The following is a 288,358-nucleotide window of genomic DNA, read 5'->3' on the forward strand; positions in this document are numbered from 1 at the left end:
TCATAAGTAAAGGGCCGGCTGGCTTGACCGTTAAGGGTGCTGTAACCCCCGAAAGTACACTCCAGTCCAAACCAAAAAAAAAATTATTTTCTGTGTTTGTGAATTGTGTGCGCAGTAGCCGCACGTGCATCAACAAAGTAGTGCCAAACGTGCGCCTGTGTCATAAGTAAAGGGCCGGCTGGCTTGACCGTTAAGGGTGCTGTAACCCCCGAAAGTACACTCCAGTCCAAACCCCAAAAAAAATTATTTTCTGTGTTTGTGAATTGTGTGCGCAGTAGCCGCACGTGCATCAACAAAGTAGTGCCAAGCGTGCGCCTGTGTCATAAGTAAAGGGCCGGCTGGCTTGACCGTTAAGGGTGCTGTAACCCCCGAAAGTACACTCCAGTCCAAACCAAAAAAAAAATTATTTTCTGTGTTTGTGAATTGTGTGCGCAGTAGCCGCACGTGCATCAACAAAGTAGTGCCAAGCGTGCGCCTGTGTCATAAGTAAAGGGCCGGCTGGCTTGACCGTTAAGGGTGCTGTAACCCCCGAAAGTACACTCCAGTCCAAACCTAAAAAAAAATTATTTTCTGTGTTTGTGAATTGTGTGCGCAGTAGCCGCACGTGCATCAACAAAGTAGTGCCAAGCGTGCGCCTGTGTCATAAGTAAAGGGCCAGCTGGCTTGACCATTAAAGGGTGCTGTAACCCCCGAAAGTACACTCCAGTCCAAACCAAAAAAAAATTATTTTCTGTGTTTGTGAATTGTGTGCGCAGTAGCCGCACGTGCATCAACAAAGTAGTGCCAAGCGTGCGCCTGTGTCATAAGTAAAGGGCCGGCTGGCTTGACCGTTAAGGGTGCTGTAACCCCTGAAAGTACACTCCAGTCCAAACCTAAAAAAAAATTATTTTCTGTGTTTGTGAATTGTGTGCGCAGTAGCCGCACGTGCATCAACAAAGTAGTGCCAAGAGTGCGCCTGTGTCATAAGTAAAGGGCCGGCTGGCTTGACCGTTAAAGGGTGCTGTAACCCACAAAGTACACTCCAGTCCAAACCAAAAAAAAAATTATTTTCTGTGTTTAGCCGCACGTATATATCAAATCGATATAACATAAATGGAGGACCAAACTTTCTCCGATAAAAATAAAATAGAGAAAGATCAAGAACCACTTCCTCCTAGTGCTGAAGCTGCTGCCACTAGTCATGACATAGACGATAACATGCCATCAACGTCGTCTGCCAAGGCCGATGCCCAATGTCATAGTAGAGGGCACATACAATCCCAAATGGCAAAGTTCAGGAAAATGACCTTGAAAAAGACATTTAAATCAGCTGAAGAGAAATGTAAACTTGCCAATATGCCATTTACGACACGGAGTGGCAAGGAACGGCTAAGGTCGATCCCTAGTATGTTCATGACTAGTGGTTCAGCTTCACATGATGATGGAAGCACTCCTCCCACTAAAAAAATCAAAAGAGTTAAGCTGGCAAAAGCACAGCGAAGAACTGTGCTTTCTAAGAAGATATCACAAATCCCCAAGGAGAGTCCAAGTGTGGTGGTGGTTGCGATGCCTGACCTTCCCAGCACTGGACGGGAAGAGGTGGCTCTTTCCACCATTTGCACGCCCCCTGCAAGTGCTGAAAGGAGCACCCACAGTCCACTTGCTGATATGCAAATTGAAGATGTCACTGTTGAAGTACAACAGGATGAGGATACTGGTGTAGCTGGCGCTGAGGAGGAAGTTGGCGAGGAGGATTCTGATGGTGATGTGGTTTGTTTAAATCAGGCTCCGGGGGAGACAGTTGTTGTCCGTGGGATGAAAAAGCCCATCACGGTCATGCCTGGGCAGAAGACCAAACATTCCACCTCTTTGGTCTGGCAATATTTCTATCCAAATCCGGACAACAACTGTCTTGCCATATGTACCATATGTAAAGGTGAAATAAGTAGGGGTAGGGACGTCAACCACCTAGGAACATCCTCCCTTATACGGCACCTGCAGCGCGTTCATAAAAAGTTACTGTCAAGTTCAGAAACTTTGGCTCAGACCGTAAGCAGTCCAGGGACACCTAAATCCCGTTGTCCTGTTGTATCCAAGCGCCTGCAAACCACACCGTCAACTCCCTCCTCGTCAATTTCCTCCTTAGTCAGGATCGGAAGTAGTCCTGCAGGCCATATCACTGGCATGACTGACTCTCCTATCCGGGATTCCTCCGGAGGATCCTGCATTGCTACGCCTACTGCTGCCGCTGCTGCTGTTGCTGCTGCTGCTGGGAGTCGTTCATCATCCCAGAGAGGAAGTAGGAACACCACTACTTTTACTAAACAATTGACCCTCCAACAGTCCTTAGCGAGGAGGATGAAGTACGACAGCAGTCATCCTGAAGCAAAACGTATAACTGAGGCCTTGACTGCTATGTTGGTGTTAGACGTGCGTCCGGTATCCGCCATTAGTGCAGTGGGATTTAGACAATTGATGGAGGTAGTGTGTCCCCGGTTCCAAATCCCGTCTAGATTCCACTTCACTAGGCAGGCGATACCGAGACTGTACAGAAACGTCAGAAAAAGTGTCCTCAGTGTCCTGAAAAATGCCATTGTACACAATGTCCACTTAACCACGGACATGTGGACAAGTGGAACAGGGCAGACTAAGGACTATATGACTGTGACAGCCCACTGGGTAGATGTATCACCTTACGCAGCAACAGCAGCAGCGTCACCAGTAGCAGCATCTCAGAAACGCCAGCTCGTTACAAGGCAGGCTACGCTGTGTATCACCGGTTTCAGTAAGAGGCACACCGCCGACAACCTCTTAGAGAAACTGAGGGAAATCATCGCCCAGTGGCTTACCCCACTTAGACTCTCCTGGGGATTTGTGATATCTGACAACGCCACTAATATTGTGCGGGCATTACATCTGGGCAAATTCCAGCACGTCCCATGTTTTGCTCACACAATAAACTTGGTGGTGCAGAATTTTCTGAAAAGCGACAGGGGCGTGCAGGAGACGCTTTGGGTGGCCCGAAAAATTTCTGGCCACTTTCGCCATTCAGCGACTGCGTGCCGAAGACTGGAGCGCCAGCAAACACTCTTGAACCTGCCCCGCCATCACCTGAAGCAAGAGGTTGTGACGCGGTGGAACTCAACCCTCTATATGCTTCAGAGGATGGAGGAGCAGCAAAAGGCCATACAAGCCTATACATCCACCTATGACATAGGCAAAGGAGGGGGTATGCACCTGACTCAAGCGCAGTGGAGAATGATTTCCGTGTTGTGCAAGGTTCTTCAGCCCTTCGAACTTGCCACACGTGAAGTCAGTTCAGACACTGCCAGCTTGAGTCAGGTCATTCCCCTCATCAGGCTTTTGCAGAAGCAGCTGGAGAAAGTGAAGGAGGAGCTAAGAGGGAGCGATTCCGCTCGGCATGTGGGACTTGTGGATGAAGCCCTTCATTCGCTTTGCCAGGATTCCAGGGTGGTCAATCTGTTGAAATCAGACCACTACATTTTGGCCACCGTGCTCGATCCTAGGTTTAAAGCCTATGTGGTGTCTCTCTTTCCGGCCGACACAAGCCTGCAGAGGTGCAAAGACCTGCTGGTGAACACACTGTCAGCTGAAGCGGAACGTGACACGTCAACGGCTCCTTCTTCATTTTCTCCCGCAACTGGGGCTGCCAGGAAAAAACTTAGGTATCCTAAGCAACCCGCTGGCGGTGATGCAGGGCAGGCAGGACCAAGTTTGGACATCTGGTCCGGACTGAAGGACCTGGCAACAATTTCTGACATGTCTACTGTCACTGCATATGATACTGTCACCATTGACAGAATGGTGGAGGATTACATCGGTGACAGCATCCAAGTAGGCATGTCAGACAGTCCATACCTGTACTGGCAGGAAAAAGAGGCAATTTGGAGGCCCCTGTACAAACTGGCTCTATTTTACCTGAGTTGCCCCCCCTCCAGTGTGTACTCCGAAAGAGTGTTTAGTGCAGCCGGGAACCTTGTCAGCGAAAGGCGTAGGAGGTTGCTTCCACAGAATGTGGAGAAGATGATGTTCATCAAAATGAATTATCAGCTCTTCCAGGGAGACCAGCCTCCAGAACGTACAGAGGGACCTGTGGTGGTGGATTCAAGTGGGGACGAGTTAATACTTTGTGAGGATGAGGATGTACACACTGAAGAGGGTGAGGAATCGGTGGATGAGGAGGATGAGGATGACATCTTGCCTCCGTAGAGCCAGTTTGTGCAGGGACACATTAATTGCCAGCTTGTTTTGTGGGGGCCCAAACGAACCAATCATTTCAGCCACAGTTGTGTGGCAGACCCTGGCGCTGAAATGATTGATTTGTTAAAGTGTGCATGTCCTGTTTATACAACATAAGGGTGGGTGGGAGGGCCCAAGGACAATTCCATCTTGCACCTCTTTTTTTCTTTGCATTATGTACAGTTTGGGGCCTAGTTTTTCTAACTGCCATCCTGTCTGCCACTGCAGTGTCACTCCTAGATGGGTCACGTGTTTGTGCCGCCCACTCGTGTCGCTTAGCATAGTCATCCAGCTACCTCGGTGCAACCTTTTGGACATAAAAACACTATTGTGAGGTGTGAGGTGTTCAGAATAGACTGGAAATGAGTGGAAATTAAGGTTATTGAGGTTAATAATAGCATAGGAGCAGAAAAACCTACAAATTCTGTGATTTTAGCTGTTTTTATGCTTTTTTTCAAAAAAATACAGATCCAAAACACAAAACCCAGAACCCAAAACACGGAAGGGTGGTTTTGGCAAAACCAATCCAGATCCAAAACACGAAGAAAGATCCAGATCCAAAACCAAAACACAAAACACGAAAAGTGGCCGGTGCACACCCCTACTTTATATACAGCTTGATGGTTTGCTCATGTTAATTCTTACACAGGTGCTGCACATGCAGCAAATTAATTAATGGGTATATAATGGAACTGGGTTATGCACTTTGATATTTGCTGCTGAAAAAGCTGTGGGACGATTGCCACAATAAAATGCATCCAGCTGTTATCACCTGCATTGGGACACCCTGTATTGCACCATCTCTGACCAGTCTCAATAGCAAGAAAAGAGTCAGTTACCAGGATTACAATTTCCATTGGACAACTACTACTCTGCAAAGACTATTTGCTAAAGGAACCATACTGACTACACTTAATTCTTCTGACTTCACTTCATTCCGACTGGGAATTCTCTGGATGGTAACTAATCTATATGCAATCTTTGCACTGGACATTGGTTCAGTATTGACTTCTGGGGATGAACTTTCACTCAGTTCAGCGGAAGGTTCACTTATTTTTATGTCAATTTTAGCTTTGCATGTTCTTATATTTGTATTAATATATTTATATTGCAATTAAATTGTTATATACACCTTCCAGATGTATTTTAGGGTACTACTATCGCTGTTACATTTACATCTAAATTGGTATAAATCTCATCAGGGCTTACAGAGAACCATAAACATACATAAAAAGCTTAAGAAAACAAAACACAGCAACAATTCAAAAAGTATGAAGGTCGCTAACAGCAAAGGGGTTGGGTATGAGATCCTGGCGGTCGGGATGCCACTGGTCAGAATACCGACAGCGACAGCCCGACAGTCAGAACCCCGACACCCATTAGAAAACAAGGTAAGACTAACCCTTACCCCTAACACGCCGGGATGCTGACTACATCTCCAGCAAAGAGATCACACAGCCATTCAAGTTGCTTTAGGTAGTTCCATTTGAACAAACTTCACAATTCCCACTGAGCACTAACATAGTGATTGTATGGGTAGATATGGATTTTTGTGAAAAGCTAACATAATATGCAAGAGGGAAACTAGGTGGAGAATGAAAGTTACGATGGTAACACTGGGATTGATTGTTTACCAGGACTGCCAGTTTAAATGCTAATAGACTGCTGAGACAGGACACATGAGTAGCGAGACAAAACTCAAGGGACCTGTAACAATGATGAATTGAACAGTGAATAAACTGGTGTAAAGCTAATGGGATTTGGTCTGGAGATTGTTTAAGCAGCGTTTCTATATGTACTGTACTATTACACCTTTTTCATATCAAGTACTTCAAACCTAAAGGAACAACATTGACAAGATCCTGCATGAAATGATATCTCTTTCCTTGAGTAAAAACCTGCAGAAATCCTTCCCTGCACCCTCTGATACCTTTTTTTTACTTGTTCCACTTCCCATGAATGAAGAGAAAGTATCTATTATATTAATGAAGAGAAAGTATATAATATTTTCTTGTCATTTAAATGTACTACATGTCCTCTTGCCAATGTCTCTTTACAAATTAGTTGATTTCTGTCTACTGTGCAGATACGATACTGATGTTATTGCCTGAAGTCCAATGACCAGTGTAAATATACAAGTGGGTAGTCAGACATAGCCAAGTAGGTACACAAGTGGGTAGTCAGACGAAGCCAGGTCAGTACACAAGTTGGTATTCAGATGTAGCTGGGTTGGTGCACAAATAGATTGATCAATAGTTCAAGTTAACAGCAACAAGTAGCAAGAACTGGGCTGGCAGAATACTCAAGCAGAGGTTCAAACTAGAAGTTGCTTGTTGTAGGCCCAGACAGGAAACAGGATCAAATATATATTCTCTTGATGTAATACTGGCCATCTTGGATAAGGGCAATTACAAAGGCAAGTTCTCAAAACACACCAACCTCTGATGGCAGGAGGTAAGAATATCAGACATCTCTAATAAAAGGAAACAGGATCCAAGATGGATTCTCTTGATGCAATACTGGCCATCTTAGATAAGGATAAACTCAAGGGCCAGTTCTCAAAATACAGTGACCTCTGGTGGCCACCAGAGGTAAGATTATCAGACATCTCTAACAGAATTCCCCCATTTCAATTCCATCTAATGGATAATGCTTTGATGGGTTCCTCTAGATATCTTTGAAGAAATTGACAAAATAATTGAGGATTATGTACTGTACACTCTCTTATGATTCCATGAAATGTCCCTTAGGACCATACCTTTGCAATTGTATCAAATATTGATGTATTTCTTAAAAGGAATTCTTTGTGTTCATCAACAGTTTTTCCCTCCCTTCCGTCCCAGTCTCGTCTGTTTTTCTGTGTGTGCATGTGTTTTAGTTTAGATTTGTCTGGTTTGTTGGGGCAGTAAAGAACAGCAAGTTGTATCTAATACCTATCTAGCATATTTGGTCGAGTGCACATACACATTCTATTGTGGTGATTTTACCAGTAAGAAGATTGTGGAAGCCACCCGCAATGGTGGAGGGGGGGGGGTTACTTTCTGGAGGAATAGACACTCTTTGTTGACCATGTTGCACAGGGGTGAGTGATACGACCTCCCTGTTATATAGATGTTAGTGACTGAAAAGCATCTTGGCTTATAACTGTTCGATTGTGCTTTGGTTTGCCACCAGTATGTTTTTGTTCTTCGGTTCTATTTAGTCAATTGGGCATTCTAAATGTAACACTATTTCATATATTTACAAATATATTTTAAAACAGTATTCAGAATTTATGAAGCTGTTATAAATAAATTATTTTATTTACCATTGTTATGTCTTCTGGTTTTTATTTTAATTTAGAGTGTAAGTATATTTTATTTATGGTCCATTTGGAGAAATGTGCTGATAGAGGATTTAATGAATTTGGAATTATTTGTTTCAGTATAGAAACATGAATTACAGAATGAATCTTCATAGATTCTATAAATTTAAATCAAAATGGAGATGATCCAACTTGTGACAACATTTTTAAATGAATGGTAAACTTTGGGCCTAATTTTTAGATTAGTAGAAAAAGCCAGACTTCGTCATCAATCTTTTCAAAAGTTGTACTGCTTTACATTGTTTGTCAGCAATTCTTTTATAACTGTCCTGGGCACGATGCAAATATGTACTTTAAGATAATCTTGTAAAATCTCTCTAATCTGTCTGTAACAGCAGGCATAAGAGAACTGTGCGAAAAAGGACTTTGGGCCTGATTCAGACCCGCTCGTGAGCGCACAGCGCTCGCAATCGGGTCATGGTCCCCGACTGCGCATGTTCCGTCGCAACGGGTCTCGCTTCAAGGCTGTCGATGTTGATTGACAGCTCGTCCCATTTTGTAGGCGGGGAGGGGGGTGGCTACACAAACGCAGGCGTTCCCATAGGAACACCTGGAATTTGTGGGCGGCCCTACTGACATCACTCATGATGTCAGTAGTGGACTTCCTGCTCTATTAGAGCAGGAAGTCCACTCGGGCTTGCGAGACCTGAGACCCTACCACAGGGTCTCCTCGCAAGCCCGATGGTCGCGATAATCGCGACCATCGCCAGGCCGATCGCAAAAGCTGTGGGTGGTCACCCACAGCTTAGCGAGCGGCCTGAGGCCGAAAAACAAACAAAAAACCCCGCCCTGATTCAGAGCGAGCACTCGCAAACAGCGAGCAACACTGGATCAGGCCTTTTGTCTTGTAGGTGTGTTTGGCAGAACATTAATACAGTCATCTTGCAGAAGGCAAATGTAACACCATAAATATTGCTCCAAAGTCTGGTTGGTGCGTTCTGTCTGCTCATTAATTTGATTATGTTAGGCAGTTGATAATGTAATATTAATTTTAAGACCACTGCAGAACTGTTTCCAAAAATATGAAGAAACTTGCACTCCTCAATAAGAAACAACATCATCAGGCACCCATGTAGATTAGGGATGAGCGGGTTCGGATTTCTGAAATCCGAACCCCCCCGAGTATGCGAGTCAGGCTCGACTTTTCCCGCTTCACTTGGATCTGAAATCGAGGCAAGACATCAACATCCCGCAGGTTTTGTTTTCTATAAAAGGTCCCCACGTCGGCGCCATTTCTCACTCCGGCTGTCTACAGTGAAGAGGGAGGGTGGGAGCTAGGGCTGGCTGGGCTGTGTTGTGCTGCTGTTGTCCATAGGGGCTGTGTCCACTCAGTCCATAGGGGCTGACTGGGCTGTGTTGTGCTGCTGTTGTCCATAGGGGTTGGCTGGGCTGTGTTGTGCTGCTGTCATAGGGGCTGGCTGGGCTGTGTTGTGCAGTCAGTTGTTAATAGGGGCTGTGCATCAGGAGTGCTCCTCCAAAGTTCAGTCCAAAAAAAATATTTTTTTTCTGTGTTTGTGAATTGTGTGCGCAGTAGCCGCACATGCATCAACAAAGTAGCGCCAAGCGTGCGCCTGTGGCATAAGTAAAGGGCCGGCTGGCTTGACCGTTAAAGGGTGCTGTAACCCCCAAAGTGCACTCCAAACAAAATAAAAAATTATTTTCTGTGTTTGTGAATTGTGTGCACTGTGGCCGCATGTGCATCAACAAAGTAGCGCCAAGCGTGCGCCTGTGTCATAAGCAAAGGGCCGGCTGGCTTGACCGTTAAAGGGTGCTGTAATCCCCAAAGTGCACTCCAAACAAAATAAAAAATTATTTTCTGTGTTTGTGAATTGTGTGCACTGTGGCTGCACGTGCATCAACAAAGTAGCACCAAGCGTGCGCCTGTGTCATAAGTAAAGGGCCGGTGGCTCATCTGTTAAAGGGTGGTGTAACCCCCAAACTGCACTCCAAACAAAAAAAAAATTATTTTCTGTGTTTGTGAATTGTGTGCACTGTGGCCGCATGTGCATCAACAAAGTAGCGCCAAGCGTGCGCCTGTGTCATAAGTAAAGGGCCAGCTGGCTTGACCGTTAAAGGGTGCTGTAAACCCCAAAGTGCACTTTAAACAAAATAAAAAATTATTTTCTGTATTTGTGAATTGTGTTCACTGTGGCTGCACGTGCATCAACAAAGGAGCAGCGCCAAGAGTGCACCTGTGTCCCATAGGTAAAGGGCCGGCTGGCTTGTCTGTTAAAGGGTGCTGTAATCCCAAAAGTGCACTCCAAACAAAATAAAAAAATATTTTCTGTGTTTGTGAATAGTGTGCACTGTGGCCGCACGTGCATCAACAAAGTAGCGCCAAGCGTGCACCTGTGTCATAAGTAAAGGACCAGTTGGCTTGTCTGTTAAAGGGTGATGTAACCCCCAAAGTGCACTCCAAACAAAATAAAAAATTATTTTCTGTGTTTGTGAATTGTGTGCACTGTGGCCGCACGTGCATCAACAAAGTAGCGCCAAGCGTGTGCCTGTGTCATAAGTAAAGGACCGGTTGGCTCGTCTGTTAAAGGGTGGTGTAACCCCCAAAGTGCGCTCTAAACAAAATAAAAAATAATTTTCTGTGTTTGTGAATAGTGTGCACTGTGGCCGCATGTGCATCAACAAAGTAGCGCCAAGCGTGCGTCTGTGTCATAAGTAAAGGGCCGGCTGGCTTGACCGTTAAAGGGTGCTGTAATCCCCAATGTGCACTCCAAACAAAATAAAAAATTATTTTCTGTGTTTGTGAATTGTGTGCACTGTGGCTGCACGTGCATCAACAAAGTAGCGCCAAGCGTGCGCCTGTGTCATAAGTAAAGGGCCGGCTGGCTTGACCGTTAAAGGGTGCTGTAATCCCCAAAGTGCACTCCAAACAAAATATAAAATTATTTTCTGTGTTTGTGAATTGTGTGCACTGTGGCCGCATGTGCATCAACAAAGTAGCGCCAAGCGTGCGCCTGTGTCATAAGCAAAGGGCCGGCTGGCTTGACCATTAAAGGGTGCTGTAACCCCCAAAGTGCGCTCCAAACAAAATAAAAAAATATTTTCTGTGTTTGTGAATTGTGTGCACTGTGGCTGCATGTGCATCAACAAAGTAGCGCCAAGCGTGCGCCTGTGTCATAAGTAAAGGGCCGGTGGCTCATCTGTTAAAGGGTGGTGTAACCCCCAAAGTGCGCTCCAAACAAAATAAAAAATTATTTTCTGTGTTTGTGAATTGTGTGCACTGTGGCCGCATGTGCATCAACAAAGTAGCGCCAAGCGTGCGCCTGTGTCATAAGTAAAGGGCCGGTTGGCTTGACCATTAAAGGGTACTGTAAACCCCAAAGTGCACTCCAAACAAAATTAAAAATTATTTTCTGTATTTGTGAATTGTGTGCACTGTGGCTGCACGTGCATCAACAATGGAGCAGCGCCAAGAGTGCACCTGTGTCCCATAGGTAAAGGGCCGGCTGGCTTGTCTGTTAAAGGGTGCTGTAATCCCCAAAGTGCACTCCAAACAAAATAAAAAAATATTTTCTGTGTTTGTGAATTGTGTGCATTGTGGCCGCACATGCATCAACAAAGTAGCGCCAAGCGTGCGCCTGTGTCATAAGTAAAGGACCAGTTGGCTCGTCTGTTAAAGGGTGGTGTAACCCCCAAAGTGCGCTCCAAACAAAATAAAAAATTATTTTCTGTGTTTGTGAATTGTGTGCACTGTGGCCGCATGTGCATCAACAAAGTAGCTCCAAGCGTGCACCTGTGTCATAAGTAAAGGGCCGGCTGGCTCGTCTGTTAAAGGGTGGTGTAACCCCCAAAGTGCACTCCAAACAAAATAAAAATATATTTTCTGTGTTTGTGAATTGTGTGCACTGTGGCTGCACGTGCATCAACAAAGGAGCAGCGCTAAGCGTGCGCCTGTGTCCCATAAGTCTGTTAAAGGGTGGTGTAACCCCCAAAGTGCACTCCACAAAAAATAATTCTTTATTTTCTGTGTTTGTGTGCGAAATGTATGCGCAGTAGCCGCACGTGCATCAACACAGCAGCAGTGCCAAACGTGCGTCTGTGTCATAAGTCATGGCCCGGTTTGGACATCTGGTCCGTACTGAAGGACGTGCCAACAATGTAAATTTCTGACATGTCTACTGTCACTGCATATGATACTGTCACCACTGATAGAATGGTGGAGGAATTATTTTCTGTGTTTGTGAATTGTATGCACTGTGGTTGCACCTGCATCCTCAAAGCAGCAGCGACAAGCGTGCATCTGTCTGTTAAAGGGTGGTGTAACCCTCAAAGTGCGCTCCACAAAAAAATCAAAAAATCATCTTTTTTTTCTGTCTTTGTGAATTGTGTGGGCTGTAGCCGCACCTGCATCCTCAAAGCAGCAGCGGCAAGCGTGCATATCTGTTAAAGAGTGGTGTAACCCCCAAAGTGCGCTCCAACCAAAATAAAATAATCTTTTTTTCTGTGTTTGTGTGTGAAATGTATGCGCAGTAGCCGCACCTGCATCCTCAAAGCAGCAGCGACAAGCGTGTGTCTGTCTGTTAAAGGGTGGTGTAACCCTTAAAGTGCGCTCCACAAAAAATAAAAAAATCATCTTTTTTTTTCAGTCTTTGTGAATTGTGTGGGCTGCAGCCGTACCTGCATCCTCAAAGCAGCAGCGACAAGCGTGCGTCTGTCTGTTAAAGGGTGGTGTAACCCTCAAAGTGCACTCTAAAAAATAAAACATTTTCTTCTGTGTTTGTGAATTGTGTGCACTGTACGTGCATCAACAAAGGAGCAGCGCCAAGCATGCGCCTGTGTCCCATAAGTCTGTTAAAGGGTAGTGTAATCCCCAAAGTTTAATCCACAAAAAATAAACAATTCTTTTTTTTCTGTGTTTGTTTGCGAAATGTATGCACAGTAGCTGCACGTGCATCAACACAGCAGCAGCGCCAAGCGTGCACCTTTGTCATAAGTGAAGGGCTGGTTTTGACATCTGGTCCGGACTGAAGGACGTGCCAACAATTTCTGACAAGTCTACTGTCACTGCATATGATACTGTCACCATTGACAGAATGGTGGAGGATTACATCAATGACAGCATCCAAGTAGGCATGTCAGACAGTCCGTACCTGTACTGGCAGGAAAAAGAGGCAATTTGGAGGCCCCTGTACAAACTGGCTCTATTTTACCTGAGTTGCCCCCCCTCCGAAAGAGTGTTTAGTGCAGCCGGGAACCTTGTCAGCGAAAGGCGTAGGAGGTTGCTTCCACAAAATGTGGAGAAGATGATGTTCATAAAAATGAATTATCAACTCTTCCAGGGAGACCAGCCTCCAGAATGTACAGAGGGACCTGTGGTGGTGGATTCCAGTGGGGACTTATTAATACTATGTGAGGATGAGGATGTACACAACACTGAAGAGGATGAGGAATCGGTGGTTGAGGAGGAGGAGGATGACATCTTGCCTCCGTAGAGCCAGTTTGTGCAGGGACAGATTAATTGCCAGCTTGTTTTGTGGAGTCCCAAACGAACCAATCATTTCAGCCACAGTTGTGTGGCAGACACTGGCGCTGAAATGATTGGTTTGTTAAAGTGTGCATGTCCTGATTATACAACATAAGGGTGCGTGGGAGGGCCCAAGGACAATTCCATCTTGCACCTCTTTTTTTTCTTTGCATTATGTACTGTTTGGGGCCTAGTTTTTCAAACTGCCATCCTGTCTGCCACTGCAGTGTCACTCCTAGATGGGCCACGTGTTTGTGCCGCCCACTCGTATCTCTTAGCATAGTCATCCAGCTACCTCGGTGCAACCTTTTGGACATAAAAACACTATTGTGTGGTGTGAGGTGTTCAGAATAGACTGGAAATGAGTGGAAATTAAGGTTATTTAGGTTAATAATAGCATAGGAGCAGAAAAACCCATAAATTCTGTGATTTTAGCTGTTTTTATGCTTTTTTTCAAAAAAATAAGGATCCAAAACACAAAACCCAGAACCCAAAACACAGAAGGGTGGTTTTGGCAAAACCAATCCATATCCAAAACACGAAGAAAGATCCAGATCCAAAACCAAAACACAAAACACGAAAAGTGGCCGATGCACACCCCTAATATAGATGAAACACTTCCCTAATTAAAAGTCCACAATAGGGCACAAAGTGAGCCATCTTTGTGAGTTGATCTTCAACCTCCATAATTACATTGAGATTGAACCCCATGGATGAGAAGGGATGGGCATAGGCTGTATAAGTCCAAATGGAGAAGTGCTTAAAATGGTCAGAAATACTGCAGGAAGATAGAAATTTTTACATCCTCCACCAAAAATAAGGAGATGATAATACATGAGTCTTATGCACACCTTTGTGAGCTGCCAGTTTAGAGTCAGGAAAAAATTGCAATACTTTCAATTGTGTAGCTGGCAGTACATACAAATGATGTTTGTACATCCAAATGTTGTCTCAATAGATTCAATGTAAATCTAATGAAGGATTTAAAAGTATAGAATCTGTTTTGTATCCTTCTTTAATGTCCAACAACAATTCATCAGTTCTAATGGCTCGCAGGAACTTTGAGTTGGAGAGGATTGTCACTTCTGGCTCAACCTAAGGTCAGTATTTAACGGGATCGGTATGATTTACCACCAGACGCATGTCCGGCGGTTTGAAAAGACCGGCACCAGCGAAGATCCCAACAGCAGCTAAGGTAAGTACAAACTAACCTACCCCCCCTAACCCTAACCCTCCCTTAGGGGTGCCTAACCCTAACCTCCCTCCCAAGTGCCTAACCCTATCCCCCTCTAATTCCCAAATTTAAACCCCCCTTCCCCACAGCCTAAACCTAAGTCTCCTGGGGGGTGTCTAACCCTAACCTCCCCCCAGGGGTGCCTAACGCTAACCCCCCCCTTCCCCTAGCCTAACCCTCCCAGGGGGGTGCCTAACCCTAAGTCCCCCCCAGGAGCCCCTAACCTAACCCTCCCCCCCACGGCTGTCCGTGCTCGGCTCACCTTCTATCAGGATGCCGGGTGTTGGGCGCCCTGCGTAGGTAAAATGACAGGCGTCGGGATTTCAACGCCTGTCATTAGACCCTTGCCAGGACTAGACAGTCGGGATGCCGACGGTTGGCATTTAGACCGCCAGCTTCCCAACTGCATACCGTATTTAACCTATGCTCTATATAGGGCATCATCTTTCCATTCCAGGATCCAAGACTATAAAAGATAACAAAATCATAATGATTTAGAAATAAACTCTATCTGACTTGTCGAGGTAAGAGACCCTTTGCACACCGCGCAAACTCTAGATTCCAGTGGTCAGTAAGCAATGTCAATTGTTGTGCAGTACCTTCCAACAAATGTTTCAATTCAGGTCATGCAGCCACAAAGGCTAAAAATTCTTTATTCCCTATACCATAATTCTTCTTTGAAGCAGTGATTTGTAGGGAGAAAAAAAAGTACAAGGGTGCAACAGCATTTTTTCTACCACTTTCTGTGATTATATTGCCCCTATGCAGAATCTAAAGCATCAGCCTCACAGATAAAAGGAAGTTCTGGGTTGGGATTGTCGAAGCTGGTTTAGTGGCTGAGACAGAATCAGTGTAAGATTAGCTTGGAGCGACGCAATCTTGCGAATGGCATCCAGACTCCATCTTAAAAATAAGAATCTGCAAAATGCCATTTTGCAACTAGCGCCATTTTAAGTTACAACTCACGAGCTAAGTACTGACGGCAATGTTTTTGGTAATCCCTTTAGAAGCCATGACAAGCTCATTCTGGGGACAACCTTGCATAGAAATACACCAAAACAAACACAGTATCAGTTAGCAACTAGAAAAACAGCTTCCTGAGAAAAGGAATTCGAAAAGAACAATACACCAGGAACTGTGGGTGTTTTTGCATGTAAATGGAGAGACCCCATATGTAGACAGATGTAGCTGTGGCAATTGTAATATGGCCCAGACACTTGAATTTGACTGAATGAACAATGGTAAGAAATCTGCTCTTTTTAACTCACTGTCAGACAGGCTGGCACCAACACGGTTGGGGGTCTCCACCCTGTTTGAGAGTGAAGCTCACTGCCCATAACACATTTGCATTGCAGTTTGAAAATAAGTAAGAAATTATATATATATATATATATATATATATTAAATCCATCATAAATAGAATCTCATGCACAAACACCGCACATGACGCACAGTTGCGCTGCTAACATGATGCACATTAGCGAATGCACAATATCCTGCATGCGAACGCTGTTTATTAGCTGCATGCGTGCACATCTGCCCCAAATCAGATAAACCTAACTACCGTCTTTTCCCAAACCCCTAATACTTACATAATGCACACTCACATAAAAGGTTCCATAGCTTTAAAGTATAAGATCCAAGTTTTATTCATTTATTACAAATGCTGTGAAATAAAGACTATTTTGGTATCTAAGGTTTAATACGTAGTAAGTAAGCCGTGTTTGGTATTATACTGATCTGCACTTTCTCAACAGCTTCCTGGTATCATCGGTGTGAAGATCGCAACATGCATTCTCAACTTATGGACCGTAGAGGCTTAAAGCATCAAAATGTATTTTGTGAAACTAACAGCTTAGATTTGCATGCAGGGGGAATAGAGGAGACAATAGGCTGTCAGAGGCTGACCTGTATCCATTTGAATCAACCTGTTAAATATCCTGTAATAGATGCACCCGCACTGGGAACCAATGGGATCAGCAACAAACCTCTCTATTGTGTTGTCTGTTTCTGTAAGGGTATAAATGTGTGTGTTGTGACCCCAGTCTGGAGTCTTCTTGCTGATTGCTGATTGACCAAGGTTTCTTGCTGATGCCGGTATCTGGTCCAGAGCGCGTGCATATGTATAACTGTATCTTGGGTCTGTATAATTCTTTGCGCTAAATTGTACTTAGATCACAGCGTGTAACTGACTGCACTTTACTTGAATAATACTTTGTGCTTTGGAAACACATGTTCAAGGTCTAAAGTCTTTATTTTACTGTATGACTGCGTACGCAAATAGCGTCAATTTTAGAGGTTTATAGGCAGGGTTTAGAAGGTATAGGTAGGTGCGTGTAGTACCTACCTATATCTAATATATCCTAAGTATCCTTAGGATATATTAGATCTGTAGTAAACATTGTCTTTATTAAAGATACAGATTTTTCAGCTTCTGAAGACCAATGGAAGGATTGATCCATTTATTGGTTAATTGAGTGATTGGTGCCACATTCTTAGAAAAATCTTTAATGAAACAGAATTGGCAAATCCAATGAACCTTTGCAACTCATTTCTTTTAATTGGCCATGTACAATAGCCCAAACCTTACTAGGATCTATCCTCAACACTAGGGTGAGATGCTATAGCCCAGGAACTGAATCTGCGTTTGGTGCAACTCATATTTTTCCAATTTAATGTATAAGGTGTTTGTGAGGGCAGTCCAGCGCCATTCAAACATATTGTTGGTGTCCTTCTCAGTGCCAATTATCGACGTATTAAAAATAGTGAAAAAATAAATTATAAGAATAGGAGATGAAAGTACATGGTACACCCTCATAGATTATATATCTATATATCTCTATGTATCTATATATCTATCTCTAAATATATATCATGCACCTTATGCTGGTAATTAATGGTGATATTGAACTTTCTATTTTGGGACCTTATGTCTGATTCCGTTTCGAGCTCAATTGTACTCATGGAATATATATATCAAAAAATTTACAATTGAGCTCAAAATGGAATTAAGCATAAGGTCTCAAAATAGAAAGTTCAATATGTTTATGTCACGTGATCGGGTGCCGAAAAACCAGAAGTCCTGTGAATAATATATTTTCTTCTTTAGAACTGTTAATTATGAAATGGGTCTGCCTCCTAGCTATTTATCTATGTCTCTTTGTGATTATGATTGTAATAAATTGTTTGAATGTTAGAATTGTATTATATGCATGGCATTTTATGCTTATAATTGAAACCAGGTGTTAATGAGCAGCCATCTTCACAGAGGTATAAAACTACCACCTTGGGCACATACTGGACACCTTTGAAAAAGCTCCACCTTGAAAAACAAAAACTTTTCAATAAAAATTATTGTTGAAAAATAAAAAATTCCACCTTGATGCAGCGAAACAGGTCGGTGACACTTACCCTCACTCACCTTTTATTATTGGACTTCTTTTGGATAAACTACTGAATGGCCTGAATCAGCTCTCGGGACTCAAAAGGACAAAATAAGCTAGGAATAAGCATGCGTTTGGACTAGACCACATATGGACACTGTGTGATTTGAGAACATACTACTTCAATTGATTATTAACATCTATAAGAGACACTCCTCTATCGGTGACAGGAATTATCGTGCAGTGGACAGTCCTTATCATTTACGCCATCTGGCTCTATTAGTGTCCACTACGAAGGTGCTGTGTATGAACAGGCATATATTGGACGTTTAGTGATGTGGGTGAGATCATTTGCTCATTTAACTGTTACACAAGTATTGTGACTTTTCAACTTTTTAAAAATTAAAACTTTTTTAATTTAAATTTTATTGCCATATATATATATCTTTATAATAATCTATTATATGTACCCAGTATATAGCGCTACTATTTTCTTTGTGACCTTTTTACTCTATGTACTAGGGGCTATCTCTTTTTCCTTAGTAGCTTCTTGACCGAACAACTCACTTCAGCACCTGTTTATTACCAAATTGGTATCTATCCCTTTGTGCCTGTTTCCGTCACTGCAACCTGCCGCAAATCGCATAATTCTGCCCCGCCCCTTCATATGGAGCCGCGATTCCCAGCAATTATCACCCTATCCCTTCCAACTTCACTAAATAATGGGCGGGATGCAGGAGATCCGGATACTCTTCTGGTGGTGCGAGGAGCCTCCCGCAACTTCCGGGAGAGGAGGTAAGTATAGTCCAGTCTTCAACCCGGGCACTGCCAGGTATCCAGCTAGTTTTATAAAATAGTGCCATCAGACTGGGACCTACTTATTGGGACCTCAGTAGTTCAACGCGTTATTTTTAAAATGTGATCCCATTGAGATATATGTAAGTTTTAAACTTCTCACTATAAGGGAATAAAAAGTGATCAACACATAATACAGAGCTAATGGTAAATATACGTTATCTCTTTTGATATGATTATTTTTATTTTCACCAATCTAAGGGCCTAATTCATAGATGGCGATAATGTGATCGCAGCTGTGATTTCGTAAGCAACACAGCTACGCAAATATAATAATAGTTACATAGCTTCCCTGAGCATAAAGACATCCACTGCTACCTTCTCATATGCATACGACATTGCTTACCTGCATAAATATCAGTAACATCGATATATATATATATATATATATATATATAGTCAGAAATCCACTGCACTCGCCATTCCTAGATTTGGGGTGCAGACTTGCACTCGCCTTTTCCAGTACTGGGGTGCAAGTGGCCTGTGACCACATTGCTTAAATAATTAAAAACAGAAAACCCAGCACTCACCATGTTTAAACACCCACAATGAAGTATAAATAAGTAAATAAATAATGGGGATTTGGTTCATGGATTGATCAATGCATTTAAGCCCGCAGCCCACATCACGGGACCCCACTTTCTGCAGGTCCTACACTATCCGTCACACTGATGGAAACCTGGTAGCTGCTATCACATAGTTTAGACTGAAAAAATGTTACCTGGTTTAAAGCTCACCTGCCAGCTAATGGCTTTTAAAGGTAAGGCAGTCACCTGACATAGCTTCTATCACACTACCAAAAAGACAGCTGACACAGGTTAATATAAACGAGTTTGCACATGGGGTGCATGAGAAAGCTATGATCACAAAAGGTTAATAAAAATTAACCGCATAAACAAAGTCAGAAATCCACTGCATTCGCCATTCCTAGATTTGGGGTGCAGACTTGCACTCGGCTTTTCCAGGACTGGGGTGCAAGTGGCCTGTGACCACATTGCTTAAATAAATAAAAACAGAAAACCCAGCACTCACCATGTTTAAACACCCACAATGATATATAAATAAGTAAATAAATAATGGGGATTTGGTTCATGGATTGATCAATGCATTTAAGCCCGCAGCCCACATCACGGGACCCCACTTTCTGCTGGTCCTACACTATCCGTCACACTGATGGAAACCTGGTAGCTGCTATCACATAGTTTAGACTGAAAAAATGTTACCTGGTTTAAAGCTCACCTGCCAGCTAATGGCTTTTAAAGGTAAGGCAGTCACCTGACATAGCTTCTATCACACTACCAAAAAGACAGCTGACACAGGTTAATATAAACAAGTTTGCACATGGGGTGTTTAAACATGTGCTGGGTTTTCTGTTTTTATTTCTCATGCACCCCATGTGCAAACTCGTTTATATTAACCTGTGTCAGCTGTCTTTTTGGTAGTGTGATAGAAGCTATGTCAGGTGACTGCCTTACCTTTAAAAGCCATTAGCTGGCAGGTGAGCTTTAAACCAGGTAACATTTTTTCAGTCTAAACTATGTGATAGCAGCTACCAGGTTTCCATCAGTGTGATGGATAGTGTAGGACCTGCAGAAAGTGGGGTCCCGAGATGTGGGCTGCGGGCTTAAATGCATTGATCAATCTATGAACCAAATCCCCATTATTTATTTACTTATTTATACATTATTGTGGGTGTTTAAACATGGTGAGTGCTGGATTTTCTGTTTTTATATATATATATATATATATATATATATATCTGTGTGTGTATCCAGTTATACCCCTTGATGAAGTCCTAGACAGATGAAACGCGTTGGAGGTTGTCTTTTTTGCTTCATGAACCACTTTCTTGCACTTTACTCAGATAAGCATTGGACTTTTTTTTTCTATTTATTGTATACGGATGCTGCTTTGAATTGAACCTTTTTTAATATCTATTTGTTTAAAAGGTGTATCAGTTGAAGAAATTTGACTTTTTTATCCTATTTTTTTGTGTATGTTGATGCTGCTATATATAGGTGTATACTCGTATATGAGCTATCTTGATGTGATAGCAGTTTTCTCATGTGAAATTACACTGCACCTTGCACTTTTTTCACATTTATTTGTATATTTGTATAACGTTTGGACACACAGTAAGGGTTAATCCAGTAATATTGTGTGTTTTTATTGCATGTAGATATAAATTGTTTTATATACTTTTTATCTTAAATTATTGTGGTGGAAATTGCATTTATTTATTTATACCTGATTAAGCACTTTGTTACACATTGCACTTTATTATATGCACACACATGGTGATCAAATTGTTCTATATAGGTTCATATAATGTAACACGCCAGTCGCTGCAAACCAATCTCATTGACTAAATATATGTATATATCTGTAGAGCACTGCGGAATATGTGTGCGCTATATAAATAACTGGTAAATAATTATCAGTTTTTTATATAGTGCATAAACATATGCCTAAATTGGCATATTAAATGCCATTTCACATTCCAAAATGAGGCAAAACGTCATCTTCCTGGCGTCGGACCTTTTGCATCTTTTGGATCCGATATAAGGCCCTCTCGCTGTGATTTGGGCGCCATTTGACACAGGACAGGACATGTTGGATGCTTGCTAGATAGGGGGAGTGGGGACCCACATGTCCCTTAGTGAGTGTAAAACAGGCCGAGCTAGTTTTTGGTGTAGGCAGTTAGCAAAACAATGTTTTTTATTTTTATTGTACAGGAACAGCTATAATTAAAATAAATACAATATTACTTATACTAGTGTACTACTACTTGTTGTCAGTGTCACACTGGTTCTAGCCTGTAAGTCACTTATAACCCTTTATTGATGCACACTAGTTCCCACCATTACAATAAGTGATTTGCAGCAGTGTGTAAAACATTTTTATAGAAAAAAATTTTTTGTGTGTGTTCAAAAAACTTCAGAGCGTTCAGTAGGTCAAGGGCCACCGCCTTAATTAATATTATAAAATGATACAGTATTATTAAACATAGGAACATTGAACATAGGAATCTATTGAAACACATAGGTCCTACCCATTGGAGCAATACTATTATATAATAAATCATACCACAAATTAACAATGGAGGGAAGGGCTTATTTTTATTTGATGTGGAATAATTGAATCTAATCAGCGTTCAAAATATTCCTCCATTGTTAGGAGAGCAAACTGAAGAATATTGTTTAGTGAAAAGGATGGAACGTTATTTTCTGTATATAAAGTTTTCCAAACTCTTCGCTCACACTTATTTGTGTTACACCAGGAATGCTGAGACATTTGGCTGAATATTCTCATTTGGTTTCCAAAAAATCAGGACTTGAATTTGTGTTCAAATATTTTTTTTCAAATGAGTTTAATAGTATTCATATGTTGAGCTTTATTATAGTCACCCATTACAGTAATGTCAGAAATATTCAAAGATGAGAATAATCCTCTTTATAACACAATGCCATATACCTGCAACCTGTGTTCCTACCCTAATGGTGCACATGTATGTCACATACGGACCTGTACAGGCATTAAAAAACAGCTGTTAAAAGTAGAGATGTGCGCCGACCCTCGTGTTTTGGTTTTGGATCTGGATCTCCCCTGGTTTTTGATCTAGATTGATTTTGCCAAAAACTCACCTCCATGTTTTGTTTTTGGGTTTTGGTTTTGGATCTGGATTTTTTCTTAAGAAACTATAAAAACAGCTAAAATCACATAAAATGGCCCTGTTTTTGTTTCTACAGTATTATTAACCTCAAGAACATTTATTTCCACTCGTTTCTAGTAAATTTTGACCACCTCACAGCTCACAATATTGTTTTTTTCATCTAGATAAGGGCCAAAAGGTTGCATCCAGCTAGCTGGCTCAAAACTAAGTGATAAATACAGTTGAGGACTGTGCAAAGATGATGGTTGGGGTACCCCTTGAGGATTGAAGAAGTGATAGTTGATAGTTGGTGCAGACACTGGCTAAAGTAAGAAGAGTTGATACTTGATAATTAGTGCAGTCACTGGCTGAGGTAAGAAGAGTTGATACTTGATAATTGGTGCAGCCACTGGCTGAAGAATTGATACTTGGCGCATACACTGGCTGAAGTAAGAAAAGTTGATACTTGATAATTGGTGCAGACACTGGTTGAGGTAAGAAGAGTTGATACTTGAAAATAGGTGCAGCTACTGGCTGAAGAATTGATAGTTGGTGCAGCCACTGGCTGAAGTAAGAAGAGTTGATAATTGGGGCAGCCACGGGCTGAAGAATTGATAGTTGATAGTTAATTGTTGATGCAGCCTTCGGGCTGAGTAGTAGTGGAATACAGAGCTATGATTAGGAAGGAACCAGTCCTGCAATAGCCTTGAGGGCTGGAACTCTTGGCAAGTTGCGGCCATTACAGCCTTGAGGGCTGGTGAGGAGTGACGACAGGTGGCCTTTGGGCCATGAAACAGGATGCGGCCTTTGGGCCGTGTAGCAGCCTTGAGGGCTGAGAACCCTTGGCTTAATATCACTGTTGTGCGACTTGTACCACTGGGTTGACACAATAAGCAGCAGTTGGTTCAGACTTTTCTTTAAAAAAAAATGAAAGGGGCATGCAGGAGATGCTGTCTGTGGCCATTACAATTTCTGGCCATTTATAAACTATAACATTAAAAATGTCAGGCAGCAATGCCCCAAACAGCACATAATGGAAAGGAAAAAGGTGCAAGATGGAATTGTCCTTGGGCCCTCCAACCCACCCTTATGTTGTATATATGAAACAGGACATTCACAGTTTAACAAACCAATCACTTCAGCGACAGGGACTGCCACTTGTGGCTGAAATGATTGGTTTGTTTGGACCCCCTACAAAACAAGCTGCCAATGCGCAGTGGACATTGGTGGCAATGATCCCATACACAAACTGGCTTTACATTAGATTAGATTAGATGTCGTTATCGTCATCATCATCAACATCCCCATCAGTATATGCATCCTCCTCTTCTTCATACAATATTAATTTGTCCCCGCTGGAATCCACCATTACAGACGCTTCTGTATTTTTTTTACATAAGTGCTGGTAAAGGTCTTCCTCGTGGAATTTGTAGATAATTTTGATAAACATCATTTTTGCCACATCTTGGGGAAGTAACCTCCTATGATGATCACTGACAAGGTTCCCAGCTGCGCTGAAAACTCTTTAAGAGTACACACTGGAGGGTGGGCAACTTAAGTACAGCATAGCCAGTTTGTGTAAGCGACTAAAAATTGCCTTTTTTTCCTGCCAGTAGTGAAAGGAACTGAGGGCCTGATTCAGCTTTGGGAATAGTGAGAATTAGCACTTAACTGTGTACCTGGATAAACCATATTGCAATGCAAGGGGTGTAAATACATAAAAATGTTTGCATGTAGTGTACATACTGGCTGCTTTTGCATGTAGCCCACAAATACTACACAGCTTTATTATTGCTCTTTAATTTAGATGTCAGTTTGGACACCTCCCTCCCAAATCTAAATCTCTCTGCATATTTTAAATCTGCCCCACCTGCAGTGCAACATGGTTTCACCAAAATGATCAGTTAAGTGCTAAATATCACTCTATTCTATTCCCAAAGCTGAATCAGGCCCTGAGTGACAAGCCTATTTGGATTCTATCCCTAAAATAGTCATCCACCATTCTCTGAATGATGACCGTATCAAAGTCACGGTAGACATGTAACTCATTGTAGCCAGTTCTTTCAGACCCAACCAGATGTCATGAGGTTTTGCTGACTGATCTGCATAACCACCAGCAGTGGGTCTCTTAGGAAATTTGAATTTTTTCCTGGCAGCTGTAGAAAATGAAGGAGGAGATGCTGCCATATTATGCTCCACTTGAGCTGACAATTTTTTCACCACCAGCACTTTGCATATTTTCAGATTTACATCCAAAGGAAAGAAAGACACAACATATGACTTAAACCTAGGATCAAGTATGGTCACCAAAATACAGTGATCTCATTTCAAGAGATTGATGACCCTTGGATCCTGTCGAAGCGAATGAAGGGTTTGATCTACAAGTCCGACATACTTAGCAGAATCACTCCATTTCAGCTCCTCCTTCACTTTCTCCAGCTGCTTTTGCAAAAGTCTGATTAGGGGAATGACCTGACTCAAGTTGGCAGTGTCTGAACTAACTTCACATGTGGCAAGTTTAAAGGTTTTGAGAACCTTGCACAACATGGAAATTATTCTCCACTGCGCTTGACTAAGGTGCATTCCCGCTCCTCTCCCTATGTCATAGGCCGCAGTGTAGCCTTGGATGGCCTTTTTCTGCTCCTCCATCCGCTGAAGCATATAGAGGGTAGAATTCCACCTAGTTACTGCCTCTTGCTTCAGCTGATGGCAGGGCAAATTCAACAGTTCTTGCTGGTCCTGCAATCTTCCACACACAGTTGCTGAATGTCGAAAATGGCCCAAAATCTTTCAGGCCACCCATAGCATCTCCTGCATGCCACTGTCATTTTTAAAAAAAATGTTGCACCACCAAATTAATTGTGTGAGCAAAACATGAGATGTGTTCATATTTGCCCTCATGTAATGCTCACACAATATTGCTGGCATTGTCAGAAATCACAAATCCCGTGGAGAGTCCAAGTGGGGTAAGCCATATTGCAATGATTTTCCTGAGTTTTTCTAAGAGGTTCTCAGCGGTATGCCTCTTACTGAAATCGGTGATACACAGAGTAGCCTGTCTCTGAATGAGTAGGCATTTGTTAGATGCTGCTGCTGTTTGCACTGTTGGAGGCAATACACCTACCCAGTGGGCTGTCACCGTCATGTAATCTTTAGTTTGCCCTGTCCCACTTGTCCACATATCTGTGATTAAGTGGACAGTGGGCACAACGGCATTTCAGAGGACATTAATAAGGTTTTTTTTAATGTCCTTGTACAGATTAACTGTCTAAAACCCAGTGCATTAATGGCAGATACTGGATGCACATCTAATACCAGCATAGCTGTTATGGCGTCAGTAATCCGCTGTGCAACTGGGTTTTTGCTGTCAAACTTGTTCGCCAAGGCAAAGGATTGTGTGACATTCAATTGTTTGGTTGAACTTGAACTACTAAAAGTAGTCTTCTTCTTAGTCCCCTTCTGGGATGAAGATCCACTCATTGCAACAGCAGCAGCAGCAGAAGAAGCAGGCATAACACTCAAGGATCCTTCTGAGGAACAATGGATAGGAGAGGAGTCATTCCTTATGATATTGGATGCAGGACTAGTCCCGATCACGAGTTAGGATGTTGATGATGATGATGGAGGTGTTGGTGGTGGAGATTGCAGGTGCTTGCATCCAGATAAAAAGGAGCAGCTAGGTAACACTGGATTGATTTTTGTTTGTTTTTTTTGTCCACAAAGTTTCCATACCCTTTCCAATTTGATGAATGCGCTGCAAGGGACATAACAGGGAGGAGTTGCCGAGATGGTTAAGGTCCTTACCTCTGCTCACTGTTACATGGCAATGGTTACAAATGGCTTGGCAAAGGTTGTCAGGATTTGGGTGGATATGATTCCACACATGAGATGTTTAATATTTGGTCATTTGCCCAGGCATGGCAACAGTGGGATTTTTCCCACCATGGGCAACAACTGTTGCCTGATTTACAGTTTTTACATAAACATCTTCACCATCAACATCCTTATCATCATCAACAACCTCATCATACTTGTTGTTGTCGCCAACTACATAAATATCCTCCTCATCTTCCTTGTGCAATTCCACAGAAGCATCCTCGATTTCAACATCAGCATGTTGACTTGTGCTACTCATCCCCACATTTGCAGAGGGCACGCAAATGGTGGAAGAAGGCTCCTCTTCAAGTACAGTATTAGAAAGGTCAGGCTCACACATGGCAACTGCGGACACGCTTGGACTTGGGGATTTGTGATTTTTTGGCATACACAGTTGGTTCCGGTGTCTTCTTAACAATTTAAATTTTTTTGTACCTCTCTTACAAGCAGAGGGGCTTAAACCATCACTAGAACCTCTAGTCATAAATAATAAAGGCCAAGGCCTTATACTTTCCTTGCCAGTTTGTGTAGTGAATGGCATATTGCCAATTTTTTGTGTCTCTAAAGCTGACAGCTTTAGATTTTTTTTCTTTAACAGGGTAAAAGTAGATTTTTTTTTTAGAGTGACTTTTTGACCAGACCCTGGTTCATCGGCCTTCATAGATGATGTTGACAGCCTTGCATCGTCATCATGACTGCTGCCGGCAGCTACAAGTCTGGTATGTGGATCCTGCCCTCCTGTCATGTGACTGTCCTCCATACTCACTGTGGTCTTACAGCAGTGTCACCAAGCAATTATAGCGTGGCTAATGCACACAACCAACCACACACAATAAATTGTTTTTATTATTTCACTGGTGGTGTGGCTAACACACACAAAAAAAATTGTTTTTAATTTTCACACTGGTGGTGTGGCTAATACGCAATTACGTACACACAAAAAAATTTTTTTATTTTCTCACTGGTGATGTGGCTAACACGCATACACAAAAAATTGTTTTATTTTCTCACTGGTGGTGTACACACAATTTTTATTTTTGACCTGTGATGTAGCTAACACGCACACACAAAAAAATTGTTCTGATTTTCACACTGGTAGTGTGGCAGGCTAACACGCACACACCAAATTTTTTTTTCATTTTCACACTGGTGGTGTAAACACAAAATATTTTTTTTATATTCACACTGGTGGTGTGGCTAATATGCAATTATGCACACACAAAAAAATTGTTTTTATTTTTTTCAATGGTGGTGTGGCTAACACGCACACATTCATATTTTTTTTAATATTTTTTTTACACTGGGGTGATGAAGAGCACCCCTGATGGACAGAGCACCTCCTGGACAACACAGCAGAACAGCTAGCCAGCTCCTATGGACAGAACAACAGCCAGCCCCTATGGACTACAGCCAGCCCCTATGGACAGGACAACAGCCAGCCAGCCCCTATGGATAACAGCCAGCCAGCCCCTATGGACAGGACAACCTCAAAACAGCCAACCAGCCCCTATGGACAACAGCCAGCCAGCCCCTATGGACTACAGCCAGCCAGCCCCTATGGACAGGACAACAGCCAGCATCAGCCAGCCAGCCTCTATGGATAACAGCCAGCCAGCCCCTATGGGCAGGACAACCTCAAAAAGCCAGCCTCTATGGACAACAGCCAGCCCCTATGGACTACAACCAGCCAGCGAGCACTAATTGACAGGACAACAGCCAGCTATAGCCAGCCAGCTGGCCAGCCCCTATGGATAACAGCCAGCCAGCCCCTATGGACAGGACAGCCTCAATTATGCAGCACTGCTCCCAGCACAACCTAGGTAGTAGTCACAAGTCAAAATGCACAACAGCAGCCACACAGCAGCGCAGCACAGCTCCCAACTCCCTCCTTCTTCACTCTCCACAGCCGGAATGAAAAATGGCGGCGATCGCGAGAATCCGACAGCGGGATGATGACGTTTTGCCTCGTTTTCAGATCTGAGTCAGGCGGGAAAACCCAAGCCAACTCGGATCTGACTCGGATCCCTTAAGTTCAGGTGGGTTTGGATCTCTGAGATCCGAACCCACTCATCTCTAGTTGAAAGTGGAAACCTCGTACTTTGTCCTTGCTTTTAGCAAAGGGTTTAAAGAATGTTCTCAAAGCAACCCCCTATTGAGGCATGGTTTAAGAGAGGAGTGGCCCTGTGTGCATACTCTTTATTGGCCCCTCCTCTCTGCAGTACAGTAGACTCTGGCATGTTGCCTTAGTCTATTGCACATATGCAGGTCTCCAAGAACATGGCACTGACGTTGGACTCCAGAGAGGTAAATATTAAACATGGATGCAGGATGTGCATTCTTGGTCCCCCTGGACCATGTGCACTGCACACCCTGCACCAATTATAGATAAGCCAATGCTCCAACCATAGGATAATGTACAAATAGAGGCTGCTGTAGAATTTCATGTACAATACATCAGTTTGAGTAATATGAATTCACACTGTGCATACTATGAAAATTAGTGCACAATAATACAAGAATGCAGAATCAAACACATTCTGATCACTTCTACACTTCCAACCAGTAAGGATTTATTTGCAAAGTGATTGACATTCAGGGACCTTTTGGTGGGGGCTACGGGGAGTGGCGGCAAAAATGCAGACGTGTTGCGACCGCATTAGGGGCATGTCTCAGCCCACAACTGCGATCCTGTATGCAAATAATGTGCAGTCACTGATGGTGGATCTTTACATTGATGGATCTCTGTTTCTGTGAAGTGGGCGTTTCTGGACAGCTACCATGCGGACGAACAGAAAAGATCCATCTAATGAAAGTGTTATGGCCTATGAGAGTGTTAAAGGCATGCATCAATGCTTGTTTGAGGTGTGTTACAGACAGATCTTTTGCATAGAGCATGGTGTAGGTATAAGCCCCCATTCTAATGATGATGAATGTGGCTGCAGACAGAAAAACAGTGGGCAGATTTACTGTATATTCACATAAGTATAAGGTAGTATATCTGACTGCCAAATACAGGGGCGGGCTGGGCCGGGGGACAGGGTGACATTTGCCTCCCGGGCCGCTACAATTTTAAAGTTATGGGGCCGTCAGGGTGGCTGCAGCTGCATACTATGCGGCCGGGAGACAGAGATTAGATTGTTCCCCGACCGCTTCATATAAGTTATTCATACAGTCAGAGCGGCCGGGGAGCATCTTCTCTCTGTCTCCCGGCCGTCTGTCACACATACCTTTGATGCAGCCGTGCTGCGTCCGGCTGTATTTGGCAGAATGTTGATTGGTGGATGGCTCTAGTCCCATCCACAAATCACAGTGGTGGGATGTCTTCCCACACTGATTGGTGGATGGCTGGAGCTAGCCACCAATCACAATTCAGAAGGCTGGAGGAGGACTAGACAGGTAAGAGTCTTTGTCTGCGGGCATAGTGTATGAGTCTCCCGGCTGTCGGTCACAGTTGCAGGGTTGGTGGGGATGGGGTGGTGACTGGGGTACGTTGTTTTGGGACTTTTATTTTTAACTACTGGCAGGAGCACTGCACACTTCCTGCATGTACCTCACCAATTTTTTCCTAGACATGTGGCTCAACCTTCTGCACTGCTCATCATGGTGCATGTCATTCACATGCAGCACCTGCTTCCAGTGTCCCATGTGAGCACTGGTGGAATAACTCTCCGGTGTGCAAAATTTCTTATCAGACGATGGCTTGGGGGCTGGGCTGTAATCAGGGGCAGCATATACATATATAATTTTTTTAATAAATTAAAAAAAAACTAAACTAGGCACTGGAGCGATTTAGCAATAATCCGCTTAAGTACCCCACACCATAATTCTGGCGTATTTAATCTGGAGAAGGGGAAGGGGTCAGCTAGTACCTCACAGTTTGATGCCTGTCTCTGATCTCTTATCATCTACTCTTCCGCCAGCCTGTGATGTCCAAGGACTATTCCTGTCCCTTTTTCTTTATCATTCTCCTCTTTTGTGTTCCTACCTATATCAGCAGTATGTGCTATGAGGAAGGGAGGAAATACAGATTTGGGATATCATCTTTAATAAAAAGGGGGTGTCAATTTTGGAGTACAATTTTTAATGTGGAAGAAGAGAAAGAATTTGGGTCTGTTTTATTTAATGAGAGTGCTTCAGATCTTGGGTATTATTTTCAATGAGTTAGTTATGTGGGAGTATTGAATACGATTTTTAGGAAAGTAGGTGGGAGTCGGTAAAATCTGGGGTCTAATTTTAAAAAGAGGGGCAGATCTGGCATCTGATTTTTAATGAGCAAAGAGAGGCGGTCATAATGTGGATCTGATTTTAAGTCTAATTATCCTATATTGGTCACTGTTTTGAACAGAGGCCCTGATTCAGAGCCGAACACTCTGACAGAGAGCTTGCTCTGAATCAGGGCCGTCCTTCTTGTTTTTCAGAGCGGCCTCCTGGCCGCTCGTATAGCTGTGGGTGACCACCCACAGCTATAGCGAGTGGCCAGGAAGATGGTCGCGATGGTCAAGATCATTGCGACCATCGGGCTTGCAACGAGACCGTTGTGGTAGGGTCTACTTGCCGCAAGCCCTAGAGTGCTTTCGGCTCTAACAGAGCCGAAAGCACTCCCACTGACATCACTTGTGATGTCAGTGGGGCCGGCCCCAGACGGTAGGCGTTCCCATGGGAACGCCTCCGTCTGGGCAGCCACTCCCCTGGCCCGTCCACCAAAGGGGGCGTGCTGTCGATGTTGAGTGACAGCACGCCCCCTTTGGTACGAGATCTGGAGCGACGGATTTCCCGTCACTATCCGGGTCTCATGCATGCGCACGACGGAGCCGGCATCTGTCGTGCACATGCGCACTGGGTCACCATCATCTGAATCAGGCCCAGAGCACACTAGTATAGTTTTTCCTTTGTTAGATATGGCTGGTAGGCAATGTGTTTGTTTATAGCTCTTTGGCATAATAAGAAATTTCTATGATTATTTAAACCACACCCACATTAGATACACCACTCAGACGAGAAGTGTATTATGCTATTTTTTCCGTCGCAGTTATTTGGTAGAATATTGAGGGACGCATGATAGTGTTTGCCCCCCAGGCTTAAAGTTGCCAGCCAGCCTCTGCCCAAATATGACTCAGAATCAAGCCCACAATGTTCATATAGAATGTACTTATAGAGTGCACATATACAACACACATATCAAATGTACATAAAGAATGTTCACATAAAATGCACTTGTAGAATGTTTTTATAGAATGGATGTATAGAATGCACTTATAGAATGTTTGTATAAAATATTTATAATATTTATAATATTCAAATAGAATTTAAAAATAGAATGTTTGTACAAAATGCACACTAATGTTCGTATAGTTTGTACTTTTAAAATGTACATATACAGTAGTCTATATTTACTAAGCGTCGGTTTGGGGTTTTTGGGTGGTTTCCTGGCGGATTTCAATCCGCTGATTTACTAAAACAAATCTGACAGAAATCTGCTGAGATTACTGACTTTAGAACACAATAGAACATCAACTCACCAAAAATGTTTTTTAACTAGAGGAATAGAAACCCCGGATTTACAAAGCATCGCTTTAGAAAACGACTAAAATCTGATGGGATACTCACCTAAATTATAGACCTGCCTCTGATGGATGAGTTGATGTAAAGCACAGTATAGATCAGTATGATCTGTACAAGCTTTGTTGTTTTAAAAATAGCTAAGGGTAAAATTAAATAAAACAATGGGGGGATTCCACCTCCCATAATGACAGCCACCCTTGGGCATCTGAGCCTAGGCTGGTATTGAAAAATAGGGGGTAAAATGGCATGGGGTCCCCCCCTATTTTCCAACAATCAGCACTAGGCTAAACCACCTGGCCAAACTGGTGCTATAGCAGGGAGATGCTATAGGATACCATAATGGCAAAAAGGCCTCAACTGATCGAACCAGGGCTGGAATCACTAGGGAAGAGGGGAACCCCACAAAAAAATTGGTCCCCCCTCCCCAAGGACAACCAGCAATGATATGAAGGGCCCGCTGGCACCTGTAAACAAAATTACACAAAAGAACTAAATGACACACGGAATATAGTAGTATTTTATTAAATAAAGCCATGCTAACACAACCTTTATTTACCCATTTATTACTAACAAAACTAAGGGGATCATGTCCTATTCGGTCCCTGTAGCATCCCCGAATCTTGACAAAACAATAAAATGCCGCTACTGCTTTTCCGGGAGCCTGGTCGCAAATTAAAGGACACTCTCAATAGGAATGAATGGTGCTACACTGATTAATTAAAGTGTGGGAACAACCACGAACTTGACCAAACAATACGCCCCTGTCTTTTGTGTCATTTTGTATATAGGTGGCGTACTAGTGCCAGCAGGCCCTACATGTCTGGGCATGTTGGCACTTGTGGTTTCCTGGACCGGCTTGCTGGGACCTGTAGTTCATCTGTGTAGAACAATATTATTTAAATTTAACTTTAAACTGCTCATTTGATGTTATTGCATATTGGAAAATAGCCATTATCTCTGTTGTCTGAGTAAACTACGTTTGATGCTATTTTGCAGATTATGGAATGCGTTATATGTTTAGATAACAATGCATAGCATGTATGTTAAATAAAAAAATCACAAATCTGTTAAACATTTTGACATTACATTTTTGTTATATCAGTCAGAGGACATATATATATATATATATATATATATATATATATCTATATATATGGAATTTCATGCATGATGATATTCTCTCGCCCTTTCCTTATCTGGTTCCATAATGTGTACGGTGCATACATAAATGTATTTCTCATTTGGTGAGAAAACCTGCTGTTACCACTTCAGTAAGTAAAATCCTATACTAAGATCTCTAGGTACTGTAGTGCAGAATAGAATTGTTGATCTAACAACTGGCAGAGGGTCTCTTAAACATAATCATTTGAATCTTGAATAACGGCCACAACCTCCTTTGTCTGCTGGCTTTATTGTTAATTATGACTCAGAGGAGAGTTTCTTTATTGCCATATTTTATTGAGGTATAAGGTAATACCCTTTCAGACCGCAAATTGCAGGTCGCACACGGGATTTGTGCACGAGTCCATCCCAGGTGCGACCAGCCTGAGACCCCTTTCAGACTGGCGGATCGACCCGGCTGTAATGCCGGGTCGATGATGCCTTTGGCGTCATGTGATAAGCCGGCGCTTGGAGATGATTCATCTCCAAGCGCCGGCTCTCCTTGTGCAGTTACCCGTTCACACCATACCACAAGCCGGGTTGAACTTGTGTTCAACGCTGCTCGTCACCCAGTTTGAAATGCCAGGACGCTCGTCCCATGATATTTCAACCTGGCCCTTTTATACTGCGCAGTAACCCGGTTTGTTGTGCGTTCATGTGCAATAACCTGGGTTACTTGATGGCAGTGTGAAAGGGGTATTAGAGTATCTGATGGAACTTTCCGTGAGCAAAAACCTTTAAACAACTCAAGAGTGGCTTTGTAGAATGTATCCATGGATTTACTCTTATGTTGCAGCAGAAAAAAGTAGATTTTTCCTTTCAAAGTGTTTTATCTTACAGAGAATGATTAATATCATAAAGAGTAGATAGAGGGATATCTAATGATGTCATATCTGAACATAAATTCTTTTCTCAAAGACTCACATGCTTATTCAGTCCTTCCATACAATTACTAACCAAAATAATGAGGTCCCAGTTATTTGCTGCTTCTTCATATTTGTATTAGCAAAGAATCAATTCCTATAAAGCAATCTACAGTAATATACACATTTAGTTTAACAAAATGTTATTGGGTTTTGAGGAGGGCACAAATTTAAGGCCCTTAGTTAATATGCTGAGTTATGCTTGGTAAGATCTTTTAAAGATACATTAAAGACTCTTGTGGATTTATCCTATATATTTTTTATCTGCCCTCCCTCTTTTTTCCCCCTGTGTATGTCTTGCTTGTTTTGGAATATCTGTGCGCAATGGGTCAAATCTGTTTGCATTTGGTAATTCTCCAGTTTAGCATTATTTCTTTAGTCGCCAGAGCCGTAACTAGACTTTTTGGTGCCCTGTGCCAGAAAGAGCATTGGCGCCCCCCACTCCCTATTTTTCAAATAGAGACATAAGACATGCACCCAAAAAAGGGCCATGGCTTCATCAGGAAGGGCCAGGGAAGACATAGGGGAGGCCAGGAGATGCTGGGGATAAAAGAAGAGGAAGCTACAAGTGAGAATGATAACAAACAGGAAAAGTGACAGGCCCAAACAGCGCCCCCTGCCCTGCGGTGCCCTGTGCCATGGCACTGGTCGCACTACCCTAGTTACGGCCCTGGTAGTCGCCATTTCTTATGCTGTGCATACACTATACAATTATCTGTCAGATATCTGTCCAATCTGGCTGGTTGGAATGAAAACCTGGTAATGTATAGGAGCAAATGACAATAGAAATTTGCTCCCAAACACTAGAAAATGGACCAGATTTTCCTTCCCACCAGACAGATTTGACAGATATCTGAAAGATAATTGTAGAGTGTATGCCCAGCATTAGTCAACCTATTTGCTCATGCTGAGCTATTTTTACTTCTTGCTTCATTGCTACCATTGGCTGCGTATATTCAGTTACTAAAGTAAGGCGGGTGTTCTTCTGCAACTTGAAGAGAAGTTTATTGTACATTCCCTTACTCTGCGTGAGCTGTGCCTCTTTGGGACGTGACAGTAGTATTCTCAAACAGCTTCTTTAGCTGATGGATCTGTACAGTTTTTATCACTTCTGTTCCCATGCCTTCCTCTATGTTTCACTTTGTACAGCTGTATCTTTCTCCTGAATATGACTTTCTGGCATGCTTAACACCATATTTTCTACTTTGTACATACCAGTGTTTCCCAAACTTGCTCTCATGGATTACAAATCTCCTCAGCATCACAAATGAAATAATTAGCACCACTTGTGGGATTTTTAAAATATATCAGTCAGTACTGAATATACCTGTGCATCAACTAGGAGTCTGGAAAACATGTACTGTTGGGGTCCCTGAAGATTGAGTTTGAGAAAAATTGATATATACACTTGCTATTGTGCTTACTATATCATGTATTGTACCTGTCATACAGTTTCTCACTGCACTTATGAGAAACTGAAGTGAGCTACACTCACTTTGGAGTGGATGGGACAGGACAGGTGTAAAAGAAAATAGGCATCTTTAATCCATGTCAGGGTCAGATACTAGCAACTGCAATCTGCAAACAAGCTCCTGTGTATGTTTTTTAGAATATACAGCCGTGGCCAAAAGTATTGGTTTTCATAAAGTTTGCTGCTTCAGTGTTTTTAGACCTTTTTGTCAGATGTTACTATGAAATACTGAAGTAATATTACAAGCATTTCATAAGTGTCAAAGGCTTTTATTGACAATTATATTAAGTTTATGCAAAGAGTCAATATTTGCAGTGTTGACCCTTCTTTTTCAAGACCTCTGCAATTCGCCCTGGCATGATGTCAATCAACTTCTGGGTCACATACCTACTGATGGCCGCCAATTCTTGCCTAATCAATGCTTGGAGTTTGTCAGAATTTGTGGGTTTTTGTTTGTCCACCCGCCTCTTGAGGATTGACCACAAGTTCTCAATGGGATTAAGGTCTGGGGAGTTTCCTGGCCATGGACCCAAAATTTCAATGTTTTGTTCCCCGAGCCACTTAGTTGTCACTTTTGCCTTATGGCAAGGTGCTCCATCATGCCGGAAAAGGCATTGTTCGTCACCAAACTGTTCTTGGATGGTTGAGAGAAGTTGCTCTTGGAGGATGTTTTGGTACCACTCTTTATTCATGGCTGTGTTCTTAGGCAAAATTGTGAGTGAGCCCACTCCCTTGGCTGAGAAGTAACCCCACACATGAATGGTCTCAGGATGCTTTACTGTTGGCATTATGCAGGACTGATGGTAGTTCTCACCTTTCCTTCTACGGACAAGCATTTTTCCAGATGCCCCAAACAAACTGAAAGGAGATTCATCAGAGAAAATAACTTTATCCCAGTTCTCAGCAGTCCAATCTCTATACCTTTTGCAGAATATCAGTCTATCCCTGATGCTTTTACTGGAGAGAAGTGGCTTCTTTGCTGCCCTTCTTGGCACCAGGCCATCCTCCAAAAGTCTTCATCCTGTGTCATGCCAACAGTAAAGCAACCTGAGACCATTCATGTATGGGGTTGCTTCTCAGCCAAGGGAGTGGAATCACTCACAATTTTGCCTAAGAACACAGCCATGACTAAAGAATGGTAACAAAACATCCTCCAAGAGCAACTTCTCCCAACCATGCAAGAACAGTTTGGTGACGAATGATGCCTTTTCCAGCATGATGGAGCACCTTGTCATAAGGCAAAAGTGATAATTAAGTGGCTCGAGGAACAAAACATCAAAATTTTGAGTCCATGGCCAGGAAACTACACAGACCTTAATCCCATTGAGAACTTGTGGTCAATCCTCAAGAGGCGGGTTGGCAAACAAAAACCCACAAATTCTGATGAACTTCAAGCATTGATTAGGCAAGAATGGGCTGCCATCAGTCAGTAGACTTTACTCCAGCAGCAATCTCCTCTAGTGGCCTGAGGCCCGTGATTTGCTGTTTGGGGAAGTGTGTTGGTAATAATATATTATAGGCTATTAGTTCTTGATTAATGAAAACTTTCTAAAGGGTTGTACAGTTTATTAAACTGCCACCCTGTCTACTGCTACTGTGCCACTATGTTTCAAAGCTATCCTATATTCTTACCATCTACCATGTGTTTGTGCAGCTGCTCTTTTGTTTAGTTTAGCCAGCCAGCTCGCTGCAGCCTTTGGCCAATATTGGTGAAAACAATATTGTGAGCTGTGAGGTGGTCAAAATGGACTGGAAACTACTGGGAATTAATGTTAATGATGTTAATAATACTGTAGAAAGAGGGGGGGGGGCATGGCCTGGCAGTCATCCGGAGAAGTTGTGTCCCATATCAGCTTCTGACTGGCATTTGGAAATTCCACCATTATTTGCCCCTTTTTGGACACTGGGGGCTCTTCCTCCTCTTTACTAAATCCCTAAAGCCTGGTGCTCTCATAGTCCACAAAGCTGGGGGACACCTCCTTTGCCCCTGCGGGTTCGGCCTACCTGCCCTACTGTAGCCTCGGGCTAGGGTTGCTTCCCGACCTGGTGAGGAGTTCCAGCCACCCTGAGTCACCAGCTCTGGCCTCATCCCTCCTACAGCCACCTTTCGCGTTGCTCCCCTGGATGCTCTGCAGCTTGGTGCTTAGCTCTTCTGTCAGCCGGAGGACTCCAGTGCATTGCTCCTGGCTGAGATCAACTCCTGCCTTTAGCCATGGCTCCCTGTGACCATCTGCAGCTGCGCAGTTGTTTACTGCTGTGTTTGGCTGCCACTCCTCTTCCCAGGCTTCCCACTGTGCAGCTGCTGACATCAGGCCACACAAGATTGCTGGTCCACAGCCCTCTGTTTCTCCAACCATATCACCTGTCAGTGGGGACCTGTGAGTACCAACAGGGGAATTTGTTGTGGTGCCCCCTCTTCTATCTCTGGGCTAACTAGCCCCTTGTTAACACTGTGGGGTTTTTTTTGGCCTCACCATCACCTCCAGGGACCACCAAGGTGAGCTGTCTACACTCCTGCCCCTAGTCACTGAGCTCTGTAGTGCCTGTGGACACCTGCATTTAGTGTGGACCTGCTTGAAGTGGGGCAGCCGCCATATTGGAGGGAGGCCTCTGCTGCATTAGACCTCACAGTGCCTGGCTGCTTACATAAGGGACATTTTCTGTCCATATGCATTATATGGACTTAACCTTGGGGTTCTATTTAACAATCTTCTGTGGCTGATTACTTTCAGCAGGATCTCATATACTAAGGTGCTGCTCTATTACATGCCCACATCAGACACCCTCATGACAAGTGATTAATAATATATGCATTGGACCACTAGTGTGTGGCTGAAGATTGGCTATGGACCTCAAATACAGATGTGATCTTCTGCTGCTCTATTTCTCCACCCATGTCCTTCTTGTGCACTATGTAACCTAATAATTCAATGCTTCTCTACCTTGGAAAGGTACATCCCTCTCATTATTGCTCTGTGTTGATGGTATAGCTTCGATTCTGCCCTCTTATTCATGTATTATCTGCATCCATTCTATCATGCCTCGGAAAAAAGCTAAAATGAACCTACCCCTGCCAGTGACCTTCTCTAACCAAGAAGGGTCCCATTTCTCTGGCTCTCACAAAGATGCCCATTCTCAGTCTTCACCATCTTGTAGTGGCTCAAGATAATCTACTAATTTACTACTTGGTTCTGGTGTTGACCCGGATACTAATGCTCCACTGACTGTTAAGACTATGTGCCAAGTATTAACAGCCTTCACATCTGAACTCACTTTGTCACGGCCAGGGTATTTCAGCATGGCGCTAGGCGAGTGTTACCTGTGAGGTCATTGTGGCGCGGGCTGTCTGGTGGCGGAGCTGGTGTCTGGCAGGGGGCTTTGGCTGCGCGCGTTGTTGTGCGGGCCTGTTGTCACTCTGCGCTGGTAAGGCCTGGCGGCATCTCCGTTCCATTTGGCATGGGCGCCGCCATCTTGCCTTCTGGCCATGTGATGCAGCTGGCCAATCCTGGTGAGTCACATGTTCCCTCCGGCCAGTAACAGCACGGCATGGGGTATTTAGGAAGGGTCAGTGCCTTCCTTCTTTGCCAGTGCAACGTGTATCTCAGCCTAGCTGAGAGGGAGTTCTCTGTGCTTTCCTGTTCCTGTGAATCCGCTGTCTGCCAGTCTGCCTGTCAGCTCCTAGTTCCCACTGGACTACCCCGCTGCCTCCATCACCCTTTCCCATACCTGAGTGCCTGAGCCTGCTGACATCCTGCACTTCAGTTCACTATCTGCAAACCTGGCTTGTTTATTTTTCAGTTTCACTACCTGCACACCTGGACTGCTCTAATTGTTTCTACCTGGACATTAACCCTTTTGCTCCCACCACAGAACTCTTGTGCACATTTATATTTTTCTGGACTTTTACTGCCACATTATATGTCCACTCGAGCACTTATTAAAAATCCTAGTTTTATTTACAAATCTGCTTCTGTGATCGCTCCTGCTACCACCCCGGGTCCACAAATAACCCAGAACGTAACACACTTATGACATCACAGCAGCTCTTCTGGAAGTCAGATCAGAAATTTAAGCCATTAGTTCCCGTACAGATCAACTGGAGCGCAAGATGGAGGAGTTAGTGACATCACGTAATGATCTCATTACTACACATGAACAACAACAGTCTGAGCTGGAGTCATTCAAGAATAAAATGCCGGATATGGAACACGGTGGTGGAAGGTAGAACAATATTAAAATTTAGGCATTCTGGGCTCTGTTTCTAACTCTGAATTAGAGGACTATGCATGTTGCTTTTTCAGAAACTTCTCCCTAATGTGGATGATAAAGACCTTCTCATTGACCGTATTCACCATCTCCCTAGACCTAGATCTTTACCCAGAGATACTCTATTACGTGTTAATTTTTTCCCAATTGAAGAATGTATTCTCTGGGCAGCTATATCAGCGAATACATTGCTCTGGGTGGCTTGCAACTGTATCCAGTTTTTTCAACAACTATTTCCAAGCGCAGGACCCTGGCTCCTATTACCTCAGCTTTACACTCACATGAAATCCAATATCATTGGGGTTTTTCTGTCAAATTGATTGCCATCTACGATGGATTGTCCTATGTAATTTCGGATTTGAAAGCCGGGCCAAACTTCTTTCGGAGTGGGATATTTCAGTTAAACTACCGAATGCCCAGCGGAAATCACCTCCACCTCAACCTGAATGAAGCTTGTGCATCTATTATTGATGTTTCAATCTTTTTTCTATTTTTAGTGTTTGACTTTTATATAGCATGGGATGCACCCCTTTGTTCTCTCTCGGGACTGTTCTTATATATAGTAAGAGACGCATCCTGGGTTACCTGAGTCACCAAAATGCTTTTTCCATTAATGTTATTATAATTGTATTGATATTCTTTTCTCTTATTACATGTTTATGTGTAGATAAGTGTTTTCTATTACTATTTTTTATGTATAATATGCTGATTAGGTTTGTTTTTTCCCAATCTCCTTTTGTTGATACTAGGACATGGGTAGTGGCACTAAGGCCTACCCCCTCACTTTGTTGTTACTGCTTGTTCCCCTATCCCTGCAGTAACTATGTTGACCCGATATACCAGGTAACTTTTGTTCTTTTCCCTTCTTTTTCTCTACTCTTTCCTCAATTTTTTTTTCTGCACAAATATATAACGTGATTCACCAAATATTGGAGTTATATTTGTTTCAAACCATCAGGATTTCTGTTGTTTTCAATACTGTGTGATGGTTCTGATATTTTCTTTAAACGTTAAAGGTTTAAACTCTCAGAATAAATGTAGACTTGCATTGTCCACATTTCATAAACATAAGGCGGATCTAGTGGCTTTACAGGAAACACACTTTAATTCTAAGAGCCCGTCTGTAGGTACCCTATAGATTACTTTGCCAACGGCCCTTTTAAACGCAATGATGTCGCCATCTTATTTCGTAATTCAATTTCTTTGATTCTAGATACGTCATTCCTCTCCAAAAAAATATGCAATACAGTAACCCATAGACTACTAGGGGCTAATACAATTTTTAGATGGCATTAGTGGTCAAGCCAAGCTCCGGAATGCTTTGCATTACACAACTTTGTAAATGTGACAACCTAGCAGCCCCCATAGAAGCCTATGGAGTTGCTATTGTGGTAAGGTATGGAAGGACTCCGGCAGATATCGGAAATATCTACATTTAGGGGATCCTTAATATTTTCTGATACTCCTGAAAACACCCATAAATATTTTTTTATTCAATTTGCCCCTTGGGCTTTACCTATCAGTTTAAAATTTCTTTGTTTGTATGTTAATATTGTCTTACTTTCAATTAATTTGACCTTTTTTGTGGTTACAGAAAGTATGCAGATGTTACACTGTAAAATTGTTTAATGTTTTTTTCCCAAATAAGAACAATTTGCTCCTGGTTCTGAGATATGGGGTTCTATTCATGATGTTAAAATGGCGTCCAAACAGACCCCGATAATTAACATACTAACCTGCTGCGAGCACCGAAGCAATTCATCATTGCTCTAGCGAGGAGACAGCTGATCTGAAAATCGTCTCTCTCCGCGAGAGGCTTCACTGCTCCTTTCGGAGCTGTGAGTCAAGTGTGCATGCGTGACCTAAAGGGTACAAATGTGCACACAAAAGCCAGGGTCTGGCGGAAGGAGCCGGACAGGTGCAGAGGGATCCAAAAGGTAGTGAGTCGCGAGCGGGAGCAAAAACCATCTGCAGATGGCAAATGCTTCCACAGTCAAGCCTTGAAAATATTATATTTTTGTAGCTTGATGAATTCTGTCCCCATACTAGTGTATGGGGGCAGCGGGCTATTCCGGGAGAGAAAGGTAAGTAGGAGATATCTGTGATACAGTATCTCCTGCCTCACCTTCTTGATGAATGGCCCGAAAACTTAATTTCTACAATTGCAGGGGAAAATGTTCATTTTCATCTGCTTTTGTAGAACTTAAGTGATGATGAATAGGCCCCCTGGGGCTGATTGTGAGTTAGGAGCAAAGCAAAACAAAAAAGGAGGAACTTTGCACCTTGACAAAACCACACTGCACTGAAGATGGGGCAGATTTAAAAGGGGTTTAGGTGTGGAAGGGGATTATCCTAGATCAAATCAAAATTGCAGTGTAAAAATTAGAGATGTGCGCCGACCCCCGTGTCTTGGTTTTGGATCTGGATCTCCCCTGGTTTTGGCTCTGGATTGGTTTTGCCAAAACCTCACCTCCGTGTTTTGTTTTTATGTTTTGGTTTTGGATCTGTATTTTTTCTTAAAAAATAAAAAAAACAGCTAAACTCACATAAAATGGGCATTTTTTTGGTTCTACAGTATTAATAACATCAATAACATTTATTTCCACTCTTTTCCAGTCAATTTGGACCACTTCACAGCTCACAATATGGATTTTTTCATCTAGTTATAGGGCCAAAAGGTTGCATCCAGCTTGCTGGCTCAAAACTGATTGATATAATTATTAATAGAGTTGAGGACTGTGCAAAGATGATGGTTGAGATACCCTTGAGGATTGAAGAATTGACAGTTGATAGTTGGTGCAGCCCCTGGCTGTAAAATTGATAATAAATTAATTAAAAAGCAATTCATTGGGTTCAGCTCCTGGCTGAATAATTAATAAAAAGAAATTCATTGGTATAGCCCCTGGCTGTAAAATTGATAATAAATTAATTTAAAAACAAATCATTGGTTCTTAAACCAAACATAACATTAATTTAAAATGTCAGACAGCAATGCCCCAACCAGCACATAATGGAATGGAAAAAGGTGCAAGATGGAATAGTCCTTGGGTCCACCCACCCACCCTTATGTTGTATACGAAACAGGACAGTTTAACAAACCAATCATTTCAGCGACAAGGACTGCCAATTGTGGCTGAAATGATTGGTTTGTTTGGACCCACATACAAGCTGCCAATGTGATATGGACATGGAAATGAAAATGATCCCATACACAAACTGGTTTTACATTATAAGTTGTCGTCCTCATCCTCGTCATCCCTATCAGTGTGTACATCCTCTTCTTCATACAATATTAATTCATCCCCCGCTGAAATTCACCATAGGCGCCTCTGTAATTTTTTCATGTAATTGTTGGTAGAGGTATTCCTCGTGGAATTTGTAAATAATTTTAATGAACATCATCTTTTCCACATTTTGAGCAAGAAACCTCCTACGCCGATCACTGACAAGGTTGCCAGCTGCACTGAAAACTCTTTCGGAGTACACACGGGAGGGTGGGCAACTTAAATAATGCAAAGCCAGTTTGTGTATGGGACTCCAAATTGCCTCTTTTTCCTGCCAGTACTGAAAGGGACTGTCTGACATGCCTATTATGATGTTATCTCTGAAATAGTCCTCCACCATTCTGTGCATGGAGACCGTATCACACTTAGTCACGGTAGAAGACATGTCATTAGTAGGCAGTTCTCTCAGGCCTGACCAGATGTCATTTTTTGGTGAAAGATTATGCATGACCAGCAGGCATTCTGTAAGGAAAATTGAGTCTTTTCCTGGCAGCTGCAGAAACTGGAGATCAGTTTCTGCAGCTGCCAGGAAAAGACTCAATTTTCCTTACAGAATGCCTGCTGGTCATGCATAATCGTTGATGATGGCATTTCACGTGCTGCTGCAGCTGACACATTTTTTACCAACATCTCTTTGCACAGTTTTAGATTTTGGTCTGTTGGAAAAAAACTCACAAGGTAGGACTTAAACCTAGGATCCAGAATGGTCGCCAAAATATATTTTTCAGATTTCAATAGTGTGAAGACTCTAGGATCCTGGTGAAGTGAATCAAGGGCTTGATCCACCAGTCCAACATACTTTGTGCAATCGCTCCGTTTAACCTCCTCCTTCAGTTTCTCCAGCTGTTTTTGCAAAAGTCTGATGAGGGGAATGACCTGACCCAAGCTGGCAGTATCTGAACTAACTTCATGTGTGTCAAGCTCAAAGGGTTGAGAACCTTGCACAACATGGAAATTATTCTCCACTGTGCTTGAATAAGGTGCATTCCCCCTCCACGGCCTATGTTATAGGCCGTTGTATAGCCCTGGATGGCCTTTTGCTGTTCCACTATCCGCTGAAGCATATAGAGGGTAGAATTCCACCGAGTTACTACCTCTTGCTTCAGCTGATGGCAGGGCAAATTTAACTGTACCTGCTGGTCATACAATCTTCGACAAGCATTTGCCGAATATCTAAAATGTCCGGATATTATGCGGGCCATGGAGAGCATCTCCTGCACGACCCTGTAATTTTTTTTAAAATGTTGCACCACCAAATTAATTGTGTGAGCAAAACATGGGACATGTTGGAATTCGCCCACATGTAATGCTCTCACTATATTGGTGGCATTGTCCAAAATCACAAATCCCGATGAGAGTCCAAGTGGGGTAAGCCATTTAGCAATGATTTCCCTGAGTTTTTCTAAAAGGTTCTCAGCGGTATGCCTCTTAGTGAAACCAGTTATACAAAGAGTAGCCTGCCTCTGTATCAGCTGTATTTTGGTAGATGTTGCTGCTGCTGTTGTAGGCAATACACATACCCAGTGGGCTGTCACAGTCATGTAATCCTTAGTTTGCCCTGTCCCACTTGTCCACATATCAGTGGTCAAGTGGACAGTAGGTACAACGGAATTTCTGAGGACATTAATAAGGTTTTTTTTATGTCCTTGTACAGACTTGGAATTGCTGTTCTAGCGAAGTGGAATCTAGAAGGGATCTGGTAGTGAGGACACACGACCTTAATTAACTGTTGAAAATCCACTGCAGCAATGGCGGATACTGGACGCACATCTAATACTAGCATAGCTGTTATGGCGTGAGTAATCTGCTGTGCAAATGGGTGATTGCTGTCATACTTGTTTGCCCTTGCAAGTGATTGTTTAACAGTTAATTGTTTTTTGGAGGATACACTACAAGTAGTCTTCCTCCTGGTCCCCTTCTGGGATGAAGATCCACTCACAGCAACAGCAGCAGCAACAGGCATAGTCATCAAGGATCCTTCTGAGGAATCACGGATAGGCGAAGAGTCAATCATGCTTCAAATACCAACCTTGGATGCAGCATGACTACTCCCGATGACGAATGAGGATGTTAATGATGCAGGTGTTGGTGTTGGAGATCAAAGGCACTTGGATCTCACAGAGAGGGAGCAGGTAGGTTACACTGGACTTGTTACGCTTTGAGTTTTGGAACTTGGTGAAGTACACCTTGATATTTGATGGATGCGCTCCAAGTGACGTAACAAGGAGGAGGTTCCTAGGTGGTTTAGATCCCTCCCTCTGCTCACTCTTGCTAGGCAACAGTTACATATGGCTTGACAACTGTTCTCCGGATTGGGGTGGAAATAATTCCACATGTGAGAAGTGGATTTTTTTGTCTTTTGCCCCGGCATGACAACAATGGGCTTTGGCTTTTTCAATTCATGGGCAACAGCTGTTGCCTTACTTACACAAAGGACATCCTCGGCATCAACATCCTCATCACCAACATCTTCATCATTAACATCCTCATCATCCTTTGCACCTTCAACTACCAAAATATCCTCCTCCTCCATGTGCAATTCCACAGAAGCATCCTCAATGACTACGTCTGCAAGATGTTGACTGCCCTTCCCCACATTTCCACATTTACAGAGGGCACACAAATGGAACTTGGAGGATCCTCCAGTGCACTAGTATTTAGGTCTGGCTCACACATGACAACCGCGGACACACTTGCACTCTCCACGGGGATTTGTGATTTCGATTTCTCAGGGCACACAGTTGTTTTTTCCGAAGGGCTATCAGAATCAGCAGTCTTCCTAAAGAAATGCCAAGGCCTTATCCTTTCCTTGCCACTTCATGTAGTGAAGGGCATATTGCCAATTTTTTGTTTATCAAAAGGCAAAGTTTCTTTCAATTTTTTTTCTTAACTTCAGTACAAGTAGCTTTACCATATCGATGGCGTGACTTAATCCCTGGGGCATGGGCCTTCATAGAGGATGAGGAAGTTGACGGCCTTGCACTGCTGGCGGCAGCTACAACATGTGGTTCTTGACCTTGCTCTCCTGTCATGTGACAGCCCTCCATATTTTCTGCAGTCTTAAAGCAGTGTCGCAAGCACCAATAGTGTAGCCAAGATGCGGTTACAAAATTCACACACGTACAGTCATGCACACACACAAAAATATTAGACAAAAAAAAGACAATTGATTTTAATTTTTTTTCAGCTCCAGAACTTGGGCCCAGAGCACTGATTGATCACGACTAGAGTTGGGCAGCACTGGGTTGCAACTTGCGTTGCTGGCTGGATCTTGTGCGATTAAGCCTAACACGCACGCGCACACACGGACAGTAAAAGATAAAAAAAAAGACAATTGATTTTTATTTTTTTTCAGCTCCAGAACTTGAGCCCAGAGCACCGATTGATCACGATTGGAGTCGGGCAGCACTAGGTTGCAACTTGCGTTGCTGGCTGGATCTTGTGCAGTTCAGCCTAACACGCACGCACACACAGACAGTAAAAAAAAAGACAATTGATTTTCATTTTTATTCAGCTCCAAAACTTGAGCCGAGAGCACCGATTGATCATGACTGGAGTCGGGGGCAGCACTAGGTTGCGTTGCCAATTTGCTAGATCTTGTGCGGCTAAGCCTAACACGCACAGACACAGACAATTATCTGAAAAAAAAGACAATTGATTTTTAATTTTTTTCAGCACCAGAACTTGAGCCCAGAGCACCGATTGATCACGACTGGAGTCGGGCAGCACTAGGTTGCAACTTGCGTTGCTGGCTGGATCTTGTGCGGTTAAGCCTAACACGCACGCACACACACAGACAGTAAAAGATAAAAAAAGACAATTGATTTTTATTTTTTTTCAGCTCCAGAACTTGGGCCCAGAGCACCGATTGATCACGACTGGAGTCGGGCAGCACTAGGTTGCAACTGGCTGGATCTTGTGCGGTTAAGCCTAACACGCATGCACACACAAAAAAATATTACATAAAAAGACACTTTTATTGTTTTTTTTTTTTACTTTTTTTTTGAGTCCACAACTTGGGCCCAGATGGACGCAGCAGAGCCCAGATGTATTCAGCACCAGCCCAGATGGACACAGCAGACAGCACAGCCCAGAATGGATCAGCAGCACCAGCCTGGGACACAGCAGACAGCACAGCACCACCAGCCCAGGACACAGCAGACAGCACCAGCCCAGAATGGATCAGCAGCACCAGCCCAGGACACAGCAGACAGCACAGCACAACCAGCCCAGGACACAGCAGACAGCACAGCATCACCAGCCCAGAACACAGCAGACAGCACCAGCCCAAAATGGATCAGCAGTGCATCAGCCCAGGACACAGCAGACAGCACAACACCAAACAACACCAGCAACTCTCCCAGCCCTACACTACCCACCCTGTTCAGTCTCCACAGCCGGAGTGAAATGGCGTCCGCCGCGTGGTCCCTATATACTACATTTATCAAAGAGACGTTTTGCCTTGGTTTTGAGATCCGAGTCAGGCGGGAAACCCCGAGTCTGCTTGTATCTGACTCAGATCTGCTAAATTCGGGTGGTTCGGATCTCTGAAATCCGAACCCGCTTATCTCTAGTAAGAATAAAGCTGCCCAGCATTTGTGGGCAAAAGCTGTCAGTATTTACCCTACATGTAAAATAATTACATTAAAATGCACCCCTTCCATTGCAACATGGTTTATCCAGGCACAAAGTTACTCCTTGTTTTTGCTTTGCTCCTAACTCAGAGTCAGCCCCATGGTAGACAGTGGCTCCCTTCTGTTTGTTAGAAGTTCACAAAACCATGACATTCCTTCTGCTGTTCCTTTGATTGATGTCAAGCATGTATTAGGCAAGTTTCCTTTTAGCTGTATAGGGGTTTATTTAGAGTTGGATTTACATCTGTTTTTGTGTGTAAGACATACATTTCCGTATTGCAAATATCTGTATGTATACCTTTGTAGAATTTACCTATCTCCTTATACCTGCAGTGGTGGAATGGTGGCGGGAAAGCATAAGCTGACTACAGTAAGGGCAAATTCCTCTATTAAAAGTCATATCTCTTGTGGTTGCTGGCAGATTTGTGCAACAATATGCAATAAAGATGACAACTACCAGCAGCACTATCTAGTCACTTCTGCTTCACTTCTCCAGCTGATAGTACTTCATTCATTAGCATGGTGGCTGCATTATATGAAGCCATAGCCATCTGTTCCCATTACTGATGTGCAGTCAGGTGAAGCAGGTGAGACCGAGCCTTTCTTGTCATACTTAGGTATACTCCACAGTTTTGACTATAAAAATTATAAGAACAATGTAAAGAAAAATTCTAAATATTTTCTTTGTATTATTCTAATCATTTTTATAGTCAAAATTCTGGAGTAAAAAGCGTATGGCAGGTGAGGCACTGCCTCTCCCCTGTCTACCTTTTCCACACATCCCTGATCAAAACACACCAATTTTCTGCACCTTTGTATAATGCCCACATGAACCCTCGGGTACATATATGTATCTGTAAATCTGGCTCTTATACTAGCCAGTGCCTCCCCAGCCATTTACCTCACCGCACGTCACTATTTGTCATTTCCCCTTGAACTGCTGTAGAAAATTAGATTGCCTTTGGATTTTTCATCTTTGTATTTGTGTTTTTATTGAATTAATATTTATATGGAAAATAAGATTTTAACATTTATTACTAACTGTTAGGAAACTGTGATGAGTTTAAGATGCAACCAGTTTGGGTTGGAATAACTTAGCACCAATCCAAAAAGTATGGGTCCCATAGTCAGTAGTAGGCAAACCTGGCTCGGGAATGCAATGCTTAAAAACTGAACAAAACTAAAATGTAGTTAATGGAGTACCATCAACGTGAACCAAAAACTGAACTCCCCCATGGGCCTAACTTGGCGATGTAGAGACGGAATCAAACTTCTGGGTTTGAGCAGAGTTTCATAGAAATCCAACACCTTTTTCCAAGCTGAGCTGATTGGTTTTAAGGCTCATACACAATAGACGACAAAGTGAACAATATGGACGATAACAATATCATTCATAGCGTTTACATCGTCCAGTGTGTATGAACAATATCGTTAATGATGCGCGCTCCCGTGGATCATTAACGATGTCTTTCATGACTCGATCTTGCAGGACAACCTGATGATATTGTCAGGCACTGCAAGTTCGGGGATGTGGCAGGTGACGTCACTGAACGATATCGTTAACAATATCGATCAGTGTGTATGCTCAATTTCGTTCCCGACATTGAGTTCGGCAGTTCAAAGGATAACACTTAATGGTATGCTCCATTAGCGATATCCTTAAGTGTATATGAGTCTTTAGAGTGATGTATCTTACACATCACAAATGACTCTGTGACAAGCATTTTCTGATGAAACAAACCTGGAAGGCCATGATAAAAGACAAAGAAAAAGCTATTTGAAAAAGACAATACTCAAAACTATTTGAAGCAATCTGCTGTACAACTAAATTTAGAGACCAAAGCAAATCTAAAGCAATAGAAGAATGCTACTTTGAAAAATATGCAATACTGGACAGAGCTGCAGTTATAGCAGACTAAAAAAAATCCATCTGCTACTGGTACCAAACAAACTCCAACTTCAATGTCAATTTTATAATCTACAAGATATAAGAAGGACAAGGTGAGCCGACGGTGTTAGAATCTGGAGCAAGTGCATAATCACAATGCAAAAAGGTATCAGAGAGGCCGTTGTTCACTCCAGGAACATGCTTTTACCTAAATATAATAATATACTGTAGGCACCGTAAAACAATCCACTGTAAGAGTTGCAATGCAAAAGGACAAAAGGCCCGTTGGTTGTTACCATGCCCAGATTGTCATACAAAAACACAATGTCTTGGTTCTTTAACAAAGGGCTCAATGGTTCAATTGCCACCCAAATAGATACCAAAACTAATCAAACCCGCAGCATCAATGAAGAGCTGCAAGGAAAAACTAGGCACAGATAAACCATTTCCTCCCTAAGAGGTTACTGACCCAGTCAATGCTCCAACACCAACAATTGTTGTAGACTGGGCCTTGCTTAACTCTGTTTTTGGCGTCAGAATGCCCACCCTGAGCCAGACTTCAAGGGCACTTCTTGGTGGGATGGGAGTGTTGTTAATTGCATAGCACTTACCCTGATACTTTGAGACTGTGGTCTATCTACAGTAGCACCAATCTGTCCTCATCTGGGCCGAGATGTATCAAAAGCAGGCCATCAATGCTGCACCATGTCCAGTCAAACCTCAGTGTCTTTTCCCCCAAAATTTATGGAAGACAGTGGGTCATGCTTGCGATGAAAAACTTCATTATAATAATGACAGCATGAAAATATGTAGCATGAATCAAGTGCATATACTTGATCAAGCTCATATGTTTGGATGGTCTGGATTCAATGTAGCATGCCACAAAGACCAACATGCCCGAAAGTCAGAAAATTTTTCCAAAGTCCATGGACTTCCTAGATTCATCCAAAGCCTCCTCAGTGAGGACAAAAATATCCACAAAATGACCCCAATAGAAGCGATCAAGCATCTGCCTCCAAACACCATATGAAATAGCCATGTTTGCTCAGTGCACCATGGAAGTACCCCCCAGATGCTGAAGGCACAGTTCTAACAGGTGCTTTAACGTTTCGACTTCAAACCTTAACCTGCCTAGCAAGGAAATATACAATATTGCAGGGGCGCTCAGCAGAATCAAAAACTAACTGAAAGTGCTGGAGGAAGAGAAATGTAAGGGAATGAAGAAAGGAAAGAAGGAACAGATGGTGAAACAGAAGGGTGTGTGGAAGAAGGTAACTGAGAGACAGACACAGATGATAGAGGAGAAGAGAAAACATTGGGAAGGGGCACAGGTGGACAAGTAGAAGAAACACTAGTAACAGACAAGGGCGTTAAAACTAGGGGCACACAAAATGGGGGAGGGGCATACATTTCTTGAGAATGCTGAGGAGATGGACAGAGTGGAAGGGTACTGGCTGACACAGGAACTGAAATGGGAGAGGATAAAATAGCCTAGGGATGGCCATCGACCATCAATGTTTTCAAAACATCAATGATGGCCAACCGATGTTAACTAGTTTTGTCATTAATGGCAACCAATAGTTGCCATTGATTGATAAGAGGGAGACAATTTTTTTTCTTTTCTTCTCAGGATGGAGCTTAGTCCTGCCTCCTGACAGCCACTAATCCCTGCCCTCTTTTCTGATTGGCAGACAGCCTGCCATGCCCGGCCATCGAGGGGGTGCAAACCATCAATGGTTCAATGATGGGCCCATTGATGGTAACCATCGATAGACACCCCACTGATGGCCATCCCTAAAATAGCCACTGGGACTCAAGGACAGGCTAATGCACACAACAGGAGTAAAGACAGGCTGCAAGGAGAGAGGAGGATCTATGGCTCCCCAATCCAGCCAGTGAGAAGTAGCGGTGGCCATAGAAGCCACAGCTGCCCAACGCGCATGTGCACTTGCCCTGCAATTTGAGGACCAGTACAAGATAGGTGAGACAGAAGGGATAATGAGAGAGGGTGGGCAGAGCCAGCAAGGCAATGGGGAGGAGGAGCAGAACATAGTGGATTTTCCATGGTAGGGAAAGGAAATTAAATAGCTAGAATATAGCGAAAAGAGGGAAAAGGAATTGAGGTACAAATAAGGATAAATTGATGGGGGGGTTAAAAAAAATAAAGCAGAGGGAGAATAACGAAGGAGAAGGAATTGAAAAGAACAGCAATATATAGAGGAAGCTGCAAACGAAACTAGCGAATATAAATACATAATAACAACTGCGCATAGTGCACTGATACTCAACCACCAGAAATTCAAATGGAAAAGAGGCTGACTTTCTGTGTGGAGTGGAATATAAACTAATATAAACCCCACCCTTACAAATCCTGATTGGACTAATCTGATCAACAGAAAATAACTACTATGTGAATCAGACTTAACAGGCTCTAAAACTTCAGAAGCCCCACACTAAGGATACTTATATTCACTCCCGCTCTTGCTCTTTTTAACATGTGCAATATATAAAATGAATATGTTATATGAACTATGGGCCTGATTCAGAGCCGGACGCAATTAGCGCTCGCTCGTCCAGAAAATAGGTGTGGCTATTCAAATCAACCGTTCGCTCTTTGCGGTCTGTTCACGCCTCTAGGTCTGAACGAGCGAACAAAACTTGCGGTCATTTTCTGAAAAAATACGCCCCCTGGCCGCTCGCATCCTACGTCATGTCCGCTATTTATTAGATTAATCGAGTACATCGACCAGGGTATGAACTGCTCGCTATTCTTGGGGTTGGTTTTTGCAACCACAATTTTGCGAGCAGTTCTGGCTATAAAATAACCCAGTGACGTGGTCAATGACGCAGCTGTTTTAATTATGCACACCCATAAAACGCCCGTTTTGACCTTTAAGCACGCCTGCGTTCGGATCTCCACTCCCCGTTTTCAAGCACCTTCCCCCGTTACCACCCACATACGCCTACTCCTGTCACTCAAATTTTCAGGCATTCGCTATTTTGCGAGCACATGAATTTCGACCGCACTGACTGGTTCGCGCATGCGTTTAACGATCCGTATGCATGCGCAGTTGGGCAAACATCGCTCGGAGCGAACGAGCGGCCGCTTACGAGTGGCTCTGAATCAAGCCCTATGTTTTAATTGTAAAGTGTAACTGACTGAGGGCCTGATTCAGTATGGATCGCAATTGCAATTGCAGCTACGTAGTCACACGCAATGAAGCTGTGAAAATATATGCTAATGCCAGCACAGAGACGCCCACTGCTGCTTTCTCATCCATTATACCTCACAGTCATGCGTATACATCAATATCATCGAAGCACATTGGCCCGTCACACACAATTACAGCAGGTCTGACCCATCGCAGAAACTGCAAGTCTCATTGCTCGCAGTGAGTACACAAGCTGCGTAGACAATCGCAGTGGCTAATTTATGCAAGTCCATGCAACAGTGTTCAAACAGACAGACACGCCTGCGTTTCTCCAACCACTCCCCAGTCACCACCCCCAAACGCTCACAGACTGTCCACTCACTCTGCAATGGATTCCTATCTGTGTGCATAATCACAGTGCGATCGCTGCACATGCGTAGTGCGACTTATACGCATACACAATAGCTTACAATCGCTTGATCTGCCTATGCAGTTGCAATTGTGATCTTTGCTGAATCAGGCCCAGAATTCCAAGATACTGTACCTTAACACTGCTGTGTAGCACCATTGTCAGCAGATGTATCACAGCACCAAACAATTTGTATAATCACTCTCTCTACTATATTTTATTGTATGATAAAAAAACAGTGTAATTAATGTTTAAAGGGGAACAATAGAGAGGAGACAAAAACAGCATCATTGCAGTAAAAGTTGAGGAGCATTGAAAGATGATGCAAGGGAGTATTGGGCAGATGAGATACAATATATGCAATATATGAAGACAAGAGGGAGCAAACAAGAGATGAGTGTGCTAGCTCATGACACCATTGCCTTTGCACATGTAATGTCATAACTGCATGGAAGAGAAGGGCAGTGAGTATGGAGACGGGCACCTGGTGTGTCCTAAGGACATGCTGGAATTCTCTCCAAGCAGCAGTGTGGTCTTCCTGGCAGCCCAGATGCCTAAGATAGGTGCAACTGGGGTGGTAGCGGTACTGTCCCCTTGGCCTTGCACCTGGTCGCACACACATATACTTGAAGGAGAGAAATGGGAGGGAGCTGTGCAAACAAGGCGAGATAAAGATTGGAAACATGAGGCAAGAAGAAAAAGTATTGTAGATACTGTACTAGTTGTCATTCCAAGTAAACAAAAAGGAAACTCATTTGTCACAAACAATGTATTTGTGGACTGATTGCTATTCTATGGATGAGCAAATTTAAACAGTACTCCAAAGTGTTTCCACTATACAGGTGTATAAATATATATCTCGCTGTAGTTTTTACATTACCCTTCCCTTTCTCCCTACTAGGTAGAGAAACGTGCGTCGGCAGCTATGTCGGTATCTAACATGTATTAATAGGAAATTATTATTAATAATACCACAAGACCACATTGTAATCTATGGGGTAGAGGGTGCGGAGGGTGCGCTCGCCCTATGGGTGTAATGCTGGAGTAATAGTATGTTGTGGTCTTTTGTGTTCGATGTTTTGTGTGGAGTGATGGGTTGTAGGGAGGGAAGGGGGTCTAATGGACTGGAGGTGATGGGTGAGGAAATGAAGACAGAGGCAGAAATGGGGGCCAAAAGGTTTATTGGAAAAAAACAGTACTAATCCTGTTCGGTCCCAGGCACCCAGCTGGGGTGAGCGATCCACTTGGGGGTGTGTGTGGGTGGAGACTGGGGAGGTGAGTGGACCCTTTTAGGGGGCTCCTTTCCGTGCAGTTCAATAGACCAGCACGTTACCCCTGCTGGATCTTTGGTCAACAGTCTTAGGATGTTTCGGGGGGAGGGGAGTGGTGGGTTGGCAGTGGATCTGGCGGTTGTGGATGTACACCCTGGTGGCGTCCCGCGCAGGGGTATAAGTCTCAGAGTCACTTACCTACCGGTAGGATTTGTTGGTGAGAAAGGCTTGGGCTGCTGGTAGCTGGTGTTAGAGTTTCCTATTGCAGATGTGGCGTTGGATGGCTGCTGCGGTGTCAGCGGTTGGAGGAAGCTCTGTGCGTGGTAGTAGCTTGCTGGTGCACTGTGGGGCTTGGTGCACCACATTGCTGGCATTCTGTTCCCGCTTCCTGTTGGGTGCCTGTTGGTGTGGATCGCTTAGGGATTGCTGCTGGACGAACAGCTGTGAGTGGAGCTGGTGTTGCTCCCAGGGGGCGGTGCATGGTCGCCTGGGTCTAGCAGGTGGAGTGGTGATCAAGAGGGGTGCGCAGGGCTTTGCTAGGCAAATGCTGACACCCAGAATAAGTGATCCCCATTCACCCCCTGCGTCACCGTTACCTTGACATCCCCTTCCCCAACCAACCCTGCCCTAACACATACACACCCTGACACCTTGATCACCACCACCCTCCATACCCCTTTTATCGACCGCACCACCCATTCCAACACCCCCACCCACATCCCAAACGGACTCCCACCGACACAACAGACAGCGGCCCTCACACTTATACACCTAGCCACGACCTCATCCAAGCCACCCCCGTCCCCCTCACCTCGTCGCCCAGCACATTAAGCACCCATTACACCCCACTGCTACACACATTTAAGACACAACCCGCCCCCCGCTTCTCTATGTTGCTATGGCTCTTGTCTGACACACACCACCGGTCCGTAACATGAACACACAGCTGCCCCCTACCTCCCCTCACGCTACACTTTATCCCAGCCCCCACACACATTCCTGACTGCCTCTATAGTGACCACACCACCCCAAGACGGCACCCCCCCTCTCCACAACACGACCATTTGCACACTACTGCACCAAACACATTCCACACACTAAGAACCTATTAGTCAACACACCAACCTTACTCCTCCTCGCCACACGTTAACACACACTTCCCCGTGTCTGTCGATTTATCCACTTGGCCACACCACATATATACTTACACAACCCTGGCATTCCACACATCATACAGGTTAGCGATACTAACCACTACACCCACCCTCCCACCACATGCGGACATCATCTAGACACCATTATACACATAACAGGAATGTCCACTACAGCACTGCCAGCTTGACACATGCCACACACACCAGTCTTATTCCATCTCCCCCTGCCCGATCACCTAGCCACCATCCGCGGAGAGATGCCCATCCACACCTCCCCGGACCCCTTCGGTCACCCGAGCCACCAACCATCACCCTCATAATCACCCCCCCACACACACCCAGCTTATCACAGTGCATGTTTGGCCACCCGCACCACGGGAATAAAATAACACGACAATGCGGTTTCACATCCCCACCCCCACAATAATTGTCTTACACACCCCGGTGCCCCTGACCTCCACCCTACTCGCCACATGCCCCTGCCCGCTCATTTCATCCTCCACACAGCACAAAACACTCAGTCACCTTTCCGCATACCTCCTCCGCCCAACGCACGCCAGAGTCAGCTGTCACCTCAACCCATGTAAACATACGGAAACCCTACAAAGCACAAGATTGGCTGCCAGCACCACGTGACCACCTCCAACCAACTGCACCCGTTCTCGATCCCCATAGCAGCTGCATAATGCATTAAAGTACACCAGCCCCAGTATACACACCAACACCAGCAGAGCACACGATTGGCTGCCGACACCACAGGACTGCCGCTGACCATCCACAGCCGGTCACAATCCCCTTAGCAGCCACGTATGCACCCAGGCACGAGCCCCAGCTAACACACCCACAGCAGCGCAGCACACCATTGGCTGCCCAAACCACGTGACGTTATCACCCAACCACTGGCTTAGCCTCGCACAAGCACCCACGACCTATCAGATACATGGGCCACACCCACTCTTAGCCCTGATTGGTCATCTCCACCACCTGACAAACACAGAACCCGGAAGTTCCACATTTAAACCTCACACATGCATAGCCACACTTCTTACCTCCTTGAAGAAGGCAGAGCCCCTGCCGAAATGCATCAGAGACCCCCTACATTCTGACACCACAGCCAGCTTACACCAGAGCTCTTCATTCCCGCGGAGAACTCGGTCGAGTCTTGCTGCTTCCAGAACCTTCTCTACCCACCACCCGCAGGGCCGCGCTGGGCATCACACCTAGCATAGCCCTGCGCACCCCTCTTGATCACCACTCCACCTGCTAGACCCAGGTGACCATGCACCGCCCCCTGGGAGCAACCAACACCAGCTCCACTCACAGCTGTTCGTCCAGCAGCAATCCCTAAGCGATCCACACCAACAGGCACCCACCAGGCAGCGGGAACAGAACACCAGCAACGCGGTGCACCAAGCCCCACAGTGCACCAGCAAGCTACTACCACACACAGAGCTTCCTCCAACCGCTGACACCGCAGCAGCCATCCAACACTGCATCTGCAAAAGGAAACTCTAACACCAGCTACCAGCAGCCCAAGCCTTTTTCACCAACAAATCCTACCGGTAGGTAAGTGACTCCGAGACTTATACCCCTGCGTGGGATGCCACCAGGGTGTACATCCACAACCGCCAGACCCACTGCCAACCCACCACTCCCCTCCCCCCGAGACATCCTAAGACTGTTGACCAAAGGTCCAGCAGGGGTAACGTGCCGGTCTATTGAACTGCATGGAAAGGAGCCCCCTAAAAGGGTCCACTCACCTCCCCAGTCTCCACCCACACACACCCCCAAGTGGATCGCTCACCCCACCTGGGTGCCTGAGACCGAACAGGATTAGTACTGTTTTTTTCCAATAAACCTTTTGGCCCCCATTTCTGCCTCTGTCTTCATTTCCTCACCCACCACCTCCAGTCCATTAGACCCCCTTCCCTCCCTACACGCCATCACTCCACACAAAACATCGAACACAAAAGACCACAACATACTATTACTCCAGCATTACACCCATAGGGCGAGCGTACCCTCCGCACCCTCTGCCCCATTCTATTGTTACACAGGACCCGGTACTCCTGCTTTTAGGAAGGTGCAGCATCCCGACACAAACATCTCACATCCCATCTGCCCATACAGTAAAGCACAGTTCTAACCCATCATTTGCAGTTATCTTCACTAGTACCCAGAACTGCCACACTCTGTCCTTGAGCAGAGAACACACAGAAACACCCACTACACCCCAACAGTACCAACGACATCACATCCACACATGGGAATTTTCAACATCAGAGAGACAAGATTAGATAGGGCCAATACTCTACTCCATGACCTAGAACACAGCATTAAACTACATAACAACAGCAACACATTCTGCCATACTTAGAGAAATTAATCACCAGAGAAACAAAACTATGGTGGGACACACACATACTCCAATGGTACAACGACATCATACCAAAAGGCCTAGTAGTACAGAAAACACCATCACACAGTCAAGATAACCAACACTTCATGGCCCAATGGAAGCACATTCTACATAACTGCTCCAAACAACTGATCAACCTTATCATCACCAACCATAAAGAGGAATTATCCATACTCGACACACAAATCAACACCCTGGATAAGGATCTAGACCCCTACAAAATCGAAGAGGAGTTTAAGAACCTGGTCACACTCACCAGGACCAAACTACATAAAACAGAGCAAGCCAACATAGAAACAAAAAAACCCCAAAATTCTACGAGACAAGTTCGGTAAGACCAACCGCAACAACCCCAACCACAAACCCACCATCAAAAACCACGGGAACAAGACACAGACAGACACACAATCACAACCAAAACACAACCCCCGAACAGGGCGCCCACAAGGACGCAGCACCAACCCCCCAGATACACCCATCTACAAGAAATTGGACCTTACCTACCAACAATATATGTTCAAAGTCCACAAGAACCACAACCCGACAAACACCCAACCTACACACATAGACTACACAGACGTCCAGGAACTAGACTCCGACATAGACACATCCTTCAGCATACACGAGATAGAAGACCCTTCGGACTCTGAACAATACGAAGACCTAGCCAGAAACTCCCTGAGACAGGGGTGGGTCAACACTCTCAGACACCTCTGCACTCACCACCACACAGGACAATCCAAAACACACACTATCAACACACCTCACCACCACCTTACCACCAGCAAGATGTACACCCACAGACACAGAAGAACAATGGTCCAATCATTTTGTAGATTTGGAGGCAGGCAGCCGCACCTGCCTTTCACCATCACTAATCAAACACCCACACAGCATAAAGAGAAAACTAGACCAACGAGACGTGGATGCAGAGGCGGACACCCGACCAGATCCCAAACACCCACCAACCCCCCAACATCCGACAACAAAGGCATCTTCAACCTCAGCTCACGCATCCTCACACCAAAAGACATCTCTCCTCAACAAAGGCCTCAAGTTCGCACCCAAAAACCACCTTAACAAATTCGAAACCTACCTAGACATCAACAGATTTGTCCGCAAACTAACCTTAAAAAAGTACTTCCTATCCAACAAAACCACCTCAGAAACCAACCCTGACAAATTCAAGCACACGACACTAAGACCACCTTCCAAATTCTTCCCCAGCCATCTTAAAGGACATTTCATCAACACCTTCGAACACATGGTAACGGAAGACATGAACAAACTTGACACCTGAATCAAACACCGCAACCCTAACCTCACTGTAGGCTAACGCAGCGCACTCAAAGAACTCAAAACTGACACCAACCTCATAATTAAACCAGCTGATAAGGGAGGGGGGAATAGTACTCTTGAACAAAACCGATTATATCACAGAATCCCTACGCATACTACAAGACACAAACACATACGAGACCCTCAGGACAGATCCACACATAACTTTAACATGACACTCAAACACATACTCCAAAATGGACTAGACAAAGGTATCTTGAACAAGAACGAATACAACTTCATATACAACCCCAACCCCATCATTCCAGTTTTCTACTATCTCCCGAAAATACACAAAAGCATCACCAATCCACCAGGCAGACCAATCATATCCGGCATCAATTCCATATCAAGCAACCTCTCACAATACATCGACCATTTCCTGCAACCACATGTCAAATGCCATTGATCACACCTCCAGGACACCACCCATGTACTCAAAATCCTCGACAACATAACATGGGGTGATGACCACTGGCTGGTCACCAGCGATGTTACATCACTCTACACTAATCAATCACACACAAGGACTCGACAGCATCAACGAACACCTCAAACACGACGATTCACTGGAACCAGACCAATTATCCTTCATTCTACAAGGCATTGACTATGTCCTTTCACATAACTATTTCTGGTTCAATGGGGAGTTTTTCCTGCAGAGGACGGGCACCGCCATGGGGACGAAGTTCGCGCCCAGCTATGCGAACCTGTTCATGAGTAGCTGGGAAGGCTCCCACTAATGGACGGGCCATGTCTGAGACCCGAACTTGGTCCTATGGACGAGGTACATCGACGACGTCCTCTGCATCTGGAAAGGTCCCCTCAACACATTACTTGACTTCATCAAGTACATCAATGGCAATGATAGAAACCTCCATTTCATGACACACTACATCCTCGACTTGGAAGTCTTCATTTGAAAACCAACAGATACATACCAGAACCTACCAAAAACCAGTGGAAGTCAACAGCTACAGCCTACAGCCTATCCACCAGTGGTCACCACCCCACCTGGCTTGACAATATCCCCACAGGACAATTCAAATGCATTAGACACAACTGCACAACTCTCACAGACTACAAGGAACAAGCCAACACCCTCAAAAAACAATTTTTGGACAAAGCATACAAACCAGACAAGTTAGAACGCATGGAATTTTCCAGTGGGGATATTGTGAAGCCAAGTAAACATATGGAAACCCTATACAGCACAAGATTGGCTGCCAGCACCACGTGACCACCTCCAACCAACCGCACCCAGTCTCGATCCCCATAGCAGCCGCATAATGCATTAAAGCACACCAGCCCCAGCATACACACCAACACCAGCAGAGCACACGATTGGCTGCCGACATCACATGACTGCCGCTGACCATCCACAGCCGGTCACAATCCCCATAGCAGCCACATATGCACCCAGACACGAGCCCCAGCTAACACATCCACAGCAGCGCAGCCCACCATTGGCTGCCCAAACCACGTGACGTTATCACCCAACCACAGGCTTAGCCTCGCACAATCACCCATGACCTATCAGATGCATGGGCCACACCCACTCTTAGCCCTGATTGGTCATCTCCACCACCTGACAAACACAGAACCCGGAAGTTCCACATTTAAACCTCACACATGCATAGCCACACTTCTTACCTCCTTGAAGAAGGCAGAGCCCCTGCCGAAATGCATCAGAGACCCCCTACATTCTGACACCACAGCCAGCTTACACCAGAGCTCTTCATTCCCGCGGAGAACTCGGTCGAGTCTTGCTGCTTCCAGAACCTTCTCTACCCACCACCCGCAGGGCCGCGCTGGGCATCACACCTAGCAAAGCCCTGTGCACCCCTCTTGATCCCCACTCCACCTGCTAGACCCTGGTGACCACGCTCCGCCCCCTGGGAGCAACCAACATCAGCTCCACTCACAGCTGTTCGTCCAGCAGCAATCCCTAAGCGATCCACACCAACAGGCACCAACCAGGCAGCGGGAACAGAACGCCAGCAACACGGTGCACCAAGCCCCACAGTGCACCAGCAAGCTACTACCACACACAGAGCTTCCTCCAACCGCTGACACCGCAGCAGCCATCCAACACCGCATCTGCAAAAGGAAACTCTAACACCAGCTACCAGCAGCCCAAGCCTTTTTCACCAACAAATCCTACCGGTAGGTAAGTGACTCCGAGACTTATACAGTGCACGGGATGCCGCCAGGGTGTACATCCACAACCACCAGACCCGCTGCCAACCCACCACTCCCCTCCCCCCGAGACATCCTAAGACTGTTGACCAAAGATCCAGCAGGGGTGACGTGCTGGTCTATTGAACTGCATGGAAAGGAGCCCCCTAAAAGGGTCCACTCACCTCCCCAGTCTCCACCCACACACACCCCCAAGTGGATCGCTCACCCCACCTGGGTGCCTGAGACCGAACAGGATTAGTACTGTTTTTTTCCAATAAACCTTTTGGCCCCCATTTCTGCCTCTGTCTTCATTTCCTCACCCACCACCTCCAGTCCATTAGACCCCCTTCCCTCCCTACACCCCATCACTCACACACAAAACATCGAACACAAAAGACCACGACATACTATTACTCCAGCATTACACCCATAGGGCGAGCGCACCCTCCGCACCCTTTACCCCATTCTATCGTTACACAGGACCCGGTACTCCTGCTTTTAGGAAGGTGCAGCATCCCGACACAAACAATACATCTCACATCCCATCTCCCCATACAGCAGAGGGCAGTTCTAACCCATCATTTGCAGTTATCTACATTGTTATCTATGTATTTTAGTAAACAGTGAATGATTAACTGAAGGTGTTGTCCGATCTATTAGTGGGAAAGCGCTGTGATCAGTGACCCGCTATTCATGTATATTGTGAATAAACACGTTAAGGGAAATGCTGTTCTATCTATATAAATAATATCAATGCATGCTCGAAGATTACGTTTATGGACAGTATACAAGATGACATGAAGCACCTGAAGTATTGAAAGATATCTCTGTGTCAGAGGATGATTATTACCAGACGATTTTAGTTGTGGCTGAGAGGGATACTGTATATAGAAAAGCATTTGTGAAACATGATAAATTATTTATGTAAGGATTGGTTCACATACAGTGATAATACATATATGTAAAGTCATGTTAGACAGTATAAGCACTTGTGAGAAGGGTGGCATACAGTACGTGGCTAACATACATTACGCGGCAAACTAAAATCCAGCAATTATTACCTGTGCATAATCGGTATCTGTGAAATACCTAGTAGTGCACAAGGTACTATCGGAAGGTACTACAGCAATTATTATACACTGGAGGGTGAGGAATCTTACATGTGATTCAGATAGAACATGCTAAATAACAGTTACAAAAAAGTAGCCTCAATAAGGGACTAAAATTACAACATTTTATGAAATATCTGTATCCTTTTAAAACTGATGTGGCTAACTAAAGAGTTACTTGTGAGGTCAATACATAATATCGAATTAACTGGACACATATTAATTATTACAATTCCTCCTCTTTCACATGCTTAAAGTGGATTGATATTTCCTGAATAAGATGATGAAATATTATAAGATGTCATATGTGCCATACAATAATTCATAATTATAAATAATTAGACACTGGCTAACAGTTTTTAAAATACATCTTTATTTTCTTGTAAACTCTATATTTGTATTTATATTTCGCTTGCTTCTCAGGTGCACTTAGAAATTTTTTTTATTCAATAAGTTATTATTAAGTTTTAGAATATACAGTATATGTTTCATTACCTGAGTGCATCAGTAAGAGACTTCTTTATCCTCTTTCCCACACCCATTTATTAGATCTATGAGCAAGTTTAGCATGGAGTACTGGATGGACCAGAGGGCCTGATTCAGAGCCGGACGCTCTGACCAGAGCGCTCGCTCTGAATCAGGGCCCTCCTACCTAAAAATGGAGCACCCGCAGCTTATGCGAGCGGCCATCGGGCTTGCGACGAGACCCTGTGGTAGGGTCTCGCTGCCGCAAGCCTAGCAGTGCTTTTGGCTCTATCAGAGCCAAAATCACTGCCACTGACATCACTAGTGATGTCAGCGGGGCCGGCTCCAGACGGAAGGCGTTCCCATGGGAACGCCTCCGTCTGGGCAGCAATGCCCCCGGCACGCCCACCAAAGGGGGCGTGCTGTCAGTCACCATCGACAGCACGCCCCCTTTGGTGCGAGACCCATAGCGACAGCTTGGCTGTCGCTATGCTGGTCTCGCGCATGCGCACGACGGAGCACACTCCGTCGTGCGCATGCGCATTAGGGCACCATCGACCCGCTTGCGAGCGCTCAGCGCTCGCAAGCGGGTCTGAATCAGGCCCAGAGTGCACACCTCACTTCTGTGTTGTAGACACACTGATACACCAGAGTTTGCTTTTAACTTTACAAATACATATGGACCATACCCTACAAAGTCAATAATTTTAGTTAAAGCATCATCTATTTGAAAATGCATTGAAATTGGCAAAACAAACACAAATACAGTAGAATTGATGCAGATTTGGAAGTAAAAATTGGTGCAGGGGAAAATAGCATAATGTGGCCCTGAATCATTACCGATCGCAACTTTGGTTACGCACACAATCAGACGATTGTTGCTTTCTGCGCATGCGTATGCATTGCAGTGCATGTGCACGAACACTCCACTAAGATCGGGACTGCGATCGCAGTGACTACGCAGACCTATCGCAGAGTGATTGTCAGGAAGCAACCATTTGGGGGTGGTGATGAGGGGTGGTCGGCAAAACGCAGCCGTTTCAGTGCATTTGACCGCCGTTACAGGGGCGTGCATAAAGTAGCCATTGCGATGCCATATGCAGCTTGGGCTTTCACTGCGTGCAATGACGTTAGCAATTCCTGAGTAAGGTCAGACCTTGTGCAAGTGTGCGTGAGGCTCCGATTGTACTCAATGTTAATGATGGTTTTGCAGTCTTGCAAAATATTACGGATGTGTGTAAGGTAAAGTGGGTGTCCTTATGTTAGGCTGCATATGGCATTGCGATTGCAATCATTAGCATATTTTCTCAGTGAGACTGTGGCCCTGATTCAGAGCCGGAAGCTCTGACAGAGCGCTCGCTCTGAATTAGGGCCGGTCTTTTTTTCTTTATAGAACGGCCTCCTGGCCGCTCGCATAGCTGTGGGTGACCACACACAGCTATAGCGAGCGGCCAGGAAGATGGTTGCGATGGTCAAGACCATCACGACCATTGTGCTTGCGACGAGACCCTTGTGGTAGGGTCTCATTGCAGCAAGCCCCAGAGAGCTTTCAGCTCAAACAGAGCCGACAGCTCTCCCAATGACATCACTTGTGATGTCAGTGGGGTCGCCCCCAGACAGTAGGCGTTCTCATGGGAACGCCTCCATCTGGGCAGCCACTCCCCCGGCCCGCCCACCAAAGGTGGCGTGCTGTCACTCAACATCGACAGCATGCCCCCTTTGGTGTGAGACCCGGAGTGACGACTAGCCCGTCGCTATCGGGGTCTCGCGCATGCGCACGACAGAGCTGGCTCCATTGTGCGCATGCGCTCTGGGCCACCATCGACCCAGTTGGAGTGCTCAGCGCTTGCGACCAGGTCTGAATCAGGCCCAGTGTGCGTAATTGCTGTTTTGATCGCAATAGCGATCCTTACTGAATCAGGCCCTGTATTTCCACACATATGCAGAGTTGTACACATCTTGAGATGCATATGACTCTGCATTGGCAGCATATGTGTCTGGATTACTACAAGTTATCATCATTGTGTACTTGCGCCTGTCCTATACAGTATGTGAACATCCCTTCACACACCTCTTCCACCTTTCCAGTCATCAGATTTAATATGTGCAAAATGCGTGTGGTACTGCAAATACAGTCAGGTGCATAAATATTGGGACATTGACAGAATTTACATATTTTGGCCTCTATTCATTATCACAATGGCTTTGAAATGAAACAAACAAGATGTGCTTTAACTGCTTTCTTTCAGATTTACTTTGAGGGTAATTACATCCAAATCAGGTGAATGGTGTAGGAATTACAACGGTTTCTATATGTGCCTCACACTTTTTAAGGGGCCAAAAGTAATGGGACTATATAAACTCAAAAGCTATTTCATGGACAGGTGTGGGTTATTCTCTCGTTATTTCATTATCAATTAAGCAGGTAAAAGGTCTGGAGTTGATTCTAGGTGTGACATTTGCATTTGGAATCAGTTGCTGTTGACTCTCAATATGAGATCCAAAGAGCTGTCACTATCAGTGAAGCAAGCCATCATTAGGTTGAAAAATCAAAACAAACCCATCAGAGAGATAGCAAATACATTGGGTGTGGCCAAATCAACTGTTTGGAACATTCTTAAAAAGAAAGAACGCACCGGAGAGCTCAGCAACACCAAAAGACCCGAGAGACCACGGAAAACAACTGTGGTGGATGACAGAAGAATAATTTCCCTGGTGAAGAAAAACCTCTTCACAACAGTTGGCCAAATCAAGAACACTCTCCAGGAGGTAGGTGTATATGTGTCAAAGTCAAGAATCAAGAGAAGACTTCACAAGAGTTAATATAGAGGGTTCACCACAAGATGTAAGCCATTGATGAGCCTCAAAAACATGAAGACCAGATTAGAGTTTGCCAAACAACATCTAAAAAAGCCATTACAGTTCTGGAACAACATCCTATGGACAGATAAGACAAAGATCAACTTGTACCAGAGTGATGGGAAGAGAAGAGTTTGGAGAAGGAAAGGAACAGCTCATGATCCAAAACATACCACCTCATCATTTAAGCATGGTGGTGGTAGTGTCATGGCGTGGGCATGTATAGCTGCCAATGGAACTGGTTCCCTTGTATTTATTGATGATGTGACTGCTGACAAAAGCAGCAGAATGAATTCTGAAGTGTTTCGGGCAATATTATATGCTCATATTCAGTCAAATGCCTCAGAACTCATTGGACGGTGCTTCACAGTGCAGATGGACAATGACCCGAAGCATACTGCAAAGGCAACCAAACAGTTTTTTAAGGCTAAAAAGTGGAATGTTATGCAATGGCCAAGTCAATCCCCTGGCCTGAATCTGATTGAGCATGCATTTCACTTGATGAAGACAAAACTGAAGGGAAAATGCCCCGAGAACAAGCAGAAACTGAAGACATTTGCAGTAGAGGCCTGGCAGAGCATCACCAGGGATGAAACCCAACGTCTGGTGATGTCTATGCGTTCCAGACTTCAGGCTGTAATTGTCTGCAAAGGATTTGCTACAAAGTATTAAAAAGTGAAAGTTAGATTTAGGATTGTTTAGTTTGTCCCATTACTTTTGGCCCCTTAAATAGTGGGAGGCACATATAGAAACCATTGTAATTCATACACCGTTCACCTGATTTGGATGTAATTACCCTCAAATTAAATCTGAAAGTCTGCAGTTAAAGCACATCTTGTTTGTTTCATTTCAAAGCCATTGTGGTGGTGAATAGAGGCCAAAATATGAAAATTCTGTCAATGTCCCAATATTTATGCACCTGACTGTGGGCCTGATTCAGAGCTGCTCGCTCTGAATCAGGGCCCTCCTCCATGAAAATGGAGCGGCCTCCTGGCTGCTCGCATAGCTGTGGGTGACCACCCACAGCATATGCGAGCGGCCAAAAAGATGGTCGCGATGGTCTTGACCATCGTGACCATCGGACTTGCGATGGAGACCCTGCGGTAGGGTCTCCCTGCCACAAGCCCTGGAGTGATTTTGGCTCCCAAAATCACTCCCACTGACATCACTAGTGATGTCAGTGGGGCCGGCTTCAGACGGTAGGCATTCCCATGGGAACGCCTCCGTCTGGCAGGCACGCCTCCGGCACGCCCACCAAAGGGGGCGTGCTGTCAATCAACATTGACAGCACGCCCCTTTTGGTGCGAGACCCGGAGCGGTGGAAAGCCCGTCGCTCCCCGGGTCTCGCGCATGCACACGACGGAGCTCCCTCCGTCGTGCGCATGCGCAGTCGGGAACATCGACCCGCTTGCGAGCGTACTGCCGCTCGCGAGCGGGTCTGAATGACCCCCTGTATGTGCGTTCAAATTCTGAGCATTATTCAAATTGTGGTAATATATACTTCGCAAAGAGGGAGTAAGTGTTTAAGTACATAGTGGGGTGTAGAGAACCAGGCCTAATGTAACATTAGCCCATACTTAGTTGTCATATCTTTAAAACTGAAAAGATCACATATATGGGGACATGCATCTGTGTATATTCTGACCCACAAAAGTAGCCATAAGTATACATATATAAATTAGGGGTGAGCGGGTTCGGATTTCTGAAATCCGAACCCCCCCGAGCCCCCCCGATCCGAGTCCGATCCGAGTCAGGCTCGACTTTTCCCGCCTGACTCGGATTCTGAAATCGAGGCAAAACGTCATCTTCCCGCCTTCCGAGTCTCGCGGGTTTTGGATCCTATATAAGGTACCCACGTCGGCGCCATTTTCTCACTCGGCTGTGGACAGTGAAGAGGGAGGGTGGGAGTTAGGGCTGTGTAGTGTAGTGTAGTGTAGTGCTGCTGTTGTCCACTACTTCAAAGTCCATAGGGGCTGGCTGTGTTGTGCTGTGCTGCTGTTGTTAATAGGGGCTGTGTCCACTACTTCAAAGTCCATAGGGGCTGGCTGGACTGTGTTGTGCAGTCAGTTCTCCATAGGGGCTGTGTCCACTCCAAAGTCCTGTGCAGTGTCCCAGTCCTAAAGAGGTGCTGTAGTGTTGTCCAGGGGGTGCTCTGTCCATCAGGGGTGCTCCCCCCAAGTGCATCAACAAAGTAGTGCCAAGCGTGCGCCTGTGTCATAAGTAAAGGGCCGGCTGGCTTGACCGTTAAAGGGTGCTGTAACCCCCGAAAGTACACTCCAGTCAAAACCAAAAAAAAATTATTTTCTGTGTTTGTGAATTGTGTGCGCAATAGCCGCACGTGCATCAACAAAGTAGTGCCAAGCGTGCGCCTGTGTCATAAGTAAAGGGCCGGCTGGCTTGACCGTTAAGGGTGCTGTAACCCCCGAAAGTACACTCCAGTCCAAACCAAAAAAAAAATTATTTTCTGTGTTTGTGAATTGTGTGCGCAGTAGCCGCACGTGCATCAACAAAGTAGTGCCAAGCGTGCGCCTGTGTCATAAGTAAAGGGCCGGCTGGCTTGACCGTTAAGGGTGCTGTAACCCCCGAAAGTACACTCCAGTCCAAACCAAAAAAAAAATTATTTTCTGTGTTTGTGAATTGTGTGCGCAGTAGCCGCACGTGCATCAACACAGTAGTGCCAAGCGTGCGCCTGTGTCATAAGTAAAGGGCCGGCTGGCTTGACCGTTAAGGGTGCTGTAACCCCCGAAAATACACTCCAGTCCAAACCCAAAAAAAAATTATTTTCTGTGTTTGTGAATTGTGTGCGCAGTAGCCGCACGTGCATCAACAAAGTAGTGCCAAGCGTGCGCCTGTGTCATAAGTAAAGGGCCGGCTGGCTTGACCGTTAAAGGGTGCTGTAACCCCCGAAAGTACACTCCAGTCCAAACCAAAAAAAAATTATTTTCTGTGTTTGTGAATTGTGTGCGCAGTAGCCGCACGTGCATCAACAAAGTAGTGCCAAGCGTGCGCCTGTGTCATAAGTAAAGGGCCGGCTGGCTTGACCGTTAAGGGTGCTGTAACCCCCGAAAGTACACTCCAGTCCAAACCAAAAAAAAAATTATTTTCTGTGTTTGTGAATTGTGTGCGCAGTAGCCGCACGTGCATCAACAAAGTAGTGCCAAGCGTGCGCCTGTGTCATAAGTAAAGGGCCGGCTGGCTTGACCGTTAAGGGTGCTGTAACCCCCGAAAGTACACTCCAGTCCAAACCAAAAAAAAATTATTTTCTGTGTTTGTGAATTGTGTGCGCAGTAGCCGCACGTGCATCAACAAAGTAGTGCCAAGCGTGCGCCTGTGTCATAAGTAAAGGGCCGGCTGGCTTGACCGTTAAGGGTGCTGTAACCCCCGAAAGTACACTCCAGTCCAAACCAAAAAAAAAATTATTTTCTGTGTTTGTGAATTGTGTGCGCAGTAGCCGCACGTGCATCAACAAAGTAGTGCCAAGCGTGCACCTGTGTCATAAGTAAAGGGCCGGCTGGCTTGACCGTTAAGGGTGCTGTAACCCCCGAAAGTACACTCCAGTCCAAACCAAAAAAAAAATTATTTTCTGTGTTTGTGAATTGTGTGCGCAGTAGCCGCACGTGCATCAACAAAGTAGTGCCAAGCGTGCGCCTGTGTCATAAGTAAAGGGCCGGCTGGCTTGACCGTTAAAGGGTGCTGTAACCCCCAAAGTACACTCCAGTCCAAACCAAAAAAAAAATTATTTTCTGTGTTTGTGAATTGTGTGCGCAGTAGCCGCACGTGCATCAACAAAGTAGTGCCAAGCGTGCGCCTGTGTCATAAGTAAAGGGCCGGCTGGCTTGACCGTTAAAGGGTGCTGTAACCCCCGAAAGTACACTCCAGTCCAAACCAAAAAAAAATTATTTTCTGTGTTTGTGAATTGTGTGCGCAGTAGCCGCACGTGCATCAACAAAGTAGTGCCAAGCGTGCGCCTGTGTCATAAGTAAAGGGCCGGCTGGCTTGACCGTTAAGGGTGCTGTAACCCCCGAAAGTACACTCCAGTCCAAACCAAAAAAAAAATTATTTTCTGTGTTTGTGAATTGTGTGCGCAGTAGCCGCACGTGCATCAACAAAGTAGTGCCAAGCGTGCGCCTGTGTCATAAGTAAAGGGCCGGCTGGCTTGACCGTTAAAGGGTGCTGTAACCCCCGAAAGTACACTCCAGTCCAAACCAAAAAAAAATTATTTTCTGTGTTTGTGAATTGTGTGCGCAGTAGCCGCACGTGCATCAACAAAGTAGTGCCAAGCGTGCGCCTGTGTCATAAGTAAAGGGCCGGCTGGCTTGACCGTTAAGGGTGCTGTAACCCCCGAAAGTACACTCCAGTCCAAACCAAAAAAAAAATTATTTTCTGTGTTTGTGAATTGTGTGCGCAGTAGCCGCACGTGCATCAACAAAGTAGTGCCAAGCGTGCGCCTGTGTCATAAGTAAAGGGCCGGCTGGCTTGACCGTTAAAGGGTGCTGTAACCCCCAAAGTACACTCCAGTCCAAACCAAAAAAAAAATTATTTTCTGTGTTTGTGAATTGTGTGCGCAGTAGCCGCACGTGCATCAACAAAGTAGTGCCAAGCGTGCGCCTGTGTCATAAGTAAAGGGCCGGCTGGCTTGACCGTTAAAGGGTGCTGTAACCCCCGAAAGTACACTCCAGTCCAAACCAAAAAAAAATTATTTTCTGTGTTTGTGAATTGTGTGCGCAGTAGCCGCACGTGCATCAACAAAGTAGTGCCAAGCGTGCGCCTGTGTCATAAGTAAAGGGCCGGCTGGCTTGACCGTTAAGGGTGCTGTAACCCCCGAAAGTACACTCCAGTCCAAACCAAAAAAAAAATTATTTTCTGTGTTTGTGAATTGTGTGCGCAGTAGCCGCACGTGCATCAACAAAGTAGTGCCAAGCGTGCGCCTGTGTCATAAGTAAAGGGCCGGCTGGCTTGACCGTTAAAGGGTGCTGTAACCCCCGAAAGTACACTCCAGTCCAAACCAAAAAAAAATTATTTTCTGTGTTTGTGAATTGTGTGCGCAGTAGCCGCACGTGCATCAACAAAGTAGTGCCAAGCGTGCGCCTGTGTCATAAGTAAAGGGCCGGCTGGCTTGACCGTTAAAGGGTGCTGTAACCCACAAAGTACACTCCAGTCCAAACCCAAAAAAAAATTATTTTCTGTGTTTAGCCGCACGTATATATCAAATCGATATAACATAAATGGAGGACCAAACTTTCTCCGATAAAAATAAAATAGAGAAAGATCAAGAACCACTTCCTCCTAGTGCTGAAGCTGCTGCCACTAGTCATGACATAGACGATAACATGCCATCAACGTCGTCTGCCAAGGCCGATGCCCAATGTCATAGTAGAGGGCACATACAATCCCAAATGGCAAAGTTCAGGAAAATGACCTTGAAAAAGACATTTAAATCAGCTGAAGAGAAACGTAAACTTGCCAATATGCCATTTACGACACGGAGTGGCAAGGAACGGCTAAGGTCGATCCCTAGTATGTTCATGACTAGTGGTTCAGCTTCACATGACGATGGAAGCCCTCCTCCCACTAAAAAAATCAAAAGAGTTAAGCTGGCAAAAGCACAGCGAAGAACTGTGCTTTCTAAGAAGATATCACAAATCCCCAAGGAGAGTCCAAGTGTGGTGGTGGTTGCGATGCCTGACCTTCCCAGCACTGGACGGGAAGAGGTGGCTCTTTCCACCATTTGCACGCCCCCTGCAAGTGCTGAAAGGAGCACCCACAGTCCACTTGCTGATATGCAAATTGAAGATGTCACTGTTGAAGTACAACAGGATGAGGATACTGGTGTAGCTGGCGCTGAGGAGGAAGTTGGCGAGGAGGATTCTGATGGTGATGTGGTTTGTTTAAATCAGGCTCCGGGGGAGACAGTTGTTGTCCGTGGGATGAAAAAGCCCATCACGGTCATGCCTGGGCAGAAGACCAAACATTCCACCTCTTTGGTCTGGCAATATTTCTATCCAAATCCGGACAACAACTGTCTTGCCATATGTACCATATGTAAAGGTGAAATAAGTAGGGGTAGGGACGTCAACCACCTAGGAACATCCTCCCTTATACGGCACCTGCAGCGCGTTCATAAAAAGTTACTGTCAAGTTCAGAAACTTTGGCTAAGACCGTAAGCAGTCCAGGGACACCTAAATCCCGTTGTCCTGTTGTATCCAAGCGCCTGCAAACCACACCGTCAACTCCCTCCTCGTCAATTTCCTCCTTAGTTAGGATCGGAAGTAGTCCTGCAGGCCATGTCACTGGCATGACTGACTCTCCTATCCGGGATTCCTCTGGAGGATCCTGCATTGCTACGCCTACTGCTGCCGCTGCTGCTGTTGCTGCTGCTGGGAGTCGTTCATCATCCCAGAGAGGAAGTAGGAACACCACTACTTTTACTAAACAATTGACCCTCCAACAGTCCTTAGCGAGGAGGATGAAGTACGACAGCAGTCATCCTGAAGCAAAACGTATAACTGAGGCCTTGACTGCTATGTTGGTGTTAGACGTGCGTCCGGTATCCGCCATTAGTGCAGTGGGATTTAGACAATTGATGGAGGTAGTGTGTCCCCGGTTCCAAATCCCGTCTAGATTCCACTTCACTAGGCAGGCGATACCGAGACTGTACAGAAACGTCAGAAAAAGTGTCCTCAGTGTCCTGAAAAATGCCGTTGTACACAATGTCCACTTAACCACGGACATGTGGACAAGTGGAACAGGGCAGACTAAGGACTATATGACTGTGACAGCCCACTGGGTAGATGTATCACCTTACGCAGCAACAGCAGCAGCGTCACCAGTAGCAGCATCTCAGAAATGCCAGCTCGTTACAAGGCAGGCTACGCTGTGTATCACCGGTTTCAGTAAGAGGCACACCGCCGACAACCTCTTAGAGAAACTGAGGGAAATCATCGCCCAGTGGCTTACCCCACTTAGACTCTCCTGGGGATTTGTGATATCTGACAACGCCACCAATATTGTGCGGGCATTACATCTGGGCAAATTCCAGCACGTCCCATGTTTTGCTCACACAATAAACTTGGTGGTGCAGAATTTTCTGAAAAGCGACAGGGGCGTGCAGGAGACGCTTTGGGTGGCCCGAAAAATTTCTGGCCACTTTCGCCATTCAGCGACTGCGTGCCGAAGACTGGAGTGCCAGCAAACACTCTTGAACCTGCCCCGCCATCACCTGAAGCAAGAGGTTGTGACGCGGTGGAACTCAACCCTCTATATGCTTCAGAGGATGGAGGAGCAGCAAAAGGCCATACAAGCCTATACATCCACCTATGACATAGGCAAAGGAGGGGGTATGCACCTGACTCAAGCGCAGTGGAGAATGATTTCCGTGTTGTGCAAGGTTCTCCAGCCCTTCGAACTTGCCACACGTGAAGTCAGTTCAGACACTGCCAGCTTGAGTCAGGTCATTCCCCTCATCAGGCTTTTGCAGAAGCAGCTGGAGAAAGTGAAGGAGGAGCTAAGACGGAGCGATTCCGCTCGGCATGTGGGACTTGTGGATGAAGCCCTTCATTCGCTTTGCCAGGATTCCAGGGTGGTCAATCTGTTGAAATCAGACCACTACGTTTTGGCCACCGTGCTCGATCCTAGGTTTAAAGCCTATGTTGTGTCTCTCTTTCCGGCCGACACAAGCCTGCAGAGGTGCAAAGACCTGCTGGTGAACACACTGTCAGCTGAAGCGGAACGTGACACGTCAACGGCTCCTTCTTCATTTTCTCCTGCAACTGGGGCTGCCAGGAAAAAACTTAGGTATCCTAAGCAACCCGCTGGCGGTGATGCAGGGCAGGCAGGACCAAGTTTGGACATCTGGTCCGGACTGAAGGACCTGGCAACAATTTCTGACATGTCTACTGTCACTGCATATGATACTGTCACCATTGACAGAATGGTGGAGGATTACATCGGTGACAGCATCCAAGTAGGCATGGCAGACAGTCCATACCTGTACTGGCAGGAAAAAGAGGCAATTTGGAGGCCCCTGTACAAACTGGCTCTATTTTACCTGAGTTGCCCCCCCTCCAGTGTGTACTCCGAAAGAGTGTTTAGTGCAGCCGGGAACCTTGTCAGCGAAAGGCGTAGGAGGTTGCTTCCACAGAATGTGGAGAAGATGATGTTCATCAAAATGAATTATCAGCTCTTCCAGGGAGACCAGCCTCCAGAAGGTACAGAGGGACCTGTGGTGGTGGATTCAAGTGGGGACGAGTTAATACTTTGTGAGGATGAGGATGTACACACTGAAGAGGGTGAGGAATCGGTGGATGAGGAGGATGAGGATGACATCTTGCCTCCATAGAGCCAGTTTGTGCAGGGACACATTAATTGCCAGCTTGTTTTGTGGGGGCCCAAACGAACCAATCATTTCAGCCACAGTTGTGTGGCAGACCCTGGCGCTGAAATGATTGGTTTGTTAAAGTGTGCATGTCCTGTTTATACAACATAAGGGTGGGTGGGAGGGCCCAAGGACAATTCCATCTTGCACCTCTTTTTTTTCTTTGCATTATGTACAGTTTGGGGCCTAGTTTTTCAAACTGCCATCCTGTCTGCCACTGCAGTTTCACGCCTAGATGGGTCACGTGTTTGTGCCGCCCACTCGTGTCGCTTAGCATAGTCATCCAGCTACCTCGGTGCAACGTTTTGGACATAAAAACACTATTGTGAGGTGTGAGGTGTTCAGAATAGACTGGAAATGAGTGGAAATTAAGGTTATTGAGGTTAATAATAGCATAGGAGCAGAAAAACCTACAAATTCTGTGATTTTAGCTCTTTTTATGCTTTTTTAAAAAAAAATACAGATCTAAAACACAAAACCCAGAACCCAAAACACGGAAGGGTGGTTTTGGCAAAACCAATCCAGATCCAAAACACGAAGAAAGATCCAGATCCAAAACCAAAACACAAAACACGAAAAGTGGCCGGTGCACACCCCTAATATAAATGTATGGCACAGTGCAAGTGATAGTCTAAGATCATTTCCCCACTGAGCAGCACAGAAAACACAGGAGCTCTTTATCAAAATGGAACCCTAAACCATTTCAGCCATCACATGAGTGATCACAGAGTGCATTGGTTACTCCTCAAGTATCACAACAGGTCTTGTTTTCAGGATTTCTTTAATCAGGTACAGTTAAGCTAATCTATTTTGATATGTGAGTAATTATCCGACCCAGGACCGTAACTACAGATACCAGCGCCCGGTGCAGGCCACGCCCCCTCTGCATGACATCACATGGAGGGGGTGGAGCTACGATCGCCGGTGTAAACAGCAATGCCGTAGCATCATCAGGATGCTCCGGGGGGCTGTAAGGGCAGTGTTGGGCGCATCTGAAGCGTCCTAAGGGCGATCCAGGCGGCACTGCTGCATACATTCTGGCAGCTGTGTGCCATTACAGGCACCCTGCTAGCCAGATGCAGGGACTGTTGGTGAGCAGCAGTGCCGCCCACAGAGCCCTGCACTCTGTGTGGCCGCACCGCTCGCACACCTCTAGTTACTACCCTGATCCCACCTGTTTCCACAGACACAAATCTTAAAAACATGACCTGTTAGAGGTACTTGAGGATTGGAGATGAGAGCTACCTATTTAGTGATGAGACCTCATGATGCTATCACAAATAATAGTTTGTGAACAAATCCTTGTAATCACACCTTTTGATACACTACTGGTTATTACATGTGCAGCCATTGTAAGATATGTAATGAATTCCTTATATGTTGATAAGATTTCCAATTAAAGAAATTCTTCTCTTCCTGTTGGCATCATTTGGTGCTACCACGGGAAAGCTTATTGTCTTCATTTTTGCAGATGTAGCGAGTTTCCTTGGAGGTATGCATGTACTAGTACAGGCATGGGAATTACTATATGTGTATTTTAAACTTAAACCTAAACAATGATTGTGGTAAACAAGGCTTACTAGTGTCATATGATATTGGCTTGTTGACTTTTTAAAATTGTTTTATTATTTTTTTTCTTTTGTTTAAAATGATTGCCTCGTGGTACTGTGAACTGTATACAATGGATTCATACCTAAATGGCCTACAGAAAATATATTTGCAGAAGAATCTCTATATTTGTTATTAATTTTATCTTGCAATGGATTAGCATAGATTGGTCAAATTTGAATGACTTTTGCACCTTTCTGATTAGTTGATCTTGCTTTCTAAGCTGAATCAGTGCTTTTTTCTATGGGAAAAAAAAATACCTGTACTCAGAAAAAATGTACTGTACTCATCTATAGTACTGTAACTTCCACTCACTGGGCAAGCCTTATTTTATTCACTTCTCTGATGTTTTCACGGATTTCTTCCTGTTTCCGGAACTAGTTATATGGATTAAAAACTATACCAAAAAACCGGTGCCGGCACTGCGTACCATTGAGTATGATCAGTAAAAAAGACTGAGTTGAATAAACTACATTACACAATATTCCTGATGACGCAATACATGATGATGTGAAACATGTGTCCGGTCAGCACTTGATGTGTCTTTCTGATGTGGCTGTGGGGGATTGTGCACTGATCGTTACACATGAACCTTTATATGTAACTGCTGCCTGGGACTATGGTTATGCTTCCTGTAAACACATGAATCAGTTTATGTCTTTGACTGCACAGTTTGTTTTACTGTGTGCTATTGAAAGGATGAGTTCACGTTTCTATTATTACACTACCATGTTATGTAAGACTTGCTATGACTTGTTCTCACTGACATTATCATTATATGTAATTTGGTATATTTTTATTTGGCATAAGAGCACATAATAGAGAGGTTTTATGGTAGTGTCAGTATTGCATTTGGAAGGTTTCTAATGGTCTTAAAATGGTAATTATGTGCAGGCCTGTAGAGAGCCATCACAGGCCCCAGTGCTCTCTCATTGCCTAATCGTGGGATGTGTGGCCACGCCGCCTTAGAAAAACAAAGCAAAAAAACTATTTTCAGGCTGAGGAGGGGTATCCTGTGGACCCCTCAGAAAGGGGCAGATCCGAGGGCATGTGATCAGTGTGATTCCTGGCCCCACTGCAGTCCAGCACACAGCACACAGTCTGCTGACAGGTTCGAAGGAGGGGGGACAGCGGCCCTACCGTGCCCCTTCAACAAGCCTGGGCCTGGTTAATTAGTACGTGCTCTGCACCCCTGATTATGTGCTACGATAGAGTTTTCTTCATTAACTCCAGTAGCTGATTTAAACACTGTCCACATTAGACAGACTGTATGGAGAGGTTTTTTTAGCCATGTCCCTTTTATCTTTTTTTCATGAAGCAACTGTTTATATAATTTCCTTCAGTTTGTCCAATACGAGTACCTACCTTTATACAGCCACAGCTCAGGAAATTTCACAGAAATAGAAGAAACTGTGGATGTCGAAGTTTATGTAAGTAATTATATTTTATATGGGAAATGTAAATTATTCACACTATCAAAACACTATTTACTTTTGACTATATGTCACTTTATCAGCGGCATCACTTACCTTGGTGACACCCGGTACGTCTGTGGCAAGAATCCGCTCCGCTAAGCCACGTCCCTTATGTGTGCCAATCTTGGAGGTGTGGTTCCCCATGTCATGCCCCCTCTCCCCCTCCCCCCATTCCCGGCACACAGTGGGCTTACCCAGCGCTCCGGCAGCTGCTGGGGGCAGCCCACAGGGAGAAGTTGAAAGGCACACTCGTAGTCAGCTGAGGTTTGTTTTGACACAATGGGGGGGGGGCAGTGGACCAATAGCGCACTAGCGTCAGGGTTGTTACACCTTCTTGAGAGGACATGTGACCATTGCCATTAAAGCTGCTGTCTCTGCCACAACCTAGAGGAAGTTCTCACTCCTCCAGAGCTCAGCAAACAAAGGAACAGGAGATTCCACAGGACTTGCGGGGATTTCGGCTGCCCACTAGAGAACCACCACCAAGTGCAAAGCAAGGATACCCCAGTATAGGAATGGTGCCAACCAGTGGCGGCTCAAGGGGTGGGGCTGCAGCACAGTCCAAAATTTAAATAGGGGAGCCACACCAACTGTCAGTGAGTCCCAGCCATCCATGTTTGGCAGCATTTAAAATGGCAGTTGGTGGGGCTCCCCTATTTGAATTTCGGAATCTGCTGCAGCCCCACCTCTGGAGCCGCCACTCGTACCAACTGAATTGAAGATCCAGAGTGCACATAGCAGGATAGATGCTGCAGCCTAATCTTAAGTGCATATTGCAGGATGCTGACACGACACACACATGGACAACCAAAACCCTCGACCACCTTAAGGGTAAGGGAGACATATGGTGTCCATATCATACAAGAAGAGGTTCTCCCCAGCAAGGGTCATCTTATACAGCCCATTCCCAGTGTGTGACTGCACTGCATCAGTAGACGCTACACTGCAGACATGCCACAGGGAGAGAACACCACTATTTGGAATACAGACAGAGGAGCCTGCTTATTTAGCCAACAACAGTTTTCCCACACTGGACATTATTGATAATTTAATGTACATTTTGGGATTGTCTGGAGCACTGTGTCTCCATTTTAACAATCTAATAACAGAAACTCAATCTATACTGAATCAGTCACTACATTATGGCCTTAGATACCATACACTCTGCTCGATTTCATCATTTGGCCACACTGTATTAGACCATATACTGTTGCTCTTTTTCCACTTAAGCATACCAGACCCACTCAACATACAGAACCTGTAGTAAGGTGAAAGAGTGAAGTGCCGGAGAGGTCCCAAAATACTTGAAAGCATAGGGGCCATGGGTTAATATGGCCCTGCCCCTATGCACTATTCCATTCCATTGGGCTACCTAATAGCCACAGCACTAGAATAAGACAAAGTAATGGCTGTTGCAATATACGCAGCCACTACTTCAATAGCGTCCACCTCTGAATCACACCTGAATGTGGTTATATTATTATACATTTTGAAAAAAAAACAAAAAACATTATGGGCCAAATGTAGTAGAATGCGCAGTTCTAAAACTGCGGAGATTTAGGTGAGTTAGCAGCAGAAGCGTTTTAAGATTGGGGGGGGCCTTGTGCAGCCTCCGTTTGGGCCCCCTCCTCTCTGACAGAGCAGTAAATTCTGATTTAATGCCAAAATCTACTGAGCATGCACGGGTCTAAGGGAAAATGGTGCCTGCGTCTTATTCCCAGGGACACCTTTTGTGCGCATGCCCAAGTCACCAGGACAATGGCCGCTGCCATTTTCAATGTGATTTTTGCTGCAGAGCAGCACTCTGGAGACTATGGACAGGAACGTTTATATTAGTGATATTCAGGGGTGTACCTATAATGAGTGCAGGGTGTACAGTGCAAACGCAGGCCCCTTGGTCCAGGGGGACCCACACCACACACCCTACACCCATATATAGTTATTCTTATCTTTCCACAGTCTCCAGTTTGCTGATCTGCAGCGAATGAGCCAGCACTGCAGAGCAGCAAAAATGACTTGTGCATGCGCAGAAAAGATGTACCCGGGAGTGAGGCGTTTGCGCCATTTTCCCGGAGATCGCACATGCACAGTGTGTTCTGGCATTAACAGAGGCTGCACAAGGGCCCCCTCCTCTCTTAAAATGCTCCAGGTAATATTATTTAAATAGATGTTCTACTGTCCCAGACTTTTAAGAAATAACGTAATATCATTCATGGGAAGCATAACATCAGAAGTAAAACCAAAAGAAATATGCATTGTAATGCAATAGGCATAAGCATATTCATGTAAAACATGTGGTACAGTTTATACAGTGTTACATAAATCAAAAGCCAAGTAAGGTGGTAGATGCAAGTTAAGCTGCATACACACACAACTATTTTGTTACCAACGATTTTATGAACGATTTTCTGTCAGATTATCTGTCAGATTATCTGTCAGATTTTTTAAAGTGTAATGAACGATTTTTTTGAACTACAAACGATTTTTGCATAGTCCCTTAATGAAAATCATTGAGTTGACAAGTCTGACTGAACTACAAACTACAAACGTGACCGCGCTTGAACGATAATCGTTCATCGTTTGACTCAGAAAGTGAACGTTTTTTTCAAACGATTATCGTTAAACGATATTGTTTAACAATAATCGTTAAAAAAATCGTGTGTGTATATGCAGCTTTAAATTTACATTTCTGTTAACTTAGCATCAATAATCTGGTAATGAGTTGAATCAACTGTTCTTGGCATTCTTCCGCAGTCTTTCTGGTTTTCACAAATTACCTATTCAGACTGTGGAGGCTATTCATGAAAGCTTGGAGAGAGATAAAATTTTGAAAGATAAAGTACTAACCAATCTGCTCCTAACTGTCACTCTACAGCATACTTGCCGACTTTTCATTCATCTTTTCCGGGAGCAGCCTGGTCATCTCTGCTTCAGGGGGCGGGGCCAAGCTTCCGCTGTCATCAGGCCCCGTCCCTTTGCTGGGAAGCCCGTGATTCGTGGGTCCGTGAGGAGGGGGCGATTCATGTCATTTAGCTCTGCCTACTCTTTTGGGGGTGCGGGGGGTTACCCTAAAAATCGGCAGCCTTCCACGACTCCCGGGAGAGTAGGTATGTATGCTGTACAGGCTGTGTTTGAAAAATGACAGTAGGTTGCTGATTGGTTGGTACTTTATTTTTCACAATTTTATCTGCCACCAGCTTTTTTTTTTTTATCGGTCAATGACTAACACATATGAAATAAGCTTACTGTACCAAAAAACTGTGTGGACCTAAATTGTGTGGAAAGTACAGTTTTTTAAAGCGGGTTGTCTCACACAACTCAGTGACAGCAGATGCCAATGCAACGTATAGCACAGGTCCATCAAAAATAATACATGTTACATGTAAGTCTGCTAAACCAGATACCTCATTTATGATAAAAAGCAACTGAGAATGATGGAAAACCTGGGAAATCACAGAACCGTTTGTTTCCATGCAGACAGCTCATAAATTATTGTTATTATGTTCATGTTGTTCATTGTTATATATCATCAAGTATTCAATAAAAATCAATTCAAAAATATTTCATGACAAATATAATTTATTTTTATCTGTGAATAATGCCTGTAACACGGAGAGTGAATTTTTTTTTTTTTTTTTACAGACTGAATGTGGAACTAACATTTTCCTGTCCACCAGCGGAGAAGGAAGTCTTGTGGAACGTTGCCACAATTTGACGCCTGTCCTTTTTTTTCTAAGAATGTATGAACTTGGGAAAGTAAATGAAGAGAGAGCAGGAGCTGTCCCAGCTGTTGTTGCTTAGGGGAAAGGCTTTCACACTGCAGGAATGTTACATTTTAAACAGCTGGGATTCAAATCAGCCAACAAAAGAGCTGTCCTTCTCTGGTCATCAATAGCACAGCAACATTAATTAGGACATGCGTGAAACTTGCTGTCAGTGCCTGATCCCTTCACCTGAAACTTAAACCAAATCTGATTGCCAAATCTTCCCAAATGCGCTTACAAAGAAATATACAATTCATATTACTTGTGTGAAGTTTTTGGGCTCAACTAAAGGAAATGGTGAAAACAACTAATGCACATTTGTTAGGTGACACGAAGACATCATAACTCAGTTTTAAGGTTGATTGACCAGGTGGTCCATCTCGGGATTCAATGTTAAATATGTCACATGTTATCTCCAGGTGACTTAATTTATAGTTTTTGTCTATTTTTACACAGACATGTCACCAGGTCTGTTAATTTCCAACACTGGGTGTTAATCTTGACTTAATTAACACAGTTACTTCTGCTAGACCTGTGGTTCCCAAACTGTGCTCTGTGGTACCATGGGGTGCCTCGGGACACTTCCAGGGGTACCTCAGGTTGGTGGTCCAGCACGAAATAAAATTATTTATGGTCAATGTAATGCAAATATGTGAACAAACAGAAACTCAAACCTGTCCACCACCACATAACTGACCCTAAGAATGACAGGTCAGCACAATTTACTTCACTTTACTCCATTTTTTTCTGAATTTCTCAATAACAAATGCTTGGCTTAGGGGTGCCGTGAAAACAATTCTGATACTCTAGGGCGCTGTGATTCAAAAAAGTTTGGGAACCTCTGTGCTAGACATTAATGATGGAGGTAGTTAGCTCTTTTGTAGACACTTAAACGGGATATATCTAGGTTATGTGTAGAGATGAGCGGGTTCAGTTCCTTGACAACCGAACCCACCCGAATTACGGGGCTCCGAGGCAGATAAAAGGGAATCGGTATGAATCCCGACAGCGGCTGCCCAACATGGGTGAAAATCCTGAATGTCCCTAAGGTAAGTATTGACTAACCTAATTCCCTCCCCTAACCCTAACCCTCCCTTAGGGTTGCCTAACCTTCCCCCCAGTGCCTAACCTTAATCCCCACTCTAAGTGCCTAAACCTAACCCCCCTTCCCCGGCGCCTAAACTTAAGTCCCCCTGGGGGGTGCCTAACCCTAAGTCCCCCCTGGGAGCCCAAAACCTAACCCTCCCTGCCCGCGGCTATCCGCGCTGGGCGCCCGGCGTCCCTTCAATCGGGATGCTGGGCGCCGGTCTCCCGGCGTCGGTAAAATTACAGACGTCTACATTTAGACACCTGTCATTTAACCCTCGCCGGGATTAAGCAGTCAGGAAGCCGGCTGTCAGGATTATACCAGATACAAGTCGGCTCAGGTTTTCCCGCCTGTCTCGGATCTGAAAATGAGGCAAAACGTCATCATCCCACTGTCAGATTCTCGCGGGTTTTGGATTCTAAAAAAGGTCCCGCGATTCACCCCCATTTTTCATTCCGGCTGAGGAGAGTGAAGAGGGAGGGAGCTGGGAGCATTGCCATTGTGTTGTTTTAGGGGCTGGCTACTGCTGTCCATAAGGGCTGGCTGGCTGTTGTCTTCTATAGAGGGGCTGGCTGGCTGTTGTTGTGTCCATAGGGGCTGGCTGGCTGTCGTCCTGTCCATAGGGGCTGGCTGTTGTACTTGTCCTGTCCATAGGGGCTGGCTGACTGTAGTGCTGTGTTGTCCAGGGGGTGCTCTGTCCTCCAGGGGTGTTCTTCACCCACCCCCAGTGTGAAAAAAATATAAAAAAAAGTGTTAGCCACACTTGTCAACAGTGCAGGGGTGCTGTGCTGCTGTCTGTTAAGGGGCTGCTGCCTCTTTTCAGGGGTTCACCCCAGTGTTAAAAAAAAACAAAAAACTATTTTTTTGTGTGGCATGTTAGCCACACCTGTCATCGGTGTAGGTGCACAGGGGTGCTGTGCTGCTATTTGTCGAGGGGCTACTGGCCAAAAATAAAAAAACACATTTTTTTTGTGTGCACGTCACAGTGTCAGCCACACCTGGCTGTCACTGTCGTTGGCGTAGCTGTGCAGGGGTGTTGTGCTCCTGTCTGTCGAGGGGCTGCTGCCCAAAATAATAAACAATTTTTTTTGTGTGTGTGTCAGCCACACCTGGCTGTCACTGTCATCGGCATAGTTGCGCAGGGGTGCTGTGCTCCTGTCTGTCAAGGGGCTGCTGCCCAAAAAATAATCAATAGTTTTTGTGTGCGTGCTAGCCACACATGTCATTGGCATAGCTGCGCAGGGGTGCTCTGCTGCTGTCTGTCAAGGGGCTGCATGAATATTGGGTTACAAAATGTATTTTTTAATCTTAAACATAGCAGAAATGTTATCCTAACAGCTTATAAAGTTATATGCTTTTAAAAAACTAAAGCCTATATAGAGTGGACATCCTAAATTCTAAAACTGTTCTATTCAAAAACATAAACAAAAGCAAAGATTATAAGTCTAGTGTGTTATTATGATGTTAGAATGTAGAAGGCCAAAAATTGGGTGAACCACACATGGCTGATTGATCAACCATGGTGACTGGATTAGTGTCATAAGGAAGAGAAGGCTGCAAACTGGATGTCATGTTATGAGTTGGCCATATGGGGTATGTTGCTGTTAAGGGATCAGGATGGTTACTTATCAGTGGACACATTATTATTATAGTTGTTGTTATTTTGGGTTGCCATCTTCTGAAGGGTGTTTACCAACAGACAGAGACTACCTATCAGCTCAGGCATAGACACTTCCTGAGGAACTGAGCTCTGTTCTATGGAGGGAAGGCAAATAAAAGGGAGCCCCTTTTCTAACATCTGAAGCTCTTCTTTCTCCACTTCATCTATTATAGATGAAAAAAAATTTCATCTGGGATATCTCTCTCATCTTTCTGTTCCCTGCTCACCCTTTTTGGACAGGAAGTCCAGGATGGATGGTTTGGAAGAAGAAGGCCAAGCAACAGATGGGGATGGTCATTATCAAGAGATGGTCCTCCCCCTGGGTGTAGTCTGGAAGGTATTGCTTGGCAAGCAGGCAGTGGAATAACAAATGCCTCCATATTGTCTGTGCTCACTATTCCGTATTTCAGTTTGTGATTCAGTTAGGAATAAAGTCGGCTACAGAACACAGAATCACTGGATGTCTTAGTGCATTCAGGCCAGATACGATCCATGAATTCCCAGACAGATTCCAGATAGATGAATCCTTTGCTTGTGATAATCTTTAGTAATTCCTGGCAAAGGTAGGGTGTTATAGCCAGACACTTTGAAGGCTGTAATTTTGATCTGCTTTATAGAAAACATGTTAATGAAACCTTTCCATACTGCAGAACATGATGGAGAAATCCCATGAAGTTCAGCACCTAGATAATCTTTTTTCATGCTCTCTGAGGCCTCTTCTGACTGTGAAGAAAGATTCTCCACACTGTAGTCTTCTATTGTGACTTTTTAATGGCAATTTAAACAAAGTCCACTGACTGGGATCCATCTCATCTGAGGGTTGGGTTTACATCCAGAAGGTGACTCTTATGTTTAGCTGTGGTGTCAGTCTCTCTTTTGGTAGAATTTGCACAATGCACCATGATGAATTAGACAGATCCTCCAGGGTAAACATCTGATCTGGTATTGTGTCTATTTCTATTAAACCTTTGTGTGTGAGTCATCTGCCGCTTGTGGTGGAGCTCTTTTTCTGCTTTCTAAATGATCTCCAGGCACAAAGAAAAACTTAAACCTTAAACTGAAATGTTGCATTTAATGCTCTGTTCCACTTGTTCACATATCTAAGAAGTGGACAGTGGGAGCAACAACAATTTGAAGGTCACTCTCTAACTCTGTTTTTTTAATGTCCCTGTACAGGTTGGGAAATTCCTTTACAGAACAGAAGGTTTGCAAGGGATTATTTAAGGCAATTATTTATCTATTTTTGGAAAGCACACTTCCTGTTCCTGGTCTACTTCTGGGATTAAAAAAATCCACTCCCACCAAGCAGGCATGGTGCTCAAGAAAGAATTCCCAAGAAAGACACAATGTAAGACTTAAACCTTAAATTTGAAATGTTGCATTTAACGCTCTGTTCCGCTTGTTCACATATCTGATATGGTTAAGTGGACAGGGGGAACAACGGCAGTTTTAAGGCCACTAACTAAATCTGTATTTTTAATGTCCCTGTACAGGTTGGAAAATGCCTTTACAGAAGTTTTGCAAAGGATTATTTAAGTCAATTGTTTTTTGGAAGCACTCTTCATGGTCCCCTTCTGGGATGAAAATCCACTCCTAGCCACAGAAGCAGGTGCAGGATTGTCAAGAAAGACACAACGTAAGGCCTTAAATCAGGGGAAGCCAACCTCGGTCCTCGAGAGCTCACATCTTCCAGATGACCTAGCTGGTGCACAGGTGTTTTCATTACTCACCAAAACATTTAAAAAGATCCACAGGTGGAGTTAATTATTAAAGTTGTGATTCTGTGAGGAGACCTGTAAAACATGCACTGTTGGTAGCTCTCGAGGACCAGGGTTGGCTACCCCTACCCTTAAATCATAGATCTTATGCTTGTCCACATATCTGTGCTGGTTAAGTGGTACTTTGAGGCCACTAACTAACTATGTTTTTCTTATGTCCCTGTACAGGTTGGGAAATACCTTTATAGAAGGTTTGCAAAGGATTATTTAAATCAATTGTTTATTTTTTTGGAAAGCACTCTTCCTGGTCTCCTTCTGGGATGAGAAATCCATTCCCAGCAGCAGCAGCCATGCTCAAGGATTCTTCTGTGTCAAGGACTGATGTAAATGTTTCACATTTTTTTTGCAAATACCTCCTCCCCTCCCCTTCTCCCTCATAAATTTTGTTCGGAATCAAAAAACAAAATTAAATTTACTAACAATCAACCCTTCCTGTCCCTGCCTTCAACTACATACATACATACTCCAACTCCCTCAGGCTTCTCTTGAATAATAAAAGTGTTTCCCGATGTGCCATGTTTGAAGTTGAACTACCATGTGTTTGTACCACCCACTGCTGCAGCTTAGCTTCGTCAGCCAGCTATCTTGGTGCAAATTTTGGGCCTAAACTAGATGAAAAAAAATCAATATTGTGAGCTGTGAGGTGGTCAAAATTGACTGGAAACGAGTGGAAATAAATGTTATTGAGGTTAATAATACTGTAGGAACAAAAAAGGCCAATTTTATGTGATTTTAGCTGTTTTTATGATTTTTTGAGAAAAAATCCAGATCCAAAACCAAAACCGAAAAACAAAACATGGAGGTGAGGTTTTGGCAAAACCAATCCAGATCCCAAACCAGGGAAGATGATCCAGATACAAAACCAAATCATGAGGATCATTGCACATATCAAGTTATGTCTTATACTGTCCTGTACTGTACTGTGTTTGACTTAATCTTACTAATGCTAAGATTTTACTAGAATTTGTCATCTGCTACTGCACTACTGTAGCCAGGGCTGTTGCTGACTGTAAGTTTATAGATATGGGAGGAGCTGGGACCAGGGACCTCCTCTACTAAAAGAGGAGAGTTGCTTTGAAAACGTTAGGGGTACAAATAAAGCAAATGGTCTCTCTGGGGGTACCCAACTGAAAAAAACTGTTGAGAACCACTGTGCTAAAGGGACAAAGAGTACAAATCGTCTCCTGTTTGGATTTTGTCTAAACTTTTGAAAAAACTACAAGTAAGAAAATAAATTATTTGATGCTAAATTGCCAACTATTCCTAATTTCCAGAGATTGTCCTGCAGTATTTTCCAGTTTTGACCAACAGTACAGTACAACTATTTTTTTTTGTACATGTAATTAAATGATCACTCTGATTTAATTGTCTTGACTTAATAATTCAGTATTTATTGAATATGAACGTTTAGGGGTAAATTTATTAAGATGGGAGTTCTATTTAAAAAGTGATTTTGCCCATAGCAACCAATCAGATTCTACTTCTTATTCATTTAACACCTTCTAGAAGATAATACCTGGAATCTGATTGGTTGCTATGGGCAACATCACTTCTTAATAGAACTCCCATCTTAGTAAATTTACCCCTTAGGATCTGATTCAGTGGTGCACGCATTTTGGGCGTGTCTATCCCACCTCACTGCACCCATTAATCCACCTGTGAAAGTAGCTGTCATCACTAACAGCGATGACTTGCAAGGAGCCCTATCCTTGCTGCAAGAGATCCATCTGAATTGAGACTGAACTCTGCATAAGGACAACATTGTTGTGGTGCCAGTACACATTATGCCACACAGTGCTCCAGGTCACAATGGGACAAAGTGTGCCCAGTACATATTATGCCACACTGCAGTGCATCCAGTTCATATTATGCCACATTACAGTGCCCCAGTTCATATTGTGCCATAGTACAAATGTCCTCAGTTCCAATTATGCCACATTACAGTGTCCGCAATTCATACAGTGGCCTCCAGTCTATATTAGGTCACTTTCCAGTGCCCTCCCATTAATATTATGCCATATTACAGTGCTCCCAGTTCAGATTATGCCAAATTATGGTGCTCTCAATTTGTATTTTGCCACATTACAGTGCCCTCAGTACGATATAACATCCACTACACGCACACTCTTACCAGTATAACATCCACAAGCAACACTACTCAATGAAAATAGAATGTCACCCCATTAGGTAGCCTTATTCTACATAGAAATCTGGAAAGAGATTATGGACCTGATTCAGAGGTGCACACAAATCCCATTGCAACTGCGAAAATATGATTTAACTGTTGTGTTATGCAAAGAGACGCCCACCACCAGCGTCTCACATCTGCCGGTTGCAATCGAAGATCTAAGCAACACTATGCTGTCTCACAGTATTCATCTCACCTAAGACGCCAGGGCCTATGCAGCTGTGTACGAATTTGCAGAGGCTCACTAGGGTGCGCCCAGTAAACGGTCCCGACATACCTACATTTTTGTAGCCACCCTCCGTTACCTTCCCCAAACATTGACTACCTGTCACTCACTTTATGAAAAAATACTCAGTGCAACTGCTGTCGTAAACCGATAGCTGTGGATGCACAGTGCGGCCTTGGCGCATGCACATTAGCCAAAAATCGAACCACTGTCTCCGATATTGACACTGCGTACACATCTAAATCAGGCTCTTTATTCCATATTTTATCTCACCTTATTTGTCAATGGTGATGCTTTAAGTTCGCCATCCCTATTGGATACTTAATCTTACACAGCAGCAGAACCTTCTGGACTAAGAGCCTGATTCATTACGAATCACTATTGTGATCGCAGCTGCGATTACGCATGCAGACCCACTGCGAAAATATGCTAATGTTTGCAATCGCAATGCCATCGCAGCCCAACATAAGGATGCCAGCTTCCCCTTACCCACATCCGTAATACCTTGCAAGTCTTCAAAACCATCGGTAACATTGCGTACTATCGGGGCCTCACACACAATTACAACAGGTCTGACCTTACTCAGGAATTGCTAACCTTATCGCACGCAGTGAAATCTCAAGCTGCATAAGCCATCACAGTGGCTAATTTATGCACGCCCCTATAATAGCATTCAAACGCACTGATACGCCTGCGTTTCACCAACCATCCCCCTGTCAACCCCCAAACAGTCACTTCCTGTCAATCACTCTGCGATGGGTCTGCGTGGTTACTGTGATTGCAGTGAAGCCTTCGCAACACGCACACTGCGATGCAACAATTAACCAATGTGTTAAGGTTAGTAAATATTTGATAATTTAATAGTACTACCACATGTTATGACAGGTAACTAACTACCCAAACATGTTAGGTAACTGCAACATGCTTAGGAGTCAATTTATTAAGTACTAGCTGGGATACCCGGTGTTGCCTGGGTTGAAGTCTGGACCCTGAAGTACACCAGCAGCCTTTTTTTGTTTACATTGGGCCTGATTCAGAGCCGCTCGTAAGCTGCCGTTCGTTCGCTCCGAGCGATGTTCGCACATCTGCGCATGCGTATGGGTCGTAATGCGCATGCGCCAACCAGTCATTGCGGTCGGAAATCGTGTGCTCGCAAAATAGCGAATGCCTGGTAATTTGAGTGACAGGATGAGGCGTCTGTGGATGGTAACAGGGGAAGGTGCTTGAAAACGGGGAGTGGAGATTTTATTTATTTATTTATTACCAGTTATTTATATAGCGCACACATATTCCGCAGCGCTTTTACAGAGAATATTTGGCCTTTCACATCAGTCCCTGCCCCAGTGGAGCTTACAATCTATGTTCCCTATCACATGTTCACACACATACACACTAGGGTTAATTTTTTTAGGTTTTGGAGCCAATTAACCTACCAGTATATTTTTGGAGTGTGGGAGGAAACCGGAGTACCCGGAGGAAACCCACGCAAGCACAGGGAGAATATACAAACTCCACACAGTTAGGGCCGTGGTGGGAATCGAACCCACGACCTCAGTGCTGTGAGGCAGTAACACTAACCATTACACCGTCTGTGCTGCCCTGGAGATCCGAACGCAGGCGTGCGAAACGGTCAAAACGGGCGTTTAAAGTGTGTGCATAATTAACAAAGCAGCGTCATCGACCACGTCACTTGGTTGTCTTTTAGCCTGAACTGCTCGCATGATTGCGGTAGGAAAATGCTACCACAAGCACTGCGAGCAGTTCATACGCCTTTCGATGTACTCGATTAATCTAATAAATAGCGGAGATGACGTATGATGCGAGCGGCCAGGGGGCGTCTTTACAAAATAGCGAGCGCATGTTTCGTTCGCTCGCTCAGACATAGAGGCGTCAACAGACCGCAAAGAACGAGCGCTCTATTTAAATATCCGGCCCCTTTTTCTGAACGAGCGAGCACAAATAGCGTCCGGCTCTGAATCAGGCCCTTTGTCCTTTCCTATAACTCAATTCCAATCATCCTGAAATGAACCTCACTGTTTAGTGCTGTAACTACCATGGGTGCAAGGAGTGTGGTTGCCCCCCCCTGCTCAAGGTGGGCGGTTCAGTCAGTGCTGCCGAAGGGGGGCCGGGTGTCAATAGATGGCACACAGGGAGAGGCGAGAGGCTGCTGGAGGGACACAGGGAGGTGTGATGCTGGGGGGGGGACATAATGTGTAAGGGGCATTACTGTGTGGCATAATGTCTAATGGGAACTACTATTGTGTGGAATAATGTGTTATATGGGGCACTACTATGTTGAATAATCTGAATGGGCTCTGGCCCTGATTCAGGGCCGGACGCTCTGAAAGAGATCTCGCTCTGAATCAGGGCAGGTTTTTTTTTTTTGCTCGTATAGCTGTGGGTGACAGCTATTGCGAGCGGCCAGGATGATGGTCACGATGGTCAAGACCATCGCGACCATCGGGCTTGCGACGATACCCTTGTGGTAGGGTCTCGTGGCTGCAAGCCCCAGAGAGCTTCTGGCTCTAATAGAGCCGGTAGCTCTCCTACTGACATCACTGGTGATGTCAGTGGGGCCGCCCACAAATGGCAGGCGTTCGCATGGGAACGCCTCCGTTTGTGAAGCCACCCCCCCGCCACGCCTACAAAACGGGGCGAGCAGTCGATCAACATCGACAGCCGCACCATTTGTAGTGAGCCACGAAGCGAGTGCTTTTTGCGCTCGCTCCGGGGCTCACACACGTGCAGCGCACACGCCGAGCGTGCGCACTGGGCCACCATCGACCCGCTTGCGAGCGCTATGCGCTTGCGAGCGGGTCTGAATGGGCTCTGTGTGGGGGCAATGTATGTTCTTTTTTACCTCTGGGGGGGCTTTTAAGATCTTGCTATGTGGCCCACTAAGTTTTAGTTATGCCCTTCCATGCAAACACAGTGGGCTGACTAATATATATGGTCACTTTAAAAAGGACTGACTCTGGATTTAATATAACCTATTAACCTTGCATGAGTCATAAAGTTTGACAGTTGCTCGAACTGTGAGTTTAAAAGGATACTTTTGTAGCTTTCACACAGGTTTTTGCAGACTGACAATTTCCACTTGAGCCAGCCCCGGAACCTGTGTAATTTAAGAATGTCCCAATTTTTAGGGATTGTGTGACTGTGTGTGGCCATGATGAAGTTCAAACCTAGGCAGAAACCTAATCCTGGTCAAACTATACCAACATGCCAAATTTAGTGGAGCTAGGTCCAAAACTCTAACCGTACATAAAGGAAAAACAGACAGACATGCTTTCTCGCTTATTATATAGATAACTTTTTTGCGGTGGTACATTTCATTCTGTATTGGAGTGATAAAGAATTAAGCACTGCTGTAATGTATGATCAGACACACACATTGTGGTGCCCTCCAATGTCCTGCGGAGACCTAGGGCCTGATTCAGCAAGGAACACTGGGCCTGATTCAGAGCCACTCGTAGGCGGCAGCTCGTTCGCTCTGAGCGATGTTTGCCCAACTGCGAATGCGTACGGATCGTTATACGCATGCGCGAACCAGTCAGTGCGGTCGAAATTCATGTGCTCGCAAAATAGCGAATGCCTGCTAATTTGAGTGACAGAAAGAGGCGTATGTGGGTGGTAACAGGGGAAGGTGCTTGAAAACGGGGAGTGGAGATCCGATCGCAGGCGTGCTTAAAGGTCAAAACGGGCATTTTATGGGTGTGCATATTTAAAACAGCAGCGTCATTGACCACGTCACTGGGTTATTTTATAGCCAGAACTGCTCGCAAAATTGTGGTAGCAAAAACCAACCACAAGAATAGCGAGCAGTTCATACCCTGTTCGATGTACTCGATTAATCTAATAAATAGCGGACATGACGTAGGATGCGAGCGGCCAGGGGGCGTAGTTTCCCAAAAAACGACCGCAAGTTTTGTACGCTCGTTCAGACCTAGAGGCGTGAACAGACCGCAAACAGCGAACGGTTCATTTGAATAGCCACCCCTATTTTCTGGACGAGCGAGCGCTAATTGCGTCCGGCTCTGAATCAGGCCCACTATTCTGCTAATATGGACGCAACGCAGTTGCTAATATCATCGGTGATATGCAAATAATTGCATTCGCATTGTGATCGCAGCCTAACATAAGGATGCCCACTTTCCCTTACTCAGATCTGTATACTTTAGCAACATAGAGAAATAATAGGTAACATCGAGTAACATCGGACCCAAACGCACAGTTAAGGCAGGTCTGACCTCGCTCAGGAATTGCTTACTTCAGCGCACGCTATGAGGCCTCAGGCTGCGTATGGTATCGCAGTGGATAACTTATGCATGCCCCTGCAATGGTGTTGAAACGCCTTGGCACGCCTGCGTTCGCCCGACCACCCCCCCATCACCACCCACAAATGGCACTTCCTGTCAATCACTTTGCAATGGATCTGCATAGCCTCTGCAATCGCAGTCCCGATCTCAGTGGCCGGTTTGCTCATGCACACTGCGATGCATACGCATGCGCACTACGTAACAATCGGCCAATTATGTGCATATTAGCAACTGCGATTCTTGTTGAATCAGACCACTAGTCTTCTCTGCAATGCTTTAGCTATCCACCAACGGTAGTATAATGCTCTTCTGTAAGGCTTCTATCCAATCCTGTGAAAAGGAAACCATGCATGTGCAGTACTACATCTGCAGAGGAACATGGACCATGGACATGTAGTAAAGAATAACGTCATTTTCAGATGTCGTTATATTTTTTCTCAAAATGTGATAAGTTCAGCTTATCGTAGATTGATACATTGAAAATACAGGGCCTACAGGAGAACTTGATGACTTCTCTGCATTGAGGGCCTGATTCAGAGCCGGACGCTCACTCTGAATCAGTGCCCTCCTCCATGAAAATGGAGCGGCCTCCTGGCCGCTCTTATAGCTGTGGGTGACCACCCACAGCATATGCAAGCGGCCATGATGATGGTCGCGATGGTCTTGACCATCGCGACCATCGGACTTGCGACGGAGACCCTGCGGTAGGGTCTCCCTGCCACAAGCCCTGGAGTGATTTTGGCTCTATCAGAGCCAAAATCACTCCCACTGACATCACTAGTGATGTCAGTGGGGCCGGCTTCAGACGGTAGGCATTCCCATGGGAACGCCTCCATCTGGCAGGCACGCCCCCGGCATGCCCACCAAAGGGGGCGTGCTGTCAATCAACATCGACAGCACGCCCCCTTTGGTAAAAGACCCGGAGTGATGGAAACCCCGTCGCTCCCCGGGTCTCGCGCATGCGCACGAAGGAGCTCCCTCCGTCGTGCGCATGCGCAGTGGGGAACATCGACCCGCTTGCGAGCGTACTGCTGCTCGCGAGCGGGTCTGAATGACCCCCTGAGCCTGTTTTTAATTGCTGAAGTGGTCATAATCGCTGGCAACAAAGACACCTGAAAAATAAATAAACCCCTTAATTTGTTACTTACTTCCCATTTTACATATGTTTCTATTCTCTCTGTCACTGGCATTTTATGCAATTTAGAAGGAGGGGAGTATTTGAACCAACCTGTACTTTTAAAAATGTAGCAGATGCAAATATTTTAGAATTAAATATAATAATGCAGTATCTGTTTTAGTTAGTCTCGTAGCTATTTCATTACTGTAAATTTATGAGTGTATAGCACATCTTCATTTTTGTTAATTCACTTTACATATTTGGCATTCAAATATCAATTAACATCATACAGTATAAAATGCTCAAGGGTCTATTCAGCAATCATGTCGATTTTGGCATACATAGTATCAGCCAATATCGACACAATTATTTTCATTTTTTACAAAGTTTTCTCCGCTATGCAGGAAAAAACTTCTAAGGGATAGTGGTTGTGATATAGGGCCAGGGGCTATTTGTTTGATGGCTGCATGATGTCACTTGGTTCATGATAAGTATATCAGTCAATCTTTTATATGTGACGTTTTTTCTCTGATACAATACTATGACTCTGTCATGATAACTTTGCTACTTGGAATACAAATTTCTTTGATTCAGAACGTGGTCTGCTGGTCTCTTTGCTTCTTTGGAAGCTTGCAACTGATATGAGATTATTTTTGTGATTGCAGCACCCTGATTGCTTGCTATGGAAAAGTAAGTGCGATTTCTCTGGACATTTTTTGTATGTAACTACATTATGTGTAATCAGCACAACTAAGGATACTGGGCTTGATTCAGACCCGGTCGCTCTGACAGAGCGCTCGCTCTGAATCAGGGCCGGGTTTTTTTTTTTAGAACGGCCTCCTGGCCGCTCGCATAGCTGTGGGTGACCACCCACAGCTATAGCGAGCGGCCAGGTTGATGGTCGCGATGGTCAAGACCATCGCGACCATCGGGCTTGTGACGAGACCCTTGTGGTAGGGTCTCGTGGCCGCAAGCCCCAGAGAGATTTCGGCTCTAACAAAGCCGGAATCTCTCCACTGACATTACTCGTAAAGTCAGTGGGGCCAGCCCCAAATGGCAGGCGTTCTCATGGGAACGCCTCTGTTTGGGCAGCCACCTCCCCAGCACGCCCACCAAAGGGGATGAGCTGTCACTCAACATCAACAGCTCACCCCCTTTGGTGCGAGAACCAGAGCGACGGAGTGCCATTCGCTACTCGGGTCTCGCGCATGCGCACGACAGAGCCGGGTCCATCGTGCGCATGCGCTGTGGGCCACTATCGACCCGGTTGCGAGCGCTTAGTGCTTGCGACTGGGTCTGAATCAGGCCCACTGGCCCTCATTCAGAGGCAGTCGCAAGAAGCGATCGCTCTCTCTGAATGAGGGTGGGAACTTACTTTTTTCTGTGCGGCCTCCTGGTCGCTAGCTAAGCTGTGGGTTACCACCCACAGCTTAGCGACCGACCAGGGTTATGGTCACGATGGTCAAGACCATCGTGACCATCGGGGCTTGCGACGAGACCCTAAGGTTGGGTCTTGGCAACTGCAAGCCCCAGGAAGCTTCCTGCTCTGATCGAGCAGGAAACTCCCCACTGACATCACTGCTGATGTCAGTGCGGCCGCCCACAAAATGGCAAGCATTCCATCAGGAACGCCTCGGTTTGTGTAACTACCTCCCCACCCCGCCTACAAAACGGGGTGAGCTGTCGATCTACATCGACAGCCGCCCCTTTTGTAGTGAGCTCCGGAGCGAGAGAGTTTCTCTCTCGCTCCAGGGCTTGCGCACGTGCAGTGCGGCCGCTGCGCGTGCGCAGGACCTAAACATCGATTCGGTTGTGAGCGCTCAGCGCTTGCGACCGACTCTGAATGAGGTCCACTATCTTTATTTTTTTGAATATTTAAAAAAAGTTATTTCTTTTTTTCTAATTCTTTTTTTTTGCACAATATGGATCTGGATGGAGGTGATTTAGCAAGCACTAAAAGAGTTTTAGAAAAAGATACCGTATATCGAAAATCCTATTTGCCAATACAGTCTCACTGAACTTGACAGCCCTAATGAAATCTTCTCAGATTTGGTCAAGCTTAAAAGAAGACAATTTGAGCTAAATCTTCATGGCCTAACCTTATCGCAGCATGATAAGGAAAAGATTATTCTGAGGGGATTTCGTATTAAAAATTAGACAATGATTGGGCGCAATAACAAAGAGTTCTGCAAACAAAGGTGTCAGCAGGTGAATACGGATATTTCTAACATAGAAAAGGAAATTGGTGTTTGTGAACATGAAGGGCTTGATGTATTAAAAGCAGATGATACATGTGATTGGTTGGGGAAATTGGAAAAAAACATAATGACTTTTGAAAAAGAATTACCTACTTTTAAAAAGAATAAGTACAAAAAAGTAAAAGAGGACTACAAGGACCTTGGTGTTTCTTCAGGGTGGTAAACGTCAGTTGGACCCAGGTCAGGGAGGTAAAAGAAGAGTGGAGAGACTCTACACAGATATAGATTCGCAGACATCTGATTCTAAACATTCAGGGCCCAGAAGTCAACCTTTTTTAATTTGGGGAACGGCGCCTAGAACCAGAAACAAAAAAGGAAGTGCACAAGGGGAGTCAAGGGCACAAACTCAGAAAAGGCACAAACTCAGAGGAACAGAAGGAAGTAACAGCATATAATATCTCTAACCACACGTTTACTACCACTGAGATGGTGGTTCTTTCTAAAGGCCTCTCATTTGTGCAAACGCACAGGCAGAGGCCCTTTGACTGTGAGGTGGAACTGTATAAATTTTATAGACAATTGAAATTGAAGGATTTCTTTTCAAAAAACCCAAGGGATCAATACACAAAAACTAAATTTCATGTGCTCAGTACATTTGATCCCCCAAGTACTAACCCATCTATTGACACCTTTATTAGGTTGGTGCAACAAGAAGTCATTCCCTTTATGAAACAAAAAAAATGTTGTTTCATAACATTTCTAGGGAGGAAGGGTTAGCTATCAGGTGTCTTAAAGAGAACAGGTCCATCATCATCCATCCTAATGACAAAGGCGGGGGGGCGATGGTGATGGACAGATTGGAATATGTACTGTAGACAAGGTAAACAGACAATTGTCGGATCCTTCATGTTACAAGAAATTGACATTTGATCCAACGTCTGCCTTTAAGAGAGAATTGATTCGATTGTGAATGTAGGACTCAACGGTTGGGTGAATGAGCATAGAGCCAAATTCCTGACAAAATATCATCCAGTTGTCCCCTTACTTTGCATCCTACCGAAAGTCCATAAGTAATTGGTGAGGCTCCGGGAAGACCAATCTTTTCTTCCCGGGGGTTTTTATGCCAAACACTTTCTTAGTTTGTCGATTTTTTTCTCCAACCGGTGGTTCACAACATCTCTTGTATTCTCAAAGATACAACAAATGTCTTAGAAAAACTTGAATGTTTCGGCACACCCCCATTGATTGTTTACTGGTGACGATGGATATCGTCAGTTTGTACACTAATATAACCATGATGAGGGTTTGGCAGCAATTAGGAAGATGATATTGGACAATTCTTACTATACAGGACCCCCAAGTGAATTTGTTGTTTTGTTGATTAACAATATTTTACATAAAATTGTAATTTTTTAATTGAGAACACCTTTTTATCTGCAGTTACAGTGCACTGCTATGGAGTTTAACATGGCCCCTAGCTATGCAAATTTGTTTTTGCATGTTTATGAGTTGTCACACATTTTGAACAATAGTTTTTTTTCCAAGCACATATCTCTTTCAACCGGTTCATAGATGACATCTTTTTTATTTGGACCGGGGGTAAAGCAGCTTTGGATGATTTTGTATTCTTTCTGAATAATTTAACCAGTACCATCAGAGTCACATGCACCAGCAGCCAGCATACTATTAACTTTCTAGATGTTGTTGTATCTATTAAAACTGGTGATTTTGAAACAGAGATATTTAAGAAATCCACAGACTTAAATACAACATTACTTGCACAGAGCTTTCATCTGAGACCCCTTAAATGGGGTTTACCATTTTCTCAGTTATTGTGGGTCACTCGTATTACCTCAGATATAAATAAACTGCCAGCGGCCCTCAATAAGGTGGGTGAGGACTTCATACAAAGAGATTACGGTAAAGCGGAGGTTGAGGAAGCCATTCAGAGATGTCTTCTGCTTGACAGGAATTGTCTCCTTCAACCCGTGAAGGCAGACAGAAGTCTGGAGCATATGGTATTCCCGACCACATTTTCTATCTCCTCCCATAAGATGAGATAATCGATTCTTAAACATTGGCATATCATCAGCACTGATACAGTGTTGAAGGAGACATGTCACAATAGATCGCTCTTTGCATATAAATGCAGCAGAAACCTGAGAGATCGAGTTACCAATGCAGACATCAGTCCAAGTATTCCAAGAGACAACTGCATTAACTGCTGTTTTTTGTTAACTAGAGAGTCTTTTGGCACCCCACTAATGGCTGCACATATCGGCTATGCCATCGCATGACATGTGAAAGTAAATATATTGTATACTTGATTATTTGCCCCTGCCAGAAAATATATATTGGCAAAACTACATGCATGCTAAAAAAACGCATAGCCATGCATCGTTCATCTATTAAGAAGGCTTTAATTTCAGAAGACCAAAGCACACCACCAGTAGCAAGACATTTCACAGAGCACGGACATTGCATCAATGACTCGCTTTATGCCCCTTGTATCAGATTAGACCTCTCAAGAGAGGAGACAGAGGCAAAAAATTGTTACAAAAAAGAGTGTGAATACATTTATAACTTGGGAACCCTGCATCCAGCGGGCCTTAATGAGGATTTGTCATATAATGTCTTTCTACAAAGATCTGATGGATGAAGATGGAGACTATTGTTCCCCCTTTTTATTGTCTGTGGCAACTACTCGAATAGCTCTTTGGGTGTTTTATTACCCACCCTGACTTAGATTGTATTGCAGACTGCTTATACTACTTTTGGTATAATCATTCATAATTACAGATGTAATAGATTCCACGTTAGTTAATCTTTTGAATTTGGGTATTGTTGTTTTTTTCTTCTTTTCTTATTTTGGGTAATAAGTAGTTTATGATTTTTTACTACTAGATTGATAAACCAGAAATTATTTTTGTTTTTTTTCTTGAAGGGATTTTTTTATTATTGCTTGTTCTTTGACCATGATGATCCTTTGTACATTAGGGTGGATTGGTGCCTGATAGACTGTATCTGTATTTACCTGCCTTACATTTATACTGCCACATACACATGTGGTTACAGCATTGTTAGTTTGGTTACCATGGTTACCAGCCTTTCCCGATCAGTTTATGATGCTTTGCAGCGCCACTGATGGGTTAGCTGGTATTATTGCCATGGATACTTGTTTCTTCCCTCCCCCTGCCGGTCAGCTGACAGCGCCAACAATCGTGCTGCTGAATAGAGAGACCAGGACTGGGAATGATGCAGCGCTGTGAAGTAAGCCGGTTATTCACGTGTCATGAAGGAAACACTTCTGGCACACAGGATCGGGTGGACTGGCGTCTTCATGGTAAGTAACTTGAGATGTCTAAATATTGGTGCCAATTTCCCTATTTAACAGATGATTAGACTTATTGTACCCATGCTCATGATTAAGGTGGTTTACCACTGAAAAGGCCATCGGGCCAGGGGCTATTTGTTTGATGGCTGCATGATGCAGGGCAGAAACTAGGATTTTTGTCACCAGGGGCAAGACAGTAATTTGGTGCCCCCCTGGTAATTCCCTCTGCAGCAGTGCCCATATAGTAATGCCCCCTGAGGTAATGCCCATGTAGTAATGCCCATATGATAATGCCCCCCTAGTAATGCCCCGATAGCAATGCCCCTGTAGTACTGCCCATATTGCAATGCCCCCATAGTGATGCCCATATGTTAATACCCCCATAGTAATGCCCCTGTAGTGCCCATGCTCCCATATTAATGCCCTTGTGGTAATGCCCCTGTAGTGCCCATGCTTTCATAGTAATGCCCCTTTAGTGTCCATGCTCTCATAGTAATACTCCTGTAGTGCTCAAGCCCCCACAGTAATGCCCTTGTGGTAATGCCCCTGTAGTGCCCATGCTCCCATATTAATGCCCTTGTGGTAATGCCCCTGTAGTGCCCATGCTTTCATAGTAATGCCCCTTTAGTGTCCATGCTCTCATAGTAATACTCCTGTAGTGCTCATGCCCCCACAGTAATGCCCCTGTGGTAATGCCTCTGTAGTGCCCATGCCCCAATAGTAATGCCCCTGTAGTGCTCATGCCCCATTAGTAATGCCCATTATTGCCCATGCCTCCATAGTAATGCCCCTGTGGTAATGCCCATGCCCCCATAATAATGCCCCTGTAGTACAGCTTATTAATAAAAAAAATACTTACCTTGAACCCTGCAACTGCATCCAGCGTCGCGTCCGGTCCGCCGGCTGCTCCTAGGAACTATGGGGGAAACATCATGACGTCTCTCCCATAGTGCCCGTGGGGAGAACCGGAAGCTGGAGTTCGGGAGAGAACTCCAGCCTCCAGCTCCGGCTACACCACGTCGCTGCAGAGAAGGAGCCGGGCGCCCACTGGCAATAAATATTACCAGCGGATGTCCGGCTTGGAGCCTCTCTGCAGCGCCGGGCTGGAGGTCACTGGCACCGGATACAGCGGTGCACCTGGTGCACGTACACCTCCAGCCCCTCCCTAGTTGTGGCCCTGCATGATGTCACTTGGTTCATGATAAGTATATCAGCCAATCTTTTATATGTGACATGTGTTTTCTCTGATACAAGACTATGGCTCTGATGAAAATTTTTCTACTTGGAATACAAATTTCTTGGACTCAAAAGGTGGGGTGCTGGTCTCTTTGCCTCTTTGGAAACTTGCAACTGATAAGAGATTATTTTTGTGATTGCAGCACCCTGATTGCTTGTTATGGAAAAGTGAGTGCGATTTCTCTGGACATTTTTTGTATATATATATATATATATATATATATATATACACATACACACTATGCACATGCTGTATAAGACACTGTACACTATATATATAGCCCTTCTCGGCACTTGTCAGTCTTAAATTCATATTGTTCTCTCCCACACACGCTCCTCGTCTCCCAGGTAAAAATTAAAGTTGTGTTACAACAGCAGTGAGAGGGGAATGTGTTACTATAGAGGTGAGAGAGGGGAATGTGTTACTATAAAGCTAAGAGAGGGGAATGTGTTACTATAGAGGGAAGGGAATGTGTTAGTACACAGTTATGGAAGGGGAATGTGTTACTACACAGGTGAGGGGAATGTGTTACTGCACAGGTGAGGGAGGGGAACGTGTTACTACACAGGTGAGGGAGGGGAATGTCAATAGTGTTACTACAGGGCGAAGGAGGGGAAAGTGTTACTATAGGGGTTAACAGGGTAATGTGTTACTACAGAGGTGAGGGAGGGGAATAAGTTACAACAGGTGTGAGTGAGGTTAATGTGTTACTACAGGTGTGAGGGAGGGAATGTCGAATGTGTTACAACATGGGCGAGGGATGGAAATGTGTTACTATAAAAGCGAGTTACTACAGAGGTGAGGGAGTGGAACGTGTTCGTACACAGATGAGGGAGGGTAATGTTTTACAATAGCAATACAAAATAGTCATTGCTCATATCAAGCCTCCAAATAGCACTACAGGAATCAGCACACCCTCCCAATGCTGCTCCCATCCATGCCTCTCAGAACAGCAATACAAAATAGTGGCTGTTCATATCTTAATGGTGTTTCACAGGTGCTTGTAAATGGAGGGGTTCAATCAGGGACTGATTGGATGAGAGCCATCTGTCCCTGCAGTTTTCTGCAAAAATGAAGATAATCTTTGTATAATGCCATTCTCAGATGGTGTAATATAAGGTAAGCCTTTAAGAATTTTTTTAATGTTTTTCTGCTGCCTGAATAGCAGAAATGTTTAGCGCTATAGAGAGCAATGGCTTACTCTCTACAGTGCGAGGTAGGAGTCAAGCCTTTTCTACATATCTGGGATACTTAAATCATGCGGAAATGTTAATTTACGCATGATTTAAGTACAATTTGCTTGTCCACTAAAATACTAAATAACTATAATGATGTAGAATATGTTTTGCATGTGCATGTAATATTTAGCGAAATATAAAACATTTTTAGGGATAATTCTTTTGCATTCAAGTGCTTTATATATATTAATATATTAAAAGCATGTGTGCATAAGGACAATTTTATCACCAATCATTTCTTGGCATGTATATACATATATGCACATTACGCATTTGTCTTTACAGCAGGATAAATGACATGAAGACAATTGTGTTAACCCAGTTCTTGAAACCTAGTTTTCAATTTATCTTCAGCTTCTCCTTGCTGTGTCTGATGATGGTCGGAGGTGGGGATGATAAAATGTTTACAAGAGATATGAGCTGAAAGCTTCTGAATCTGCTATTCTTCTTTTTGGGTGATAAATTTGTCATGCTGGGCTGGTTTTGTATATTTGTCTTGCGAAAGAGATTGATATTTTTAGGCTATCCCATCATCTTATCTGGCAGGCAAATAAATGTGTCTTTAGGTGTTGAGTTTCCTTTGGTGCTATTTGACGTAATTATAAAAAATATAGTCAATAAAACATATTTTATTTTTACTATCACAGATAAATAGTTAATAAACATGGATAGCTACTGTATCTAAAAGAAAATGCAGTGTTGCATTAAACAATAAGTTTGTATTATACAGTATGTGAATTGAAATTTCACATATTATATATACTATATATACTGTATAATATTACACATATTATGAAATATTTAATATACAGTAAATATGTAAATTCCTTTAACTTCTCTAGGGACACTAGGTTACTAACTCCCTTAAAGTTTAATATTCACCCACCCTTAACTGCCCGTTTAGTGTTGTACCCTTATCTAAGTGCCTCCACCAAAGTATTGGTAATCGTTAAGGGCCTACTTGGGAAAACCCTATTAAGCAATTTAGGTAATAGTCTCAGTGTTTGATGAATTGTTAAATATAGTAATAATAAATTACACTGTAGAATATATCAGTTCCTTGTCTTATTTAAATCCTAATGTATTCTAGAGCCTTGTACACTACTTCCTCAGGTAAGCAATACACTATAGATAAAAGTTAACACTTTTAGATTATTTTATAAAGTACACTAACATGAATATTTTACATTTATCACATTTCTTAAGCCTAAAACTTCACAATTTCACACAAACAGAGATACGTAGTTAACTGAACAATGATTAACATTTTAACACCATACTTAAACAACAGACAATAAATTAGGAATACTCAGTATTAGGAATACTCAGAAATAAGTTCACTCCTTAGTTTGTTGAGTACCTGTTGAAGAAATATGAACTCCAATCCTTCTCTATGTCTTAGCTCATTTAGGGGCATATTTATTAACAATATTTTTACTAAAATAATGTGAAAACGTGTGTTTTCACACCATTTTTACACTATTTTAGTATCACATAAATTTATTAAAGGGCAATTGGACTCGTTTTTGTGAAAAACTACCCCAATCCCTTCAGTTCACATATTTTTAGTAAACAGATCGCATTTCCCATAATTGTAATGGGAAATGTGATCTGCTCAGATTTACAAAAAATATATTGTTAAAATTACTGGGGGAAGCCCTGTGATAATAATGCCACCTGGAGATGGTGTTATTAGTGCTTTCCCCCGGTTCCCAGACTCCTGCTCTGCTCTAACGGCCCCTGTGATCAGCTTTGTGATCTAAATAGACCACAAGATGATCACTTAGAAAATAAAAATAGGGATTGGTGCTCCGGTGTTGTCCTCTGGGACTCCGGTCAGCTGGTCTCCCGGCTCCTGCACTGTGACCCCAGTCAGCTGTTCTATGCAGCAACTGACAGGCAGGTAAGTGTAAGCTAGGGGGATTGCGGGGTGGGGGACTCGGTCACGTGGGGTCACGGAAGGGGGGGTTGTAGCGGCAGCCAGCAGCACATGCGCAGACACATACTGTATTTTTTGTGGAAAATACAGTGAAAAGTATGTGAAGTGGAATCGCAAGGGACAAAGCTTATCGCAAGCTCTATCCCTGCATGCAATTTTTGAAACATCCTTGTGATGTATTCAAATATCGCATTGCAATATTGGGTGAATTTATCATAGACAACCTCATCTTAGATGTGGATTGTGATAAATATGCCCCTTAATACTTTGTAGTATGAAGTATAAATGTTCCTTCCGAACTAAGGGCCCGATTCAGTCCTGCTCGCTAAGAAGTGTTCGCACGCAGACTGCTGATGTTTGCATTGTGCTCATGCGTACACATCGCAGTGCTCATGCGCAAACCAGTCCTAGCGTTCGGTAACCATATGCTCGCTGCGCATAGACTGCCCAGATGAGTGAGTGACAGGAGAAGCCATTTGTGGGTGGTGACAGGGCTTGGTCTATTTAAATGGGGGAGTGGAGGTGCGAACGCAGACTTGCCTGAGCATCTCCACGTCGTTTGCGTGCATAATTAAGACACAGCATCATAGAATACATCATCTGGCTGAATTTTACACTGAAGTGCTCGCAGTGCTTGCGGTAGCATATGGTCAACCACAAGCGCTGCGTTTGATTCCAATGGTACTGATGGTTGCATACACATTCTGGAGAAGAAGTACGCAAGTGGGCATCTTAAGACAGGCTGTTGGGCATCTGCATACACAGAGCGATCGCATGCCAAGACATAGTGGGAATGCTTATGCCTTGCCATGCGATCGCCTACCTTGCTGTCACTTAGCCGAATTTGCATATGCATCTAGTGAGCGTACGCATCTAGCGAGCGGGTCTGAATCGTGTCCTAAGTTTGAACACTCTTTTGGACTTGGTTGCAAAAAAGAAACAGTGGGCCTGATTTAGAGCCGGACGCTATAAGCGCTCGCTCGTTCAGAAAAAGGGGCCGGCTATTTAAATTGAGCACTCGCTCTTTGCAGTCTGTTGACGCCTCTATGTCTGGGCGAGCGAACGAACCATGCGCTCGCTATTTTGTAAAGACGCCCCATGGCCGCTCGCATCCTACGTCATCTCCGCTATTTATTTGATTAATCGAGTACATCGAAAGGCATCTGAACTGCTCGCAGTGCTTGTGGTAAGATTTTCCTACCTCAATCATGCGAACAGTTCAGGCTAAGAAACAACCAAGTGACGTGGTCGATGACGGTGCTATGTTAATTATGCACACCCTTAAAACGCCCGTTTTGACCGTTTGGCACGCCTGCGTTCGGATCACTACTCTCCGTTTTCAAGCACCTTCCCCTGTTACCACCCACAAATGCCTCATCCTGTCACTCAAATTAGCAGGCACTCGCTATTTTGCGAGCGCTCGATTTCCGACCGCAATGACTGGTTGATGCATGCGTATTATGACCTATATGCATGCGCAGATGTGCGAACATCGCTCGGAGCGAACGAGCGGCCGCTTACGAGCGGCTCTCAATCAGGCCCTGAATCTCCTGTTAACCGTGGTACAAATAATACCTTAGCTAAATAACAGTGTAATAGCACTGAAATATTATTGTCTTTTCAATAAAATGTTTTCTTTTCTTTAGTGACAATATAATTCCTGTGAAACTCTACCCCCCATGTAAATTAGGTTATGCCTTAGTATTGAACTAAATGGAATCGGTATGTAATTCAGGCTGTTGGGATGCCCCCTGTCACAATACCAACAGCGACATCCCGATGGTTGGTGTCCCGAAAGGGGTCGGGTAATTTTACTTACCCTCCGCCCTTCTCTCCCTAACCCTCCCTTCTTGTAGCCTAACCCTAACCTTCCCCACCCCGCGACCTAACCCTCCCCGCTAGTCCCTAAACCTTACCCCCCCCATTGTGCCTAAACCTAACCCTCCCCCCTTAGTGCCTAACCCTCCTGTGGTGCCTAACCTTAACCCTTCCCCCTAAGGGTGCCTAACCCTAACCCCCCCAAAACCTAACGATAACCCTGCTATGTAACCTAAACCTAACCCTCCCCCACAGCTGCTAACACTAAGGACGGCCCGGACTTACCTAGTTCGGGCAGCCATCCTTCTGTGTTCCGCTGTCGGGATTAAGATAGGCGTTGGTATTTCGATGCCTATCTTAAGTCCCTTGTTAGGCTTCATCAGTAACTAACTACATCCTGAACTAAATGCTTCCATGAAATAGAAGTTTTCCTGCACAGTCACTGAATTTGCTGCACTAAACTTACTCCCCCAGCTCTTCCCTCTCCCTGAAGTCTTATTGGAGTGCAGTGTACAGTTGCTACCTTGTCCGGACACATGCTGACTGTCACTGATGATTTAAGCCCTCGTGTGCCTTCCGAGTTTTCCTCCCCAATGCTGCTGTTAGTATCTGTGTAAGTGCAAAGCATGCATTCTACTCACTACTGGCAGAGTGCTGCTGCCGATACCACAACTGCTGCCCTAAAGAGCACCTTAAGCAGATAGGTGTGGTTACACTGCACCTTAAGCAGCTTCCTCTAAGGATAGCCATTGGTGTGGTTACCATTGATGGTTACCATTGTTGGCATTTTTGCAAGTGGCTATCGAAAATGACCAACTATGCAATGGATGACCATCGATCGTTTTACCAACTGATGGTCATCCCTGTTCTTTGACTGACTGGCCCATGAGGGCACTACTACTGGGGGCATTACTCAGGGGGCTCTACTACTTGGGGCATTACTAGTGGGGGCATTTATACAGGTGGCTGTCTACTACAGGGGGCATTACTACTGGGGCATTACTATTGGGGGCACTACTAATGGAGGCATGACTACAGGGGGCACTACTAATTGGGGCATTGCATAAGGGGCACTGCATTATGGGCACCATTCCTGGGGGCACTGCATAAAGGGCAGCACTACTGTGGGCTCTGCAAAAGGGGCACTACCACTGTGGGCACTGTCAATACTGGGGGCACTGCATAAAGGGCACTAACACTACTGGGGGTACTGCATAAGGGGCAACACTACTGGAGGCACTGCATAAGGGGCACTACCACTACTGGAGGAACTGCATAAGGGGCATCACTGCTGGGGGCATTGCATAAAGGGAATTATCACTACTTGAGGCACTGCATAAGGTGCACCACTACTGGGGGCATTGCATAAGGGGCACTACTGCTGTGGGCATTGTGTAAGAGGTACTACTACTGTGGGCATTATGTGTATAAGGGGCATCACTATGTGGGCATTGTGTATAAGGGGCATTACTGTGGGCATTGTGTAAAAGGGGCACTACTGTGTGTCATAACATGAATAAGGGGCACTACTATTATGTGGTGTAATGTGAGTCAGGGACAGGATGTGCAGTGTAATGTGGATAAGATTGTGCAACTGGTGAGTAATATTTCATGTGGGTGCCTATATGTGTGTTTTTTTTCTTGTGTGTGCTTGAAGTTTGATTTATCTGGAGATACAGTGCTAAAGGGGTTATGCCACTCGCTAAATGTCCTCCTTTCAGTATTTAACAAACAGCACTAAGGTTAGCTTGACGCTGTTTGTCAATGTACCACTTATGAGCGATATGGTCCCCATTGTGCATACCCCCATTTTGTCCATATTTAATAGTGGCCCCCACATGTTTGTTGCCCAGGGGCCCCCACAGACCTCAATCCAGCACTGAGGGGCAGACACACAGGGCGACAGAGATGGGGTAGATAGTGGGGAAGGAGCATGGAGCAGTGGGTTAGGATATATGCTGCAGAATGTGTGTGTTTTAAACTGAAGTGATGTTATGTCCAAATTTAGTATATACATGGTAATGTGGGAGGCAGAGCTACTAGTTTGTTTAGAGGAACTGGTTGGACACATGGTAATGTGATCGTCTTCCCTTCTAGCATTTACATTAACCATGTGTCCAACAAGTTTATCTAAACAAACGTGTTGCTCTGCCTCCCTCATTACCATGTATATGTTCAGATCCCTCCAGTCTGGTCTCAATGGTTTGGCAGAAGACCACTCATGCAACACTTCAGCCATGCCAAAGGTGGAAGAGATGGTAAGGGTAAGACCTCTATTGCTCTCTCAGAAGCAGAGCGATTTTAAAGGTAACCATGCATTAGTCTTACTTCCAAAGCTGTATTTTCATCATCTGAAAATGCCACAATCTCATAGTCTAAAAACACTGCAATGACATTTTGGACATTGCCTTTCTATTGTCAATAATTGCAATTTAAATTGCAACGGACAGCTATCTGATAAGAGCTGTCCTTTGCAATACCTGGATAGAGGGACTTCTGGGTTTAACGTGCGCAGAACGATGCTCGCACCATAAGAGGAGATTGGAGGGGTCCGATTGGATGTCTCTTGGGGGTGTCCCGATAAGAAGCCCATATGCCACTGAGACGAAGCTTAGTACTGTACATATAGGAAATGCGGTAAAACCCCTGAAAACTGCATTTTCGGGGGTTTTACAGCCTTTTTCACTTTATGTCCCGCCCTCTGCAATAAGCATTGGTCCACCTAAACCTAAAGAGTGTGATGAGCAAGCACTGGGGTGGATTACAGGGGCTTGGAATTTACCCCTAGACCAGACTTTTTTTTAGTAAAGTATCAATAAAAACTGTTGCAATAAGCATTTCTATTCCTGCTCAAGTAAGTACTTGCAGCAACTACACAACAGTTTTATTTGTAGACATTTTAGACCAGGATAATTGTGATACACATATACTGTACATGTTCTGCTCTAAAAGGTACTAAGCTATGATAGACTAAACACGTTGGGGCTGATCCAGAGTTGTAAACAATATGTGCTTGATAACAGATGCAAATTAAGAGTTCGAAGCATTTAAGCCACCTCACCGTCCTATATATCCGTTTGTGGATGTAGCTGTCATCATTATCAGCACACATTAGCATCATCACTATCTTTGGTGCAAAAGATACATCTGAAGTTATCTGCATCCCAGCATATGCTCATCTCTGAAAGGGCTGCAATTCCTACTATACACCAAACTTAACTTATATGTGAACACCTCCAGTGCCGTCCAGTGACACCCATTCAGCCATAAGTAGAGATGCAGCTCAGTTTATGTAACTCTGAATAGCCTTCAGATCTGCATTGATGCATATGCAAGTCTTGGATGCATGCACAGTACTAAAAATCCAAAATGTGGCCACACTGTGTGCAACCCAGAATCAGTTCTTATATTTTATTTTATATTTAACTAGCATTTCCCCGCAGCTTTGCTCATGTGGATGTCTGTTATTACTCAGTGGAACTAATTTTACAAAAACAGTAGTGGCATCTAATATTGTGATGTATATTTTATATTGTAGACATTGATCACAAAATGTCTTTGTAACCAATATTTGCAGTTTTTCCTTCAATGATTAACACAAAAAATGCTTGGGGTTACTACCTTGTGAGCAAACCACTTAATCTACAGTAACACTAAAAGGTTGTAAGTAACATGAGCAGTGACTCTATGATATGTAGGATTTGTCTTGGTGCACCATCTAATGGATTGACATGTATACTGCAACTTCATGAGTCAAGATAAGCTGCCTGATAAGTGCTTAATATGTAATTGGGTTTTCCTGCGAACTAGATCTTGAGATATATATATCTATGTATTTATATATATATAAATATATATTTATACATATAGTCATTTTGGACCTGAGGAGCCTGTGCAAATTCCTATTAAATTTTGGCTTCATAGTTCAGTAACAGTCCCTAAAAGTATATTTGTCTCAATATATTTATATACATCTAGTAATTTTTGGCTTGAGGAGCCTGCACACTGCACGCGCCAAATGTCAAGCATCTGGTTTTTCCTTTATTGCTCCTTTCCCTGATGTCACATTAAGATAATACATACCTAAGTTTCTTTTTAGGTGATCAAGCTATACAATATTGAAATCACAATCCAAATTCATCCTGTAGTTTTTGCGTGATGCCGGAACATACAGACAGACAAACAAAATTCAGAAAAATTATATTTTTGGCTCCATAGTTCATACACAGGGGGTCCTTCAGACCCGCTCGATAGCGCAGGACGCTCGCAAGCGGGTCAATGGTGCCCTACTGCGCATGCGCACGACGGAGGGAGCTCCGTCGTGCGCATGCGCGAGACCCGGCTAGCGACGGGATAGCCGTCGCTCCGGGTCTCGCACCAAAGGGGGCGTGCTGTCGATGTTGATTGACAGCACGCCCCCTTTGGTGGGCGTGCTGGGGGCGTGGCTGCCAGACGGAGGCGTTCCCATGGGAATGCCTACCGTCTGAAGCCAGCCCCACTGACATCAGTAGTGATGTCAGTGGGAGTAATTTTGGCTCTGATAGAGCCAAAATCACTCCAGGGCTTGCGGTAGCGAGACCCTACCGCAGGGTCTCCGTCGCAATCCCGATGGTCACGATGGTCTTGACCATCGCGACCATCATCATGGACGCTCGCTATAGCTGTGGGTGGTCACCCACAGCTATATGTAGGAGGGCCCTGATTCAGAGCGAGCGCTCTGGTCAGAGCATCCGGCTCTGAATCAGGCTCTCAGTCCCAAGGAGTACATTTTTCAAAAAAAATTCTATGTACATATACAACCATTACAACTTTTATATCATTTCTATTAAATGTAAAATATAATATTCATTATTAAGGATCCAATATTGTTTATAAATGAATTTATTAAATACTTCTATTTGTTTGTTAATATGGGTTTTTTAATGATGGACTCACCAATTATATTGACCACTTGTGGCACTACAAGTGCCAGTATGCATGTTCCTTCATCATTAAGAATTAACAAGCCATAATAAACAAAACATATTATAGCCCTATTAATTAACTTACTAATAATATTGACCCCTTATTATTATGTATATCATTTTATATGGACTATTTATTTAAAAAATATACATAATTTAATACTAAATTGCTCACAATAATAAATTATTACTCAAACATAAATCTATTTAGTATTTTCTGTCCCCTTATTAATTGTTGCCACTTTAATAGATATACTCAGCAGGACCATAGAGAGCTGGCATGGTTCCTGGTACTTTTTGTGGTGTGTGGCCTAATTACAGGAAGCATGGCCACACCCCCTTGAACATAAAACAGAAAAAGTATTCCAGTAAAGGGGCACATCCACTAGACGATCTACTCCCTGTCCAATCTCTAAACGATTTTCCCTTGATTTTTTCCCTTGAAATTTTATCTTTCAGCCTGAACAGTTTGCAAACGATTTGTAAATTATATTTAATAGATCAAGTGAAATTGACCTGCAGTCGACTGATGAGACGATCAAACGACCAGCGGGTGCGCGCATCGTTGATCGTTAACGACCAAATACTGCACCATTTATAAACAATTTTTAAACGATTGAATGATAACGACGTCGTTATCGTTCAATCGCCTGCTAAAATCGTGTAGTGGATGCCCCCCTTTAGTGTGTGGGGGTTGGAAATCAGTATGATCACTCACTCTCCCCACCCCCCCCCTCCCCCATTTCCCCACCCTCCACAGGCAGAGAGGACTTCTGCTCAGCTGCAGCAGCCTCCCTGGCCCCACTGCAGCTGAGCTGAGGAATGAGTTTGCTGACAGGTAAGAGGGAGTGGCGGTGAATCCAAGCGCCCATTGGGCTCCGGCAACAAGCCCAGGCCTGGGTAATTAGTATCCCTCCTTTCGGCACACCTGATGACTTTATGACTTTATATTAGGTTCTGGTTGGATAGATGGCTAGAGCCACTTAATGGACATTCAGGTGGTTAGAGCCACTTAATGGACATTCAGATTAGCCACAAATCACCCACACATTTTAAGTCTCCAATCTGCTTTATAATAAGTCTTCAGTTTGGAGGGCAAAATTGGCAGTAATAATGAAATTACTGAAAAAAAATAATCTATTAAAACTCTAACCTTAATATTATGACTTTCTATTGAGTGATTTATTCAAACACAGATTAAATCCTATTTTAATCTATAGTAGTGTTTCCCAAATCCAGAGCCCTAACAGTGCATGTCTCTTCAGTAACTCCAGTAGTATAATTAACACCACCTGTAGATCTTTTAAAATGTGTCAGACAGTAATGACTAGAAAATATAGAAAACATGTACTGTCAGGGGTAGGGAGGTGCACCGGACCATTTTTGCTGGATTTGTATTTGGTTCTAATTTGTCGTCCGGATTTTGATTTTTTTACAAAAATGTACAAAAAAAGCTAAAATCACATAATTTGGGCTTTTATTGTTCATAGAGTATTATTAACCCCAATAACATTAATTTCCAGTCATTTACAATTTAGATCACCTCACAGCTCACAATATTGTTTTCACCATTATTGGCCAAAGGCTGCAGTGAGTTGGCTGGTTACTAAGCGACAGAGCAGCGGACCAGACATCGCAGTTTAAAGCACATCACTCATTACTGAGTCACAGTACTTGTGTGTTATGGACACACAGAGGGCTATTGCCCAAGGAGTCACGGTGCTTATACACACAGCAGGCTATTGCCCAAGGAGTCACAGTGCTTGTATACACAGAGGGCTATTGTCCAAGGAGTCACAGTGCTTATATACACAGAGGGCTACTGCACTGCCCAAGGAGTCACTTTATTTAGCAGAGTAGCGCAGCATCAGCATTCAGTGTGCCCTCCCTACAGTCACTTAACAGCACAGCCAGTAACCACTTGTCTGGAGTCTGGGCACAGCCAACCTCCTTGCAGAGTTCTGCACAGCACGCGTGCTGAGTGACAAATGGCGCCGAGTCCCGGCCACGCGGCGCCTTATATAGAGGCCAAACCTCATCCAAGTCTCGCAAGAATCCGACATCGGGAGAATGGCATTCGGCATCGAAGTGGGATCCGAGTCAGGCGGGAACACCCGAGCCGCGGCTTGGGTGGACTCGGATCCCCGGTGTTCGGAGCGGTTCGGATTCCACAGAATCTGAAACCGCTCATCTCTAGTTAGGGGTTCCTGAGGACTGGAGTTGGGAAGCAGTGCTCTAAAGGGTTTGAGTTAATCCTATATTTGTCTATGTAGTCTATTTATCACACATAAAGAAATAATACTTTTCTATGGATTCTGTTTGCACAGAGAGAGGCCTATTCAACAAAACACAATTATCACATGTGATAATTATGGTTTTAACTCGCTGCAAGTTTGAACACAGTTTAGGAGGCATTCATCATGCCTCCTGCCCTAAACTATAACTTCGGAAGAACTGCTGTTTCTACGAAGCAGTTTTTCGGAAGTGAAAGACTTTTCTCCTGCACTTGATCAGTTTTCATTGCCTGTCTTCAAGCCGCATGTGCAGCTTTAAGACAGGCTGCGGACTACACTGCCCTACCCCCCCAATGGGTGTACTATCTTGCCCCCCCATGGGTGTATGATCCGCCCCCCCCCCCGCAGCTGTATGATCCGCCCCATGGGTGTACGAACCGGAACCCCCTCTCCCCCCGAGTGTCCGACCACTCCCGTGGTTGTACAATCCGGAAACCCCTTTCCCCCCCGCGGGTTTCCGACTCCCCTCCTTCCCGCTGCCGCATCTCCTAAGCTGAGCAGTGCTCAGCTCTAGGTCCCTCTGCTGTTGCTGCCATGTAAATCCTCACAGGCTGCCGTGTAAAGAGCAGCCTGTGAAGATTATCGTGGGCTAAATGCCTCCTCAGAATGGCATTCAGTAACACAATCAAGTTCCGAAAAAACAGTTTTTTCAGACCTTGATGAATGGCCCTGACACTAAATTTTTACAAAAGTATGAATCTAATGGTTACTGCGGGTCATAACACTACTGCTAGAAAGTTTCACTAGATTTTGCTGGTGAAAGCTTTGTCATTTGAGCAAATTTTGAAAAAAATTCAGTATGGATTTATCAGAATAAGGATATTAGAATAAAGCTTATTTTTATGCTGCCATGTTTACACATAATTTAATAGTGTTTTAACTTTACTTAAATTTCTTATAAATATATATTTTCATATTAGTGGAATTGAAACTTAAATCTGGGCCTTCATCTCCATTTGTGCATGCACACCCAAAGTAACAGAGGATGGCGTATTGGAGTGCTACATTAATTCTTACTGTAATAAGCAAAGATAAAAAGATTGGAGGAATAATACTAATCATAATTATCTATCTCATATATGTCTAATGCTAGCTATTTATTTGTTTTATTATTATTTATTTATTTTGGCTGGAACAAATTGGCTTCAAGGCAGCAAATTATTTCTAATAGGTTAAAACAATGAAAAATAATAAATTAAAACTTCTAGCAAATGGTAATACTTTGTGTAACCACAATATTGTACAATATTAAGTATGAAATAGATTTAAAATTTCTTACTTGTTATTTCATATCTGTAACTGAGCTAGTGTGGCCACCATGCAATGAAAGAGAACTGTCAGTGCCTTAATTGATTTTCAGTGCCAACATGACTATGCTAACCACCTCCATAGAAATGCCCTTCGGACAGCATTAAGTTTAATCTGTCAAATTAAGGAGCAGGGCCATGAAATAAGATGTTGCTTGCAAATACTCCATGATTCCAAGCGGAACCACACTGTAAAACAAAGGATAGCAAGCTCCCTCGGGTGCTGCACCTATCTTTGCTTGGATTCTCTCTGATGTTTTTGAATCATATTATCAATGGCTGGAGGGAGATGAAGCAGCAGTTTGCTTTCTAGAGAACAAAGAAGAAAAGGGAGTTCAGAAAATGCTCATACATCTAATCTACTCTTCACACTGTTCTTTTTACACATAAAGCATGTACAGTATATTTATATTTGTTTCCCGTGTTTTCTTCATTTAGTTCTCTGGTGGCTACCAGATAACAAAAGAAACAAAATTCCTTTTTATGCTCGTTTTGTACACACACAGCTTTGACTGTCTGTCTGAATCTATTTTTTCATTTTGATTATTATATATCTAAAATAAGACTGTAGCTTTACTCTATACATTACCTGACCACATAAATCTTTGGCAAATGAAAACAAGCTGTTATCTTCTCACCTAGAAGAAAATGTGGTATTATATCTATGTAATCTAATCTATCTATCTATCTATCTATCTATCTATCTATCTATCTATCTATCTATCTCAGGGAATTCCAAACTAATCTGAATTCTCCTGAAAGTAGGCCCGGTGACAGGGGAGCCTAAAGGTACAACTGTACCAGGCCCGAGGTCCTAGGGGGCCCCGGAGTGTAACCGCTGCCTGCACTGCTGCTGCTGCAGTGATCAGCAGGGTGCATGCATGAATGGGACTCCTGCTGATCGCTGCAGCAGTAAGTCCAGTGGCAGGTTTGGGGGGGGTGCAGGGCACCTTCTGCTATCCGAGCCGGTAGAATTTAATTGCAGCCACACACTGCATACACATGAAGCTGCAGGGCCGGTCCTGTTTTTTACTGTCTGTTACTGGCCGCTGGAGCTTGGAGAAGCTCAGCACTAGGGATGACTATTGACCATTGTTGATTCATAATCATCGTTGGTTTATGGCCGATGTCGAATGCTTTTGCCTTTGATGGGGGAGAACCAGATGGTTTCTTTCTATCGATGTTTAAGCATAACCAAATGTTTTTTGTTTGTTTTTTACCAAGTGCCAGGACACAAAGCATAGCTCCGCCTCCCGGCACCCGCGAAGCCCTGCTCCCACGTTCTGATTGGCCCACGGGCCAGTCATTCAGAAGACATGTTGGTGAAACCATCGATGGTCATCCATTGAATAGTTTGTAACTATCGATGACTACTTGTTATTTTGCAATCAATGGTAACCATCGATAGTTACACCACCAATGGCCATCCCTACTCAGCACTGGGGTGCTGCCTGATGAATCCTTGGATCTCTCAGCCAGTGATCCGAGGAGTCTGTTGTAAGTTTAACTGTCTCCTCGGATCACTGACTGAGAGATCTAAGCAGTCATCAGGAAGCCCCGCCCCTACCCCAGTGCTCTGCCTCTCCTGTCCCACCCAGCAGAGGTCAGCAGCACTGCAGAATAGTGAGTGTGACAACCTCCAGCAGCACAACAGAATGCAGTCAGACTCAGTGGAGCCAGCTGCCAGCAAGCAGAACTCTCTCTGAGTCTGTGAAGAACACAGGAGACTGCCCAGGGCATTTTCTTTCTGGCTGGCCATGTAGGTAAGTGCAACCTGGGGGGGAGGGGGCAACACAAATGGGGGATGAGGGATGGGAGAGCACAGTGTAGGATTGGGGATGTGAGAGAACAGTGTGGGATGGGTGAGCACAGTGTGGGATGGGAGAGCACAGTGTGGGTAGGGGGATGGGAGGACACAATGTGAGATAGGAGAGCACAGTGGGAGATGGGAGAGCACATTGTGGGACGAGGTATGAGAGAGTATAGTGTTAGATGGGGAGCACAGTGGGATATGGAAGCACAGTGTGAGATGGAGAGCGCATGTGTATGTGTGTGAGTAAAAAAAAAAAATAATATATAAAATATGCATATGCAAAGGAGCTAATACCAGCCCCCATGTTGCTTAGGTTAAGTCAGTCGAGAATCAAGTAGCCGATGCATGGCGAGCTGAGGAATGGCGCTAACCCCAGCAGGGAAGGCCCAGTGCAGAGGATAATACTCTGAGCCTGCCATAGTTGGCAGAGCAGGTAAGGTCACACACACACACACACATACATATTAGCTTTCCTCCCATAGACATGCCGGGGTCAAGTGCTTGTTTGCCCCCCAGCCTGAAATTTGCCAGCCAGCTCCTGGCAGCAATGCAGGCAGCAGTTTGAGGTCTGTTTTGTTTGTTGTGGTGCAGCGAATGTGACGTCATGACATCACGTGTGCCACACCATGGAAAGACACCCAAGCAAAGGAGCTGTGGCAGGCAGACATACAGTAGAATAATGTAAGTATGGGGCATGGAGTGATACTGTGAGGGCATGGAGGGACACTGGGGGCATGGAGGGACACTGTGGGGGAATGGAGGGACACTGTGGGGGCATGGGGGGACACTGAGGGCTCAGATGTTCCCCAGAGAAAGGCGATTGGCCTGTACCTGCCAGGGACCCAGGGATGCAGAGCCCCTAAACACTTAGGTGTATCAGTCCCCATGATTTCTGTAGCCAGCCCTGCCTGAAAGCACCATTGAATGTCATAATTTCCTTAATAGGATTTAGCCTGTGAGTACAACCTAATGATAGAAACCTGACTCTTCTTTGATATACTTTGATAGTAATGACACATAGTGAAGTCAATATTACACATTACACTCACAATTGCTAGAGGAAAGTTTAGTGTAAATCTCGTAGACATTTGTAGCTTTTAGAAAGGCTTCCATTGTCAAAATAATAAGTGTACTACTCTTTATTTAACGCTGGTATGTGCCTCACACTCTAGTCACTATTAATAACTGAGTGTGACACAGTAATTATTTGAGTTAAGGGTACGATCAGAGGCATAGCTACAGTGGGTGCACGGGGTACGGTTACTATGGGGCCCGCAGCTCCTATGAGACCCGCCTCCCGCTACACCCACTTTTGGTGGAGTGAGTACTGGATGAGAGGAGGGACAGGGCTGATAATTCTGACCGGGGGCCGCAGTGCTTATGATCAGTCCTGCATTTTCTCCTGACACTAGAAGCAGTTTTCTGCAGGGCATCATCAGTGCTGTGGGCCCCTGTCAGATTTTTCAGCTTCGTCCCTCCTCTCATACCACTCTCCTCACCAGCCATCAGCTACAGATCGAACTGACTGTCATCAACTAACATATTATTTATACAATTAGGGAAGCAATACTTGAAGTCAGAGCTGGTTCTAGATCAGTGGTCTCCAACCCATAGCTTGCGAGCTACTGGTAGCTTGCAGTCTTAATTTTGGTAGCTCACCTTGCTGTAGTACTGCCAAGTAAACTAGGAGGAAGGGCTCCCCCATGGTGTCGACGCCATGGGTGGAGTCACAGGAAAGCACGTCAGGTGACTGCCATAGCTGTGCTTCCCTGTGGTTTCACCCACAGCATCTACGCTATGGCAGAGCGAGTGACTCCCGCCCAGCCCTGCCAGAAAATCACACAGCGGCCCTGCCTATACGGTATATTTTGCTCCTCTACTGCACGTACCTCCATGGAGCTGGCAATTAACAGTGAAATGTGCCTGTGCTTAAATTATATTTACAATCTACAGCAATATCACTGTAATAATTAAATGCATTTTTATTTTCTATGAAACATTTTTTTTCCTTAAATTACCTTTAAATGTTCGGTTATTAGCCAGATTTTTTTTCTACAATTAGGAGAAGCTCTTCAGGAGGTTTCATTTTACTAAAGTAGCTCACACCTCAATTAAGGTTGGAGACCACTGTTCTAAATCATACGGAGCCCAGGGCGAAAATTTCCTATGGCGCACCCCTACCCCCGGAAACACACATTATGCAAATTTCTTAAACTATGTTTATGGGATTAGATACTGTATGGTATATGTGAAAAGAATCGGTATGATATACCGCTGGACGGGATGCCGGTGGTCAGAAGACCGACAGCGGCATCCCAATCTTCAATATCCCTCTAACCCTAACTCTCCCCCTGTGGTGCCTAACCCTAACCTCCCCTTGGTGGTGCCTAACCCTAACCTCCCCTTGGTGGTGCCTAACCCTAACCCCGGCCTCCCACACCCTAAACCTAAACCTTCTGGGGTGGTGCCTAACCCTAACTTACCCCCGGTGGTGCCTAACCCCCCCTCCCTGCAGCCTAACCCTCCCCTCCCCGGGCTAAAGCTTGTATACTTACCTTTTGGATGCCAGCGTTTGGGATGTGGACATCGGTATCTTGATCCCTTTGGAATCGTGGCATTGGTTTCTTGAAGAGCGTCAGGATTTCGGTGTCGGTATACCGAAATCTGGCATCCAGTCTGCCAGTATCTTAACCGCATCCCATGCCAACACAATGTGGCACTCAATAATTAGATAGTTAGCTGCCTAATCCCCATCCTCGGTTCCAACCAAGTGCCAATGTGCAATATTATATAATAAAGTTTGGTTCGGATAATGGCGCTTACATCAACAATATGCAGTCAAACACTATAATGGCAAATTGTATAATATAGATTAATACTTTCCTTTCTCATTATATTGCCAGTTGCTCACTTGTAGTGTCTATCAGGACAAGAATTTTCAATATATATAAAAATACTAAGGAGAGAATGGTATAATCTTGTTTATACAAATTTATTTTCCAAACAATACAACACACAATTCCACAAGAAATAGTAAGGTAGATTGGAGGCTTTACCAGAAAGCAGTGTCAAAAGACACCAAAACACAGAGATTGTGTGATACAATACTAGCTTTATTGGAGAGTAATTACACAGATATATATTAACTCTTGTGAAATTCTGTTTCTCTATATGGTATATTGCAAAAGGGGATAAGGCATAAATACTTAATTATTGAATTACTGCCTGCAAGACCTAAATACGTATACCTGATATATGTATAATACATACCTTCGTACTTAATGATACTAATGGGTACGGAAATTCAGAATATTAGTGATATATGATAATCTCATTACTGGTTTATACATATGATAATTGATATGTCCTGAGATCTACAGACACCCTAATAACCTGTAAATAACATACAATGTAATAGGAATATCAAATACAGGAGACAGATAGTGGTTTAATTGTTTAATTGAATTTTAATTTCACATGGTTTAATTTTGCGATATACATTTTTGTTTCAATATTTCGTGGAGGTTTTAAGTATAATACCAATAAAGGTTAAATTAAAATTTTTATACAACAGTCGATAAAAAAATGTGTTCAGAAATAAGTCCATGAGTGCCCCATAAAGGAATTACTTCTCCCCTTTGGATTTTTTTGATGCCAGAAAGCAGTGTATCAGATGCATGTAAATAAAAGTGGATCAAATCTCTGGAACCTTGTCAACCTGCCATCTAATATCACTAGCTTATGTATCAGGCTCCTCACTACCCTAATTGACTCCACTCCAGAGCCAACACTTTTCGAGCTATATGGCTCTTCTTCAAGGCAATATGTATTGGAGCTCTCATTTGGTTCCTTATATATTATGGAGGTAAATTACTTCCTGGGTCCTATTCCCATAAACTTCTATCTAATAAAATCGCATTCTAACACATATGTACATCTATATATAATATATCAATAAGTTTCTTACTTGTTTCTAAAGCAATCCAAAATTGTCTATAAATATAAACGATATATACATGAATGACCCAAAAGTGAATGTAAAATAATACATATTAATACATAACTCACCTTTTGTGGGTTTATAAATGCAAAATACGATGGTACAGTTTTATAACTCACTTATGCACCCATCCTAGTAAATGAAAAGTACATAAAAACGCTATTAGTTTTAAAAAACGGTGCTTGGTGCGGCATTTCCGGTTCGTGGAACGCACGCCCATCATAACTTCCGGTGGGTGGGATGCAAACTGGAAGTGACGTTGCCATCGGTGTTTTTTACCATTGATGGTTGCCATCAATGGCAAAATAGCAAGTAGCCATCGATGGCTACCAACTATGCAATTGATGAACATCGATGGTTTTACCAACCGATGGTCATCCCTGCTGTTTGACTGATTGGCCCATGGGCAGGGGGCAGGGTTTAGCGGGTGCTGGGGGCAGAGCTATGCTCTGTGTCCTGGCACCTAAAAAAACATTCAGTTATGCTTATACATCAATGGATGGAAAACATCTGGTTCTCCCCCATCGATGGCAAAAGTATTCAACAACAGCCATAAATCATCGATGATTATGAATCATTGATGGTCGATGGCCAACCCTAGTTGCAAGGCTGCATTCCAAGTGCATTCCAGCTTTGTTATTGGCCTTCCTGTCATTGATAGTGTCCTTTACATGGATGTTACTTTTTCAGATTTTCTGTGGGTAATATAGAATATTAGATTGCATTCCTATATACAGTTGTAAGAAATATTAGATTGCATTCCTATGTATGAATACATGAATATAGACTCTCTCTGATGACTGACTTCACTAGTAGTGAGTGTGGTTGTGTGGCGGCACTGGTGGGGTTGCAGTGGCTGCATCCAGAGACCACAGTGCCCTGGGCAATAGCCCTGACAGCATGCCCATGCTTGTAGTGCACTCTCCTAATGTCAGATTTAATTTTTTATAACGTGTTGCAAATTTTTCAAAAGTCTGCGGATATGCTATTGCAGATAGGTGTCTTTCTTTGGTTAAATGTATCAGTTTAAGGTATTACCAGGAGTGGACTGGGCCACCGAGAGTTTGGGAAAGCTCCCACTGGGCTGACTCAGATGTGCCCTGCCCCCCCACTCTTAGGATAAGGGGGGGAGGAATCCCCAGAGCCTCCACTACTTATAGAGCCGAATTGGAGAAACTTGGTCTCATATAACAGAGACTTTGAAAAAAAATATACATAACAAACATTTTCCGCATGTTTGCCCAAACTTTAGAAGGGTTCATCACTCCTTAGTCCCAGATTTTGTCAAGAGAGATGTATTAAAGGCAATGAATTTGCTATTGTACTGATTTAATGAATGCAGACACCTGATACCTTTTTTTAATACAAAGAAAGACCTCAGGTCCAAAGAGTTGTCAGTATTGGAAATTCTGACAGTAAACAAAACCTCGAAACCAATTCCTCCATGGAGATTATGCGCATGTTTTTAGGAACAGGGGGAATAGAGGGAATGGAGGGTCTGTTAAAACAGCCAGATTGAGCAAGGAGGCTATGTTAGATCCCTTAAAGTTGCAGCAAATGCATAAGGGATATCGAGAGTATTTTAAAAGACAAAATCTAGAGGGTAAACTGTTAAACTGCATAAAGGTGACCAGGCCCGGTGACAGGGGGGAACTAAGGGGACACCAGTACCGGGCCCTGAAGCTCAGGGGGGCCCCGAAGATTCAGGGACAAAAAAAAATGGGTCCGCAGGACCTATTAATATCTTTTAAACTGCAGTGCTGCTGTTAGACAGGAATATTTTTTCCTTGTCACAGCAGCCGTCCAGCTTAAGCTCCGCCCACCGCCACCTTTCCTTCCTCAAGTCACCGCATTCTGACACGCAGGGGCCGGTGCTCCTCCTCTTGGGACCACATCCCCACCTGAACTCAGCACCAGCACATAATCCATACTTTAAACCTCCTGCTTCCTGTTCCTTCCTCTGCTCTCACCCATCAGCTTCCTCTCCTCAGTTCAACTAAAAGTCTACCACTCCTCCCCCCTACATTTCAGGGGTTAGCCCATCGTCAGGGATATTGATATCCCTGACGATGGGCTGACCCCTGAAATGTAGGACAATAAAGGCGTTATTTTAAAATCTGACAAAAACTCCAAGTGCCACCAATTTGAATATATACGACTGGGCTACGGACCCTTGGCAGGCACTGGAGCACTATACCTGCAAGGATTACATACAAGTGCCGGTTATTTGGATTACTATATATATATATATATATATATATATATATAAATATATATATAAAAGAATAAAGTGATTGACAAATAGGCGACCAGTCTGCTACAAAGTGCTAGTGCATATAATGATAAATATAAATAAGATGTTTTTCAAAAATAATATATGTAAAGTGCAACAATGATAATATAAATATATATTTATTTATTCTATAACAAAAAAAAAATCACATAATAAAAGTAGTACAATGATATCTAATATACAGTATAAGTTTGAGGATAAGAATAAATAAAATTGATAAAAATATGTAAAGACAATTGATGGATAAAAGGAGGATATCAGCTTATCCAAGTAAAAAGGAGTCAAAATTCATGGGCTAAGAGGCTGCTACTCCTAATGTATTTCGTCCAGATACTTCTTCGAGGGGATTCTAGTCTGGAGGGGTGACTCTCTATTTATACCCCTCCATGTGCTCATTAGGGGTCAAAAGATCGTAAGTGCTTTCGGGTCCAAAACGAAGTCACAATAAAACAAAGAGCAACCTGCTGTAATGTTACATTGGGTTATGTAATGACCAGTCTGTTACTGAGTATGGATAAGTCACTATTTCAATAAGTAAGGGCTACTTCCACCCTTAATATCCATTGAGTATTTCTGCCCACATGGACAGATCCTGCGACATCATGTCCATTGTGCACACGTGAGCGCTAGACCTCAGGATGCGTCGTCACATGTCCTAATAGGTTCCATTTCCGCATTCCAATCTCCTGGGATGGGTGCCCGTCACTGGTCATGTGACATCTTTCATCACTTCTGTCCTTGGATTGCTTGATTCCACCTGGACACTGCATACTCAATTGGCATACATCACTTCCGCCCTTCCTTGTCAAATGACATCTTCTCCACTTCTGCCCTCTCAGCGCTTTAAACATATGTTCTTTCTGCAACTAAAGGAAATGAAAAACATAAATAAAGATCTCATGTATGATTCTTTTATACCATGAGACCCAGAATGTTTTTCTTGGAGATTACATGCTAGTTTGTATGAACAATACTAGAGGGGTAGTGTGAGAGGCAGTGTAGGCTAGTAATCAGAGTGTTACAAAACATGACTTTTATACAGGTAAATTGGATATAAACAAACTCAATATTAAGGGTAGTGAACTGGTACATGGAGAAACAAATGTGGTATATATATATATATATATATATGATGAATTCAAGATATTTCCCATCTCTTTGCATAATTTTAAGGTGTTTCTGGCTGTGATATCATCCTCCAATACGGTTTTAGAGACAAATATAAATATAAATAGTCATAGTTCACAGTATCTCTTTTAAGGATTATAAATAGTCATTATTCACAGTATCTCTTTTATAGTGATTTCAAAGTGCCATTCTTTGTGCACATGCGTGTTGGTTCAAAAAGTCCAATCGGTGTGTGGAAAATTCTTTCTTCTCATCTTTATGGGACTTATGCAAAATGGATGTATATGTTCAAGTAGGGGGTTATATCTACAGCACCTGGTGTTCTTGGGGGGTCTCCCTTACTAATACTAGCCAAGCCCAGCCATGTATAGCATCCAAGATCAGATGAGTTTGGGCACAGGCACGGTGGTATGGCTGTAGGAACCAGTATTACCCCAAACTTTATCATCCATATAGTCCCTACTTAGGTTGTGAGCCTGAAAGTGGGATCTACTACATCAGGTATTCCCAGGGGGTCACCCTCCCCAGTACTAACCTGGCCCACCTATGGCCATCATTATGTGGCATAGTAGTAGAAAGCTGCTCAAATCGCACTGCCTTTATAGGTGCAACTTCATAGAAAGGGGGCTATTTCATAGCCTTCATAGAATCCTTTTGGGGCCATAGTGCCAAGTTCGAATATATTATTAATATTTTATTAATATTTTGAAAGTAGGTTACTCAGGTCTCCTCCTCTTTCGCCTAGTGTCACATGTTCGATGGCTTTGAAACTCAGCACTTCTGAGTTGAAGTTATGTTCTGTGGTGAAGTGTTTAGATACTCCGTGTCCTTCTATCCTGTTTTTGATGTTCCTGATATGTTCTTGTATTCTCAGTTTCAAAATCCTCTTTGTTTTCCACACGTATTTCTTGCCGCACTTACATTCTAACAGGTTTATAATGGATGTGGAATTACAGTTCATAAAATCTTTCGGAATATATTCTTTTGATCCATCATGGTTGGTAAAAGTTTTCCTCTTTGGGTGTAGGAATTTACAAATATTACAGTGCCCACATTTGTAACTTCCTTTGCAGGTTTGTGTTAGATTTTTCAACAGTTGTTTCCTATTTCTCAGCATACTTGGTGCTAGCATATCTTTTACATTTCTGGAGTTTCTAAAAACAAGTTGTGGTTTTGGAGGTAGTATGTCTTTCAAAATTGGGCCCATGAGAAGAATGTTCCAATGTTGATTAAAAGATTTCCTAATTATACCCTCCTGGGCATTATAAGCAGTAATGAATGGGACCATTTGTTGTTTACGGTCCTCCTTGGTTTTGTATTTTAGAAGATCATTTCTATCCAGGGCCTTGGTCTTATTGGTGGCTGTCTGCAGGATTTCTTCAGGGTAGTCCTTTTCTCTAAACCTGTTAGCATAAATTTCAATCTGTTCATCACAGGTTTTCAGGTTACTACAATTGTGCTTGATTCTGCAGAACTGGGAGTGTGGTATGTGGTATCTTTAGATGACAGCTCTTAAAATGTAGGTAGCTGTTTGCATCCACTTCTTTAATAAAATTCCTTGTGGTAATCTTATCCCCTTCACCTGTTAAAACCAAGTCTAAAAAGTCCACTGTCTGGGTGCTGAATTTGGATGTGAACTTCAAATTCATATTATTGTCTGAGACCTTGGATAAAAAATGCTAAAGGCTTTCTTCTGGACCTTCCTATATATCTTTGAGGTTATCTCTGATTGGGTTTTTATTATAAACAATTCTTCTCCCAGCATCCCATAAATAAGTTTGCAAAGCTGGGAGCAAAGGTAGTACCCATGGGCGTGCCACATATCTGATGGTAAAATTGGTCCAGAAATGTAAAATAATTGTGATTTAAAATAAAAGATATAAGATCACATAAAAACTCTTTGTGTAAAATATCCATCGTTTCATCCGACTCCAAAAACTGTTGCATTGATTCCTTTTGTGTGTTCAATGCATGTGTAGAGGGATTGAACATCAACTGTTGCCCAACTGTAAGATTCATTCCATTGTATCCCTTCTATGCATTGCAAAATACTCTTTTTATCCTTCAGGTAAGACTCCAGTCCCTTTACATATTTCTTTAGGAATATGTCCACATATTCTGACAGATGGGAAATTCTTGATTCTATGCCAGCAATGATTGGTCTGCCAGGAGGTTCTGTTAAGAACTTGTGGATTTTAGGTAAAAAGTAAAAGATGGGGGTAGTTGGGTTGGTCTTCACTAAATACTGGAATTCTTCTTTTAACAAAATCTTGTTGTGGAGACCAAAGACTAAGAACACTACGTGTTCTATTCCTCTGTGTAATCTTCCACAGGGTCCTTATCCAGTGTTTCATAAGACTTTACATCATTTAGGAGTCTGTGTTTCCTTTAAATAATATTAATGATCCAGGATAACCAGACCCCCACCCTTGTCTGCCGGTTTTAGGACTATATCTTGATTATTCTTTAAAGCCTTGAGTGCTTCTTTCTCTTGTGGGTTTAGATTATGGCCCTCATTCAGAGTCGATCGCAAGAAGCGATCGCTCACTCTGAATGAGGGCGGGCACTTCTTGTTTTGAAGTGCTGCCTCCAGGTCACAAGCTGAGCTGTGAGTTACCACCCACAGCTTAGCTTGTGATCAGGGTGATGGTCGCAATGGTCATCACCATCACGACCATCGGGGCTTATGACCAGACCCTAAGGTTGTGTCTGGGCACTCGTAAGCTCCAGGGAACTTCCTGCTCTGTTTGAGCAGGAAGTTCCCCACTGACATCATCAATGATGTCAGTGGGGCCACCCCCAAATGGCAAGCGTTCCGACTGGAATGCCTCCATTTGGCCGGGCATGCCCTCGGCCCGCCCAGCAAATGGGGCGAGCTGTCACTCAACATCAACAGCTTGCCCCGTCTGCTATGAGACCCCTAGCAATGGAGCATCCATCACTAGCCGGGTCTCGTGCATGCCCACGACAGAGCCAGCTCCATTGCGCACATGCTCTGTGGGGACCATCGACCCAGTTGCGAGCGCAACGGAGCTTGCGACCGGGTCTGAATGAGACCCTATGTCCTTTAGGTTGATTTAAATCTTTTTCACACAAGTCTTTTTTAATCATATCATAAAAAACACTGATATGATTCCTCTTAGATTCTAGGGGATAATATATTGATTTCCCTTTTAATCCTGATTTAGAGGTTTCATTAAAATTCCTTATTGATGCCTCTTCTTTCCTAAGGAAATGTCTTTTGAGGGTTAAAGTCTTAACATACTTATTCAAATCGATGAAGGTGTCAAATTTGTTCATTTTGTTAGTTGGAGCAAAGTTATGTCCTTTACTTAGTACCGATATTTCACATTGTTTGAGGGTACGCTGAGAAATATTAAATATGCCTTTCTTTCTGGGGTCTATTAAAGATTCCTTCTTTTATATATGTGTGTGACTATTTGTTAACAGGGCAATGTGTGGCTCCTCCCTTGAAGAAAAAAAATATATATAAACACACACATATGTATATACACACACACACACATATATATATATATATATATATATATATATATATACATTTCTCTATCTGTAATCATGTGTGTTTGTACCCAGCCTACATGCTTGGAGGAGTAGTCAAGGTGGGGGGTTGGGGCCCCCAGAGTTATTAGTGTACTGGGCACCAAGTTTTCTGTTGCCCGCCCATAGGGTGACAGAATCTATACTGTGAAAAGAAGTGGCAGAAATAAAAGAAGCATTTAGAGGGATATCTCTACTTGATTACCTCAGTTGTGAATCCACACACCTGGTAAATTCTAAAGACCTTAGACGGAAATGTCCCAAGTGTGAGTGTGGTTTTTGTAATTCAGCAGAAGACCAGTTGTGCATAAAATGTGGCACATACTGGGATGAAACCTGCCATGCTTGTAGATATGCTGGTTATCACCCTAGCCTAGCACTCTCCTCATTGACAACCAAACTTGTTTAAGCAGACAACCGTTGCAGTAGAAGCAGTCAGAGATCAACCTGCCCAACCTAGCCGACAGGTCATATGGTATAAGCTTTGGTCACCTGCCATTCAAATATCTTTGTTAAAAGATATCCCAGACATAAAAACTAACCCAATGGTCTTTGCCAGATGGTTCACATACATGAAGGATTTCTATAGTGCCACATGGATGGACCTTGATCAAATGGCTAAAGCCGCGTTAGGCAACTATGTAGCAAATCAAATAGCAGCCAGAGTAGTAAATGATGCTGCTGGCATTGAAATTGCAGCCCCAACTGCTGTAGAAATGAAAGAGCTGCCAAGTGGTACCCTGTGGACCCAAAAATGCACTGCATATTGTGAAGAACAGGTTAGAAATATGCCCCACAGGATACCCCTCAGGGCAGAATCCAGAATGTACAGAATATTACCAGCAAAGCAGACAAAGGCATGAGGATTATGGGTTTGGTCACATAGTGCCCAGAGACATTAGAATATTTAAAACTGCGTTTTTGGGAGCATTAGACCAGAATTTGACTGAAATACTTAAAGTTAGTCGCCCAGAATATGCCACTCTAACCCCAGAGACTCTCATTACAGTGCTCTGAGCTATTAAGGATGATTTAAAGGAAAAAAATGAAAAGAAAATGAGTGTGCAACCAGTTTATGTAATGCAGACTAAGGGGTAAATTTACTAACATTCAGTTTTGCATTTTGAGTGATTTGGTTTTCGATTTGCATTTAATTTTGCATTCGATTTTGCATTTGGTTATTTACTAAAGGCCAAATCGAATGTAAAATTGAATTTAAAACCGAATTTTACTCAAATCGAACATCGAAAAAACATTGGTACTTTTACATAGACCAACACACAAATACCTTATTTACTGTCATTCAATTTGAAATCGAACACTAAATCGAACATCAAATCAGACTTCAAATCGTAAAATTAATAGACCTGCTTCATGCTTTCGATTTGAGCATGAGCAGGTCGGATTGACACAGATACATGCATACATCAGTGAGATGCATGCATGTATCTTACTGTAAAAAGCTAAGAAAGAGTTAAATTTAGAAAATAATTACATGCGTCCCCTCCCCCCTGAAACAGAACCAGACCCGGACTTTTCATAGCCAGTACTGGTAGAAAAAAATACGTAGGGTACCACTGTACTTAGTACAACCAGCACTGGGCTCTGGGAACCAGTCCTGGTTCTAGAATTAATGGAGAAAAAATTGCGTAGTGTTCCCCTGTAAGCTCCAGAACCAGCACCGGTCCCTTTCTAGCAGGGGGCTGATGCCACAGCCAGGAGAGCCCTATCACCAGGCCCCCCCAGCAGCAGCATCAGCCCTGACCGCTAGAAGGCCCAGGCCAGGCATCCCTGGGGAGTTGGGGACCTCCCCCAATAAAAAGTTCCCCCTCTCCAGGGCAGCCCTAGCCTTGGCTGGTAGCCCGGGGCTATCCCCGCCACCCCTGGGCAGTGGATGGCGGGTTGATAGTGTAGGTGTAGTGTAAAAAAAGAAGTTTAAAAACATTGTCTTTACAGTAGAACTGCAGGTCCCAGCAAGCCTCCCCCGCATGCTGGTACTTGGGGAACTACAAGTACCAGCATGCGGGGCATTAAGGGCCCGCTGGTCCCTGTAGTTCACCTGTAAATAAATGTTTAAATAAGCACAAGACACACACCGTGAAAGTACAGTTTTAATACATACATATACACTCACACATACTCACCTACATTACCTGGTCTGGTCCCCTTGTCCAAAGTAGGCATCCAAGGTCTTCTTAAAACAAAAAAATGAATAAAACTAACCCATGCACTAGACAACAACCAGGATGGTTGTTATCTCCCGAATGAAGAGCTAAGATGCGGCTCTAGCCTTTGTAGAGTTATCTGAGCATTAATTTGCTGAGAGAGGTCAGCCCCCACCTCTCACAGCCAATGACCGACTCCTCAATTGAATTCAATAGTGGGAACCGCAGAATACACTTTAGTTACCCTGAGGCTCTCCATTGACTTCAATGGAGGGAGCCTTTCATTGGCTGAGAGGTGAAGGCTGACATCTCTCAGCCAATGAACGCTCAGACATGGACCTTCAAAGGAAGAAGCCACATCTGAGCACCATCCTGGTTGTTACTTATGTGCCTGGTTTTTTGTTTTAATAAGACCATGGATGCCTACTTTGTACTAAAGAGGAACGAACCATGCTTAGGAGAAGGTGAGTATGTTTTTTTTTCCACAGGTACCTTATGGAATTTTTACTGTACAAGGGGACCAATGCTCTGTGTGTGTCCTGTGTTTTTTTTTATATTACTTTGCAGTGGAACTACAGCACCGCATGGTGGTACTTGTGGTTCTCCAAGTACCAGCATGCGGGGGAGGCTTGCTGGGACCTGCAGTTCCACAGCAAAAGACAATATTGAAAACTATATAAAATGCACTATGTTTACACTATCAACCCGCAACCCACTGCCCAGGGGTGGCGGAGATAGCCCCCGGGCTATCAATCAAGGCTAGGTGTGCCCTTTATTGGGGTGGTCCCCAACTCCCCAGGGATCCCTGGCCTGGGCTGACTAGCAGTCAGGGTTGATGCTGTGGCTGGGGTAATAGGGCTCCCCTGGCTATGGCATCAGCCCCCTGCTAGAAATGGTCCGGTGCAATTTTTTCCCATGTAATTCCAGAACCAGGATTGGTTCCCAGAGCCCAGTGATGGTTGTATTAAGTACAGTGGAACCCTACGCACTTTTTTCCCTGTACTTAAACAACCAGGACTGGCTATGAAAAGTCCGGGGCTGGTACTGTCTTAAGGGGGGACCTCACGGAATTTTTTAACTAAATGTAATTATTTATGAGCTTGTTACAATAAGACATATGCATGCATCTCACTGATGTATGCATGTATCTGTTTGAGAACAAACTGCTCTTGCTGAAAGAGAAAGCATGTAGCAGTTTGATTCAGACGGGGATTTGCAGTTCGGTTTGAAGTGGGATTTGCAGCTTGATTTGTACATGAACATGTCAAATCGAACAGCAAATCACTGTTCCAAACCGAACCAAATCAAATGCTTCTCAAATCGAATATTAGTAGATGAGGGATTTTAAGAGGGATTTGAACTTTCGATTTGAGTCGGTTTGAGGTGAGCTAAATCGAACTACAAAACGAAAGTAAAATCGAACCTTAGTAAATTTACCTCCAAGCATATAGACAAGCCCAATAAGGGAGCATGCTCTAAAGTCAGACAGTCTGTTCCAAATACTGCCACTAGCCACAGGTCTCAGACATGCCAAAGAAAGGTTCTATGTTTTCACTGTCTCCGGAGGGGGCACCTTAAAAAGGATTGTCCTCTAGGTGATCAGCCACATGTTGAGTTTAACGCACACAAGAGTAAACAAGAATAGTAAAATGGCCCAGAGAATCACACATATCCCAGTTTGAGCACTTCATCATGTCCATGATGCATAGTGCCTCTCTTTATAGAAGGGTCAACCCCAATAAAAGCCTTAATCGATTCTGGGGCTGCCACCTCGGTGATCCAGTCTAAATATGTCCCACCGTATTTTATTTCTGATCAAACCAGTGTCGCTACTGGATTAGACAGTGCTAAATGGCTGATGAAAAAGACAAAGCCAGTGACAGTGCAGATTGACAACCAGGTTTTCATAGATACACAATTTTTAGTGTTAGATGAATGTCCTGTAAATTTGCTCGGTGCTGACTTACTGTCCACACTTAATGCCACCATACAGTATAAAAATGGGAAAGTGACACTAGCTGCCAGACCAGGAGCTAGAAGCCTAGTTGCTTTTGACACATGCCAATTGATGTTAACCCTTGCAGAAGGCACGCCCCTGCTAGACAGTGAGCTGGAACACATAGAGTCTCTTGTCCCATCAGCAGTCTGGGCAAAAGGGAAAATGGATGTTGGTCTTATGCCTGTAGAACCTGTGACCATTAAAATCAAACCAGGTTCACAGCCAGTAAAAGTTAAACAATATCCCTTAAGACCAGAGCATATTGAAGCAATAGAAAACAAATACAACATTACCTTAAAGCAGGCGTGCTTGAGAAATGTAGATCCAGTTGGAATGCCCCACCTTTTCCTGTGAAAAAATGATCCCTAAATTCTGACAGGTCACCCTCATTCCGTATGATACATGATTTGTGGGAACTTAAACGTATGGCTGTAGATGCCCTCATAGTGCCAAATCCACACACCTTGCTGAATGAAATACCTCCCAGCTCCAGCCAGTTCACTGTCATTGATTTGGCAAATGCTTTCTTTTCAGTGCCCATAACAAAAGAAAGTCAGTTATTATTGCCATTCCCACACCAGGGCACACAGTACGCATGGATGCGTCTGCCCCAGGGGAAGCAATGGCATTAGTTTTAAAGGGATGGGCACCTATTCATGAAAATACAGCTCTCATTCAGTATGTAGATGATCTTTTGCTGTGCACAGATGAGCACACATACTGTATTGAAGAAACTGTATCACTGTTGAAATTTTTGCATACCATGAACTGTAAGGTGTCCAAGGAAAAGATAAAAATTGCTAAAAATAAAGTATACTTTTTAGGACACTGCATTTGTCACCAGCAAAACATTTGACTGAGGAAAGAAAACAAGATATCCTAGAAGTTAAACCCCCCCGCACATACAAAGAACTTAGGACCTGATTCAGACCCGTTCGCTAGATGCATACGCTCGCTAGAAGTGAATGCAAATTTGGCTAAGTGATGGCAAGGTAGGCAATCGCATGGCAAGGCATAATCACACCCACTATGTTGCTCTGTGTATGCAGATACCCACCGGCCTGTCTTAAAATGCCCACTCGTGCATGTCATCTCCAGGAAGTGTTTGCAACCATCGGTACATTGAGTACCATCAGATGCGATCGCAGCACATGTGGCTGACCATATCCTGCCGCAAGCACTGCGAGCACTTCAGTGTGTAATTCAGCCAAGCGACATGTACTATGATGCTGCCTCTTAATTATGCATACCTTTGAAATGGCATTGAGATGCTCAGATACACCTGCGTTCACACCTCCACTCCCTCATTTTTAACAGCCAGCTCCTGTCACCACCCACAAATTGCTTCCCCTGTCACTCACTTTGCTGGGCTGTCTATGTGCAGTGAGCAAATACTTCCCGATCTCTCGCACTGGTTCATGCACACACAGCAATGCATGCACAGAATGTGAAAAATGGCCGGCTATGAGCGAACGCATCCTAGTGAATGGGTCTGAATCAGGTCCTTAGAGCATTCCTAGGATTGCTAACTTATTGCAGAGAGTGGATTCCTTCAAACAAGCTACAAATCTGGTATGACTCCCTTAAAGGGACAGTGCAACAAGGACCTTTCTGCCTGACTACAGAACAGTAAGAAACATTCAATGTTTTAAAACAAGACATACTTAATGCTCCAACATTAGCCCTCCCAAATTACCAAAATCCTTTAATGCTGTTTTGTCATGAATCTTCCTCGCATGTACAAGGCATCTTAACCCAGCTGCATAGAGGAAAACAAAAGCCGCTAGATTACTATTCAGTACAACTTGATCCTGTAATAAGGGCAGCCCCACCTGCATACGGTCAGTCACTGCAGCAGCCCTGATACTTGAGAAAAGTTCTGATATTGTTCTAGGACACCCATTAACACTGATGGTCCCACATGCAGTCACTGAAATACTTAATCAAGCACAAACTAAACATCTCTTAACAGCTAGACTAAATAAATATGAAGTGGCACTGACAACACCAACAAACGTGACACTTAAAAGGTGCACATTATTGAATCCTGCTACATTACTTCTACAGGTGTCAAAAGAAAGGAGGGAAGACAGACACCACTATCACAGAAATGCTGAGGGTAATAGTGAGGAAGCAGCAGACACTGAAAATACACAAACTTTTTTTGATTTTGAGCATGATTGCATTGAACTTATGAGGCAAAAAGCACCTCTTTCACATATCACTGGCATTCCACTGCCTGATGCTGATTTAAATCTTTATGTTGATGGCTCTAGGTATTATGTGGATGGCATCCCGTACATAGGATGTGCTGTAACCACTGACACTGAGGTATTCATTCAACAACCATTACCTAGCCACATGTCTGCACAAGAAACTGAGCTGAAAGCTCTTACATTGGCCTACATACATGCTGAAGGTCAGAAAGTAAATATTTACACAGATTACAGATATGCCTATGGAATTGCCATCGATTATGGACCAATTTGGAAGAGCAGAGATTTTCTGGGTCCATTAGGTAAACCAGTTAAGCATGCAGGTCACATCAGGGCTTTGTTCACAGCCTTTCAGCTACCCTCTAGGCTTGCAGTGATCAAAATTAAGGCACACACTCGAGACACTACACGTAAAGCAGAGGGCAATAGACTGGTAGACCAGGCCACCCTAATTCAACTGCCCCAGGGTGAGCCCACCTATGTGGTAACCCAAACCCCAAAGTTTGACAAAGCCACCCTGCACCAGCTCCAGAAGCAGCCTCAGATAAGGAAAAAAAGGCCTGGCTGAAACAGGGAGCACAGGAAATACATGGAGAGTGGTGCAATGGTCAATGTTTGTGTCTACTAAAAGCACTTTACCCTATTATAGCCCAACTTCAACATAGGAAAGTGCACATATCAAAGGATGCCATGGTAATGGCAACAGATAAACATTGGATAGCACCAGGGTTTGCACAAGCAGCAGAGGTATTAATATCAGGCTGCATAATATGTGCCTTGAATAACCCGGGTAAGACTGTCCCAACTCCTTAGAAAAGTACACCCCAGACCCAATATCCCTTTCAGAAGATTCAAATAGACTTTATACAACTGCCCAAAAGCTCCAGAATGGGCCACGTGCTCGTTTGTACTGACATATTTAGTCACTGGCCAGAGGCATGGCCTTGTAGGCTTGCAAACACCAAAATGGTGGCAAAGAAAATGTCAGATGTGATCTGCAGGTATGGTGTAACAGTAGCAAAAAAAGTGACAGAGGGACACACTTTACAGGGGAAATATTCCAGGCTTTGTTACAAGGCCTAAACATAGTTTCTGCTATTCACACCCCCTACAGGCTGCAGAGTTCTGGATGCGTGGAACATCTGAACTACACTTTAAAGTTAAACATGCAAAAGATAATGGCAGAGACTAATTTTTCATGTCTGCCAATAGCTCTGCATTCAGTCAGAAACACACACAGGAAGGATACATGGTTAACCCCCTATGAAATACTGTTTGGATCTGCACAAAGGCTAGAATTCTATTTTCCCCAGCAGTTGCAGCATTTGCTTGGTGATTTATTAGGATATGTAAAACAGTTACAAAGACAACTAACTGAAATACATGGTCTAGTGTTCTATTCTATTCCAGACCCTAATTTCGATACAGGTACTCACAGATTGCAACCAGGTGACTAGGTGGTCATCAGAAAGCATGTCAGTAGATCTCTAGAACCATGCTTTGAGGGTCCATATCAAGTCCTGCTGACAACACCCACCTTAGTGAAACTTTAAGGGAAAAATACCTGGATTCACGCTTCCCACTGCAAGATATTCACACAAGGGGAGTTATAATCTGAAACCTAATTAAGATATGTACTGTATAACCTTATGGGTCCTAGATCTGACAAACCATTATGAGGGGTCATACTGGGATCTTCATTTGTGTCTGTGGCAATCATATTTGCAATCTATATGTCTGCTAATTGGGAAGGAAATGAGAGTAATATACATGTTCCCTGTTATAATCAGTCACACTGCTTAGATCATGCACAGATACGTAAGGGAAGCATGAACAGCAGTAGTGTAAAGCTGGGAACAATAAGGATAACAAGTAAATTGCATGAAACACTGACAGATACATGGGAATACAAGTTGGTAAAAATGCATTAACTTATGGCCCCCATGGGAAATCAGACTAACTGATGGATTTGTACCCACTCCCCCATTTCCTCCCAAACTATGCCCTATGTAGCCTATCCAGTTACTTGGAAGGAAATGAAACAATTTACTAGATAGTATTTTAAAACCAGCAAGGAATCAACCCTTAACATGACAAGTGCTGGTCTAAATCTGAGGAACTTACATCTGACTATAGTCGGATGGGTTAAACCACCAAGGTGGAAAGCCATTAGGACCCCCCAGCTGGGACATGGACAAATGTCCCTTCTGAAACCTCAGTGTCAGTAAATGGTATTGAGCAAAATGTTACCATATACAAGGGTCCCATGAGGTATACATATGCACCGACAAATATTACCTTTTATGAGACTAATGGTCCCAGGATAAATATCGCCTTAAACTACACAGGAATGGGATGGAATGCTGATGAACACTGGAGAGGTTATTTGGATGGTTCAGGCAATATAACAGGATGTGATAGTAATGGAAATCGGAATTGTATTAACAATAGTCTCATCTATTATCACCACTACAACACCTGTATACCTGAGGACTCACGATTTCTCATGTACTTTGCTACTCAGGTAGTGAACCTAGGCCAGCTGTTATTGCCTACAAATGTATATTTTGTTTGTGGACATAGTGTATATAAGTTTTTACCCTTTGGAGGCTATGGTTCTGGTTCCTTAGCCAAGATCACCCCAGCCACCTGGGTAACCAATAGTATTCCACATAAAGCTATTCCTCAACATGTCATGAATAGTCCCTGGGTAAGGAGGAAAAGAGATATAAAGGAGAAACATGTGGCTGAATGGTATCATACACGGATCATGAGCCCCACAGAATTGTCTAGAGAGGAGAAATCAGCAGGAAACCTTATACAGTTGGGCAGATGGTATTTAAGATGACCATGAGCCCCACAGAACCGGCATATGTGTTAGAAGATTTTTCAAAACTTTTTTATAATGTCACTAACGAATTATACTAGGTGGTAGATATAGTTACAAAGGAAATGCAGTTCCACAATAAGGTTTTGCAGCAGTTTAGGATGGTAATTGACAGCATCGTAAGCCGGTATGTGTCAGATTGGAGGGTCATCATGTTGTAATTTAATTCCAGATAATTTCTCTTTCCCCATACATGGCCATATGAGGAAAATTGAAGATTTAAAAGAAGAATTTAAGAAAAAGCACAATATTGATCCCTGGGAGGGATGGTTCACCTGGTTAAATCCAGTCAATTGGTTTAAATGATTTGGTGGTTGGATATCAGGAATTCCTTCACTTATTGTTAGAGGCTTAGCTTTGATTGTAATCATTTATATTGTTATAAAGATTGCTATTTTACTGATTAAGAAATTACTCACAGTTGATTGTTGCTCTTCTAGGAAAACTGGATCTAGCAACCTCATGTTCGCTGGCATGCACGATGACTTGGGTGAACCACACATCTACTTCCAGACAGTAGATGATCAACAGGATACATGTAGCATTTGTGGAAGGAACATAGCACAAGAAAATCGAAGGACATGTGGACAATGCAGAACAATTGTTGATTCTCTGAGTTATGAAATATCTTCTAGACATTAGGCTAACTAGTTTTAGAGCTGAGACTTACATGTACAGAGGATAGGTCACACCCCCTTCAATGGTGGGATCTTACATATGAGTTCTGCAGCAGGGGTCATATGTATACATATCTGTACCTAGGATAGCTTAAGGACTCGACCCTAGTTAGGCAGTTGAGGGGACGGTTAAGTTAATGAATAAAAAGAAGGGATTGATAAAGTTAACATTATGTTCTGAATGTTCATTATGTTCTTGTACCATTTTATGCTAAATGTTATTCATGAACCTATTTCACTTTCAGCTATATGACTTGCAAGAGACAAGAAATGTTTAGAAATGCTTAGATTAGAAACTCTCACCCACTTAGCTAGCTGTTTCTGAGAAGCAATCTCAAGGATAGGACTGTGTGCACATTCCAATGCCAGGCTGTGCATCCCCAAAGAACACCTTCTAGATGTAGCCTTCAGCTTCTTATCTTTTTGCTAGGCAGAATATCTAGTAGGTGGGGTTTTAGAGACTTTTACCAACTGCTACCAAAGTACTATAAAATGTAACTGAACAACTACACTGCAAAGAATATCTTAACCCACCCCTAGCCTGTGTGTTTTTATTTTCCCCAACCTGGTCATAAGCAACTGATTCCTGACACATATACAGAGCTCTCTTTGGGCCTGGTGAGGTCCAAAGAATCGGATTCCACAAAAGCAAGCGCAGTCTCAGTGTCGAAACACTGGTCGCGTGGCAGTACGGAAGGAGGGTGTGGGCCGAGTGAGGATGGAGGGGAGTCATTAAAAGCATGCAGAATGGAACAGGAGGATGATCACCTGGGGGCACCAACTGTTGTTTTTAGTTTCCAGCCAGCACCGCGGTCAGACCAACCTGATGCGAACTATGGAGGCCAGCTGTCCAACACAAGGAGGATGCCAGCAGGAGAGGAGATGGCATCAAACTGTGCAGGTTAATGTGCTAGAGGTGTGAGGGAAGCGGTGGGCATGACGGGTGTTTGGGCAGTATGATCTGAAGGTGGGCAGCATGAGGGTGAATAGAGTGGGCTGTGAGGGGGCAGTGATAGCGATGAGTGGGGCAGTGTGAAGAGGGCAGTGAGCTGTGAGTGGAGGCAGTATGAAGGGGGCAGTGAGCTGTGAGGGGGCAGTTTGATCTGGAGAGTGCAGAGAGCTGTAAGGCAGAAGCAGTGTGATATGTGAGGGGCCAGTGTGAATGGAGGGGGGCAGTGTGAGGGAGGACAGTGGATTATGAGTGAAGACAGGCAGTGTGAGGTGGGCAGTGAGCTGTGAGTGGGGGCAGTGCTAGGAAGGCAGTGTAAGCAGAGAGGGTGGCAGTGTAAGCGGTGAGGGTGGCAGTGTGATCTGTGAGATGATACAGTGTGAATTAGAATAGAGAAGTCATACCCTGAAAATAAGTGATAGAGCAGCCAATATTCTGGATCTATGTAAATCTGACAATTAAGCAGCTCCCATAGAAACACCCGCTCTGAATTACTGACAGTCTGCTGCCAAAATGCAAATGCGCAATCCAGGTCCGACCGCATGTGCAGATTCCCGAACATTGGGAATCTGCATCCAAAATCTAGCTGCGTCCTCTGCTGAATCAGGCCCTGTGTGTTTATGAAAAGTGGTATCAGCTAATATTTTTGAAAGCATTGCATCTGTGGTATAATATGTTATTCCACCAGAAGAGCTAATGTAATAGAGTGCGAGTGTTTATTACTGGCTGTAAACAGACCTGCTTCAGATTATACACTCAAATCTGACATAAAAATAAATGACATATAACAAATAAAGATCAATGAAGCCAAACAATTATGACATATATATAAACAACACAGTGATTCAACTCTTAAATAGAGGATAATTGAGCATATGAGCATAAAAAATGTCCTGTTGATATACACAGTCCCAAACAAAAAATTATTTTTATGCACCGTATGATGTTAGTTTGAATGGTTTATAATTTGTATATGACGTCTAGTTGATAATTTATGCTGTATACAGAACCGATTTATGGGAATTCTTACCCGATGAATGTTGTTACTAAATAGTTGTAATAATCACCATGAGAGCGCCCGCTGCCTGCTTCACAGTTGATCCCGGCTGGGAAATAAAGGTAGTATGCGCTGTGAGTCTGCTGTGACAGGAGTTGCTAGTTCTGGCAGCCGCTGCAAATGAACAGCTTGATCCGGCTTGTAGATCTGCTAAGTCCAGAGTAAAATGCACAGGATGCAGTTGGTAAAGTATTGAATTAATGCTGGATAAGCTGTGTTGAAAGTAGATGTGGATGTGACCACAGTATTCATGGGTTGAACCAGGTGTCTCAGCAAATAGTAGCAATCTTAGTGAAAGTCCTGAATGCTGGACGAGCCATGTTATAAAGTGGATGTGGATGTGGCCACAGTATTCTCGGTTTTAATGTACAGTAGGTGTCTCAGCAAATGGTAGCAGTCTTAGTGAGAGTTCTAATGCATTTCTTGGCCTTGTAACAACTGGTTGTTTCCTCAGAGGCAATGTGTCTCACTCCAAAAGACCTCCCAGATATACCTTTGATAATTGGATAAACTGATACAGATGAGAACTCATCTGTTGTAGATAAACAGCATAGTCCTATGAGCCTCCATTTAAGCACACTAATAATTTCTGCTGATCGAGTCTCAACCTTAATACTATTTAAAACAATATGCACACATAAAAATTAGCAGACAATAATCATCAAAATACATATATTATTAATAATAATATAACTCCTTAGATATTATATTGGTATCTAAGCAATTTATGCAGATGAGAACTAATCTGTTATAGGTGAATAGTATGGTCCACAAGAATTTAGGTCCATAGGGACCTAAAGTGTGAAATCAAGTGGGCCGCCGCAACCATTAACAATTGTTAAGTTCAACTGTATCATATAAACCCTTAAAAGATAAAGTATCTAATTTGAAAATCCAAAAATCCTCACGTTTTTACAATAGGCTGAATCTATCACCCCCTCTTGGTGTAAAGTTGATCTTCTCTATAACTGTTTCTGAAATATTGTCCATTAAATTATTTTGACAATGACTGATGTGTTGAGACAGACTGTGTTGTTTGAAACCTTTACGAATGTTTCTTCTATGTTCTAGAAATCTGAGATGAAAGCTACGAGTGGTTCTTCCAACATACTGGATTCCACATTGACACTGAATAACATAAATTGCAAATTGTGATCTACATTTCAGAAAAGTGGTGATATTGTATTTCTCATTTGTACTGGATGATGTGACGGATGTAATTCCATTGTGCACATGTTTACATGTTAGGCATCTAACTCACCCACATCTGAAAAAAAACACTAGGTTTAGGTGGTAACCATTTTGTGACTGTGGGTGTTGGATCTACATATGTGTGGATGGGAAAAAAAAGATTTGGATTTTCTAAATATAACTTTATTGTTATAGTAATCTTCTTGATTTTATTGGCAGCTGAATTAAACTGAGTGACAAATGAAAGTGATCTCTCAGATGTATCTTCAGTGTCTACATTTGGATCAATAATATTAGTGGTATTAGTCATCTTAATTTGTTTTGAAATAGTTTTTTAGATAAGAGAGATGTTCTTGAAATTGATTTGACCTCATAAATGGCTTGATCTAAAATTGTACTAGGGTACCCTTTATTGAGAAAAGCTTGATACATTTCCTGACATTGTGTTAAAAATTATAATTCTGTGGAACAATTCCTTTTTAAATGGAGGAATTGTCCTTTAGGGATATTATCCTTCCATGGTTTGTAATGAGTACTTTTGCAATGTAAATAAGTTTGACAATCCACCTCTTTGATATATGTGGCTGAATGTAATTTCCCATCAACAACATTTATTGGGAAATCTAAATAATTAATAGCGCTGTAATCAAAATTGTGAGTAAATTTCAAACCAAATGTGTTGTGATTAAGGTGACACACAAATTGATCAAATGCTTTTATACCACCTTCCCAAATGATAAAAATATCATTGATATATTGGCTATAGAGGACCAGGTCCAACCCGAAGTTGCACACATGTTGCTCTTCAAAAGAGCCCATGTAAAGGTTGGCATAATTTGGGGCAAACCTGGTCCCCATCGCCGTGCCAGGTGTTTGAAGAAAGTAATGTGCATTATATTAAAAATATTAGTGTTCCCATATGAACCGAATCGAAGGTAACAAAAATTTCCTTAAATCTCCATGTATTCCTATATCAGAGCTGAGGTTATGATTAATGGCCATTATACCAAATTCATGAGGAATATTGGTATATAAGGATTCAACGTCACATGATAATAATATATAGGAGTCTTTCCATGTGATGCAATGTAGAAAATGGGTCATGCAGTGGCGTAACTAGGGGGATTAGAGCAATGCATGTGCCCTGGGTGCTATGGCAAGCCCTGCAGAGGGGGGCAGTGCTGGCCAAGGCATCATACCCACATACCTCCCCCCTCCACCATTGTGTCCTTTAATGAGCAGGCCAGTGTGCCTGCTAGCCTGGTGATGGCTGGGCTGCCTGTAGGGTGAGCTGCAGTGGAAGCATGCTGCTCCTCCCAGGCAGCCTTCCTACCAAGCTCTATCCTCCTGACCTGTCCTTTACTAGAGCTGCCATCTGCATCGGAAGAGGAGTGATTCTTCCCTCCGCAGTGCTTTCCATCTCCGCTCACCATAGGTGGGTAATTGGGGGGGTTGGCTAGGCTGCTGTGGGGGTGTGTGTGTTAATTTTTCATGTGTGGTGCTGGGGGAGGGGAGATTGGGGGGCTGCTGGCTGCATTTCTGTGAAATAAGTGTGTGTCTGTATAGGCTTTCAGTGTGTGTGTATATGTGTCAGTGAGTGTGTGTATGTATATGTGTCAGTGTGTATATGTACCTGTGTCAGTGTGTATATGTGTCAGTTTGTGTGTGTATGAATGTGTCAGTGTGTACAGTATGTGTATATGTGTCAGTGTGTGTGTGTATATGTGTCAGTGTGTACAGTATGTGTATATGTGTCAGTGTGTGGGTGTATATGTGTCATGGTGTACTGTATGTGTATATGTGCCAGTGTGTGTGTATATGTGTCAGTGTGTGTATATATGTGCCAGTGTGTTTGTGTATATGTGTCAGTGTGTATGTGTAAATGTGTTTGTGTATATGTGTCATGATGTATGTGTATATGTGTCAGTGTGTATCTATGTCAGTGTGTGTATATGTCTGTGTGTGTCTGTCAGTGTGTATCTATGTTAGTGTATGTGTACCTGTGTGTTGAGAGACAACATGGGGGGACATGATGGTGTGTTGAGAGACAACGCGGGGGAAGAGATGATGGTGTGACTAAGAGATGACGCAGGGGGAGCTGATTGCATGACTGAGAGACAACACAGGGGGGAGGTGATGGTGTGCTAAGAGTTGATGCAGGGGGGAGGTAATGATGATGTGCTGAGAGAAGATGCGGTGGGGTGTTGGTGGTGTGCTGAGAGTTGATGCAGGGGGGCAGTGATGGTGTGCTGAGAGATGACATGGGGGGAGGCAATGGTGTGTCTAAGAAGAGATGACACAGGGAGGGAGATGATGCTATGGCTAAGAGATGATGCAGAGAGATAATGGTGTGGTAGAGAGACGCAGGGGGAAGGAAGTTACACAGGGGGCACGAGTCTGGTTGAACCGCTGTCATATGATGATGACCTTGTTAATATTCCTACACAAACAGGCATCTTCCGGATGATGTGTCCTACATGAATATTGAATACCGACTGAAGACGCCGTCGTCCCAAAGAGGATGTATTTCTTCAGAGGTTCCACATTGTGAGAAACCACCATATTGGTAAGGTGCATATGGAATGAAAAGGAATGTTCCCAGAGTGACAAGAAATGGGAAGCGTGTCATGTTGGCACGCCCCATTTTCAGTAGCCACACCCCTTTCAGTATTCGAACATGCCCATTTTTTGGTGCGCAAGATATGTGGTGCAGGGGAGGGGGGGGCAACAATCTTAAATTTACCCTGGGCTCCGAAGACCCTAGTTATGCCACTGGGGTCGTGTCTCTGATATAGGAAGGGAGTGAACTGACATACATTTGCAAATGTGCATCTACTAAAGCAGAAAGTTTAGCTGTTAGTGAACCTACCCCTGAAATGTTGGGGCATCCTGGAGGGCATGTTAGGGTTTTATGAACCTTTGGTAGATGGTACTAAATAGGGATGATGGGATGGTCTATTTGTAAAAACTTGTAAATATCATTAGTGATTACACCGGTATCCAAGGCAATATCAAGGAGGATGCAAAGTTCATCCTTGAATTTGCCTGTGGGATCTGAGGACAATTTCAAATAAAATAGTGAGTTATCTAATTGTCTGGATGCTTCTGACAGGTATTCATCTCTATTTTGAATCACCAAATCCATCCTTATCAGATTGTTTTATGATGATACTGTAGTTTTATCTTTCGTCAAATTGTTGAGGGCAGATCTTTAAACTTTGGATAAATTATCACAAATGAAATTATCCATATTAGAATTAGAACATACATTTTTGAAGTCTTTTATTGTTGTGGTATAACAGCTTTCAATCAATGGACCCCTATGTTGGAGTGGATAAAATTCAGAGGGTCTTTTAAACTTGTTGGTACCTGGTTTGGTGATATCATAAATGGAGATGTTTTGGGTATCTGGAACAGTATCATTACTTGCACTATACAATGATTCCAGAATACCCAAGGCTTCATTGTTTCATTTTTATCTAAGACAATGGGGGAACCATCTATCCCTTTGTGATTCAATAATTTCTTACAAAAATAATGTTTCCTACTAAGTGTTCTAGCAAATTTTTTGAGATCTACAAACAATGAAAAGAGATTGGATTTGGATTGAGGGGCAAATTTGAGACCTTTCACTAAAAGGGCATTCTCTGCTGGAGTTAGCACTATGGTGGATAAATTGAAAATATTGTTGGTGGTCAATTCCACCTCACATTTTTTGTGTGTTTTGTTAACACCTCCTCTTCTACCTCTGTGTCCTTGTCTCTTCCTCTTTTTGATGTGTGACTGTATCTGGAACTTAATTTCCGGATGTTGGATTACACATTCTTCACACTTTTGATCCAGATATTTTTTTACATCCTTTCAATTTTGCTTGTGTTGTATCCATCTACAGTATTTAATTTGATCCCTCTTGTCAATATTGACATGTTACCAAGTATCTAGGAGTTGTTGAGATACTAATATGCACTATTTAGGAAGTTATTATTATTAAATTATTGAGCCAACAACATTATTTAGGACTTAATAGAATTTCCATCTATTATACACCAGACATCAGTTTTACAGATTCTTGTAGCCCTACAGTGTATAAGATTGCATCATTAACCACTGCTATTATTTTTTTATGGATAGCAAAGATACTAATGGTTATTTTAATTTATTTATTTTTTCATTTCATTGTCTTCTTTTTTTGTATTTTGATGATTATTGTCTGCTAATTTTTATGTGTGCATATTGTTTTAAATAGTATTAAGGTTGAGACTCGATCAGCAGAAATTATTAGTGTGCTTAAATGGAGGCTCATAGGACTATGCTGTTAATCTACAACAGATGAGTTCTCATCTGTATCAATTTATCCAATTATCAAAGGTATATCTGGGAGGTCTTTTGGAGTGAGACACATTGCCTCTGAGGAAACAACCAGTTGTTACAAGGCCTAGAAATGCATTAGAACTCTCACTAAGACTGCTACCATTTGCTGAGACACCTACTGTACATTAAAACCGAGAATACTGTGGCCACATCCACATCCACTTTATAACATGGCTCGTCCAGCATTCAGGACTTTCACTAAGATTGCTACTATTTGCTGAGACACCTGCATTCAACCCATGAATACTGTGGTCACATCCACATCTACTTTACAACACAGCTTATCCAGCATTAATTCAATACTTTACCAACAGCATCCAGTGCATTTTACTCTGGACTTAGCAGATCTACAAGCCGGATCAAGCTGTTCATTTGCAGTGGCTGCCAGCACCAGCAACTCCTGTCACAGCAGACTCACAGCACATACTACCTTTCTTTCCCGGCCGGGATCAACTGTGAAGCAGGCAGCGGGCGCTCTCATGGTGATTATTACAACTATTTAGTAACAACATTCATCGGGTAAGAATTCCTATAACATGGTTCTGTATACAGCCTAAATTCTCAACTAGACGTGATATACAAACTATAAACCATTCAAGATAACATCATACGGTGCACAAACATATTTGTTTGGGACTGTATATGTTAACAGGGCATTTTCTATACTCATATGCTCAATTATCCTCTGTTTAAGAGTCAAGTCACTGTATTGTTTATATATATGTCATAATTGTTTGGCTTCACTGATCTTTATTTGTTATATGTCATTTATTTTTATGTCAGATTTGAGTGTATAGTACAACGAGTAGATCTGTATCGGTCAATAATTTTCACTATATTCTATTAAAGATCTTGATTTTATCCAATCACATTTTGGATTTAAGATCATTATCCACCAGTTTGACTTATATTTGTTTCTCCATTAGCACTCCCTGTTTCCTTCTATTGTTTCACATATACAGGGTTAACCTATCCTTTAGGTGAGCAGCTTTTGGATCATAATTATTTATTATCTGGAGTGCCCTGTTTTGTGTTTTCTTTTTACCTGCTTCAGATTAGCGAGTCTAGTCTGAGTTACAGAGAAACATGCACAGATCCGTGAGATCCGTGCATGTTTCTGTTTGTTAAAAAAAGTAAACATTAAAAAAAAATTACATGTACCCCCCTACAAGGAGAACCAGCCCCGGCTCTGATGGTTCTTAAAATACAGGGGGAAAATTGCATATGGTTCGCCTGTATTTAAGAACCAGCACTGGGCTCTGTTGAGCCTGTCCTAGTACTTAAAATACAGGGAAAAATGTGTAGGGCTCCCCTGTATTTTAAGAACCAGCACCAGGCTCTGTTGAGCTGGTCCTGGTTGTGGAATACAGGGGACAAAATGATTAGGGGTTCCCTGTATTTTCCATAACCAACACCATATTCTTTCTAGCAGGGGTATAATGCCACAGCCGGGGAACCCTTTCACCGGTTTCTCTGGCCAAAACATTATACCTGACTGCTAGTCAGCCCAGACTGGGTATCCCTGGGGAGGTGCACCCCAGGCTTGGGCTGATAGCCTGGGGCTATCCCTGGCACCCCTGGCCAATGGGTGTCGAGTTGATAGTGTAAATATGTGTGTAAATAATAGAAATAGTAATATTTTATTTTGCTTGAGAACTAGAGGTCCCAGAAATCCTCCCTCACATGCTGGTACTTGGAGAACCATGAGTAGCAGCATGTGGGGCATTAAGGGCTTGCAGTCCTGAGTCCCTGATAATCTGCTACCAAAGTACAATCCTGAGTTCCTAACATTATACTACCAAAGTGCAACCCTGGGTTCCTGACACTTTCATATCTGTGTGATATTCAGTTTCAGTCACTTTGCTATTCTTTGCATCTGACAATATGCCACCTATATGCAATCATGAGTTCCTGACTTTTGGCTATCCATGCGCTATCCTGAGTACTGTACCTTGTGCTATGCTATCCATGTGCAATCATGAGTTCCTGACACTTGCTGCTCGTGTACATTTCTGATAGACCTTTCCAGCCTAAAGGAGTCACAATTATAAATTATTGTATATTGCTAGTGTAAAAAAAAAAGAATATTACACTTTCACAGTATTCTGACGCCACTTGGGATATAATCCTGACATTCCTGACAGCTGTTTTGATATTTATGGATAAAGAAAATGTTAAAGAAAAAAATACTTTTCCGCATCTGCAAAATGCTGAATTTTCTTTTTCATTTAAAGAGCAAATTTTTTTTTTTTTCTGTGTGGTAAACCCATTAGTATAAATAAATACAGATTCATATTCACAGTCATTTGTGAACTTTGTACTCAACAAAAGTGGAACATTGTTGTGTGCGTAATGACATCACATAATACTAAACTCTTGCAATGCTTACTCAGATTTCCTGTGATGACAATCTTAAATACTTAATTTCTGTCTGTGTATACTCTGTAGGACAAAGGTATTCATACTTTATGGACAGTAGCATAATTTTATACAGGTATGATTAATATTGAAGATGTAGTATGCAGCCTTTTGCACAAATATTTCACAATTTATTTTTTTTAATAGTACTAATGTCACCTAATTTTATTCTCCAATCAGTACAGACAACAATCTAGAAATTTGATTCGTATTTTAAACTTGACATGACCCTGGCCAGTACACTACGGAACTTTATGGGCCTATTCTGTAGCATGCATTTATCCTTTGATATATAATATAGGATGAAAAGAAGTGAAATCATGTTAAAAGGTTGTACAATTGAGCTGACTGAACTGAAATATGAAAGCTCAGGTAGCATATAAACTTTGAAAGGAGTGCTGAAAGAAAGGTACGTAGGAAGAAAATTAAATTGGGAGGAATATGGCATTTAATTTATGACTTTTCATCTCTATGACATACATCTCTATGCTGGATTAAAAGTCTCCTCTATGTTCTTAATCACTATATATATATATATATATATATATATATATATGTATGTATAAATATAAAAAAAGCACTAATCCACGGCACTCACCATTCCTAGTTTTGGGGTGCAACATGGTATGTGACCACATTGTTTAAATAGAAATCACAGGGGCTCTGCACTCACCATAATAACTAATAATAATAAACATAATAAACAGTGGGGTTTTGGTTCATGAATTGATCAATGCATTTAAGCTTGCAGCCCATCGTCACGGGACCCCACTTTACTGCAAGTCCCTACTCTATTGCTCAGAATTATAACATGGACATAGCCATCACATTAGTGTTAAACTCAGGGTATGCTATCAAGGTTTAAAGCTCACAGCAACTTTGCTTTTAAATGTGATACAGTTACCAAGCACACCTGTTGCAAAGGACCTAGGAAAACAGCTGACACAAGTTAGATAACTAGTTAATAGGGGTGCATGAGAAAATGTGATCACAAAAATGATTAATTATAAAAATTAATCATAATAAACAAAAAGCACTAATCCACGGCACTCACCATTCCTAGTTTTGGGGTGCAACATGGTATGTGACCCCAATGTGCAACAGGTGTGCTGGTGACTGTCTCACATTTAAAAGCAAAGCTGCGATGGGCTGCAAGCTTAAATGCATTGATCAATTCATGAACCAAAACCCCCCTGTTTAGTATGTCTATTATTATTAGTTATTATGGTGAGTGCAGAGCCCCTGTGATTTATATATATATATATATACATATATATATATACATACAAATATATATATATATATATATATATATATATTAGCTACATATGTCTCAAACTGATGTGGCCTCTTAAAGTGTCCTAAGGAAGTAAATGGGATGATTTCTATTTTGATGGAGACTGAATGACAACATGGAATTTCTAAGTGCTTAAAGCTGTAGCTAGTGATAGAAAAAAATTGCATAACAGTAATGTAATTAAGCTCACATGAAGCAGTGGTCCATGGACATATGCCAACTACTATCTTCAAATCACAAGAAACTGAGGCAAGCCCAGGGGTTTTGGTTTCCAAGAGTCATTTCAGACCATTTGGAGTACTTTAGCACCAGTACAAAGCACCCCAGTGTGGAAGTAGAACTTAATGGCCAGACATTTATGCGCTAAAGGGATTTTTGTACTTGATCTTGTATTTAGCAAGTTCAACAATCAATTGGAAAAGCTAAATTTAAATTCCAGATAACAAACTTTTGTAATTACCAAGAAGTTAAGAATGTGCTCTCAGCTGATAAAAATCTTAAATGAGTCCCACAGCATTCTGGACATGTACAAAACACTATATTCTCTTATGTTATAAATGCAAGTGTAATTTTCCTCCTCGTGGAAAAGACCTGTGTAACTTGGTATGGTGAATCTATACTAGTGTAAATATTCTCCAGGGGCACATCCAAGTCTGGCACTACCATTGAGCAAGCCAAATGTGGTCGCATAGAGCACAAAGGAAGATGTAGTCGGCATCCAGGTAGTCAAGATGCTGGTGGTCAGAATGCCGACGCCGGAATCCCAACAGCAGTCTGAATCCTTGCTCTAGAATACCAAGCGCTGACATCCCAACGCTATTAGGGTTAGGTTTGGGGTTAGGGCTAGGCAGGCACTAGGGGGAAGGTTAGGGTTAGGCTGCGGGAGGAGAGGGTTAGGGTTAGGCTTCGGGAAGGGAGGGTTAGGGTTAGGCTGAAGGAAAGGTGGGTTAGGGGGAGGGTTAGGGTAAAGGTTAGAGTAACTTACGAAATTCTGTTGGGATTCTCACTGTCGTGATGCCGCTGTTGGTATACTGACCATCGACATCCTGACTGGTGGGATCCCGTAGCCAACCCTACCATGGTTTATGAGATTCCTAAAACACTGAATGACTACCAATGTTCTTATATAACTTTTGCAATCCACACACTCAAAGCAAGCTGTTGGTATATGGAGGTACAGAAGATGCTAGTTGTGAAGCTGCTGCTCCTCTTTGTTAGGTTGGTAACAGTCTGAGAGTGTGGTGCTATGCTATGATGTTACAGTCTAGTACCACACTTCCAGTCTGAGGAGCAGACTCAAACTTCACACAAGGTAAGAGACAGAGACCTGGCAGCGACTGAGGGAGTGCTGTCTAGCTTACCTCTTACTAATCATGTGCATTTTTGATTACTATATTAATGTGACTATGGTTATTCTTACTTATATCACATATGGGTTGATTCTGTTACTTGACCCAAGTGCTGAGTCACACAGTCAATGTCCAATTTGACTACAGACATATTTGACCAGTTTGGATGAGATCTAGTTACTCAACTCATTAGCTTTATAATCACACCTCTTCTGACTTGACTAGAGCATTTCAGTGAGGAGTTGGAAATGTGTGTACAAATTGTGGTTTGGCAGAGTTAATGTGCACACCAGCAAAATGTGTGATTGACCCAAGGATAAGGCCGGTGTAGCTTAGACAGGCAGTGTGGTTTATTCAGCAACTTATGGTGCAGCCATACACACACTGTTACATCGTTGGAAGAGCATGAAGCGGAGCGTGGTTCAAACAGATCAGCAGCCGATAAACAGAAAAAACAACCATCTAATACTGCGCTCTTTCTATCACCTGTGAATATAGAGATAATCTTTTAAACAAAACATACAATATTAAACTCTACATATAAAATCAAATGGACCGTAATAGAAAATCAAAAAGACCAGTATGGTGGTCCCTGTTCCCAAGACAAGTCATAGTATTTATGGAACAATGTCCCGGTCCATAGAGGATGGAATGAAGAGGTCCGTTTGAATCTTCGAACCTTCTACTCTTCAGTTCTCTGAGATGGAATCCTCAGGAAAGGATGAGAAACAGAAAAAGGGAAGGCTGATAGTGTAGTAAGTTCCGGGCAAAATAGCACTCTTACAATATGTCAAGTCTAAAATTATATTAGTACCATACTCGCTCTGTGTTACAGAGGAAGACTCCCATAAAGGTATCTTTAAGTGATTGAGTTTGTGGCAAGCTGGTCATAAAAATGAAAACACCCATGTGCAGATAAAACTTCGTAGACAAGAGAGGGGGGCGTACCCTACTCAAAGTAAAATACGTGATGGCATTCACATAAAGGTATCTTTGGGTCTCTCCTAAAGAACTTTCCTCAAATGGATGTCTTTTTCTCAAAGTCACTTGTCACTCTGTGGTGATCGTGTCAGTGATCCTCAAAGTGGGGTGATAAAAATGAGAGAGAGGGGAGCTAATAGTGTAGTAGGTCCAAATCAACAATATCTCTCAGCATAAATACTCTATGTAAACAATGAGGCACCTCTGTTTTGATAAAACCATACAAATAAATAAGGGTAGTGTATCCCACTCACAATAATATATATTGGGATGTTTCCCGTAGTGGTATCTTTTTGCTTCTACCAAGGCTCCTTTGCTATTCTGTGTCCTCAACTGATAAGCAGTAACTATAGTGACTTAAAATGAACAAGGGGTCACATCAGGAGTAAATAAATGTACTTAAATATTTATTACTAATTGATCAGATAAACAAACAAGAAAAAAGGTGAAAACCAAAAAAAAGAAGTATATGACCTGCAGTGGAATATAAATTCCGGACTGTCCCACTGTCAGTCGGGAGTTCTTGGCGTAATCACTGTGATGCTTCAACCACTATCCACCAACGCATTTCAACTAGGAATGTGCTCCGGCCACTTTTCGTGTTTTGTGTTTTGGTTTTGGATCTGGATCTTTCTTCGTGTTTTGGATCTGGATTGGTTTTGCCAAAACCACCCTTCCATGTTTTGGGTTCTGGGTTTTGTGTTTTGGATCTGTATTTTTTGGGAAAAAAGTATAAAAACAGCTAAAATCACAGAATTTGTGTGTTTTTCTGTTCCTATGCTATTATTAACCTCAATAACATTAATTTCCACTCATTTCCAGTCATTTCTGAACACCTCACACCTCACAATATTGTTTTTAGGCCAAAAGGTTGCACCGAGGTAGCTGGATGACTATGCTAAGCGACACGAGTGGGCGGCACAAACACGTGGCCCATCTAGGAGTGACACTGCAGTGGCAGAAAGGATGGCAGTTTGAGAAACTAGGCCCCAAACAGTACATAATGCAAAGAAAAAAAAGAGGTGCAAGATAGAATTGTACTTGGGCCCTCCGACCCACCCTTATGTTGTATAAACAGGACATGCACACTTTAACAAACCAATAATTTCAGCGCCAGGGTCTGCCACACTACTGTGGCAGAAATGATTGGTTTGTTTGGGCCCCCACAAAACAAGCTGGCACTTAATCTGTCCCTGCACAAACTAGCTCTACGGAGGCAAGTTGTTGTCCTCATCCTCCTCATCCACCGATTCCTCACCCTCTTCAGTGTTGTGTACATCCTCATCCTCACATAGTATTAATTCGTCCCCGCTGGAATCCAACACCACCAGGTCCCTCTGTACTTTCTGAAGGCTGGTCTCCCAGGAAGAGTTGATAATTCATTTTGATGAACATCATCTTCTCCACATTTTGTAGAAGCAATCTCCTACGCCTTTCGCTGACAAGGTTCCTGGCTGCACTAAACACTCTTTCGGAGTACACACTGGAGGGGGGGCAACTCAGTTAAAATAGAGCCAGTTTATACAGGGGCCTCCAAATTGCCTCTTTTTCCTGCTAGTACAGGTACGGACTGTCTGACATGCCTACTTGGATGCTGTCACCGATGTAATCCTCCACCATTCTGTCAATGGTGACAGTATCATATGCAGTGACAGTAGACATGTCAGAAATTGTTGCCAGGTTCTTCAGTCTGGACCAGATGTCCAAACTTGGTCCTGCCTGCCCTGCATCACCGCCAACGGGTTGCTTAGGATACCTAAGTTGTTTCCTGGCAGCCCGAGTTGCAGGAGAAAATGAAGAAGGAGCTGTTGACGTGTCACGTTCTGCTTCAGCTGACAGTGTTTTCATCAGCAGGTCTTTGCACCTCTGCAGGCTTGTGTCGGGTGGAAAGAGATACACCACGTAGGCTTTAAACCTAGGATCGAGCACGGTGGCCAAAATGTAGTCGTTTGATTTCAACAGATTGACCACCTTGAAATCCTGGCAAAGCGAATGAAGGGCTTCATCCACAAGTCCCACATGCCGAGCGGAATTGCTCCATCTTAGCTCCTCCTTCACTTTCTCCAGCTGCTTCTGCAAAAGCCTTATGAGGGGAATGACCTGACTCAAGCTAGCAGTGTCTGAACTGACTTCACGTGTGGCAAGTTCGAAAAGCTGGAGAACCTTGCACAACACGGAAATCATTCTCCACTGCATTTGAGTCAGGTGCATACCCCCTCCTTTGCCTATGTCATAGGTGGATGCATAGGCTTGAATGGCCTTTTGCTGCTCCTCTATCCTCTGAAGCATTTAGAGGGTTGAGTTCCACCGCTTCACAACCTCTTGCTTCCGGTGATGGCGGGGCAAGTTCAAGAGTGTTTGCTGATGCTCCAGTCTTCGGCACGCAGTTGCTGAATGGCAAAAGTGTCCAGAAATTTTTCAGGCCACCCAAAGCGTCTTCTGCACGCCCCTGTCATTTTCAGAAAATTCTGCACCACCAAATTTACTGTGAGAGTAAAACATGGTACGTGCTGGAATTTGCCCAGATGTAATGCCCGCACAATATTGGTGGTGTTGTCAGATATCACAAATCCCCAGGGAAGTCTAAGTGGGGTAAGCCACTGGGCGATGATTTCCCTCAGTTTCTCTAAGAGGTTGTCGGCGGTGTGCCTCTTACTAAAACTGATGATACGCAGCATAGCCTGCCTTGGAACAAGCTGGCGTTTCTGAGCTGCTGCTATTGGTGACGCTGCTGTTGTTGCTGCATAAGGTGATACATCTACCCAGTGGGCTATCACAGTCATATAGTCCTTAGTCTGCCCTGTTCCACTTGTCCACATGTCCGTGGTAAAGTGGACATTGGGTACAACCACATTTTTTAGGACACTGAGGACACTTTTTCTGATGTTTCTGTACAGTCTCGGTATCGCCTGCCTAGTGAAGTCGAATCTAGACGGGATTTGGTACCGGGGACACACTACCTCCATCAATTGTCTAAATCCCACTGCACTAATGGTGGATACCGGATGCACATCCAACACCAACATAGCAGTCAAGGCCTCAGTTATTCATTTTGCTTCTGTCGTACTTCATCCTCCTCGCTAAAGACTGTTGGAGGGTCAATTTTTTAGTAAAAGTAGTGGTGTTACTACTTCCTCTCTGGGATGATGAACGACTCCCAGCAACAACAGCAGCAGTGGCAGCAGTAGGCGTAGCAATGCAGGATCCTCCGGAGGAATCCCGGATAGGAGAGTCAGTCATGCCAGTGACATGGCCTGCAGGACTACTTCCAATCCTGACTATGGAGGAAATTGATGAGGAGGGAGTTGATGATGTGGTATGCAGGCGCTTGGATACAACAGGACAACGGGATTTAGGTGTCCCTGGACTGCTTACGGTCTTAGCCAAAGTTTCTGAACTTGACAGTAACTTTTTATGAACGCGCTACAGGTGCCGTATAAGGTGTTTAACGTCCCTACCCCTACTTATTTCACCTTTGCATATGGTACATATGGCAAGACAGTTGTTGTCCGGATTTGGATAGAAATATTGCCAGACCAAAGAGGTGGAATGTTTGGTCTTCTGCCCAGGCATGACCGTGATGGGCTTTTTCATCCCACGGACAACAGCTGTCTCCACCGGAGCATGATTTCAACAAACCACATCACCATCAGAATCCACCTCGCCAACTTCCTCCTCAGCACCAGCTACACCAGTATCCTCATCCTGTTGTACTTCAACAGTGACATCTTCAATTTGCATATCAGCAAGTGGACTGTGGGTGCTCCTTCCAGCACTTGCAGAGGGCGTGCAAATGGTGGAAAGAGCCACCTCTTCCCATCCAGTGTTGGGAAGGTCAGGCATCGCAACCGCCACCACATTTGGACTCTCCTTGGGGATTTGTGATATCTTCTTAGAACGCACAATTCTTCGCTGTGCATTTGCCAGCTTAACTCGTTTGATTTTTTTAGCGGGAGGAGGGCTTCCATTGTCATGTGAAGCTGAACCACTAGTCATAAACATAGGGAAAGATGATGGCATTTTATCGTCTATGTCATGACTAGTGGCAGCAGCTTCAGCACTAGGAGGAAGTGGTCCTTGACCTTTCCCTATTTTATTTTTATTGGACAAAGTTTTGTCCTCCATTTATGTTATATTGATATATACGTGCGGCTAAGGTGCACAAAAACACAGAAAAGAAGAATTTGTCATTTTTTTTAAGTGCCCTCATTTAGAGTCGGTCGTAAGCGGCTGCTCGGTCGTACGCATCCGATGTTTCCAAACCCAGCATGCGTACGGTTAGTTGTGCGCATGTGCGTACGAGACCTTGTGATCCAAAATGCTGTAGATCATACGGCTTACGAGCAGGAAGTGGCTTCCGGGAGTTGACTGACATGAAAGGCCGTTTGTGGGTGTTGATGGGGGTGGTGGTCTGAAAACCCAGGCATTCCTCACCGTTTTCAGGGTGTTTTAGGGGTGTACATAAATTACCTGCTGCGACCGACATAGAAGGCCGGAAGTAGTAAAACGTCACTCTGCGAGCAGGTTCGAGGCCTGGCTGATCGTACAGCTTGAAGTTGGGTAGGAGCTCCCGCAAGCCACACAGTACAATCAATACTATTGAATGCTACTGATGTTCGGAGTGATGTTCTATTTTGAGCCACACAATGCAAGCAGCTAATAATCGTTTGTTGTAGCTAATAACACTGGTAATTGGAATGTAATTGATTCAGCTGCGTTTGCATTAGCGAATAATAAGAATAAATAAATTTCAGGGGGATGGCTTATTCTATGCTGTTTTTTGGTAATTTTTGGAGTAATTTAGCACACAACACAAGTGGCCGCAACCATCAGAAGAAAATTAACATACAGAGTGACAATAACTGACGATTGACTCGATCGCTAGCTGCTATCACTCGTTAGCTAGAGGAGGTGTATTGTTCATGTATGGGCATCACTTTGGTTGCGACCGACCAGCCATGCGATCGCTTCCTTTTTTGGGTTTTGCGGTCGTTAGGCGTATGACCGAGCGGCCACTTACGACTGACTCTGAATGAGGTCCAAAATTCACAACACAGAAAAAACAAATTTTGGGGTTACACCACCCTTTAACAGATGAGCCAGCCGGTCCTTTGCTTATGACACAGGTGCACGCTTGGCGCTGCTTCTTTGTTGATGCATGTGCGGCAACTGCGCATACATTTCACACACAAACACAGAAAAAAAAAGGAAATGTTTTTTTTTGTGGCGCGCACTTTGGGGATTACACCACCCTTTAACAGACATATGACACAGGAGTACGCTTGGTGCTGCTCCTTTGTTGATGCATGTGCGGCTACAGCGCATACAATTCACAACACAGAAATGAATTTTTTTATTTTTTTTGGAGCGCACTTTTGGGGTTACAGCACCCTTTAACAGATGAGCCAGCCAGTCCTTTGCTTATGACACAGGTGCACGCTTGGCGCTGCTCCTTTGTTGATGCATGTGCGGCTACAGCGCATACATTTCACACACAAACACAGAAAAAAAAAGGAAATGTTTATTTTTTGTGGAGCACACTTTGGGGGTTACACCACCTTTTAACAGACTTATGACACAGGCACACACTTGGCGCTGCTCCTTTGTTGATGCACGTGTGGCTACAGCACACACAATTCAGAACACAGAAAAGAATATATATATTTTTTTTTGGAGTGCACTTTGGGGATTGCACTACCCTTTAACAGACGAGCCAGATGGCCCTTTAATTATGACACAGGCGCACGCTTGGCGATGCTCCTTTGTCGATGCATATGCGGCTACTACGCATACATTTCACACACAAACACAGAAAAGAAAAATTTACAAATTTTTGTGGAGCACACTTTGGGGGTTACTCCACCCTTTAACAGACTTATGACACAGACACACACTTGGCACTGCTCCTTTGTTGATGCACATGCGGCTACAGCACACACAAATGACAACACAGAAAAGAATATATATTTTTTATTGGAGCGCACTTTGGAGGTTGCACCACCCTTTAACAGATGAGCCAGATGGCCCTTTACTTATGACACAGGCACACACTTGGCGCTGCTCCTTTGTTGATGCATGTGCGGCTACAGCACACACAATTCAGAACACAGAAAATAATATATATATTTTTTTTTGGAGTGCACTTTGGGGATTGCACTACCCTTTAACAGACGAGCCAGACGGCCCTTTAATTATGACACAGGCGCACGCTTGCCGATGCTCCTTTGTCGATGCATGTGCGGCTACTATGCATACATTTCACACACTGACACAGATAAGAAAAATTTACAAATTTTTGTGGAGCACACTTTGGGGGTTACACCACCCTTTAACAGACTTATGACACAGACACACACTTGGCGCTGCTCCTTTGTTGATGCACATGCGGCTACAGCACACACAAATGACAACACAGAAAAGAATATATATTTTTTATTGGAGCGCACTTTGGAGGTTGCACCACCCTTTAACAGATGAGCCAGCCGGCCCTTTCCTTATGACACAGGCGCACGCTTGGCGCTGCTCCTTTGTTGATGCATGTGCAGCAACAGTGCACACAATTCACAAACACAGAAATCAATTTTTTGTTTTGCACTTTGGTGGAGCACCGCTGATGGACAGATCACCCCCTGGACAACACTACTGCACCCCTTTAGGACTACAGCCTTTATAGGACACTGCACAACACAGCCCAGCCAGCCCCTATAGACTTTTTGAGTGGACACAGCCCCTATGGACAACTGACTGCACAACACAGCCCAGCCTGCCCCTATGGACAACAGCAGCACAAAACTGTCCAGCCAGCCCCTATGGACAACAGCAGCACAACACAACCCAGCCAGCCCCTATGGACTTTGGAGGAGTGGATACAGCCCCTATGGACAACAGCAGCACAACACAACATAGCCCAGCCAGCCCTAACTCCCACCCTCTTCACTGTCCACAGCCGAAGTGAGAAATGGCGCCGACGTGGGGAATCCAAAACCCGCGAGATCCGGAAGGCGGGATGATGAAGTTTTGCCTCGATTTCAGTTCCAAGTCAGGTGGGAAAACCCGAGCTGGTCTTCGTTCCCGGCTCGGATTGGGGGGGGCTCGGGGGGGTTCGGATTTCAGAAATCCGAACCCGCTCATCCCTAATTTCAACATGTCTTTTTCAAGGTGAAACAGGTCAAGGTTCTGAAGTAAACTTAAATACCCCCACACAGGAATTTACTGCTTATGGGGGCGGTTTAGGGTAAGGCACACCTCCCTATTCTAGGATGATGTCCTGACCAGAAGGGAGAGTAAGTACGTTTCCCCTGGAGGCATTTTAAGACCATATTTCACTATGTTTGGATAGATTATGTTGTACTAGTAACCCCGCCCCCATAAGCAGTAACTTCCTGTGTGGGGGTATTTAAGTTTGTTTCAGAACCTTGACCTGTTACTCCTTGAAAAGGACTTATGTTGAAACGCGTTGGTGGATGGAGGTTGAAGCATCACATTGATTACGTCGAGAACTCCTGACCGACAGTGGGACAGTTTGGACTTTATTTTCCACTGCAGGTCATATAATTCTTTTTTTTTGTTTTCACCTTTTTTTCTTTTTTGTTTATCTGATCATTTAGTAATAAATATTTACCTACATTATTTAGTCCTGATGTGACCACTTGTTCATTTGAAATCACTATTGTCACTGCTTATCAGTTAAGGACACGGAATAAGCAAAGGAGCCTTGGGAGAAGCAAAAAGATACCACTACGGGAACATCCCCATATATCTTATTGTGAGTGGGGTAAGCTACCCTTATTTATTTGTATGGTTTTATCAACACAGAGGTGCCTCATTGTTTACTATTTGTCTGTTAGAAACTGGGGCACTTAAAGATACTTTTATGGGAATTCTCCTCTGTGATACAGAGTGAGTACGGTACAAATTACTTTACATAGAGTATTTATGCTGAGAGATATTGTTGATTTGGACCTACTACACTATTAGCTCCCCTCTCTCTCATTTTTATCACCCCACTTTAAGGATCTTAGACACTACCACCATGGAGTGACGAGTGACTTTGAGAAAAAGACATCCATTTGAGGAAGGTTCCTTAGGAGAGACCCAAAGATACCTTTATGTGCACAAACTCAATCACTTAAAGATACATTTATGGGAGTCTTCCTCTGTAACACAGAGTGAGCATGGTACGAATATAATTTTAGACTTGACATATTGTGAGAGTGCTATTTTGCCCGACACTTACTACACTATCAGCCTTCCCTTTTTCTGTTTCTTTAGTCATCTTTTCCTGAGGATTCCGACTCAAAAAACTGAAGAGTAGGAGCAGGGCTGGTGCAAGGTGTTGTGGCACCCTAGGCAAATCTTCTTCCAACTGCCCCGCCCCCCCTCCACTGTCAAATAGTGGAACACCCCCTCCCAAAACAACTATTAAAAAAAAAAAAACATTGTGAGCAACGTTTACACTTACTGACACTTGTGACTTCACTTGAGTCTCTTCTCAGGCTCTTTTCAACCCGGGCGGCAGCCCTGCTCCTCTTTGAGAGGAGGAGCAAAGGAAAGTATAGAGGAGACCAGGGGGCGGGCACCACAGAGATGAATTTACAGTTCACTTGTAAACAAGTGAAAGCAAGCCAACAGGCAGTCCGGTCACAGCGGGCAGACACTGCGGCTGCGATGAGCGAGGAGATGGTGACCAGTGTGCAGCACTGCACACTGACAACAACAAAGCAGGCAGCGGCAGCCTGCCCTGAACCCGCCAGATGCTGCGGGGGCCGGGGAGAAAGGAGACAGTCTGCAGTGCAGCACTGACGCTGCACAGTCACTCTGTCCCAGTGTCTGAAATAGCGGTGGCTGCTGCTGGCTTTACAAGTGCCGCGGCCGCTGCTTGGAATTTACGCGGGCCATTATAGTTAGCACACCACTGTCAATAACACAGCCGGGCGGCGAGTGGCACCCTAAAGTGGCTGGCGCCTATAGACAGATGCCTAAATCTGTCTGATGGTGGCACCGGCCCTGAGTAGAAGAAGGTTCTACGATTCAAACGGGCCTCTTCATTCCATTCTCTACGGACCGGGACATTGTTCCATAAATACTAGGACTTGTCTTGGGAACAGGGACCACGGTACTAGTCTTTTTGATTTTCTATTATGGTCCATTTGATTTTATATTTTGGATGTAGAGTTTTATATTGTATGTTTTTTTGAAAAGATTATCTCCACATTCACAGGTGATAGAAAGAGCGCAGTAGGTGTTGGTTGTTTTTTTCTGTTTATCCTACGTTTATAGGTGCTTGATGACCCATCTTTAACCTGCTCCTCTGCAGCCTTTGGACTGCGCAGAAGTACTCTAGAGTTCTTTGTATTTAGATCACCAGCCGATGACTGTCCCTTGGATGTGGTAGTAGTGCGGGTGATAGAATAGCAGTATTGCGGGTAATAGGTCGCAGGTCTCAGGAGCTAAGGGGGAAAGTCTCTTTTCCTACTGTACTTTAGCTCTCCACTCACGCCAGTCTTTGACTTTGACTCACAAATATCTTGAGGTACACTGAATGCACGGCTGTTGCTTTTTCTTCATCATCTATTTATACACCAACAGACATTAATTGCTGAGAGACAGACATCATCCTGTCTATATAATCACTCATACTTCTGCATGCATGTAACTTTGTATTATACAATGGACAACTTAAATTTATTCTCCTCATGAGGCCTCCATCCTGATATGTCTCTTGCAGTGCTGTCCACATGAATCTAACTGACTTCTTCCCATGAATCATAGGCTATACATGTTGCTCCACACTCAAGCCTATGGTACTTATGGCTCTCTCACATCATCTGGACTTGGACTGTCATCAAGATCTACTGTTATTCTCCACAGTCTTTCCAGCTTAAGTTGCATTTCCATAGCAAACATTTATGTAGTGTAGTTTTCTGCTCCTTTTAATGTAATGAACCACTTTATGGGGCTCTTTCATCAACATTAAAATAAAGTTTTTAAGGACTTTTTCCTTAATTACCTTTATTTTAATATTCATGAAGACACTTAACACAGAAGATATCACTGATATCTCCTGGTTAAGTCTGCCTGCGTTAATTTCTACACTCCCCATACATTAGTAAGTGGATATGGAAATTATGCTATTCATCAAATTCCAAAAATTATATATTTTCGGAATTTGATGGTGTTACTATACGCCACTGTCAGGTGGCGTATAGCAGGTTACACTTACCTGCTGTCAGCTGGGCAGGTCCTCTGCCGGCTCCCTCTGTATCTCTGGTCGCTTCTCAGGTTCCGTCTGCTGTGCTGATACTGTGTTCTCCCTGAACACAGTAAAGTTTAGAAAAAAAATTTGGCAGTGGCCAGGTAAGTGGAGGACAGGGGGTGATGAGTGGAGGGGGGAGGGGGGTTTGGGGGGAACAGAATTACTGCAGCTGTAGGCAGTGCTGCACATGCGCTGCTTTTACGGATGTAACAGCGTATGCACAGCACTGATTACAGCTGCGGTAAGGTAGAGCATGCAGGGTAAAGTATCTATTTTTCAAAAGCTGTTATCACAGAAATGACAGATTTTCGGAATAGATACTTATGGAGAGGAGGAATGATGACTTCCTCTAGTAATTAGGTAGTAGAACTCCATGCAAGTTCTAAACCTAATTACCTCCAGAGAATGTTATGTGTTAATGAATAGGCCCCGTAAGTGTCATTCATGTATGTGTGCTCCTTATAGCCATTATTCTGCAGCTTCTGTGCTTTAAATTGTGCTTGCTGTGACACCCTTTCTGAAAAACACTCTGCTTGCTTCACTCTGTGCTGCTGCAGCTGTATGTATCTTTACATGTGGTGAAGATGGTACCCAGTCAGCAGTGATTTGGCGTAACAACCTTCACAATGTGCCTGAGGCACTTCTGTATATACTCTGTGCGCTTTGGGTCCCCTATACATATGTGTCTGAGTAATTTCTTGCACCTGTGTGTCTGGGTAGTTTCTTACACTTGTGTGCCTGGGAACTTTTTCACACTTGTGTGTTTGAGTTCTGTCTCACACTTGTGTGCCTGGGTACTTTCTCACATTTGTCTTCCTGGGCCCATAACTAGCTGGTGACTGTCTCTTGAATGCGGTAGCGGTGCGGGTGCTGGAACAGCGGTATTGCAGGTAATAGGTTGCAGATCTCATTAGCTAAGGGGGAGACGTTCATCACAACTATATCACTCATACACAGTGGCAAGATGGCGCTGCACATCGCAATAGTAGGGTCCAGCGACCATCTTTGTAGAAAAAGTATCATCCCAGTAGGAGCCATATTAGAGACTGCACAGTAGCTCTCTCCTATTCTAACAAGCATATAGCAATCATCTTTTAAATACATTTAATAACTGATAATGATTCAATACATTTTGGATTATTATCAGACACTGGATTGATTTTTCTGTTGATTTTATTAGTTACTTTTAGATGAAGAGATATTTTAGAACTAACAATAAAGTGTTTCTTTAAAAAAAAAAAATAAATAAGCCTGTGAAAGTGCTAATTCTTCAATAATAATTAACTACATTTTATATGGTATTATGTGAGGTGTGTATTTTTCATATTGGTGTACATCAGATATATTGGACCATATTTAGAGTTAAGCGCGATATCGCCGGCATCGGCAAGTGCATACACAGCTGCGATGGACGCCGGGGGCCATGCTGCATTAGGCAGCATGGCCCTTACTAACGACATCCCCGATCAGTGACGACGTGCGAGACTACTCATAGTCAGCTGTATAGCAGGTACACGCTAGACAATGTGCCCGATATGTCATCCTGATTCGCCGGATCAGACGGCATATTGTCTAGTGTGTACCCAATATTAGGAGTAAATCCATCTTGAAGATGCAACTTTGCACCTTGACAAAACTATGTTTCGCTGCAGGAGAGCTAATGTAAAATTGACGTTCTCATTGAGAATTGTGTGAGGTGAGCTTCTAGCTCTCCTGTAAATCGCCCTGCCAAAATAAAGCCCATTACATTTGTACCTTTTACATCTCAAAGTAATTTTTCCAGATGGACTTTTTCAATCTATGGGGTTAATCAAACTAGGAGCGAATTGCCTATGGAACAGCATAGAAGCACCAAAAACAGCATGGCAATTCCGCCCCCCCCCCCCCTTGCGGCCAGATCTTACCCGGACTCGTACATTTTTTCTCGCAGCCCTACGGGGCTGTGAAACAGAAATGTACGAGTCCAGGGGTACTGTTAGTGCCACCTACAGCCGCAAGTAATTCATGTTTGATTGGATTGACCCCTATAACTGAATTTACCTCCTCACTATAAATGTTGCCCACTGTAGTTTTAACAAATAATAATTATTTAGATGTACTTTTTATTTCCCTTAAATGTACAGTAAAAAATGTGGATACTGATTAATAACTGTATGCATATTGCTGAATACTGACATTGATCAGAATTAATATTTACGAGATACTAATTAATGTAGACATATGTTTACAGGCAGTGGCAGACTATACCTAGGGGCTACAGGGCTGCAGCGCCCAGAAAAATCCACCACCCATAGTGTGCTCCCAGTCGGTGCACTGGCAGGCTTGAGGTTTCCTATTTAAGTGCTCTTTGCTAATCACACTCCGTATAGGCAATCCCAGAGGGAGGTGTTTTCTCCCCCAGGGACTACCAGTCCAGACTGCGATTAGCATAAAGTGCTTCTAATATTAAGCCACTCCCCTGTCTTTCCGTTAGCCTCATCTGGCCTCTAGGGGCAGCAAGCGATGCAGTCCCTAAAAGCAAGGTTCTGTGCGCTTTTTTTTTGTGTGTGCGTACAATGCATACCGGCTATTTGGCTAACTGCAACTGCACTTAAAATGCTTCCCAGACAGCCCCCCTCTTTCATAAAGGTAGGAGCCGCCAAGGTTTAAAGGAACCATTGCTGTACTACTTATTGGATTTGCTTTCTAGTATGTGGAAAATGGGAGTATCCTGTAGAACTGTAGTACCGGTAGGTGCCATTGTCTTAAGGCCTAATGCTATAATACACAGGTTCTCAAACTCGGTCCTCAGGACCCGAAACAGTTCATGATTTCCAGGTCTCCTCACAGAATCACAAGTGAAATAATTATCTCCACCTGTGGATCTTTTAAAATGTGTCAGTGAGTAATGACTACACCTGTGCACCTGCTGTGTGACCTGGAAAATGTGACCTGTATGAGGTCCTGAGGACCGAGTTTGAGAACCACTGCTGTAATGGATGCAGGTCTGTTTGCGGAACATATCTTGTGTGTTTTTGTACAATGCATGCTCTGGAACCAAGTGTACTGAAGCATGGGAGAGTGGTATTCATTTCAGTCACATATCCACTTGTGAATGAAGGGGCATAAATGTCCTGTAAAAACATGTTCTCATGTAGGCAAAATTTAGCAAGGGGATGTGGACACAACGTTGGGCTATGTAGAACTGGACTGAAGTATAAATACTCCTGTGTTGGTGATTAATTTGTACAAAGTATAGGCTGGTGCAAGCTTGCACCGATGATGACGACGACCTGTATGACTTGTATTTGGAACGATCTTTCACCCAATTTCCCTTGAGGAAAAATTATATTGAGTGTATGCACTGTACAATCTCACATATGAAGGAACGATCTGTTGTATTGTTTGATCATACAGAAAATATTGTTGCTCCTGTACACACTACAATGATCACTGGCTAATGTTTATTAATTTAAATGTAATCCTAATTAGACCGATAGGCACCAAGTTGCATATGATATCGTCTGATTGGCTATGCAGCACGGCCAACCAGAAGATCTCATATGCGACCCACGGGAGTGCACCGTTCGTACACACTATACAATGTAGACGACTTGTCATTCCAATATGGCAAATCACACAAATATAGTTCAGGTGTGTACCCGGCCATAGAAGCAATCAGGCCATCTTGCATGCAACTCAGCATCATTCCTTTGGTCCATGTGTTCAAAGATACTTATTTGCGCTATTTATTTGTAAAATAATGCACTAGTGAAAAAATTGATCAAATTTGGTTGTGAGAAAATAACTAATATTATTACTTGTTAAACAGAAGAAGAAATATTTATTATAATTAAAAATATGATGAAATAATGGCATAATAATAAATATTGCACAATCTCTTTTTTTTACCTTGGTTGTGGTCCATTTATGGGCCTCATAATGTTTACCTCCTTGCTTTCTTAAATATGCACTGTAATTCATAGGTGGCTTGCTACAATACAGCTGTACAGTTGTTCCGTCAGCATGGAATGTCATGGGTAAGTTTCAAAATTTTACTAACTGAGGAATTTGCACCAAACACTTGTGATGACTGAATGTTCCATATAATGTGTGCACACATCCCTAGAGAAGCTCAATCAGAGTCCCTTTGTTATATATATAGCCTATGCTGAACAACTCTGTCAATTACCCAAGGTTTTATGTTATCTATGAAGCTTGAGCAGCACTGTTTGATATTAGATCACAGGGGCAGACACCAGAAGGCTTTCTCATCCAAGATTATGATCAGCTTTGTTAATGAACCTGCAGAAAATACCACTTTGATTTGGAAAGATGAGGGGGCCTATTTATTAACATTATTTTTACTAAAATAAAGTGAAAAGGGGTGTTTTCACATCCTTTTGTTTTTTGTTTTAAATTCAATATTATTAATTTTCCCATGTCAAAAAAATAGGACAAATACAATTATCTCAGACAACATATAGAATACAGTACATACACATTGCACATTATAGGTGTTGACCGTAAACTCTACACAGTTACATACCTAAACAGATTAAAGCACAAGAAAAAAAAAAATATATATATATAAATTAATATTTTCTCCCCTTCCCCCTAACCGCTTGTCCAAGCCGCACAAACTACAAAATGGACACAGTAGATGGATCCAACTCTGAGAAATATGAAAATTATTTTGATTTAATCCAGTTATACCAGATTTGATCAAACTTGGTTTCCGTTTGTCTGACCAAATATACATACTTCTCATAGGCCACTTTGGTATTAAATAATGATATCCATTGTCTAAACACTGAACCGTCCTGGACCTTCCACGTATGGGCTATACATACTTTAGCCATGCTGCATAGTTTCACAATATATTGTTTAGTGTGTCTATCTGGCCCATTTTCATCAACTATGCCCAGTTAACACTCATTTACTGATAAAACAGCCCTCAGAACGCCAGTATCTGATATAGCCCAGTAATGTAGAACCTGTAGACAATCCCACAACAATGTAAGAAAGTACAATCATCAGCCCCACATTTAGGGCACGTAGAGTTTATCCTACCGCCAAATTTATGTAAATGTATTGTAATATATACCCTATGCAATATAAACAGTTGTGTTTGTTGAAAATTAATGGAAACCGTAGATACCTGTGGGCATTTCAATGCCATTTTCCATTCATCCTCGTATAGAGCCCCCAAATCATTCTCCCATTTAATTCTAATATCCAATAACTCCTCTGAATGATAAGCATCCAGCAAAAAATAATACAATTTGGATAAAGATCTACAGGTACAATAGTCAGTGGTCAATTTATATGCTTTTTTAAAGAGGAGTCAATAATATCTGGGGGGCCACTCAACAACATCTGTAATGGTGTGTGAGAAATTCCTAGTTGTTCAACCATTACTTTAGGCAATGCTAACGGATCCAGATCTCTAATCCACCACCATAGGTGAGCCAACTGGGTGGCACAATAATATAAACGAAAATGGGGTAGTGCAAGTCCACCTCGTCTAGGCCTCATCAGTACGTTAAGTTTTTTGGGGCTCACTAAAATCAGAGCCAAAACCAAACTATCTATCTGTTGGGAAATATATAGAGTTACAAAAAACATACAATAGTTTTGGGGGTATTACCATCTTGATTAAATTAACTCGACCCGTCACAGATAAGGGTAGTTTTATTCAGCTTCTTGCCTTTGTTTTTAAATATTCTAATCAGGGTTTAATGTTCAACTGAATATAATCTTGAGATATATTTGAGACCCATATACCCATATATTTAAATTTGTCTACCCACTGTACTGGGAAGGTATTAGCCAAACATGAACATGGAAAGATACAAGATTTGGTCCAATTTATAGATAGGTCTGAAAAGCTACCATATTGATTAATAAGATCAAGGACTACGGACATAGAAAACTGATGATCCTTATTAAACAGCAATAAATCATCTGCATATACAGTAATGCCAGTTTATCTGTCTTTGAGCCCAAATCGAGTCCCTGTATACCCTGCTGCCATTGTAATAAGCAACCTAAAGCTGGATACACACTGACAGATATATTGGCCAATCAATTGATCGGCCAATATATCTGGTGCCCGTCGGCCAGTGTGTACCAGCGTCGGCTGTGCTGCGCAGTCGATGGACAGATATATCTGCAGACATATCTGTCCATCGGCAAGTGTGTATGGGCGGTCTGCCGACTGTCCGCACACATGTAGCGGCTGCCCAGGGAGGGGACCCGCAGCTGCCTGGAAGATGATGGTAGTTCAGTGTACATGAACGACTGTAATCTACAGATGTACTGTATCTGCAGATCACTGTGTACCCACCTTAAGGGCTCGATTGCAATAGCAAACAATGCCGGTGAGAAAGGACAACCTTGTTTTGTTCCATGTGCTACAGGAAAGGAAGATTTATTTATTTATTTATTAACAGTTTCTTATATAGCGCAGCATATTGCATTGCGCTTTACAATTGTAAACATTAATAAAACAAAACTGGGTAATAACACACAGATATATAGGTAGGAAGGCCCTGCTCGCAAGCTTACAATCTATAGGGAAATAGGCATTGATACACAAGGATAGGTGCTATATATTGCATTTTGGTCCAGCCAGAATGCACAGTTTCTTGGTGGGCTGCATGATCCAGTCACACAGAAATATCAGCCAATTGTTATGAGGATGTGAGAGAAGGACGATGTGTGAGTTGTGTGTGGACTGTGAAAGGGGATGTAATTAGATATGGGAGCTATGAAGATGTAAAACTGTTCACAGGTATTCGGGCTTTTGGAAAAGAATATCAAAACTGCACCCATTTTATAAGATTGGGTCCTATACTAAAACTTTTCATAGTCTCCCATAAAAGAGCCACTCAACTGAATCAAATGCCTTATTAGTATCTAAAGAAACAATTGCTGATAATGATTCTTCTTCATGGGAGAACTGAAGATGAGTAAATAAACGTCTAAGATTAATGGCTGCGGATTTACCAAGCATAATCCCAGTTTGATCTGGGTGGATTATATCTAATATTACCTGATTAATCCTAGTTGCTAATGTTTTAGCCAGAATCTTGACATCTGTATCCAATAAGGAAATGGGGCGGTATGATTCAGGCAGTTTCTGATCCTTTCCTGGTTTTGGGATTACAATTATAAGAGCTTCCAACATAGACTGTGGAAGAAAACCCTTATCAAATATAAGATTATAGAGATTCAGTAATCAAGGTATATAAAATCTGGAGTACTCTTTTATAAAACTCAACCGGGATTCCATCCAACCCAGGAGCCTTCCTGTTTTCAAATCCTTTTCACATTATTTTAGGTTCACATAAATTCATTAAAATTCTACTTCAAACCCTAATTATCACATATTTTTAGTAAGCAGATCACATTTCCCATAATTGTAATGGGAAATCTGTAGATTGTAAGGGCCTTCCTACCTCTATGGCTGTCTATTATTACCCAGTTATTACCCAGTTTTGTTCAATTAATGTTTCCAATTGTGAATATGGAATATGGAATATGTTGCGCTATATAAGAAACTGTTAATAAATAAATAAATGTGATCTGGACAGTTTTACTAATAATAAAATGTGAAAAATACCTGGGTTTATGCCCTGTGATAATAACGCCACCTGCTAATGGCGTTAACCAGGATTTCCCCCAGTTGAAATACTCCTAGCCTGCTCTAATAGGCAAAGCAGAGCTGGGAGCCGGGCCCCAGTGATCAGCTGTGTGGTGTAAATAGACCACAAGCTGATCACTGCAAAAAAAAATTGTTAAAAAAAAAACTTACCTGCATCCAGGGATCGTTGCTCTGGTGATGTCCTCTGGAGCTCCGGTCAGCTGGTCACCTGGCTCCTGCACTATGAGCCAGGTGACACAGTGCAGGGGTCAGGAGACCAGCTAATCAGAGCTCCAGAGGACATCACCAGAGCATCGAACCCCGGAGGTAAGTGTAAGCTAAGCGGAGGGTAAAGCAGTCATGGGGATCGCGAGGGGTGGTTGCAGTAGCTGGCGGCAGGTTATGCGCGGACACATTCTCCCTGTATTTTTTGCAAAGACTACAGGGAGAAGTGTGCGGATGGGATTTGCAGGGACAGAGCTTTATCACAAGCTCTCTCCCTGCAAGGGATTTTTGACAAATTCTTGTGATATTTGCTAACTTCGCAATGCGAAGTTAGTTGGAAATATCACACTACAAATGCATTTTAAATGTGGATTGTAGTAAATAGGGCCCAGGAGCTCTTACACATAGGCCAGTTTGCTAGGACCATCTCTATATTTATCAGTTTGTAATATCTTGACTTCTTCTATCCTGACTTCAGTCCAGGGCTGGCTCCAGGGGTAGCCGTGCCCTGTGCAGGATGGGTAGTAGTGGGTAGCCCATGCATGACTTAAAATGGGGCATGACCTAAATACCATATGTCACGCCCCCTAAATTACGTTGTTTTGGGGCGTGCCCGCATGGCACGTCTCCCATGTAACGTCAGGCTGGTGGCAAGCCTAGCACTCCATCACAAGCTGGGCTTCCCCCAGCCCTCTCCCTGCATTGAATGGATGCCACGCGCATGTGCGCAGCATCCATTCAGCTACTCCAGGGTCCCAGCAGCTGCAGCGGTGGGGGTGCCCAACCTCCCGACCACCCACGGGACCCTACGGCCCATGGGTGGAACAGCGAGGCAGTGCCCAAAAAGTGGGACTGTCCCGCTGAAATCGGGATGTTGGGAGGGGTGTGCCCACTATTTGGTGGCGCCCCTGTTCGACCGCACTGGTTGAACATGCCTCGAGCCGGCCCTGCTTCAGTTCAATCTTATTTTGCCAGTTTTAGAACAGTACATGAATTCCTGTATTCTGGCTGCAAAGTCCCAGCAGTCTGCTTGGCAAGTATAAATCCTTTGCTTCAAACCATTGTCTATGAGTTACCAAGTCTGAGTGCAGAAGTATTGTAGCTGCCTCCTGAACACACTCTCCGTTGCTGCAAACAAGACAAACATAATCATGATTGCACATGTCCTAACTTTGCTGGTGACAAGTTGAACACAATCAGAGCATTCTCTCACCTAAAGCAGGGCACACACTAGACGATGTGTGTACCCAGCGATGGCAGATGCGATGGCAAAATATATCAGGCGGTCCATACACACTGCACAATCTGGTGTACGTCTGACCGATATATCATTGCCCCACCACATCCAGAAGAATGGTATCGACCGCCGGATCGTCAGATTGGCCTGCACTGTTGGCAAATCTGAAAATGCAACAAACAACGCATGGGAACGTGCAATAGTGCATACACACTGAACAAAGAACAATATTTGAGCAGTGTGCACTAGTGGGGATATTGCTGGTATTACCATGAGCACATGCTATGGCAGTTAGAGAGATTCCCCCTCGAGTGCCCACTGACTAGTATCCTGATCACCACATCACCTCAGGGCCGGTTAGCGGTGATTGAAGGGACAGGTTTTTGGAGCCAGTGTGGGCGGGTTGACAGCGAGATGCTCCTTGATCGGAGCAGGTGTCCAAATAGACGAGCAGTGACCAGGAGACTCCTCCAGCGGTGAAGAGAAAGCAGCCTGTGAGCACTACTGTGGCTGTTGTGTACAAACAGGAGGTGGATCCGGAAGGCATCACAGGGCCACAGTTGCTGAGTGAGGGCAGAGACCGGTTGTTGTTCTGTGGGTGCTGCAGTGGCTGTTGGACACAGACAGGTGGCATGTCCGGAAGGTGTCACAGAGTCGCGGCTGCTGAATGAGGACAGAGACCATCAGTGTACAATACTGTCAGTAACCGGTCTTCTGTAAATATCCCTGGGAAGAGAACTGCTTTAGTTCAGAGGAAGAGGTGAGTGTGGATTTATAAAAGCACAAAACAGTTGCTGTGTCCACACACTTTGCAAGCACTATTCACTGATACCCTGAGAGAGCAGGGGGAGCTGGAAGGATTATTGTAAATCACTACCTAAGGACTGTCAGAGTATCTTAAGGATTTTAACAACAGGATTGAGGATAAAATGAGGATAGACTATACACATATACTGTATATATACAGTTAATATTTCCACTACTCTATACAGTTCCCAAAGTCTGTGACAGTGATTAGTTCTTTAAGAGAGGGAGAGAGAGAGGATCACTATCTTCGATGAAAGCTGAAAGAGAATTATATTATATTTATATTATATTGATGTGTTGCCTACCACTAGTTTGCTAAATTGTTATTTATTGCTAGAGGGATCTATGAAAATTCTATTGTATAAGTAACCGATAGACTTATTGATCTGGTAAATGGTCCTACCTATAAATTATACAAGATCAATACAATATTTATATTACAAGTTTTGGGAACCTCTCTGAAGCAAAGGGAGGACGAGGGACAGACTCTTCTCAGCCATTCACCAGCTAAGGATATAGTGAAACAATATACTGGTTGAGTCTCCCATATCCAAATATAGGGAATATTCTGAAATACAGATTTTATTTTACCATGACTGAGATAGTGAAAACTTTGCTTTGTAATGGTTTAATGTATACAAACTTTTGTTTAAGGCACAAACTTATTAAAAATATTGAATAAAAATACCTACAGACTGTGGGCCTGATTCAGAGCCCCTCGCAAAAAGCGAGCACTCGCTCTGAATCAGGGCGGCCGCATGTTTTTTAAATCCGGCCTCCTGGGCGCTCACATAGCTGTGGGTGACCACCCACAGCTTTTGCGAGCGGCCAGGTGATGGTCACGATGGTCGGGATGGTCGCGACCATCGGGCTTGCAACGAGACCCTTGACAAGGGTCTCATTCCCGCAAGCCCCAGTGAGCTTCTGGCTCTAATAGAGCCGGAAGCTCACCACTGACATCACTCGTGATGTCAGTGGGGCCGCCCCCAAACAGCAGGCGTTCCTTCGGGAACGCCTCAGTTTGGCAAGCCATCCCCACTGACCCACCTACCAAACGGTGTTGATCGACAGCCGCCCCTTTTGGATGCGAGCACCGGAGCAAGTGATTTCTGATTTTGTGCGCACTGCAAGGCCATCGACCCGCTTGCGAGCGCATAGCGCTTGCGTGCTGGTCTGAATAAGGCCCAGTGTGTATAAGGTGTATATGAAATATAAATAATTTCATGTTTGTACACAAACTTTGTTTGAGCCACAAAATTATTGAAAATATTGTATAACATTACCTGCAGGCTGTGTATACAAGGTGTATATAGAACATAAATGCATTATGTGTTTAGATTTGAGTCCTATTCCCAAGATATTTAATTATAGTATGCAAATATTCCAAAATACAGAATATTCCAATATCCAAAATACCCCTAGTCCCACACATTTTGGATATGGGAGATTCAACCTAGTAAGGAAGTTAACCCTTCTCTAAAATTGAGATTTACTAACTCTAGTCTCATCAATATTGACATTGGACACTGTGATTATTGTATTATATGTACAGTAAATACCGCAAGGGAGAAAGGAGTAGAGCATATTCATATAATAATCGATAAGGTGGTTTGTGTATACGTTGCATTCTAACAGAAGTTGTGTGATGTCGGTATTGGTGTATTGATCTCTACTATAATTTAATTAGAGAAGAGCGGGTTCAGTTCCCTGAGAACCGAACCAACCCAAACTTTGGAATACAAGCCGAGATCCAAGGCGGCTCGGGTTTTGCCGCCTGGCTCGGATCTCAAAACGAGGCAACTTCATCATCACGCTGTCGGATTCTCGTGGGATTTGGATTGTATAAAAGGTCCCGCGATCGCTGCCATTGTCATTCTGGCTGTGGACGTTAAACAGGAAGCTGTGATCGCTGTGCTGAGGAGATGGCTAGCTATTGTGTGTTGAGAGTGGACTAGAGTGGACACTGTGAAGAGGAAGGAGGGGTTGCCTGTGATCGCTGTGGGGGCTGGCTAGGCTACTTACACTCAGTGAAGAGGAAGGAGGGGGCTGTGAAAGTGCTGATAGGGCTGGCTACTGTTGTGTCAGGGGCTGGCTGCTTAAAGTCCATAGGGGTTGGCTGTCTGTTGTCCATAGGGGCTGGCTGACTGTGCTGCTGTGTGGTCCAGGGAGTGCTCACTGCTCTGTCCATCAGGGATGCTCTTCATCTTCACCCCCTTTGTGAAAAAAAAAAATACAATTTTTATGTGACTGTGTGGGCGCATTAGCCACACTTATCAGCAACGTAGCTGCGCAGGGGTGCTGCCTGTGTCATTTATCAAGGGGCTGGTGCCTTGTTCAGGGGTGCTCTCCCCTCAAGTGCCAAAAAAAAATCATAAATAAAAAAAATTAAAAACGTATTTTTTCGGCGTGTGTGCGCGTTAGCCATATTAGCAATGTAGCTGCGCAGAAGTGCTGTCTGGGTCATTTATCAAGGGGCTGCAGCCTTGTTGAGGGGTTCTCTCCCTCCCAAGTGCAAAAAAAAAATTACAAATTACAAATTTTCTGTGTGTGTGCTCGCAAGCGTTAGCCACGCAACGTAGCTGCGTTTATCAAGAGGCTGCTTCCTCATTCAGGTGCTCTCCCTCTTACGTGCCCCCCAAAAATTAAACAATCAATCAATCAAAATCAATCAATGTGTTTTTCTTTGTGTTTGTGCGTGTTAGCCACACTTATCACCAGCAATGTAGCTGCGCAGGGTGCTGCCTGTGTCGTTTATCAAGAGGCTACTGCCTCATTTGGATGCTCTCCCTCCCAAGTGCCCCCCAAAAATTAATTAGTCAATCAATGTGGTTTTTTCTGTGTGTGTGCGTGTTAGCCATGACATCACAAACGCCTCAGCTGAAATTTGCATAAATATATTCAAAAGGTGAAAATAGAGGATATGGTTTAAAAATAGAATACACTAAAACAGCTAAAACTGTGTTCTCTGATTATAGTGTCCCTACTCCCAGTCTCTACCCATGGCTCCTCTACCTGAATTTCAGCAAGTCCATGCAACCATATTTCAGAGTGCAGCTGCTCCACCTGTAGCCAAGGTCAGAAGATGTGAAGGGGGTGTGGTGATGATAAGGACTAAAATGGAGCTCACATTCACTAAAGTGGACAATAAATCCCCAATCTAACAGAGTGAAGCTGTAATTTATACACAACACAGGATGGGATGACGATATAGGCTTGGGTGATGGTATAATCTGGGGTGATGTATACATCATCTTCTTCACAATATTCATTTGTCCACGCTGGAATCCACCATTACAGGTGCCTCTGTAATTTCTGCACATTATTGACGGTAAAGGTCTTTCTTGTAGAATTTGTAGTTCATTTTAATGGACATCATCTTTTCCACATTTTGGGGAAGTAATCTCAGGCCAATCACTGACAAGGTTCCCAGCTGTGCTGAAAACTTTCTGAGTACACACTGGAAGGTGGGAAGCTCAAGTAAAGCAAAGGCAGTTTTGTGTAAGGGTCTCCAAATTGCCTCATTTTCCTGTCAGTAGTTATTTACATCTCTTCAGATCTGTGTACGTTGGGAAGAAAAAACAATGTCTTCATCCCTTCTGGGATGAAAATCCACTACCAGCAGCAAGCATGGCGCTCAAGAATTCTCAAGAAAGACACAACATAAGACTTAAATCTTAAATCTTTGCTGCACTGTTCCACTTGTCCACAATATCTGCTCCGGTTAAGTGGACAGTGGGCACAATGGCAGTTGAACTGAAGGCCACTAACTAACTATGTTTTTTTAATGTCCCTATACAGGTTGGGAAATGCTTTTTTGGAAGGTTTGCAAAGGATTATTTAACAGTCAATTGTTTTTGGAAATCACTCTTCCTGGTCCCCTTCTGGGATGAAAAGAAGTGAGTTTTAGAAGTGATGTTGCTTGCCCATAGAAAATAATCAGATTCTAGCTATTATCTTCTAGAAAGAGCTAGGTAAATGAGGTTAAGTAGAATCTGATTGGTTGCTATGGGCAACATCACTTCTAAAATGCACTTGTAAAAACTCTCACTTTAGCAAATAAAATGTACCCCTTAATATCTTTGTGTTGGTTAAGTGGCAGTTTGGAGGCCACTAACTAACTATGTTTTGTTTAATGTCCCTGTACAGGTTGGGAAATGCTTTTTCATGTTGAAAGCACTACTAGAAGTCTACCTGGTCCCCTTCTGGGATGAGAAAATCTATTCCCAGCAGCAGCAGGCATGGCGCTCAAGGATTCTTCTGGGGGCAAGGGCTGAATGAGTACAATATATTTTTGTAAATGAGTCCTCCCCTCCCCTTCTCCCTCATAAATTTACTTCAGAATAAAATGTTTTTATTAAATTTACTACCAAACCCTTCCTGTCCCTGCCTCCAACTCCCTCAGGCCTCTCTTGAATGATAAAAACATTTGTTTCCTGATGTGCCATGTTGGAAGTTGAACTGCCACATGTTTGTGCCACCCACTGCTATCGCTTAGCTTAGCCAGCCTTGGTGCAAATTTTGGGCCTAAACTGGATGAAAACAATATAGTGAGCTGTAAGGTAGTCAAAATTGACTGTAAACAAGTGGAAATAAATGTTATTGAGGTTAATAATACTGTAGGAACAAAAACAGGCCCATTTATGTGATTTTAGCTGTTTTTATGATTTTTTAAGAAAAAATTCAGATCAAAAACCTAAAAACAAAAAACAAAACACGTAGTGTCTGTTTTGGCAAAACCAATCCAGATCCAAAACCAGGGGAGATACAGATCCAAAATCAAAACCAAAACACAGGGTTCAGTGCACATCTCTAAATTTGATATTGTATGTTTTATTTATCCAATTGTACTGTATATTTAACTCTTTACCAAATATATAAATATCCTTTAGTTGTACTAGTATAGAGTGGTTACTTACCTGAGAAAGAAGAGGTCTGTATTGTTGTATTTGTGAACCTACAAAAGAACAAGTGGGTACAACTAACCAGGTACCATTATCAATAAATCTTACAGATTCATAACTGTACACCATACTCTTCTGGGTTTTCCCCAATCTGGCCTAGAATATATTTACATACTAGCTTGGGTGGAGCCACTTCATTAATTCCCCCCAGAGGGTTGGTTACACTAGTTTTGCCTTTACCCTGATAAGTGCAACCCCTATGTTATCTAACCCTCTGCAAAACATCAATCTCAGATCACAAGACTAATGTACACTATTCAGATTCCTCCCACAGGTTTACCTGCTCTACTCGCCAAGAGACCAAAGAAATGCATAGCTCACCTCATACCAGAACTGGACCAATAAGCCCAGATAATTCTACTCATCTGGAGAGATATCCTACGAGTTCACAAAGTCAGATTAATGGTCCACACAATGCATCTTATGCTCAACGATTAGATCTAGGATGGATCATAATAGGGGAAGTATGTCTTGGAGATGTACACAGACTAACTTCTGTCAACAGCATGCTTACGTGTACTTTAGAAAATGGAATTCCCTTCGCTATTCCAGCCATGTCACAATCACTTCCTCAAAAATTAATTACCACACTGTACTGTCATGGACTCTACTAGTGACAACCACGTCTGTAAAAACTGCCAAGAACATCTGAGGTACACAGGCTTCCAAAGAACAAAAAAGGATGAACAAGAGGTGATGTCCATAGAGGACAAACTATTCTTGGAAATAATGGAGAACGGACTAGTCAAAGCAGGTGCCAACAGCTGTGTTGCATCGCTACCCTTTAGGACAAATAGATGATGCTTACCAAACAACAGAGAACAAATTCTTAATTGCTTCTCTTCACTTAAGTGCAATTTTCACAGGAAACAAGAGAAGAGAGATTATTTCTTCTCTTTCAGGGCCAAAATACTTGAGATTTTTCTCACTGAGATAGCTCCCATTCTTAAAGATACAGAGAAATGCTTGTACCTGCCAATGTTTGGAGTATACCACCCAAAGAAACCAGGTCCGATTAGAGTTGTGTTTGATTCCAGTACCAAATTTGAAGGCATCTCCATAAATAGTGCTCTCTTGACAGGACCAGACCTTAACTACAAACTCCTCGGAGTACTCATCTGTTTCCGAAAGGACTCTATTGCCTTCACTGCTGACTCCATGAAATGTTCCATTCCTTCCTCATGAGAGAAAAAGACAGGAACTTCCTAAGTTTTTCTTTGTTTCAGAGACAATGACCCTTCTAAAGATATTGCAGAGTACAGCATGAGGGTACACATCTTTGATAACAGCCCTTCCCCTGCAGTTGCCATCATCGGACTCAGACGCTCAACTCAGGAGGATGAGCTAGAGTATGGTTTTGAGGTTAGACAACTTGTAGAAAAAGATTTCTGAGTGAATGACTGTTTAAAATCTATGCCAACAGATGAGACAGCAATCAGCCTTCTCAAGATAGCTCAGGAAATATTTGCATGTTCTAATCTCAGGCTTTACAGAATAGCTTCCAACAGCAACAGAATGATGGAAGCTCATACCAGTGACTTAGGGGATTTGTATTTAGGAACTGATTCTCCACCATCTCAACATAGCCTTTGACTCATGGGATTTAAAATTTGACTCCTTCACCTTCCAAGTGAACAGTGAAGAAAGGCCTTTCACTCACAGGATTGTCCTGTCTGCTATAAATAGCTTGTACAACCCCTTTAGGATTTGCAGCTCCTGTCACTATCCAAGGTAAAGCTCTGCTCAGAGACCTAACCTGTGAGTCATCCGACTGGGATGCCCCACTGCCTCCACAGAAAAGGGATTTGTGGGAAGGGTGGAAAAATTCTGTTTGCCTTAACCAACCTTTATATTACACGTCCATATGCTCCTGTGCTTCTACAGATGTACAAACCCAGAGGCTATGTGTGTTCTCTGATGCTTCAATACAAGCAATTGCTGCTATAGCATATCTTAAAACCGTGGACCATAAAGGACAATGTCACATTGGATGTGTCATGGGCAAAGCGCAGTTAGCACCACAACCAGAGCACAGCATGCCTAGACTTGAACTTTGTGCTGCAGTATTAGCTGTAGAATTAGCTGAACTCATTTCATCCGAGTTGACAATTGAACTCTCAGGAACAGAATTCTACACAGACAGTAAAGTAGTGTTAGGCTACATTTGCAATGAGACCAGACGATTCCATGCTTATGTCAGCAATTGGGTGCTACATATCAGGAGATCAACCAATCCAAAACAGTGGCATTATGTACAGTCAGGTGCATAAATATTGGGACATTGACACAATTATCATACTTTGGCCTCTATTCACCACCACAATGGCTTTGAAATGAAACAAACAAGATGTGCTTTAACTGCAGACTTTCAGATTTAATTTGAGGGTAATTACATCGAAATCAGGTGAACGGTGTAGGAATTACAACGGTTTCTATATGTGCCTCCCACTTTGTAAGGGGCCAAAAGTAATGGGACAAACTAAACAATCCTAAATCTAACTTTCACTTTAAAACTTTGTTGCAAATCCTTTGCAGGCAATTACAGCCTAAAGTCTGGAATGCATAGACATCACCAGATGCTGGGTTTCATCCCTGGTGATGCTCTGCCAGGCCTCTACTGCAAATGTCTTCAGTTCCTGCTTGTTCTTGGGGCATGTTCCCTTCAGTTTTGTCTTCATTAAGTGAAATCGGATTCAGGTCAGGGGATTGACTTGGCCATTGCATAACATTCCACTTTTTATCCTTAAAAAACTCTTTGGTTGCTTTTGCAGTATGCTTCGGGTCATTGTCCATCTGCACTGTGAAGCACCATCCAATGAGTTCTGAAGCATTTGACTGAATATGAGCATATAATATTGCCCAAAACACTTCAGAATTCATTCTGCTGCTTTTGTCAGCAGTCACATCATCAATAAATACAAGGGAACCAGTTCCATTGGCAGCCATACATGCCCACGCCATGACACTACCACCACCATGCTTCACAGATGAGGTGGTATGTTTTGGATCATGAGCAGTTCCTTTCCTTCTCCATACTCTTTTCTTCCCATCACTCTGGTACAAGTTGATCTTTGTCTCATCTGTACATAGGATGTTGTTCCAGAACTGTAGTGGCTTTTTTAGATGTTGTTTGGCAAACTCTAATCTGGTCTTTCTGTTTTTGTTTCTCACCAATGGTTTACATCTTGTGGTGAACCCTCTATATTCACTCTTGTGAAGTCTTCTCTTGATTGTTGACTTTGACACATATACATCTACCTCCTGGAGAGTGTTCTTGATTTGGCCAACTGTTGTGAAGGGGGTTTTCTTCACCAGGGAAATAATTCTTCTGTCATCCACCACAGTTGTTTTCCGTGGTCTTCTGCATGTTGCTGAGCTCTCCGGTGCGTTCTTGTTTTTGCTATCTCTCTGATGGGTTTGTTTTGATTTTTCAGCCTAATTATGGTAGTGATAGTGACAGCTGTTTTGGATCTCATATTGAGAGTCGACAGCAACTGCTTCCAAATGCAAATGTCACACCTAGAATCAACTCTAGACCTTTTACCTGCTTATTTGATAATGAAATAACGAGGGAATAGCCCACACCTGTCCATGAAATAGATTTTGAGTTAATAGTCCCATTACTTTTGGCCCCTTAAAAAGTGGGAGGCATATATAGAAACCGTTGTAATTCCTACACCGTTCACCTGATTTGGATATAATTACCCTCAAATTAAATCTGAAAGTCTGCAGTTAAAGCACATCTTGTTTGTTTCATTTCAAAGCCATTGTGGTGGTGAATAGAGGCCAATATATGAAAATTCTGTCAATGTCCCAATATTTATGCACCTGACTGTATCTACTGCTCACAGTCCTGCAAACCACGCTACAAGAGCCATCTCAGCCACTCTGATAATAATTGTTGTAGTTAAATTGGGGGTACATTAAACTGGGTGCGAGAATAATTTTGTGTCTATAAAGTGCCGTTTTAATTTTTTTTTTAAATACACCTGCTGCAGCCACCTGCAATCGTAAAAACACCTGTCCCATTCACACAGCCCCCCAAAGTACCTGACCCAATACTTTAAATCCATTTTCGACTACTTTTATTTACCCCAAAATTGTAATTTCATTATTTGTCAAATTAAGCTAATTAAAAAAAAATTTTGCCCAAATTAGTCAATAGGGGGAGTGTCCAAGGGGTTCGGAACCAATGGCCTGATTCAGACCCGCTCACGAGCACACAGCACTTGCAAGCAAGTCGATGGTCCTTCACTGCGTATGTGCACGCTGGAGCCGGCTCTTGCTTGCGCACGCGCGAGACCCGACCAGCGACGGGCGCTCCGTCACTACGGGTCTCGCACCAAAAGGGGTGGCTGTTATTTTGATTGACAGCTCGTCCCATTTTGGAGGCGGGCAGGGGTGGTGGCTACACAAATGAAGGCATTCTCGAAGTAACGCCTGCCGTTTGTGGGTGGCACCACTGACATCACCAGTGATGTCAGTGGAGAGCTTCCTGCTCTGGATGAAATCAACTGCCCCCTTGCAGTTGGAAAGTACTCAAAAAGGGATTGCTGAGTGGAAGCAGCCTTTCTTCCATAGGTGAGTGGAGGCATCAAGAGGTCTTCCATAGGGTTCGTGGATACACCCTTTTTCCAAGGCGTCCACAGGTAAGTGAAAGTATCTTGACTGTCTTTCACCAGTTTAAATCTTTACTGAAAAACATAGGAGTTGTCCCAAGATGGGAGCCATGCAAACAATAGAGATGTTAGACAATGATGTACTGCTAATGGAAGTGCCGCTTGGATCGGCCCGTCGTATTATGCATACTAAGTACGGTGCTTATGCAATAAGGTATTGTGACGTATGGTTTAAGATAACGATGAAGAGTGTTAGGCCGTTTTCCAGAATTGGTAGTCTTGATAAAGATGTATTGAATAATGTCCGGGATCACATCAAACAAAATAAAATGAAGTGGCGCTTCTTGATGAACTTGACATAAACACTATCACAATTAGTATAAAATTGTAAAGACCCTATAGGTCACTTTAATAAATAAATAATGCACTAAAATCAATATAGTTAAGAAAAAGCCAATGTATACATGAGATATAGACCACATCAACACACTTCCTGTGTATAATGCCAAATATTAGGGGAAAACACAAAGATGTCACTTGAATGGTTGAGAAATATATAGAGTCCAAAGCAGGACAGTAGGTGAAATCGTACCACTCCAAACTAGTGTGTATTCAGGTGTCCAAGGTATATTTACCAGATCCTATTACCGATAGGAGGATATTCCTATTTACATACAATGGTATGCTGCACTTGGAGTCCTCCAAAATGTACGGCAGGGTCTGTTGAAAAGTCCCAAACTTTGAGATTGGACAGCAGTAGAAAATGTCCCCAGGCATACAAAGATATTCCAGGAAGATGGATCCAAATCGTTCAATCCAGTCGTTGTGTGTGTATGGACACTTGGCAATGTGGAGATATTTCAATAGTCTCCTCGGTGGTCCCCTAACGCGTTTTGCTGTATCAGCTGAAAAGCTGTTAGCTGATACAGCGAAACGTGTTAGGAGACCACCGAGGAGACTATTGAAATATCTCCACATTGCCAAGTGTCCATACACACACAACGACTGGATTGAACGATTTGGATCCATCTTCCTGGAATATCTTTGTATGCCTGGGGACATTTTCTACTGCTGTCCAATCTCAAAGTTTGGGACTTTTCAACAGACCCTGCCGTACATTTTGGAGGACTCCAAGTGCAGCATACCATTGTATGTAAATAGGAATATCCTCCTATCGGTAATAGTATCTGGTAAATATACCTTGGACACCTGAATACACACTAGTTTGGAGTGGTACGATTTCACCTACTGTCCTGCTTTGGACTCTATATATTTCTCAACCATTCAAGTGACATCTTTGTGTTTTCCCCTAATATTTGGCATTATAAACAGGAAGTGTGTTGATGTGGTCTATATCTCATGTATACATTGGCTTTTTCTTAACTATATTGATTTTAGTGCATTATTTATTTATTAAAGTGACCTATAGGGTCTTTACAATTTTATACTAATTGTGATAGTGTTTATGTCAAGTTCATCAAGAAGCACCACTTCATTATATTTTGTTTATTGTTTAGTTTGTATTGGGCCTGACTAGCCCTTTTCTCAGTGGCAGCTAGAAATAACCACTCATTACAGCGCCTGTATCCAATTTTCCGGGATCACATCAGCCTGATGCGTTCTCGAGTGAAAAAGGTAAAACATAATGAATGTTTAAAGTTGGGCAGCATGAAGGGGATGCGTGGCTTAAAAATGTGCAAGCGACGCAAACTAGTGTTGCAAATGCATTGCCAGAAAGTACACCCGCGGCGCTAAATTGCAATGTGTGCGAGCTGCAAAATGGCATGCACGTGCGGCAAGGTAGCATTGCGGAAGGTATTGTTAGTTCACGCGCACCACCACCACCTTATGTGGATGGGGGTGCAGGTACAGTTATTGAAAAAACCCATAAAAACGTAACAAGCAATTTGTACCCGCTCTTAAGTAACCATAAGGAAAATGTTTATGATGTGGATAATGAGCCTATTGTCATGTCTGCCATTTCCCATGCTGTACACATGTTAGATGCTGCACCACGACAAGCACAAGTGGTGCCACCATCTCCATCAGTAACAGCACGGGAAGTGTTATCATCCTCTGCACCCGTAGAGGAAGTTGTTAATACTATATGTTGCAGCAACAGACTAAGGGCCTGATTCAGAGCCGCTCGTAAGCAGCCGCTCGTTCGCTCCGAGCGATCTTTGCCCAACTGCGCATGCGTACAGATCGTTATACGCATGCGCGAACCAGTCAGTGTGGTCGAAATTCATTTGCTCGCAAAATAGCAAATGCCTGATAATTTGAGTGACAGAATGAGGCGTATGTGGGTGGTAACAGGGGAAGGTGCTTGAAAACGGGGAGTGGAGATCCGAACGCAGGCGTGCTTAAAGGTCAAAACGGGCGTTTTATGGGTGTGCATAATTAAAACAGCAGCGTCATTGACCACGTCACTGGGTTATTTTATAGTCAGAACTGCTCGCAAGATTGTGGTAGGAAAAACCAACCACAAGAATAGCCAGCAGTTCATATGCTGGTCGATGTACTCGATTAATCTAATAAATAGCGGACATGACGTAGGATGCAAGCGGCCAGGGGGCATATTTTTCAAAAAAACCACCGCAAGTTTTGTTCGCTCGTTCAGACCTAGAGGCGTGAACAGACTGCAAAGAGCGAACGGTTCATTTGAATAGCCACCCCTATTTTCTGGACGAGCGAGCACTATTTGCATCCGGCTCTGAATCAGGCCCTAAACCCCCAGCCAGGTAATAAGGTCAAAGGTAGCAGTGCGGCCGGTCTGCATCCCATCCAGACAATAACTGTTCCGAATGGGAATGTGGATGCGAACTGAGTAGTGCCCACAAGGGAAGTAGTGATGCACTGTCCTTGGACAAGAGCGGAGCTAAATGCCATCATGAATGATTTCCCCGATCCCAAAAAAGGAATTAGCCAAATGTCAAAGATTTTTGAGAAATTTTGGTAGTTCCCACGAGCCAACTAACAAAGATTGGCGAGTAGTGTTAAGGGCTTGTCTTCCACGCAATATCGACGTGACAAAATTTATCACAGATTGTGTATTGGATGGAGACGTTCCCTTAACAGACTGAATTAATCAAGATAACATTTCCCGCATTGTAACTCAATTGGGTATATATTTTCCAGTAGTAGTTAACTGGAACAAAATCTTCACCATAAAACAGAAGAGAGTGAATCTGCAGATTATTGTGACCGGGCTCTGCAGGCTATCACCCAGTACACTGGGTTAGAAGATATTAAAGATAGCACTCACCACAGGGGAATGATTGTCACTGTACTCATGGATGGTCTTAAAGAGAACCTAAAGACCCGGGTTCAGACCTCACAGCCTGGCTGGAAGGGAGTCACAATAGATACCCTCATAGAATCCGCCATATAACACGACAAAAACATCTCTAAAAAGAGAGAGACCCAGAGCGAGAAACTAATGGCTGTCAGTATTCAAGCTCTAGAAGGAATGACGATAACATCACAGCCAGCAGACACACCTGCACCCACATCCACAACTGCACCTGCACCTGAACAGTTACACGTCCTCACTAATCCCACACCACAGCAAACACAGCCCTACCCCACTTATCATACACAACCACAGGTCCCATACTACCCACAAACTCCATACCTCCCACAATATCCTTTTCCTCAATATCCTTACCCATAGCCACCACCTTTCTTTCCTGCTCAACCCACGCAACAATCCTTTTCTTCATCTAACCCACGAAAGTGTTTTAATTGCAACCAGCCAGGATACGCAAGTAAGAACTGTATGGCAAAAAGGGTAGGACGCCCAAACCAGGGAGTATCTGGATATCCCCATAAAGGATATACACAGGCACCAGCTCCAATTGTGGCCGTTAATGCTTTATTGGAGAGTGGGAGCCAATGCTAGGGGTCAGGTCATACCTGTAGTCTACAGATAGTCAGGTTAATGGGAAGTACTAGGGAAGAGCCAGTCATGATGGTTGATGTAGCTGCTACTAAATATCCTTTTCTTGTAGACACAGGGGCGACCAGGTCAGTGATAAAATCTCCCGTTAATTTACAGGTAACCAACGAGACAGTACCAGTAATGGGTGTAACAGGTAAAGTGCAACATTATCCTTTCACAAAATCCACAGAGGTTACTATTGGGCCATTGCATACCAGGCATTCTTTCCTCCTGGCAGCAGCAGCTCCTACTAACCTACTGGGAAGGGATTTGTTATGTAAGATGGGATGTGTCATATATTGTACCCCTGATGGTGTATTTTTAGATATCCCAGAGAGAGTTGCGCATGAGGTGAGGGATATGTTGGACAGTCCCCAAAGGATAATGTATCACTCTACCAGTTTAACTGAAAATCCATCCCAGGTAGATCAAATGTTATCCCAAATTCCAGATTCACTTTGGACCAAGGATGGACAGGACACTGGATTAATGGCAAACGTAAGCCCCGTAATGGTAAATTTAGAAGGTGGTAGGCAAGCTCCAAAAATTCCCCAGTACCCACTAAAACAGGAGGTAGAATTAGGGGTTTATCCAATAATTGAGCAATTATTACTACAGGGAATTTTAGTTCATACAGCTAGTGTAGCCAACTGTCCCATCTTTCCGGTAAAGAAGAGTGGTGGGAGGGGTTATAGGCTGGTACAAGACCTTAGAGGTGTTAATAAGGTAGTAGCCAATTTCCCGTAGTACCAAATCCAGCTGTCATTCTCATGCAGATCACACCCAATGAAACCCATTTCACTGTTATTGACCTCTGTTCTGCGTTCTTCTCTGTGCCTCTCCATCCTGACTGTCAGTACCTATTTGCTTTCACATACAGGGGTGTACAATACACATGGACACGATTTCCCCAAGGTTTCATAGACAGCCCCAGTATCTTCTCCCAGGCCTTGCACGACTGTTTACAATCTTTTCAACCTGACAATGGGTCTGTTCTAATTCAATATGTGGACGATTTATTGCTGATTCGTTTATGTCATGTTTAAATGATACTAAACTTTTGTTGCTTCACCTCTTGCACACAGGACACAAGGTTGCTAAGGACAAACTACAGCCGTGCCAATCCAGTGTAAAATATTTGGGACACTGCCTAATTCAGGAGTTACGACATCTGTCAAATGATAGAATCCAAGCCATACAGAACATGACACTGCCGCAGAACCAACAGCAAATCCATACCTTCTTGGGAATGTGTGGATACTGTAGAATGTGGATCCAGGTTTTTCTATTTTGGCCTTGCCATTACAGGACTTAGGGCCTGATTCAGACCCACTCGCGAGCGGCTGTCCGCTCGCAAGTGGGTTGATGGTGTGCACTGTGCATGCGCACGACGGTGGGAGCTCCGTCGTGCGCATGCGTGAGACGCGACGAGCGAAGGACTTTCCTTCGCTCGTTGTGTCTGATCAAAGGGGGCGTGCTGTCGATGTTGATTGACAGCACGCCCCCTTTGATGGGCGTGCCGGAGGCGTGCCTGCCAGACGGAGGCGTTCCCAAGGGAACGCCTACCGTCAGAAGCCGGCCCCACTGACATCACTAGTGATGTCAGTGGGAGTGATTTTGGCTCTGATAGAGCCAAAATCACTCCTGGCCTTGCGGTTGAAAAACTCAACCGCAGGCTTCTGTTCGCACTGGCGATGGTCGCGATGGTCAAGACCTTTGCGACCATCATCCTGCACGTTCGTATAGGCTGTGGGTGGTGACCCACAGCTATACGAGCGTCCAGGAGGACACTCCATAGTTATGGGGGTGGGCCCTGATTCAGAGCGAGCGCTCTGGTCAGAGCGTCCAGCTCTGAATCAGGGCCTTAGTCTCTTCCTCAAAGCCTGATCGTGTCATACACACAGAGGAATCAGTGCAGGCTTTCCTTAATCTTAAGGATAGTCTGACAAAAGCACCTGCATTGGGAATACTTGATTATGAAAAAGCTTTTGACTTGTATTGTACGGAAGCCGATGGCTGTGTTGCAGGTGTCCTCACACAAAAATATGGTGATGCCAGTAGGCCCGTAGCATACTACAGTGCCCAATTGGACACTGTGGCAAGATCACTCCCAACGTGTTTAAGAAGTGTGGCAGCAACGGCTCTATTGGTGAGTAAAAGTGAGGACGTAGTATTGGGCCATGATATGATTGTCTATACTCCCCACGCTGTATCTGCTCTGCTGAACTCTGCCCAAACCAGAGATGTTTCTTCAGCTAGGTTTACCAAATGGGAACTAGCTCTAATTGCACCTGCAAATATCACTGTTAAACGATGCAATACGCTGAATCCAGGAACGTATTTACGCTATGTACAACATGATGTACAAAGGGTGGTAGGAGACGAGTTGCTGGCGGGAAGTGAGTTCAGCGGACATAATGATACACATGATTGTATGGAATATCTGAATCAGACCTTTACTGCTATACCTGACATACGTGACACACCTTTAGAGAATGTGGATGTGACATTTTACACGGACAGGAGTTGTCATAGACAAACAGACACAGGTGAATTATGTACAGGTTATGCTGTTGTAAATGACACAGACATCATAGAAGCTGAACCCCTTGGTCCTCCTCACTCAGTCCAGGTGGCAGAGTTAGTAGCACTAAAAAGAGCGTGTGAACTGGCAGCAGGCAAATCTGCTATCATTTACACTGACTCTAGGTATGCGTTCGGAGTGGTACACGATTTCGGAGCACTATGGCGTCTGAGAAATTTTATGACAGCAGCAGGTACACCAGTTGCACATTCCAGACATATAAAACAATTTTTAAAGCAATCCAACTGCCCAAAATGGTGGCAGTAATTAAGTGTAAAGCCCATACATGTGAGAATGATCCGGTGTCACTGGGCAACAACAGAGTAGATGAAGCTGCAAAATGGGCAGCAGGGTTAAAAATGAACATACCAACTGAACAAATTATGGCCCTCATTCAGATCCGTTCGCTATTTGCGTTCGTTCGTTCAAAAACAAGGGGTGGCTATGCAAATGATCCGTTCGCACATTGCAGTCTGTTCACACCTCTAAGTCTGAACGAGCGAGCAAAACATACGCTCTTTTATTTCTTAAAAACGCCCCCTGGCCGCTCGCACCATACGTCATGTCCACTATTTATTAGATTAATCGAGTACATCGAACAGGATATGAACTGCTCGCTATTCTTGTGGTTGGTTTTTTCAACCGCTATTTTGCGAGTAGTTCTGAGTTAAAATAAACCAAGTGTCGTGGTCATTGACGCTGCTATATGTCCAAGGACAGTGCATCACTACTTCCCTTGTGGGCACTACTCAGTTCGCATCCACATTCCCATTCGGAACAGTTATTGTCTGGATGGGATGCAGACCGGCCGCACTGCTACCTTTGACCTTATTACCTGGCTGGGGGTTTAGGGCCTGATTCAGAGCCGGATGCAAATAGTGCTCGCTCGTCCAGAAAATAGGGGTGGCTATTCAAATGAACCGTTCGCTCTTTGCAGTCTGTTCACGCCTCTAGGTCTGAACGAGCAAACAAAACTTGCGGTGGTTTTTTTGAAAAATATGCCCCCTGGCCGCTTGCATCCTACGTCATGTCCGCTATTTATTAGATTAATCGAGTACATCGACCAGCATATGAACTGCTGGAAATTTTTGTGGTTGGTTTTTCCTACCACAATCTTGCGAGCAGTTCTGACTATAAAATAACCCAGTGACGTGGTCAATGACGCTGCTGTTTTAATTATGCACACCCATAAAACGCCCGTTTTGACCATTAAGCACGCCTGCGAACGGATCTCCACTCCCCGTTTTCAAGCACCTTCCCCTGTTACCACCCACATACGCCTCATTCTGTCACTCAAAATAGCAGGCACTCGCTATATTGTGTACAAATGTTTTTTGGCCGCACTGACTGGTTCGCGCATGCGTACTAAAAACCGTACGCATGCGCAGATGTGCGAACATCGCTCGGAACGAGCGTACTGCCGCTAGCGAGTGGCTCTGAATGAGGGCCTATGTCTTTTCAAACAATTGATATTCTGAAATTAATTGAGATGCAAAATTTGTGTTCAATCCAATAAAAGTCAGTCTGGGAGTCCAAGGGATGAGGGCAAGAGTCCACCGGGCTCTGGAGGGATGGACAAGGTAAGCCAGTAGCCCCCAAGGCATATTACCCCAGCCTGGCTGAGGCAGCACACGGTCTGACTCATCTGGGAAAGCAAGGTATGTGCAAATTGGTGAGAACATACTGGTGTGCACCGGGTTTTTCTTCACAAGCAGAAAAGAGAGCAATGTCCTGTCTTACCTGCTTGAGGAAGAACATAGGGAAAGTGATCCCTACCGAACCATCCCACATTCCACCGACTGATGGACCTTTCCAGGTAATACAAATTGATTTCATCCAATTACCACCCTGCAGGAATCTCAAGTATGTATTAGTGTGCACTGACGTGTTTTCCAATTGGGTTGAGGCCTACCCAGCAGTCACTAATACTGCTGCGTTTACTGCCAAGAAAATTGTACAGGAATTTGTATGCAGATATGGTATCCCTAAAATTATCGAGAGTGACAGGGGTACTCATTTCACAGGTGATGTTTTTCAAAATATGTGTAAGCTGATTGGTATTAATAGTCGACTTCACACTCCTTACCAACCGCAGGCCAGCGCCAAGGTAGAGAGGATGAACAGGACTATTAAAAATAAGTTAAGTAAAATCATGGCAGAGACGGGACTTGGATAGCCAGAAGCATTACCGTTGGTCCTCCATAGTATAAGGACCACTCCTAGACCCCCTCTAAATCTGTCCCCCTTTGAAACACTGTTTGGTAGACAACCTCATTTGATTATAAGTCCACAGGAAGACTTGAAGGGTAACAACGAGGTAACTGTAAGGTATCTTATATCAATGAGTAAACAGTTAAAACAGCAACAGCAGAAACTGAAATTATTGTCCCATGATATGCCTGAAACTAACTGTCATGATGTTGAACTTGGAGAATATGTTATGATCAGAAATTTCTTGCGTTCAGGTTGTTGACTGATCGGTGGGAAGGCCCGTACCAGGTGTTGCTAAAAAGTACCACATCCTTGAAGGTGGCTGGGAGAGATACCTGGGTCCATTCCACTCACTGCAAAAAGGTCAACCAACCAGTGGAGAAACAAGGCGGAGACAAGGCTGATAACGTGGACCTGTCGATCGTGAGCTTGTTGCGGGAGGATTAAAAGGTTGTAGTGAGATACCTGAACTAAAAGAAATTTGCAGGTCTTTGTTGTGGCAATGGACTGGCCTGCTGTGTTCATTTTCATATTCTCTTACAGAGTTTTCACCATTCTGGTTAGTTCGGGAATGTCCGGTTCCTGTGACGGGGGACCGATAGAGGAGATGGTAGCTGATGGCAGTGCTGATGGAGTGGAGTCAGAAGGAGGAGTGCTATGCCAATCAGGGGAGAGTCTGACCAATCTTAGTACTGTAAATATTAAGAGAGCTGCTATTCCGGATACTCGGGGACAGTGTGGAGGTTTATCATCTGAAGATTCCTGTATTTGTGAGCTTTGTGGGTCCCTAGTTGATGAGAACTGTATCCAACGGTGCCAGCCTTAATATAACCTGTACTGGGGTGGGTATCCTTTAGAGGATTATCATAGCATGGTAGGCAAAGTATTAAACCAGACTGATTGTTGGGTGTGCTCACACGTGCCACAGGGTCAGCATAATGTAGGGTTGGTGCCATTTCTGCTGAATATTACAGAAATTTTAGAATTGAAAAAAGGGAAAACATTGGATGGAAAATTCCTCTCATCCAAACCACCTCATTTCAAACTCTATCTATTCCAAGTAGATAGATCACTTTTGTGCTTAAACATAACCAACCCCAATAAACCAGGTAGTTGGGAAGTGACGGGGAATAATCAGATGATGACCTTCTCACTGAGAGCTGATAATAAGTCTATGAATCATGATCTGTTACATTTAATTAGATCTAATGGGAGACACTTTAGGTATCGGTATACATTGAGTTCCACCAAAGAAATTATTGGTAAGGTACCAGATGGATATTGTGCTAAGATAATACAACCAGAAACTTGCATGTACCAGATGGAAGAACCTGAGATAGGATTATTTGCAAGGGAAATGTGTTTAATGATAATGATGCATACTATTCCTTATGTTCTCCCCGATAATGAATATTTTATATGTGGAAGAAAAGCGTATAAGTGGCTCTCCCCAAGTTCAGAAGGTTTGTGTTACCTGGGAAGAGTAGTCCCAGAGGTTATGACCCTCACACATGTTGAAATGCTTGGTATTCATAAAAACACACCATCACCATATCTTCACACGCAGTATGAACACAGAGACAAAAGAAATATAATACCTGGTGATGGGCATAAAGCCACTCAGTTAATTAGTGAGACAACTGGCTTTCAAGTTTTAGTAGCACTGGATCCCACCAGGATCACTCGGGGTACATTTAATTTTAGATATATTCAGGACCTTGCTAAATTGATAGATAATATCATCGAGATGTATGATGACACCTTGAGGTATACAGGTAGGGAATTGAAAAGTGTACAAGAAAGAACTGGTGCAACACAGGCTAGTGTTAAAGTATTTAACCGCTGTCACTGGAGGGTACTGCATAACTTTGGCCATCCAATTTGGAGTGACGTGTTGCACCTATGTCACCAATGATACCAGCGACCCCAAGGAGGTGATAGACCGGAAGAAGGATGAAATTCTGCAGCTAAAATGGGAATTTCGGAAGAACTATAATGCTTCAGTGGCTGAAGTAGAGGAGAAGGTAGAGGAGTGTCATGGTCGAACCCAGCAAAGTGGTTCTCAGGTCTATGGGAGTGGGTACAGGAAATGATCGCAGGCATAGGTAAACTCCTGATCCTCATACTGGTTGTTATCATAGTAATTGGCATATGTGTCCGGTGTGTTCCTACTGTGGTGAAGTGTGGAAAATGTAAAGATAAGGTAAAATGAAAGAATGAAATTATGTAAATTAGGTAAATATAGAACAGCATTACAACCCTGAACTAGGTAATACCATCATATAATGTATTACATTTAGATGTGCACAAAATGTATTATTAAAATATAAAAAGAAAAAAAACATCTCAAATATTGCAAGTCCCTATTCCCCCTGAAGACTGCCTTTATAGGATTGATGCATCCCCACATCACTCCCATGATCTTCCAAGATCTGCGGTGTGCGTATAATGGTAGTTTTATGTCCTCTCCCAGAGACACATTATTGATGGATTAAGAACCATGTTGTGCCATCCCATAATAACATTAAATAATATATATAAATGTAAGCCTAAATGAATATTTTTAAAACCAGAGTGTGATAGCATGTTGTTCGCTATCAAAGGGTGGACTGTCAAAGCTGGATAATTGGCTGAGACAAGATCAGCTTAAAATTAGATCGAAATGATGCCATCTTGCGAATGGCCGCAAGACACCATCTTGAAAATGAGATCTGCGAGATGCCATTTTGCGAATGGCTGCTCAGCGCCATTTTAGCTAAACTCACACTTAAGTACATATGGCAATGCTATTATTAGCATCATGCGATCACATATTTTACCATACCCCATACACAAATTAATACACACAGTTGTGCTGTTAACATGTCGCACATTAGCGAATGCATAATACCCCGCATGCGAATGCTGTTTATTAGCTTTGTGCATACGCATCTGCCCCAAGTTAACTAGCATCTTTTCCCAAACCCTTAATACTTACACATTGCACACTCACATAAAAGGTTACATAGCTTCAACGTATAAGATTCAAGTTTTATTCATTTAGCACTATTGCTGTGAAATAGAGACTATTTGGTATCTAAGGTCTAATACATGATAAGTAAACTGTGTTTGGTGTTGTACTGATCTGCACTTTCTCAACAGCTTTCCGGTATCATTGGTGTGAAGATCGCAACATGCATTCTCAACTTATGGACCGTAGAAAGTTAAAGCACCAAAATGTACTTTGTAAAATTAACAGCTTAGGTTTGCATGAGACGGGAAAACGGAGACAAAAGGCTGTCGGAGTCTGGTCTGTGTCCATTTGAATCGACCTGTTAAATATCCTGTAACAGAAGCACCGTGATGGAAAACCAATGGGATCGCAGCAAACCCCTCTATTGTATAGTCTATTTCTGTAAGGGTATATATATGTGTGTTCTGACCCCAATCTTCAGTCTTCATGCTGATGCTGTTGATGGAGGTTTCTTGTTGATGCCGGAATCTGGTCCCAGAGCGCGTGCGTATGTATAACTGTACCTTGAGTCTGTATAATTTCTTTGCGCTAAATTGTATTTAGATCACAGTGTGTAACTATCTGTACTTTGCTTGAATAATACCTTGTGTGTTGGAAACACATTTTCTCAAAGTCTGAGGGTATTTATTTACTGTATGACTGCATACGCAAATAGCGTCAATTTTAGAAAGTATAGGCAGGTTTTAGAAGGTATAGGCAGGAGCGTATAGAGGTTTAAATTCAGAATCCTTAGGATTTACTCGGATATGTTCAGATCTCGAAAACAGCATCATATTGGCTATCCGGCTGTCACGTGTTTTGGATAGCCAATAAGAGAAATCCTAACTAATCTGAACTTGCGATAATCTGTTGATAAGAGCCGAATAAAAATGAACCTATACAGCTCTACTTTATATGCTTGTATTTTTACCAGCCAAAATCCAATAGGCCTGTCCTTTATACAATAAACTCAAAAAGTCCCCACCTCTCTCTGTGACCTTGATCTATTCAACAGCTTTTACCTAATGTCACATAGATTCCTTATATCACATTCAGCAACACGTGTTGATAGATTGTGTGCTTTATTTAAATTTAAAATATTTCTTCAATGTTCAAGAAAGCTCACATTCAAAGTACGAGTAGTCCGCCCATTGTACTGTTTCTGACAACCGCATTCTATCAAATATAGAAAATATGTTGATGTACATATATTAAAACTACTGTATCTATAGGAAAAGTTTCTTTAGATACTGTGAACCAAAAATCTATGCTCTTATCAGGGCCGAAATTAGGATTTTTGTCACCCAGGGCAAGAAAGTAATTTGGCACCCCCCCTGGTAATTCCCCCATAGTAATGCCTCCTTCAGCAGTGCACCTATAGTAATGCCCCCTGAGGTAATGCCCCTGTAGTAGTGCCTATATATTAATGCCCCTGTAGTAGGGCCCATATAGTAATGCTCCAGTAGTAGGGCCCATATGGTAATACCCCCATAGTAGTGCCCATATGGTAATACCTTTGTAGTACCCATATGGTAATACCCCCGTAGTGCCCATATGGTAATGCCACTGTAGTGCCCATATAGTAATGCCCCTGTAGTGCACATATGGTAATACCCCTGTAGTGCCCATATAGTAATGTCCCTGTAATGTCCCTGTAGTGCCCCTGTAGTGTCCCTGTAGTGCCCATATGGAAATGCCCCTGTAGTGCCACTTACATTAAAAATAAACCCAATACTTACCTTAAACCCCGCTGATGCGTCCGCCGCCATTCGGTCCACCCGGCTGCTCCTCGGAACTATGGGAAAGACGTCATAACGTCTCTCCCATAGTGCCCGGGCCGTGGGGAGAGGCGGAAGCTGGAGTTCAGGAGAAAACTCCAGCCTCCAGCTACTGTGGCACTGCAGGGAAGGAGCCGGGCACCCGCTGTTAATAAAATCTCTGCGGGCGTCCGGCTTGGAGCCTCCCTGCGGCGCCGGGCTGGAGGACACCGGCGACGAGTGCAGCAGTGCACCCGGTGCACGTGTACCTCCAGCCCCCCCCTAGTTGCCCTGCTCTTATATACTGTATATAAACTATTAGAGCAGCATTTCTGATAAGATTATTATTTTTTTGTATGAATGCAATGAATTGAGGTATGCTAAGTGTTGTGTGCCTTGTTTTTAAGAAAAGCAAGTAAATAAGAATTACCTGCTAGGCCTCCTTGGTAGTGATTTTGAACATTGCCTAGTGAGGAAATAACCTACTGCACAACATGACTTGAGGTGACAAGAGGGAAGAAGCACTGTAACCCCTTAACACTTTCAAAGACTTGGAGGACCAAAGTGCACAAACATGAACAACCCAGCACTAACAGGGATTAACGTCTTCACAGAAGAAGGATTGATAATCACATAGAAAAAGGCCAGCAATTCATGAAGGTTATGCTTCAGTAACGGGATGGAATTTATGTAGACACACAGTACATGCTGGGATCAGCGTAAAGGGAAAGTAAGAAAATATCCTGTAAGTGGAACCATTTTTTAAGAAGCAATAAATTAACAGACCTCATACAGATACAATTTGAAATAGAAACATACAATTTCTATAAACTTGAGCACCATGTACAATCAGGTCTATCTTATTCTATATGTTTCAATCCCTAATGCCTGTAACTGGCTTCCTGTAATTTGATTCTGTTGAACACTGGCTCTGCTGCATAATATTATAAGTAGCATAGGAGCCAACTTTTAAAAATGAATGGAGGTGACCAACGCAGCTTTAACGTAAAACATTTAAAAAAGTGACATTAGAAAACATTAGGTCAGCAAACAGCATAATTGCAAACATGCTGGGTCTGGAGACGCCAAAGGTGTTGGGGGAGTGAATTCACAAATTGCTTTGTCTCCCCAACTGATTAATGATGTGATTGGGCCATTGAACAGTGGGTGACTGGGCTATTATGACATGGCTCACTGCAAATCGCTTCATCAAGCCCTTAGACGATCCATTTCCCTGGGGTAGTGGGTGGAATGGAGACTGGCCTACTCTCCTGGGAGTTGGGAGAGCTCCCTTCTTCCAGACATGCCAGGAGTGTACAACTGTGATAGACCCCTATCACTGGTGCTAGAATTTGCTACAGTCGTGGGAGTACTCCAGTTTCCAAAATGCATCTTGTTATAGCCACGTGTTACCATCAGTAACAAAATCGTGGAAGCCTGGAGAGAGCTCCAGAACATATCCTAATATTTATGAGAAGAAAGTGCTATAAACAGTATTTTTCCCTAACTGAGGTGATTGTGAAGCTCTAGAACATGACAATAATAAAACCAATGCAGCCACAGTGATAATTTGGCTTAATAGCCTCACATAGCCAGTGACCACCAGGGAGACCCTGCCATACACATAATAGATAATATTCTCATGTGAATTAAAAAAAAATTAAAAAGAGAGAGAAATAAATAACTTTCCCACAGTTCCCTTTTGTCAGCCATGCAGGCGATGGACGGGGGCCTGATAGTCTTGGCCTGGTCCAATCAATATATGAACATCATGAAACAATATTATGTTTTCATCCAGTTTAGGCCCAAAATTTGCACCAAACTAGCTGGCTGACTAAGCTAAGCGGCAGCAGTGGGCGCCACAAACACGTGGCAGTTAAACTTCCAACATTGCACATCAGGAAACAAATGTTTTTATTATTCAAGAGAGGCCTGATGGAGTTGGAGTATGTATGTAGTTGAAGGCAGGGCAGGGACAGGAAGGGTTGATTGGAATCAAAAAATGTTATTAAATTTATTACCAAAGAAAATTTATGAGGGAGAAGGGGAGGGGAGGAGGCATTTACAAAAAAATATTTGACACATTCAGTCCTTGCCCCAGAAGAATCCTTGAGGGCCATGCCTGCTGCTGCAGGGAGTGGATTTTCTCATCCCAGAAGAGGACCAGGAAGACTTCTAGTAGTGCTTTCCACATGAAAAGCATTTCCCAATCTGTACAGGGACATTAAAAAAAACATAGTTAGTTAGTGGCCTCAAAGTGCCACTTAACCAGCACAGATATGTGGACAAGCGTAAGATCTATGATTTAAGGCAGGTCTAGCCAACCCTGGTCCTCGAGAGCTACCAACAGTGTATGTTTTCCAGGTCTCACAGAATCACAGGTGTAATAAATAATTAACTCCACCTGTGGATCTTTCCAAATATGTTGGTGAGTAATGAATACACCTGTGCACCAGCTAGTTGGTATGGAAAATGTGAACTGTTAGTAGCTCTCGAGGACCGAGGTTTGCTTCCCCTGATTTAAGGCCTTACATTGTGTCTTTTTTGAGAAACCTGCACCTGCTTCTGAAGCTAGGAGTGGATTTTCATCCCAGAAGGGAACCAGGAAGAGTGCTTTCCAAAAACAATTGACTGTTAAATAATCCTTTGCAAAACTTCCGAAAAATAATTTCCCAACCTGTACAGAGACATTAAAAAGACATAGTTAGTAAGTGGTCTTCAGTTCAACTGCCATTGTACCCACTGTCCACTTAACAGGAGCAGATTTTGTGGACAAGCAGAACAAAGTTGCAAATGCAACATTTAAGATTTAAGGTTTAAGTCTTATGTCGTGTCTTGAGCGCCATGCTTGCTTGCTGCTCGGAGTGGATTTTAATCCCAGAAGGGATGTAGACATTGTTTTTTCTTCCCAACAGACACAGATCTGAAGAGATGTAAATAACTACTGACAGGAAAAAGATGCAATTTGGAGGCCCTTACACAAAACTGCGTCTGCTTTACTTGAGCTGCCCACCTTCCAGTGTGTACTCAGAAAGAGTTTTCAGCACAGCCGGGAACTTTGTCAGTGATCGGCCAGAGACTACTTCCCCAAAATGTGGAAAATATGATGCCCATCAAAATGAACTACAAATTCTACGAGAAAGACTTTTACCGTCAATTACATGCAAAAATTACAGAGGCACATGTAATTGTGGATTCCAGTGGGGACAAATTAATATTCTGTGAAGAAGATGATGTATACATCACCCCAGATTATACCGTCACCCAAGCCTATATCGTCATCCCATTGTTAGGATTTGCAGTTAGCAAATCATCTTGGTGGCAATTGCCAGTCTTAGTTGTTACTGGGATTCTGCATCATGTCCTATCCTTGTTCTGGCTTTTTGCAGGAAGCTGGAAATCCTGTATTGTCTGTGTCAATTCATTGCCTGTCATTCAGGTCTGTCTGTGTTTGTGGGAAAGATTTCTAGACTGCACAACCTGACTATATATATGATGGGAGGTGCTACCTGATGAGACTAATTGCAGGCACAGAAACAGACAAATCTCAGGTGCACAACTCCAAATTATTAATAATATATATAAAGGCAATACAATTTTGCAATCAATAGAGGTTTTTAGCATAATCATGGCCAAGCTTATGGGCCTACCCACCATATCCAGGTAACCTCTTTCGGGTAGGTCCCTAACATACTAGGGTTCAAATCCAGAGTGCAGGACCCCCAAAAAACTGCCCCAGCCAAGCCGTCCCAGGGCACCAGCATAGTAAGAAAAGTGCAGTGTAAAGAGATAGTTAGGAGCAGCTGCAGCTGTATATAAAGAATGAAAATAAAAAAGAGAAGTACATATATATTAAACATAAACACACAGTGAAGGGTTAAAATGTTTTATAATGGAAAATGTGTTATAGTGCAGTGCCCTGAGACAAATCAGCCAATGCAATCCAGGGGGACCCACACCCCAAAAATGAACCAAAGTTGCACAACAGTATATAACTTGTAGGACTTATCTAGAATTGTGCCTAATACAGTGTGCATATACATTACAAGACTCCATGCTTTTAAACCAATAAGGTAGGGTGCTAGTCCAGAATGAGGGTGTCTCATTTCCCTCAGAAGTGCAGTAAAGCACATTAAATGGAGCATATGGGAAAGATTTCAGGACTGCACAACCTGACTATATATATAATGGGAGGTGCTACCTGATGAGACTAGTTGCAGGCACAGAAACAGACAAATCTCAGGTGCACAACTCCAAATTATTAGTAATATATATAAATGCAATAAAATTTTGCAATCAATAGAGGTTTTTAGCATAATCATGGCCAAGCTTATGGGCCTACCCACCATATCCAGGTAACCTCTTTCAGGTAGGTCCCTAACATACTAGGGTTCAAATTCAGAGCTCAGGACCCCCCAAAAACTGCCCCAGCCAAGCTGCTCCAGGGTACAATGCTGCAGCTGCTCCTAACTATCTCTTTACACTGCACTTTTCTTACTATGCTGGTGCCCTGGATTGCATTGGCTGATTTGTCTCAGGGCACTGCACTATAACACATTTTCCATTATAACACATTTTAACCCTTCACTGTGTGTTTAATATATATGTACTTCACTTTTTTATTTTCATTCTTTATATGCAGCTGCAGCTGCTCCTAACTATCTCTTTACACTGCACTTTTCATACTATGCTGGTGCCCTGGGGCGGCTTGGCTGGGGCAGTTTTTTGGGGGTCCTGCGCTCTGAATTTGAACCCTAGTATGTTAGGGACCTACCCGAAAGAGGTTACCTTGATATGGTGGGTAGGCCCATAAGCTTGGCCATGATTAATGCTAAAAACCTCTATTGATTGCAAAATTTTATTGCATTTATATATATTATTAATAATTTGGAGTTGTGCACCTGAGATTTGTCTGTTTCTCTGTCTGTGTTACAGTTTTCATGTGTTCTAGTTAACCAGCTCTCTCCTTGCAGAGCAGGTACACACATGCCTATTAATTAGGAATCACTCTCCAGGAATGGTCTCTGATTGGATACTGCATCTCATAAGTATACACCCAGCCCTGATCTCATTGTCAGTTATGCTGTCATTACCAGTGTATGTTTGCTGTGTTCAGTTCCTAAGTGCTTGCCGGTCTACTGAGTACTTTGGTTACTGTATCTGGATCCTGTCTCCATTCAGCTCTGCAGTATTATACCACAGTCCTGTCTGTCTGCATTCATCTAGTTACCTGCTGTGTTTCCACCTCACTGCCTCCATTTTGTGTTACTGCAGCATCTGAATCCACCTGTCTGCTGTTTAGGACCCTGCCTAGACCATCTCAGCTGCTTGTGTAAACTGGGCAACACAGGCCACATTACAGAGTGTCTGTGAGTTCCCTCAGCCTGGCTGCAGAGTCAGGTTTTTCCTGTTCTCCTGTTCACTGAACTCCCACACAGCTTCCTAGCCGCTCCAAGTAGCTTCTGTGCTACCACCAGTCTCCAAGCGGCTTCTTAGCCATTTCCAGCAGCTCCCGCGCTGCCAATGTTCACCATACAGCTTCCTAGCTGCTCCAAGTAGCTTCCATGCTACCACCAATCTCCTAACAGCTCCCTAGCCGCATCCAGCAGCTCCCATGCTGCCAACATTCACCATACGGCTCCCTAGCTGCTCCAAGTAGCTTCTGTGCTACCACCAATCTCCAAATGGCTTCCTAGCTGCATCCAGCAGCTCCTGTGCTACCAATGTTCATCATACATCACACTTGCCGCACCATCAGCTCTCAAAGCCATTATCAAACTCTAGACTGTTTATCTATGGCAATTGGCCCAATATCGGCACTATTGCTGCAATATCGGCACACTTGCTGTGCCATCGGCTCTCAAAGCCATTATCAAACTATAGATTGTTTATCTACGGCAATTGCCCCAACATCGGCACCATCGCTGCAACATCGGCACACTTGCCGCACCATCTGCTCTCAAAGCCATTATCAAACCATAGACTGTCTATCTACGGCAATTGCCCCAGCAGTGGCTCCATCCCGCAGGCTGCTTCCTGTCTAGAGTCCCAGCTGTCTAAAATGCACCATGGCCTCTAGGCCATATCTAGTAGCCTGTGATTATTTTGTCGTGTCCCGTCATTGTCTGTTTTTCTGTCAGTCTTGTCATAGTCTATTCTTGTCTTGTCCTGTCCAGTCCAGGCTTGTTTGTTATCCTGCTACATATCAGTCCAGGTCACTCCTGCCCTGCAGCAATTAGTACTGTCATGCCTCTCATTGCCTGACTACTCAGTTGCTCCTCAGTCCCTAACATCCCTTCGACCATATTGTTCTGTGTAGTGCTATCCTCCCACAGCCACACTCCAGCTAGCCCTACTTGTGAAAGGACTGCCACTCCTCCATCATACCTAGCACTGGTCAGCAGTCCTGCGATCTCTCTTGTGCGAGAGAATCGTAACATTATAACCGGCCCAAATAATTACAGACACTACTGGAGTATCTTCAATATGGTCTCTGATATGGGACTACCAAACAAAATTCTGAACCTTGAGAGCATGCAAACACTGCTGCTACAAGCCTTCCTTGGATTATCATCTCGTGTGGATGTGCTGCAGCAGCAAACATTTCAAGCCTCCCAGATTTTGTTGGACGCATCTTGCTGTTGCAAGAATCAATCTAGGGAGGAGAAGTTGGACAGCACCCCAACAGTAAACTGTTCTATAACACCCCAGTCATCTGATTTGATATATCCGGAGTTCTTACGGGAATTTCATCTAAAGACTCAACAGTTACAAAAAGTATTATTTAGTACTAATATGTTAGTACAAAAAATTTGGGGGAATTTACCAGACTTTGAAGGTATTCTATCCTTCCCAGCGTAAACTAAAGAGATGACAGACTCCACTTCCCTTTCCCCTGCTAAGCCATCCTCTATGCAGAGGGAAGGTGGATATCGGAGCTACTTATGACCTAGGCTCTCTGAGGCCGAGCGGCAAAGGCGTAGGGAAAATTGTCTCTGTTTATACTGTGGGAGCACTGATAATTTTATTGCAGACTGTTCTTTATGTAAGCCAAGAAGAAATGACCAGCCTCAAAGTCCTAGTCTTCAAGTTAACCATTTGCCTTGTAAGATTATTAATGCTGCAGACTCCATGATTCCTGACAAAGGTGCCGCGGTTCCCCAAAAGAAGCCAGTTATTTGTAATTGGGGTCCCATTACTAAGGGTCCGAGTCTCAAATTTGGGAACCATTCAAACAAAGACTCTCATTGTACAAGTAAAGGTTTAGTTGGTTCTTTTGCAGGAAGAACTTCCAACATTCAAGTTGATAAACCTCACACAGTCAGAGAGACACCTGATCTTCCTACTCCAGGAGGGATCTCTTCTGCCTGTTCCGGTCCCAGTCCGTATTCTGCCTGTTCCAGTCCCGTCCCGGATTCTGCCTGTTCCGGTCCCGTCCCGGATTCTGCCTGTTCCGGTCCCATCCCGGATTCTGCCTGTTCCGGTCCCATCCCGGATTCTGCCTGTTCCGGTCCCAGTCCGGATTCTGCCTGTTCCGGTCCCAGTCCGGATTCTGCCTATTCCGGTCCCAGTCCGGATTCTTCCTGTTCTGGTCCCATCCTGGATTCTGCCTGTTCCGGTCCCGTCCCGGATTCTGCCTGTTCTGGTTCCGATGTCTCAGTCATCCAGACCTCAGGAGGGGACTTCATTATGCCAGCCTCAGAAGAGGTGCCTGAAGTACTGACACCAGGTGGGGAACTCGGTGTACCAACTTCAGAAGAGGTCTCCATAGTACCGCTCCCAGGAGGGGAGATTGATGTGCCGACCTTGGGTGAGGAGTCTGGTGTTCTGGCTCTTGAAGGGGTTTCCTATGTGCCAGTAGTCAAGACCCCAGGAGGGGATTGCGATGTTCCAACCTCTGAAGAGGTCTCCAAAGTACTACACCCAGAAAGAGAGTATGACATACCAACCTTGCATGAGGAGTCCAATGTTCTAACTCCTGAAGCAATTACCAATGTTCCAGTCATCCAGACCCCAGGAGGGGCCTTCGATGTTCCAACCTCAAGTGAGGTGTCCGATGTACTTACTCCTGAAGGGGTTCCCGATGTTTCAGTCATCCAGACCCCAGGAGAGGAGTTTGATGTACCAAACTCAGAGGAGAGTTGTGAAGTACCGACACCAAGAGGGGAGTTCGATATATCGACACCAAAAGAGAAGTCTGATGTTCCATTCCAAAGAGGAGAGCCCGATTAATCTATTCAAGCTGGGGATCCTCAATCGGTGAAGCCAGACCAGGACCCTGATTACCTTATGTTCAATGGGGAAGTGGAACTATTCCAGGACCTAATGCTTCAACTCCAGGTGCTTCCTCCAGATCTTTCGCAATCTGAAAAAATACTTTTTTTGCTCTTGTCATTTAAAGGAGAAGCTAAGAGATGGGCTGAACCCTACATTAGATCAAATGACTCCATTCTCCATGATCTTGATTTATTTATCTGTGCTGTCCTTAGGAGGTTTGGGGGTCCAGACGTTGTGATTGCTGAACCTTCTGGAAGTTCTACCTGTACCTCCAAAAGACAACAAAAATCAAGGTCTGCTAAATCAGCCAGCAAATCTCGACCTCTTCAAGATTGTAGTATCTCCTCATCTCTACAGGAGAATCAACCTACGTATATCCACTATGGATGCTTGCTAACTTACCCAGAGATAGGATCTCCAATGAATTTGGAAATGAGGAAGTCATTAGCTTCTCTATCTGTGAAGCAAACCATTTCTAATAAAAAGTGTATGGCTCAGCCTGTAGATGTAGTTCTGACTACGATCCAGTAGCAGACGAAAGATTCTTGGAGGAACTTTCTGTGGATGATAGTAACATCTTTATGCTCCCCATTGTTAAGCCTAATCAGATGGGGAAGAAAAAGAGACATTGTAAAAGACATTAATCATTCTCTATTACACCAAGATTCATGCTCCCCTTAGTGACATTGAGGTGTCAGGAGTCCACCCTCAAGGGGGGAGGGGGTACTGTTAGGATTTGCAGTTAGCAAATCATCTTGGTGGCAATTCCCTGTCTTAGTTGTTACTGGGATTCTGCATCATGTCCTATCCTTGTTCTGGCTTTTTGCAGGAAGCTGGAAATCCTGTCTTGTCTGTGTCAATTCATTGCCTGTCATTCAGGTCTGTCTGTGTTTGTGTTGTTTCCTGTGTTCTAAATAACTAGCTCTCTCCTTGCAGAGCAGGTACACACATGCCTTTTAATTAGGAATCACTCTCCAGGAATGGTCTATGATTGGATCCTGCATCTCATAAGTATACACCCAGCCCTGATCTCATTGTAAGTAATGCTGTCATTACCAGTGTATGTTTGCTGTGTTCAGTTCCTAAGTGCTTGCCAGTCTACTGAGTACTTTGGTTATTGTATCTTTATCCTGTCTCCATTCAGCTCTGCAGTATTATACCACAGTCCTGTCTGCCTGCATTCATCTAGTTACCTGCTGTGTTTCCATCTCACTGCCTCCATTTTGTGTTACTGCAGCATCTGAATCCACCTGTCTGCTGTTTAGGACCCTGCCTAGACCATCTCAGCTGCTTGTGTAAACTGGGCAACACAGGCCACATTACAGAGTGTCTGTGAGTTCCCTCAGCCTGGCTGTAGAGTCAGGTTGTTCCTGTTCTCCTGTTCACTGAACTCCCACACAGCTTCCTAGCCACTCCAAGTAGCTTCTGTGCTACCACCAATCTCCAAACACTACCAATAGTGCATTTTTTCCAGGTCTCCTCACAGAATCACAAGTGTAATAAATAACTAACTCCACCTGTGGATCTTTCCAAATGTGTTGGTGAGTAATGAATACACCTGTTCACCAGCTAGGTGGTCTGGAAAATGTGAACTATTAGTAGCTCTCGAGGACCAAAGTGTGCTACTCCTAATTTAAGGTCTTACGTTGTGTCTTTTTTGAGAATTCTGCGCCTGCTTCTGTGGCTATGAGTGGATTTTCATCCCAGAAGGGGACCAGGAAGAGTGCTTTCCAAAACAATTGACTTAAATAATCCTTTGCTAACCTTCCGTAAAGGCATTTTCCAACCTGTACAGGGACATTAAAAAAAGCATAGTTAGTTAGTGGCCTTCAAACTGCCATTGTTCCCACTGTCCACTTAACCAGATCAGATATGTGAATAAGTGGAATAGAACATTAAATGCAACATTTCAAATTTAAGGTTTAAGTCTTATGTTGTGTCTTGAGCACCATGCCTGCTTTCTGGGAGTGGATTTTCATCCCAGAAAGAATGAAGACATTGTTTTTTCTTCCCAATGGAGAGATATACATGTAAATAACTACTGGCAGGAAAAAGAGGCAATTTGGGGGTATATTTACTTAAGTTTCTAAAATGAAAAGTGTTCATGTTGCCCATAGCAACCAATCAGATTGTAGTTATCAATATAATTTCTCTTTTGCATTCTAGAAAATGATAGACAGGATCTGATTGGTTGTTATGGGCAGCATGAACACTTTTCATATTTAGAAACTTTAGTAAATAAATATACCCCTTGGAGGCCCTTACACAAAAAAACTGCCTTTGCTTTACTTGAGCTGCCCACCTTCCAGTGTGTACTCAGAAAGAGCTTTCAACACAGCCGGGAACTTTGTCAGTGATCGGCCAGAGACTACTTCCCCAAAATGTGGAAAAGATGATGCCCATTAAAATGAACTACAAATTCTACAAGAAAGACCTTTACCGTCAATTACGTGCAAACATTACAGAGGCACCTGTAATGGTGGATTCCAGCGGGGACAAATTAATATTGTGTGAAGAGGATGATATATACATCACCCCAGATTATGCCATCAGCCAAGCCTATATGGTCATTCTATCCTGTGTTGTGTATAAATTACAGCTGCATTCCTTGAATGATTGGGGATTCATTGTCCACTTTAGTGGATGTGACCTACATTTTAGTCCATATCATCACCACACCCCTACACATCTTCTGACCTGGGCTACAGGAGGAGCAGCTGCACTCTGGAATATGGTTGCATGGAGTTGCCCCTCTGACTCCCTGAAATTCAAGTAGAGGGGCCATGGGAAGGGAGTAGGGACACTATAATTAGAGAACACAGTTTTAGCTGCTTTATTCCATTTTGTAAACCAAGTCCTCTATTTTAACCTTTGAAAATGTTTATGCAAATCTCAACAGAGGCATTTGTGATGCCATGGCTAACGCACACACACACAAACAGAAAAAAAAAACACATTGATTGATTAATTAATTATTTTTTGGGGGGTACTTGGGAGGGAGAGCACCTCTACAAGTCACCAGCAAGTGTGGCTAACGCGCGCACACACAAAAAAAAATTGATTGATTGATTTATTGAATTATTTTTGGGGGGGCACTTGGGAGGGAGAGCACCCGAACGAGGCAGCAGCCTCTTGATAAAGGAGACACAGGCAGTACAGCACCCTTACACACCTACATTGCTGATAAGTGTGGCTAACACACATACACAAAAAATTGTTTTTATTTTTTTCACACTGGGGGGGAAGCACCCCTGAACGAGGCAGCAACCCCTTGATAAATGAGACACTGGCAGCACAGCACCCCTGCGCACCTACATTGCTGATAAGTGTGGCTTACACGCACACACAATTTTTTTTTTCACACTGGGGGTGAAGAGCACCCCTGGAAGAGGCAGCATCCCTTTGATAAATGACACAGGCAACACCTCTAGTGCAGCTACGTTTCGAAAAAGTGCGGACTGTTAACACGCACACACACAGAAAAAAGAAATATTTTTTATTTTCATTCTTTGGGGCACTTGTGGGGGAGAGGACCCCTGAATTAGGCAGCATACCTGCGCACCTACGTTGCTGATAATAAGTGTGGCCAACACACGCACAGAAATAAAAAATATATATTTTTATTATTTCACACTGGTGGTGAAGAGCTCCCCTGAAGGACAGAGCACCCTCTGGAGAACACAGCAGAACAGTCAGCCAGCCAGCCCCTATGGAAAACAGCCAGCCAGCCCCTATGGACAGGACAACAGCCTTCCTGCCTTTGTATGGATTATGGACAACAGCCAGCCAGCCCCTATAGACAGGACAACCTCACAACAGCCAGCCAGTCCCTATATGGACAACAGCCAGCCCCTATGGACATTAAGTAGCCAGTCCCTGAGTCAGAGCCGGCCCTAGCCAAATTAGTGCCCTAGGCAAGTTATTGGGTGGTGTCCCCCCATATGATCCTGGTCGAGCTGTGCTGTGGCCCCTTCCCCATTGTGCTGCACTTCCGGCACCCCTCACCTAGTACAGATCACAGGACAGCACAGGTCACAGCACAGCACCCATCACCCCTCTCCCAGCACAGCACCCACGCTAGCCACTAGCCGTCGTCCAGGTGCCTCATCCCCGCAAATTGCTGCTGCCCACTCACTGTTTGCTGCTGCCAGGCCAGATCGAAGCTGTCAGCTGAGCTCCGATCATGGATGCTGGACAGTGACAGTAGCAGCTGCCAGAGTCTCTGCCGTGCCAGCAGCAGGTGCCCCGGCCGTGCATGCCACAATCCTCTGCCGGCCCTAGGTGGGCTTGGGTGGCCCTAGGCATTTGCTTAGTTTGTCTATGCCTAGGGCCGGCTCTGCCCTGAGTGACAACACAACTGTAGCCAGCCTTCATGCACAGCAGCACAGAACAGCTCCCAGCTCCCTCCCTCTTCACTCTCCATAGCCTGACTGAAAAATGGCGGCGATCACGGGACCTTTTATACAATCCAAAACCCACGAGAATCCGACAGCGGGATGACGACGTTTTGCCTTGTTTTGAGATCCGAGTCAGGCGGGAAAACCCGAGCCGGCTCGGATCTGACTCGGATCCTCTAAGTTCGTGTGTGTTTGTATCTCTGAGATCCGAACTCGCACATCTCTATTTTTTATTTATTGCTGTTTATATGTCTTCCAGTAATATTTGTCTGTATAGAATTCCATTTGCTTTTATGAATATTGTCTACCCTGCTGATAAAATGTAATGCCATTCATAGACAGTATTATTTTCCTCATGTATAATATCTGAGGCATAGGGGTAAATTTACTAAGAATCGAGTTTGCGTGAGTTTGCGTGAGTTTGCATTCTCAAGCGAGTTTAGCCTTTTTACCCGCCCCGCAAATTTACTAAGGGCAAACACAAGTGAACTCGCACTAAACAGACATCAAAACTCGCCAAAATACACCATTGTCAAAACTCGCAAGTACTTCCCATAGAAACTAATACAACTCGCAAATTTACCAAGATTCGAGTTTTGGAACTCGCACGGGAGACTTTTCCAATAGACGACCTCCTGAGGTGAATGTTTGTGTGAGTTTGGATGTGTTTGAGACTGTTCACATGTGTTTCAACTTGCAATCACTGGACACAGATTGATGATGCATATAAAAGGATCCCAAATTGCTGCCTTTCTTTGTCTGCAGCAGAAATGGCAGAGTTTAGTTCCACTGCTTTCAACTTGATGTGGCTGGGATTTCAGAGGCTCTATCAGCAGGCTGAAAACAACCAGGAGCAAGAAACTGAGCATACTCAGGACGTAATGCAGGTACCAGAAAGGCTGCGCAGGCCACGTTTGTTTAGGAGGCGTTTGAACCTGAACGCATTGGCCAATGTCCTGGTCATACAGATGTCCCGGCTGAATCGTAACAGCATATTCCATCTGTATGACCGAGTCAAACAGGATCTAGACCATGACACAGCACGTTTACACTCTGTCACAGGCCTGCATAAGCTCCAGGCTATGCTGCACTTTTTGGCTACTGGGAATTATCAGTCTGTCACTGGTAGAGTTCTCGGTATATCCCAGTTCACAATTTCAAGATACCTCAACCAGGTACTGGTGGCATTCCAACCACTAATTGATTCCTGCATCTGCTTCCCTAGCCACAACGCACAGTGGCATGCAATCAGGATAGCATTTTATAGCATGGCAGGCATGCCAAATGTCTTGGGTGCTATTGACTGCACACACATTGAGCTGAGACCACCTAGAGGGTGTGTGCACATTTACCTCAATAGGCATCATGCTCATTCCACAAATGTGCAGGTGGTTTGTGATGCAAAGATGAAAATCATGAGTGTTGTAGTCGGCTACCCTGGCTCATGTCATGATGCCTTCATCTTCAGGCAATCATCCCTTCATGCACGTTTTGAGGCCGGACAAATGCCGGAGGGATGGTTGCTGGGTCAGTACCTTTGTCAGTGTTTCTTTTCTGAAAATGTATATGTTTGTTAAAAACTAAAATGTGTTTACTTCTTTTTACTTTCTGGTGATGGTGGGTATGGGTGTTTGAGTTGGCTTCTGACTCCATTGTCTCCTCCAGATTCTCCTGCTGAGCATAATTATAATGGTGCACATAAGTCCACTCAATCTGTGATAGAGCGGACATTTGGGCTGCTGAAATCTCGTTTCCGATGTCTTGATAAATTGGGTGGCCTTTTGTTATATTCTTGTTTAAAAGTGTCGGATATTGTGCTCAGCTGCTGATTATGCTTTAGACAGTGAGCTAGCAGGGGACTCTGTTGTATCTGGTGACAATTTGAGCACAGAGGACCTCATTTAGAGTCGGTCTTAGCGGCCACACGGTCGTACGCCACCGATGTTCGCTATACTGCGCATGCGTAAAGTTCGCAATGCGCGTGCGCAAACTAGCCGCTACGATCAGAAATTTCTCTCTCATTGAACACAGCCAAGTCGGTAGTTTGAGTGACAGAATGAGGCGTTTGTGGGTGGTAACAGGGGAAGGTGCTTGAAAACGGGGGAGTGGAGACCTGAACGCAGGCGTGCCTAATTATGCAAACGGCGTTTTATGGGAGTGCATACGGTTTATGGGAGTGCATAATTAACAAAGTAGTGTCATGGCACATGTGACATGGGAAGTTTTTACACTGACATGATCGTAGAGCTTAAGAGAGGGTATGGTCAACCTTAAGCTCTACGACCAGTTCCGATGGTTCCCGATGGTCTCGATTAATCTTTTTATGCCCGGAGATGACGTGCAATGCGTACGAAAAGGGGGCGTATTTTTTTTGTAATTCCGATCACTTCCTCCCCTTGGTCGGCCAGCTACCGATCCGAACTTAGGGACGCAACTGCGAGGGAATCATTTGAATATCCGGCCCCTTTTCCCGTACGACTGTGCGGCCGCTTCGACCGACTCTGAATGAGGTCCCGAGAGTGGGAGGCAGATCAGGCTCCAGTTCATCACTCAGCATTTCCAGGGTAAGTTTTTGTTTGGTTTGAGTGTAGTTACCTGCCCCTGTTTAAACCTTTAAAATATTAATTCTCATTTGTAATTTCACATTTACAGGGGTATTCAATATGGAGCGAAAATGCTGTTTCTGCGAGGTTTTCGCTCAGATGACGTCATTTTCGCCGGTTTGACTTTTACACCGTATTCAATTTCAAAGACTTTTCGCATGTTCGAAAAGTCTTTGAAAAAAACTGGGGCTAACTTTTCACCACTGAATAGGTGGCGAAAGAAAGTGCAGAATTGGGGTTTAGGGGTGCAAGCTTAAGAAAAATACCCTGCATCCCTGGGAATGTCATTTTAAAATAAACTGTGTCAAAAAAAGTTTTAAAAAAAAATAGGGACACCCCAAAAAAATTATTTAAAATTTGGGATGAAAAAAAAAAAAAAGGGAAAAAAAGTGTTTAAAAATAGGGAAATTGGTTCAGGGCTATTCTGCAAATATGCGGCAGGTGTATTCTAGAATAGGTTATTAGCGGCAGGTGCATATTTGCAGAATTTTTAAATAAAGACTTTAGGGACTTAAAAATATGCTAGTACCCATTTTCATGTACCCCAAATTTGATGGGACCACTTAAAAAAAACTTAAAAAAAACCTAAGTGCTCTTCTGCAACACTTCTTCAATGTCGGGAAAAAAACACCTGCTGTGGCTACTTAAAACCCCGACTTTCATTTGCAGGCTAAAACGGGGGTACCCATAGTGATCCCCCATGTTTTTACAGATTTAGGGTTGTCCTACAATTTATTCCAGGTACATTTCGTTTTTTTTCACCGATCCTACTTCGCCGCGCCCGATACTTTATCCCAGCAAAACTGGACTTTTCGCTCCCATATTGAATACCCCTCTTAATGTTATCAGTAGTGGACACGTGTTTTAAAGTTAAAGTACAACATGTCAAATGTAAGGTCTTATCCATGTGTGCCCCAGTAAATATGTCAGCATAATTTGATTTAGGGTTGCTTAGTTGTGGAGGACTTCAAGCAACCTCATTTGAAATATCAGCATTCTAATACTCTTCTGCTATGGTGCAATAGTTTGGCTAACTTCAATTTTTCTCTTTAAATCATTTTTAGTGTGGTCATTATAAACTAATCAACCCCAATATTTTAGACTTGTGATACCCCATTTTTTCCGCTTAATTTCAAATAATGAAAAGACAAACCACATTTTTGGTTAGTTTTGTTTGGCTGATGTATTATCCATTAGTAAAATGCTCACTTACAATCTAATATTGATTAATATTAGTGAAGTGCTGTCTTTTTTGTTTATTGTATTATTAACCATTATTTTTTTATCTTCTTATCCTCAGAAATATGATTGTGGCAATAAGGTAATTATTTTTGGGCTAAATTATCATTTTTAATGCCATTTAAAAATAACTCTTCAAAGCTGAAAACAGTGTGTTTGGTTTACCAAGGCAACATGCACAGTCCCCTTTGTGGCTCAAATGTGTTTAGCAATGAGCATTGAGTTTAATCAATAAAATGTAATGTAAATGTACACATATTTTGCATTGGTTTATTATACCAAAAAATGAGTATTCTTTCAAACATACATGATAAAAACACTTGCATATTCGTTTACAGGATGTAAAACAAATACATACAATATACCCACACAACCTTTACTTTACATAATGTTGTGACATTTTTCCAATTAAACATTGAAATGTGGGTTCTTAACAATGTAAAGCATATAAAAAGATTTTGGAAACAACACACTTAACACCGTTTATATATGTTTGGTCTTGCTGTAAAATTGGTCTTAACTTGTAAGCCCAACACAACTGAACATTTCCATATTGTTAAAAAATAAAACAGTTCAACCAACATGGTCAACTTACACAGAAGATGAATGGTTTCTGTTTGTGCCTAACACTTGCAATTAAAACCTACCCCTAGGTGGGACTTTGCCACCCCGTGCCACTTGCATTCCACCTCTAGTGCGTGGTGTCCATCTTAGTGGCGTGCTTGCTGGTGTATTTGTCTGGGAAGTGCTGGCTCCAGAAGTGCTTACGCTTGGGTCAGATAAGCACCCTAAGATCTGGATACCAAAATTAATCATGGGTTTAACCACTTCCTCGTAGTCCAGGTAGTCTGCCTGGTAGGGCGATCCTCCCCCACTTTCTCTGGCCGCCTCGATCGACATCTTTTCTTTGACACAACGTTTTATGCCAGAAAAGCATGTTTTGATATTATCCAGAGAGCGGCAAGTGGTCCCCTCAGCATTTACAGCACTCTCCACGGATGCCCAGATGGCATTCTTGCGACGGGCAGATGTGATGGCAGACTTATGGCCAAACAGCAGGTGGTGGTGTTTCATTACCACCTGAGCTAGGGCCATGTTTTCCTCCCATGTAAACTTTACATTGCGCCCTGTCTTGGTTTTGTCCCTCTGCCTGGCCCCCTCATCACTGCTGCCTGAACTACTCTCTCTGGCTGCTTGAGCAGCAAACACCTCCACCTCACTCTCTCCCTGCCTTTCCTCTGGCCTGGACATAGGGCCTGATTCAGACCCGCTCGCGAGCGCTGAGCACTCGCAAGCGGGTCGATGGTGCCCTAGTGCGTATGCGCACGACGGAGGGAGCTCTGTCGTGCGCATGAGCAAGACCCGAATAGCGACGGCCAAGCCATCGCTATGGGTCTCGCACCAAAGGGGGCGTGCTGTCGATGGTGATTGACAGCACGCCCCCTTTGGTGGGCGTGCCGGGGGCGTGGCTGCCCAGACAGAGGCATTCCCATGGGAACACCTACCATCTGGGGCCGGCCCCACTGACATCACTAGTGATGTCAGTGGGAGTGCTTTTGGCTCTGATAGAGCCAAAAGCACTCCTGGGCTTGCGGCAGCGAGACCCTACTGCAGGGTCTCGTCGCAAGCCCGATGGTCGCGATGGTCTTGACCATCGCGACCATCTTTTTGGCCACTCGCAGAAGCTGTGGGTGGTCACCCACAGCTATGCGAGCGGCCAGGAGGCAGCTCCAATTTTAAGTAGGAGGGCCCTGATTCAGAGCGAGCACTTTTGTCAGAGCGTCCGGCTCTGAATCGGGCCCATAATCCCAAACACCTCCCTACACAAACACAGAACACAGAAGAAGAAAACAACAAACAAACACAAACCTCCCCTACTACTACCCTCACACACACCACACACAAACACACACAGAAAACAGTGACAGGACCAAAATAAAAAAGACAATGGGGACTGAAAAACAACACAAACAAGTACCTTACAAGACAACATATAACCACAAAACAACTGCCACACACCAATCAACAATCAAATTCAAATGCACCTAAATCCACCTCAACACTACTCACACTCCTCATTGTCCATAGGGAAACGCAGGGGGGGTTCCATCTGCCTGGAAACCCCCCTCCCCAGCCCACACCATGACCACAATAGAAATAGTAATATAATGGACTGTTACTAGCGCTGCATGTTCTTCTCAGTATCACAAATTAAATAATTAGCACCACCTGTGGATCTTTTAACATGTAATAAATAATCTGTGCACCAACTAGGAGATCTGGAAAACATGCACTGTTAAGGATGTGCTGCTATAGAGTCCAATATGTACATATACAGTATGTCCAGGGCAGTGCTAGGTTCATCTGCTGCTCCTCCAGACTCCCGGACTTGCTCTAATACTCTGGAATGGTGCCTACATCTAAATTAAAACCATTCAGCTCAGGCAGGATGGCCCTACTGCTGAATTTAATGTGTTACAGTGATTGCTGGTCCTCTATATGCTGGAATTATGACACACAATACACTTTGTATGATGCAGATTAAAGCTGGATAAGTGGTAATTATGCCCTCTTCATTGACTGGCCACACTCACTCTAAAATCAGGCATTTGGAAACCCCCCTCTAGAAATCCTGCGTTTGCCACTGTTGTCCCTCTGCAAACTCCTTCCAAAACCCTCAATGGTGTGTCTGTTTGGGGCGTTTTTATATGCTTGGCAAGTGTGTATTTGACATGTGACTGATTCCACCAATCAGAGTACTTTGGGATGAAAACGCATGCATTCTCATGCGAGTTTTAAAAACTCACTTCGGTTTGGCAAAGTATTTTGACTCGCACAAGTATTTAAAAACAATAAAGATTTGCACACGAGTTCAGGTCTCGTGCGAGTTTTATTCAAAAAAACTCGAAACCATTCGCCATCGACAAACTCTAAAACACAAAACTTGCATCTTAGTAAATTCACGTAATCAGTCGGGAAAAACTCGAGCGAGTTCATGCGAATCATGGTGAGTTTAAACTCATGCAAACTTGATTCTTAGTAAATTTACCCCATAGACTGTAGACTTTCTTGTGAAAAAGATCAATGTCCTGTATTAAAACATTTATTTTCAGTGTACTGCCTGAGAATGTAAGCTTTCTATTTAGCTAGATGTTGTCCATGAATGCAGTGCACTCACTGTACCATGTTATATGTATATTAGGAGGTGAGACTTGTACTCCTCTGGTGATCACAGGGGCTTCCCTAATATGTCTAGACTGGATGTTTGAACTTCAACCTTATTGATCACATGAAGTCTATGAGAACAGTAGTTATATACAGCTGGTTGTAATTATGTTTAATCTCTCTTACTTACATGTGTTTTCTCTACAGAAAATACTCTTGTAATCAGACTTTGAAAATCTAAAATACTTTTTGTAACAAAGAAAAAAATTACAAATGCAAAAAAACTGATTTAGCTTATTATGTTATCCTAGTGGATATATTCTTAATCTAAAATGTATTCTTGTCAGATTGAAAAGTTTAATTATTCACTCATTGAACCTGGAAATAGTTATATAATCGGCAGTATACAGTCTAGAGTAGTGAGGGCACGAGGCAAATGGTCAGCCTGTCTTACTGCGGCAACAAAGGCATTCTGAAGTAAACATGATGTGTCAGCCAATCAGCCTTGGAGCTTCACTGTATCATACACAGTATAAGTATAGAAAACGTCCTGTAATGTGCAGAGGCATCACTGGGGTTGGTGTCACCCAGTGCGCCTACTCACCCTTTCACCTTTTAGTTGCGGTCTCCTTGCGCACGCCAAAGGCGGGCTTGCTCATGAAAGGGCCGTGGCCTCATGCTTGCAAAGCTACGCCCCCTGATTAATTACATTTTGGGAACGTGACCGCATTTCACACCCCTGTTCTCATCACCCTGGGGGCTTGCCCAGCACTCTGCATACCCCAGCGGATGACTCAAACTACGAACAGCCCAGTAGGTACAGCTACACACACTGTTACATGTACACCGGTAATGGAGCAGAGCTGGGTTCTATACAGCTCAGTTTCTATATATGCAGGTAGATAACATGTCTTTCATAGGAGTTACAGTAAGCAGGAGACTTCTGTCAAAGTAAAAAAATGCAAACAAAAAGTATGGTAGTCGCTCACATCAGCTTAATTACATTGCACAGGTGCTTGTAAAGGGCGGGGTTTACACTTTTTTCCCTTTTTCATGTGATGCCCTGGGGATGGTCCTTGGCTGGATGCTTTTGGGGTTCCCTGCACCTCGGACATGAACCCCATAATGTTAGAAATGCCGGTATAGAGGAGCCTTGACATTGGCCCGGCGCTTATTCATATATTTGCAAATGTATGTAACCAATACCTCTGAATTTCTATTATTATGTAGGATTCAAGTATTTTTGTTGATATTGCTGCAGTGTGCCAAAGTAAAAAGATGGCTGTGGTCAGACTCTGGGTCTTAGTACGAGTGTATACACAGTGAGGAGACAGTGCAGGAGGGCACTGCTTTCTAAGGCTGGGTGCACACTTGTACGACCTCCAATCTTGCCGATGGTTGGGGCGATTTACCTTCACCCCCGTCCATGAAAGATTTCTGGTACACATTACCTGATGTAATAAACCTTGTTCTGTCCTTCCTTACACTGCACTGCCCTGCATACGATATCATGTGATTGGCCGTACAGCACAGCCAAACACAGAATATCCCATGAGACCCGCAGAGGGTGCAATCGGGTATACGCCCTGCACAATGTGCCTGATTTAACATTAATATTTGCCGAAATTTGTCATATTAGGCCGATATTGTTCAAGTGTGTACCCACCCTGGGTACACACTTGTACGACTAGCAATCTTGCCAATGGTCGGGGCAAATTACCTTCAACCCAGACCATGCAAGATAGCCGGTTTACATTACCCAGTGTAATGAACGACCGAATAATACCAAATTCCATCCTTCATTACACTGCACAGCCCCGCTTACGATATCCTGTGATTGGCAGTACAGCACGTCCAATCGCAGGATATCATATGCACTGCACGATATGCCTGATTAGTTGTTTCGATTTGCAGAAATCGGGCATAACGGCCCGATATCGTGCAAGTGTGTACCCACCCTAACAGACAGAAAAACAAGAGGTTGCATAGGGAAAAATAGGGCAGGAAAGAGATTAGGGCAGGCAGATGCATAGAGTAAGTGAATAATGCAGGAGTGTGCATAGGTGCAGAAAATAGAGCAGGATGATGTATAGGAAAATAGAATAGGGAAGGAGTGTGCATAGAGGAAGATAATAGGGCAGGAGAATGCATAGGGGAATAGAATAGGACAGGAGGATGTATAGGGGAAAAGAATAGGGCAGGAGGATGCACTGGGGAATATAATAGGGCAGGAGGATGTATAGGGAAAAGAATACGGCAGGAGGATGTATAGGGGAAATGAATAGGGCAAGAGGATGTATATGGAAAGAGAATAGGGCAGGAGTGTGCATAGGGAAACAGAATAGGGCAGGAGTGTGCATAGGGAAAGAGAATAGGGCAGTAACCCATGTCCTTGCATTTGTTTAGTGATACATGCCAGCGGTACATATTTTCTTATTGCCGAGAATAGCAATTATCAGAAATAATAATTATCGTGTCAAATACCTGATAATAAATGGGCCCCATAGCTTTACTCTGGATACTTGATATAAGTTGAAAGAATACAACAGCTTGTTAAATGTATAGGGGTTGGATACGGGAGGCCAGCGATCAGGATCCCGGTGGTCAGAATCCCTACGCCCGTATCCTGACAGGGTTAGGGTACTGACACCTGTCAGTCGGTATCCTAACTCTCCCTCACTCCCTACCCCTGACCCTCCCTCTAGGGTGACTAAACCTAACCTCCCCCTAGTGCCTAAACCTAACCTCCCCATCCCTGTACCCTAAACCTAACCTTCCCCCTTAGGACCTAACCCCAACCCTCCCCCTAGTGTCTAACCATATCCCCTAATCCTCCCCCTAACCCCTGCTACTCACCTTTGGGATGAGGATGTCGATGCCGGGATTCTGACAGGAGTCGAGATTCCAGCGCCGGCATTCTGGGCGCATCCCATGTACAGACGTGTCCCCATACACTACTGCCTCTGTCGAGCCAAACAGCCCTTTGCAGCGCACCAGGTCCCATGTGTCTCGGCTTGTGCCATGTGTCTTTATTGCCTGAAAATGTATCGGAGTGGAGAAATCACTGAATTATTTGATATGCGACACTTGTACATCTGTGTGCGAATGAGTCTGAATCTGTATATGAAGTACTATGATGATGCAGCGACCGAGGCTTTTTTCACGCTAAGTTCCGTTGTGCTTTATGTGTGAATTTGCACATATTGAAAACTAATTTCTGTGCAGATAAAGTCGCTGCCCGGCATCGCTGGTACAGATGTTTTGCTGCATCTTGTGCCACATGACGTTTTGAGGTTAGGTGTATGAGACACATCTATAACTTTAAATAACTGTTTACTGTACTAGTAGAGAAAAATCATGTTCTTTAAATATTTACTGATATAAAAGATTACTTTGTTTAAGTGGACACATATTAGAGAAATTATTTTGTAAATGTTTACATACATTATGGGATAATTGCTGAGAACTTATAGAGACCAGAAGACACTTGATAAAAGTTCCAAACAGGATACCAGTAATACCAGATTGTGGATAAAGATTACCCAACTGGCAGTCACTAAAAGTGGACACCTATGTAAATATCTCCATGGGAATAAAGCAGCACTGTCCTGGGAAAACCAAAACACATGTGAATCCTGATCATACAGTACCTTCCCAAATTCTTAAATAGACTAAGTGGGGCACTTATGAGGTATGTTAGCAGCACATGGGTAAACAGTACTTTCAAACATATTTCAATGTATATCAAGTAGTTCCAAAAAAAGTGGTCATGATCCCAATAATATGCATTTATCTAAAAGGGATCATCAAGGGTATATAAGAAATGCTGCATAACTACCATAATACTAAAATATTATACAAATTGTGGTGGAACAATATTAAATGTAAACAAACAGATACTGAAAGAACACTTAAGTATAGATACACAGACTATGAAGCTCATTTCTATTTGGACACGTGCTGAGAACATATGTAGGGGAAAACACATAAAAGAGAAGATTTATTTGCATAGGTTGAGACTAAGGGGTTTATTTACAAAGCGTCGGGTTGTAAAACCCAGCACTTCTGGTTGTGTTTATGCCCGATATTTAAAAGGGCAGCAAGAAAAGCTTCATAAATAAACACCAAAGGCATCACAGGAAGAGTCCAGTTCAAAACACAGTAGCATTTGCGCAAGTGTGTGTACTTACATAGCAAGTGTGTGTACTTACATAGCAAGTGTGTGTACTTACACAGCAAGTGTATTGATAGGAATAGCATAGAGATAGATTATATACACAGTTTGCCAGCTTTAGCAGTTAATGTTAAAGTCACATTATCCTGTTTGAGCACAATTTATTAATGTGATAAAGTGTCATATACAGATGGCATAAGAGATGTGTCTTGACAATGTTAATTATAAATGCGAAAGTTGCATTTTACATTTAAAATGTAATTAAATACAAATGAAAATGAGCAAGAAACATCTGTTGTTTTCCCATTTAATAATCCAATGGCAGTGTATCGAATTCCTTACAGCATATCGAATGGAAATGGCAAGTCATGCAACTAGACATCCGCGACTTCTTATAACTAACCACCATGCTATTGAAGTGAATACTATCAGCTCAGGGAGTAATACACAAGTCGATCAGAAGCCGATAGATAGTGCTAGTGGTTGTCATCAATACCATTGTGTATTGTTGCACCAGCATTCCAGCACCCTTAAGACATACGCCTCCTGAGATGCACATCTGCGTGTCTAATCATGCTGCAATAGCGTGCATCTTCTATGATTGACCCCTAACCAACGCCATTACACCTCTCTAGGTGTAAGGAGACACAAATAATTATGTATGGCAGTATGCGTTTATTTTTTTTGTGCTCATGCGCTGTATGACAATAATTACAATATGGTATCTTTTTTAATAAAATGATGTATATTAGCTCTAAATGATGCCCAATATTTATATGTCTAGGTTGAAGATCTACTAATGTTCATATACATTTATCTACAGTTTGTGGAAGATAATTATGTAGCCAGAATCCAACTGATCAAGCATACAAAGCTGAGTCCATTCTGGGTCCATTCTGGTGGCCACTATGCTTTTTGATAGTTAGTATATAAAACACTACAGTTCGTATGTAAAGAAAAATACAAAGCAGATATGTGGTCCGTGGTACTTGGTTGTCCCTAAGGGGTCTATTCATCATCACTCAAATTCTACTAAAGCAGGTGAAACTTAATATTTTCACCTGCAACTGTAGAAATTAATTTATCGAGCCATTCATCAAGAAGGTAAAACAGGAGATATCACAGATATCTCCTGCTTACCTTTCTCTTACGGAATGGCCCACTGTCCCCATACACTAGTATCACAGATATCTCCTGCTTACCTTTCTTTTGCGGAATGGACCGCTGTCCCCAAACAATAGTATCACAGATATCTCCTACTTACCTTTCTCTTGCGGAATGGCCCGCTGTCCCCATACACTAGTATCACAGATATCTCCTGCTTACCTTTCTCTTGCGGAATGGCCCGCTGTCCCCATACATTAGTATCACAGATATCTCCTGCTTACCTTTCTCTTGCGGAATGGCCCTCTGTCCCCATACACTAGTATCACAGATATCTACTGCTTACCTTCCTCTTGCGGAATGGCCCGCTGTCCCCATACACTAGTATCACAGATATCTCCTGCTTACCTTTCTCTTGTGGAATGGCCTGCTGTCCCCATACACTAGTATCACAGATATCTCCTGCTTACCTTCCTCTTGCGGAATGGCCCGCTGTCCCTATACACTAGTATCACAGATATCTCCTGCTTACCTTCCTCTTGTGGAATGGCCCGCTGTCCCCATACATTAGTATCACAGATAGCTCCTGCTTACCTTTCTCCTGCGGAATGGCACTCTGTCCCCATACACTAGTATCACAGATATCTCCTGCTTACCTTTCTCTTGTGGAATGGCCTGCTGTCCCCATACACTAGTATCACAGATATCTCCTGCTTACCTTCCTCTTGCGGAATGGCCCGCTGTCCCTATACACTAGTATCACAGATATCTCCTGCTTACCTTCCTCTTGTGGAATGGCCCGCTGTCCCCATACATTAGTATCACAGATAGCTCCTGCTTACCTTTCTCCTGCGGAATGGCACTCTGTCCCCATACACTAGTATCACAGATATCTCCTGCTTACATTTCTCTTGCGGAATGGCCCACTGTCCCCATACACTAGTATCACAGATATCTCCGCTTACCTTTCTCTTGCGGAATGGCCCACTGTCCCCATACACTAGTATCACAGATATCTCCGCTTACCTTTCTCTTGTGGAATGGCCCGCTGTCCCCATACACTAGTATGGAGACAGAATTCATCAGGCTCCAAGGATACAATATTTTCAGAGCTTGACTGTGGGAGTATTCACCATCTTCACTATAATATATTTAGTCACATGGGAGTAAAATGTTTTAAATTATTGGCGGCGCTCACATTGGGCGTGACTCCAAGTCATATGCAAATCCAAACGTGGACAGATCTCACAGATATGTGCAAACTGCGCATGCACCATAGAAAGCAATGGCATACTGTGCATGTTCCTTATTGTGTATACGCACACAGACAGAGACAGAGGGCCTGATTCAGAGCCGGACGCTCTGACAAGAGCGCTCGCTCTGAATCAGGGCCCTCCTACCTATTTTTGGAGCAGCCAAAAAGATGGTCGCGATGGTCAAGACCATCGCGACCATCGGGCTTGCGACGAGACCCTGCGGTAGGGTCTCGCTGCCGCAAGCCCAGGAGTGCTTTTGGCTCTATCAGGGCCAAAAGCACTCCCACTGACATCACTAGTGATGTCACTGGGGCCGGCCCCAGATGGTAGGCGTTCCCATGGGAACGCCTCCGTCTGGGCAGCAACGCCCCCGGCACACCCACCAAAGGGGGCGTGCTGTCACTCACCATCGACAGCACGCCCCCTTTGGTGCGAGACCCATAGCGACGGCTTGGCCGTCACTATGTGGGTCTCGCACATGCGCACGACGGAGCTCCCACTCAGCGCTCGCAAGTGGGTCTGAATCAGGCCCAGAGAGCGGACGGAGTGATCTGTCTGGTATCGGATCTCTCTTTCTACGAAATGGATGTTTCTGGGCCTCAACTGAGTGGTTACAGTGCAGGCGCATTGGGGCATATCATCTCACTGATGTGTGATGGGAGTGTCATCGGCATGTGGGTCGACCACCTTGCTATTTCGGAGCATGTGGACACAGATTGGACATTTGTTCCTGCGAGATCTTTTGCACCCAGCAAGGGGTGGATGTGAGTGCCAATGCTAATGATGATGACTGCGGCTGCAGTAAAGCAATGGGCGGGCCAGTCATCTACATAAAGACATCCGTATAATGATCATAGACGGGAAGATAAATACATTAACATAACACAGAACTCAGGCTGCAGCGGCCGGACAGAAAAGTGACTACAGATGTGCTCATTACACATACCATATGACTCATACATTCTATGCATAGGCTACAGGCAGCACGAATGTAGGGGGTGCTCAAACACACACATCCCCCATACAGTAGGCTCCTATACTGAGTCAGATCTCAGAACTCCTGCTACTGTACAATGTGTATTTCATATTTGCATTTTTATAAGCTCTTATGGAAATATTTTATAGTCTTCTATTTCTATAAAAATCTCTCTCTCTCTCTCTCTCTCTCTCTTTCTTTCTCGTGCATGGCAGTCAGTTATGTGGGCAAGGAAGATTGTAATGGGCATCTGGGGTCATGTAGGCAGTGCAGTGTTTGGTATGGAGGGGCCAGGGGGATAGTACAAACAGCATAGGTATAGTGTTTGGTATGGAATGGTCAAGACAATAGTGCAGATAGGTGGTGGTGAGTATGTAGGAGTTAGGGAGGTAGTGCAGACAGATAGTGTTTGGAAGGGCAGGGTCAGGGGAGTAGTGCAGATAGGTAGTGGTGAGTATGGAGGGGTCAGGGAGGTAGTCGTGAGTATGGAGGGGTTAGGGAGGTAGTGGTGAGTATGGAGGGGGTCAGGGAGGTAGTGGTGAGCCACCCAGTAATTTCTTGCAATGCTGGTCAGTTGTGGGTAAATGAGACCACTACACATGTACTAACATTATGCCACACTATAGTGCCCCCCCCCCATATTAAGCCACCGTGTATTGCATTTACTTTATATCACTGTGTGGTGCCTCCCACATTAGGCCACTGTAGTGCCCACAGATTATGCCACACTGTAGTATCCACACATTATACCACTGTAGTACCCACACATTAAGCTATCTGTAGTGCCCACACATTATGCCAGCTGTAGTGCCCACACAGTAGCAAAAAGTGCAAGTTGCCTCTGTAACAATGGTGCAAAGTGCTCTGGTGTCCAACTCTGCAAATAGCCCCAATGTGTCTGATTTACTTGTTTTGATGCCATTTATATCTATATTTTTAAATTGCTTCCCCTATACATTTGATGTGTAATGGTAAAAATATAATTATAGGGTGTTATTTGTAAGTAATTGTATAAAAATAACATTGAAATGTAACACTTTGCTTTCTGTTGATCTGAAATCACCCCAAGTGCAGTGAAAGTGACATTTTGTACTGGCGACCACTGATTGCTCTCCATTACAAGGGGAAGAGCATGGACATCTAATCCAATATACCACAGACCGTTGACAAGGTTAAAGATACAGTGCACAGAGGGTGTATCACAACCTCTGCTTTTCAGGGGGCACACAGCTATTTTTTCCTTGAAAAGGGACTTGCCTATCCCACTACCATAGAAATATATATTTTTGCGCAGAACGCCCCTTGAGATTTATCCACCTGACGCAAACCTATACACACTTAGCGCCTTATTCAGACACAGGCTCATGTGTAATAGCAATTTGTGATTCTTAGAAAAAAAATACCTGTAAATCTCGACCTGCAACTCCCTCCCCTTGTCATACCTGTCCCCTTGTTATGCCACCTGTAGCACCCACACATTATGCCACCTGTAGTGCCCACACATTATGCGACCAGTAGTGCCCACACATTAATGCCACCTGTAGTGCCCACATATTATGCCACCTGTGTTGCTCTCCATCCCATTCCACATTATGCTACACTGTTGTGCCCACACATTATGCTACACTGTAGTCCCCACACATTATGCCACCTGTAGTGCCCACACATTATACCACCTGTAGTGCCACCCGAACCCCACCCCACTCTGCATTATGCTACACTGTAGTACCCACACATTATGCCACCTTTAGTGCCCCCACCACCCCACCCCACATTATGCTACACTGTAGTCCCCACACATTATGCCACCTGTAGTGCCCACAAATTATGCTACGCTGTAGTCCCCACACATTGTGCCACCTATAGACAATTTACATTACAAAAATCTTTGCTGCTGGGTCAGAGGAGCATGTGATGGGCTCCTTCAATCAGAGTTCAGCACATGCTCCTATGACCCCTCTGCAGAGACTACTGGGATATATCACCCAGTAGTACACTGCAGTGCTGAGTCTGGCAGCAGTGTGCTCCAGTGCCTGCGTGCAGCTGCCAGGCGGCTCAGTCACAACCTTGATGACTGCCCGGCAAGCAGCTGCACTGCACCCTGCCATGGGAACAGTGTAGTAGGCAACGCCCTACCGTGATAGAGGGCATGGATACAAAACAATGGGGCCCATCAGGGATTTCACCGAATCCCCGGTGGCCCAGTCCGAACCTGGGTGAGGGTACTATCTATTGTGACATAACAATAGTAGAAATCACAGTGGAGCCATGAGGCCACATATTGAGAGATGTTTTACATGTATTCTGAGAAGACTGCAATTATTTTAGTTTTAGTACCATATTAGAAATGATCTTTTTAGTTCTGTTGTTTTGAGTGATGAATAAAGTAGGTATATACAGTATAAGAAAACATACCTACTCTATGAATAACTATGAAATGTAATTGGAATAGTGTGGTTCCTAAGAGGAACACATTCATTTGAAGAACATACAATATAATATATATATATATATATATATATGTATATGTATATATATGTGTATATATATACTGTGCAAAAGTTTTAGGCAGGTGTGGACAAAATGCTGCAGAGTAAGAATGCTTTCAAAACTAGTGCTAATAGTTATTTTTATCAATAAACAAAATGCAAAGTGAATGAACAGAATATAAATCTAAATCAAATCAATATTTTATGTGACCATCCTTTGCCTTCAAAACAGCATCAATTCTTCTAGGTAGACTTGCACAAAGTCAGGGATTTACCAAACAGATAATAATGATCATCATTTTCATATGTAGGTTGAAACACAGTCATTAACTGAAACAGAAACAGCTGTGTAGGAGGCTTCAAACTGGGCAAGGAACAGCCAAAGGGGGCAAACATGAGATAGAGAGGGAGACAGGGGGTTGAGTGGCAGGGATGAGAGAGACAGATGGGGACAGAGATGAAAGAGATGGGAGAAAGGGACAGGGATGATGGAGCTAGACAGATGGGTTAGACATGAGAGATAGACATATGGGGGGGGAGAGATGAGAGAGAGACAGGCTGGGAAGGGTGCACACAGATGAGAAAGACAGATGGTGAGTGACAGAGATGAGACAGATGGGAGAACAGAGATGAGTGAGAGAGGAGAGGGACAAACAAGAGATAAAGAGACGGTAGGGATTGGCAATAGAGATGAGAGAGAGAGATGGGGTCAGAGATTAAATAAATGGGGGAGGAGGGGGACAGATATGATGAGATTGGTGGGGGAGAGGAAAGAGATGGGAAAGAGAGACACATAGGGGGGACAGAGATGAGAGAGAAAGAGAGATGTTGGGGAAGGGGACAGAAATGCAAAAGAGAGATGGGGAGGGAAACAGGAACGGCAGAGAGAGAGAGAGAGAGTTAAAGATGAGGAGAGGAACAAAGATGAGATAGACAGATAGTGGGTGGCAGAGATAACAGATTTGGGAACAGAGTTGAGAGAGAGATATAAGAATGGGGCAAACATGAGATAGATAGGGAGACAAGGGGGACGGGTGGCAGGGATGAGAGCGACAGATGGGGACAGAGATTAAACAGATGGGAGAAAGGGACAGGGATGAGGGAGCGAGACAGATGGATTAGATATGAGAGATAGACATATGGGGGACAGAGATTAGAGTGAAAGACAGACATTAGGGAAAGGGGACACTGATGAGAAAAAAAGACAGAGATGGGGAGGGGGAACAGAGATGACAGAATGATGGGGAAAGGGGGGCAGGCTTAATTAAAAAAATTTGGCACTTTGAATATGGCTGCTAAATCACGGATCTCTCTGCTGCCCCCAATACGCAGACTAGTACTGTACATTTGGACCATGAAACAGAAATACATACACATGCACACATACCTATATTCTTAAATGTAATTTGACAATATACTGTGCGATTTCTGAAAAATTTAGCAATGTTAAGACTAAAAAATGTATTCTACATTAAGGCATACTTGCCAACTTATAAATTCTACACTTCAGGAGAGTACCCGGAGGAGAGATTACATTTGACCACTGTGGGAGGCAGGACTGGGCGCACCTCAAACATTAGTCCTGAAAACTCATTGCATAATGCCACAAACCTCATCATCATGCCATCTGTCCCACCCACTGGAGAGTCACCTGGACATTCTGGGAGACTAGGCAAGTATGCATTCAGTTCACGGGAACCCTGGTACTGTATTAGCATACAGGATTAGTAAGTACTTTCATGTGGTAAATAAGTTTATTTTTATTTTCACCGCCCCATCTTTATGTCAGCCACCAGGAAGCATAGTACTAGTGGGACCAGCACTCTTTAAACAAGGGCTGACCCTGATGATCTCCATAATGTGGATCATCCACTTGACAGCCTAGGACCCAGTAGCAGTGGGCAATTCCCTCAGATTGGGACCTAAGTCATGTAATGCGTGGGCCAGCCATCTTCTCTACTTCTTCGAAACCCTTTCCACAAAATTTAACAAGAAAATGCCTATTTGTATAGGACAAATGACATTCTAAAAATAAAATTGATACCCCTTGCACAATGAAATGATTTATTACTTACTAGCTGGGATACCTGGCATTGCCCGGGTTGAAGACTGGACCCTGAAGTACACCTGCAGACTTCATTATTTTACATTGTCCTCATCTACAACCTGGATAACTATGCAAATTAGGAGAAAATGACAGTGCAGACGGGCATTTTCTCATAACGTTTGGAATGGGGTATTTCAGGAGCAGACTGACTTACAGAACAGAAATCAGTATAGCTTCCAAAATCACTTGAGTTTCAGAAATCAGTGTAGAACTAGGGATCTGCGCCAACCCCCGTATTTTGGTTTTGGATCTGGATCTCCCCTGGTTTTGGATCAGGATTGGTTTTGCCAAAACCTCACCTCCATGTTTTGTTTTTCGGTTTTGGATCAGGATTTTTTCTTTAAAAAAATCATAAAACAGCTAAAAGCACATAAAATGGGCCTGTTTTTGTTCCTACAGTATTATTAACCTTAATAACATTTATTTCCACTCGTTCCCAGTCAATTTTGACCACCTCACAATATTGATTTTTTTTTTCATCTAATTAAGGGCCAAAAAGTTACATCCACCTAACTTGCTGTCATGATTCCTAGCCAGAATCAAAACTGAGTGATAAATAGAGTTGAGGACTGTGCAAAGATGATGGTTGGGGTACCCCTTGAGGATTGAAGAAATGATAGTTGATAATTGATACAATCACTGGCTGAAGTAAGAGAATTGATAGTTGATATTTGGTGCAGCCACTGGTTGAAGTAAGAAAAGTTGATACTTTATAATTGATGCAGCCACTGGCTGAAGAATTGATAGTTGATAGTTGGCACATCCACTGGCTGAAGTAAGAAGATTTGATACTTGATAATTGGTGCAGCCACTGGCTGAAATAAGAAGAGTTGATACTTGATAATTGGTGCAGCCACTGGTTGAAGTAAGAAGAGTTCATACTTGATAATTGGTGCAGCCACTGGCTGAAATAAGAAGAGTTGATACTTGATAATTGGTGCAGCCACTGACTGAAGAATTGATAGTTGGTGCAGCCACTGGCTGAAGGAAGAAGAGTCGATACTTGATAATTGGTGCAGCCACTGGCTGAAGTAAGAAGAGTTGATACTTGATAATTGGTGCAGCCACTGACTGAAGTAAGAAGAGTTTATACTTGATAATTGGTGCAGCCACTGGATGAAGTAAGAAGAGTTGATACTTGTTAATTGGTGCAGCCACTGGCTGAAGAATTGATAGTTGGTGCAGCCACTGGCTGAAGTAAGAAAAGTTGATACTTGATAATTAGTGTAGCCACTGGCTGAAATAAGAAGTGTTGATACTTGATAATTGGTGCAGCCACTGGCTACAGTAAGAAGAGTTGATACTTATTATTATTATCCTTTATTTATATGGCGCCAAAAGTGTTCCGCAGTGCCTTACATAGTACACAGAACTAATAAGTGAACAAGAAACAAGTAACTTGCAGTACATTACAGTGCAGGACAAGTACACGATTATATACATTGCTGCAATAGCGATTAAACACTCACAATAAGCAGCAGGGAGTTGGCAGTCACGTGTTACGTGCCCTTATGGGCCAAAGAAAATGTAAAGAGAAGCACATGAGGGAATAGGTCCCTGCTCGTGAGAGCTTACATTGTAAAGGGGATACTTGATAATTGTTGCAGCCACTAGCTGAAGAATTGATAGTTGGTGCAGCCACTGGCTGAAATAAGAAGAGTTGATACTTGATAATTGGTGCAGCCAATGGTTGAAGTAAGAAGAGTTCATATTTGATAATTGGTGCAGCCACTGGCTGAAATAAGAAGATTTGATACTTGATAATTGGTGCAGCCACTGGCTGAAATAAGAAGTGTTGATACTTGATAATTGGTGCAGCCACTGACTACAGTAAGAAGAGTTGATACTTATTATTATTATTATTATTATCCTTTATTTATATGGCATCAAAAGTGTTCCGCAGTGCCTTACATAGTACACAGAACTAATAAGTGAACAAGAAACAAGTAACTTACAGTACATTACAGTGCAGGACAAGGACACGATTATATACATTGCTGCAATAGCGATTAAACACTCACAATAAGCAGCAGGGAGATGGCAGTCACGTGTTAGGTGCCCTTATGGGCCAAAGAAAATGTAAAGAGAAGCACATGAGGGAATAGGTCCCTGCTCGTGAGAGCTTACATTGTAAAGGGGATATTTGATAATTGGTGCAGCCACTAGCTGAAGAATTGATAGTTGGTGCAGCCACTGGCTGAAATAAGAAGAGTTGATACTTGATAATTGGTGCAGCCACTGGCTGAAATAAGAAGATTTGATACTTGATAATTGGTGCAGGCACTGGTTGAAGTAAGAAGAGTTCATACTCGATAATTGGTGCAGCCACTGGCTGAAATAAGAAGATTTGATACTTGATAATTGGTGCAGCCACTGGTTGAAGTAAGAAGAGTTCATACTTGATAATTGGTGCAGCCACTGGCTGAAATAAGAAGATTTGATACTTGATAATTGGTGCAGCCACTGGCTGAAATAAGAAGTGTTGATACTTGATAATTGGTGCAGCCACTGGCTACAGTAAGAAGAGTTGATACTTATTATTATTATTATTATTATCCTTTATTTATATGGCATCAAAAGTGTTCCGCAGTGCCTTACATAGTACACAGAACTAATAAGTGAACAAGAAACAAGTAGCTTACAGTACATTACAGTGCAGGACAAGGACACGATTGTATACATTGCTGCAATAGCGATTAAACACTCACAATAAGTAGCAGGGAGTTGGCAGTCACGTGTTAGGTGCCCTTATGGGCCAAAGAAAATGTAAAGAGAAGCACATGAGGGAATAGGTCCCTGCTCGTGAGAGCTTACATTGTAAAGGGGATACTTGATAATTGGTGCAGCCACTAGCTGAAATAAGAAGAGTTGATACTTGATAATTGGTGCAGCCACTGGTTGAAGTAAGAAGAGTTCATACTTGATAATTGGTGCAGCCACTGGCTGAAATAAGAAGAGTTGATACTTGATAATTGGTGCAGCCACTGGCTGAAGAATTGATAGTTGGTGCAGCCACTGTCTGAAGTAAGAAGAGTTGATAATTGGTGCAGCCACTGGCTGAAATAAGAAGAGTTGATACTTGATAATTGGTGCAGCCACTGACTGAAGAATTGATAGTTGGTGCAGCCACTGGCTGAAGGAAGAAGAGTCGATACTTGATAATTGGTGCAGCCACTGGCTGAAGTAAGAAGAGTTGATACTTGATAATTGGTGCAGCCACTGACTGAAGTAAGAAGAGTTGATACTTGATAATTGGTGCAGCCACTGGCTGAAATAAGAAGTGTTGATACTTGATAATTGGTGCAGCCACTGGCTACAGTAAGAAGAGTTGATACTTATTATTATTATTATTATCCTTTATTTATATGGCGCCAAAAGTGTTCCGCAGTGCCTTACATAGTACACAGAACTAATCAGTGAACAAGAAACAAGTAACTTGCAGTACATTACAGTGCAGGACAAGGACACGATTATATACATTGCTGCAATAGCGATTAAACACTCACAATAAGCAGCAGGGAGTTGGCAGTCACGTGTTAGGTGCCCTTATGGGCCAAAGAAAATGTAAAGAGAAGCACATGAGGGAATAGGTCCCTGCTCGTGAGAGCTTACATTGTAAAGGGGATACTTGATAATTGGTGCAGCCACTAGCTGAAGAATTGATAGTTGGTGCAGCCACTGGCTGAAATAAGAAGAGTTGATACTTGATAATTGGTGCAGCCACTGGTTGAAGTAAGAATAGTTCATACTTGATAATTGGTGCAGCCACTGGCTGAAATAAGAAGATTTGATACTTGATAATTGGTGCAGCCACTGGCTGAAATAAGAAGTGTTGATACTTGATAATTGGTGCAGCCACTGGCTACAGTAAGAAGAGTTGATACTTATTATTATTATCCTTTATTTATATGGCATCAAAAGTGTTCCGCAGTGCCTTACATAGTACACAGAACTAATAAGTGAACAAGAAACAAGTAACTTACAGTACATTACAGTGCAGGACAAGGACATGATTATATACATTGCTGCAATAGCGATTAAACACTCACAATAAGCAGCAGGGAGTTGGCAGTCACGTGTTAGGTGCCCTTATCGGCCAAAGAAAATGTAAAGAGAAGCACATGAGGGAATAGGTCCCTGCTCGTGAGAGCTTACATTGTAAAGGGGATACTTGATAATTGGTGCAGCCACTAGCTGAAGAATTGATAGTTGGCACATCCCCTGGCTGAAGTAAGAAGATTTGATACTTGATAATTGGTGCAGCCACTGGCTGAAATAAGAAGAGTTGATACTTGATAATTGGTGCAGCCACTGGTTGAAGTAAGAAGAGTTCATACTTGATAATTGGTGCAGCCACTGGCTGAAATAAGAAGAGTTGATACTTGATAATTGGTGCAGCCACTGGCTGAAGAATTGATAGTTGGTGCAGCCACTGGCTGAAATAAGAAGAGTTGATACTTGATAATTGGTGCAGCCACTGGCTGAAATAAGAAGAGTTGATACTTGATAATTGGTGCAGCCACTGACTGAAGAATTGATAGTTGGTGCAGCCACTGGCTGAAGGAAGAAGAGTCGATACTTGATAATTGGTGCAGCCACTGGCTGAAGTAAGAATAGTTGATACTTGATAATTGGTGCAGCCACTGACTGAAGTAAGAAGAGTTTATACTTGATAATTGGTGCAGCCACTGGATGAAGTAAGAAGAGTTGATACTTGTTAATTGGTGCAGCCACTGGCTGAAGAATTGATAGTTGGTGCAGCCACTGGCTGAAGTAAGAAAAGGTGATACTTGATAATTGGTGCAGCCACTGGCTGAAGTAAGAAGAGTTGATACTTGATAATTGGTGCAGCAACTGGCTGAAGTAAGAAAAGTTGATACTTGATAATTGGTGAAGCCGCTGGCTGAATTAAGAAGAGCTGATACTTTAAAATTTGTTGCAGCCACTGTCTGAAGTAAGAAGAGTTGATACTTGATAATTGGTGCAACCACTGGCTGAAGTAAGAAGAGTTGATACTTGATAATTGGTGCAGCCTCTGGCTGAAGAAAGAAGAGTTGATACTTGATAATTGGTGCAGCCAATGGCTGAAGAATTGATAGTTGATAGTTAATTGTTGATGCAGCCTCTGGGCTGAGTAGTAGTGGAATACAGAGTTATGATTAGGAAGGAACCAGTCTTGCAACAGCCTTGAGGGCTGGAACTCTTGGGAAGTTGCGGCTGGTACAGCCTTGAGGGCTGGTGAAGTGTGATGACAGGTGGTCTTTGGGCCGTGAAGCAGGATGCGGCCTTTGGGCCATGTAGCAGCCTTGAGGGCTGAGAACCCTTGGCTGAATGTCACTGTTTTGTGACTTGTGCTGCTGGGTTCACCAAACAAGCAGCAGTTGGTTCAGAATTTTCTTTAAAAAAAATGAAAGGGGCATGCAGCAGATGCTGTCTGTAGCCATTACAATTTCTGGACATTCATAAACCATAACATTAAAAATGTCAGGCAGCAATGCCCCAAACAGCACAGAATGGAAAGGAAAAAGGTGCAAGATGGAATTGTCCTTGGGCCCTCCAACCCACCCTTATGTTGTATATATGAAACAGGACATTCACAGTTTAGCAAACCAATCACTTCAGCAACAGGGACTGCCACTTGTGGCTGAAATGATTGGTTTGTTTGGACCTCCCACTAAACAAGTTGCCAATGCACAGTGGACATTGGTGGTAATGATCCCATACACAAACTGGCTTTACAACATAAGTAAGATCAAATGTCATCATCATCATCGTCATCCCCATCAGTGTGTACATCCTCTTCTTCACACAATATTAATTTGTCCCCTCTGAAATCCACCATTACAGATGCTTCTGTAGTTTTTTTTACTAAATTGCTGGTAAAGGTCTTACTCGTGTCATTTGTAATTCATTTTGATGAACATCATCTTTTCCACATTCTGGGGAAGTAATCTCCTACACCGATCACTGACAAGATTCCCGACTGCGCTGAAAACTCTTTCAGAGTACACACTGGAGGGTGGGCAACTTAAGTACAGCAAAAACAATTGTGGATTAGAGGTCGGCGCTACACTTGGTGTGGTACGTAAAACTTACACAGTGGATGAAAGTGTAAAAAGGGATTTGTTTATTAATTAATAAGATAGGGGGTCACAATGCCCCTTACGTATATAGCTTGTTGCAGAGTGGTGAATCTCAGTGGGGGAACTGGAATTCGGGGCAGGGTATATATAAGATGGCGATGAATCTCAGTATGGGAACTGGAATTCGGGGCAGGGTATATATAAGATGGTGGGGGTATGAATCAGCTGGGATACAGAGCAGTCAGTGATACTACCTGGGCTAGTGTACCATGGAAAGGTGTAGCTGTGAGTCAATCGAAGTCCTAAACGCGGGGTATCCAAGTCTGTGTCTGGCGGGGCGGCGTCCCGTATCCCCCAGGTGCACAAAACTTACCCTCGACGTGCTTGTCTATTCACCTCCGGGTGAATTAAGTCCTCTTCTCCCATCTGGGGTCCTCCGGTCCTTGGCTCCGCTGTGTCCGGGTGTATGCACTCTCGCGAGATTGTGCAACTCCTGGGCTCAGCAGACACTGAGGAGACTAAGGAGTGGGACTCCGCTGTGGTGATGAGTCTCTGATCAGATCGGTATGATCGGTGTGTAGTTCCCAACGCGTATCGGCTTTTGCCTTCCTCAGGGGTAAGTACAGCAAAGCCAGTTTGTGTAAGGGACTCCAAATTGCCACTTTTTCCTGCCAGTAGTGAAATGGACTGTCTGACTTGCCTATTTGGATGCTATCCCTAAAATAGTCATCCACCATTCTCTTGTATGGTGACTGTATCAGACAAAGTCACTCTAGACATGTCACTCATTGTAGGCAGTTCTTTCAGAGCCAACCGGATGTCATTAGTTTCTGCTGACTGATTTGCATCACCACCAGCAGTGGATCTCTTAGGAAAATGTAGTTTTTTACTGGCAGCTGCAGAAACTGAAGGAGGAGAAGAAGTTGTGTCGCATGCCACTTGAGCTGACAATTTTTTCACCAAAAACTCTTTGCATCTTTTCAGATTTATGTCCATTGGAGAGAAAGACACAAGGTATGACTTAAACCTAGGATCAAGTGTGGTCGCCAAAATAAAGTGATCTGATTTCAAGAGATTGACGACCCTTGGATCCTGGTGAAGCGAGTGAAGGGCTTGATCTACCAGTCTGACATACCTAGCGGAATCACTCCATTTCAGCTCCTTCTTCAGTTTCTCCAGCTATTTTTTCAAAAGTCTGATTAGGGGAATTACCTGACTCAAGCTGGCAGTGTCTGAACTAACTTCACATGTGGCAAGTTCAAAGGGTTTGAGATCCTTGCACAACACGGAAATTATTCTCCACTGCGCTTGACTAAGGTGCATTCCTGCTCCTCTCCCTATGTCATAGGCCATAGTGTAGCCTTGGATGGCCTTTTGCTGCTCCTCCATCTGCTGAAGCATATAGAGGGTAGAATTCCATCTAGTTACTACCTCTTGCTTCAGCTGATGGCAGGGCAAATTCAACAGTTCTTGCTGGTTCTGCAATCTTCAACACGCAGTTGCTGAATGTTGAAAATGTCCAGAAATCTTACGGGCCACGGAGAGCATCTCCTGCATGCCACGGTCATTTTTTCTTAAATGTTGCTCCACCAAATTATTTGTGTGAGCAAAACATGGGATGTGTTTGAATTCACCCACATGTAATGCTCGCACAATATTGCTGGCATTGTCAGAAATCACAAATCCCGAGCAGAGTCCAAGTGGGGTAAGCCATTTTGCAATGATTTACCTGAGTTTTTCTAAGAGGTTCCCAGCTGTATGCCTCTTAGTGAAACTGGTGATACACAGAGTAGCCTGCCTCTGAATGAGCTGGCATTTGTTAGATGCTGCTGCTGCTGTTTGCACTGTTGGAGGCAATACACCTACCCAGTGTGCTGTCACAGTCATGTAATCTTTAGTTTGCCCTGTCCCACATGTCCACATATCTCTGGTTAAGTGGACAGTGTGCACAATGGCATTTCGGAGGACATTAATAAGGTTTTTTTAATGTCCTTGTATAGATTGGGAATTGCTATTCTAGAGAAGTGGAATCTAGAAGGGACATGGTAGCGGGGACACAGGACCTCCATTAACTGTCTAAAACACACTGCATTAATGGCGGATACTGGACGCACATCTAATACCAGCATAGCTGTTATGGCGTCAGTAATCCTCTGTGCAACTGGGTGTTTGCTGTCAAACTTGATTGCCAATGCAAATGATTGTGTGACAGTCAATTGTTTGGTTGAACTTGAACTACTAAAAGAAGTCTTCTTCCTGTTCCCCTTCTGGGATGAAGATCCACTCATAGCAACCGCAGCAGCAGCGTAACACTCAAGGATCCTTCTGAGGAACAATGGATAGGATAGGAGTCAGTCCTTATGATATTGGATGCAGGACTACTTCCGATCACAAATGAGTATGTTGATGATGATGCAGGTGTTGGTGGTGGAGATTGCAGGTGCTTGGATCCAGACTGACGGGAGCAGCTATGTGACACTGGACTGATTGTTGTTTGTTTTTTTGTCCCCAAAGTTTCTATACCCTTTCCAATTTGATGAATGTGCTGCAAGTGACGTAACAGGGAGGAGGTTCCAAGATGGTTAAGGTCCTTACCTCTACTCACTGTAACATTGCAATAGTTACAAATGGCTTGGCAAAGGTTGTCCGGATTTGGGTGGAAATAATTCCACACAGTGGAAGTGGATTTTTTGGTCCTTTGCCCAGGCATGGCAAAAATGGAATTTTTCCCACCATGGGCAACAACTGTTGCCTGATTTACAGTTTTTACACAAACATCCTCCAGAGCAACATCATCATCATCAACATTCTCATCATCCTTGTTGTTATTGCCAACTACATAAATATCCTACTCATCCTCCTCATGCAATTCCACAGAAGCATCCTCGATTTTTACATCAGCATGTTGACTTGCGCTGCTCATCCTCACATTTGCAGAGGGCACACAAATACTGTAAGGAGGATCCTCTTCAAGTACAGTATTAGAAAGGTCAGGCTCACACATGGCAACCGCGAACACACTTGGACTCTCCTCAGGGATTCGTGATTGTTCGGAGCACACAGTTGGTTCCAGTGTCTTACTCTTCTTAACAATTTTTATTTTTTTTGTACCTCTCCTACAAGCAGAGGGGCTTAAATAATCACTAGAACCATAGTCATAAATAATAAAGGCCTAGGCCTTATCCTCTCCTTGTCACTTTGTGTAGTGAATGGCATATTGCCACTTTTTTGTTTCTCTAAAGCTGACTTAGCTTTAGATTTTTTTTTTCTTTAACAGGGTAAAAGTTGATTTTTTTAGCCTGGCTTTTTAGCCTGACTTAAGCCCTGGTACATTGGCCTTCATAGATGATGTTGATGGCCTTGCATCGTCATTATGACTGCTGACGGCAGCTACAAGACTGGTATGTGCATCCTGCTCTCCTGTCATGTGACTGTCCTCCATACTCACTGCGGTCTTACAGCAGTGTCACAAAGCAATTATAGCGTAGCTAAGTTGTGGCTAACACACACAACCAACTTCACACAAAAAAAATGTTTTATTTTTAACTGGTGGTGTGGCTAACATGTACACACAAAAAAAATGTTTTTATTTTCACACTGGTGGTGTGGCAGGCTAACACGCACACACAAAAAATTGGTTTTATTTTCACACTAGTGGTGTGGCAGGCTAATATAACATGCACACACAAAAACTGTTTTTATTTTCACACTGGTGGTGTGGCAGGCTAACACACACACACAAAAAATGTTTTTATTTTCACACTGGTGGTATGGCAGGCTAACACGCACACACACAAAATAGTTTTTATTTTCACACTTGTGGGGTGGCTAACACGCACACACACAAAATTGTTTTTATTTTTACACTAGTGGTGTGGCAGGCTAACACGCAAACACACAAAATAAAAATTATTTTCACACTGGTGGTGTGGCAGGCTAACACGCACACACAAAAAATGTTTTTATTTTCACACTGTTGGTGTGGTTAACATGCACACACAAAAAATAGTTTTTATTTTTTCACTGATGGTGTGGTTAACACACACACAAAAAAAAATTGTTTTTATTTATCTACACAAGAGCACCCCTGATGGACAGAGCACCCCATGGACAACACAGCAGAACAGCCAGCTCCTATGGACAACAGCCAGCCAGCCCCTCTGGACTATGGGGGTCATTCAGACCCGTTCGCGAGCAAAGGACTCTCGAAAACGGGTCAATGTTGCCCCACTGCGCATGCGCACGACGAGAGGGAGCTCCATCGTGCGCATGCACGAGACCCGGATAGCGACGGGCTCTCCGTCGCTCCGGGTCTCGCACCAAAGGGGGCGTGCTGTCGATGTTGATTGACAGCACACCCCCTTTGGTGGGCGTGCCGGGGCGTGACTGCCAGACGGAGGCGTTCCCATGGGAACGCCTACCGTCTGAGTCCGGCCCCACTGACATCAGTAATGATGTCAGTGGGAGTGATTTTGGCTCTGATAGAGCCAAAATCACTCCAGGGCTTGCGGAAGCGAGACCCTACAGCAGGGTCTCGTCGCAAGCCCGATGGTCACGATGGTCTTTGACCATCGCGACCATCTTTTTGGCCGCTCGCATAAGCTGTGGGTGGTCACCCACAGTTATGCGAGCGGCCAGGAGGCCGCTCAAAATTTAGCTGAGACGGCCCTGATTCAGAGCGAGCGCTCTGGTCAGAGCATTCAGCTCTGAATCAGGCCCTATGGCCAGCCAGCCAGCCCCTATATGGATTAATATGGACAACAGCCAGCCAGCCCCTATTGTCAGGACAACCTCAAAACAGCCAGCCAACCCCTATGGACATTAGCCAGCCAGCCCCTATGGACAAGACAACAGCCAGCCCCTATATGGTATGGATTATGGACAACAGCCAGCCAGGCCCTGTGGACAACAGTCAGCCAGCCAGCCCCTATGGACAAGACAACCTCACAAGTCACAATTATGCACAACAGCAGCGCAGCACAGCTCCCAGCTCCCTCCCTCTTCACTCTCCACAGCCAGAATGAAAAATGGCGGTGATCATGGGACCTTTATACAATCCAAAACCCGCGAGAATCCGACAGCGGGATGATGACGTTTTGCTTCTTTTTGAGATCTGAGTCAGGTGGGAAAACTCGTGCAGGCTCGCATCTGCCTCGTATCTGCTAAGTTCGGGTGGGTTCGGTTCTCAGGGAACCGAACCCGCTCATCTCTATGCAAAACAGAGGGGGTGATTTAGCTCCGGATGGATATGCCTGCTGCATGCATTACTGATGCAGGATCAGATCATCTGCTATCCCTTCGGCCGACTGAGTAACCATGGGTTCACGCAAGCTGGCCGCCACAGATGAGTAAAAGAGGTCAGGATATCTCTGTCAGCCGATGGAGATCCTGGCCTCTCCTCCCCCCCCCCCCCAGTGGCTGCTACACACCTCAATTTTGTGAAACGGGGGCCTTTGCTGCCCCCTCATTGCCCAGAAATGGCAGCAGATTGCCCCCCCCAACGGCTTCTACACACCTCCATTTTGGGAAACAGAGGCCGTTGCTGCCCCCTCCTTGCCCAGAAACGGCATACAGATTGTCAATCTGACAGTCTGCTATCGGAATGCATGCGGGATTGCAGACCCGTTCTGCACAGTATGGGTCCGGTGCATTCGCAGATTCCCAATATTCGTGAATTTGCGTGTTCCCTGTCACAGCGTCCACAGCTAAATCACCCCCTGAAATCACTCTGCAGACCAACATTGAAGATCATGTGTAGCAGGGCTGCCATCAGGGTGGTAATGTCGGGACTGGTGACCCGTTCCCGGAGAGAAGGGGGCCCACCCGCTGTGGCACTGTGTGGCTGCAATCAATCTCCCCTACTGTTTGTAATCTCTATATGCTAAACTTTGTCAGGATTAAAGATTGTGGATTGATGATGCTGTCTGCCACAGTCTGAATGTATCAAGGGCTGAGCTGCTTATAGTCTACTATTTCTTCCATATATGGTTGTACAGTGTAGGATGTAAATAAAATAGATCTCTTGTGTCACAAGTAACCAATTACTAAATAGTATTTTAACCAATTGATATCAGTTTAATAAATTGGTGCTAAAAAGTAATCACCTCATTTGCGTTGAGCTTTAGATTGCTCTGTATTCCGCTCACACTGATAACAGGCTAATTCTGTCCCTTTCAAGCACACGTGTTCTATAAAAACAAGGATGCCTATTATTGACAGCTGCAAAGTACATTTTGTAGTATGATTCTTACAGCAGTTCTCCCAAATACACAGTACCTTTATGCTTGGAAAAATTACATCTTTTGTTGTTCAATTTTTATTTATTAAAATATTGCTCTGCAAAATAGTATTGATAAATATACTAACCATGTTTTCTTGTATTTTTTGTTTTTCAAAAGTTTGTTTCTTATTTGACAAATATTTTCATAACGTCATTTAATAAAGAAAAAATTATAGCTCCCAATAATGCTATCCAAATCTGTTCCATATGGGATGTAAAGAAAGGGATCATGCATGATTTCACAAAATGACTGGAGTTCACATAAGATCAGAGTGGCTGAATTTAGGCAAGTACAGACAAGAGTGACAGACAAGGATGGATCAGTGTGAAAGTCCCTCATTATTATATGTCATACTAGATTAAACTACATTTTAGGGAGAGGCCATAGTAATTTACAATAAGCAGAACAAAGGTGGGCAACTTACAGGAAAGGAGGATATTATTGACTGTAAGATGCTCATTTAAAGCTGTTAAATGCTCACAGAAGCAATTTCATTTTTTTTTTCGCAGACACCTGCAGGGTATTTTGGTGCAAATCCCTCAGATAGTGGCAAATGAACCTGGATTACTATACCGGTTTAACCCTTTTCTAGAATACAATGTTTAGACAGGACATTGATAAGTATATTTCTGCCATCATAAGCACTTAATGACATAGGGGTCTTCTAAAATTTAATGCATTTGTGTCCAAATCTGGAATATATAGTGCATTGCCACAAAACCAGCACTCTTCATTGCTTACTTTGTGCTGCACCTATATAAAGATACATGCAGCTCAAATAGTGTGTTAGAAACTTAGAATGTGTCCATATGGAGATACATTTAAAACACAAAAGAGTTGCGGCTGTGCACTAGAGACTATAGACATTTAATCAGCTTGTTCCAGCTATTGGAATCTATCAATTTGTTTTACCATACATGGAGGTATATGTATCAGACCTTGGAGAGAGAAAAACTGGATGGAGATAAAATACTAACCCATCCGTTCCTAGCTGTCACTATACAGGCTGTGTTTGAAAAATGACAGTTAGGAGCTGGTCGTTTGGTATTTTATGGCAATCTACTTTATTTCTCTCCAAGGCTTAATTCATAGATCCCTTGGAGAGAGATAACGTACCAACCAAGCAGCTCCTAACCATCATTTTACAAACACAGCCTGTAACATGGCAGTTAGGAGCTGAGTGGTTGGTGATTCAGCACGGATCGCAAGTCTGCAATCTCACGCACCAAGAGCCATAACTAGACTTTTTGGTGCCCTGTGCCAGAGAGAGCATTGGTGCCCCCCTCCCTGCCTTTTTTTTAAATAGGGACATAAGATAATGCACCTGAAATAAGGCCAAAGCCTCATGGAAAAGGACCAGGGAAGAGATAGGGGAGGCCAGGAGATGCTGGGGATAAGAGAAGAGGAAGCTACAAGTGAGAATGATAATAAACAGGAACAGTGACAGGCCCAAACAGCGCCCCCTGCCCTGCGGTGCCCTGTGCCATGGCTCTGGTCGCACTGCCATAGTTACGGCCCTGCACGCACCCGCTCGCTGCAAAAATATGCAAATTAATGCAATCACAGAGCAATCAAAGCACTATACCAAGACGCCCTCCAGGTTTTAAAGCCACCCACTTCCAATTATATATATCCACAAGTCAGCGAAAACATTGGTAATATCGAATGACTTTGGACCCATACGCATAGTTGTGGTTGAGCTTTACATGCCGAACTACCTGCACTCTGGCTGCGTATGCCGTTGCTGGGGTTTAAATATGCACGCCCCTGTAACGGCGTTCAAACGCACAGGCATGTCTGCGTTCCTTTGCCCACCCCCCTCTCCACCCTCAAACGGCACTTGCTGTCAATCATTTCCTTGTGTCTCTGCATATCTGCTGCGTTCGCATTCGCAGTGGCTGGTTGGCTCAGGCGCACTGCAGTGCATACGCATACGCAGAATGCAAACATCGACCGTGTGCATGCAAATACAGACCTGCAAATCAAGCTGAATCAGGCCCTTTATCTCTCTACAAGGCTTGATATATCTCCCCCAAAGACACATAGGGGTCATTCACTAAGCCGTTTAGAGAGATAAACTGGAGATAAAGTACCAACCAATCAGCTCCTAACTGTCATTTTTCAAACACAGCCTGTAAAGTGATAGTTAGGAGTTGATTGGTTGATACTCTATCTCCATCCACTTTATCTCTCTCCAAGGATTAGTGAATATACCCCATAATACTTGACTATTAGCATGATCATAATGTGTTTTTATTGCTTCAGGCAAAAGCAGGTTTGTGAATTTGAGAGAAAGTTAGGGGGTTATAGTGGCGATGGAAGCCTCACAGAAAGGAAATATAACCTATTTGATGAATACTCCCTTCATGTACCAGACTAGTATACTGAAGAGCAGCCTTCCCCTGTGACCCTGCAGTTTTTCATGTTATGGATGATCCTTAAATTTTCTTGTTTTGAGTGAATGCAAACAGGGCTGCCATCAAAAATCATGTAGTCCAATTAAGATGTTAGCCCATACTCAGGGGCGTATTTAGAGAGGAGGGGGCCCATGTTCACTCACCATCCGGGGCCCCCTCCTCTCTCTCTGGCGGCTGACACATTCAGTGGACTCCGGGCACTAGTCTGTTTCCGGAGTCTACTGCGCATGTGCAGTACACCGGGAATATGGAGCGGCAGCCATTTTCCTTGTGATTTCCCTACTGCGCATGCGCAGAACACCGGGAAAGTGGCCACTCGGGCGTTCTGTGTAGCATCTCTCCAGCTGATGTGAGACTTCGAAGAGGTAAGTATTTGGAAATATGGGTGCAGGGTGTGCATTGTGGGCCCCAGTGCACCCATTATAGATATGCCCCTTCCCATACTCCTCTTCTACCCTGTATGAATACTCTGTTGCTGGTTACACAGGATGATCACAGTCAGCTCTTTGTAATCATATGTAACTTCAATCGAAATCTAGACATATAGGGATATTTTCATTATGTTAATTATTGGGGTCCGATAATTAACATTACTACTCCCAGAGAGCACTGCAGCAAATCATCACTGCTCCGGCGCAGAGGCAGCTGATCCAAAAATCAACTTTCTCCCCGAAAGCTTTCACTGCTCCATTCGGATCAGTGAAACTTAGCACTGCCAAGTCTGACTCTACATAGAGTTCACGCAGGCGCACAAAGCCTGGCTTCCAGCGGAAGGAGCCAGACAGGGGTGGAAGGAGCTGTCCAGGAGGGGAGGGATCCGAAAGAAGTGAGTGCGGGGTGAGTGCAGTGTGCGGGAGAAAATGCCCTCTGAAGATGGCAAATGCTCCCACAGTCAAGCTCTGAAAGTATTTTATGGGGACAGCAGGCCACAACGTGAGAGAAAGGTAAGCAGAAGATATCTATTATTCAACTCGAGAACTACTTAAACCGATTTTGTTTGGGTTTTCAATGTTCCTTGAGATCCACCAAGTAACATAGGCTATACACAAACACACACATCAATCCTCTATCCTCATCAGGAAGCCATTACAGAGATAACTTACTGAGCTTCTTCCAGCAGCAGCTCCTCATGTAATCCAGGGGGCGGAGCTTGTGACTGACAGGCTCTGGAGGACCCCAGTGCAGGAGAGGACTAAAGGAGAGGGAAGGGGCATGGCCACCCCACTGCCTGCACACTCTAAGCAGACAGACTGAAGATCTCACTAGTAACCAGGTGAGAGAGTCCCCATGCATGTAATACTTTAATCGTCAATTCAGTATCATTGAAAAAAATGAATAGTCACTCGGCATAATTGAATAAAATTAATAATCACTCTGCAATGACAAGTAAGCACTGCTAGTATTATATATATATATATATATATATATATATTGTCACCGCCAGGGTTTCTCAGCATGGTAGTCACCGGGTATTACCTGTGAGGTCGTCATGGCGGGGGGTCTCTGGCAGCGGTGCTGGTGTTTGGTGAGGGGCATTGGCTGCGCCTGGTTCTGTGCGGGCACATTGTCACTAGGCCTGGTGAGGTCTGGCGGTTTTTCCGTTCTGTTGGCATGGGTGCCGCCATCTTGCCTGCGGCCATGTGAATCCGGCTGTCCAAACCTGGTAGGTCATGTGCTCATTCCAGTGAGTCACAGCATGGCACTGAGTATTTAGGAAGGTCCAGAGCCTTTGCCAGTGCGGCTGAGAGAGAGTACCTGTGCCTTACCGGCCTGCCTGTCTGTTACGCTACTAGCCTGAACCTTGCCTGCTCCAACCTGCTGGATTTACCCTGCACCCTCCACATACCTTTCACCTGCCTGAGTACCTGAACCTGCTGTTCCCTGCACCTTGCTTCCCTTCACTCCCAGCTGGACTTCATTACCACAGCCTGCAGTTGTTACAGCTCATCATTCCTGCATTTGTTACAGCTCATCATTCCTGCATTCAGTTACAACTCATCATATCTGCACTCTGTTACAGCTCACCATATTTGTTTACTGGACTGTTCCTGCCTGTCACTATCTGGACATTTCTCATTAACCCCCACTACAGTTATCAAGTGCACTTTAGTGCTATACCTGGACTTTTTATTTGCAATTCCCATGTCTTCTAAGTCACTTATTAAAAACTCCACTTTCTCATTTAAGTCTGCTTCTCACAGTTTGCACTGGCCCCATGGATCCGGCCACAGAACAGGAGTCTGGAGTGAATTTATTTCACTGTATTGCTGGTCGTTTAGAAAACCTGGAAGCTATGCAACATCAAATGGCCCAGTTCCTACAGGAGATGTCTAAATGCCAAGATACTCTGCAAACCTCGTTAATCACCCCTGGGGTATCAGCAACTTCACCTCCTCCTGTGCCTGGTAATATATGGACCAGGGTATCCCCTCTTCTACATCTACCCATGCCAAGCAAATTTGATGGCAATCCTAAGCTCTGTCGTGGTTTTATAAATCAGTGTGATATATACTTTACGTTACAGCCTGATAACTTCCCTACCACTAGAACCAAAGCGGCATACATCGTGTCCTTGCTGACCGGCTCGGCTCTGGATTGGGCCTCCCCACTCTGGGAGCGTTCATACTCGCTGCTGGATAATTATACAGACTTTGTATCTTCATTCAGGTTGATTTTTGATGAACCTGGACGCACAGTGTCAGCATCGTCCAGCATCATGACCCTGAGACAAGGAACCCATCCTGTCAGCCAATATGCCATACAGTTTCAAATTTTGACATTAGAGCTTAAGTGGAATGAGGAGGCCCTCACCTCAGCCTTTTCACATGGTCTGTCCGACCGATTAAAAGATGATCTGATTACCCGTGAGCTTCCTACCAATTTAAATTATATGATCTCTCTCTGCAACAAAATTGACCTACGCTTCAGAGAACGTCAGGCTGAAAAGCACAGAACTGACCGGCAAAGGTAATTTACATTTTCCTTGCCTACCCGTCCACCCCATCCTCCTATAAATGAGGAGCCCATGCAGGTGAACCAAACCCATCTCTCCAAAGAGGAACGTCAGAGAAGGATGCTAAAAAACCTCTGTCTGTACTGCGGAGATTCAGGTCACCTGGTGGCCTCCTGCTCCCGCAAGTCGGGAAATGCCCGTTCCTAACTGACCTTGGGGACATCAAGTTAGGAGTTATTTGTCCGTCCTCAAACACTAAAGATGTCAAGATTTCCTTAGCTTTGGATCTTAAGCCCAACCTTGTCTTTGCCTCTGCTCTATTAGACTCTGGAGCAGCCAGAAACTTCATGACTTCCAGCCTAGTCGATAAACTACAGATTCCTTGTTCTTCTCTCAAGCAAGCAATTTTCCTGACTTCTGTAGACGTCCTCTAGCTAAAGGATTGGTCACAAAGGAAACTCAACCAGTATTAGTTCGTGTTGGGGCACTCCACTCCGAGTCTTTAAAGTTCTTAGTGATACCAAAGGCTTCTCAAGAAATCATTTTAGGACTACCCTGGTTATGCCAACATAATCCCAGGATAGACTGGTGCTCAATGCAGATTCTTTCATGGGGAACTGACTGTCAGAAATCCTGTCTTCCCAAAATACGACCTGTAAGAAAGACAGCTTTGTTACCATCTCCAGCTATACCCGAGGGGTACCAGATGTTCTCTGATGTTTTCTCCAAGCAACAGGTGAACATCTTAACTCCCCACAGAGAATGGGACTGTCCTATCGAGCTGCTGCCTGACAAGATGCCACCCCGTGGTCGCACCTATCCTCTATCTGTGCCTGAGACTCAAGCCATGTCAGAGTACATCCAGGACAACCTAGCAAAGGGGTTTATTCGACCTTCCACCTCTCCCACTGGAGCCGGCTTCTTTTTCGTTGGAAAGAAAGATGGAGGCTTAAGACCTTGTATAGATTACCGGGGCCTCAATGATATAACGATTAAGAATCGGTATCCTCTTCCCCTGATCACAGAATTGTTTATCAGAGTTAAAGGGTCCATCATATTCTCAAAGCTGGATCTGAGAGAGGCTTATAATCTCATCCACATTCGTGCTGGCGATGAATGGAAGACCACCTTTAATACTAGAGATGGACACTTTGAATACCTTGTGATGCCCTTTGGGTTGTGCAATGCCCCTGCCGTGTTTTAGGGCTTTGTTAATGAGATTTTCCGGGACCTGTTGTACGTCTTGGTTGTATTTTACCTGGATGATATATTGATTTTTTCGTCTTCTGTAACAAAACATCATGAACATGTGAAGGAAGTATTGTCCCGTCTAAGAAAGAACCACCTTTACTGCAAACTGTAGAAATGTGTCTTTGGGGTTCCCAGTGTGCCATTCCTTGGTTATGTCATCTCTGACTCCAGTCTAGAAATGGACCCCAAGAAGGTGCAGGTGATATTGGATTGGTCCCGTCCTCAAACGTTGAAAGTCATCCAGAGATTGCTTGGGTTCGCCAACTACTATATATATTTTTTGCTCGGTTCCAGTTCACCCTGACCTTCTGGTCTGGAGCCCTTAATCAAAAGGCAGATGCCCTGTCCAGATCTTTCCGCTGTGATGACAAATCAGAAAATCAACAAGATACCCCTGTTTTGGAGTCAAGAGTATTCACCACCTCATAGCTACAGCCGCCTACAGGGAAGTCCTTTGTGGTCCCGGAGTTAAGGAAGCAGCTCCTCACCTGGGATCATTCCTCTCGCTTTGCAGGTCACTCAGGTACCTGGAAGACCTTGGAATTTTTAAAGAGAGGCTATTGGTGGCCATCCATGAAAGCAGACATGTCGGAATTTATTTCTTCATGTTCTTTGTGTGCCCAGCATAAATCTTCACGTCAGGCACCGGCTGGTGAGTTATTGCCATTACCTATTCCATCACGTCCATGGACGCAGCTCTCCATGGACTTCGTCACGGATCTGCCGAATTCTCAAGGGTTCACTACCATCTGGGTCGTAGTAGACCGATTCTCTAAAATGGCCCATTACATACCACTAAAGAAATTGCCTTCTGCCCATGACCTGGCTCTCTTGTTCGTTCAACATATTTTCTGTCTCCATGGTCTTCCAGCTGAGATAGTCTCTGACCGTGGTGCTCAGTTCACAGCAAAATTTTGTAGAGCCTTATGTTCTGTATTACAAGTAAAGCTAATTTTTCTACGGCTTATCACTCACAAAGCAATGGTACCACTGAGAGGGTCAATCAAGACCTTGAGACCTTCCTGAGGATTTTTATGACATCTTCCCAGGACAATTGGTCTGCATTGCTGCCATGGGCTGAATTTGCTCATAACGCCTCCTACCACTCTTCCACAAATCAAACACCATTCCAAGTGGTCTACAGCCTTCATCCTCTGGTCCCTTGAATTTCAATGCCTGCCCGTCTTTGAAGTCCCAGCTGTAGAAGACACCGTATGGAGATTTGCTTCAATCTGGTCTCAAGTTCGTACTAACCTGGAGAAGGCGTCCTCCCGTTACAAATTTCAAGCTGATAAGAAGCGTAGGAAAATACCACATATGCAAGTTGGAGACCAGGTCTGGTTGTCCACCCGGAACCTACGACTTCGAGTGCCATCCATGAAATTGCTCCACACTTCATCGGGCCCTTCTCCATCACAGAAGTCATTAACCCTGTGGCTTATCGCCTTCAACTACCCCCTTATCTGAAAATTCCCAATTCCTTCCATGTCTCCCTGTTGAAACCCCTGGTGCTAAACAAATTTCACAGAGTCCTGCCTCCCCATGTCCAGACTGAAAGAGGCATAGAGTTTGAGGTTTCCCAGGTCTTGGATTCCCGTCTCCGCAGACGACATTTGCAGTACCTACTGGACTGGAGGGGCTACAGTCCAGAGGAACGTTGTTGGACCGATGCCCGAGATGTCCATGCTCCTGCACTCATCAAGAGGTTCCATGCTGCCCATCTGGAGAAGCCTGGTGAGTGTCCTGAGGCCACCCATAAGGGGGGGGGTACTGTCACGGCCAGGGTTTCTCGGCATGATAGTCACTGGTGCTGGTGTCTGGCGAGGGGCATTGGCTGTGCATGGTTCTGTGCGGGCACATTGTCACTAGGCCTGGTGAGGTCTGGCGGTGTTTCTGTTCCGTTGGCATGGGCGCCGACATCTTGCCTGCAGCCATGTGATTCCGGCTTTCCAATCCTGGTAGGTCATGTGCTCATTCCAGCCAGTCACAGCATGGCAAGGAGTATTTAGGAAGGTCCAGAGCCTTTCTTCCTTTGCCAGTGCAATGTGTTTCTCAGCTGCTGCTGAGAGAGAGTACCTGTGCCTTACCGGCCTGCCTGTCTGTTATGCTACTAGCCTGAACCTTGCCTGCTCCAACCTTCTGGATTTACCCTGCGCCCTCCACATACCTTTCACCTGCCTGAGTACCTGAACCTGCTGTTCCCTGCACCTTGCCTCTCTTCACTCCCAGCTGGACTTCATTACCACAGCCTCCATTTGTTACAGCTCATCATTCCTGCATTTGTTACAGCTCATCATTCCTGCATTCAGTTACAGCTCATCATATCTGCACTCTGTTACAGCTCACCATATTTGTTTACTGGACTGTTCCTGCCTGTCACTATCTGGACATTTCTCATTAACCCCCACTACAGTTATCAAGTGCACTTTAGTGCTATACCTGGACTTTTTATTTACCATTCCATTCCCATGTCTTCTAAGTTACTTATTAAAAACTCCACTTTTTCATTCAAGTCTGCTTCTGTGTCTGCCCTATCACCACCCCAGGTCCACAACAAATTCAGAACCTCATATATATATATATTTGTGTGTGTAATAGATATACCACTCTTGGGTGTGCGGTCACACTCTGATATATGCACGCCTTGGTTTGTGTACTGTATATGAGGTTCTATTTCCATGACCATTGTGGAAGAGTTTAGTTTCTGTCCCTTTTTATGGCCACATAATAGTTTGGTGACTTTTAATTAGAGATGTTGGTTTGGTTTTGGCTTGGATCTTTCTGCCCAGATCGGAGCTCAGAACAAGGCAAACGTCATCTTTCATGAAAATCTCGGCACAGATGTCTGTGAAAGATGAGGTTTTGCCCATGATGAAAGATGACGTTTTGCCCATACCCATCGGCAGGACTTCTGAGTTTCCTTTCCCGGGAGAAACCCGGGGAGGAGAAGCAGGTAGGCAGTGTTGTGGGCAGGGCTGGACGGGTTGCGTCATTAGGTCCCACCCCTCATGGGATTTCATCACCAACACTGCATTTTTAGTTAGGAGGCAGGGTCAAATGACATGATTCTCATAGTCACGCCATTAGTCCCCATCCCTGTGCCCGGAGCTGCCAATCCCCTGGAATATACTCCACATTCTACCCACTTCACTAGGAAGTGGGCGGAATGTGGGTGAAGTGCCTATACTTCCAGGGGTGCAGGGGGTTATGCGAAAAATTGGGAGCATCCTGCAGGTCCCGGGAGGGTAGGCAAGTCTGGTTTTGCCTCGTTCTGAGAACTGAACTTGGTGGGAAGATCCAAACTAAAACTGGACAGCTCATCTCTACTTTTATTATATTTATCATTTAGAGATGTGAATTACTTATGCCTTATATTACATGATATGGTTAATTCATAATTACATATCCACTGCAGCATAATGTACAGTATCTTTAAAAATCATTAAGAGTTTGTAAATCCTGTTTTGGTTGACTTCTAAGTAACGGAATATGTTAGGGCTAGTTCTGAGACCAAGGTCTCTATTTACTACAATCCGGATTTAGAATGCAGATTGTACTGTGATATTTCTGACTGAATTCGCATTGCGAATTCAGGCAATATCACAGGTATTTATTAAAAATCCCTTGCAGGGAAAGAGCTTGTGATAAAGCTACTGTAAAAAAAAATACAGTGATAAGATGCCACGCATGCGCCGACCATCCTCCGCTACACCCCCCCTGAGATCACGCCCTCCCCTGCACGAGCCCCCGCAGCCACCCTCCCTCACAAACCCTCCTTAATTTCACTTACCTCCGATCTTCGCTGCTCCGGTGATGTCCTCCCTCCAGGGATCCGGTCAACTGGTCTCCCATCCTGCACTGTGACCCAGTCAGCTGTTCTATGTGCAGCTGACCAGAGTCACAGTACAGGAGACCAGCTGACCGGAGCCCCGGAGGACATCACTGGGGCACCGATCACCGGCCCTGGACACGGGTACGTTCTTTTTTCTTTTGTTAGCATTGATCAGCTTGTGGTCTGATAGAGCAGAGCAGGAGTCGGGGAACTGGGGTAGACCCTGGATAACGCCATCTCCAGGTGGCGTTATTATCACTCACATTTTATTTTTAGTCAATCTCAGGCAGATCGCATTTCCCATTACAATTATGGGAAATGCGATCGATCTGCTTACTAAAAATAAGTGATAATTAGGGGTTGGAGTAGAATTTTACGAATTCTATTCCTATTGCCCTTTAGTAAATATAGGTGAAACTAAAATAATGTGAAAAAGGTGTGAAAACACCCCTTTTCACTTTATTTTTGTAAAAATAATGTTAATAAATAGAGCACCAAATGAAGCAGAAGCTTGGTAAACATCTCAGTGCTAAATAACAATGTTGAAGCATGGTTTAGTTAAAACAGCTTTGCACAATGCTACAACATTGTCTTGGCAATATAGAAGGGCTGTGACTGTAGCAGGAAGCAGATCAGCCATGTGCTTATGTAGCCCCATGTTTTCCTATACATTGACAGATTAATGGAAATGATGGATCTGGAGAATGTAAAATAGATATTTAGCTTACTATGTGATCTTGTGGACGCAGCATAACAAGATGGAATAAATGACACAGCATGAGTTAGGAAACATAAAACATTCCTAAACTATTATAATCTTACTGCAGACTTAGCAACACATGGCCATCTCCATTTATTAGTATATACAAATCTGGCTGTTAGAGTCTGTGAAATGACATGTACAGTATGGTGGGGGAATTGTGATGCACACCAAGGTGCTTGGGGCCTCAATGAAAATAAATATTCATCATTTTAATGCAGGACATTACAGAGTTGATGATTCACAGAGAACATGACATTTCTGCATATTTCCATACCTTGCAACTCTTGTCCTGGTCCAAATTGGGACAAAATATGTGCGCCACTGGTGAACTTACAAACATGGAGAGTGGCAAAACAATGTTAAAGGGCATGCACGTGTGGGAACCTGTAACCTCTTGTGAAGGTGTACCATACTTACCAACTCTCCCTCATTGTCAGGGAGACTCCCTGAAATAGCAACAATCCCCCTGTCTCCCTGAAGAGTCTAGCAAACTCCCTGACTGCATCTTACCCCCATTATGAAGCTGTTATGTAAAAAAAACATATATATATATATATATATATATATATATATATATATATATATATTAGGGATGTGCAGGCTCGGATAGGTTCGAGTTTGCACGTGGAGTTCGGATTTTTCCCTCCAAAAAAACGGAACTCAGAAAGAGGCTAAACGTCATCTTGCACGGACGAACATCATCATTCCTGCACATCCCTAATATATATATATATATATATATATATATATATATATATGTATACATACATTCCAATGGGATCATTGGTATAATTTCCCTGCACTGGTTAAAAGAGACAATGATCCCTATGACTACATGCATTTTCTGAAAAGTATCAGCAAAGTATCAGCATGTTTTCAAATAGATCTTACTAACTGCTTTGGGGCTTGTTTACAATTGTGTATAAATCAATTTTATGGCACGCCTCCCAGATGTAGCAGTACATGCCCACTTTTCTTTTCACAATCTTCCTGAAATGCTTTTTCAAAAGTAGGCAAGTATGAGGTGTGCCTAGCATTTCCAGTTGTTAGCCCATCCTTAAACCCTTTCCCCTCCCCTAGAAACTGTTATGTGCCCCAGGACTTAACTTGGCACACATACAGTGCATCCCGAAAGTATTCACAAGGCTTTACTTTTTCCACATTTTGTTATGTTACAGCCTTATTCCAAAATGGAAAAAATACATTTTTGTCCTCAAAATTCTACATACAATATCCTATAATGGCATTGTGTAAAAAGTTTTTTCGCGATTTTTGCAAATTTAATTTAAAAAAAAACCTAAGAAATCACATGTACATAAGTATTCGCAGCCTTTGCTCAATACTTTGTTGATGCACCTTTGGCAGCAATTACAGCCTCAAGTCTTTTTGAATATGATGCCACAAGTTTGCCACACCTTTCTTTGGGCAGTTTCACCCATTCCTCTTTGCAGCACCTCTCAAGCTCCATCAGGTTGGATGGGAAGCGTCGGTGCACAGCCATTTTCAGATCTTTCCAGAGATCTTCAATTGGATTCAAGTCTGGACTCTGGCTGGGCCACTCAAGGACATTCACAGAGTTGTCTTGAAGCCAATCTTTTGATATCTTGGCTGTGTGCTTAGGGCCATTGTCCTGCTGAAAGATGAACCGTCGCCCCAGTCTGGAGTCAAGAGCGCTCTGGAGCAGGTTTTCATCCAGGATGTCTCTGTACATTGCTGCATTCATCTTTCCCTCTATCCTGACTAGTGTCCCATTTCCTGCTGTTGAAAACAGATGGCGAATTCTCCTGCTCCGGGCTTGCAACCCGCTCCTTCCCTATGGGAAGGAGGTCCGGGTTGCGAAGAGTGATCTTTTCGGATCCCTCCTCCTCTGTCCGTCTCCTTCTGCCGGACATGGGGGTTCTTGAGCGCATGCGTGGCCTGTAGGTCACGCATGCACAGTCCCGTCACTGCTCTTAAAGGAGCAGTGAAAGATTCACTGCTCTGAAAAGGGGCAGTGAAGCCACTTGCGGGTACAGCTGATTTCGCATCAACTGTCACCGCGTCAGAGCAATGATGAATTGCTCTGGCACCTGCGGCGAGATAGAATGTTAATTATCGTGGTCCGTTCGGACCCCGATAATTAACATCATGAATAGGCCTCAGTATCTTTAAACTTTCTAGAGGAATTGTGAGAAAGTATTTTGGTGGATCAGGACTTTATGAAAAATTTGTATATTTAGTAGGGGTGTGCACCGGCCACTTTTCGTGTTTTGTGTTTTGGTTTTGGATCTGGATCTTTCTTCGTATTTTGGATCTGGATTGGTTTTGCCAAAACCACCCTTTCCGTGTTTTGGGTTCTGGGTTTTGTGTTTTGGATCTGTATTTTTTTTAAACTGACAGGATGGCAGTTTGAAAAACTAGGCCCCAAACAGTACATAATTCAAAGAAAAAAAAGAGGTGCAAGATGGAATTGTCCTTGGGCCCTCCCACCCACCCTTATGTTGTATAAACAGGACATGCACACTTTAACAAACCAAACATTTCAGCGCCAGGGTCTGCCACACGACTAAACACTCTTTTAGAGTACACACTGGAGGGGGGGCAACTCAGGTAAAATAGAGCCAGTTTGTACAGGGACCTCCAAATTGCCTCTTTTTCCTGCCAGTAGAGGTACGGACTGTCTGACATGCCAACTTGGATGCTGTCACCGATGTAATCCTTTAACAGACGCACGCTTGTCGCTGCTGCTTTGAGGATGCAGGTGCGGCTACTGTGCATACATTTCACACACAGACACAGAAAAAAAGATTATTTTATTTTGTTGGAGCGCACTTTGAGGGTTACACCACCCTTTAACAGACAGACACACGCTTGTCGCTGCTGCTTTAAGGATGCAGGTGCGGCTACAGCCCACACATTTCACAAAGACAGAAAAAAAAAAGAAGAATTTTTTTATTGTTTGTGGAGCGCACTTTGAGGGTTACACCACCCTTTAACAGACAGACGCACGCTTGTCGCTGCTGCTTTAAGGATGCAGGTGGAATCTAGATGGGATTTGGAACCGGGGACACACTACCTCCATCAATTGTCTAAATCCCACTGCACTAATGGCGGATACCGGACACACGTCTAACACCAACATAGCAGTCAAGGCCTCAGTTATATGTTTTGCTTCAGGATGACTGCTGTCGTACTTCATCCTCCTCGCTAGGGACTGTTGGAGGGTCAATTGTTTAGTAAAAGTAGTGGTGTTCCTACTTCCTCTCTGGGATGATGAACAACTCCCGGCAGCTGCAACAGCACTAGGAGGAAGTGGTTCTTGATCTTTCCCTATTTTATTTTTATCAGAGAAGGCTTGGTCCTCCATTTATGTTATATTGATATATACGTGCGGCTAAGGCGCACACAAACGCAGAAAATATTTTTTTTATTTTTGCTGGAGAGTAGTGCACTTTGTGGGTTACACCACCCTTTAAGAAATGAGCCAGCCAGCCCTTTACTTATGGGACACAGGCGCACGCTTGGCGCTGCTCCTTTGTTGATGCACGTGCAGCCACAGTGCACACAATTCACAAACACAGAAAAAAAAAATTTATTTTGTTTGGAGTGCCCTTTGGGGGTTACAGCACCCTTTAGCAGTCAATCCAGCCGGCCCTTTACTTATGGGACACAGGCGCATGCTTGGCACTACTTTGTTGATGCATGTGCGGCTACTGTGCACACAATTCACAAACACAAAAAAATATTTTTTTGTATTTTGTTTGGAGTGCCCTTTGGGGGTTACAGCACCCTTTAGCGGTCAATCCAGCTGGCCCTTTATTTATGGGACACAGGCGCATGCTTGGCACTACTTTGTTGATGCACGTGCGGCTACTGCGCACACAATTCACAAACACAGAAATTTTTTTTTACTTTGTTTGGAGTGTACTTTGGGGGTTACAGCACCCTTTAGCGGTCAATCCAGCCAGCCCTTTATTTATGGGACACAGGCGCACGCTTGGCACTACTTTGTTGATGCACGTGCGGCTACTGCGCACACAATTCACAAACATAGAAAATATTTTTTTATTTTGTTTCGAGTGTACTTTGGGGGTTATAGCACCCTTTAGCAGTCAATCCAGCCGGCTCTTTATTTATGGGACACAGGCGCACGCTTGGCACTACTTTGTTGTTGCACGTGCGGCTACTGCGCACACAATTCACAAACACAGAAAATATTTTTTTATTTTGTTTGAAGTGTACTTTGGGGGTTACAGCACCCTTTAATGGACAAGCCAGCCGGCCCTTTACTTATGACACAGGCGCACGCTTGGCACTACTTTGTTGATGCACGTGCGGCTACTGCGCACACAATTCACAAACAAAAAAATATTTTTTTTTATTTTGTTTGGAGTGCCCTTTGGGGGTTACAGCACCCTTTAACGGACAAGCCAACTGGCCTTTTACTTATGGGACACAGGCGCACGCTTGGCACTACTTTGTTGATGCACGTGCGGCTACTGCGCACACAATTCACAAACACAAAAAAATATATTTTTTTATTTTGTTTGGAGTGCCCTTTGGGGGTTACAGCACCCTTTAGCGGTCAATCCAGCTGGCCCTTTATTTATGGGACACAGGCGCATGCTTGGCACTACTTTGTTGATGCACGTGCGGCTACTGCGCACACAATTCACAAACACAGAAAATATTTTTTTACTTTGTTTGGAGTGTACTTTGGGGGTTACAGCACCCTTTAGCGGTCAATCCAGCCAGCCCTTTATTTATGGGACACAGGCGCACACTTGGCACTACTTTGTTGATGCACGTGCGGCTACTGCGCACACAATTCACAAACATAGAAAATATTTTTTTATTTTGTTTCGAGTGTACTTTGGGGGTTATAGCACCCTTTAGCAGTCAATCCAGCCGGCTCTTTATTTATGGGACACAGGCGCATGCTTGGCACTACTTTGTTGTTGCACGTGCAGCTACTGCGCACACAATTCACAAACACAGAAAATATTTTTTTATTTTGTTTGGAGTGTACTTTGGGGGTTACAGCACCCTTTAATGGACAAGCCAGCCGGCCCTTTACTTATGACACAGGCGCACGCTTGGCACTACTTTGTTGATGCACGTGCGGCTACTGCGCACACAATTCACAAACAAAAAAATATTTTTTTTTATTTTGTTTGGAGTGCCCTTTGGGGGTTACAGCACCCTTTAACGGACAAGCCAACTGGCCTTTTACTTATGGGACACAGGCGCACGCTTGGCACTACTTTGTTGATGCACGTGCGGCTACTGCGCACACAATTCACAAACACAAAAAAATATATTTTTTTATTTTGTTTGGAGTGCCCTTTGGGGGTTACAGCACCCTTTAGCGGTCAATCCAGCCGGCCCTTTATTTATGGGACACAGGCGCACGCTTGGCACTACTTTGTTGATGCACGTGCGGCTACTGCGCACACAATTCACAAACACAAAAAAATATATTTTTTTATTTTGTTTGGAGTGCCCTTTGGGGGTTACAGCACCCTTTAACGGACAAGCCAGCCGGCCTTTTACTTATGGGACACAGGCGCACGCTTGGCGCTGCTCCTTTGTTGATGCACGTGCAGCCACAGTGCACACAATTCACAAACACAGAAAAAATATTTTTTTTCAGCACTTGGGGGGAGCACCCCTGACGGACAGAGCACCCCCTGGACAACACTACAGCACCCCTTTAGGACTGGGACACTGCACAGGACTTTGGAGTGGACACAGCCCCTATGGACAACTGACTGCACGTGGCACAACACAGTCCAGCCAGCCCCTATGGACTTTGAAGTAGTGGACACAGCCCCTATGGACAACAGCAGCACAGCGCAGCACAGCACAGCACAACACTAGACTGCACTACACTACACTACAACACTACACTACACAGCCCAGCCAGCCCTAACTCCCACCCTCCCTCTTCACTGTCCACAGCTGAGTGAGAAAATGGCGCCGACGCGGGTTCCTTATATAGGATCCAAAACCCGCGAGACCCGGAAGGCGGGATGATGACTTTTTGCCTCGATTTCAGATCCGAGTCAGGCGGGAAAAGTCGAGCCTAACTCGGATCGGCCTCGGATCGGGGGGGCTCAGGGGGGTTCGGATTTCAGAAATCCGAACCCGCTCACCCCTAATATTTAGTAGTACAGAATATTAAAGCCTATATGACTAAAGGTCTTAGACAACTCAGAAATCTTTGTATACAAACATTCCTCATGAGAAGTGTATTTATGATGAATTCATTTTTAAGTTCAGATGATGATCTCAGAAGGATTATTTATTCTTAACAATACTGAATTTAAACCTCTATACGATACTGCCTATACCTTCTAAATCCTGCCTATACCTTCTAAATCCTGCCTATACCTTCTAGAATTGTCGCTATTTGCGTATGCAGTCATACAGTAAATAAATGCCTTCAGACATTGAAATGTGTTTCCAACGCACAAAGGTTATTATTCAACATAAAAACAGTAGGTTACATGCTGTGATCTAAAGACAATTTAGCGCAAAGAAATCACACAGACCCAAGGTACAGTTATACATACGCACGTGCTCTGGGACCAGTTACCGGCATCTACAAGAAACCTCCGTCAACAGCATCATCAAGAAGACTCCAGATTGGGGTCTGAATGCACATATATACCCTTACAGGGATAAGCAATACAATAGGCAGGTTTGGCATGATTCCATTGGTCCTCCGTCACGGTGCTTCTGTTACAGGACATTTAACAGGTCGATTCAAAAGGACACAGGTCATCCTCCAACAGCCTTTTGTCTCCCTTTTCCCGCTGCATGCAAATCTAAGTTGCTAACATTACATAGTACATTTTAGTGTTTTAACGCTCTACAGTCCATAAGTTGCGAACGCATGTTGCGATCTTCTCACTGATGACACTGGAAAGCTGTTGAGACAGAGTAGATCAGTACAACACCAAACACGGTTTGCTTATCATGTACTAAGGCCCTGATTCAGACCCACTCGCAAGCGGCTGTCCGCTCGCAAGTGGGTCGATGTTGTACACTGCGCATGCACACAACGGCGGTAGCTCCGTCGTGCGCATGCGCCAGACGCGATGAGCGAAGGAAAGTCCTTCGCTCGTTGTGTCTGATCAAAGGGGGCATGCTGTCGATGTTGATTGACAGCACGCCCCCTTTGGTGGGCGTGCCTCCCTGACGGGGGCGTTCCCAAGGGAACGCCTCCCATCAGAAGCCGGCCCACTGACATCACTAGTGATGTCAGTGGGAGTGATTTTGGCTCTGATAGAGCCAAAATCACTCCGGGCCTTGCAGTTGAAAACCTCAACCACAGGCTCCGGCACGCAGTTTCGATGGTCGCGATGGTCAAGACCATCGCGGCCATCAAACTGCACGCTCGTATAGGCTGTGGGTTGTGACCCACAGCTATACGAGCATCCAGGGGGACGCTCCATAGTTATGGAGGACGGCCCTCATTCAGAACGTGCGCTCTGCTCAGAGCGTACGGCTCTGAATGAGGGCCTAAATCTTAGATATCAAATAGTCTTTATTTCACAACATTTGTAACAAATGAATAAACCTTGAATATTACACTTTGAATCTATGGAACCTTTTATGTGAGTGTGCAGTGTGTAAGTATTAGGGGTTTGGAAAAAGATGCTAGTTAGATTTATGTAGTGAGGACTTTTAACTTAGGGAAGATACGTACGCATGAAGCTAATAAACAGCATCCGTACACGGGGTATTATGCATTCGCTAATGTGCGTATTTTTAATGTGTGTATGGGGTATGGTGAAATATGAGATCACATGATGCTAATAATAGCATCGCCATATGTACTTAAGTGTGAGTTTCTCTAAAATGGTGCTGGGCGGCCATTCGCAAAATGGCGTTGTGCAGATGTTATTTTTTTTAAGATGGTGTCTTGTGGCCATTTGCAAGATAGTGTCGTTCCAATCTAATTTTAAACTGATTCTGTCTCAGCCAATTATCCAGCTTCGACAGTCCACCCTTTAAAAGCAACCAACATGCTATCATACACTGATCTTACATTTAATTTAGGCTTACATTAGGACATATCATTTTAATGTTATATTATGGGATGGCACAAGGTGATTCTTAATCCAGCAATAATGTGTCTCTAGGAGAGGACACAAAACTACCATTATACACACACCGCGGATCTTGGAATATCATGGGAAAGATGTGGGGATGCTCCTATCCTATAAAGGAAGTCTTGAGGGGGGATAGGGACTTACATTATTTGATGTGTTTTAAAATAACATTTTAATAATACATTTTGTGCATGTCTAAATATAATACATTATATGATGGTATTTCCTAGTTCAGGGTTGTAATGCAGTTCTACATTTACCTCAGTATTCATATTGTCTCTACTGACCACCATCATAATTTTGTTCTTCCGGTTTACCTTATTTTTACATTTTCCACACTTCAACACGGTAGGAACACACCTGACACATATGCCAATTACTATGATGACAACCAGTATGAGAACCAGGAGTTTACCTATGCTTGCGATCATTCCCTGGACCCACTCTCCTAGACCTGAGAACCATTTTGCTGGTTCAACCATGAAACCCATTCCTTTACCTTCTCCTCTACTTCAGCCACTGAAGCATTATGGTTCTTTCGAAATTCCCATTTTAGCTGCAGAATTTCATCCATCTTCTGGTCTATCACCTCTTTGGGGTCACTACTGTTATTCGTAATATATGTGCACCACTTTACACCAAACTGGGTAGCCAATGTCACACAGTACCCTCCAGTGACAGCTGTTAAATAATTTAACACTAGTCTGTGTTGCACCAGTTCTTTCTTATATGCTTGCAATTCCCTGCCTGTATACCTGAAGGTTTCATCATACATCTCGGTGATATTGTCTATCAATTTAGCAAGATCTTGGATATATCTAAAATTTAGTGTACCCCGAGCGATCCTGGTGGGATCCAATGCTACTAAAACTTGAAAGCCAGTTGTCATACTAATTAACTGAGTGGCCTTATGCACATCACCAGGTATCATATTTGTTTTGCCTCTGTGTTCATACTGCGTGTGAAGATATGGTGATGGTGTGTTTTTTTATGAATACCAAGCATTTCAACATGTGTGAGGGTCATATCTCTTAACAGTTACAGTACTAAGATTGGTCAGACACTCTCCTGATTGGCATAGCACTCCTCCTCTTGACTCCACTCCATCAGCACTGCCATCAGCTCCCATCTCCTCTATTGGTCCCCCGTCACAGAAACCAGATATCCCTGAACAAACCAGGATGATGGAAACTCTGGAAGAGAACATAAAAATGAACACAGCAGACCAGTCCATCACCGCAGCAAGGACCTGCAAATTTCTTTAGCTCAGGTATCTCACTACAACCTTTTAATCCTCCTGAAACAAGCTCGCGATCGACAGGTCCACGTTATCAGCCTTGTCTCTGCCTTGTTTCTCCCCCAGTTGGTTGACCTTTTTGCAGTTAATGGAATGGACCCAGGTATCTCTCTCGGCCACCTTCAAAGATGTGGTACTCGTCAGCAACACCTGATGTGAGCCTTCCCAACAATCAGTCAAACAACCTGAGCATAAAAAAATTTGGATCATAACAAATTCTCCAGGTTTGACATCATGACAGTTTGCATCAGACATGTTAGAAAATAACATTTTCAATTTCAGTTGTTTTTACTCATCTTCATGAGACACTGCACAGTAACCTCATTATCATATTTTCACATGAGGCTGCCTTCCAAACAGTATCTCAAAGGGGGACAAATAAAAAAAGAAAAAGAGACAGCCTGGGGTGATCTTGATATTATTAATACCCACCAACTTACAAATGTTTATTTTTGAAGACATCACCTGTGAAATGAGTATCCCTATACTCTAGGGATACCGTATCTGCATACAATTTTCTGTACAATTAAACCCTGTTATTAATAGCTACTGCTCTAGGTAGTGTCTTAGCCCCTGGGTTAGGACAGTTTCCCAAGTACTTGACCTTAGCCTGGCATGGCTGCAATTTGTGTGTGAGAGATGAAGCACAACAGTTTAGTATAATTTAAACATGGCATAAATGAAACAGGGCACAACAATAAATTGTCCACATGTTGTATCAGAACAGATCCATTGGCAGGTTGAAAAGATTGTAAACAGTCATATAAGGCCAGGGAGAAGATACTGGGGTTGTCTATAAACCCATGGGACACTCGTGTCCATGTGTGGTGTACACCTCCCCCTATGTGAAAGCAAAGAGATACTGACAGTCAGGGTGTTATGACACAGGAAAGAAAGCAGAACAGAAATTGGGTATCAGTTACATTAATTACCACTACCAGTCTTTTTTTCTCTAGTACTTCCCGTCAATCTGTCTATCTGTAGACCACAGGTATGACCCGACCCCTAGCATTGGCTCCCACTCTCCAATAAAGCATTAACAGCCACAATTGGAGCTGGTGCCTGTTGGACATTTTCTGGTCTCTGTGTATATCCTTTATGGGGATATCCAGGTACTTCCCTGGTTAGGGGGTCCTACCCTCTTTGCCGTACAGCTCTTACTTACATGTCCTGGCTGGTTGCAATTAAAATATTTTCATGGGTGATTGTTGTGTGGGTTGAGCAGGAGGGAAAGGTGGTGGGTATGGGTAAGGATATTGAGGGAGAGGTTAGTATGGGAATTGTGGTTGTGTGTGATAAGTGGGGTAGGGCTGTGCTTACGGTGGTGTAGGATTAGTGAGGACGTGTAACTGTTCAGGTGCAGGTGCAGGAGTGGATGCAGGTGTGTCTGGTGGCTGTGATGTTATCGTCATTCCTTCTAGAGCTTGAATACTAACAGCCATTAGTTTCTTGCTCTGGGTCTCTCTCTTTTTAGATGGTTACTTAAGAGAGGGTACAAATTACTTGTTAAATTTTTATGTTTTTTTTTTTCAATAACTGTACCTGCACCCCAATCCGCATAGGGCGGCGGTGGTGCACGTGAACCACTGGCAATACCTTCCACAATGCTACCTTGCTGCACATGCGTGCCATTTCGTGGCTCGCATGCATTGCAATTTAGCGCTGCGGGTGTACTCTCTGGTAATGCGTTCGCAACGCTAGTTGGCATCGCTTGGACACCTTTAAGCCACACATCCCCTTCATGCTGCCATAATTTTAAACATTCGTTATATTTTACCTTTTTCACTAGAGAACGCACCATGCTGATGTGATCTCGGACATTGTTCAATACATCCTTATCAAAGCTACCAATTCTGGGAAACAGTCTAACTCTCCTCGTCATTTTACACCATACATCACAGTACCTGCTATCATAAACACCGTACTTAGTATGCATAATCCATTGTGCCAATCCAAGTGGCACCTCACATAGCGCACATCATTGTCTAACATCTCTACAGTTTGCGTGGCTCCCATCCTGGGAGAACCCTACATTTTTCAATAAAGATTTAAACTGGTGAAAGACAGTCAAGATACTTTCACTTACCTGCAGACGTCTTGGAAAAAGGGTGTATCCACGAACCCTATGGAAGACCTCTAGATGCCTCCACTCACCTATGGAAGAAAAGCTGCTCCCACGCAGAAATTTCTTTTTGACTATGTTTCAACTGCTAGGGGGCAATATATGCCCTTTGTTTTCCAGTTGATTTTGTCCACCCTCTCACCAGTTCAAAATCACAGTTTAGCCCAAAACTATGCTGTTCAATTATAGTGCTCAAATAAGCCTAACCGATTACTGAATACTATAATCACTCTGGGAGCCGTACCCTAACAAAAATAACAACCCATACACCTGCCTTGTGTAAAGTAAACGGTAAGCTGCTACTGAGTCACTAGGCCGTTCGTTATGCCTAGCACTTAAGGGTCCTACGATACCCTTAACATTTAGGTCCCGTTTTACACCCTAAACAAATACTCACAGTTACACACTTTTTTCCTGCGCAGAAAAATACAAGTTAACCCAGTTATTGGCAACAATTGATAATGTAATCTCAACGGCTTTGTTTAAAACATGTGGCAGCAAGACCGGAAATATGCATACGCTATTGTGCGACTAGTCGCATACACAATAATGCGACTACTACACAACCGTATTATGACTCTTAAGTTATATAACAACTTCATACGCAAAAATGCGACTTTGCTGCGTATGCAATAATGCAACTCAGCTGCGTACACAAGAATGCGACTTCCCCCTTTTTAACACACAAAATAAAACAGACAAACAACCTATCGACGAAGGAAAACAAACTTTTTCCTCCCCAGTCCCTGGATTCTTAATCAGCACTCCTAAAGTCACAGTAACCGGTAGTGCAGTTTCAGCAACAAACGGTGGTAACAGATTCCGAATGCACAATGCATTCTCCAGTCAGGCGCCTCCACCCTTTTGCTGGGAGTTCGATACCGAGTGTTACAGACCGGTTGCGTGATTACACTGTGAGCCCCCAACTAATGATACTGAATTTAAACCTATATATACAATCCTACCTATACCTTCTAAATCCTGCCTATACCTTCTAGAATTGTCACTATTTGCGTATGCAGTCATACAGTAAACAAATGCCTTCAGACCTTGAAATGTGTTTCCAATGCACAAAGGTTTATTATTCAACATAAAAACAGTAGGTTATATGCTGTGATCTAAAGACAATTTAGCGCAAAGAAATCATACAGACCCAAGGTACAGTTATACATACGCACGCGCTCTGGGACCAGTTACCGGCATCTACAAGAAACCTCCGTCAACAGCATCAGCAAGAAGACTCCAGATTGAGTTCTGAACGCACATATATACCCTTACAGGGATAAGCAATACAATAGGCAGGTTTGGCATAATTCCATTGGTGCTTCTGTTACAGGACATTTAACAGGTCGATTCAAATGGACACAGGTCAGCCTCCAACAGCCTTTTATGTCCTTTTTCCTGACACATGCAAATCTAAGCTGCTAACATTACATAGTACATTTTAGTGTTTTAACTCTCTACAGTCCATAAGTTGAGAACGCATGTTGCGATCCTCTCACCGATGACACCAGAAAGCTGTTGAGACAGAGTTGATCAGTACAACACCAAACACAGTTTGCTTATCATGTACTAAACCTTAGATATCAAATAGTCTTTATTTCACAACATTAGTAACAAATGAATAAACCTTGAATATTACACTTTGAAGCTATGGAACCTTTTATGTGAGTGTGCAGTGTGTAAGTATTAGGGGTTTGGAAAAAGATGCTAGTTAGATATATGTAGTGAGGACTTTTAACTTAGGGAAGATGCGTATGCATGAAGCTAATAAACAGCGTCCGTACGTGGGGTATTATGCATTCGCTAATGTGCGTATTTTTAATGTGTGTATGGGGTATGGTGAAATATGAGATCGCACATTGCTAATAATAGCATCGCCGTATGTACTTAAGTGTGAGTTTCTCTAAAATAGTGCTGGGTGGCCATTCGCAAAATGGCGTCATGCAGATCTTATATTTTTAAGATGGTGTCTTGTGGCCATTCGCAAGATGGCGTCATTCCAATCTAATTTTAAACTGATTCTGTCTCAGCCAATTATCCAGCTTCGACAGTCCACCTTTTAATAGCAACCAACATGCTATCATACACTGATCTTACATTTAATTTAGGCGTACATTAGGACATATCATTTTAATATTATATTATGGGATGGCACAAGGTGATTCTTAATCCAGCAATAATAATTTTAAACTGATTCTGTCTCAGCCAATTATCCAGCTTCGATATTCTGTATACAATACATTTTATTTTGACATTCAATTACTTTCTTACACTATTTGCAGGTGATGGGAACATCCATGGGAAACAGGTTTGCACTGAGTTATGCCAACCTAAATATGGATGAGTTCAAAGGTGTGTACATTTTCAGGCAGCAGATTTGGGGTTGACCTTGTGCTCTGTTGAAATTATGTTTATTGTTTGGTGTGGTGAGGCATACAGAGCACTAGAATTTGTTCAATACTGAATTTAATTCAATCTGAAGTTTACTCGCACCTTTAATTCCAATCATGTAGACTTTTTCAATCTATCCCTACCTGTCAGGGGTAATACAATTGACTCCTCTACTTTTGGAAAACTAATAAAAATGTATATTATAAAAAACCCCCACCATCATTTTTGGAAAGATAATATTCATGTAAAGAGATTAACAGAAAATTCATTTAATTTCATTTCCACAAAGGATAGATCATACTTATTAATACTTTTCGAGAAATGCATAAAAAACGTACTAATTATGATACAGAATTTTTTGTGAAATGTAATTTTCACAATACTATACTCTGTGTTGCCAAAAATATCAGTGGTTTTTATAAAGACAAGAATCTAAAAACATTATCAGCACCCAGTTTCATAAAAGATTCCAAACTTATTGTAGGTTGTATAAAGGAAAACCAGCTTTTGACATAAAGCTGTTATAAATGTGACAAAATTAAATGCATTACCTGTGAGAATATTGGACAGATTACTAGATATGCCACATTCAAAGGAAACTAAGAACTGCCAAATAAGGTGGTTCATGATGTGTAAGACATATTTTGTTATATTGAAAGTAAAAAGTGGAATGTAAAAAATAGTTTTGGTGGCGCTACCACTTTTGTTCTCCAATAGTTGGTGGAAAAGGATATGTTAAAAGATCAAGAAGCATGTAATTCATCAATTTATTAATATGTAGACCAATCCCCTCTGACCAGGGGAATGTAGACCAATCCCCTCTGACCAGGGGAACAACAATACTTCAAACAGATATAAATACTTAAAATTACCCTGACTAGGGAGATATAACAGAATATATATATTTAAAAAGGCATATTAACCCTAGTAAAAGGGAATAAAAACAACTGAATCATTGAGTAAAAGAGCTTAGATTAATCACTGCAGAAGAATATGATAGGTTCATACCATATCTATAAACATGGGGCCCCTTGACCCTCCGGACCTTGGAACTCTGAATGATTTTTTAAGGGGATAGATGAGTGGGCCACAATGCTTATAATGAGTAGTCCAATTCTTGGATACACACACAGTCACAGCCTCCAACGCGTTTCGAATAAACATCAGGGTCTTTGTCAAGGCTTGTGTGTATTGTAACTGAATGGGTTTAAATACCCTTATGGTGACTCATATCCTGTTAGGGGCTTCTAAACAGGACATGGATATAAAAGTGTGAAATTTGCAATGAAAGTGCATAAAAATAAATGGAGGTGTGCCCTAAGTTTAAGGCTATTTGGGGTTCTGAATATATAATCCCTAAACATCGTAGATAGGGGAAAAATTAGATGAATAGTCCAGATCATTAAACTGGAAGTGATGTCACTTCCGGTTTTCACGGAGGTCCTGGCTCTGAATGTTACCAACTCTTGTGCACGCTGGTTCTCCTCGTTGTTGTGGGACCCAGAACTTCTGGTGGTCCCCACAAATGGTAGAGCATCCATGTCCTTTCTAGGTGAAATACTTTTACTTCGGTGTTCGCAGCACATCCGGGTATAACCGGAAGTGACATTTCGTGAGTCCATCTCTGTCCCAGGTGCTCATAGAGCACGTTGGAGGGGGATTGTAAAGAAGTATCCATTTTGCTTGAGGGAATCTCTGCTGCCAGAGGAGCTTTAGTAGGATGGACATCATTTTCTCAAGGTACATAGATAAAAGATAAATAAATGTGTATGAATGATATTAATTTATGTAGATAAAACAAGTACTTTTAAAAAACAAGAAATAATAAAAAACACATAGTAAAAAATGTCAATCTTTCTTCAAGGATGGAATGTAAAAATTTTAAGAAAATATTATGGTCATTAATAGGTTTATACCTTAAAAGAAGATGATGTTCATAAAACATTGAAACCCCTAAACAGATACTGTATATAAACGGACCAAGGTTGTTATGGAAGGATAAAAATGAAAAGATAAGTATTAAGTAAACCACTTTAGTTCGAAGTCAGCGTTAAGGCCTTTGGGTGTAAGTGTTTTTAGATTAAATATCCACCACATTTCTGCTTTGGCCAACATGGTTTCTACGTTTTTTGTCTCCAATTGGGTCTGATATTGTCAATACTTAAATATTTGATTCCTTCCATAGGGTAGTTATGTGTTCGCTTAAAATGTCCAGGGACAGAATGTGGGATTGTGCCCTTCTTAATGTTTCTGAGATGTTCCCCCAAACAAGTTTTGAGTGGTCTTGTAGTTCTTCCCACATGTCTTAGGCCACATTTGCACTCTATCAGGTAAATAACGTTATTAGTTACAGGTTATAAACGGGTTGATCTTGTATTTTTTATCATTAATTTTGAAAACTTCAACCATGGATTCTTCACCTTTTACAGTGCGGCAAGCTATACGCAGTCCGCATCTGTGAAACCCTGCCCTGGCCCCTAAACTTGTGACATCATGACATCATGCCAAGCTCCAGGTAGTTGGTGATGGTCCTGTATAATGGGTATGGAGCCAGTCATAAACTGCTTCAATTACATGATTTTTAACTACAATAAATACTATCTATAGATGTTATACTAAGGGGTAGATTTACTTAAGCTTCTAAAACAGTGTTGGTGTTGCCCATAGCAACCAATCAGATTCTGTCTATCATTTTCTAGAATGAAATAGAGAAAAGTTAGCTAGAATCTGATTGCTTGCTATGGGCAACAACACCACTTGTCTGGTTTAGAACGTTTAGTAAATATATCCCCTAGACTGAAGATGAAATCCAGTGACTGCGGTGCCTACAGATGGACTATTTCAATGATGTCGTCTTTTTTTAATACTGTATGTATAGAATCTCTTTTTCGTGTGTTAATGCGTCATTATTTTTATTTGAAAGTCTGTCTTTGCTAAAAGATTTAGGCCCATATTCAATTACAGTCGAAAACTCGTTATCGGCGATAATTATCGTCATTTTCGCCTATTGTAATTATCCCCATATTCAATTACAAAGACTCTTTGCCAGTGCGAAAAGTCTTTGTAAAAAACGGGGATAAGTTTTCTCCAGAGTTTAGCTGGCGGAAAAAAGTGCAGAATTGGGGTTAAGGGGTGCAGGCTTAAAAAATATTGCCTGCACCCCTGGGAATGGCCGCTAAAATGAATGTATGTAAAAAAAAGTTAAAAAACAAAATTGGGACACCCCAAAAAATATTTTACATTTTGGGGTTAAAAAAAATAAAAGGGAAAACACTTCTAAAATAGCTACATTTAATCCAGAGGGGTTCCAAAGTATGCAGCAGGTTTTTTCTTCAATGCAGGTTATAGCGGCAGGTGCATTTTTGCAGAATTTTAAAAATTAATTTTAGGGACTTAAGAATATGCTTGCACCCATTTTCAGGTACCCCAAATTTGATGGTCATAGTTATTTTTCCCGTTCAGCATACAAAAACGGGGGTGATCCTCCATGTCAGGACATCTTTAGGAGGGGGACCAAGGATGATTTCCCAAAAATTCCCATGTTTCTTCGCCGCTTCCTGTTTTGCCAGGTCCCGTTTTCACGTCCTTTGATATTGAATACCGCGATAAGTGGGCATGCACACAATACTTTTCCACCTGGAAAACAAGTGAAGGAGGCGAAAAGTCTGGACTTTTCGCCTCAAATTGAATACGGGCCTAAATTGCATAAAACTATTAGCTCTAAGAGAAAGATAGGTGTAAAGAAAACCTCTATAGGACGATATGTTTTTAAAATGCTAAATGTTTGGAAGACGCCAGTTTCAAATATCCAAGACAATTTATTATGCTGTTCATATACTGTAGCAATGTATTGAAATAAATTGTTTTAGTAAGACGTTGTAATTAAGTTTTCTCTGCTTAAGAGACAAATGTTCTATTATATACAGTACAATATTAGATGGCTTCTATAGATTGTAAGCTTGCGAACAGGGCCTTCTTACCTTGTAAAGCACAACGGAATATGTTTGTGCTATACAGGTTGAATCTCCCATATCCAAATACTCCGAAATACGGAATATTCCAAAATACGGAATATTTTTAGCATGACTGAGAAAGTGAAACCTTTGCTTTCTGATGGTTCAATGTACACAAACTTTGTTTAAAGCACAAATTATTAAAAATATAGTATAAATTAACCTACAGGCTGTGTGCATAAAGTGTATATGAAACATAAATTAAATTCATGTATGTACACAAATTTTTTTTGAGGCACAAAATTATTAAAAATATAGTATAAAATGACCTTCAGGCTAAATGCATTCTGTGTTTAGATTTGGGTCCCATTCCCAAGCTATTTCATTATTTTATGCAAATATTCCAAAGTACGTAATATTCCGATATCCAAAATACCCCTGGTCTGAAGCATTTTTTTTATATGAGAGACTCAACCTGTATAAGTAACTGTTAATAAATTAATAATAAATATAGTTTTATGTAAAATAAAATCCAATATTGTGCTAGCTTCCCTTAATATTACACCTTACATAACATTTACATGTACTGTAAGGCAAACATTCTTCGCACTACCAAGTGTAACAAAAAATGGTTTGATATGTTTTTTATGAGTAAGTATTGTAATACACTATCAGATGATGCATCTGTATTAGATTTCTTAACCCATTTATTGCCAGAGATAAATCTTTTGTATTATACATTATACAAGACATTAGATGTAACATTATTATTAAGATAACAGAGGGTAGAAATGCTGCTTTAGGAGAAGTAAGGTTTCCCTTAATTACAGATTATTATTATTATTATTATTATTATTATTATTATTATTATTTTTATTTTTTTTTATTATTATTATTATTATTATTATTATTATTATTATTTATTTATATAGCACCACAAGGGATCCGCAGTGTCTTACAAGGTACATAGACAGAAACAGAATGAATAAAACAAGAACAAAGTCACTTAAAATACAGAACATAGCAGGACATGTACATAGTTTCTAAACATTGCTGCATCAGTAGTCATAATACCCAAGGGCTTAGTGCTGTTGTAGGCAGTGGGGAGGAGATGATGGTATAAGTGAGGGATGGCAAAGTACATGATGTGCAAATGATGTGACAAAAGAAGACTCTTTGGTGCAGTATGAGTGTAATGAGAAAGTATAAAACAAATCCCCTTTCTGATGAAGACAAAAAAATAAGTATCTAATTTAATTATTAAGGACACCAACTGTTCACACTCTGGGTTACACAGGCCAGGAAGCATCCTGATGTGTTCCAACTGTGTGTTCCACAGGCAAAAAGTGACCGCAAAGTAGTCAGACTGGTAATTTGTCTTCTAAGAGAGCTTGACCACAAACCAGTGGGTATCTGTGGAGCAAACCTTAATTTATGGAAACAACAGAAAACATCAGAATAGGTCCTGATTCTGAGTAAAACGCAGTGATATCTGTAACAAATATAAATAATGAATGCGCTCAGTTTAGGTTATGTGCCATGTATGAGAAAGGAAACATAGAAATTATTAATATATATATAATTAAAACTGACCTTTACTTGGAATTATAAACATACAATACAAATTTCTATTAAAACCACACTATTTGTCAATTACTTCTAATGAAGTCTTAAGCACTAATGGCTAGAAGCCATACGTAACCAGAAGCAGCATATCAATATATGTCCAAAATGTCTCTTAGTTAATCTTGCTCCAATGTGAATGTTACAATCGAATTCTGTTGTGGGGTAGCGGTGTTCAAATTGCTCCACTCAAATGGTGTTAGTAAATAAATGTGCTGTAAGCGGGGTCCCGCTCTTGAAATATTTAAAGTAGTTACGATGCCTGTGGTGTAGATCTTCCCGGATATGGAGTACGGCAGTGCCCACTGACTACCAGGAATATCTCAAAGGCTGCACGTCTAGCCTCTGGGTGCAGATGCCGGCGGAGCGCCTGTGTGACCGGCACTAAGCCCGCAGTGCTCGCCGGAGGAGACTGCTGCCACCTGGGGAGGGGTTGTTACAGTGTAAGTTCCTGAGTGGAACTGATTACCATGCAACCCCGCCTGCTTCAAGACTTACCTCCCTTTCCGGTGTCAGGATGCCGCTCCTTCCCCTCGCCAGCTAGTCAGTCTCTGTGGTGTGCCCTCTTCTTCGGTATGCTCTGGTCTGTATCCTTGTTGCCTCTGGCAGGTTTTGGTTTCTTAGTGCTGGGTCTACAGTGTTGCTATTTAATACTTAGTGGTGCTCACCAACGCATAGCGGCTGTAAGCCTTCTTCAGGGATAATGTGCAACCAGTCTCACTTCCGTCTTTTATTCCTTAGAACCTCTTACGTCATAAGGTGGGAGGGAGGATCTAGTTGCCATGGTTAAGTGATGCCTAAATAAATGGATGTGCAGTTCTTGATTGCTGCAGCAGCAGGTTTTTCATTTGTTTATGATTTCTCTTCTATCTCATGATGTCAGTATATAATACACTACTGGATAGATATTCCTCATACAATCTCAATGTATCATGTGTGTATATTGAATATAGAATTCTATCAAAATTGTATAAGTATATTGTGAAATTAATAAGGAATACAACCTAGTATAGCTCTAGCTGAAATTTGTTTGAAGAATGTCTATCCAGTAGTGTATTATACAGTATACTGACATCATGAGATAGAAGAGAAAATCATACACAAATGAAAAACCTGCTGCTGCAGCAATCAAGAACTGCACATCCGTTTATTTATGCGTCACTTAACCATGGCAACTGGATCCTCCCTCCCACCTCATGACGTAAGAGGTTCTAAGGAATAAAAGACGGAAGTGAGGCTGGTTGCACATTATCCCTGAAGAAAGCTTACAGCCGCTACGCATTGGAGAGCACCACTAAGTATTAAACAGCAACACTGTAGACCCAGCACTAAAAAAATGGAACCTGCCAGAAGCAACAAGGATACAGACCAGAGGATACCGAAGAAGAGGACGCACCACAGAGACTGGCTAGCCGGTGAGGGGAAGGAGCGGCGTCCTGACACCGGAAAGGGAGGTAAGTCTCGAAGCAGGAGGGGTTGCACAGTAATCAGTTCCACTCAGGAACTTACACTGTAACAACCCCTCCCCAGATAGCAGCAATCTCTTTCGGCGAGCACTGCAGGCTTAGCACCGTTCACACAGGTGCTCCGCCGGCATCTGCACCCAGGGGCTAGACGTGCAGCCTTTGAGATATCCCTGGTTGTCAGCGGACACTGCCATACTCCATCCCCAGGAAGATCCACACCCCGGGCATCGTAACTACTTTAAATATTTCAAGAGCGGGATGCTGCTTACTGCACATTTATTTACTAACACCATTTGAGTGGAGCAATTTGAACACCGCTACCCCACAACAGAGTTCGATTGTAACATTCGCATTGGAGCAATATTAACTAAGAGACATTTTGGACAGATATTGACATACTGCTTCTGGTTATGTATGGCTTCTAACCATTAGTGCTTAAGACTGCATTAGAAGTAATTGACAAATAGTGTGGTTTTAATAGGAATTTGTATTGTATGTTTATAATTACAAGTAAAGGTCAATTTTGATTAAATATATTAATAATTTCTATGTTTACTTTCTCATACATGGCACATAACCTAGACTGAGCGCATTCATTATTTATATTTGTGTATGATTTACGAGTCAGGATCAACTCGACTATTACTGCAACTCGTCAATACAAACGCCCATAAGTGAGCGCAGATTACCCTGTTTATCGCAGTGATATCTGTGTTTGCATATTTTGCCCTAAACACATCTGCAAATACTGATACAAGCCCTTCCTTGGAGTATATACATGCATCTGACTGTGCAAGGACTGGGACACCCACTTTTATGCGTCTTTACATGTAACAAGCCCACTTGGTGCATTCTTAGACGCAACCATTGGATGCAACCATTAAGCTTGCACCATCCCCATGCTGGGCACAGAATATCTGTCAGACTATGGACTCTATTGTAAGAGATAAGCATCTGAGTTCACAAACACTACTGCGACATGTCCCCAATACTCCCATAATGTCCCATAAGACGGACCATCTTTGTATATCAGAATAGCAACCTCCCAGTCATGGCTCAGTAACACCCAATACAGTACATTTCCAAAACATTTCAGTCCTACGACTCTGTACACACACCTTGGGATGCATGCGCAGTGCAACTTTTAAGTAGAGATGAGCGGTTGGGTTTTGCTGAAAACCGAACACACCTGAACTTTTGGGTTCCAAGTCGATCTGAGTCCTGGCTCAGGTCCTCCCATAAATCGGATTTCAGATCTAAAAAATATATCTCCTGTGTTTTTGTTTAAATTAAAGTCCCTCCCTCACGATTTCTGGTGCCAAAATTGGTCAAAATTTACTTGAAATGAATGTTATTGATGTTAATACTATAGGAACAAAAACAGGTCCAAGTTACATGATTTTAGCTTTTTATAAAAATTTTTTAAAGGAAACCAAAACCGAACCAAAATACTTGAAGGCGATTGTACCAAAACCGTGCATATCTCTTCTTTTTAGCTACTTAGACGCATTCGCAGTTGAAAAACAACAACAGTTTCTGTGAATATCGGCATCCGTCTCAAAATCAGGCCCATATTGTGTGACTGCCCTGTTATCTTTGAGATTTACAAACATAGCGGTTGATTATATACTTTTGTTATGTTCTCATTTCCAAATTGGGAATTAAACTACAAATTTACCATAATTTTCTGGATATGGAAATTAGCCGTACATATATGCATATTGATCAGGAGGTCACGTCTGCATTTTCTATACTAACTTTAAAAACTGGGATATATGCATATGCAGTATATATGGAATATAAGTACACTAGCGAACTTTACTTTTTAATAAAAAAGTGTTTTCATAGTCCACAATTAATATTAATATAAATATGTGAAGGTTTTTCAAAACAACTATTACATTTTTTTATTGTGTTCTCCAAAACACTTTATGTATTACATTTGCTGATTTTGCTAGTATTTTGCATGTGCTTTATACATATCTAGATTTTGTGTTGTGGAATTTGCATAATTCTTTTTATATTTGACACAGTCCGATTTTACTACTGATTTACAAACACATGTTTCGGCCACTAGGGCCAGGGCTCTAGAGAGCAAAGGCTGGCATGGGTGAAGGCAGAGGCATTGTCAAATCCTGGGGGTGTGGCTACACCTGGTCACTGAGATATAACGTATAAATCAAATATGGCTGTGATTAGTGACAAATTATAAAGGGATAGCACCAGGAATAATCCCTTGGTTTAGTCCTTTTATAGTAACTCACACTACTTACAAACAATTGTAGATTAATTATATGATGGTATGTAATCCAATTGTATGATTACCAGAGTAAACCTGGCCACTCAAAGATGTAATATACATGCCGAATATGACTGTAATTGGTGATAAGATATTAGAGAATAAACCCATGGTTTATTAAAATAGACAGCTGATAATCACTGAAATGTCTATGTATAGCATATACATATGCCCCTACAGACTAGTTTGCACATAATCTTAGCAAAATAGAGACCAAGTAATTTCTACTAATTTATTCATGGTTACCATGACTAAGCTCTAGGCGAAATGCGCATTGGTTTATGTGTAGGGGTTCTCTTATACCGTGGGTATTATCAGCTGTCTATCTTAATAAACCAAGGGTTTATTCTCTAATATTATTTTTTTAAATACTTCACCAATCTAATCCCGGAGGGGAATTATTTCTTAATGAATACTTAATAAAAGTTATATTTTAATTTACAAAATAATCGATCTGTGCACCACTATACTACCGCTTTTCTGTTTTCTGTTGTATAATAATTTGGTAGTTGGTAGCATACCTCTTGTTCCCATATACTGTAACAGGCAGTCAATCTCCTGCTTTATAAATCTTTGGGGGTTATCGATTCGAAACAGTGCGGTACTGTAGCTTCCTTTGTTCTATATAAATACAAACTCATTCAGCATTCATCTTATGCTGAGGTGGGTTTAATTGATTCCTTTTGAGGTGGCCCTTGACAGTGGTGTAACTACTGTCCCTGCAGCCCCAGCGGTGGCTTGGAGGTGCCGCAGAATGAGGGCGGCACCGGCGTCTAAAAGAAGTGAGGGGAGAGAGGTAGCTGCTCTGACTGCCTGTTACTGTGTACAAACCTGTGCTGGAGAGGCACTGTCAGGCGGGCGCGTGGGAGCCTCAAGCCGGCCGGTGGTGATGTAGAGGCTGCAGTGCACCTGGCGGTGAGTCATCCACAGTGTGTGACTGTGAAGACAGTGCAGTGAGTACACAGTGCTGCTGTCAAGGTGAGGACTGTGGCGGGCAGCCTGCAGGGGCATGGGAGCCGCAAGCTGGCTAATCACCAGCGGTGATACAGAGCTGAGCAGCGGCTGTGATACAGAGCTGGGCAGCAGCTGTGATACAGAGCTGGGCAGTGGCAGTGATACAGCCTGTATCACAGCCACTCACCAGCCCTGTATCACAGCTGCCATCAGGGCTGGGCAGCGGCTGTGATACAGGGCTGGGGAGAGGCTGTGTTAAGGGCTGGGGAGAGGCTGTGTTAAGGGCTGGGGAGAGGCTGTGAAAGGAGCTGGGGAGAGGCTGTGAAAAGAGCTGGGGAGAGGCTGCAAAAGGGCTGGAGAGAGGCTGTGAAAAGGGCTGGGAAGAGGCTGTGAAAAGGGCTGGGAAGAGGCTGTAAAAAGGACTGGGGAGAGGCTGTGAAAAGGACTGGGGGAAAGGCTGCGAGAAGGGCTGGGGAGAGGCTGTGAGAAGGGCTGGGGAGAGGCTGTGAAAAGGGCTGGGGTAAATAAAGTAAAATGAGAAATCCAATTTCAAAATGGCTGCCTGCTGTCTACTCCTAAATAATGCCCCAGGGCATCCATGGGACTCTCTTTTAGTGCTATAGCCAATCTCAAGTGACTTTCTTAGACAGCCAGACTGGTTGCTTCTGATTAGCTGGTGGTAAAGAATGTACTGGGAACTTATGACTTCATGTGGGAAGAAAATCAATTACCAACCATTCAATAAGCAGTAGTAGTATATAAAATCTACTGTAGTTCTTAATATACAGGATCATGATACTTGTGTGAGCCCTGCCACCAGTACCATATACCACTTGGACCTAGACTGTAGCCTATAAGGATGTGACCGCTCTAAGGGTGGCATCTTTTCCCATGCTGCTTATTGCCCAATACGGAGAAAGAAGTTCAGATAATTGTCAATTATAATTGAGGAAGGGGGGGCGCCAGAAACTTTTTTGTCAGGGGGGGCAAAATTTATAGTTACGCCACTGGCCCTTGATATAGTTTGGTGTTTCGAGGATGGAGCCTTTGTAAAAATTGATGTTGAGTCAACCTTTAGTTCAGTTGTTGCACCCAGAGTCATTTTAGTATTAAGGTTTTCATTTCGATGGTACATATTTTATGAAGACAAGTGCATGCCCAAGGACTGGGCAGGGTGGTGTGCCTTTCTTGAGAATCTCAGCCAACTTTTCAACATGTGGCTTGCCTTATTGAGAGATTTAGGGCATATTTTTGGCCTCCTGCCCCAATCTGTTTTGTAGCTTTTTAAAGATATGGATGGTTCTGGACGTCTTTGTGTTTTTGTCTAGGGAATGGTATGCATGGTAGGACAAGGGTCTTATGGTGTAACTCTCTATTGTTGTAGTTGTTGCGAGACCGGAACATCATATTTTATTTGATAATTAGGGGGTTGTCCAGGTGATAAACAACCAACATCCTCTCCCCCTAGCTGTACCTATGCTTCCACACTTAGTACTCCACAGTTTTGAGGCCAATATAGGGTTTAGGGCTTAGCACATGCTAGAGGTGGAGAACATAACAGCAAATGCGTTGTCATGCTTTATTTAGTCTAGTTTTAGAGCACTAATGTCAGGTTCCAACCAGATAGGTGTATCATGTACTTTTCATGTCTGGCCTGTTATCAAGACAGCATACAGATCTGTTGCTTCAGTCAGGTCAAAAAGCCCCTCTTGGCACCAGGTTCCATTTGACTCGGCTGTTCCAAGTGTTTTCTTTGCTCAAAATGTGCATCTTATTAGCACAACTAAAACACATAGAAGATTTTCTTCAAGGCAAGTTCCATTGTGCCTTATCTGTGACTTTCTACATGTGTAAAACCAACTGCTGCGTGACTTTGGAACACTGGGCCTGATTCAGAGCCGGACGCTCTGAACGAGCGCCCGCTCTGAATCAGGGCATTTATTTTTTTTCTGTAGCGCCCTCCCACAGCTTATGCGAGCGTCCATGATGATGGTCGCGATGGTCAAGACCATCACGACCATCAGACTTGCAACGAGACACTGCGGTAGGGTCTCGGTCACCGCAAGCCCTGGAGTGTCACTCCCACTGACATCACTAGTGATGTCAGTGGGGCCGGACCCAGACGGTAGGCGTTCCCATGGGAACGCCTCCGTCTGGCAGCCACGCCCCCGGCACGCCCACCAAAGGGGGCGTGCTGTCACTCAACATCGACAGCACGCCCCCTTTGGTGCGAGACCCAGAGCAACAGCTTGGCTGTCGCTATCTGGGTCTCGCGCATGCACACGACAGAGCTCCCTCCGTCGTGCGCATGCGCACTAGGGCACCATCGACCCGCTTGCAAGCGCTCAGCGCTCGTGAGCGGGTCTGAATCAGGCCCACTGTGAGCAGCTTTTCACTGTATATGCGATGGGACTAAGATGCTAAATTTAGTTTAAAGAATTAAATTTAGCTGTAGCCTCATATGTTGGTTGTATGGCTGGAAAGAGTGCTCAGGAGGTTTTGGGGCCAATCATGGAAGGGAAGTGCTTCCATGAGGCAGAAAGGTCAGGTGGTCAGACATCCACAATTCCAAAGATCAAATTTTATTGTGTGCACTTGTACAGACCTGAGTCCATCTTTCTGATGGTTTGAATTTGTTTTTAGAGCAGTTGTTTTCTTTTAATCATTGGCATTGATGGGTCTCAGGGTGACAGATTGTGGATCCATGGTAGAAACCTGCCTTTGGCTGCAAAGAATTGATCTCAACAACCACAGGTGGTTCAAGAGGTGGTTAAAGGACACATAACCATGTTAGTGTGGTAAGTTTATCACATCGAGTGCAGGGAGAGCTGGGTACCTTCCTTGCGGAAGGGTTCAATACAGTTCCAGGTAAGGGAAGGTGGTACATGCATAACTCAGAGCGCATCTGGGGCATACATATGCCCCCATTGTTTATTGGCAGTAACTGGTTTTAATTTTAGTAATAATTTAAGCTTACTAAAATGTTAAGGGGTTCAATGCCGAGTGTAAACCATTAATCGCTAGGTGGCTTGTAACATTTACATGCAAAGCTCTTTGCTTTTGTTTTAGTTTCCTTCATGTGCTGCTGTTTTTCTATGTACTATATAGAGCACCATTGAGAGGGAGACAGTCCTCACTGTACAGCTGTTGAAGTTTACCCATTACTTTTCTCCAGTGGTTTATATTTAAAGTTTACTTTACAGAAACACATTCAACTGAATCCATAAAAAATCTCTCCTCCCAGATCCCTCCTCTCAGTAATATGGGATGGGAGATCCCATAGGGGAGGTCCATGTGGCAAGTGAAGGGAGGATAATTTGCATCATCAATGCCCTGACCCACATAATAATGCTGCTAATTGTATCCTAAACCTCATGAATAGGGATCGGTGAGATCTGTGAGTGTTCACAGGGGTCTCACGGACATTCAAGAACTGTAGGCAAGTATGGCATATTGCAACATCATGGCCAGGTATCAGACTCAAAGGTATGACAGAAAGCAAAGAGGTGACAGACCACTAACCAAGTTTCCTTATGGCCTACATAAATACAACCACATAACACCTGTATTAGGCACAATAGCACCTGCATTAGGCACAATAAAATCACATTATGTGATATTAGAATGGCTTTAAAATCATTGCTTTATGTTATATTTCACCTAGGCTCAGTGAATATATAAAGAAAAATAACTCTTTATTATCACTAAAGATGTGCTGAAAAAAGCACCCGAACTTAGGGGTTCCAAGTCCAATTGGGTAACGGCTCGGATCCGAATAGAACGGAGTCCTGGTTCTGGTCTGCTGTAAATTTGGAATTTGGATTTAAAAAACAAATCTCAGGTTTTGGATTTCATGTAAACAGATCCTACATGATTTTAGCTGTTTTATCAATTTTAAAGAAATCCAACACCAAAACTGAATCCGAACCAAAACACTTGAGGGTGGTTTTGCCAAAACCAAAACATGGGGGTCTACTCACATCTCTAATTATCGCTGCATGAAATTTTCCCTATCTAATGGATACATTTTGGTTGCTATTGATGATTAAGAAGTAGCAAGGAATACTATACAGGATAGGACAAAAACCAGATGTTTTGATGTCTGTAAAAAAAAAGACATATAAATACTGTAACAGAGATATGTGATTTGTCAGGTCACCTTGTACAGTACCCGATGATCTTGAAAATGCATTAAGTACTTAGCTTTTAACTTGTAAAACTCCACTCACTGTATCCCATAATTGGATAGTGCAAGCAAGATGAAAGTTGTGACAGCAACCCTTGTAAGGCTATTCTAAAAGGTGCAGAGCATGAGAAAATAGGAGGCTGTAATAACTTTATTTTGTTAAGAGAACAGAGCTTGTTGCACTAATTTTTGGTGCTAAACTGTTTGTAGTTTGACTTTGTCTCCTAAAAAGGCATAATCCCATCATCAACATATTTAACTTTACTCGTAAAGAGAAGATATTTTTACTCTGAGATGTATTTATAGTGTGTCATAGAACTATAACAGAGGGTGTGATTATTAACATTTTACTGCCTTTGCATGATAACTATTTATTAATAAGCCATCTTGTTAAATCTCTTATAATGTAAAACATATATGGAAATGGAAATATGGCAATGTTAAAATGTATGTTAACTTTACGTAAGTATAGAAGATAAATTGAAAATAAAAAAATATATAATGCAGAAAACAGTACAGATATAAAATAAGCAATTTATTACAATTTAAAATATATCAGAGTAAAATATATATGAAGATCATATTCACATTATCCCTAAGTGGAGCAATATGATACAAATAAATAAATCAGGAACTCACAGTCCCAAAGCAGCGATAAGATTAGGACATAGCCAAATAGATATCAGTTTTTAATGATATGATGGACTGTAGAACTGTTGAACTATGAAGGAATCCTGGTTTATTACTGTAGCTTAGCTGCGGAGCAATGTGTAAGGTCGATATACCACACCTGTCAAATCTCATGAGCAAAATTGTTATACATGGGGGGTCAAAGAAAATCTGTATTCCACCAAGGCCAAAGGGAAATGTTTTGGAATTCGGATTTAACTTGATAATTTTGTTAGTACAGACCATGTTGCTGCTAAAATCATAATGTTAAATGATCTACAATAAATCCACTTTGCCATTCATAATAACACATTATAAATGATAAAATTGTCAACATCAAGCCATCCTGGATGTTGTCATAATGGCAACATAGATAATGTTGACATTAAAATGTCCACATTTATGATGTTGACATTGTTGAAATGTCAACATTGAACATGTCGGCATGTGCAGAATGTTGACATTTTCACATTCGGCTTGGACCAGCAGTGGTGGGTTAGGGTTAGGCTACAGAAGAGGAGGGTTAGTTTTAGACACTAGGCGGAGGGTTAGGTTACAAGAAGGAAGGGATAGGCAATAGGGGGGGTGTTAGGGGTTAGGGTTAGTTATACTTACCACCAAAAGCTGCACAGAATCTGTTGGATGTCATCCTGACATCACTGCAGCACTTGAAAGGCACAGCTGGAGCCACTGGACCTGTTCTACCAGGCAAATTACCGCCAGGGACATTTTGTCATTGTTTTAATCTTGTTGACATTTCATTAGTGTTGACATGATGAAAGTTGACGTGGTCATTGTTGAAGTGGTCAATGTTGAAGCATGAATGTAATCAAGATATAGCACACCCAGCCTTCCCAGCTATTAGGGGTGGTGTTAAGTGGTTTCTTCTAGATAGAAAAGTGTAGTGTTCATAAAAGCTCATTTGCTACCATGGTGAGTACTAAAGGGAAAATAGAATGCTTCTCCTCTATCAAAGGAGGGTAGTAGGGCTTTGAAAAAGCTGACTGAAACACTTTCTGAGCTTATTGCTTTAGTATGACACTGTAATATCACATAAATAACTTGATGTACATGTGTACATACATGTGCACAATTTACAGTTTGAAGCATTTTCTGTGTAAAAGATCTGTTGCATTTGTCTTTATATTGAGTTGCATATATCTGCAGATGCATCCAACTTCTGAATTACAGGTTAAAAAATATGTATAGTTATATATACTTAGGCCTAATGATTGCGTAAATACTGTAGGTTACTTCACGCTAGATAAAGACCCATTGTTATGAAAGTAGAGTGTTATAGAGCCATAAATGTTTTATATAGCACAAAAAGCCCCCCAAAAATATATTGTAGGACCCAATGTACAGCATATTATAGACTTCAAAGTCCCGTCTGTTACAGCTCATTACTCAAAATATAACAAAATCTCATGTTTAATGTCACCATGACACAATGGGCAGCCCCAACCCTATATATTTTATATACGTTCCCTGTGATGCTGCATTCTGATCCTGCTCCATAACACTGTTTAAGCACAGTGTGGCTGAAGACTGCTATAGCTAACACTCCTAGGATAATGTGAATACAAAGAGAATCTGTGATCATGTTGTCACAATCAGCTGGTTCCCAGATCACTCAATCTGAAACCGCTGTCAGTGATTAATGAGCACTTACAGTGAATAATATGAGTTAGCTGCCACCGTCAAGGGTTAATTGGAGGTAGCCCTTAGAGTCTACCTTCACACAATTATTAATTTTCAAACAATAATGTCACACATATGTATGTAGCATAGACCTTAGCAATCCTACAGACATATAGATACCTGGAAAGAGCTACAAAGCGCACGCTAAGATTAAGGGTTTCATTCTGAGTACAAAATTACTCCAATGCTTCAAATAAAAAAAAATTAAAGGTCACACAGATTAATATGCAAAATAATTTCAATAAATGAAAAGGAGTAAAAACAGAACAACTCCCTTATAAGAAATATGAGGACTGCCGTGAGGAGTCCACTTTAGAGGAATGGACCAATCTAGTCTGCACAGATGTCTCCAAAAGATTGAACAATTACAAGCAGAGATTCTGATTTATGCTATGGAGGGGTCTCCTAGCCCCCACCTTCTGGATAACTCTCTCAGTGCCAAATTTGAATTAATTTTGTGACTCACACACCTTCTGTCAGAACTGCACGGGTCACTTTTTCACATATTTGCATAGGGTGTGTTTGAAGTGTTCTAAAGATGCTACCCAAGGGATAGAATGCTGGTTCACCAACATACCAAGAAACATTTGAGATCTAATTCTTTGTGAATACCCTGTCATTCGCTGGCTTTACACACACTTAAGCATTACCCTCATAAAAGGGTTATCTCTCTCCTGACCCCCTGCACAACATCCACTATTTTGGTAGAGCTTCAAGCAGAACACAATCTCTGTCAATCTGGACATAAACGGTTACTTGCACCTTTCCTGGTCTGGGATGGCTTCAAGGTGCTCATCGGCTATAAACCTCATTCTACCCATCAGTCCCTCTGCAGCACAGACCAAGGTCATCTATAGGGTATCCATATTGATACATCTCACAGGATGGTTTTACAAGCTGAACACAAATACTGTAGGTCAAAAGAATACAGTTGCTTGTACATGCAAGTTCTAGAATATATAATTTCTGGTAATTACTTCTGGACATAATCACTATACTCATGTCCAAAATCACCATGACATAACAGGCAGCTCCGACCCTGGAAATTTTGTATAATGTTTCCTGTGATGTTGCATTCTGCTTCATGGCACTGTTTGAGCCCACTGTCTCTGAAAGCTGCTAAACTAACACTCCTAGGATAATGTCAATACAAAGAGAACCTGTGATAATGTCAGAGCTATTTTTAGGCAGACTTAAGTTTATCGTCAAGGGCATCAGTGGTTTGGGTAAACCTAAAACACTGATTGAGTGACATAATTCACTCAATTGGTGTATTTAATGCCCCTGCAGCACCCCCGCAACAGCGCTGGCTCTTAACATCAGCACACCACTCAAGTTGGTAAGGGAGAAGGAGCAAACACAGAATTTCTAGTTCGGGGTTTCCATATGTGGTCCTGAAGAAAAATCTTCCATTTCTCAGCTGATGCAATTATACACAATGTGCCACCAGAACTTTGCAAAGTGAGGCCTGTGAAAATGACGTCCGCAAGCAGAAATGAGCATGAGGTACATGTTGCGAAGTACTATGCATATACTTACATTGCCCTATTCATATCCCCAATCAGAGCATACCTTTCCTCAGTATAGCGTGAGTCCATACCAACATCATACTGAGTACAGTAGAGACAAGACTGCAAGATTATCTGCATACCGCATTTGTCATTGCCAGACTGCAGATATACTTACCTTCTTCTTATCGGTAGTGCGCTGTGATTTCTAGGTACTCAGAACCCCACCTACTCCCCTTCCCATGAGTGTTTTTATAACTGAAAAGCAGCAATTAATTACTCACTTTTCCTTTTGGTTTTAAGAACTTTTTGGACAACGGCTTTTTAATAAAAAAATCACATAGCATTCATTTATTTTCACATGAATTCCAGTGTGGTACAAGCATAGATTCTTGGTAAGTTGAAATTAAACATCATTACGGAAACAACTAAAGCAAAATTTATTGCAAAGATGTCTTATATTCACATTATTGCTTTACAGCGTATTATTAGATGTGCTTGTCACGTAAGAGCTGTTACTAGTTTTCTGGTGGCAGAAATAAGTGCTCACTGCTTATAATATTCCAGGAAACATAGCGCAAAAGCATTGAGTATCTTTGGCTAAAAAAACAGAATGCTTACGTGACATTACCATGTTACCCTCCCTAAGTTTCCTGTGGCTTGCATATATACTGTATATATGTGAAGTGATGGATACAAAATGTTGCCATGTCATAAGACCCTCAGGAGCATCCAGAGGTGGAGCTGGAACTTGTTAAAAAGACCCTGATCATAAGCAAATAAAATTTTTATAATACTTACATTTATATGAACAATTTGTGCTTTTTAGTGATATGACAATAATGTGCCACGCAGCACCATATGTGGACGGCAGTAGAGATGGCTAGTGAGTGAGTGTCTCAACACACTGACTCGAATCATTCAGATGAATGAATGATTCGAGTCACTCAGTTTTTAGTGAGTCGAGACACCCTCTGTCAGTGGAGCTAGAGTGAATGGCAGCTCCGCCCCTTACACTGCTGATCCAACCTGATTATACTTCTCCACTGTGTCAGATCAGCAGTGTAGGGGGCGGAGCTATCAGTGACTCACTCTGAGTTGTGCAGCTACTGCCAGGGCTCGGGGAGTGCACTGACTCAGGAGAGTCAGTGAGAACCCTGAGCTGTAGTGCTGGGCTGTGGGGGGCGGTGCTGTCAGCGACTAACTTTGAGTCGCTGGCTCCCCTGCTGGCTACAGCGCTGGCTACACTATATAAAGAGTTGTGTCTCGAGACACTGACTCGAGACACTTCACTGAGTTGAGCCATGTGGCTCAGTGTAGTGAATCGTTCTGCCCATCCCTAGACGGCAGTGCGCCCTGTGCAGCACTGCCGCCCCTCTCGCTCCCACCCCGCCCCCCTCCACCCCCTGAGACTTTACCTTTACATCCAGGGGGTGGAGGGAGGGTGGGACCCTTCGCCGGCGTTCTTGGTGCGCCGCGCACCACTGCAGGAGGTCTCTTCCTGCAGACCTCTGGAGCCGGGAAGTGTGTGGCCGGTGACCCTGGAGGCTTCCGCTCTGTGCGGAGGCACCTGCCGCACCACCCTCCTTACGGCCCTGGTGCCACGTACACTTGTTTATTCATACAGGTGATTCAGCATTCAGACAGAGATGCAAAATATAGATGTCATTTTTGCCTTTGGCCTTCTCCCAACTCAATGTTTCAAATAAAATAGCGTTTTTGGCATTTTACTAAACAATAAGAGACCAATAGCAACACTTTGGACCTCTGAGAATTGTCACACCCTCCTATCAATTACCACTTTTGTTAGTCAAGTCTACTCTAGGTATGAGTATGCCATCAATTTTTGTAATATTAAACTTTCCATTTCACGAACAGGCTCTGCTCAAAACATGAGTGAAAAAGTGATTTAATATGCTGAATAAAATGTTCTCTTGATTCTGAGTGCATTACTAATGCATTGTAGCTGTAACTGTCACCTAGCTCTAAACCTTTATTGGATACTACCCAAATAAGCTCAATAACGCAAATTCTTAAAGAGTACCAGTTATATTTTAATAGCATTCTTGTTAACTCTATAAGAAAACAAGCTTTATTCATTTTCTTCTACTGAGTGTTTACTTTGCAAATATGTTATTATTTGGATTGAGCACTATAAAAGAGTATGAAAACTTTAATAAGCAGATTTTTCATCGTAGATTTTGCCTAAATAAAATAAATGTATGTTTAAGTTTTATATAGAATTATCTAATGAAAATGCTATAATTATTGCATATAGTGTTTCATATACATAAGAATAAAAATTGCTTTACACATATAGCTCAATCCTCAGGCTGTTCCTTTACCCACATAGCCACAAGTTGTAAACTGTCATCTTTGTAAAACAACCTTGCTCTAATATATGAAGTTTTGCAGCAGGATGGAAATATAGGAGAAGCATTTTCCACAAGAGTGACCAGTGTTCAAAAGTGCAAAACTACAGTATTATTATTGTATTCATACTAATAAAATAAAAAAATAAATAAAAAAAGGTGGGTGTAATACTTAAACTGCAAATTGCTTTCTTGAAGCTTAGCAAGTATGGTCTTCTCTTATTCTCTTATGGCAGCATCTGTATGATAAGATCTTACCGGAATACCAATTCTTGGCTACCAACCATCAGGACAGGATAGACAAAGTTAAACAGGCCAAGGCGATAAGAAAAATAACATCACAGGTAGGCAGTTTCCTGCTGGTTGTATTACACAGGCTAACGAGGAGAATGCACTCAGACCAGATCAATGCCACCAGGCTTTTTCTGCTGCTTTATCCCTTCACCTGGTACTGCTAAAGTTGCACACTCAGACAAATATCTGAATGAAGAGAATATGAATTTATTGAAATGTTCGCCAACAGAGCCATAGAGTTTTGTGAATCAAATAAGCAATCCCATTATAATCTCATAACATAACATAAAAGAGGAAACAGTAAAACACCAACATAAAAAACCAACTCATCAAGCCAGACTCTGGGGTTTTCTACTCGAGTACAGTGTGGAAAATTGACACCTTGCTTACTGCTACTATTAAGAAGGCAGTGGTCCTGTTAAAGTGTCCCTCCACTTTGGCAGTTACACTGTGTAAATGTGTGTATATGTATTAGTGTGTATGTACTGTATGTGTGTATACTATACACACACATACATACACACTAACACATACATACACACATATACAGTATACACACACACTAACACATACATACACACATATACAGTATACACACACACTAACACATATATACACATTAACACATACATACACATATACACTAACACATACACAGTATACACACACTAACACATACTGTATATAGAATAACACGTACACATATACACATAAACACATACATACACATATATACACAATTAAACAGTACATATACAAACTTATTTTTTATGCAGCTGCTGCTCACATCCTTAGGCTCCGCCCACTTACACCGTAATGCCGCAATTTGTGGGACATTTTGGGGCAGGGCTTGTCGTATATGGCTCCGCCCCCATCAGCCATGGTAGTAGCTGGGGGAAATTGTCCATCAGGGGGGTTTTCTAGCTACTCAGAAACCACTCCCCTGCATGCTCTAGAGGTGGGGCCACTCTGTGTATGGGGGCCCCGGGACGACCGACCCTGTCACCCCCCTTAATCCAGCCCTGTGTGTATGTATGTGTTTGTGTGTGTATACTGTATATGTTTGTGTATATGTGTTAGTGTGTATGTATGTTTGTGTATACTGTATATGTGTGTGTATATGTGTTAGTCTGTATGTATGTGTTTATGTGTGTATACTGTATATGTGTGTACAGGTTGAGTCTCCCATATCCAAATATTATGAAATACGGAATATTCCGAAATACAGAATTATTTTGGTATGACTGAGATAATGAAACCTTTGATTTTTGATGGCTCAATGTACACAAACTTTATCTAAGGCACAAATTATTAAAAATATTGTATAAAATTGCCTTCAGGCTGTGTGTATAAGTTGTAAATGAAACCTAAATGAATTTCATTTCTGTACACAAACTTTGCTTGAGCCACAAATATATATATATATACATATATATATATATATGTGTGTGTGTGTGTGCGTGTTTAATACACATGTATAAATTAAAAAAAATATATATATACATATATATATTTATATGTAAGCCCCCCCCAGCAAATCCTGTATTTGCCCCTGCCCACACAGGGTGTCCAGTGTCCAGTGTGGAGAGCAATTGTCCAGTATCCCGTTCCCAGATGGGGGCTGACCTGTGTTCTGAAAGCAACAGCATAGTCAGCGCAGTCGCATAGAGCGCAGAGCGGCTCCCAAGTCCCCTCATCAGCATCACGCGACACATCCTATCCGCGACGCTGATCACTGGTGTCGGGCCTCAGTAGCCACTCTGCGCTCTATGCAGCAACGCTGACTGTGCTGCTTCATTCACAACACAGAGCCAGAAGGTAAGTAATCAGGGAGGGTTGGGGTAGGGGTAGGCTCTGTGTGGCGGGGGAGAGAGGGTAGGCTCCATATGACTTGGTGGGGGCCTCCACAATTTAGTTGCCCCAGGGCCCCAACAAGTCTTAATCCAGCCCTGGTTACACATCACCACTAAACTCCTAAAGGATGGGTTTGATTTAATGGGTCTTTTTTTCTTACAGCCCTTCTTCTAAGCCTCTGATCCTCCATAGCCCTGGAGGTAATGAATACACAGTAGATCCACAAAAAGGGCATAATCACTTCAGATGCACATAACCATGGTATCCTCCCTGAACTAACCCCCATTTAGTAATTTTCCAGCTTTACAAGCATTCTAATACCCAACCCTTCTAGGACAGTGTTATCGGCCCTCAATATGCTAGTCTTGGTGCTCTGTAAGGGATTGCCAAATATAGGATATTAAGGTGTAATAATTGCTTGTCCTTCTCAATTACTAATAAATCTAAAAAATCTAGGCTTAAACTGGATACACACTAGGTCGATGGGTCTGCAGTTTGGTCGCCCTTCTGAACTATCTAACGATTGGTAGGTGCATACACACTTACCAATCGTTCTGCTGATGTGTGTCTGCGCCGTCAGTGCTAAAATCACAACTGGATGGACACTTAAATTGCAAGTGTATGAGCACTTGGAGGGTCGCCTGTACACACCAGCAGATGACTAATATATCTTTCAGATATATCAGCATTTGCTGTGCTTGAAGGCCCGATCGGATATGTCTGTGAGCAACGTCGTTCACAGACATATCAGGTTTACACACCCGCCGATGCACTGTAGATAAATCTGCCGTTCAAAGGAAGGTATAAGTACTTACCTTTGCCCAATCACTGCTATTAAAGAACATCTGTAATGTGCCTGAACCAGCCTCCGGTCTTCTCAGCGTATAAAGTCCACCTACAACGGTTTCTTCATCTCCATTGTCTACTCAGGCTGGACTTTGTACTAACATCGTAATTGAGGGTCTCCAAGTTTTATCACGGACATTCATTCTGAGAAGAACGTCCCTCTATCAGTGACCATTATGGTAATTATGTACATTATTGGACATTCCTATTGTAACACGGAGATAACATCATAATATATATGGGACTGCTGACTCCGGTGGCATTAATAGGAACAAACACGCATTTATTTCATTATACTGTTCTGTATACAGTATCAATGGAATATGTCTATGAATTGTTGTTGTGAAGGCTGTTTAGCTCATGGTGCATAATGCTTATGAATTATTATACATTTTTTATGGTTAATTATTAAATGTATTAACTATTTTTAACCCAACCATTGCCCATACAACATATTATTTTATTGAATTGGATAATTTACATGTTTGTCAGTGCTGCTATTTTTTCTACTTTGTACATGTTTTATAATGGAATAAGTAACACAAATCTTTATACAGCCATAAGCAAGGGTACAGACGCTGCTGCTTACACACAAGAGTAAAGCTGGGCATCCACTATACAATTTTCTGTCAGATATCTGTCCAATCTGGCTGGTTGGAATGAAAACCTGGTAATGTATGGGAGCAAATGACAGTCAATCGTATGGTTTTAAACACTGAAAAAAGAACAAAAAAAATGTTCAAATTGGTTAAATTTGTGTGTTTTAACCAATTTGTCTGAACAACCATTTTTAGCTATTTTCCAGTGTTTGTGAGCAAATGATGTATGTCATGTGCTCCCATACATTACCAGGTTTTCATTCCAACCAGCCAGATTGGACAGATATCTGACAGAAAATTGTACAGTGGATGCCCAGCTTACCCCTTTCATTTCCTTCTTACTGTATATCAGTAATGACTTCTTCCAAGGAATATTTACAAAATACCTTTACAACTTTAAAGAGAATTAGACTTTCTTCAATAGCATTGTGCACATTATTGTGACATTTTCAAACATAATAATATATTAAACAGCTACACAGGCAACAACATTAGCAAATATATTTAGAAATAGCAATGGCCATGCTTCACGACCATGGGGTCCCGAGCAGTTTAATTATTCAGCTTTCATTATTGAAAGTACCCTGTAAACACCTCCTAATATACATGGGGACATACAAGGACATAGGAAAAAATACAGGGAACTCATTCATGTGCCCTGTAGGAAACGAGGTACCTTCATAGGCACTGCATGGGAGTTTCCAGTCACCCACAGACCCCCCTTCCCCCGGCCTGTATCTCAAGTAATGACCACAATACCATTTGTACTGTATACAATACGATTCCACTAGAGCTATATGTTTGTAATAAAAAGTTCATTTTTTAGACTTTCTCCTATTATAGACCATCTGTAGTGTTGATTATTAATAGTGTATAGTGTATTACATAGACTATCCAGTGTATAAGGCGACCAATGTGTTCATATAGGACGAGGACTGCTCGTAGGTTCTTCTACAGCTTCTCCAGCCTCCCGGGTTTGTTCCAGTGTTTCACAGAGCAGGACACTTGGGTTGGGTAATGGTGCCCATATCTAGAAAAAAGATGTTCAGCTGAGGAGGGCTGGTCCTTCTGCCACATCTAATGGCTAACTAGGATTCCTGGCGCTGTATATGCCTAAAGTATTAGAAACACTGCACTTTGTATAAAGCAGACTATAGCTTGTTACATGTCAATTATGCCCTCTTTATGAACTGGCCACACTCGCTCTAAAGTCAAGCCTTTAGAAAAGCCCCACTTGAAATCCTCTGTTTGCCCCTGACCTGCATAGATGTGAATGGACTTCATTTCAACTTACAAAGGGCTTGATTCAATTGCCCGCGATGTAAATAGTGCCGGGAGATAGCTCCTGGAGCTATTCAATTGTGCGCAGTGTTTAGTCGGAGAATGGCCATTCTCACGACTAAACACCCTGTTTAAGGCACAAGAACAGGCATTCCCCGACCTAACTTCCCGGCGCGATGCTGTTTTCCAGGCGCGATGGGCAGAAAACATTCTCGCGCCGGGACTTTTGTCGGATTTCTGCTCACATCCCCAGAGGGGTACGAGAAGAAATCCTTAGTCGGGGTTAGCTGCGCGTGTATTGAATAGCTCCGGGAGCTGATTCCCGGAGCTATTCACTTCGCGCAGAATAGAAT

The sequence above is a fragment of the Taudactylus pleione genome, unplaced genomic scaffold, assembly GCF_031769625.1.
Source record: "Taudactylus pleione unplaced genomic scaffold, aTauple2 ptg000181l, whole genome shotgun sequence".
In the NCBI taxonomy this organism is placed as follows: Eukaryota; Metazoa; Chordata; class Amphibia; order Anura; family Myobatrachidae; genus Taudactylus; species Taudactylus pleione.